Here is a 288,358-nt window from a genome sequence, read left to right on the forward strand (position 1 = left end):
CAGGCTTTAAGGAGCAATTTGTTAATTTCTAAAACAAAACACATATTGCATGTGTGCTGAAGTGTGCTGAAGGGTATGAATCCAGTACAAGATCTATAGTAAGAGAGCACACTCACCTTTGCACTATGATGTGATACTGTCTGTCTCAAAAGGCAATCTTATTAGAGTGCAGACACAGAGGATAACATCAGCAGCAGGCCTATCCTAGTAGGTATTATCTACACAGTGTTTTCCCTTCAGCAATGCATGCAGACTTGGTTGCTACACTGCCTTGTATGAAAATATAATAATTCTAGCCCTGAGTTTGTGGCTCATTGTTGGGTGGACACCAGTGTCCATGTGAGGGAAGGCCAAGTACCAGCACTGAATTGGAATCCAGAAGTCAGATGGTAATGAGGGGGGATATGCTAGCATACAGTAGTGCAAGCACGCCATAGAGATGTCTCAGCTCTTGTTCAAGCCTATGAAACCAGCCATTGCTGACTACTAGCTGCGATGTCCAGTAGTAGAACTTAATGTCAGCTGACCCCAAACCTGCTTCATATGGGGATGGCCTGCACTTCACAAAGGAAACCCTGGGAGATTTGCCAGCTCACAAAAGCTGTAGATCTGAGCCTAGAGATCAGTGACAAACAGCAGCAATGGGTGGGGGTGGTTCTGAAGGGTATACAGGAAGCAGAGAGCATTACCATCTTGAAGAGGGCACCCTGGCCTGCTAATGAGAGGGGCAGTTTTGACCACTCTCTTATTTCTCGAGTCCTGGCCAGCAGGGTGGCAATATTTCAGTCCCAGTATGTCTTCTCAGTGAGGGCCAGCATCATACCCAGGTAGAGGAAGCTATCTTTGTCTATGCAGAGGCGAAGGACAATTGTCCGCTGTCCATTGCTTCCCAAAGGAGCACTAGGGTCGACTTCCCCCAATTATCTTTGAGTCCTGGGGAATGCCTATAGAGCTACAGAATCTCAATCAGCCACAGGATAGTCTTACAGGGCTGCCAGAGACAGAATAGCATGTTGTCAGCATATAGGTAAATGTGATCTTCCGACCCCTCTCTCCACCGTAGGCCCCCCCATTCCGGTGTCTACTCTGATGAGTTCTGCCAGTGGTCCTATCATAAGAGGGAATAACAACAGGGAGAATGGGCAACCCTGCCTGGTCCCTCGCACTATGTGGAACTTTGGTGATAGCGCACTGTTGACCCAGACCTGAGCACTGAGGTCAGTGTACAGGAGTGATATCCATTTCCTCAATTTCGGGCTGAATTTCCCCTTCTTTTGGGCTGCCTCTTATTACGGTCAATGCACTGAGTCAAAGGCTTGCTCTACATCAAAGATCAATAGGGCCGTCTCTTCCTGAATATCATATAGGTGAGCCAACACCACATGTAGCTGACATACATAATGTCTGGTGCCTCTTCTCAGCATAAAGACTTTCTGGTCCAGGTGAACTACCACAGTGGCCAGGTATGTCACCAGAATCTTTGAAATACAACTCACATCTCTCTGGGGGCTTACCCAGTTTCAGGATCACTGTTATGGTTGCTTCCCATAGGTCCTGAGGAATTTCCCTTCACTCATAGACATCCTTATACAGTGCTAAAAGGTGAATAATCAGAAGTGGAGTGCTTATTGTATAGTTCTAATGGGAACTTGTTGGCTCCTGCGATTTTTCCGTACAGCATAGATGATATTGTCTGTTGAAGTTCCACAGCGGTAAATGGCTGGTCTAGGTCTTGTCTATCCTGTACACTGAGTCTGCATATGGGCAAGTCATATGAAGGGGTTGATTATTTCTGAAACTGTTGTGGCTCAGCGAGTGTAGAGAGTGTGAACGTGGGATGCTAGTTAATTCGCTAGGAGATCTCAGTGTTGTGCCTGCTGCAGTTTGCAGCTCTGTTACCAAGCTATAAGGTTGTGAGGTTGCCGTTAGCCAATACAATAGTTTACTGCCTTCGTCTCCCATCTCATATATACACCCCTGTAGGTGATGGCAGCACAGTTTGCCAAGTCCAGCAATGTTTGCCAAAGAGTCATATGGGTCTGCACCAGCTCAGACTTTGTCGCAGGTGATGGGGAGACCGCAGCCGTGAACTCGTGTCTGGTGATGTCAGTCTTGATTTTTAGAATTTCTTCCTCCCTACGTTTATTGTGGGCGCCTATATGGCCGAAGTCCTTGCCTCATGGAACTGTCTTAAAGGCCTCCCAGAGTGAAGTGGGGAAAGTGATAGAGCCCTTATTGATTTCAAATTATTCAGTAATGATGTCTCGTATGTGCTCCATGAAGTCGCAATCTAAGAACCACCAGGTGTTCAACCTTCCCAGGCCTCTTTCTCTCCTTCAGCCTCCGCCCACTGCCAGGTGCACCGGGGAGTGGTCTGAGAGTCCCCTGGGAAGGATCTGTGTCTGGTTGACTGGGCTAACCTCAGAGGAGGGGAGCAGCACATAGTCTAAGCAAGAGGAGGTGTCGTGTGAGGAGGAGTAGAATGTGAATTGTCTCCCAGTATGGTGCTGCCATCTGCAAACATCTGCCATTTTCAACACCTTTGCCAAGTCACTCAGGCATGTGGTGCATGCCACCCTAGGGCAAGACGTTGTATCCCACCTGTTAGATCTGACAGCCTTGGGGTGTCATCCCACAACTTGTTGCCTGCCTCCCTCCACTTTTCTGACACTGTTTTTGCTAGTTTCAGGACTCTGAGCACTTTATCAATGCTAACCAGTGCTAAAGTGCATATGCTCTCTCCCTTAAACATGGTAACATTGGTTCACTCGCAATTTGAATATTCGATTTTCTTATAAGTCCCTAGTAAAGTACACTACATGTGCCTAGGGCCTGTAAATTAAAAGCCACTAGTAGGCCTACAGCACTGATTGTGCCACTCACATAAGTAGCCTCTTAACCATGTCTCAGGCCTGCCATTGCAAGGTCTGTGTGTGTAGTTTCACTGCCACTTCGACTCGGCATTAAAACATACTTGCCAAGCCTTAAATTCCCCTTTTTCTACATAAAAGTCACCCCTAAGGTAGGTCCTAGTAAATCCATAGGACTGGATGCTATGTTAGTAAAATGCAGGACATGTACATATGTGCTTTATATGTCCAGTTAGTGAAAAAATCCTAAAGTCGTTTTCCACTACTGTGAGGCCTGCTCCTTTTATTGGCTAGCATTAGAACTGCCCTCATATACTTTTTGAGTGGTAGATTCTGATATGAAAGACGTAACCAGGTCATATTTAGTGTGGGCAGAATAGTAATATCAAATCCCGCTTATTTATGAAGTTGTATTTTATATTACTATTTTAGAAATGTGATCATTACTCTGCACTTAAAAACCACCTGTGCCTTACAGCCCGTCTCCAATCAATGTCTGGGCTTGGCTGGTTGACAGCTCCTGTGTGCATTTCACCCAGACAACCACAAACACAGGGCACTCAGTCACACATGCACTCATCTGCATATTGAATGGGTCTTCCTGGGCTGGAAGAGTGGAGGGCCTGGCACTTACATTTCAAAGGCTAGTGGCCTGCCCTCACACAATGGACTGCCAAATCCCCTACTGGGACCCTGGCAGACAGGACTGTATTGAAAGGGGAACACGTGCACTTCAAAACCACTCTTTAAAGTCTCCCCCACTTCAAAGGCTTTTTTGGGTATATAAACTGGGTGTCTGACCCCACCAACTCAGACACTTCTGGACCTACACCTTCACCCTGTCAAGAGGAACTGCCTGGCTGCCCAAAGGTCTCATCTAGACTGCTTTGCTGAGAAGGGCTGCTGCCCTGCTGGCCTCCGACTTTGCTGGAATGACTCTGCCTTCCCCCAAAGGGGCTCTCCAAGGGCTTGGATTGAACTAGCATCCTGTTTTCTGAAGTCTCAGGGCAAAAAATACATCATCTCTTCAGGAAACTCCTTGTACATCGAAAACGATTTACCACCTGCCTATCTGTGAATCTTTTGTTGTTGTCGAGGATGCCTTTTATAGGTCTTGCAGTGCAACGTGTGGCATGCAGTCGGGGATTACTCTGGTGCCGAAGTCCTGCAAGGCTGCATTGCAGAGTCCTGCATCATCACCAACGCTGCCGTCAACAAGGGATGTGAGTGCCTACTCCAAGGATGTGCTCTGCCGCTGGGGAATGCAATGGTTCTGAAGAGCTGCGATGTAGGTCTTTGTAACAGGTCCAGTCCACACAGAAGGGACGATGTGTTGGTTCTGCTCGGGTTGCGCTGTGCGCATGTGCAGCAAATCCGATGCATCAGTTCCACTAGATTCACAGAGGCTCACAAGCAGCTCAGGTCCACTTCCAAGGGTGCAGGACTGGGGTGGCACCATTTGGCAGGATAGACTCACAGGTGGCAGAGTCCAGATTTTTGTGCAAGGTTGTTGGAAGCCTGTTGTGTCCCTGAAGCTTCAGATCAGGAGGCCAGCTAACTAGCCCATTGGAGTCACTCTGAGTTCTGGGTTTGAGGATGCAGATCCAGTCCTTTTCACCCAGGCAAGCAGGCAGCAGGTCAGCACATCAGGTCAGCATTCCTTCAGAGCAGCAGTCCAGCAGAGTGGCAGTACTTTCAGTAACACACCAGTCTTTCTTCCTGGCAGAGTATCCACAGATCCAGAAGTGTATTGAAGGGTTGGTATCTGAGGTCCAGTATTTATACATAGTTGTGCCTTTGAAGTGGGGAGAGGCTTCTAGAGTCTTGCCTTTGAAGTGCACAGCTGGCTCCAGACTAACTGCAAGGAATACACAGCACTTTGTGTGGAGACATGACACAGCCTATTCAGGTATAAGTGGTACTGGGCCAAGCTCCTCCTCTCTCCTGCCAGTGATGACCTGTCAAGTCACACCTAAGCTCCCCATTGTGTGTGGCTGTCTAGAAGGAATACACAAAGTCCAAGTGTCACCCACACCATCATGTGACCCAGCAACAGGCTGCAGGCGCCAAATGGCTAAGGCAAGAAAATGTCAATTTTCTAAAAGGGGCATTTTCAAAATTGTAACTTGAAATCTAAATCCACTAAAAGTTAGGATTTAAAATGACAGTTCCAGAGACACCAAAACATGAAGGGAGTACCTATATCCATGTGCAAATTACACTTAAATAAATGTAATAAAGTGACTCCATTGTTATCCTATGGGAGAGGTAATCCGTGCAGTGGGCAAAAATGTATATAAGAATATTTCACTACCAGGACATGTAAAACTTGAAAGTACATGTCCTACTTTTTACATAGCCTTCTGGGCTGTTCCGCTCCTACTCTAGAGGTGACATATGTATTCAAAAGGAAGGCTTGGGCCTTGCAAAATGTTTACATTGTCAGGTCGAATTGGAAGTTGAAAACTGCACACACACAGTCTGCAAAGTAGGCCTGAGACATGTCTATAGTGCTACATAAGTGGGTGACACAATCAGTGCTTCACGTCCACTAGTAGCATTTATTTTACAGGCCCTGGGCACAGGTAGTGCCACTTTACTAAGGACTTAGAAGTGAAATGTATATGGCAGTTGGGTACAAGCCAATCTATCATTTTTTAAGGAGAGAGCATAAGCACTTTAACACTGGTAAAGTGTGCACAGTCTTAAGGCCAGCCAAAACAGAATCTGCGAAAACAGGAGGTCTAAAGGCAAAATGTTAGGGAGAACATCACACCAAGGATGTCAGATCTAACACCACCTGTGAACATACTGTGGCATTTATTGACATAATGGTAAACATTCTGGCATAATGGTGGCACTGTCATATTGAGACCATCACTGGCATAATGACATCCCTGGTATACTGTGGAGAACTTACCATAATGGTGGTCATCACTGGCTTCTGATGGTTATCCATAACATCAGAAAGCCATTCTTGTCATGTCATCTTAATGAGGCAGAATCTGTCAACGTGGAAGTAGTGGATGCTTTGATTTGATGTAAACACAAGTTGATATTTAGAGACAATGCTAATTGTTTTTAATTTATTAAATATGAAAACTGATAATTGAGCACACAGAGATAGTTTCTAATGATAAAACTTTTTGACTTACATTAGGTAGATTCACAGAGGCCAAATATAAAGCAAGAGGTATTTCAAATCACTCTCCACTGAGTGTTACATTAGAAACACGGAAGATGAGGACTAGAGAGGACTGGAGACTGGCTCCGTGGAGACTGACTAAGAGAAAAGAAGCAGAGGGTCAAGACAAACCATAGAGCATTAGTTTAAAGAGAATGCTGAAACAGCAAAGAATGCTAAAATTTTGTGGGGGGCCTACAAAGCCACAATATGGGGAATGATAATATCAGGAGAAGTTGGGGAATAAAAGGAAAAGGAGACAGCAAATCCCTGACCTGGAAAGAGAGATAGTTGATCTTGGAAAACACTACAAACAAATTCCCTCAGATGGCCTAAGGACACACATAACTCTTCAAACTCTCAGGGAAAGAGGTAGGTACAGTTAAAGAAAGATATTGAAAACAACTTTAAATACCCGGAATATCTGAACTACATCTAAAACATTACTTTTTAACCACACTTTAGAGTGCTTATTTACCCAACTGCCTGAGGGTAAATTTTCAGGGGGTCCATATTTTATGCTATTAAAGTGCCACAGATGACCAGATAATTTATGTTTTTCTCTACCAGCAGCACAGATGAGGGGAGGGCAGTCATTAACCGACATGGATTTTTAGATCTGGCTTGACAATGCAACCATCACCTGAAATTGTAACCTGCACCAACATTATGCTACACTTATTTGCTTCTAAACAAATATATCTATCTATCATCATAAACCTTTGTTTAAAGCCAGAGTTATTGGCATTGTCAGTGCTTGCTGTTAGTGCAGCTGCCAACCACTTTGAGATTTATCGAGGGCAACTTGGTATAACTGACCACTGGAATGACATATGCAGGAATTCCTTATTGAATGGGGTTTTAAGATACGGCCCATTTTTGTAAGAGGGCGACTATGAAAACATAACAACATTTCATCGAGTGCTATATTTTGGTGCATATCTCTTCTTCAGGTACTCTTTGGAATAAACTAAAAATGGTTTAGGACATCCAGACACCTTCCAGCATAAGGAAGGTTTTGCAGTTATGAGACTTAGAGGATGCGCCTATTCTGTCTCCTTGCTGGAAGAGTTCGCAAGTCCGTTGTCTAAAGAGGTTGTTCTTGTTGAGGAAATGTGAAATTTGATTTGGTGCACATAATGTTTGACGTCCCTTAGCCTTAGGTCGGAGGTGTTATATTCTTCCCTTTTATTTTTTAAATAGAGAATATCCTCTCGAGTCGCCGCTACTCGGTTAATGTGTGAAGTGTTTTTTGATGTAGCAATAAGTCCTGAATAATTCTATTCAATTCAGAACGGTTAAAATGATTTATTTGTCTATCAACGTGCTATCTGCTATCACTTTTAAATGATGTATTGTATTGATGATGTTTTAATGGTTGTTTAATAGATTAATAGATAAAGGCCGAATATGCATTGAAAAAGGATAGACTTTGAGGAGAGGAAGACTGCAAAAGTAGTTGAGCCAGAACAGATTTTCTGATTGGCTAATGCTGAAAGGGCGGTTTACGGCCGGATATCATTAAAACAGGATTTAAACTGAGGTTAGTAAAAGCACGGTTGTTCTCGGGAAGGAGCACGTTCTCATTTCAATATATAAAAGACCTATTGAAATACAAATACCACCAACGGGTCATGGCTGACTATTAGAAAAATGTGGTGCAGTTGACAGGGATCCCCTGGAGCAAAATCTTTAGTTACCAAGAAGAGGTTAAGCGTTGCAACAATTCCTAACCCCAAATGGGCATCCAGAGTTGGGGCGCCCGTTTTCCTTTGCCAGGGTTAAGATTTCTTCAGTGTGCTGGGTGCACACAGGGACTATGAGTCCTAATATAGCTCATGTACTGTCCCCCAGTTCAGCGGCAAACTTTCATCTCCCATAGGAGCAGTGCATTAGTGAAAACTCCACCTGTAGTAAGTAGCTGATCCATCTTTCATAGGCCAGTAGGCACCCAGCGGTTTTTAAATGGGGTGACAGAGGTCACCTGCAGGCATATTCAGGTATTGAATTAAGCTGCCTGTGGGGGGGATGTGTGAGGGCTCCAGGGGACCCTGTTTCCCCTTTGTAGGCATCACCCTAGAGAGCGCATTGACTTTGCACTACTTCTTTGTGGCTCATTAGTGTGCCTCCTCTTTTTTCATTTTTATTTTATGCACACAGTGTTTCCCTAATTAACTAGAGCTATGGTACCATACAAATGAGGGAACACCCCCACAAAATTGAGCAAGTACTATATGTGTGCCAGTACGATTTATATTACAAGAAGGGCTACATAGGAATCTATAGCCATTTGTTAATAGCAAAGAGACGCTGTTGCTAGAATAAGATTTTACCTTAAAAAACAAAAGACAAGAGACATCTGTCAAAACAGGAATGATTCCTTTATTTAACCATTAATTCATGGCGGAGCAGTTACAGATCTGAGGACTGTCTGTCATTGTATATCGGATTGAAGTAGGTTTTTATACATTTCTTTAAGTTCCATAAATCCATTAAAGAAATTATTTTCTTGGTAAAGAATGCAAATAGTTGTCATGGAGTCCTAAATACAATTTCAGATAGTGAACGCAGGTGAGCCTCGACCTGGCGTAGATACAGTGTGGGTTAGCAAGCATGTGTATGGATCTCTGGCTTGAGGGGCACGTGGTATCTGCATGTGCTGTGTGTGCTGTGTCCTGACTGGCTATATGCCCCTAACTACATGTTACATCTAAGTTTATTGTGTGTTTGGGAATGCAGACCTCCCACTGGCCATTAGTGCTTTTTTGGGGCCAATCTCCAAATACCATTGTGCTGTTGCTGCATATCTGTGTGATCTGATATAAGTTTCTCTGTTTGTGCATTTGGCTGCCAGCTCAGTATTCTGTGACCTGTCAGTCATAACCTCAGGCCTAGGTCTCAGAGCCTGCCTGTTCCACCATGGAAATAGGCCCAAAGGTCCCCTAATGCCTGCCCTGACCCAGGCGTTAAAAAGTGGTACAAAGCAAGCTTTGCACCATTTGTTGAACCCTCCTCCCTCCTGTGCATGATTTTAGCACGCAGGGGGATAAATATGGTGGTATTGCCATAGGGTCATTTTTTGCACAGGAACACCAACTTTGCATCTCACTGACGCAAAGTACTCTTCCAGGTCCAAAAAATGACTTTAACTCCATAAATTTGGCGCCAGACAGGTCTAGCGGCAAATTCTAAATATGGAGTTAGTTTTGCACCAAATTTGCATTTAAAAAATGACGCAAATTTGGGGCAAAACAAATATAAATATGCCCCATAGTTTATAGTATAGGAAAAACTGATCAGTGTTGTTTTCAAAAGTAAATATGATTTTTCTGTAAAGATAGATACAAAGACTGTGAAAAATATGCTGGGAATATTACTGAATATGTTTTTTCCAACAACTAAGAAGTTGAATTTTCTCAGTGATACTGTTAACGTTTTGAACAAAAAAAACAAAGAAATTCACCAGTTATAATTAGCAGCGCTAACTATACCTTGCGCCCCGACATGCACTGCTCATGACCTCACATATGACATCACTTATGACGTGTTCTCTCTCTCTTTCTCTCTCTATATATATATATATATATATATATATATATATATATATATATATTCACTAAAAAACAAAGATTACAGGGACATTATAGATAGGATCAGAATTTACACATACAAAACCATAGAAATTCAGCTGTTAGAGTTATTTCTAGTAAGTATACCTAGTGCTCTAAGGTAACTGTAACTCGCGCCCCTGCCATGCACAGTCTTCAGATCAATACTTTTACTGCAAATGGTGCAATGACATTAACAATTATGTCATAGAAGATACAATTACTGATGCAATATGTGGGATAATTAGTAGCGCATGGTGAGGGCACAGTCCCAAGCCCTGATGGCAGTGGTGCTTATTGGGGTGAAGCAACCTGTACATACTGCAAATCTCTCCTCTCAAGAATTAATGAAAGAAACGCACTCTCGTGATGCAGCTTAATCAAAAAGATTAAGGGGCATATTTATACTCTGTTTGCACCGAATGTGCGTCAAAAGTTTTGACGCACATTCCGCGCAAACCTTGCACCATATTTATACTATGACCCTCGACCCCGCGAACGCCAAAATTCCATCATGTGAGTCATTTTCTGGATGCGGTAAACCGCCTTGCGTTAATGACATGAAAGGTAGGCATTCCTGTCCAAAAAATGACTTAAACACCCGTGCGCCATATTTCATCTACCGCACAAAAATCCCGCACGCCCGGAGGGCAGAGTCGGAAAATGAGACACAGCCCGATTTGCGTAAAAAGTAACACCTGGGTCAGGGCAGGCGTTAAAATGGGGCAAACACACCAGTACTTAAGGAAAACACACAGAAGCAACAGCAGAGCTCCAAAAGGAAGACATGGAGGTGCTATTCATCCAGCATGCACGAAGATGCAGAGCACAGGACCAACACCAGCAGCTTCCACAACACCAGCAGGGACCCCAAAGACAATGCAGAAGGCAGGAGAGGATATTCTGGACCAGGACAGCCCTTCAGGGACTCAGGCAACAAGACATCATCCAAAGGTACAGACTCAACTGGAAAGCCATTCAGCAGCTGCTGCGCACCATTGAGCCACAGTTGGCACCCAGCTTGCAGACACCCCACATCATTCCACCAGAGATCAAGCTGCTAGCTGTCCTCCACATGTTGGCAAGCGGCTCCTTTCAAACCACTGGTGCCATGGTTGCCGGGATCTCACAGCCCTCAATCTCTGCCTTCCTACCCAAGGTATTGGATGCCATCATCTCCCTCATGCCCTGCCACATCAGCTTCCCCAACACAGCAGAAGCAGCAGGAGACCAAACTGGGCTTCTTCCAAATCAATGGCTTCCCACACGTGCTTGGTTCCATTGACTGCACACATTTACGCATTTTGCCACCTGCTGCAACTGAACATCTATACCGCAACAGGAAGCACACACACTCCATCAATGTGCAGGCCATTGAACGATCACCAGGGATTGATCACCAACATCGTGGCAAAGTTTCCTGGGAGTGTACATGATTCATTCATCTTCCGCCACTGCACCATCAATCAACACTTCCAGAATGGACAATATGGCAATGGCCTACTCGTTGGTAAGTACAGAAACCTACTTATATTCACACAGCACAGCAACCCTGTAGGACACACAACACATACACTACTGCATTGACACGTGGCCAGGAAGACAATGAGGTTGTGACATTGCTAGGCATGTTTGATATCCTCACCCAACTGGATACACACCTAGGGCCAAATGACAGATGCAAATAACAACAGATGGCACTCCAGAGACACAAGGGACCAATTTAAAACCACACAGTGACAATGAAATGGCCTTAATTGCCAGTACAACTTGGAAGATTAATCTTACAATATCACATCAATAGCACTCAATCACACACCCTTCCAAACAATATGTACAGTGTAAGGGGTATGCAATGTGTTTTGCTGCAGGCATAAGACCATGACACACATAGCATGATGATGTTGACTCTAATGAATGGGACATGGAATCATTGAGGCTGTACCAATATCTCACATCACTCCTGCTCTACCAATAAGCAAGTGGACTGTGCTAAGAACACATATTGATGTGACAATACTGAAAGTGCACATTCCTACACATACAGTTTGAGACAATTACACATATACACAACAGATGTACAGGCTTATGGACCTTCTGACACTCAAACTGTCAACCTCACAACCAAGTTAGCCAGCTGAACTTGACCAGGTTCAGTAGTGTAGGTACACGTTTGAACATGAGTAAACTTGGTAAGGGCAGATAAATAGGTCTGCAGAGAACTTGTCACACATGGGATATTTGTGTGTTGTCAATTGTAAACACGTCTGTGCTGCAAACGTATGGAGATGTGTGGTAGAATGTCACCTAGCCAAATGAAAGGGCCTCACTGATGTTTAGCAAATTCAATTGCATATGTTAAATTGGATGGCATGTCCAGGCCATATAGATGCAACTGTGTTACCACCACTGTGGAATTGATTCTGTGTATGGAAGTATCATGTCACCCCCAGTTAAGACACATGGACACCTCTTTCACATGACATAATGCATGGGAGTACACAATGTACTGCAAGTCTACAAAAGTACCGCTGACATCGGGTCAATCAGCCAAACACCAGTTCAAATAATGAAACATCCCAATGCAGATGGTACATCCTAGAAGCCTAGGATTCCTCACAATAACACAAACACAGATGAGTCACAGACAACACAAGAGAACAACTGCCATGAAAAGTGATAATCATGGTGCAAGCAACATCAACATTTTCTCACTCAGTCTCTCTTTCAGCTGACCAGGGGTATGGGATACAGCCATGGATCATGACCCCATTTGCAAACCCAAGCACAGCATCAGAGCGTTGCTATAATGATGCACATCGGAGGACACACACCATAGTCGAGAGGACCTTTGGCATCCTGAAGTCAAGATTCAGGTGCCTCGACATCACCGGAGGCAGCCTCCTTTACGCACCTGAAATGGTCTGCAAGATAATTTTGACCTGTGCCATCCTGCACAACATTTGTGTAAGGAGGAACATTCCCCTCTATGAACCAGACCCACAAATGCCTGAAGAGGAGGAAGAGGAGGATGCTGTCCATCAACATGAGGGGGACCATCTAAACACTGCAGCAGGATTGCGTTGGATACAACACATTGTCCAAAACTTCTTTTAACTATAGTCACCATCACCACTGTCTTGCCATATGTCATGAAACACCTATTCTAATCACTATATCATGGTCTGGGTAATCATTTATGCATCACATTATCCCTAAGATTCATAATCAGAGTGTAGCCTCATGGAGCATTGCAGATATACAGATTAGGATCCTGAAAAATCCACATCACATTTGATGGGTATGAATGTACACCCAACTTCACACACACTGTAAATTACATATATCCTGTCCATTTCACTTTTGAAGGGCAATATCAGAGGACCACAGCTATGGCACACATACATGTTGGCAACATGGATCATTGCAGCATATGGCACACAACTAAGACACTATCATTCATAAGGTTAAAAAAATGCCTCATACATGAGGCAGTGAATGTGCTATTGCATTGGTAACAGGAATGTATGACCAGACCCTTGACAGCAGTAAGTGTGACATCAGCTATCTCAGCAAGGTGTATGTGTGACAAGAAGTCCATGTAAGCTGCAAATGGATAGCATGAGTGCCCCAGGTATGACTAGCATTGCTCACAAGACATGCCCTGCACATGCCATCCCAGGTCATAAGTCCTGCCACTGCCATGTTTTGAGTCTCTCCCCACACTTCTCTAGGGGGCCCTGGAAATGGACTATTTGTACCCAGATAATCCTACATCTACACACACCCAGACTCACATTCTGACTCCAGTGTGCTTCCCTATTTGGTATGGCATGCCATAGTCATAGTTCATCTGTCTGCATGGACTTCTGGTCAGATAATGCACTGCTGGGTAGTCTGTAGGACCTGTAATCACCTGTCCATTGCTTCCTATGTGAAAGGCACTGTTGGCCCTTTGAACTTGATTCTCACCTACAGGACCGGTGAGAGACTGAAGCTGCACACACCTGTGAGCACTTCCATATAGACCAGCCATTTACACCTGCACTGCCTTTGCTGCTGCCTGGAACGACATAGAAGCTGCCATTATATGTATATCCCTGTTATGCATTGCTGTATAAATCACTTGTGTAACACAGGCATTGGGTTATTGTGTAACGTTGCAGCACACAGGACAAATACAGTTTTCATTTTCCACAGTGTTGTTCCAACTTTGACCATTCTCAGTCTGCTCAATGTGTATTTGCCTTGTTCATGTTAGTTCCTGACAGAGCCTCCAACCTTTAAGCCTGATTGGTCCCTGTCTTTCTATAACCATAAATGTTCCATGTGTCTACTTTTTTCTCATAGGTGCTTTCCATGCCCTCACTTTCCTCCTGGGGTATTGTGTCAGGTAGGTCTACAATGAATACTCAAATACATTGTATAGCGTAATCAGTTTACTTATCGTACCATGATGTGGGACATGTCTTCAAATAGCCTAATCACGGCCCATCCTTTGTCTGGGTTTCATGTATACATGAGTGACAAACAGTGACAATGTACCATGGCTGTATGCATGGATTGGGTATGGTGCCTCCAGCACAACAAACAACGTTTGATAATGTGCATGAACTGTCAAAACATGTTTGTTCCCTGACGGTCCACACACTGATTCACATCGGCCCCAAACTATTGATGGGGCTTGCATGGTGAATAGCTTTGAGATTAATCAGCATAGAGGCACTGATGTTCTCAGCTGCAATGGGAATTTTAGAGGCCACCCTTTGTATAAATGTTGTGAGGAAACCTGCTGGTTTTAAATTATTGATCCATTAACTTTGTGAGAACACCAAGGTTGCCCTGTTGTCAGTCTCATAAAACTTCTGCAGTGCCATAGCTGGACTATCCCCATGTGTGTTCTCAATTCCTCTTTGGCTTTCATTCAATTCAGCTGTGAAGGATACTTTGTTAATGCAGGGAATGGCTCCACAGACTCATGACTAGACCGGCACATAAATGGACCCCAATAATGACACAGGGTACACATGGCCACACACTTGAACTGGACAGCTTTATGCATATAACCACTGGGAATATGTGAACACATGCTGCTTCGTCTGCTGGTCCTCAACTGCCACAAGAGAAACATAGGTCATTTATATGACTCAAACTGTGGAGTGACATTACATTTGTGGATTGGTTTTGGGACTCTGTGTCACAAACACTGTACAGACATTGCATTTTCAAATGCCTGACTCATGGGTAGTATACAAACAAATGACCAGGAAGTGGTATCCAACATTCCAAACATGTGATGGCTTAGTCTTGTAACAGTGCCATGATCAACCGTCCTCTATCTATCCTGTGCATGGTTTGTCATGGGAGATGCTTTTGTCCCAAAATTCAGGGAAGTTCACACAGCAAATGTTGCTACGTGTATGACAAACATATTTCCTTACTCATTTCCACACTGAATAGCATCTGATGGTTATCCACATTGACAACACATGCATACAAGCACATTTATGAAAACATGTCTTGTGATGTTCACACAGTGGGACAACTAAAATTGAAATAGCCAATTCACAGACATTGACACACAGGCAATGAGTTACTGTATTAAGTTGCGTAGCCTTGCTATCTTCTATTGACGCACAACCTGCTCAAACTGGGTAATACCAATTTGTATTCCAAAAGTTTGTATATCTATTTGGTCAGTGAAGAGTGCAAATCTGGTACAACAACTAGAGGATCATGGTCCGCAGTAGTGTGATCTGTCACATGTGCCCAAACACTGGAATGCACAATGTAGGTGCAAATAACCTATCTCTGTATAGTTACAGCTGTCATGTACTATAAAAATGTGAGAAATGACCCAAACCCAGTAAAAGACATAAATTGTTACACATTCGCGTAAAAAAAGACTCATATGCGTCAAAAAACACCACTTATGCGTAGGAAAATGACACTCACAGCTATGATACATCCATTGACCCGAGCGGTAATTCCCACACTGTACCCCATGAAATTGGTTACCAATGAAAAATATTTTGAAATATGGATGCGGGGTAAATTCTAAGCATGTGCAGAAAAAAAATTATGCACAGACTGTAAGTGTTATAATATTTTGATGCATCATAATAAAAACGCACCGCATTTGAGGCAGGAAGTGATATAATAGGATATCCTGTTTACAGAATTGGTACAGTGGGTGTACTTTCACTTTTACTTTGCAGTCTGTGATTTTTCTTGACTGTGTGGCTGTGTTTGGACTTGTCTCTCTGTGAATATTATGAATTTGTCTCCTGTGTGCTCTTTTGGTGTTTTCTAAGTGTCTGTGGTATCCTGTGTAAGTGTATTTTGTCATTTCTGGTGTCTAATTTTGTCTTTGTATTGTTGGGAATCTGTTGTGGGTATTGTTAGTTTGGGCTGTTTTAGGGTTATTTACATTTCATTTCCCTCTCCTCCTTTCCCTTCATTATCCTCTGTAGCCCTTAATTCCCTTATTATTTCAGTCATGTTGGTTAGGCCACATCTGGGTAGAATGGGTGAGGAGGAGCTGGGGGGATTCATTTGGCTGGTGTGCAACTTCCTCCCATTTATGATCGAAGCAGGTGGCAGGGTGATACAAGGGTATCACACAAAGGCTAGGAGGCTCCGGTGGTCAAAGGTCCTGTACCATCTGCGACGCGTCTACAACTCACAGCACAATACCACCAACTAAAGCACCGCTGGGCTGACCTTGTTGCCAGGGAGCGAGACCTGCTGGACCACCTGGGTATTGTGATTGGTGGCCCTGTTGGTGAGTACAATTCAGAGTAATGTGCACATTTAAATGCTCTGTAGTGACAGTAGCAGATTTGTTGATATGCTGCAGGCAATGTATTTGGACATGTGGAATGCAAGTTAAACATACAGTGGCCCTGAGTTATACAATAATTGCTACACATTACCGTCATTTGTTGACGCAACAGTTGCACTAAGTTGCAAAACACAACTGGAGCCTGTAAATTAGTGTTGCCTCCACGTCAATAGATGATGCAAATGTGGCTCTACCATATGTTTTAGCCATTGTCTGTGAGTGTACCAGGAAAGACATTTTGTTCACCAGATAATTTCAAGAATTAATGTGTTCCCCAATTATTTCTAATACATTTCTGAACTGTATTCTGGCCCATATGTACCAAGTTCTTTCTAACCTCAGCTAACATCTTAGGCTGATAGTTTGACTTGGTTGTGCCGTAATTAAATTAGGAATGGATGCCGAAGTAATGCACACTGGTTCATATCTAAATGTTTGGTGCTACTTTCCATAGCTGTAGCAAATAAAATGAAGCAAATTATACAAAAGTGAGGGATAACAACTACCCATGGCCCTCTGTTCATTGTACCTGTATGTTTTACATTGGCCTTAGGCACAATAGCTGGAACAGAGCTAATGTATTTTCCATCTGTGTTACTCCATAGCCGTGCACTTCTCATAAGTTGTGGGATCATCATGGTATACCTGACGTTGGGGAATGCATGGTCACAATGAATTACATGCATGATGTCGTGCAAGGGACCCCTGACCAAATCCATCATACATATAAAGTTCCCTAATACTTTGCTAGTTTTGTTTGGTACACCCCTGCTGATCTAGTGCAGCATATGTTCAATAACTAACTTCTCATTATGGAGGCTATCACAGACATGGGTGTATGCTAAGATCAGAAGACCAGCATTCCTGTGAAGGCTGCCATTCCAAAGGTACATACAAATTGAAACCTGCATCATCATGATTGACACAGTGGTACATTTGCTAAACCATGTGTTAATAATATGATAGTGTCAGTTTGCTGTATACCCGCTGATCTAACAACTTGGCAAATGTAAGATGATGAATGTGGCTCAATGTGATTTCCAAAACCCATAATGGGTACACAGGGCAATGAGTGACACATTTTAGGTGCAATGACTACACCTGTGCCCATGCAGTCTGTCATAGATGACTACAATATACACTGTCAGCATATATCTCCTTGTTGTATCAAAATATTAAAACTGGTTAATCCATGGCTTGCCTCAAATTGTCACCAATTAACGCACAGGATCCCTGCCATTATGGTGTCATAGGGGACATATGTGGCTCAGGGTACACTGTTAATGTAGCATATGTAACCTACACACAACACAGGCCCCACATGTAAGGGACCATAGAAAGCATGATAAATCATTACCTTAAATCAACCCACAGCTGCGTCACACAGTAAATGATTGTCCATTGATGCACAAGCCACAATACCTAAGTGACTAGTACTGCGGCCCATGATCCTCTACAAATGATGAGAGGAGTACACTCCATAAATTAGTCTGCAATCAATTGATGGAGCATGTTTATCACCACATGATAGTTAGGGCCACTGCATGTGTGCAGGTATGTGTGTATCACTCACTGGAGTGACCGGGTCTGTACATGTTTGGAGTGGTATGGTAGTTGGAGTATCATCATGCCTGAGAGGCTGGACTTTCAGATTTAATGTTACACACAGTAATATTATTTGAAAGTGTTGTACAGTGCACAGACATTGAGCACATTTCTCCCTTCCATGCTTTACAGGTGGACCTGCCCCTACACAATCGAAGAAGTGGCTCGATTTGCGGACCCAGACATATCCAGTAAGTGTTGCTATTTCAGTTCTGTGTTGTGTTTGCAGCTGTTGTGGGATGGACTCCTGTGTGTTGGACACATAGCAAGGTATGATGTGCTGGCAAATGATCTGATATGTTACTTGACTGGAGTTTCACTTTTTTCCATCTTTGAGTTGGACAATCAGTAGCGTATAGTCATATTTTGGGTTTGTAGTGCAGCCCTGTATGCATGGCCATGTGAAGAGGGTGACATTTGTTTTTGAAATTTTTATAAAGAAAAATAAGCAGAGGCCCATATTCATGATTTAGTCAGCAAGCCAGACCCTGAATCTCACAGAATAGGGATGCCAAAGTCTTACCCACAGACTTGAGCCTCCCTGTTCACTAATGAACATGTTCGACTGTATGTTTGACTTCCTAGCAGCATCTACCTCCACATGTTGTGCTACGTGTATGTGGCACTTGAGTACAATGTCATAGGTGTGCATGCAGCTCATGGCCAGATGTGTGTTTGCATCTATCTGCTTGTTGTAAGACAGGTATTAGTGGTATTAAATGATGTTGACAATTGTCAGCATTTACAAACATAAATGTGGATGGGAGTATCCAAGGTTTGGGTGTATCCTAGTTGGACATCCTCCTTGCCTGTGGTGGACTGCCCAAACCCACGTACAGCTGTCCAAAGCTTCCTGGGTTTCCTTCATGTTTGAAAGTATGTGTTGCTTGTCCATCCCCCTCCTGAGGCACAGGCTTATGGTTACGAAATGCGTACCTAGGTGTGATGATCCACGTTTAGTGTACAGACATGTAAATCTATAGATCACTTGTCCAAACCTAGGATACCCACTCATGCTTAGCAACTGCATTCCATCCTGGCAATTCCATTTACAAATCACAGATCTTGTGGCCCTTGATTGTTATCTAGAAGATAGTCATTAGTTGGCTTGTCACATATGGAGGACTTGCAGCATTCTTTACGTGACTAATGGCTGAACAATGATGCATAGGTCATTTAAGTTGCTACACATCTTTTAGAGCATTGCTGTGCTGTTAGATAGGACATGTGTAGGCTGCGGTGACATGTACTTCCTCAGGGAGAATCTGTGATCTGTATGGTGATCTGGCCTGTTTCAGCTATATTGGAAAATGGGTTATTGGTAAGGGCAGGTAGGTACCTACACCTAGCAATAGGCCACTAACCTCCACTTATGTGCAGTTAGGTCTCAGTAAATTAAACCCTGCTCAACCCTTGGTAGCTTGGCAACGAGCGACAAGGCTTAACCTAGGAGACAGAGTGAAAAGCATTCAAATATCAAAAAAACAGTAATTAAATAAAACACAGGAAACAGTTTAAAAATTCAAAACCAATTTATAAAAATAGATTATATTTTTATCTTTAAAATGACACAAAAACGAATAGAATCGGATAAGGGGAACCGGACATGTGACTTTTTGAAGAATTATTGTTTTCTAACACCTAGAAACAAAAAGCGCCAATCGGGTCATCTGGTTGCACCTCGACCGGGGCAAAGTCAAAGTTTAAGGCCGACCGCGATGGAGCCCGGCTCGGCTACAGCCTGCGGGAGGCACCGGGCAGAAGTTTACCTTCGGACTTAGTCGTTTTTCTGAAGATTTTCTTCAGCGGGACAAACCTACCAGTCCAATCCGACCTCCTGGAACCCTTCTCCAGATACGCGTCGCGGGAGCCCTCGGTGGAGATTTTTACCTTCGGACTTAGTCATTTTTTTGAGGTGAAAATCCTTCGACTGGGGCAAACCTAGATCTTGATCCGATGGCCTTGGAGCCCTCCTCGGATATGCGGGCTGGGAGGTCCCGGTCAACTTCCTACTGGAGATTTTCTTCACCGGGATGAACGTGCAAGTCAGGCCGGGTCGCTGTTGATGCAAGCCGGCTAGAGTTGCCGCGTCGGATCGGTCCCTCTATGGAGATTTTTTTCAAAAGTTCTCCAAACTTCTCCAAACTTCTGGATCTTCTCCCAGATGTTCCTTTAAGGTTCTTTTGGGGTCCACAGCTCACCCCAAGGTTCAAGAAGCTCTGAGATGATCCTTGGGGTTGTGGACTACAACTCCCAGAATGCACCTGGCGCAAACATTTTTTGGCCACTGGAAAGTGGTCAGCTGGTTGGTTTCTTCAGGAGTTGGTGCAGGGGACTCTGGTTAGCAATTTTTCACCTGTAGCAAACAGGGAGTCCCTCCTTGAACCAGTGGAAGCCAGGCAAAGTCCTTCTTGTGGTGAATCCCAAGTGTGCAGCTGGTGCAGTCCTTCAGAGTGCAGGGTCCAGGTGCAGGCCAGGGGTCTAGCAGGGCAGTCTTTCTTCTCTCTTGGTTCTTCCTTGTTGGAATCTGATGGGGATCTGAGGTGCGGGTGCAGGTTTGCTAGATTTATCCTTCTCCTGGGTGAAACACAAGGGGGTCCTGGTTCTCCAATCAGGTGCAGTGTCCTTCCCCCTGTGATGACAACTTCCTGGGAAGTGTGGCAAAAATCAATCCCAGGAGGCAACATTCCTCAAAAATCCGTCATGGCTGAAAATGATTTTTGGATGTTACATCTGGCTGAGCCCACCCACCAATGTGGCTAAAAATCCTAAACACACCCCTCTCCTGCCCTCTCCTAATCTAATCAAGGGGGCACCTAGTTGTCTGGGGTTGCAGGATGTGGGGGTGTTGCTGGGTTGCTCCAAATTTCCTTCTAGGCCTTTGCAGACCAGTTTGGCAGCCCTCTCCCTTCCTGTCTCACCATCTGTTGAGGGGAGATCCCCTCCCACAGGCACATCTTTTTGTGTGAAGCCAGGCCACTACACACCTCATGAAGCAGCCTGGCCAGGCTGCCAGAGGCTTGCCAATCAAAGCACAGCAGCAAAAACAATGCAGGGCAGAAGGTGGCAACTTTTCAGGTAAAGTTTAAAACTCTTTACCTGAACAAGTTGATTACATCCAACAACTGGAAGTTGTGTGATTTATTATAACAGTTAATTTGATACCAAACTCTTAGTATCTGTCATTTAAGGGGACTTATAAAATTAAAATAAAGTCTCCCCATTCTAGCCTATGAAGGTCATTCATTACAATGAGGGAAAAACGAATTTGGCTGTTCATACCTCACCAGGACTTATAAAACTATTTCTATAAGGACCCTGCTTATAGTTACATGGCATCCAGCCCTTGGGGCACATAGGGCACACCTTAGGGGTGACTTATATGTAACAATAAGGTAGTTTAGGACTTTGGAACTACTTTTAATTCCAAAGTCGAATTTGCATATAACTTTAATTTAAAAGCAGCTAGCAAGGCAAGCCTGCCTTTAAAATGACACGGGGCACCTCAGCAGTGCACCTATGGGTGCACTACCTATGCTAGGGACCTTTAGGAAGGTTGACTTAGCCAATTATAATTACCTTAATTTGCATATCCACTTTACACAGACCACAGGCCCTGGGACTGGTAAGCAGTACCCAGGGCACAGCCAAGAGTCAGTAACCACCAGTACCTGTCCAAAAAGTGTGGGGGTGACCAGGGCAAAAAGGAGGACTTTCCTACAAGCTACATTAGATGTATTGTCGGATTCTCATCAGTAGCTATATCACACAATGAAGTAGCTAATGTTTGGCTCTATCTTTTTTAACAGCAGCCAATATGGATGCCAGCCAGATTTGTGAGTTTCAGCAACGGACGATGCCTTACCGCCACATTCTGGATGTGGAGTCTGGGTTCCGCCACATGGCACAGTGTTATCGCCATTAACGAGCCTCAGGAGTGTGGAGTGCATTTGCCCAATGGGGCCCTTCGGTGTCCACAACAGCCACCGCCACCAGCACCACCACTACCACCCAGGTGACACCAAGGATATCAGCCACCACTGCAAGACAATCGACTTCCACTGCTCCAGGACCACTGACAGCAGCACCTGCACCTCCCCCTACAAGCATGGCACCACCAACCAGACACACATCAACAACTGGCACTCAGACCACCCCTGCTGCAGTAATTGACTCTGCAGATTTCAGAGTGATGCAACATGACATGCAACGTATGTTGCGGAGACTGGACAGGCTGCAGCAGGAGGTGTCACAAATTAATAAGAGGGTGTGTACCATAAAGAAGACCATGCCGAGTGCAAACTTGTGACAATTATACCCTCTGCCATGATTCCTTCCCCTCCCTCATCTTTCCTGGTTCTTTTAATTAGTTCGTTTAGGGGGCTTAGTGTTAGGTTAGAATAGGCTGTTAGTTTAGTTAGTAGTAGTGGGTTGGGGTATAATATTCATATAAAAAAATATAAAAATACAAACAAATATATATTTGTTTAGTATAAGATAGTATTTGTTTGTCCTTCATGTATCCTGTCTTATAAAGGGTGTGGGGGTTGATGTTTAAATAGTTTTGTTAAATTTGATAAGTAAGTTGTGGGTAATGTGTAGCTAGGATAGGTTAGGTTAGTTAAGGTGTTTCCCCTGGTTTTATTATCCTTTTTTACTGTTAAATAAATATTTAGGTACTCCTTTACAGTATGTGTCATATGCTTGGGGTTCAGGGCCTTGGCATTGGTGAACAGTGACTCTTTAGTATTTGCATTTGTGTCCCATCCTGCAACCAAATCCCAAATGAGCTGTCATATTGGCAGCTACACCAGAGCTACTTTGCTAAGAATCTGCCATCCATGGCACCCACCACTCAAGGTTACTATGGATCCCGATGTGTTGTTAATGTTTGATGTATGTTTTCAATCTCACATACATTGGGACCAGATTTGGCATTGAGGACACTGTGTTACATCTGCCTGCAGCCTGATGTTCAAGTGAAGCCTTATAAGGTAAGTGATGGTCTAATCTCAAGTAGTATAGTATACATGACTTACACCTATCATTTGTTACATTGTAGAGCCAGGTTACTTATTTGTACGTACACTCATATACATCCATTCCTGATGTATGGTGTGTGTGGAAAAAATTGTGACAATTGTCACATACCTAAAGATTGTCTAGTACAATAATTTGAAGGCAATATTTATCGGCTTAGACATCCCTTGAAGAAGACTTATTCGGTTCAACACAGCATTTTACAGTATAGTTTGTGAGTTACTTCATGAAGAGTAGATGATGGTACAATCCAGACCACATTGCATAGTTATCAGCCCACATTCTTTCAGGTCAGTTGTATTGACATTCTATGGGCATTGACATGAGGCAAACATCACTAATCTCCCTCACGATTGATGTATCACATTACACAGAGACAAAGTGGTTGTGTAAGTGCTATTTATTTTAAAGTGCTGTTGTGCTATATTTACATTGTCCATGATTGTGAGTCCATTAGTGTGACACCTTCCATTGTGATCCTACACAAGTGCAAAAGGACATGTCATTGGACATGCTAGGGTGAAGTGTCATACAGTGCAGAGGGACATCATTTGCCAATGAGTTAGTGAGAGACAATCACAGGGCATTGTGACAAGGTAAACAGTGGGGTGGAGAACAGTGCTGGAGAGCAGCTGTTGCAAGACTGGCAGGTTACAAAGCACAGGACCTTGGTTATGAGTGGCCAGATGGCAGGGACTAGTGCTACCGGGTACCCTTACAGGTTAAGTGATCTGTTTCACATCTTCAGCTTCTGATGTGTGTGTTGTCTCCTCTGCCCTTGATGGTGGTGGGTGTGAAGGGGCAACACACACCTCAGTGTTTGAAGACGTGGAGTCAGACATCCTGGTAGCTGCCAACTGTTGGGCTATTAATGGCAGTACTGCAGCAAGGAGGAGCTGCTGGTTCTTAAGAATAGCAGCCACATCACTGTGGTTGGCAAGCCAGGTCGGCCCTGAGGGGGTCAATATTGCATTCGTGCACGCGTTGAAAGGGTGTTGTGTCAACTCTCTTGCAGCTGTGCTGATTTTCTTCACACTTTTTTCAAGTTCTTGCAAGATTGATGTTCGCCCTTGCATGGCTGCTGCCCGTTCTGCAGTTGACATCATGCACGAATGCACCCCCTCTAGGTTGGCTGCCATATTTTCCAGCCCCACCAGCACCGCCTTGGCGAGCTCCCCCTGTACTCCAACTACAACTCTCTCAAAGCTGGTGCCAGAGTCGTCAGAGTCCTCAGCTGGGTTGGAGCTGGCAGGTTGTACTATTGGGGTGGTGGGTGGGTCCTCTGTGATGACTTCTGTATCTGTGCTCCTCCTTGCGACTGAAGGTGGGGTCTGGAGGGTTCCAAGGTCATCTTGGAGAGTCTGCTGGCTGATGTTTGTCAGCTCGTCATCCATGTCATCAGGGAAGTCCAGGACAGGCATATCTCCAGGAGAGCCATCGTCCTCTGCAATGAGATATTGTACAATTGGTGCGTCTGTGTGATGGCATTTGTAATGTGACATGCCTGCCTTTATGTTAGTTGCACATTGTGATATGGGTTCCTGTTCATTGTTCCTGTCTGTAATATTAGCATTCTCCCAGGCCTATGCCCCACCTGCATGTCATATGTAGTGTGGTCAGTTTGGGGACTTGTCAGCATCACATCCTTTAGGTGCTGGTTCTGGCCAAATTGTATATTGCCACCTTCTTGTCCTATTCAACCCTCCGTCTACTTCCATTATCATGGTGAGGCCTTGCACTGGCTGTGGGTGTTCTGATGGCACTTGCACCACACTTAACATTCTTGAACAGCCCCAGTCTCTGATATTTCACATCCAGCTATATGTTGCTGAGACCTATCATAACTATGTATAGCATTGGCATGGCACACTACATATGTCAGCATTGGTAGTGTGTAATGTTGATGTTGGGTAATTTGTGCTACATTGGATTGCACTGATGGTCCTAGCAGTGTTCCATTTCCTCTTCTGACTGTGCGTGTGTATTTCACTAGCTGGTGACATATGTTCTCCCCCTCAATGCTGTTGTCTGAGCAGTATAACATTTGGGATGTTGCATGGTGTCATTGGAGCTATTTCGACCCAGGCACAGGGTGGACCCTGACATATGCAGCATGGGTATGACATTAGTGATGTTGTTGTAGCAACTATGGACATTCACATTTGACAGGATTAGCACATTTGTATTTATTTCAGGGGATTGATAACGTTGTCATCCTGAACCCTCTAATTTGGGTGTGTTTGATCCATGGGCATGTAACTGCCATTAGCTACTTGACCTGCACACACAGCAGAGGTGGTATTGGCAACTGTTGTCAATATTACATTCCACTTGCGGATATGGCCTGAGACTGTTAATTGAGCCCTAGTTCATGTAGGGAGAATGCCAGCTGTCGTGTGACAGCAGGCCAGTTTTACGTTGTACCCTACCCTCCTGGACTGGCTTTCCATTTCCAACATCCTTGGCATGGCAGCATACCCCCATGCAAAGGTTGTTGGTGTGGTGCTATACTGTGCACCAGGTTTCCTCTGAACAGCCCATGCCCCCATGCCGTGCCCCTTTACCCATGCCACTCCCTGAATATCATTGTGTTGTAGGTATGTCCACCCCCCTGCTTACAGTTAACATTTGTGCATTTTGATTCCCCATGCGACTTACCCTGCATCTATGTTGTCTCCTGGTAGTCTCCGCTGTCCTGTTCTTCAATCCCTCTGAAGATCTCCTCAGGAATGACGGCTGTCACCATCTCCTCCATGTGGTCCAGGGCCTCCTGTGGTGCTGGACTCCTACCTCCAGTCTGCAGTGCTGCCTTCCTGTTCCTGGCCATGTTTTCCTTGGTCCGGCGCTTGCAGTCATGCCAGCGTTTCTTGCACTCGAAGACTGTGCTCTGTACTTCTGCCACACAGTTTATCTTGTCAACAATTGGTTGCCATATTGCTTCTCTCTAATTGGCAATTTAGATGTGACAAAAAGTTGGTGCTGGTGTTCAGTCACCTCTTTCACCAGAATTTCCTGCTCCTCTGCATTGAACCAACACTTTCTTTTCTTTTCTTCTTCTTCCTCTCCTGGGTTTTGTGTGGGTCCTCCTGGCTGGTTCCTGGTCTGTTGTCATCTTCCTGGGGTCTGTCCAAGCATCTGGGATCCATTTTGGCTCTTCTTAGCACATTTTGCAGAGTTTGCACCACTTTTTGACGCTATTGCGTCAAAAAAAGGCACGTATCCGGTTTGCGATGTCGTAAACTGCCTCACAGTCATTTTCGCCGCGTTAACGTTGTTTTTCTTTACGACGTGACACATTATTTTGAGTAAAAAAAAATGACTCACACCTGTGGTTTGCGCCGCCGTGCGCCAAAGTATAAATTTGACGCCCAGCGCCACAAAGAAATTGCGTTAGCAGGCGGTAATTTATTTTACGCAAAACTGCGTCTGCGCAGTTTTTGCATCACAAAGTATAAATATGGCCCTAATTTACTTAATCTGGTAATCACCAAGTGCAGAACAGAAAACACTCAGTGCCTGGTGTAGGAAGCCAGTCTGTGTGTGCTTGATACAATGTTCTCCAACTGGTCAAGCTGCTACTCCTTCCCTCAATATTTTCAGTTTTTTTAGACACAATTTCTGTACAAATGACCCAGTATTTGTACTGGTTATTTTACATGCATACAAAGGGGTTTTAGTTCACTTTCTAATTATGCATGCAAAGCTAATTAGCAATGGAAATCTAACTGAGATTGATTGGCAGTACATTTTTGGTGTTAAAACAGTGGTGCAGTAAAAATTGTTGCTAAAGGCGTCAAGGGAGAAACCCAAGGAAACTTCCAGTTTCAGAACATTTCAAAATTCCACATGCTTAATAAACAAATCGGCAGACTCCTAATGAACTCATTAGCATACACTGTGCCTTATGCAAATATAAGTTAGATCTGTCAGTCATTTACAATTGCATGATAAATGTGCAGATTGTATTTGATATTTAGAGTAGCACTACACAATAAGACACGTCTGGAAATATATGGTAACATAAATAAATGCTATTAAAAGAGGGCGTATATGACCACAAATATTTTTCAGTTGAAATGTGCAAAATAACTTCAGCAAATAGGTATTACTAAACATTGCAGGGGTTAGTACTGTATTTGTCCAAAACACTCAAATAGGTTGATTTAAATATCAGACACTAAATTGCACATACACATTAAATGTAAGCCTTTTGAAAGACAATAATCCCACCATTTCCAACCATCTACGCTGCCAGTTTTCTACTGCATTTTGCTTATGAGGTCTTGGCAATTATTTCATGGACCAGACACCTGCCTCATTCAAAAATGACTTTTACCACTGGCAGCCACAATGCAGAAAGCACATGATTATACTGAGCTGCTGCCACCCTTATCACGGAAAGCTACAGGGCGTGTAACACACAGCTTTCACTGGATGCAATCATGATGCCATGATAGAGAGATGAGACAGCTAATTTGCATGCATTTCAATCACGGGCGCATCTGATCTCTTCGGCGGGTTGGAATTGCGCCAGTGATGGTCTTGTGGTTCCAGTTCAGATATCTCGCTGTTTGAATATTGAATTCGATTTGGTCAAATATAAGCCACTGGCATTTTAGAAATATTCGTCATGTATCCAGCTCAAACTTATATCCCTATAAATCATAAAATGTAAATAGGTTAAAGATTAAAGATCTGCCACAAATTATTTCCTTCCACCTCCCAAAGAAATCTGGCTATTTGGAATCTGCCCACTAATAACTTAATTTTATGTATTTGATACACACTCTCACCACTTCCAATGAGGAGTAAGAACTTTAACAGACAGCGTTTTATTGTAGAGAAATAATCACAAAATACAGCAAGATATGACAGTGTTGGCTCATTTACAAGGCCCTAGTGGCACACTTCACCACAGGAGAGTTATTTTTTGGAAGCTCCGGTGGCAGTGTACTCGACCATATTTACAAGGCCACGCAGAGCCACCTTGTGTGGCTTTTCATGGCCTTGTATATATGGCCCCCTTTCATGCATAACTGTGTGAAAGGGGTGTTCCATGGGTGTTACTGTGGGTGTTCCAATGCAACACCCATGGAACCTGACAGAATCTGATGCATTCCCAGATTTACAAGGCAGGGAATTCATCAGATTCCAAGGGGTGGCTCCTAGCGCCATTCTAACGCCACATTAGCATCATTTTCTTTACACTGATGTGGCATTATAAGGCCAAAAGTGCTGTGCAACATTTACAAAGTTGTGCAATGCGTGCATTGCGCTACTTTGTATCCCTTTGTTCTACATTATGCCTGTGCCAGGCATAATGTATACAAAGGTCCCATTCCCCCGCAAGGGGGGGGGGGCAAAAAAAATTGGCGCAAAGAAATCTGAGGACTTTTAACACCTGCTCAGTCTGTTGGTTACAATTGGCCTCTTGGTGCTTTGAAGGATTAGTATCAACATTTGTAATGCTAATCCTGCAAAGCGCCGGACTAGCGTAAAATATTCTGACACTATTCCCCTAACTACCGCCATGTTGTGCCATATTTTAAATGTAGCACACACATGGTGGTGTTAGGGGAGCACCAGGGGCACAAGAAAAGTGGTGCAGCACTGTGTGCAGCACCACTTTTTTCGAATTTGCCCTATAGGGGCATATTTAGGAGCTCTAGTGCCATTCTAACATCACGTTAGTGTAATTATTTTTTAAGCTAATGTGGCGTTAGAAGGTGAAAAATTCTGCACATATTTACGAAGTGGCGTAATGCATGCATTGTGCCACTTTGTTACCCTTTGCACACTTTATGCCTGCACCAGGCATAATGTATGCAAAGGGGGCATCCCCCGTTAGGCGCTCCCAAAAAAATGCCTCAAAGACATCTGACAGATTTCTTTGCATCATTTTATTTCTGGCACTTTTAACGCCTGCTCAGAGCAAGCCTTAAAAGGTGGCTTTCATTAGTTACAATGGGCCTCTGGGTGCTTTGCAGGATTAGCATCAACATTTTCATGCTAATCTTGCAAAGCGTCTGGATAGCATATAAAATTCTGACGCTAGTCCTCTAACTACTGCCATGGTGCACTGTATTTGAAATATGACGCACACATGGTGGCGTTAGGGGGGGTGATAAAGGGCGCTAGGGGGTGCAAGAAAAGTGGCAAAGCACTGTGTGCAGTGCCACTTTTTTCAAATATGCCCCATAGGGCAGTGCTTAATTTGTAGATAAAAAGGTGCTGGTGCCAAAAGCCCTCCTCTTAAACAAGTGGCTGCTACAATTAAAAGTGTGAACACATAATACAGAGGCAGCGTAATCTTGAAGCCATCTCGGGCTTCTTCAATCCATTTAAGGCACTCCCTGCCACGTCAGCTCATTCTTGCGGATTTCTACTTTTTCTCATTGTGACGCTTTTTCGTTTTTCCCTCTGTCTTTCCCATATGTGTCTTTTTCTTGCAGTAAATGCTTGAGGCAGAAAAATAAGTGGCAGCCCTCAAAAACAAGTGCTGGTGCTCCGCATCGGAAACAACAAGCACAAATTAAGCACTGCCATAGGGGCATATTGAAGAGCCTGCAGTGCCATTCTAACGCTACGTTATTGTCATTTCTTTTACAGTAATGTGCCGTTAGAAGGTCAAAAATGCTGCGCCATATTTACAAAGAGGCGCAATGAATGCATTGTGCCACTTTGTAGCCCTTTATGCTAATATATGCAAAAGGGGCATCCCCCCAGTTAAGGGGGCAAAAGAAATGACGCAAAAAAAATTGTCAGATTTCTTTGCATCATTTTTTTCTGGCACTTTTAATGCCTGCAGGTCCCCCCCTGAGGTCAGTGCCCAGTGCGGTCGCGCGGGTCGCACCGCCCAAAAGCCAACCCTGCACACTTGCACCATGGTGCAAGAGTGCTTGTGCTGGCACTAGGCAGCAGTTTGGGCACCAGGGCTGAGGCTTGGTGTGGTCTCCCTTAACTTTTTGCCTCTGTTTCACCGGTTGTTGATGTGTGCTGGACTCTGTTTTTGCTAAAGTGCAAGTGCTCCTATACAAAATGTGTATGTAATTGGTTCATCCTTGATTGGCACATTTGATTTACTAGTAAGTCCCTAGTAAAGTGCACTAGAGGTGCCCAGAGCCTGTAAATCAAATGCTACTAGTGGGCCTGCAGCACTGGTTGCGCCAAACACATAAGTATCCCTGTAATCATGTCTCAGACCTGCCACTGCAGTGTCTCTATGTGCAGTTTTAAACTGTAAATTCGACTTGGCAAGTGTACCCACTTGCCAGGCCTTAACCTTCCCTTTTCTTACATGTAAGACACCCCTAAGGTAGGCCCTAGGTAGCCCCAAGGGCAGGGTGCAGTGTATGATTAAGGTAGGACATATAGTAATGTGTTTTATATGTCCTGACAGTGACATACTGCTAAACACGTTTTTCTCTGTTGCAAGGCCTGTCCCTCTTATAGGTTAACATGGGGGCTACATTTAAATATGATTAAAATGTAGATTCCATTTGGGAGCGGATAGACATGTGGAGTTTGGTGTCTCTGAGCTCACAATATAAAAATACTTCTTTTAATAAAGTTGATTTTAAGATTGTGTGTTTGAAAATGCCACTTTTAGAAAGTGAGCCTTTTCTTGCTTAAACCATTTCTGTGACTCTGCCTGTTTATGGATTCCCTGTCTGGGTCAGTTTGACAGTTGGACTGGTTGCACCTCTCAGTAGACAGTGATACAAAGGGAGCTGGGATGTAGCCTGCATATCCTGATGAGTCATCTGTGCTAGGAGGGAGGGGAAGAGTAGTCACTCACACCTGAAAGGGCTGTGCCTGCCCTCACACAATGCAGTCTCCAACCCCCTGGTGTGTGTCTGGGGCCTGGCCTGGGCAAGGCAGGATTTCACAATCAAGAGAGACTCTCCTTTGAGGTAAGCCTACTTCAAAGGGCAAAATGGGCATAAGAAGGGCACCCAAAACCACAGACTTTAGAACACTTCTGGAAACCAAGAGGAACCTCTGCCTGGAGAAGAGCTGAAGAGCTGAGGAAGAAATGCTGCCCTGCCTGTGACTGTGTGTTGTGGAGGTATCCTGCAGTTGCTGCTTCTGCCTGTGCTAGAGGACAAAGACTGGACTTTGTGTTGCCTTCCTTCTTGTGAAGATCTCCAAGGGCTTTATTTAGAGCTTGCCTCCTTTTGTGTGTAGTCTCAGGGACAGCCAAGACTTGTCTCTGCCAGCACCTGGAGCCTCTGGAGAGACTCCTACTCTGCCAAGTGGTGCCCATCCAGTTCTTGGGACCCTGAGAAGAGAAGCTGGCACCCCAAGAGTGAGAAATCCAGGCACAGATCGCCGTGCGGGGGAAAAGATCAACGCAACTCCGATCTGCTGCTGAAAAATCGACGTGCCGCTGACTTTGCGGCTGAAAATTTACACTCGTCTGCAACACGACCAGAAGATCGGTGTTCGCAGCTGGAAAAACAACGCACAGCATCGCTGACGGAGGCTGGTGAGATCGCAACCCGTGCTGCGTGGTTTTTGGACCATCGTGCGGCTAAATTTCTGACACAAACCCCTCTGGGCGTATAAAAATGACACAAGGCCTGCCTGGACCGGACAGTGCTGACCAGATTGATGCATCGCTCTCCCACGGAGAAAAGAAACTACGCATGACCAACCAAACTAAAGGAGAAATGACACAAAGTCTCACTCGTGAGTGAAATCGATGCATTGCAAGCCCTTTTTGACACTCACTTGTCCGTGCAAGGTTATTTTTGATGCACCCACGGTACATTTTCACACTGACAGCATTAGCGATGTGTTTAAAATTACATGAATACTCTTTTTGCATGTTTAGTGATAACTTGACTTGTGTCTTGTAGATTATTTGTCATTTTGGTCTTGTTTTGTTTAGATACATATTTTCTGTTTTTCTAAACCTGTGTTGTGTCATTTTGTAGTGTTTTCATTTAGTTACTGTGTGTGCTGGTACAACTACTTTACACCTTGCACTCTCAAGTTAAGCCTGCTTCGCGTGCCAAGCTACCAAGGGGGTAAGCTGGGGTTAGCTGAGAGTGATTCTCTTTTACCCTGACTAGAGTGAGGGTCCTTGCTTGGACATGGGGTAACCTGAGTGCCAACCAAAGACCCCCATTTCTAACATTGGTGGCAGCGGTGGGATTTGACTTGTATTTGTACTTGACATACAGTGTACAATACTGTTTTGAGTGCAGACCATTACGTGACCACATACTACTTGTGCTGTGATTTTTGCTTTTCCTCTTTTTCTTGGATTTTTCCCCACATCCATTTTTGTGGTAATCTTTGATTGACTTCTGAACTTCATTGGGAACTTGTTTTCTGCCTTTTGGAACTTTGCACTTTTGCTGACTTTTCATCATGTCTCAATCTGGAGGTGCATCAGTTGGAGCTGCTTTTGACCTACTTACAGGGATGCATTGTATTTATTTAAATACAATGCATCTCTGTACTTTAAAATTGATGCAGCAAGCTGTCTTACAGTGCCACGCTGCATTATTCCTCATAAATGAGTCCCTGTATTTCTCTCTGCCAGTGCTTGCACACTTTAGGCTGTCCTGCACTAATGCACACAAACTTGCACCATAGTGCATGAAGTGCAAGTGCGTGCGGTGAGACAAACATAGGTATTGTACTGGAAAGCAATCCTTCCAGTAGAAAACATTGCTTTGACATAGTTTAGTACTTTTCCCACAATGTATGTATGCTATATATCTCAACACACCTGCAAATTTTGGAACAGCGTGGAGACTTTTAAAATGTGCCCCACTGTTATGCCAGGCTCAAAGAGGTGTACTTTTTGTGGTGCAAACCCCTGCCTATAAGGTTAGATAATGGGGGATTTATGTTAAAAATGCATGGGTAGTTGCATGGGGACATCCTTGTATTACTCACAGGATGCCTCCTTGGTACACTGTAGAGCAAAGTTGTGCATAGTGATAGTGTTATGTTTCTTAAGGAAACTTTCCAGTGCAAATAATAATTAAGTAAATCCCAACACTACACTTTGCACCAGCACAAAGTGTTAGTAATTTTCTGTCAATATGATATATTTGGTCAGTGGCGCTGCATCCAATGCAGCACCACTTTTCTTGTGCCCCTTAGCGCCTCCTACTGTCACCATGTGTGCACCATATTTAATATACGGTGCACCATGGCGCAGGGTAGGGACAATAGCATCAAAATGTTTGATGCTATTGATGTACTGTGTAGGATTAGCGATAAAATTTTGGCACTAATCCTGCACAGTACATAGGGGCCCATTGAAAGCAATGGTGTGCCCCTTTTTAACGCCTGCTCTGTGCAAGCATTAAAAGTAGCTGTAAAAAATTACATTTTTGCAGTCCCCCTAATGGGGGAACACCTCCCCCTTGCATACATTATTCCTGGTGCAGGCATACAGTGAAACAAGGGGTCCCAAAGTGGGGCAATGTATGCATTGTCCCACTTAGTAAATATGGTGCATCAATTTTGGCCTTGTTGGGCCACATAGGCGTAAAACAAATTATGCCAATGACGCAAAGAGGCACTAGGCACTCTTAAATCTGGGCCATAGTGTTGTGGAGAGAGACATCCTGAAGGGCTTGCAGTAGTACTAGTGTAGCACCTCAATTGTACATTTTCTTTCATGCCTTTGTGAATAGCTTTGAAACTTTGAAAAATGAAACTATTCATGGAATAGCTATATACCTTTAGTGCAAATAGAGATGAATGGCTCATCTATTACCTAACAATGAAGAGTACGATGTATGACCAATTCTCGGAAATTTAAGAATATGTAAAAGAGTACTCCTTTGGTACTACGTCCCGTACTTATAGATGCTCATATGGATCGGCACATTTCTTTTATTTTGCAAATAATTAAAGGTTGTGGAAATTTACGTGAAATACCCCAAATCATAAACTTTGTTCATGTGCTGATGCTGAGTTTAGAACATTCATCTCCAGGATGAAGTTACAAACTTATTCAAAAAGGCTAGCCCTTCAAAACGCTAGATGGAAAATACTAATGTTGCCGCCTACTGAAACTCCTACATTTGAAGCAGATTTACGACTTTTAATTTAGCTAGAAACCAAGGTGTATGCAAGGAAATCTATGGCAGTTCTAGATGTTCAAGCGTACTACCAAATGTAAATTTGGGGACTGTAGAATTTCCACCTTCTGAGAAAGAAATTATCCATAGATAAATGTGACGCTGATAATTACGATTTTTTCTTCCAGTCTTTACAGACATCGCTACTAATGATGCACGTATTCCCTTCCCATGCCCAATCAAGAATTGAAATGATGCTGAAACCTGCATCTCCAGGGTCGGGATCTACCGGAAAGAGGTATGTGCATAACCACAAATTTGCATGTTTTATAAACTTAGCAAGATGTATCATACAGGAAAGCTCACAGTCCTTTCTTCCTCTAAATATAAAACAATGCTGCCTCTTTGGCACAACATCAACATTTGTAATGACATTTTCTGTGAAACAAATCCAGCTACCCTGGCTATGATTCACATACTGGCAGTGGTGCTGCCATCAGTATTACATTACTGAAGTCTTAGATGTAGGAAAGTGGATTAATATGTTGTGTGAAGGTTAGTCCTCACCATGTATGACTCTCACTATACCCCAAAAATGGTCCTTGAATTCACATTATTAAAACGTTAACTCAGTCTTGGTAGTGTGGCAAAGAGCAGCCAGGCTTTACTCGATGAACATGCGTTAAGCATTTTAGAGCAACAACATGAATGATAAGTAATTGACACAACAAAGACATCCAACACCAATTTATAGAGCTTATGTTTATCTTATTTTAGACACTAAAATTAACAGAATTTCGTCAGTACAACCAAAGTTAAAGATTTTAGAAACACAATTAAATCAAAGCAAAAATCAGCATTTAAACATAACATTGCAGTCAATGGAGAAAAACCACTGGTGACAATCGGCCACTTCGATACTGAGTTATGTGGAAAACATGTAGGGTTAAGGTGATGTGGGTTCTAGGACCAGACCACAACATTCAGCTCAGTTTTATCTGGCCCATGGAGTCCAGGTGCAGAGTTGTCCTGTATGTATGGGTTGCTGGGCAAGAGCTACGCTGGTTCTGATTTTACGGCTTACTCTGTGCTGCAAGAAACAAGATGTAAAAACACAGCAGAGACTAGGTTGTTGATGTTGGATGTAAGCTGAATGGTGTACTCTGCAAACACAGTGTTGATTGTCAGGGTCAGTTACCGAACTGGCAACCAACAAGGCTTGGGATCAGTAACCTCAAAAAACACTTTGGGAACTTCCTGGGGTCCAGGGGAGTGATTATTTGGTTGATCCCATGGCGGTCCCTTGGGCCTGTGAGCGTTTTTACCTGCAGTTTGCAGGGGACTAGTGTCACTAGTCCTAGGGAGACTGAGGGTATTACTGGCATCCACAGGGGTCCCTGTGGTCAGGAGTGCCAAGGATGAGGGTCGTTCACACAGTTCCAAGTCAGTTGCCACAGGGGCAGAGTATCCCTCTTTTGCTTTGTTGCATTGGGAAAACTCCTGTGGTCGGTGACACAATGCTCCTCTTGGTCCTTTCTTGAAGGTAGTTTTTTAGGCCTGAGTTTCTGGTGTCAGGGGAGTCTTGGATTTAGGGGTGTGGAGGCTAGTGGCCAATGGACAGCTAGCTCCTGCAGCTAATCTATCCCTGAGGTGAGCACATCTGGTGAAGAGGGTCACATTTTACTACGCAGAACTCTCTATTCGGCCACTCCTAACATGGCAGACATTAAAATTTAGTGCACAGACCAGGTTGCTCACTCTAGAGGTATGGTCGGACTCCAGGGTGTGTACACTACCGTTCATTGCTAATTTAATGTCAGTTGATGAACAGGCATGCCTAGGGCAGGGGCAGATGCCTATCAGGGGTGTGGAAGCCTTTGAAGCTCACCGCCCCGAAGTGCTAATTCACTAGCCCGGTTGAGGCTGAATGTGTGACCTCCTTCCTGCGTCAGTGTGAGAAAACAGGGCTGATTGCAGAGGCCCCCTAACTTTTTGCCCCCATTTTCCACTTTTGGCTGGTGATTTCCTGACTCTGATGGTGCCCTGGGTACTGCTAACCAGCCCCAGGGCCTGTGCTCTGTGTAAAATCAATATGCAAATTAGGCGAATTATAATTGGCTAAGTCAACCTACCTATAAGTCCCTAGTATATGGTAGGGCATGTAGGTGTAGGGACCACAGCATAGGTAGTGCACCCATAGGTGCACTGCTGAGGTGCTCAGTGTCATTTTAAAGGCAGACCTGCCTTGCTGGCTGCTTTTAAATTAAAGTTATATGCAAATTCGACTTTGGAATTAAAAGTAGTTACAAAGTTTTAAACTACCTTATTTTTACATATAAGTCACCCCTAAGGTGTGCCCTACGTGCCCCAAGGGCTGGGTGCCGTGTAACTATAAGCAGGGACCTAATAAAAGTAGTTTTATAAGCCCTGGTGAGGTAAAAACAGCCAAATGTGTTTTTCCCTCATTGTAGTGAATGGCCTTCATAGGTTAGAATGGGGAGACTTTATCTTAATTTTAAATGTCCCCTTAAGTGACAAATATAAATAGTTTGGTTTCAAATTAATTGTTATAATAAATCCCACAACTTCCAGTTGTTGGATTTAATATAACTTGTTCAGGTAAAGAGTTTTAAACTTTACCTGAAAAGTTGCCAATTTCAGCCCTGCATTGTTTTTGCTGCTGTGCTCTGATTGGCCAGCCTCTGGCAGCCTGGCCAGGCTGTCTTGATGAGGTGTGAAGTGGCCTGGCTTCACACAAAGAGATGTGCCTGTGGGAGGGAATCTCCCCTCAGCAGATGGTGAGGCAGGAAGGGGGAGGGCTGCCAAACTGGTCTTCAAAGGCAGAGAAGGACATTTGGAGCAACTAGCAACACCCCCACTTCCTGCAAACCCAGACAACTAGGTGCCCCCTTGATAAAATTAGGAGAGGGCAGGAGAGAGGTGTGTTTATGATTTTTAGCTACACCAGTGGGTGGGCTCAGCCAGATGTAACCTCCAAAAATCATTTTCAGCCATGATGGATTTTTGAAGAATGGTGTCTCCTGGGATTGATTTTTGCCACACTTCCCAGGAAATGGTTATCACAGGGGGAAGGACCCTGCACCTGATTGGAGAATCAGGGCCCCCTTGTTTTTCACCCAAGAGCAAGGATAAAACTGTCAGACCGGTACCCACACCTCAGTTCCCTACCAGATCCCTATCAGGAAGAACTACAGAAGAAGAAGGACTGCCCTGCTGCACACTTGGGCTTCACCACAAGAAGGACTTTGCCTGGCTTCAACTGGTTCAAGGAGGGACTCCCTGTTTGCTACAGGTAAAACATTGCTAGCCAGAGTCCCTTGCACCAACTCCTGAAGAAATCAACCAGCTGACCACTGCCCAGTGGCCAAAAAGGAGTTTGCACCAGGTGCATTCTGGGAGTTATAGTCCACACCCCCAAGGATCATCTCAGAGCGTCTGGACCCTTGGGGTGAGCTGTGGACCCCAAAAGAACCTTAAAAGAACATTTGGGAGACGACCTAGAAGTTTGGAGAAGTTCGGAGAACTTTTGAAAAAAGCTCCATAGATGGACCGACCCGCCGAGGCAACTCTAGCCTGCTTGCCTCAACCGCGACCCGGCCTGATTTGCGGATTCGTCCTTGTGAAGAAAATCTCCAAAAAAGAGACTAAGTCCGAACGTACAAAGTTGACCGGGACCTCCCAGCCAGTGTATCCGAGGAGGGCTCCAAGGACGTCGGATCAAGATCCAGGTTTACCCCGGTCGAAGGATTTTCACCTCGAAAAAACGACTAAGTCCGAAGGTAAAAATCTCCACTGAGGATTCCCCTGATGCGTATCCGGAGAAGGGTTCCAGGATGTCGGATTAGACTGGCAGGTTTGTCCCACTGAAGAAAATCTTCAGAAAAACGACTAAGTGCGAAGGTAAACTTTTGACCGAGGCCTCCCGCAGCCTGTAGCCGAGCCAGGCTCCATCGCGGTCGGCCTTAAACTTTGACTTTGCCCCGGTCAAGGTGCAACCAGATGACCCGATTGGCGCTTTTTGTTTCTAGGCGCTAACAAAATAATAATTCTTTAAAAATTCATACCTCCGGTTCCCCTTATCTGGTTTTGCTAGTTTTTGTGTCATTTTAAAGATAAAAATATTATCTATTTTCATAAATTGGTTTTTAAATTTTTAAACTGTTTCCTGTGTTTTATTTAATTATTGTTCTGTGATATTTGAATGCTTTACACTCTGTCTCCTAAGTTAAGCCTTTTCGCACATTGCCAAGCTACCAAGGGTTGAGATGGGTTTAATTTACAGAGACCTAACTGGACCTAAGTGGAGGTTAGTGGCCTATTGCTAAGTGTAGGTACTTACCTGCCCTTACCAATAACCCATTTTCCAACAGTCAGCCTTTGTCTCTGACTACAGGGAGTGTTCACACTACCCGGCGGGGGGTCAGAATCCCTCTTGGAGGCAGCAGCCTTGGGAAAGCACGGGCCTACCAGCCAGAGTGCAAAGAAGAGCAATCATGTGTGTAACCTCTAAGGTGCCACGTGGGTACATGCCTGTTATCCGCTACACCAGATTCATGTCAGGGGAGGGAAGGCACATTGGTTGACACCAAACGTGGCATATTTAAGTGGTACCAAAATGGAGTTAGTCATCCAGGTCTGCCCGGGTGGAATCCCATTTTACCATATGGACCGGCTATCATTTATAGTGTACTTTAATGGTAAAGACACTATAGAGATATATAGGCCCTCAATATGACATTGGCGATAAATCCTGCTTACCGCCACCCTGACGGCCGTCAACATACCGCCGCGGTGGCAGATATCTGTTGACCATATTATGACACACACACACCAATCCGACAGAATACAGCCAAATACACAAATCCGCCAGACCAAAGGTGGCAGTCCCGAAACACATACCGTTAAGCCAACAAAACAATGCCCATCACATTATGACCCACGAATCACCATGGCAGACATTCAACGGTAGTATGCCATTGCCGGTACATACAGCGCCGCACAAAATGAACACCCACATACAAAACAACACAACATTGGCCAATACCAAATACACACACCTGACACCCATACACACACCACACACACACACCCACACCACTATAAAACACACACCCACATTACCTACAACCCTTTGCCAACACCAGTTGCCACCAGGAGACTGAGAAGAGGGGCACAGAGACATCTAGACACACACACCACTTACACCCACACACATCACACAACACACATGGCACCAGAAAGGCACCCATGTTTCACTGAGGAGGAGTTAAGGGGCATGGTGGAGGAAATTGTCAGGATAGAGCCACAGCTGTTTGGAGCACAGGTACAGCAGATATCCATTGCCAGGAACTAGCTGTACAGAGGACTGGCGGTAGACCCCCACCTCCTCCCCCACAACTAACAACATGGGAGGAGCAAGCCTTGGTAATTATGCATCCTGAGGGCCTGGCAGGAGTAGCAGGAGGACTAAACTCTAGTAAGTGAAATCTCTATTTCCATCACCCCCCTACCTGCATGCTATCACATACCCCCACCCTCACTCCCATCACTCCACCACTACCCACACACCCCACCATCACATCTCACCCATCCCAATGCCAAGCCCTGCATGCACTACTAATGCATGGACACCACTCACAGACCTGCATGGACACCTATCACCAAAGCATTCGCACTGGAGAGAATCAGCTGGCCCACCACATACCAACTCACACAAGTTAAAGCTGCCAGGTCAAATATAACCTAAGAGAGCAAACCACCCATGCACAAAATGTCACACACAGAGACAATAACACTGCATTTACATCCCCAGAGGTATCCCAGCCAATGTCACCGGAGAAGAGGTGCCAGCACTAGCCAGTCCCCCCACAGAAGAGGCCCACAGTGATGACAGCGACTCGGCTCGCCTGGATCTGCATGACCAACCTGGCCCATCAGGTACCTCCGAACAGTCGGTTACCCAGGCACAGTCACTCACCACCACAGAGCCTCCCCCATCTGGAAACACCACCACAGCACCCACCCAGAGTACCCATACCTCTGTCCCCAGGACACGTCAATCAGCAGTATAACAATCAGGGACCTGGGGTCGCTGGCAGTGGGCACACCGTTCAGGGGACAGAGGCACAGGACAACAGGGAAGCTGGGTGGACTGCTGTGCGCCAGGGGGAGGACAGGCCCAGGGAACCAACTCTCCAGAAGGCACTCACTGAGATCCTGGGAGCATACCAACATTCCCACGATACGCTGGGCCAGATCCTGGCCAACGTGCAGGAGAACAGGCGGATGCAGTAGGGACAGTACCAGGGGATCAGGGAGGACTTGCAGGCCCTTAACACCACTCTGGTCTCCATTGCTGGGGTGCTGGCAGACATGGCCAACCTTATGAGGGAGGCAGCCTCACAACAGCGGGCCCCTGCCACTAGCCAGACAATTGAACAAACTTCCACCTCCCCTGCCGCTAGTGGACAGGAGGCCCAGCCACAGGACCAACAGGCCACAAGCACCTCTCCCCCTGCAGAAGGTGAACCCCCCCGCAAACATTCCCAACTTTGCAGGAGGGACAGTACCTGAGGATCAGGGAGTACCTCAAACACATCTACACCATCCTGGTCACCATTGCAGGGGTGCTGGCTGACATGGCCAACACCATGAGGGAGGCAGTGGCATACCACCGGGCCCCTGACACTAGCCACACTGAAGAGCAGCCATCTACCTCCGCCGGCACTAGTGGACAGGAGGCCCCACCACAGAAACAACAAGCCACCAGCACCCCACCCCCTGCAGAAGGAGAACCACCCCACAAACGGTCCTTGCGATCCAGGCAGAAGCCAGAGACTATTGTCAAGACCCCCACCAGGAAATAAGACTGTCCTGATTGTCACCCTTGTGTCCCACTCAGCCACCCTGTCCACCTTGAACTGCCATTGCTCCCCTTCCTATGCCCCCTTGGACAATGCACCTGTGCTACCAGTAGACCAGAACTATACCCTGGACCTTCCTACATCATCACCCCAGCCCATTGCACTTCCCCCTTTTCTTCTTAGCACTGCAAAAAACACATTTGAAAGAATAAAAGTATGGAGCATGTCAAATGATTTAAGTATGTATTTGTTTAACAAGGTTCAAACATTGCAATTCAACTGTACAGTAATGTACACATAGGATAGACCTGTAGTTGGCTGCAGTGAACACACTGGGAGTGATAGTGGGCCACCAACATCTGCAAAAAGAGTTACCAAATGGTACAGTGAGTGAGCATAGAAGTGGGAAATCACAGCCTGCCAGTGACAATCTCAAACAATAAAATGACAATGAAATGTGAATTACCACAGTCTTACCTGTGTGCCATTGGAAATATTAGCGAATCACTGCAGTTCTGTTGTCCTCATCCTCATCCTCTGCCTCCTCATCTTCGCTGTCCAGAGGGTCCACTGCTGCCACATGGGCATCTCCAGCCTCCTCCTTCTGCAGAAAAGGCACACGGCTTCTCAAGGCAAGGTTATGAAACATGCAGCATGCGACGATTATCTGGCAGACCTTCTTGGGTGAGTAGCACAGGGATCCACCTGTTAGATAGAGGCACCGAAACCTGGCCTTCAGGAGGTCAAAGGTACATTCAATGATCCTTCTGGTTTACCCATGTGCCTCATTGTAATTTTCATCTGCCCTTGACCTGGGATTCCTCACAGGTGTAAAGAGCCATGATAGGTTGGGGTAACCAGAGTCACCTGCAAATATCAAGGGACAACATTTAGCCACACACTATCCCTTATGGCCCACATCACACCCACACACCAACATCCACTGGGTGGGAACCAGGGCTATTAGCCACAAACAGTGCCTCTGTAGTAGGGCCATTAAATTTGGGATGATGCTATTCCTCAGGATAAATGAATCATGCACAGACCCAGTGGGAGATGTACTTGTCCACAAGGCACACCATCTGCACATTCATTGAATGAAAACTCTTTCGATTTCTGTAGACCTGTTCATTTTGCCAGGGGGGGGGGAACAAATGCAATATGTGTTCCGTCAATCTCCCCAATTATGTTGGGGATTTGTCCCATTGCATAGAAGTCAGCCTTCACTGTGGCCAAATCATCCACTTGGGGGAAAGCAATGTAGCTGCACATGTGTTTAACAGGGCAGACAACACTCTGGTCTGCACTATTGAGAACATTGGAAGTGACATTCCTGCTGCCAAGCCCACTGTCACTTGTTAAGAACCAGTTGCCAGGATTTGGAGCACAGATAGGACTTGCACAAAAGGGGGGATCCCAGTGGGGTGAGGGATAGCAGATATAAGGTCAGGCTCCAGTTGGGCACACAGCTACATGATTGTGGCCCGGTCAAGTCTGTAGGTGAGGAAAATGTGCCTGTCCTCCATTGTTGCCAAGTCTACCAGGGGTCTGTACACGGGGGTGTGTCCCATCTCCTATTCATCCGCAGCGGTTGCAATCTAGGATGCAAAAGAGTGAGGAGTCGGTCATAAACTGTACATTGTAGACACAACAGTACAATGCATGATGTTATTTTGAAATATATATGTGGCATTTGTCCAGATTGTACAATTGTGAACTATGAGGCAGTTGTAATCCAGGGCCTGCCCCCTCTGAAATGGCGTCCGCCTGTCCTCTGTGGGTGGACAGTTGGAAGTGAGGTAATTCTGCTGACGTTGTGTACAGTTGCGGGAGGCGGTCGTGAACCACCGTGCAACCCCTTATTGGACACTGTACCATATGGGGTACAGTGTCCAATGGTGATGTACGCCGGCGGTGACGGTATGACACGCCGCGGACGTCACTGCCATTTTCTATCTATTCACTAACTTGCTACCTGACCTTCAACAGGAGAGGACCCACACTGCATGTGCTGCTGTGACCTGTGTCTGGAACCTACCATGGCTCGTGTGACTGGGGAAAGGGCACCTGCCTTCACCTCGGCGAGTTGGAGCAACTGGTGAATGGGGTCCTACCCCAGTACCGACTGCTGCATGGGCCTCAAGACCAACAGGTGAGTACCCTGTGAGCACGATGCATGGGGCAAGAATGCATGGAGTGGTGTGTGTGAAGGCCCCATGTAGGGGGCGGTGGTGTTGGTGGATGTCCCCTGGGCGACATGCAGCGTGTCTGTGCAAATGGGGAAGGAAGGGATATGGTGGGCCATGAGTGTAACAGGCAGGACAGTCTGAGTAATACCTTTCCCTTTGTGTATTTTCTCTGCAGATCAGCGGCCATCAAAAGAAGGGTATATGGCATGCCATCGCCAAGGACGTGTGGACCCTGGGGGTTTACGGCAGGCAGAGCACCCACTGTTGGAAACTTTGGGAGGACCTGAGATGCTGGGCACAGAAGACGGCAGAGGCCAAGCTGGGGATGGCCTCCCAATGAGGAAGGGGTGCCTGTCGAACCCTGACCACCCTGATGGCCTGCATACTGGCAGTGGCCTATCCTGAGCTGAATGGGTACTTAAGGGCATCACCGCAGCCACCAGGGGGTGAGTACAGTGCCCATCATTTCAACTTAGGCATGGTAGGGAGGTATCTGAGTGGGGGATGTGTGTCTGTGGGTGCCCCTAGGCCAGGCCTGACATCGCAGAGTAGGTCCCATGTTGGGCAGGGTTCAGATGTGATATTCCTCCTACCTAGCTGATAGGCATCCACTACTGGGCAGGGCTGTGTGAGTCCCAGGTATGCTGCAGTTGGTGGTATGTGTCCCTCCCCATGCCCTGGTGACTAGCATTGTTACTGGTAGTGCACTGCATAGTGCGTAGGGCTGTTCACTGTGTATGAGGTTGCTGTGTATTCCAACGGTGGTGTTGGTGCAGCCATTGACCAAATGTTTCCTTTGTCTCTTCCCCCCTTTTTTGTTTTGTCATTCTATCCTTATGTGCATTAGCATCATCTGGCGGAGGAGCAGAGGCACCAGCGATGGAGGGAGTGGCATCCCACAGGACCCAGAAGGCAGAGTCCACCAATGGTGAGGGCACCAGTGGGATGGAGGGTGAGGGGAGCACCACGGCAGAGACTGGAGGGGACAGTTCGGACACAGATACCTCCTCCGATGGAAGCTCCCTGGTTGTGGCGGACACCTCTGTGCCCACCCTAGCTACAGGTATAGCCGCCACCCCGTACCAGCACCGCCCTCCCAGCAGCCCCTCAGCGAGTTTCCTGTGCCCGCTCACCCAGGACGGTGGGCATCTCCTTCACCCCAGGCACCTCAGGCCCTGCCCCAGTGAGCCCTGCTGCCCTGAGTGAGGAGGCTATTGACCTCATGAGATCAATCTCTGTTGGGCAGTCAACCATTGTGAATGCCATCCAAGGGCTGGCAGCCCAAATGCAATAAACCAATGCATTTCTGGAGGGCATTCACACTGGCTTGGCGGCCCAACAGACATCAATCCAGGCTCTGGCCTCCTCTCTGATGGCAGCCATTGTCCCTGTTTCCACCCTCCCCCCCTCCAACTTCCTCTACCCAATCCCATTCCCCTCAACCCCAACTTATCCCAAGCACAGAGGCATACCAGCATGCACACCAGACAACACACAAGAGTGGTTAAGGCAAACACAAGCACCACGGTTCATCCCAGAGGCACTCACACAAACACCATCCAGATGCAGACATACCAACATCCACTGCCTCCATTGCGTCCCCCTCCTCCTCCTCCACCTCCCTCCCAGTTGTGTCTCCACTCATACCTGCATGCACAACATCCTCATCCACTGCCGCCATCACCAGCACACCTTTCTGAACACACACGTCACTGGCAGACACCACCCCAATAGCCATGCACACATCCCCTGTCTCCTCTCCCACTGTGTCTGTGCCCCCCCAAGGTACAAAAATGCAAGCACTCAGACACCCAACAGCCATCCACCTCACAACAGCATCCAGCCCATGCACCTGCACCCAAACACAGCAGACAGACACCTCCGACAACCACTCCTTCTTCCTCCACTCCCAAACCTTCTCCCTGTTCCCGCCCCAATGTCCCTAAGAAGTTTTCCCTCTCCACCATTGACCTTTTCATTACCACTCCCCCCGTCCTTGAAGTCTGGCCAGGATGGGTAAAACCCATGCAATCACCTCAGCCACCCAGTCCACGGGCCCAGTAGTGTACACAGCAACTCGTTGTGGTAAAGGATCCAGGCCACCAGCCAGCCTCCAGGAAAGGGTGCCTGCCCAAGAGGTGCCAGGAAGGGCAAGGAGCCATCCCCAGCTGCTGCCATGAAGGGCAAGGGGCCTGCACCCACTACTGTCCAAAAGAGCAAGGAGCAATCCCCAGCTGCTGCCAGGAAGGGCAAGGAACCATCCCCAGCTGCTGCCAGGAAGGGCAAGGGGCCTGCACCAGCAGACAGGAAGGAGAAGGGGCCTGGTGCAGGGGCTCAGTTGGAGCCCCCACCACCAACCATGGTTGTGCAGCCATCCAAGGATGCAGGGGATGTGCTGGAGCTTCCCCCCACAACCACCACCAGCAACAGCAATAGCACCGTCACCAGCAGTGGGCAGCCATCTGAGGCTGCCGGGAATGGGCTGGAGCTTCCCCCCACAACCACCTCCAGCAGCAGCAGCACCGCCACCAGCAGTGGGCAGCCATCTGAGGTTGCAGGGGATAGGCTGGAGCTTTCCCTCACAACCACCAACAGCAGCAGCACCAGCAGCAGCACCACCACCAGCAGTGGGCAGCCGTCCGAGGCTGCAGGGGTTGGGCTAGAGCTTCCCCCCACAACCACCAGCAGCAACAGCACCACTGCCACCACTGAGCAGCCGTCACGGCCCGCGGACATTCATTAGACCTGCATCCATGGGCTGTTGTGCGGCCTGCCCTCTGCAAATCCTGTGGGTATGACACCCAGCTGAGAGACTGTGACCTTGCACTCCCCAGGATCAGAAGCACAGGGCACGATGCCCCCTCCAGAACCAGCTGGTATGGCACCCACTCACCCCATCCTCCCCAGGATAAGGATCACAGGGCACGATGCCCCCTCCAGAACCAGTGGGTATGGCACCCACTCACTCCATCCTCCCCAGGATCAGGAGCACAGGGCACAATGCCCCCTCCAGAACCAGTGGGGAAACCACCCACTCACCCCATACTCCCCAGGATGAAGATCACAGGGCGTGATGCCCCCTCCAGAAACAGTAGGCAAGTCACCCACTCGAGAGACTGTGGCCTTGCACTCTCCAGGACCAAGCACATGGCATGTTGCCCCCTCCAGAGAATGTGGGCAAGTCACCCACTTGAAAAACTGTGGCCTTGCACTCCCCAGGACCAAGCACAGGGCATGTGGCCCCCTCCAGTGAATGTGGGCAAGCCACCCACTTGAGAGACTGTGGCCTTGCACTCCCCAGGAGAAAGAGCAATGGGCATGTTTCCCCCTCCAGGACCAGTGGTGTTGTTCCATCTGTTGGCTGAGGTGCCCCCCTTCCCAGTCCCTCTTAGGTGCCTGCCTATTTTCGAACTGATGCCCTGCAGTGTTCTCTCCATGTTGTTGAAGGAGACAAGTGGAATTTGTGATGTGGCCCTGTAGTGCACGCACGTTGAGGACTGGGCTGTGTCCCTTGATTATGTACATATGTATATAATTTTAGATTTGATGACCATATTTTTGATGTATTTTTATTATTACACTTGCTTTCATCTATTTGTGTTGTCCTTGCACTATTCCTGAGGGTTATGGGGTATATATGTTTCTTTGTGCATCTGATTGTGTGTATGGTGTTGGGGGTGGGGGTCACTCGCTTTTTCCTCCCCCCTCCCCTGTGTGCTAGGTGGCTGTACTCACCGCGGTCCTCTTTGCCGTCGTTGGTGTTCGTGGTGGAGCAGGACATAGAATAGTATTGGGAAGATCTGCAGCTCGGGCTCCATGGCGGCGTGGTTCGTCCCTGTGTCTCCAAAGGTGAGTCGTTTGCCTTCTGAGGTCTGTTTCTGCCAGGCTTTTGATGTCGTTGGTATCTCCCCGGAAAAAGAGGTGGATTGCAAGGTCTTAATACTGTGGGCGGAACATTGACTTCCGCCTGGCTGTAGGCGGCTACCACTGTGGTGCCCTGGCAGTCGGTGTGGTAAAGTGGCTGTCTATCTGAGCTCTTTCCGCCATGGTCATAATTTGGCGGTAGTTACCACCGGCCTGCTGGCGGTATTACCGCCACATTATTACCACGCGCCAGTGTTGTAATGAGAGCCATAGTCCGACACAACGACACAGCTAACACCACAGACATCTGACTAACCGATTGGAGCCAGCTCATCCCACAAGACACCGGTCTATCATGAACTCGGTCCACTCAGGGACCACAAACAACCCATGACCTCACCACATCTTCAACCTAGGTGAAGCCAGAATCAGTCAAGTGCTCGCCACCACCTTCCCCGAGGGCTGGAAACACAAAGAAGCCCACACCCTACTAAATAAACCATTGGCAGACCATGGTGAACTGAACAACTACAGACAGATTTCCCTGCTACCATTCCTGGTCAAAGATTAGAAAAAGCCATTAAGCTACAACTCTCTTTCCATCTGGACTTGAACCTAATCAACTTCTCTCAATCCGGATTCTGCAGCAACCACAGCACCAAGACAGCTCTCATTGTGGTTAATGATCCGAGCCCTACTCAACTGAGAAGAGAGACTGCACCTCTGATCTTCCTAGAACTCTTGGCAGCCTTTGATACGGTCTCCCACCAGGCACTCATCACAAGCATGCACAACATAGGCATTGAAGGAGCTGCTCTCATAAGGATCACCTCTTTCCTCACCGTAAGAATGCAAAAAAGACCTCCTTCCCCCCATCACCTATGAACCCAAAGAAATTATCTATGGAGTACCCCAAGGATTCTCGCTCAGCCTTACTCATTTTAACCATTATACAGGGAGTGCAGAATTATTAGGCACATGAGTATTTTGACCACATCATCCTCTTTATGCATGTTGTCTTACTCCAAGCTGTATAGGCTCGAAAGCCTACTACCAATTAAGCATATTAGGTGATGTGCATCTCTGTAATGAGAAGGGGTGTGGTCTAATGACATCAACACCCTATGTCAGGTGTGCATAATTATTAGGCAACTTAACAAAAAACAAATATATACCCATTTCAATTATTTATTATTACCAGTGAAACCAATATAACATCTCAACATTCACAAATATACATTTCTGACATTCAAAAACAAATCAGTGACCAATATAGCCACCTTTCTTTGCAAGGACACTCAAAAGCCTGCCATCCATGGATTCTGTCAGTGTTTTGATCTGTTCACCATCAACATTGCGTGCAGCAGCAACCACAGCCTCCCAGACACTGTTCAGAGAGGTGTACTGTTTTCCCTCCTTGTAAATCTCACATTTGATGATGGACCACAGGTTCTCAATGGGGTTCAGATCAGGTGAACAAGGAGGCCATGTCATTAGATTTCCTTCTTTTATACCCTTTCTTGCCAGCCACGCTGTGGAGTACTTGGACGCGTGTGATGGAGCATTGTCCTGCATGAAAATCATGTTTTTCTTGAAGGATGAAGACTTCTTCCTGTACCACTGCTTGAAGAAGGTGCCTTCCAGGAACTGGCAGTAGGACTGGGAGTTGAGCTTGACTCCATCCTCAACCCGAAAAGGCCCCACAAGCTCATCTTTGATGATACCAGCCCAAACCAGTACTCCACCTCCACCTTGCTGGCGTCTGAGTCGGACTGGAGCTCTCTGCCCTTTACCAATCCAGCCACGGGCCCATCCATCTGGCCCATCAAGACTCACTCTCATTTCATCAGTCCATAAAACCTTAGAAAAATCAGTCTTGAGATATTTCTTGGCCCAGTCTTGACGTTTCAGCTTGTGTGTCTTGTTCAGTGGTGGTCGTCTTTCAGCCTTTCTTACCTTGGCCATGTCTCTGAGTATTGCACACCTTGTGCTTTTGGGCACTCCAGTGATGTTGCAGCTCTGAAATATGGCCAAACTGGTGGCAAGTGGCATCGTGGCAGCTGCACGCTTGACTTTTCTCAGTTCATGGGCAGTTATTTTGCGCCTTGGTTTTTCCACACGCTTCTTGCGACCCTGTTGACTATTTTGAATGAAACGCTTGATTGTTCGATGATCACGCTTCAGAAGCTTTGCAATTTTAAGAGTGCTGCATCCCTCTGCAAGATATCTCACTATTTTTGACTTTTCTGAGCCTGTCAAGTCCTTCTTTTGACCCATTTTGCCAAAGGAAAGGAAGTTGCCTAATAATTATGCACACCTGATATAGGGTGTTGATGTCATTAGACCACACCCCTTCTCATTACAGAGATGCACATCACCTAATATGCTTAATTGGTAGTAGGCTTTCGAGCCGATACAGCTTGGAGTAAGACAACATGCATAAAGAGGATGATGTGGTCAAAATACTCATTTGCCTAATAATTCTGCACTCCCTGTATGACACCTCTGGCCAGCATTGTCAAAACCCACAGACTCAAAATCATAAACCAATGCCGACAACACACAACTCATGCTCTCTCTCTCTCTGAAGACAACAACAACTTCCACAACTGCACAACAGACACTGCCAACTGGATGAAAGACAAACTGCCTGAAGCTCAACGGGGACAAGACAGAGGTACTGATCTTTGGAAATAAATGCTCCTCATGAGACACATACTGATGGCCCTCAGAACTCTGACCTACTCCTACCTTCACTGACCATGCTAAGAACCTAGGAATCATTCTGGGCAACAAGCTTACCATGATGACTCAGGTCAACTCTGTCTCCTCCTCCTGCTTCTTCATTCCCTGCATGCTCCGTAAGATATTCAAATACCTACCACAAATCCCAAGACACACCATTACCCAGGCCCTCTTCTCCAGCTGAATGGACTACAGCAATGCTCTTTAATCAGGGATCACAGCTCATCTCCTCCAACTACTACAGACCATGCAGATTGCTGCAGCCTGACTCATCCTAGATCTCCATAGTCAAATCAACATCCCCCCCTACCTCAGGAAACTTGACTATTGCCACTTCAAGCACCTGACCCGTGCATACAAGGCCCTACACAACTGTGGGCCTGCCTACTTAAACCACTGCCTAAACTTCTATCGGCCCACCAGACACCACCACTCTGCTTCCCTTACTTTAACCCTCACCACCTGCATCCAACATAACAGATGCTGAGTTTGCATTATGTCTCGACCTCCCCATCTCTTCTTGAGTTCAGAAAACCCCTGAAGACCTGGGTATTTGGCTAATCAACTAGACCCTGCCAGTGCCTGGATACCCTCACCCCCACCGATTGATCAACATTTAACCACTATCTTTGAACCCACAGGAAAATGGGACAAGCTAAAAACATATCTTCATTACTCATTCAACTTCTGATCCTCAGAATGGTTATTTTTGAGGTCCTGCAGGGCCCTCAGCACGTCTACTTCCAGCTCCTATGTATACTGAGGGGTATATTTCTCAAGGTTTTGTGTGTCCCTTGCGCCACATGAGGGGACACAAGAGCAATGCAAAAGCTAAGTGAGAAATATGCAAGCCATGTAAGGCCACCTTGCATGGCTCTGAATGGCTTGATATATCTATAGTAATGCAAGTCAACAGAAATAGCTGCCTTGTGCTACTCTGCAGCAGGAAGAAATCTATAGGTGAAAATTCGGTGTTCCCACGCATCCACCCATAGATTTTGGTGCATTCCCAGACTTATCATAAGTGGTAGACCTGGAAATGTATCAAAATGCTATGCCTCCTGAGGGGAGACATTGTATGGAAAAATATCTTTATTTCTCCTTGTTTCTTCCTCTTTCTATGAGAGTTGCACTGTTCATCACACATAGAAAGAGGAAAATGCCTTTCAGGATTGTTTTTGTTCATGTAGATGTCCCTTCACAAAAGCAATCCTGCCTGCAACATGGCACAGGGCTGTCTCTATTGCTGCTAGGCAGCAAAAAGTAGGAAAGATGGGAATGCACCCTATAATGTTACATATGGCGCATTTCTGCCCTTTCCCTTTCACACAGCAAAATGCAGCATGGTGGTTTGCTTTATTGCACTGCATGAAAGATTGATAAATATGCCCCTGAGTTTGAAGGCTGTGTTCTTGAAGTATTTGTTATACATCTTGTGCTAATACACTAGACTTTGTCCATTATTTAAAGATTTTTGTGTGGACAGTGGAACCACTGGCAAGGTTCAACTAGTCTTGCCACAATCTGTTAGTCTGCCTTGTTTATTTAGAATTATACGTGGCCCTGATATTGAGGGAGCTTTGTCACTGATCACGGGTCCATGGATGGTGTTTCTCTGTCAATAAACCACAAAGAAATTTCCCATTGCTGCTGCAGTTGAAATAAAAGCAATGCATGAGCCTTTGCTGTTGGTTGTTTAAAGTAATAGGTTAACCAAATACATGTTGTAGAAAAAGATGTGCTTAAGTGAAATGCTGTGCACAAAGGCAAGGGTCTTTTTATGGTTTACTTTTGTAATCATAGTTCATATTTTCAAATCCAAAGAGTTCTGGATTGGTTTAAATAAGTTGCTGCTAATCACATCCATTAGTTTGGGCCCGTGCCTTGACATCAAGCTTCTTCGTCTGTGTATCTCTTATCATTTTACACTGGTATAGAACTACTGGAGAATGTGGTGCCCATCAAGCCAATCTTCATTCTTACATAAATTGCAAGTCTGTTTTCACATAACATAGAAGTTATGTCCTGAAACGAAGGGCCTCACTTACGAGGCCCATGGCAGAGGGCAGCAATGCAAGTGCCTTGCTGCACTGCCCTGTGCCACTGGGAAAGGGCAGAAATGCACTGTGTTAGAAATGGGGTCTTTGGTTGGCAGTCAGGTTACCCCCTGTCCAAGCAAGGACCCTCACTCTAGTCAGGGTAAGACACACACAATCTGTTACGAAGTAAATCCAAGGATCCGGAAGTCGTATGGTAAGTCTTTATTAATACAGCATCCACAACAGTGTCTGCTGCTTCTTGCTTCTTCCTTCACTCCCAACTGTCTTCCCACAGAATCCCCTGAACATCTCCATTCTATTCTCTGACATCATTGATCCAATGATGTCAGAGACCTCCCAAGATCACAACACATCTCCTCCCCATAGAAACATAAAAATAACTTAACTTCGTTATATATATAATAACACTACAACACAGTGATAAAAGGAATACAAAGAAAGAAAAGAAGATCAATGCAATGCAACACATAACAGGGAAAACAAAAATGATGGCCCATTGTCAAAAACGTATCTTTAGCTAAGGCAACTAAAATGAAAATAGAATAACCATAAATGATCAGCACATGAACAATATGCAATTACACACACACACAATGTTACTGACATAGCTTCCTTAATGTGTAAAATCTTCTAAGTATTTGGGAGTTGTTTTATTCCTTACACTCCTTCTAATCTTCTCTCCAGGATCAGGATCAGATCCACCAACATTTTCCTCCCTGTACCTTCCCTCAGTCATTGGTCTGTCATTCACACATTTGGCTAAGCGCGACATGCTCCACACATCACCCCCTTCCAGAACAACAACATTCTTCCTCACTTGCACAATTTTCTTCGGTCCCATAAACTTAAACGCCCCTTTCTTTGACCAGAAAGGTTTCTTAACGTACACCATGTCACCTACATGCCACCATCTTTGATGAGCACCATGTTTTACATCAAATGCTTCCTTATATTTTGCTTGATTCGCAACAACTCTGTGTCGGATAGCATCATTACCATCTGGTGAATCCTTAACCTCCTTATCAGCCAACAACCACAAGGGATTAAGTTTAGAACCCACCATTCTACCTCTCAATATTCTAAAAGGAGACATACCCAAAACAGCATTAGGAGTATTTCTGTGGGCCCATAATTTCTCCCTGAGGAAATTTTTTAAAGGTATACAAATGTCCATGGCAGTCCGTGCACTAGCTACCACCAACTGGTTCATCTTTTCAACCAACCCATTGGCTTGGGGGGAATATAAGGCAGTGCGAAAGTGAGAGATAGCTAGATTGTTGAGAAAATTCTTCATTTCCAATGAAGTAAATTGTACACCATTATCAGTGACTATCACATTTGGAATACCCTCACATGCAAAAACATCAGTTAGGAACTCTATAACAACTTTAGTGGTGATGGCACTCACACAACTTGCAGTGACCCATTTGGACATATAATCAACTAACACAATTGCAAATCTCTCATTATGAGGTAAAGCTTCAAACGGTCCCACAATATCTAAACCAAGTTTGCACCATGGTTCATCAGGATCACGGATCGGAGATAAAGGAGCAGTTCTTACACTTTTGGATTTATCACTCCTTGCACAATACATACAATTTTTTACAACTGCCTCAACATGTCTATCAAGGCCTGGCCACCAATAGCATTCTCTAACACTAGCCTTGGTTAAATTCCTGCCTAAATGTCCCTCATGAGCTAAATTGATCAGCCTCTCATACAACCCACCTGGAGGAACCATCCTATCACATCTGTACAGATCATTTCCAACAATACTCAATTCATCTTTGACATTCCAAAATGCTTTAACATCATCTGGACAGTTGCATAAATCAGGCCAACCCCTCACAACATATTCTGAAACCAGCATGCGAACTGTGTCTCGTTCACATTCTAACTCCCAACTTTCCTTATCAATAGCTGGTTCTTTAATCCACAAAACTGGAATTTGATCATCCGTAGTGTGGTCCGCCAAAGGTAATCTAGAAAGGAAATCTGCCGGAATGTTATCTTTCCCTGGTAGGTGCTCCACATGGAAATTATATTCCATTAGACCTTCAACCCAACGCTTGATGCGTGGAGTTGTGTTTTCAATATTACGGCACGAAAATATCTGCACTAAAGGTCTGTGATCACTTCTGATTACAAACGGCAACCCCCAAAGGTAGTACTTGAAATGGTTAACAGCCCAATTGCATGCCAAAGCTTCACGCTCTATTACTGAATAGCGGACTTCTGCCTCTCTAAGAGAACGAGAGGCAAAGGCCACTACTTTCTCTTTACCATCAACTAATTGTGAAAGAACCGCACCTAAACCCTTCAGGCTAGCATCCGTGGACAACAAAGTTTTCCTCCTAGTATCAAAATGGCCCAGTGTAGGCATTTCACCAATTCTGGATTTAACAATGTTAAAAGCCTCTTCACACTCTGAGGACCACACAAAATCCACACCTTTCTTTAGCATGGCTCTTAAAGGTTGCACTACACTCGCAAAATTTCTAATAAACTTTGAGTAATATTCTGCTAGACCAAGAAATGAGCGCACTTGATCTCTGTCCGAAGGAGTGGGCATTGATATGATAGATTTGGCCAATGACACTTTAGGTTTAATACCATCACCATAAATAATGTGTCCTAAATAAGAAACTGTTCCAACCTTGAACTTGCACTTTTCTTTCTTTAAGGTCAATCCTTTTTCTTTTAATCTCCTCAGAACTGCTCTGAGAGCAATATTATGCTCCTCTTCATTTTCACTATAAATTAACATATCATCTTGAAAGAATAGGACAGAACTCAAACCCTTAAGCACTTCTTTCATTATTCTTTGGAAACACGCAGCTGCTGACGCTAAACCAAATGGCATTCTAATAAATCTAAAAGCTCCCAAAGGCGTAACAAAAGAAGTTAAGTGTCTTGAGTCCTCATGAAGTAAAATTTGATGATAGGCCGCAGATAAATCTAACACACTAAATACCTTGGCTTGTGAGAGCATGGTTAAAGTTTCATTGATATTTGGCAAAGGTTGGCGATCTACCCATATGCACTGGTTTAGACCTCTCAAATCCACACACATTCTAATTTTAGAACCATTGTCCTTGGGAACTAGAACAATGGGAGCCAACCATTCCGAAGCTTCAATCTCTTCTATAACTCCCAAACTCTGTAATCTATTAAGCTCACCCTGCAATGGAGATAACATCAAATGAGGTACTTTCCTTACTTTATGTACTACAGGTTTAGCAGAAGATTTCAAAATGATTTTATGCTTGAAATCTGCCAATAGCCCTAATCTGTCACTGAACACCTCAGGAAATTCATTCACAATTGAAGCATCACCTCCTATATGAGATATGGAAAGAACTTGTTCGGGGGAATTTGGGTTGAGAATAATGCCCAGATCTTTTTGATGTCTCCACCCCAACAAGTTATCTCCTCGTTTGGCCACATAAATTTTCCCTACAGTTTCACGCCCCTTGAATTTAATTGTCATCAATGAATAGCCAAATAAATCAATTCGCTGTCCACCATAGCCTATGGGGTTAATATCAGGAGGGAAAAGTTCAATGTGATCATTACCAAAAATGGGGAAGCGCTGTGTGTTCTTTCGAGGCGGGGCAGGAGCCCTTCAAAACTCGTTCGCGCTCCCGCCGTCGCGGGAAGCGCTGTGTGTTCTTTGGAGGCGGGGCAGGAGCCCTTTAAAACTCGTTCGCGCTCCCGCCGTCGCGGGAAGCGCTGTGTGTTCTTTGGAGGCGGGGCAGGAGCCCTTTAAAACTCGTTCGCGCTCCCGCCGTCGCGGGAAGCGCTGTGTGTTCTTTGGAGGCGGGGCAGGAGCCCTTTAAAACTCGTTCGCGCTCCCGCCGTCGCGGGAAGCGCTGTGTGTTCTTTGGAGGCGGGGCAGGAGCCCTTTAAAACTCGTTCGCGCTCCCGCAGCGCGGGACGCGCGCGGGCGGCGCCCGGGCGAAGCCCGGGCCAAGGGCGGGCCCGTCCTGCGCCCGTCCGCGGCTGACAGAGGCTGGGCTGGGCCACTCCCCTAACATCTATCTCCCAAGAAGGCCATATTGTACTCAGTCCCTTTTGTTATTTCCTACTCTGTCTCCCCAGTCAGCTGTTCCATTTAATCTGACACCTTATCATCTAACCTTGCACCTACACTAACACCAGATGGGCAAAAGGAAAGCAATAGAGGCAGGGGCCGGGGCAGTACTAAAAGCCAAGCGAAAAAGGCATAAGCATGCAGCTAGCAACTGCGTTATGGATAGAATCGACTCTCTCCTGGGCGAATGCAACGGAATACTAACTAGCCCCCAGGGTAACATTTCTATTGCAACTGGGGAGGGGCCCACTTCAACTAGCAGGAAGGAAGGTTCCATGAAAATCGCTGAGATTTTCGTGAAACGTGGGCAACAAGTTACTGACACTACAGGGGTGGGTGAAAATAGGAACGTTATCACCCATGCGGCCCCCTCCCTAGCAGAAGACCTACCACTTGCCACCAACGATTCCATCCAGCTCAGTAACCGCTTCAATCCCCTAACCAACCTCCCTGAATCACGCGACGACATCAACCCAGACACTCTGGCAGATGGGCCAGCAGCAACCAACACGCACTCTCCTCATGTAACCCCACAGCATATCGAATACATACAAGCTCTAAGGAAGGAAGTCACAGAACTCAAGCATATGGTTAACTCATTACTTGCAATAGTAAAACAGCTAACCCACGCAAATAACACGACCACCAGTAACCTTGCCCAAAATCCAATCCTATCAGGCATCACAACAAACTCGCCCAACTCCTCCGCTTCTAGCCACGCTGGCCCTCACCCTACCAAAGAAAAGACCATGAACTCCCACCAGACTCCCCTCTTCCACAATTTAGGCATAGGAAATTCACTAGACATCTATCATAATACCCTCAAACCCATGAGCAACACCGCCTCAAAATACTCTACGCAACCAGCCACTGACCAGTCCCATTTAGGTAATATAGTTCTAATGGTTAACGTTCCCAAGTTAACCACATTGGCGCGCAAGGAAGGGGTAGACTCTATCAAAAACAAGGCAATCCACTGGATTCGCCATGTTAGAGGCTGCCGATCCATAATACGTGAGGACCTAATTACCGTAGTACGACAGCCAGACCCGGGAACTCACTTTGATATCCTAAAACTGACACTCAAGAACAGGACCATGGCGAACAATCTGGTGGCCCTAGACGCAAGAACAAGCCCACCTGCACACTCACGCATCCAGTTTAAACAGCCCAGGTCACCTACGCTCCACGAGGAATGCCCGAGTTACCACCCGGCAGAAAACCTATCCCCTCTTGGTAAACATGATTGACTCACAGCCCCACCTAAAATCTATGCAGGCAAACCTTGCAACCTTCCAACATCTATCACCCCCAGATCCTCCTTTTACCCCACCACTGTCTGTCCATGTCTTCACCCCCCTACCCATGACACCGCGACCATTTCCGGCTCACCGAGCAATCATGACAACGATGCTCCACCCATCTTGCAGGCACATTGCCCACCAAACCTAGAGCTGCTGCCTAGGCCCGCAAGCATCTCCTTGATCAGGACCAGGCCTGTTCCAACAGAGGAACATCACCAACCACCACAAGCCTCACGGGCAAACATTGGTATCAACCCATCTCTGCTCCCTCAGCCACATCTGCCAAACCAACCCCCGACAGCCAACTTCACAAACCCCGGGCATTTAGGCAGGACAACTCAGTCACAATCTGGGGTACGACTTGTCTCATGGAACGTGGCAGGTCTGAAATCTATTCTTCCCCTTCCATCCTTCTCCTCATTTATTGACGAACATGACATATGTCTCCTACAGGAAACATGGTCACTCGACCCACTCTTCCGAACAGGCTACTCAAATTTCCACATCCCCGCTGTGGCCAGCACGAGAGGCAGGCCCTCAGGGGGTCTGACCATCTGGATCAAAACATCGCTTAGCTGCCATATATCACAGCTACCTACCGCCTCTCCCGACCTGTTAGGCCTTCGTCTATCCTTTGGGCCTGACTCTGTGGTGAACATCTTTAATATCTACGCTCGAGGGGTCAGGGGGGGTCAAGTCTCCAAAACCCTCTGCGCCCTCGTAGCCCTCTTACAAAATTATCCCCGCCATCATAAAACCATTGTGGCTGGGGACTTCAACGTCACATTCGAACCCCTTGACTGGGACGATCTCAGGTCCACCCGCGAGGAAGATCAAGCCTGGTCTATCCCCGCCCTGTCAATTCCACCCATCAAAAGGTGGACGTCGGTTGCCATTCAGGTTAAATCATTGACCATGGAGTTTGGACTCAGGGCGCTAAATGGCAGAACTAATTCAGACACCAACGGTAGTCACACATACAACAAAACGAACCACACCAGCAGAATCGATTATTGCCTATTCGATATAAGATTATGGCCTCTAGTCATCGACATGACAATCATCGAAAGGACCGAAAGTGATCACAACCCTCTCTCTGTCCACACATTAGCCCTAGGTAACCTCCCAGCCACGTCTAACCCCGCAGCAGTAGCACCCGAGGGTATTAACCTGGCCAACAACAAAAGACACCTAAAATGGGTCAATATTGTGGCCCGGCCCGCACTCATCAATGCTGCCAACAACACCCTAAAATCCACACTAAGGGACCTAGAGGCGGGTTCTGCAACACCCCACCAGGAAATTAGCTCAATCCACACCTCCTGCTTTAGGGATATCGCAGCCCACTTCTCAGCACCCCCAGCCCACGACGACAAACGACCCAAAGCCAGGCACCGCTGGTTCAACAAAACGTGCCGGTCCCTAAACAAGCGCCTAGTTCAAGCCATTAAATCCAAGGACCCCATCGCCATCCGCGTAGCTAGGAAGTCCTATAAATCTGCAATATGCATAGCCAAGCGTGATCAAGATAGCAAATGGTGGACAGCACTCAGCGACGCTGTGCGCGAGAGAAATTATAGTCTGTTCTGGTCCCTGGCAGCGCGAGGCCCAGAAACCAGTGGTTTGGACATCACAACCAATATTGCCCCAAGAGACTGGATAGCCCACTTTAGTAGTCTGTACTCCCCTGATCATGATAGCCCCACCTCTGTTTGTACGGGCCCCCTCCTACTTCACTCATCAGCACCATCCACTGCAGCACCCCTGTTGTTCTCCCAAAGTGATATAACTTATTCTCTAAGCACTCTAAAACGCGGCAGGGCCCCTGGTTCAGACTGCGTCCCAGCAGACCTATTCTCAACAGACCTAGCATCCTGGTCAAGATATCTCACCATTCTAGCTAACGCAATAGCATCTGGGGCGCCAATTCCCGACTCTTGGAAAGCGGCCATTGTTATTCCAATCTTTAAAAAGGGCGACAGATCTCTTCCCTGTAACTATAGACCCATTAGTCTAATTGACTGTGTCCAAAAAGTCTTCTGCCACTGCCTCCTAGGGAAGATAGAAGAATGGATAATTGACCACGATATCCTTAGCCCCCTCCAAGCCGGTTTCCGAAAGAAGATTTCCACCACTGATCAAGCCCTCAGATTCCTATTATTATATTGGAAAACAGTGTTCATTGGTAAAGGCAGCCTTTATGTAGCTTTCGTGGACCTCAAATCTGCCTTTGACCTAGTACCTCGCAACAAACTGTGGGTCACTCTCTCTCGGATGGGAATCCCGGAACACATCCTTGCCATTTTGATACGACTCCACGAGGACAACTACGCACAAGTCAGGTGGGGCAACAAGGGCCAACTTACCGATAGAATCCACGTCTCTAGGGGTGTGCGGCAAGGTTGCGTACTTGCCCCGACCCTCTTTTCCCTGTACATCAACGAAATTGTCCCCTCCCTTCTCAGACTGCAGGCTGACGCACCTTCACTTGGCACACAAAAAATCCCAGTCTTACTCTTTGCCGATGACACTCTTTTGATATCTAAGACCCCTAGTGGTCTAAGGAAACTCCTTGCGTGCTTCGAGCATTTCTGTTCATCCCAGGGACTCGAAATCAACGCAACGAAAACCAAACTAATGACCCTTAATCCCCACAGATCTTTCAAAGGGAAATTTACTTTAGAGGGCTCCTCACTCGAGAAGGTGGGCATTTTCAGCTACCTGGGCATAACACTCACTGACAACATGTCCTGGAAGCCACACATAGGAAAACAAGCCCTTAAATTAAGACAAACAACTGGGGCTCTACTAAAAAATTTCCACCTCTCACACACAAAACCAATTCGCCCAGCATTACAGTTATACGAATCCCAGGCAGTTTCCTCAGCGCTCTACGGGGCTGAACTTTGGGGTTATACCAAAACCCAAGACCTAACCACCGCTGAAAACAACTTCTTAAGAAATCTTGTGTCCCTTCCGCTAAGCACCCCACTGTTCCCTCTTTTCAAGGACCTCGGCATCAAACGCATTGGTCACAAAGCCCGCCTGCGACCACTGCTGTACTGGCGACGTCTCTGGACCACTCCGGAACTTGACATCTTCACCGAAGCTCTACAGGTCATCCTAAAAGCCGACCACCTGCACAGAATCCCCTGGCTACGATCCATCAAGGATTTACTTCACTCTATCGGGCTCGATGATCTCTGGAACTCACCAGCCACGTCAGTCTTTCCCTCGAAAAGCGAACTAAAGAAACTTTACTGGCAAAGGGCCAACAACGAAGACACTCGGGCTGCACTCCACACTACATTATCTTGTGACTTTGCCAACCTAAAAGAGTCATGCAAGTACGAAACTTTTTGGGACCTAATCACGGTCCCAAGGGAAAGGAAACTGTACTTCCAGCTCCGCATTGGAACACTCCCATTAAGACTTTTCACCAGCAGCTGGTCACACAACGAATCCACCGCATGCCCTGCTTGCAAAGCCCCCGTCGAGAATCTCCCTCACCTCCTTTTTGCATGCCCCGCGTATACTGCCCCCCGTAGGAAATGGCTGGCCCCGGCATGCAGACTACTGGGAGCACGCTGCTCTGCGCTAGCTCTGCGAATCCTTAGATCAGACACCAGGCCAACGCTAGTGATCGCTATCGCCAAATTCCTCGGAGCTAGTTGGCTTATTAGAGGGAAAACTCTCCTGGACAAAGACTCCAAATAAGACTGTCCCAACATCCTGCACAGTGCATTTCATTTCATCTCATTTCATCTAATTTCATTCCATTTTATTCTATCTCATTTTTATTCCATTTTAATTTTTATTTATGTTTTACTCCCTTTTATCACCATATTTACCTGCAATTTTATTTTATTATGTGCATTTACTTGTATTTATTACTGCTCGTGCTTTTTTGGCTCTTGTAGCCGCAATAAAGCTTCTTTGAATTTGACATACTACATTACCAAAAATTGTCTCCCAGTTTTTATCACCTATTAAGGTAAAAGGAGAGCCCGAATCTGCAAAGACAGGAACAATTTTACCATCAATCTCTATATCACATTTTGGCATGACTAACTTGGTATCACTACTTATAGAGAAATTCTGAGTATCAGGACACTTCACATTTAAGATCAACTGTTGACTCGATATTGTTTCATCTATCATATTTATCTTCTGATTTTTGCACACTTTTGCTAAATGTCCTTTCTTCCCACAATTCCTGCAGTTGACATTCCTAGCAAAACATCTTGGATTATTTGCCAAATGTCCAGAACTCCCACATTTGTAACATTTAAGCTTGGACTCTTTGAGCATCTCGCTGCCCCCTCTCAGATAACTTGCCGCTGATTTCTTCTCCTGTAACCCTTCTTGAGTGGAAACTCTAGCTACTGGCGGATTAGCAGAGGGGTCAGTAAAACAGTTCGCAGTGGTGTTTTTCATTTCTTTATCCCAGGAAGCGGCATGCGCCAAACTCTCCACAATAGCAACAGCTTCTTCTAGAGAGGGATTTTTTGCTAATAGCTTTTCTTGCACACTTGGATTATTGGTACATCTCACCAGTTGATCTCTGATAAGAGAATCAGTTAAACCAGAAAATTCACATGTCTGTGCAAGCGTTTTAAGAGAGGCAATATAATTTCCCACTCTTTCATCTCTAGCTTGTGTTCTCATAAAGAATTTATGTCTTTCCATGACTACATTTATTCGAGTATCAAAATGTTTCTTCAACATCATGACTGACATATCATACACATCCCTAGGATCACCATCTGCAGTACCAATCGCAATAGGATCAAGACTGTCATAGATATTCCTCCCTTCAATACCTAAATTATGCAGAAGAATTCCTTGTTTCCTTGCTGGTGAAGTTTTTTCTCCGCCAATGCCAATAAGATAAGATTAAAAAAGATTCATCTATTTTTTCCACGGTAGAATAGGCTCCCCACGTTCAGATAAAAATTGTGGTGGTGGAGACAAACTGAGAGTAGCCATATGAGACATAGGCCCTTATTCTGACCCTGGCGGTCGGCGGAGAGACGGCGGTCGGACCGCGAACAGACCGGCGGTATTAAAAATGGCATTCTGACCGCGGCGGTCCCCGCCGCGACCGACCGCTACTTCTCCACTCCGACCGCCACGGCGGTCATGACCGCGGGGCTGGAGTTTGCGCACTCCGGCCCGGCGGTCGTCCCAAGACCGCCAAGGGTATTATGACCCTGCCTACCGCCGCGGTTTCTTGCGGGCGGGAACCGCCGTGCGAACCATGGCGGTAAGCACTATCGGGGCCAGGGAATTCCTTCCCTGGCACTGATAGGGGTCTCCCCCACCCCCCACTACCCACCCGAGTCCTCCCCCCACACCCTCCACCCCCCTGCCACCCCCCAGAGGTGGTACGAACCCCCTCCCCACCCCCACCCCGACATGCACATACATGTACCCCGACATGCACACACCCCCAACATGCACATATACACACCCCCTACACACACATACACAATGGGGACACATACCCGCACACATACATGCCGACATGCGCACCTGCCGAACAGCACACATTACCCATAGACACAGCAGCACCCCCCGCCCGCATACACGCACTCACACACCCCCTCTACACACTCACACGCACACCCCAATGCACGCCCACATCACACAACACCCCCCCACCCCCTCCCCTCACGGACGATCAACTTACCTTGTGCGTTGGTCCTCCGGGAGGCGACGGGAGCCATAGGGACGTGACCGCCAACAGAAGACCGCCAACAGAAGACCGCCACACAGAAATGTGGGTCGTAATTCTGTGGGCGGTGTTCTGCTGGCGTGGCAGTGGAGGTTGACCAGTCTCCACTTTCCCGCCGACCGCCAGTGTGGCTGCTGGCGGTTTTCCGGCGGAACGCTCCCAGCGGTCAGAATGCGCACAGCGGCACACCGCCGCGGTCGGCGGTCTTCACCGCGGCGGTAACTCAGCGGTCTTGCGAAAAGACCGCCAAGGTCAGAATGAGGGCCATAGTGTAGGAAATATGCTCCAAAAAAAATAAATCGATAAATGAAATGTTAAAAATCCTCAAAATACTTAAATCAAGAACAGTATATTATACATATGTTGTCTAACTCTTCATTTCAATAAAATATAACATTTCTAAGAACAACATATGAGTACATGTGTTCTTTGTGCCAGGAAAAAAAAAATGAGTTAGCAGACTAGACACCATAGAACTGTAACCACACTTGATCCGCCGTTCGTGTCAATCTCGTAATGTATCAAGGTTGAAGACAACTGTTGGGAAGACTCGCGCCGTGTTCTGTTGGTCTTGAAGATGGTCTCCTCAGAACAAAGTCTTATGGAATGCTGCTACAACCACACGCGCACATCCGCACGAGCGTTTTGAAATGCGCACGTTCGCACTGGGCTTGAAAATGCGCACGTGGCTTGAAAATGCGTGCGTGTAAGATATCCCGTTAGTTCTTCTTCTCCCTTTTCTTCTCTCCCTTAAAATAGCGCACAAACTTCAAACACTCGCTTAAACTACTGCTGCCAGAACGGCTCGAGACATTCCTAAAAGAAAAGACGTGCAGCCAAATACCTTCTCTCACCGGGAGCTCAGCCACAGTTCAGCAATTTCAATGAACACAGCGTGACTCGACACGCAGCACTCAGCACTTCAGATTACGGAGTAATATTTGAATATCAGCTCCTACAGGACAACGGTGGAGAACTTCCACGTCATCACAGCGCTCCTTCTCGCTACAGCGCTAATAAAAAGTCCAGCCGTCAGTATATCACATGCCAGGTTCGGTGGATGCTGTAGACTCTCGTCGCCACTGTTACGAAGTAAATCCAAGGATCCGGAAGTCGTATGGTAAGTCTTTATTAATACAGCATCCACAACAGCGCCTGCTGCTTCTTGCTTCTTCCTTCAATCCAAACCGTCTTCCCACAGAATCCCCTGAACATCTCCATTCTATTCTCTGACATCATTGATCCAATGATGTCAGAGACCTCCCAAGATCACAACACAATCCAAATTATCCTGTGCCCACCCTCTGGTAGCTTGGCACTGAGCAGTCAGGCTTAACTTGGAAGGCAATGTGTAAAGTATTTGTGTAATAAATCATGCAATAACACAGTAGAACACCACAAAAATACACCACACAGTGTTTAGAAAAATATATAATATTTATCTGAAAAGATGCAGGTCAAAACGATTAAAATGCAATGAGTAAAAAATGATATACAGTGTCTTTAGTCTATTAAAAGCAACAAATGTCTTTTGCAAGCACAAAGTACTTGCTTTATGTTCAAAACCTCTGCAAAGCACTGCAGAGGAGGAGATGCATGGAAAACAGGGAGATGTGCGTCAATTTCTTGGGCCGCACACGGAGGTATGTCATTTAGTTTTCATGCAGGGAAGGCTCTGCGTCGATTTCCAGCACTCAGGTGGTCATTCCAACCTCGGCGGTAAAAGGCGCTTACCGCCAGACAGAAGACCGCCATAACACCGCCGCGGTCGCGGTAAACCGCCACGGTCATTCTGACCCACACTAGGCAAACCGCTAAAATACCGCCATCCACAAAAGTCCCCCACACCAAAGGTCAGCGATAAACTGGCGATGACCAAACCTCCACCGTCACGCCAACAGAAATACGCCCATGCCATTACGACCCACGAATCCACGCGGCGGTCTTTCAACCGCGGTATTCTATTGGCGGTACACACTGCTGCGGTCGAAATACACATACACCTACAAAACACTACCACATTGGACAATTCGAAATACACACACCTGATACACATACACACACCACTCCCACACACCCAATACATTATAAAACACACACCCACATCACCCACAAACCCTTGCGACCAGAAATATCGAACGAAGACCAGAGAGAGACACCACAATCTACAAACAAGCATCCACAGGCACACAATACCAATACCCACAGAACTTCCACGCACCTCACACAACACACCACTAAATAGCACCCCACCTATCACTACACACTCCACCCCACACATCATCCACACCACCCCATGGCACCTCAAAGACACCCCAGGTTCTCAGATGCTGAACTCAGGGTCATGGTGGAGGAAATCCTACGAGAAGAGCCCCAGCTGTTCGGGACACAGGTGCAGCACACCACCATTGCCAGGAAGATGGAGCTATGGCAAAGAATAGTCGACAGGGTCAACGTTGTGGGACAGCACCCAAGAAATCGGGATGACATCAGGAAGAGGTGGAACGACCTACTGGGGAAGGTGCGTTCCATGGTATCAAGGCACAACATCGCGGTACAGCGGACTGGCGGCGGACCCCCACCTCCTCCCCCAGAATTTACAACATGGGAGGAGCAAGTCTTGAACATCCTGCATCCTGATGGCCTCGCTGGAGTAGGCGGAGGAATGGACTCTGGTAAGTCTCATCTTTACTACTTCATCCCCGCCACCCCACCTGCATGCCAACTCATACCCCCGCCCTCACCCCCTTCACAACTACCCTTTGCAAATGTCTCACCATCACAACCCACCCATCCCAAAACTTAGCCCTGCATGCGGCCCCAAAGCATGGACACCCATCACCAAAGCATGCCCAATGCACGTACCCATCACCCCCCCCCCCCCAAAACACCGTCACAACAGCCCCCACAAAGGAATGCCAGCACTGGGGTACACGGGCACCCACCCATTGCACGCTATTGGCACACACAGAAGCAATAACCATACTTTTATACCCCTGCAGGACCCGAACGCCAGGTCACCGCGCAGGAGGGTCCACAAATGTACCCTCCACCCCCAGAAGAGGCCCACAGTGATGACAGCAGCTCTGTCTCCCTGGATCTTGATGACCAGCCCGGTCCATCGGGGACCTCTGGACAGTCGGTTCCCCTCAGACAGGCACAGGCCACAGCAGACCTTCCCCCTTCTGGGAACACCAGCACAGCACCCACCCAGCGGGCCCATACCTCTGTCCCCAGGACACGTCAATCAGCGGTGTGTCCACCACTACAGGGAACCCAGGCTAACCCACCACCTCAACAACAACAGGGACCTGGGGGCAGTGGTAGTGGGCACACGGTCCAGGGGACGGAGGCCCAAGGAAACAGGGGAACTGGGAGGGCAGCTGTACGACAGGGGGGGGACAGGCCTAGGGAACCCACTCTCCACGAGGCCCTCTCCTCCATCATGGGAGCATACCACCACTCCCAGGAGACGATGGCGACGGTCCTGGCCAGGTTTCAGGAAATCCAGCTTCTTCAGGAACAACAGTATATGGGGTTCAGGGAGGAACTGAGAAACATCAGTACCGCCATGGGTACCATCGTAGTGGCCCTGAATGAGTTAATCTCCACATTGCGGACCACTCAGGCACCTCAAAGGGCCCCTGACACTAGCATGGACCAAGAACTGACTACCACCTCCGCCGGCGCTAGTGGACAGGAGGCCCCAACAGAAGACCAACAGGCCACCAGAACCCCACCCCCTGCAGAAGGAGAACCACCCCGCAAGCGGGTCCTGAGATCCAGGAAGAAGACAGAGTAACATGTCAAGACCCCCGCCAGCAAAGGATACCGCCCTGATTGTCATCCCACTGTCCCACTTTGTCACCCTGTCCAACCTTAAACTGACCCTGCTCCACTTCCCACAGGCATTTGGACAATGCACCTGTGAACCTGATAGTCTGGACTCTGCCATGGACAATCCTCCACCATCACCCCTCACCGATTTGCAACCACCCATCCAAATTAGAGCACTTGAATAAACACACTTATTGCACATAAACAATCTGGAGTCTGTCTGTGATTTTAGCAAATGTATTAGACATGACAGTGCCACAATTGTTATTCACATAGTGATGCCAAAAATCCGCTGTCACACAGCTGTAGTCCATGGGGAAACAAAGTAGATGTCACGCAGTGGGGTCCACAGCTCTGAAAACGGAAGGGAAAGTCACAACACAGTTACTATACACTGGGGGAAAAAGTCAGACAGTAGAGAGGTAGGAGTCTTTAAGTAAATGTAATATGCCGGTGTGTACTCTTACCTGTGTGTCACTGAAAGTATTGCTCTATTACTGTGTTCCTGTTGTCTATGTCGTCCTCTTCGGCTTCCTCTTCTTCACTCTCCACAGGCTCCACAGCTGCTACAACACCACCATCTGGACCATCCTCCGGCAGAAAAGACACCTGGCGGCGCAAAGCCAGGTTGTGAAGCATACAGCAGGCCACGATGATCTGGCACACCTTCTTTGGTGAGTACATTAGGGATTCACCTGTCATATGGAGGCACCTGAACCTGTCCTTCAGGAAGCCGAAGGTGCGTTCTATCACCCTCCTAGTCCGCCCATGGGCCTCATTGTAGCATTCCTCTGCCCTGGTCCTGGGATTCCTCACTGGGGTCAATAGCCAGGAAAGGTTGGGGTAACCAGAGTCCCCTAATAGCCACACACGGTGCCTCTGGAGTTGCCCCATCACATACGGGATGCTGCTATTGCGCAGGATGTAGGCGTCATGCACAGAGCCAGGGTACTTGTCATTAACATGTGAGATGTACTGGTCTGCCAAACAGACCATCTGTACATTCATCGAATGATAACATTTCCTGTTCCTGTACACCTGTTCACTTTCTCTGGGGGGTACCAAAGGCACATGGGTCCCATCAATGGCACCTATGATGTTGGGGATATGTCCAAGGGCATAGAAGTCACCATTCACAGTAGGCAAATCCCCCACCTCAGGGAAAACGATGTAGCTCTGCATGTGTTTGAGCAGGGCAGACAACACTCTGGACAACACCTTGGAAAACATAGGTTGAGACATCCCTGATGATATGGCCACTGTTGTTTGAAATGACCCACTTGCTAAGAAATGGAGTACTGACAGCACCTGCACTAGAGGGGGGATCCCTGTGGGTTGGCGGATGGGTGACATCAGGTCTGCCTCCAGCTGGGCACACAGTTCATGTATAGTGGCTCGGTCAAGCCTGCATGTCAGAATGACATGTCGTTCCTCCATTGTCGACAGGTCCACCAGCGGTCTGTACACGGGAAGATTCCTCCATCTCCTCGCATTGCCAAGCGGACGGTGCCTAGGAAGGACAACAGTGAGCACAGAGTCAATCAACCCACAGGTACGTTCCCACAGCTTGCACACAACACGATTCACTATGCATTGAATGGTGTGTATGAGAGTTGGGGAAAGGCCTAGGTATGTGTGACGCATGAGGAATTAAGCCATGTGGGCCCTTGAAATGGCGGCTGCCTGACCTGTGAAGTGTGACAATGGGATGTGAGGTCAATGCGCTGGCGTGGCACACCGTGGCGGTAGGCGGTCGAAGACCGCGGCGCAAAGCCGCATTGGTTCACATTGAATCCTATGGGTTTCAGGAGCCAATGACGATGTGCGCCGGCGGTCGCGGTATGCACCACCGCGGTACGCACCACCGCGGGCGTGACTGCCATTTTCTATCAGCTTAATCACTCGATACCTGATCTTCCACAGGAGAGGACCTACATTGCAAGTGCTGCTGTGACCTCGGTCTGGAAGAGACAATGGCTGCTGCGACTGGGGAAAGGGCCCCTGCCTTCACTTCTGAAGAATTGGAGAAACTCGTGGATGGGGTCCTCCCCCAGTATGCGCTACTCTACGGTCCTCCAGACCAACAGGTAAGTACACTGGGACCATGCTTTGTGGGCAATGCCTGGTTTGAGTCGGGTGGATGAAAGATGGTGGGGAGGGGAGCGATTGAGTCATGCATCAGACGACAGATGAGAGCATGTGCCACATGGCAAGGGTGGGGATGGGGGGCCACTCACATTGAGCATGCAGAAGGTGATGACAATTTTTCTCTCCCTGTACATGTCACATAGGTCAGCGCCCACCAGAAAATCGCGATTTGGCGTGCCATCGCCAAGGATGTCCGGACCCTGGGGGTCCACAACAGACGGGGCACCCACTGCCGGAAGAGGTGGGAGGACATCCGCCGCGGGAGCAGGAAGACGGCGGAGGCTCTGCTGGGGATGGCCTCCCAACGTAGGAGGGGTGCCAGTCATCAATTGACCCCCCTGATGTCCCAGATCCTGGCGGTGGCCTACCCCGATTTGGATGGGCGCGTGAGGACATCACAGCAGACACAATGGGGTGAGTACAGTCTCATTCTGGTGACTTTGCGCGCAGTGGAGGTGTCTGGGTGGGGGAGGCGGGCTGTGGGTCTCCCTAGGCCAGGGCGAATTCTGTAGGCTAGGCCCCTCCGTAAGGCATGGCCCTGTGCCCCGCCCCCCACCTCTGTAGGGTGCCAAGTTCAGGTATCCATGGCCCTGTGTCATCTATGTGTGCAGTTGTCGTCGATAGGCTTGTAGGCCATGTCCCACGGATTGCGTAGTGGACCCCAAGTGCGCGGCGTAGTGAAGGGGGCTTCTGTGTCTGTCTTGTCCGCCAACGGTAGCGGTAATCCATGCACTCAACATGTATTTATTTCTCCCCCCCCCTTTTTTGTGGCCTTCATGTTCATGTGTGCATCAGCATCATCAGGTGGAGGAGAAGTGGTATCGGAGCACGAGGGAGCTGCATCTCACATGGCCATGGCGGGCCATGCAACTGAGTCGGATTTCACCAGTGAGACGGAGGGCGAGGGGAGCTCCACAGCGGGGACTCGTGCTGATGTCAGTGGCAGCGACTCGTCCTCTGAAGGGAGCTCCCTTGTGGTGGCGGCAACATCCGTGCCCCCTGCAACAACAGGTACAGCAGCCACCCAGCGCACCAGCACCGCCCTCCCAGCAGCCCCTCAGCCTTCGCCCCGTGCCCGCTCACCCAGGAAGGTGGGCATCTCCTTCGCCCCAGGCACCTCAGGCCCTGCCCCAGTCACCCCTGCTGCCCTCAGTGAGGAGGTCATTGACCTCCTGCGGACGCTCATTGTTGGGCAGTCTACCCTTTTGAATGCCATCCAGGGTGTAGAAAGGGAGGTGCACCGGAGTAATGCATACCTGGAGGGCATTCATTCGGGTCAGGCTGCCCATCAGCGATCGTTCAACGCTCTGGCCTCAGCACTGACGGCAGCAATTGTCCCTGTCTCTAGCCTCCCCCCTCCAACTTCCTCCACCCAGACCCAATCCCCAGTACCTCTGCCTATCCCAGACACACCTACAGACCAGCCTGCACACACCTCAACACCCAAGGGAAGCTCATCCAGACATAAGCACCACACATCACACAAGCAGTCACACAAGCAACATCCACATGCAGACATACCAACAGCCACTGCCTCCACTGTGTCCCCCTCCTCCTCGTCCCGCTCCTCCCTCCCTGTGACATCTCCACTCACACTTGCATGCACAACATCTTCAGCCACTACGTCCATCACCAGCACACCCACCAGAACACTCCGCACACGTGCAGTCACCACCCCCACTACCATGTACACGTTCCCTGTGTCCTCTCGCAGTGTGTCTGTCACCCCCTCTTCCAAACCACACAAACGCAAGCAGCCACCCACCCAACAGCCATCCACCTCACGACAGCCTCCAGCCCAAGCACCTGCACCCAAAGACACCAGACTTCACACTCCCACAACCACATCCTCTTCCTCCACTCCCATACCCACTACACCTACCCGTCACTCTCTTTCCAAATTGCTTTTCCTTGCCAACCTTAACCTCTTTCCAACAACTTCCCCACCCCGTCCATCTCATAAGACTGTTATCAGCACCTCAGCCACCACCCAACCAGGACCTATCAGGACTGTTGTCCTAGGACTGTGGAGTCCCCCACCCTCAAGGGCAACAACTCCGGCGAGGAGCCAAGGCACGCCCAGCCCACCCCCGGAAAAGCACCCAAAAGTGAGCAGTGCCCGGCGCGAGAGGCCACAGACACCAAGGACCAAAATCCCTACCCTGGCTCCGTCTGGAAGTGGGTTGCCCCCTGGCACATCGCCAAAGGGGTCAAAGGGCCACAGACGACCAGGGAAGGGTGGGAAGGGCAGCACGCCCGACAAGTCCGGCAGCAGGCCAGCTGCCCAGGAGTGCCCCACCAGCCCCCTCCCAGGTGTGCAGGAGGACACCCAGAGGCCCCGTACGGCAGCCCAGGACGGCCTCGCAAGCCAACGGACAGATGGGCAGGAAGGCCCTGCCAGCCACATGCCAGGTGGCGAGTGACACCCATGCCTGGGCCGGAACCGCTGAACTGGGCCCTTTCAAACAAGCACCGCTGAACTGGGCCCTTTCAATCAAACACCGCTGAACTGGGCACCGCCGTCTCATGCACCGCTGAACAGGGCACCGCCATCTCAAGCACTGCTGAACAGGGCACCGCCGTCTCAAGCACCGCTGAACAGGGCACTGCCGTCTCAAGCACCGCTGAATTGGACCCTTCATCTCAAGCACCGCTCCGCTGGGCCCTTCATCTGAAGCACTGCTGAACAGGGCACCGCCGTCTCAAGCACCGCTGAACAGGGCACCGCTGTCTCAAGCACCGCTGAACAGGGCACCGCCGTCTCAAGCACCACTGAACAGGGCACCGCCGTCTCCAGCACCGCTGAACAGGGCACCGCCGTCTCAAGCACCGCTGAACAGGGCACCGTCGTCTCAAGCACCGCTGAACAGGGCCCTTCATCTCAAGCACCGCTCCACTGGGCCCTTCATCTCAAGCACCGCTGAACAGGGCACCGCCGTCTCAAGCACCGCTGAACAGGGCACCGCCGTCTCAAGCACCGCTGAACAGGGCCCTTCATCTCAAGCAACGCTCCGCTGGGCCCTTCATCTCAAGCACCGCTGAACAGGGCACCGCCGTCTCAAGCACAGCTGAACTGGGCCCTTCATCTCAAGCACCGCTGAATTGGGCCCTTCATCTCAAGCACCGCTCCGCTGGGCCCTTCATCTCAAGCACAGCTCCACTGAGCACCGCCGTCTCAAGCACCGCTGAACAGGGCACCGCCGTCTCAAGCACCGCTGAACTGGGCCCTTCATCTCAAGCACCGCTGAATTGGGCCCTTCATCTCAAGCACCGCTCCGCTGGGCCCTTCATCTCAAGCACCGCTCCGCTGGGCACCGCCGTCTCAAGCACCGCTGAACAGGGCACCGCCGTCTCAAGCACCACTGAACTGGGCCCTTCATCTCAAGCACCGCTGAATTGGGCCCTTCATCTCAAGCACCGCTCCGCTGGGCCCTTCATCTCAAGCACTGCTCCGCTGGGCCCTTCATCTCAAGCACCGCTCCGCTGGGCACCGCCGTCTCAAGCACCGCTGAACAGGGCACCGCCGTCTCAAGCACCGCTGAACTGGGCCCTTCATCTCAAGCACCGCTGAATTGGGCCCTTCATCTCAAGCACCGCTCCGCTGGGCCCTTCATCTCAAGCACCGCTCCGCTGGGCACCGCCGTCTCAAGCACCGCTGAACAGGGCACCGCCGTCTCAAACACCGCTGAACTGGGCACCGCCGTCTCAAACACCGCTGAACTGGGCACCGCCGTCTCAAGCACCGCTGAACTGGGCCCTTCATCTCAAGCACCGCTGGCCCATTGGCGGAAGGGCAGGCCCGCATCTGTGTCGTGCAGGGCTGCACGAAGCACTCTGGGCACTAGTCCCCCTCCAGTACCAGTGGAGACTGTTATCCTCTTGAGAGACTGTGGCTTTGCACTCCCCAGGATTGGACAGTGGGCAAGCCACCCACCGTAGAGACTTGAGAGACTGTGGCTTTGCACTCCCCAGGATATGGCAGTGGGCAACCCACCCACTGTAGAGACTTGTGAGACCTGGCGTTGTGTACTCATGTGGCTGAGGTGCCCCCCCCTTCTCTTCCCCCTGAGGTGCCTGTAGTTTTTCTATCTGATGCCCCTGCAGTGTTCTCTCCGTTTAGGTCAGGTATCTTGTTTGGGCCTTGCCCATGTGATTTGGGCCCAGTGGTCCACGGACAATGACAGCTAGAATTATGGGACTTTTAATATTTATGTATATATTAGTTTTAAATGTGTGATATTTTTATAAGGCAATAATCCAATATATTCGACTGTTTATGATCTATTCCTTTTGTCTTTGCATTCTTTCGGGGGAGTTTGGGGGTTGTAACAGTGATGTATTGCTATGCATTGATGTGTGTATTGTAGTGGGTGGGGGTGGGTGTGTCGCGTATGTGTGTCCCCGTAATATTTTCTCCTCCCCCCTCCCCTGTGTCGTAGGTGCAGTACTCACCGTTGTCTTCTGTGCCGGCGTTCGTGCTCCTGGTAGAGGAGCAGGAATACAATAGCTGGTAGGATGTGTAATTCGGGTTCCATGCTGTCCAGATTCCTCGTGGGGTGTATGGAGGTGAGCGTTTTCGGTTTGAAAGGTCTGTTTCCACCGTGTTTTTATCGGCGGGGCTACCGCCCCGGAAAAGGTGGCGGATTGGTGGGTTGTGATAGGGTGGGCGGTGCATTGTCTCCCGCCTGTCTGTTGGCGGTGACCGCTGCGCTGTTTGTTTGTCCCGCCGTGGCGGTCAGAGTTTTAAAGTGGCGGTCTCTGTTGGCGGTTACCACCAGGGTCAGAATTCCATTTTTTTAACCGCCAGCCTGTTGGCGGGTTAGCCGCCGCTTTAACACCGACCGCCAGGGTTGGAATGAGGGCCTCAGTCTTGGATCCTCTTTGGGTTGCAGGGTTTTCAGATGCCCCCGGGAACGATGCGTGGATTTCCGGGACTGACAGGAGAAATTTATACCGCACAGCAGGCGGTGTGTCGATTCCTCTCTGGAATTCGGGCTGCTTCATTCAGGCTCGGCTGTGCGTCGATCCAGTGGGCTGTGCATAGTATTTACGGTCGCTACGCTGGTGTTGCGTCAATTTTCTCGTGGCAGAGTCGGGCTCTGTCGTTCTGGTTCAGCATGCAATTAATTTTTCACCGCAGTGCAGGCTGTGCGTCATTTCTGGCAGGCTGTGTGTTGATTTTCGCCGCACAAGGAGTCCTTCTTGTAGAGATTAAGGTGGTCATTACGACCCTGGCGGGCGGAGACCGCCAGGGGTAATGTAGCGTCCGTACCTCCAACAGGCTGGCGGTACGGAGGCCCTCATTACGACCACGGCAGTTGTGCCGCGGTCGCACCGCCGGGGCCGCCGGTTTCCCGCCGTTTTAGCCCCGGCAGTGATAATCCGCCAGGGCAGCGCTGCAAGCAGCGCTGCCCTGGGGATTATGACACCCCTCCCACCAGCCTGTTTCTGGTGGTTTGCACCACCAGGAAGAGGCTGGCGGTAAGGGGTGTCCTGGGGCCCCCAACAGGGCCCCGGACAGCTTTTCACTGTCTGCATAGCAGACAGTGAAAAGCGCGACGGGTGCTACTGCACCCGTCACACGGCCGCAACACCGCCGGCTCCATTAGGAGCCGGCTCCTATGTTGCGGCCTCATCCCCGCTGGGCCGGTGGGCGCAAACTTGGTTTGCGCCCATCGGCCCAGCGGGAATGTCGTAATGGGGGCCGCGGTAGCCGCCCGCCAATGTCGTAATGACCCCCTAAGTCTTTTTGGTCCTGAGACTTCAGGGAACAGGAGGCAAGCTCTATCCAAGCCCTTGGAGAGCACTTCTCAGCACAGCCAGAGAGCAGCAAGGCAGCAGGACAACAGCAAGGCAGCAGTCCTTCAAAGAAAGCAGTCAGGTGAGTACTTTGGGCAGCCAGGCATTTCTTCTTGGCAGGTTCTGGTTCAGGTTCTCTTCTCCAGGAAGCTTCTGAGTTGGTAGGGGCAGAGGCCCTGTTTAAATACCCAAATGTGCCTTCGAAGTAGGAGAGACTTCAAAGAGTGGCTTAAAAATGCACAGTTTCAGTTCAATCCTGTCTGCCAGGGTCCCAGTAGGGGGTGTGGCAGTCCTTTGTGTGAGGGCAGGCTACTGTCCTTTGACATGTAAGTGTCAGGCCCTCCACCCTCCCAACCCAGGACGACACATTCAAAATGCAGATGTATTCAAGTAACGCTGAGCATCCTGTGTTTGGGGTTTGTCTGAGTGAATGAACATGGGAGCTGTCAATTGAACCCAGCCAGATGTGGATTGTAAGGCACAGAAGGATTTAAGTGCAGAGAAATGCTCACTTTCTAAAAGTGGCATTTCTAAAATAGAAATATTAAATCCAACTACACCAGTCAGCAAGATTTTGTATTACCATTTTGGCCATACTAAATATGACCTTACGACTCCTTTCAGATCAGCAGCTACCCCTCAAACAGTATATGAGGGCAGCCCTAATGTTAGCCTATGAAGGAGCAGGCCTCACAGATTGCAAAAATGAATTTAGGAGTTTTACACTACTACATGTAAACTACACAGGTACATGCCCTGCCTTATGTCTACACAGCACCATTCCCTATGGAAACCGTAGGGCCTACCTTAGGGGTGACTTATATGTAGAAAAACTGGAGTTTTAGGCTTGGCAAGTACTTTTAAATGCCAAGTCGAATTGGCAGTGAAACTGCAGACACAGGCCTTGCAATGGCAGGCCTGAGATATGGTTGAGGGGCTAATTAAGTGGGTTGCCCAACCAGTGCTGCAGGCCCACTAGTAGCATTTAATCTACAGGTCCTGGACACATATAGTGCACTTTAATAGGGAGTTATAAGTAAATTTAATAATCCAATTGGGTATGATCCAATGTTATAATGTTTAAAGGGAGAGAGCATATGCACTTTAGCACTGGATAGCAGTGGCAAAGGGTGCAGAGTCTAAAAACCAGCAAAAACAGTGTCTAAAAAGTGGAGGGAGGCAGGCAAAAAGTTAGGGGTGACCACCCTAAGGCTGTCAGGTCTAACACACCGTATCTGTACTCTCCCCCTGAGCTGGTGCACAATTGCTGCCTAGCACTAATGCAGGCACCCTTGCACCATGGTGCAACAATGCCTGCGTTGTGGGGATGATGATTGTAGGGGACACCTTCCTGCACAAAAACAATCACTAGAGGTGGTTCCTCTTTCTATATGTGATGCAGAGTGCAGCACACATAGAAAGAGGAAAAAAATATTCTCAGACTTTTAAATCCGGGAATGTGTCAGATTCCTTTGGGTTCCCTGGGTGTTTTGTGGGATCGCTCCAATCAACACCCATGGAACACCCCTTTCACTCCAGGTTATGGACTTCTTGGTAATGGGGCATCGATTTTCACATGACATTCCAGCATCTGGAGCAACCTGGTTTTTGCTGGCACTGAAGACCTGTAAATGGCCACTAGTAATTGGTATCACAAGAGTGTCACATCATCAGCACCACATGACCTGGCAGGAGACAGAGAATGGCTGCAAACTGGGAAGAGAGATCTGTGGAGAGTCAGCCATTTATATGTAGGAAACCCTTGTCATTGGCGGAGGGTGTGGGAACTTCATCATGTTGTGTTGAGTGAGAATGAGACAACTTGTAAGTACGACACCATTACTTACTCATCACTCCTGACATGTGTCACCCCTACTGTTCATTGGTCAACTACACTGCCATTTTAGGGACATTCTTTAGACCATATTTATACTTTTTTAGTGCCGCATATGCATCCTTTTTTGACTCAAAAGTGGCACAAATTTACAAAATATAATTGTATTTTGTAAGTTTGCGCAGCTTTTGCATCAAAAAATTATGCAAATGCAGTGCTAAAAGAATATAAATATGGGCCTTTATTTCTACTTCCATGATGGTTTATTTTAGTCGGTAAATATTACACTAGCCACGATAACATTTTAATTTACAAAGAGGTATAGAATCTAGACAACCACATTCTGTAAATGTCTCAACAAAAACACGGAGAAACCTCACAGCAGCACACACAGTCCTTCGTCTCCCTAAATAAGCTGTCCTACAGTTTCAGTGACTTTGCTGCTACAAAGGTGCCACTTGCTACAACCTACTACAGTGCCCTCTAAAACCCAAATGGTGCGGTGTAGGGCAAGTCATTTTGGATACTTACATTTGAGTTTCTTTTTATTCTTCTGCTATTATTGTTCAAAGGCTCCTCTCGAAAGTGGATAGCCTCCGAAAAAGAGCACTAGATTCAGTTTAATGCCCTGTTCATGACACTTGGAAAAACATGTGTCCTCAAACATCTCTTGGGGAGGACCAAATTATGCATCAGGGTTCACTAAATCATGCAGCAAGAAAACACAAATTATGCAGTGTAATGAGGCTCATTTTATGATAGAGTTTCATCATTGTTTTGCAAATTTTGAATGTTAACACTCTCTAGGCACAGGTTTCACCTGTTTACTAACAGATTAATATACAAACACACAATAAACAACTGAAAGATGACTAGCCAGCCTTTGTTAAGGGCCCTCCACTCCACAGCAACACGTTTCACCACATTTTTATTAATTTGTTGATCTGTCAGAGCTAGAAACTATTTTCTTTGTTAAAATCTGCAGATTATGCAGCAGATGGTGAATTATGTGGCAAATGATGCAGATCCATAATTATGTGCAAAATGCCACAGCTGTAAAATCGCATACCGTATTTATCGGCGTATAACACGCACTTTTTCTCCCTGAAAATAGGGGGCAAATGATGTGTGCGTGTTATACGCCGATAAAATGTAATGGTTTTTTTTTCTGAAATTTCCTCTTAAAATGAGGTGCGTGTTATACGCCGGTGCGTGTTATACGCCGATAAATACGGTAATTCTAGCGGTCCTGGCTATTGTCAGGGGAAGCATGTGTCAAATTCTAATACAAATGCAGCACTGGGTGTTTAGGGAGGTGATCTAGGTGGGTTTTCAGGCCCTCCAGGGCTTTTATTACTGTGGTTAAACTGGATTGACCATCCCACCACTCCACATGCAACAAGGTATTGCAAAGTTATATTTCTCTCTTTTTTTGTTTAGCAGACGCTCATCAATTACTTGGCCTGTTTGCGCTTTGCTGCAACAATTGATTGCGGCTATGGGTGAGAATGATGTTTCTTTGGAGGGCCCCAAGTTGCGGTTTGACTAGCAGGTCCCAGATTCCACATTAATATGCAGGCCTCATATACAGAAGCATATCTCTTCATGAAGACCGGGGTCAAGTGAGTTACCTTACCCATCAACTTTTCTATTTGCTGCCTTCTTTAGGTCTTCCCTATGTCCTCCCACCTGTCGTCTCTGGTGTCAGTTTCTTTGCACTTCTGCCCTCCTCTTCTGCATGGCATCTGACTCTTTGCATCTGCTTAAGGAGTAGAAATATATAAAAATACTTCTTCTTGTTACGCCACTTGTGGGAGGGCATAAGGTTTTGGAGTTGACCCAGGTTTATGTCATTTAGCAAATCTGGGGCAGCGTCAAAATCTATGGGTGTTGCATTCAATGCAATGCCCCCCTTTGACGCAGAGTAAGGCAACACAGTGACTTGCACAGCTTTGCCTTACTCCATATCTATGAAGCCATGAAAAGCCATGAATCGTAAATATGCCCCAGTGTACTCTGCCAAATGGGCCTTTAGGGCCTACCTCAAAGGTCACTTATAAGTATAAAAAAGGAAGATTTCAACCTGTCAAAAGGTGTATTTTGCCAGGTGAAAAAGGCAGTTTGAAGCTAAACTTCAGGCTTCAAGGGCAAGCCTGAGACAAGTTTTAAAGTGCTTCAGGCCACTAGTAGCACCTAAGTTACAGGTCCTGGGTATATAACGGACCATGTGCTAGGGAATTATAAGTAAATTAAATGTGCCAATCAGCTGTATACCAATTTAACCATGTTTTAGGGAGACAGAACAAGCACAAGTAGTTAAAAGTGGTAAATAAAAACAGCCATGATGACAAAAAAAAACAAATTCAGAAAAACAGGAAGGGTGAAGGCAGAAATCTTGAGGGGACACCCTACAGAGATGGCCATGTCCAACAGGAGTCCTTCCTTTATAGCCCTGATGCAACAGGATGGTACCCATTCACCCCTTAAATCCCATTCAAATCCCTGGGTATCAGCAGGATTCAAAGGTCCATGAGTCCTAGAACTCTTCAGTGGGTCTTCTTTTTTAGGTGGAGTATTTACAGGTGGTCCGGGAATGTTCTCAGGATATAGTGTTTAGGGTGCCAGATTTATTCTGTGCCCTAGCCTGTGATTGGAGAAAATGTCCAACTCCATCCTATTTTTTCATAGTCTCTGCCAACGTTTGCTGCATTATATCCTTGCCTTGCTGTAAAATTAACTAGGAACCCTTGTCAAAACCACTCAGCCACCAGGCCGATCGGTCTCCGGCTTTGTGGCTACTCCCCTATTTAAATGAGCGATTCAATCTTTTAGGGTCAGGTCTGGTTCTCTCCTCTGTGTCTGTCATCTGGCTGCCTAAGAGGGCCTGGGGAAGTCCTTCTAACACCTTCAAGTCAAAAGTAGTGCTAAATTGACCTTTTGTTCTGTCAGCTGCTTCTATACCTTCCCAGATAGTTAATCCCTGCTAACTGGCCAGCAGTTAATATCCACTTTCTTTTCTTGGGCTCAGAGATAGGCTATTGTTCTCTGAATCATTCACTCTCCCATTCAAGGATGTGTATTTAGGGCTGGGTGGGTAAAACTGGTTTTCGGAAAGCCTCAGTACATTTTGAAGTATGCCGTAATTTCAGGTTATTCTTGCTTCAGGTAGTCAGAAATTACACTCAATTGCCACGTCATGTAATTACATGCCATTCACAGTAAAACTTCACAGAGAAAGTGCTGTATGTATCGTGTGGGCTCTCATTATCCTAACGAGGCTGCTGGATTCATGTGGCAGCATCACCTGAAAAGTCCGATCCCACACCATGTGACCACTGTCAGACTAATCCATTTCCGGTCAACTAGCAGCGCTTCATCTCTGCCCAATAGCGGGATGATTTGTGGCAAGCAGGCGCATGACCTAATCACTTCTCAGGGAAATCTTGGTGTGTCTGACCTCATCCTTTTCTCTCAGTTGCAATATTCTCACACATGCAAAGACAAATAGAAGCAGAAAATAGTTCAATAAGATGTATTGAAACAACAGCATCTTAGATAACATGTCATGAATTGCAATAATTAGAATAATGAAAATGATGACAAGGAAAGAGAAACACAGGAAAAGTCCCACCATACTGTCACTATGCGTAATGTATGCAGTTCCTACCTAAGCTATGTTAGAGCACAGCATGAAAAGCCCTAATCAGCTCTTCAAGATTCACCCCTGGGAAGACATCATCCCCTATACCAGAGCAAGGAAGCCTGATGTCTATAGAGACACCATCCCCATGTAGGCCAGAGAACCAGTAGTCTCAGCAAGCAGTTGTAGCAAAGTCAATCAGCATGCAGTTGTTGTTATCTTGCTAGAATTTCCCTCTAACATGCATGAGAAAGAGAAGTGTTTTTATAATAAAACAGCTGGTATTCTGAGAAAATTTCCCCATGTAAGAATGTGTGTGTTTCTGTGAATGTTGGAGACACAGTTTACCACTTTGCTGGCAACTCAATCTTGCTGCAGCCTTGAGGAAAGCACAAATTGAAAAGAATGTCTTGCTAAGAAATGCAATGTTTTTCTAGGCGTAAGAACAAGATAAAGAAAATAAAACTGGGCTCAAGGGCACAAGCGGCAGGCCTAGATGCTAAAATAATGTGCCTACAGGCATCACTAATATGGCTATACAACATGTGCAGCAAACATTTTACTTCAAATAAATGGGGACAGCACAAACAACAGAGCACGAGTGGCTGTTGTTCACAGTGCTCTTGTGGACTATGGTGGTCATTCTGACCCTGGCGGTCTTTGACCGCCAGGGCGGAGGACCGCGGGAGCACCGCCGACAGGCCGGCGGTGCTCCAATGGGGATTCCGACCGCGGCGGTAAAGCCGCGGTCGGACCGGCACCACTGGCGGGGTCCCGCCAGTGTACCGCCGCCCCATTGAATCCTCCGCGGCGGCGCAGCTTGCTGCACCGCCGCGGGGATTCCGACCCCCCCTACCGCCATCCAGATCCCGGCGGTCGGACCGCCGGGATCCGGATGGCGGTAGGGGGGGTCGCGGGGCCCCTGGGGGCCCCTGCAGTGCCCATGCCACTGGCATGGGCATTGCAGGGGCCCCCGTAAGAGGGCCCCTACATGTATTTCACTGTCTGCTGCGCAGACAGTGAAATACGCGACGGGTGCAACTGCACCCGTCGCACAGCTTCCACTCCGCCGGCTCGATTCCGAGCCGGCTTCATCGTGGAAGCCTCTTTCCCGCTGGGCTGGTGGGCGGTCTGAAGGCGACCGCCCGCCAGCCCAGCGGGAAAGTCAGAATTACCGCCGCGGTCTTTCGACCGCGGAACGGAAATCTGACGGCGGGACTTTGGCGGGCGGCCTCCGCCGCCCGCCAAGGTCAGAATGAGGGCCTATGTCTTTAGACCAAAATGTATCCATGCAACCAAAGGAAAGTGAAGCCCCAAATGCTAATTTTCCATTCTGAGAAGTCATTTTCTGTGATTGTACTCAAAAGTAAATTATGCAAATTTCGTACAGCACTAGTTTTAGCTCAGTTCAGTGCTCAAGCAGCACAAAGTACATTTTTATACATGTACTCTCCTTTTTAAGTTATTACATATTTGATTTCACTGTTAAATGGGGTTTTGAAAATGAAGTAAGAAATAACTTTGAAGCATTTATCTAGCATTTCCCTAGGCAGGAGTAGATAATAAAGAATGAAATCCCATGTAGTCCTGTTCATGAAACGTCTATGAAGGAGGAAGGCTTACACAGTAAAGTAGCTTTTGATTTTTATTTACTGGTAGAGCATACTAAACCCAATATTTTGTATGCGTGTGTGTGTGTGTGTGTGTGCGCAGACCTAGAACAACCTGGAGCACCAAAAGAAGTAGCCTGTTGACCATACATCCTTCTATCAGCCTTAGTAGAAATAGGTCATAGTGGGCATATATAATACCAACCTGGAATTATATTTTCATCCAAAACAGCCTGGACAGAAATCAGATTAGACCAAAAAGATAGAACGAAAATCTACAGACATAAAAGAAGAATGCCCCCCAACGTATGAAACACAATTGCAAGCCTGGCAGAAGTACCACTGTACATGGGGGAACAATTTTAAATCTGGCAGAAGCACCACTGTATTGTGGCTGGGTTGCTCCTTAAGTACTCTGCAGTGAATGGGAAAATGTTTTTGACATACAGGAACAGCCTATATGTATACATTCATATGTCCAAAATGCATTGCATAGTCTGCAGGCTAGCTGAGGTATGTCACCCTATCTCGTACTGCCTGCCTTGTGCCATGTTCCATTCTGGGATGGGACAATTGTGGAAGAGGGCTCTCAGGCAGTACCACCACTTCCATGCTGCATTACAAGTTGCTGACAATGCCCCTGGTCAAGCTTTGAAGTTATCCTTCTCTTCTTGGGAATAACCACTTTAGTCCACATGTTTTGTCTTTTCAGTCTGAGATTTGTAGTCTGGAATATCCCATTAGAAAATCCCCACAGCAAATCCCAGAATGATAGAAAAAAAAATACCAGGGCCAATTGAGCTACTTACAAATGGAATTTGGAAACTTGAGATCCTTGTGGGTCACACCAGGCGCCTTCTGTGTTCCATTCAGGTGAGTCAAATCCCAAGCAAATAATATAGTCTGTGATAGTTGAAAGCAGGAAGTGGCTGGCAGTGGTATGATAGAACAATCACACTCACTAGCAACACAATCAGATGTGCCTCAGAACGAATTCCAGCAGATACTGTCTGCTCAAGGCTACAATGGGAAATTTCAGAAATAATGTTAATGCCGGACATCGCTCCCTCTTTCCGCCATCTGACTTCACTGCCTACTACCAGATGCAGTATAATAGCCCCCACCAACTGCCACTTTGACTCTCTCAACCAGACCTACCCCTTGTTTTTACTCATTTATAAAACTCTCTGCAGTGCTGACTCCACCCGGGGCCAAAGTGCTAAGTGCTGGTAAGCAGCAATGCAGACTGACCACACCCTAATATTCACATAGGCGCTCTGTTTTTTTCTTTAGGTTGGGTATGCACTGTTTTTACCCAACCCTCCCCATCCTGCTTCATTACCGATCAGCTAGCCCTTTCGCACAAGATGCTCATATGTGCATATATATAAGGATAAAAAAATATATTTCTTCTCGTTATGCCTCTCTTGGGGAGGCGTACGGTTTTGACTCATTTCCAGGTGAACAGAGCCTTGTAAAGCTGGGAATCCCTCAAAACTCATAGGTGTTGCACAGGAAAACCCACAGCAACCCCATGGAATGCCCTCAAGATGCAGTGTAAGGCAATGTAGCGACTTGCACTGTGTTGTCAAACACCATGGCCCTCATTACAACCCTGGTGGACGGTGCAAATAGGGCGGTAAGACCGCAAACAGGCCGGCGGTCATTACTGCCCCATTATGACATTGGCAGTTTGGCATATGCCAAACCGCCAATGCACCGTCCGCCACTGCGATAACAACCGCCATGCTGGAGACAATGGTCTCCAGCCCGGCGGCCGTCACTAGTCCTCCGGCGGTATCAGGACCCCGCATTTTTCAACCGCCATGAAATCCATGGTGGTATGTACCATCTGGCACTGATTGGGGTTTCCTCCTCCTCCCTCTCCCTCCCCTGAGTCCATCCCTAACACCCATGACCCCCCTATGACCCCCCCAAAGGTAGTAGGACACCCTCCCCACCCCTGCCCCATCCCCCGACCCCCATTGAACCCCCAAACATACCCCCTACATGTATGCTCACACCAATCACACACATACACGTGGATATACATGCACACATACATACATGTTACATTTGCCATACACACATTACACCCCCTGCATACATACACGCACTCACACAACTCCTCCTTGATATGGCTCTGCACTCAGGGTCAAAAGAAAATGATGCGCCAGTGGCACAAGGGGCTTGTAAATATGTCCCCTAGTATTTAACTGTCTTAGTCTATCCTATCACAATTGTACTTATCCATTCTCCTGTCATTATAAAGTGTCTTTTCTCCTCAAACTGAATGAATTTGGAACCATGAACAACTTTCTTAATATTAAGTTCAGTAGCACATGTTCAACAACAGCATTCTGAAAAGCTTCCATTTTATAACGATAGTTTGTGGTAATTTGAATATACTCACTTCAAACTGAAACGATTGAACTCCATTGAATGCTAAGCCTTTCTGTATTCATGTTCAGCATTTCATTGTAGCAAATTAAGCATGGCTATATACTATATTATGTTACGCAGCATATATTCAACAACAATGTTCTAAATGACCCCCATTATGAAATATTTTTCATTAGCAGTAACTCTGATATTTGTCTTTGTAACTCAAGTTACTGAACACCAGAGAACAGTAGAGATCATTTCAAATTGCTTTATTGCCCACTACTCTGACTAGCTCTTACTCTATCTCAGGTTTAGAAGCTTCATGTTTTTGGTCTATTTCCACTACCTGCAGTCCTTGGCAGTATGCTGAAGATTCACTGAAATTCAGCATACTGCTACTGTTCATATGCTCCTGAGTTTCTGTCCACGACCTAGTGGGAAACAGGCTACAGCGTTTGTCTCTGGCTCGTTATCTAGCCGACAGCAATTCTGTAGCCAGCAGGGTGCATCAGTACCCTTGCAATGTTCACTATTTGCAAAGCAGACAGTGAACAATGCGACAGTGCTGGGCAGCGGGCCCCTGACCTGCCCATGCCAAGTGAATGGGTGGTGAGGGGGCCCCCCTGTAACCTCTTGCAACTGTTAACCACCAGCCTTTTCATGGCGGTGTTACCGCCATGAAAGGCTGGCTGAGAACGAGGTCGTAATCTGCAAGGCAGTGTTCATGCAGGACTGCCCTGGCAGATTAGGACCTCCTCCACTGCCAGACTGCTGGGATCCATGATCCTGGTGGAGCAGGCATTTTCCTTGGGGTCATACAGCCAGAGTTGTTATGTGGCAGTCGGACCACCACCACAAGTGTGGAGGTCGTAAGACTCCCACAATTGTAATGAGGCCCTTAGTGCCTCTGACAGGAATGAATCAAGGTCAATGGCAGTCCCCTCACAAGGGTGCACATTGACCTTGGTCTGATCTATTCCAGTAGTCCCAGCCATGCCAAGTGGTGCAGTGGTGCAGTGTTTTTGTTAGAAAATGGGTTTCTGGTTGGCAGAGATATGCATCTTTTACAAGCAGGAACCACAATCCCCCTGAGGGTAAGTCAAATACATATTATAAATTATTCTGTGCCCACCCCTCCAGTAGCTTGGCACAGAGCAGACGGCTTAACTTAAGAGACAATGAGTGAAGTATTTGTGCAACACTACAAACAGTAACACATTGAAAACACTATTTAAAGACTCCAATAAGTACAACAGGAGTTATGAATTTTTGAGGGTTACATGAAATTGTAGTGCTTAAAAGCTTAAAGGTGCAACCAGCACTATCTGGTCCTGCTAGACCAGGATAAATTCACACGCTCAGGCCGAATGTGATGGAGGGGGGGACAGATACAGGGAACAGCCTTGGCCAACTGAAAAAGTACCTTCGTTCTTGGATACATTGACGTTGAAGCTGAGATGCAGGGAGCAGAGGAGGCAATGCATCATCATCAATCCTTCGAATGTAGGCGATGCATCGTCCCCGAGCCACTCAAAGTCGGGGATGCATCGGAAGCTGGAGATGATGCACCATGCAGTTGATGATGCAGTGTCTGTGATTTCTGCGGCAGGTGCGATGCCTCACCATTCAGGGAGATGTGCTTGTTCAATTGGTGCAATGGTGTTTGAGAGCAGGTTCCGGTACTTGCAGCACTTTATACCCACTACCACGGGCCCAGGACTAGATTGGCATCCCTTGACAGGGCAAGAATTACAGCAAGAAATTACTTTGCTTGCTGCAAGTCTTTACCTGCAAAGCGGTTCCAATCTAGTCCCGGGTCCTTGGAGGTGGGTATAAAGTGGTGTTGCAGTATAAAGAGAAGTCTTTCATGTCCCTGAGACTTAAAAAAGGGGGCAAGCCAACATGTCCTTGGAGTCACTCAAGTGAGATAGGTCCAGCCCTTCCTCAGCAGGGCAGAGGGTAGCAGGCAGCAGAAAAGCAGTTCTTCCAGAGCATCAGTCCACAGTGGCTGTCCATGCAGCAGCACAGCAGTCCTTCCTCCTAGCAGAGTTCTTCACAGGCCAGTAGTATACTGAGTTGGTCAGGTCAGAGGTCCAGTACTTATTCCCAGTTGAGCATCAGTCCACAGTGGCTGTCCATGCAGCAGCACAGCAGTCCTTCCTCCTAGCAGAGTTCTTCACAGGCCAGTAGTATACTGAGTTGGTCGGGTCAGAGGTCCAGTACTTATTCCCAGTTGTGCCTTTGAAATGAAGGGGACTTCAAAGAAGGTTCTTTGAAGTACACAAAGGTCCTTTCTTCCTAACCTTGCTCCAGACTTACTACAAAAGGGAATGCAGCCCTCTGTGTGGGGACAGGACACAGAAAATGCAGGTGTAGGTGTGAAGCTGTGCCCAGCTCCTCCCTTCCATCTTTCCCAGGATGACCCATCAGCATTTTGATGACCTATGAGTCACATCTAAGCTCCCTGTAAGTGTGGCCCGTTTTAGAGGAATGCACAAAGTCCAGCTGCCACCCATACCAGACGTGTATTGGAGACAGTCTGCATGCACACAGGGCTAAGAACAGGAAAATGCCAACTTTCTAAAAGTGGAATTTTCTGAATTGTAACAATAAATCTGACTTTACTGTTAATGAGGATTCATGATTACAATTATATAGGTACCAAACCAGACCTATCAGGAATTATACCCTATTAAACGTAATAAGGAATCCCCAGTAGTGAAAAATGAATCTGAGAGTGTTTCACTATTAGGACATGTAAAACATAAACAAACATGTCCTGCCCTTTAATTACATAGCACCCTACCATGTGGGCTACCTAGGACCTACCTTAGGGGTGACTTGTATGTAATAAAAGGCGTGTTTAAGGTTTGGCAAGGGTCTTTGAATGCGAAGTTGACATGCCAGTGTAACACTGGCTTCAGGCTGCAATAGTAGGCCCAGGGACATATTTTAAAGTGCTACTTAAGTGTATGGCACATATAGTGCTGCAGGGCCACTAGTAGCATTTAATGTACAGGCCCTGGGCACAGGTAGTGCACTTTACTATAAGTGAATTAAATATGCCAATTAGGTATATAGCAAACAAATCATGTTTTAGGAAGAGATTACATACACTTTAGCACTGGTCAGCAGTGGTAAAGTGCTTAGAGTCCAAGGCCAAAAATAATTCAGCAAAATATGAGGCAACCAAGCAAAACGTTTGGGGGGAGACCACCCTAAGACTGTCAGGTCTATCAGTTTTTATCTGCAAAAGTGGAGTAATGTTAGCTGGTAGGAATCTTGTGGATCCCTGTGGATTCTGGAAGTTTCCATCATGGAAATGTAAGGAAAATGCATGAGTTCAGGTAAAGTTTGAAGTTTGCAGAGCATTTTGGGTAAGAAAACCTCAGGGGATACATACAAGGCACACCATCCTGGACTCCTCTGGTTATCTAGTTTTCAAAACTGTCTGTGGTTTGTAGGTTTGCAGGGGTGGCACCACAACACAGCTCGAAATACCACAGCTACCCCTACTGCATATCACTCAATGTAGTGCTTTAGAGTCTTTTTGTGTTGTGCCTCAAGTCTTATCAGGGAACAAATGGGAGCTCTGGGTGGTAGGAAATATCTGGCCCCCTGCAGATTCCAGAATTTGGAATCACAGAAATGTGAGGGGAAATGTGTCTTCTAGTCAAAGTTTGAGGTTAGCAACAGATGCTGGGTAAAACAAAAACAGGTGAAAGCCGCACAAGTCATCCCACCCTGGTTTCTCCCAGGTGTCTAGTTTTAATAAATGTGCACGATTTCCAGGTTTCCTTCAGTGCTTACTGAGCTAGGATACCCACTTTACAGAAATGGTCAGTTTCCTGTGGACAAATGTGATGTACCCATTTTACATTTTGTGATGTTTTCTGTCTCGAGCACTAGGCCTACCCCTGCAGGTGAAATCCCATTTTTATTTGGAGACTTGAGGGAATGATGGGTGGAAGGACATTTTTAGCTTCCCCCATATTCCAGAACTTACCATCAAAGAAATAGGGGGAAAATGTGTTTTTGTTAAAGTGTCGAGTCTACCAGGGGTCTAGTTTTCCAAAAAAGTTTGCTAAGTTTCCCTAAGTGCGGGTTGAGCTAAGGCCCAAAATCCACAGCTATCCACTTTGAAAAGGGTAATTTTTGAGTGGAACAATGTGATGTATCCAAATTCTTATGGTGGGATTTGGGGGTATGCTGGGTGAAAGAACGTTTGTGTATCTGTGCAAATTCTAGAACTTTCCATCTCTGAAGTATGAGGAAAATCTGTTTTGTCAAAGTTTGAGGATTGCAAGGGATTCTGGGTTAAAGACAAACGAGAGCCATGCAATTCACCCCACACTGCCTTCCCCCAGGTGTCTAGTATTCAAAATTGTGCAGGTTTGCAAGGTTTCCATAAGTGTTGTCTCTGCTAGACCTCAAAATCCACAGCTCCTCACTTTGCAAAAAAAAAGTGTCAATTTTGAGTGGAAAATGTGATATATCCAAGTTGAATTTTGTGCCATTTCCAGTCACGGGCATTAGGCCTACCCATGCAAGTAAAGTACCATTTTGTCAGGAGACTAAGGGGAATGCTGGATTGAAGGGCATATGTAGCTCCCTGCATACTCTAGAGCTTTCCATCACAGGAATATGGAGGAAATTTGTTTTTTTGTCAATGTTTGAGGTTTGCCAGGGACTCTGAGTAAAGAAAACCAGTTGAGAGCCACATAAGTGAACCCACACTGGATTTTTCCAGGTGTCTAGCTTGCAAAAATATGCAAGTTTGCTACGGTTTACCTAGGGGTCAGCTGAGCTAGGTCCCAAAATACACAGCTACCCACTTTGCCAAAAAGGTTTAGTTTGGAGTGGAAAAATGTGATGTATCCACATTGCGTTTAGGCCCTTTCCTTTCATGGGCACTAAGCCTTTTATTGGAAGACATGTGGAAGTCTAGAAGAGTTGAATTTTTGTTATTACCCATTGGATGTCAAAGCATTTCTATCTTCCACATGTAAGCTAGACATTTTTAAAAATACCCTCTTAATTGTTTGCTAGTACAGTTACCCACCACTTAAGAGATGTACAAATAACCAGTGCTCCTAAACTCCACATCTTGTGCCCATTTCAGAAATACATATGTTTCCTTGATACCCATTTTTCACTGCACATATTTCACCGGATGAATTGCTCTATGCTTATTACACAATGAAAAACTATTTCACTGTGCAGCTCAGGTGTTGGCTCTGTGTACCTTGAGTTCTTGAAGAACCCACAAACCCCACAATTAGAAGCATCTTGCAGTCATAATGATATATTGTTTTTGTAAATCAGCCATTGTGACAAAAAGTTACAGATAAATACATTGTCACAAAGGCCCATTTTTAACTACTAATTTTCAATATTTTTCTTATTTCAATAGGTAGTTTCTTTGGTTAAACCTGTTGGGATCTATCATAAGACATCTTGTTGAATTCAGAATTTGACTTACATTTCAGAAATCTAAAGCTTTCATTGGCCGCTCATAGGTTTCACACTAATTTCCATCAGAAACCGGAAGTAGAATGAAAGCACACATAATAGGAAAAATGTATACCTCTTTGAAAAATGCAAAAACTGTGGTAAAAAAATCGTTTTATGCAGCTCTGCATGTTTCTGAAAGCTGGGAGGATGGTGACATTTGCACATCAAACCGTGTCCTTGAACAATACTTAGGGAAAAAACAGACTCTTTTATCCAGAGCACTTTTTCTCATTTTCCCTAAAAACTCAAAATGTAGCTATATTTTGACTATTTTCTCGGTACCCTGCAGGGGAATCTACAAACCCCGGAGTACCTGTAAACTCACCAGAGTGTTAGAAAAAAAATGCAATTTGGCATGCATGTCTTATGCAGAAAATATTATGAAGCTCTACATGTGAACTACCTCAAATAGGTAAAATAGGGCTCAGCAGTTAAGGGGTTAAGCCTTGCTGCTCGAAGCACCGATACCTGGGTTGAGCTAGAGGCTTTACCAACAAGTCTGACTGGACCCAAAAAGGTTTTGCAAGCATGTTACACAGTGAAGTCACCCAACCACACCATAAAACACACCACAACACTCGCAAAGCTCAATTCCATGCCGTCTCTCACACCTTGCAAAACACTTATGCAGGATGTCCTTAAAGTTCATAACAGCTCTAACTTACAAACATGGGACACTTTTTATCTTTATAAATCACTAATGGGGGCCACTTTTATTTTAGTGCCTGGGCTATTTTCTGTCCCACTCCGACCCTGCCTGCAAGAGACAACGGACATTATTCATGATTGTATTCCAAAATAGAAAACATTTTTGAAAGCAGCTTACTTTAAAAAAACACAAATTTTGAAAGACTTCAGTGACAGCGGCGGCTGCCACAAATATCAAGGGGAAGGGAGAGGGTACAATGGGGACAGGAAAAATAAATGTAAAAAAGAAAGAAAAAAAAGACTTACCATTCATTGCCGCTTCTGTCCTCCCCTGCCACCTCGCTCCTCCTCAGTTCTCCAGCAATGCTGGTGCTGCTTTCATGCTCAAGCTTTCATGAAAGCAGTGCCAGGATTGGTCTGAGTGGCAGTGACTGCCACTCAGACACAACTCTGGGGTCTGTGCAGTTTCTCCAGTCCAGCTCTGGACACAGCTGGGCTGGAGGAGCCTAAGTGCGCATGTGTGTTTAGATGACTGCCTTAAGCCGTCCAAACACACATGCTCACATAGGGGCATATTTAAGAAAAATGACACTGCACGCAGTGCAGCACCACTTTTCTTACGCCCTTTAGCGCCCCCCTACCACCACCATGTTTACACCATATTAAAATACTGCGCATCATGGTGCAGGGTAGGGGGCAATAGTGTCATTTTTTTTACACACTTGATGTACTCTGCAGGAGTAGCACCAAAATTCTGGATCTACTCTTTCAGAGTACATAGGGGCCCATTGTATTTAATAGCATGTCCCCTTCTAACTCCTGCTCTGCACAGGCTTAAAAGTGCAGAAAAAGCATGAGTCAAGGAAATCTGTTAGATTTTTTTGCACCATTTGTTTGCCCCCCTTAATGGGGAAACTCCCCCTTTACATACATTATGCCTGGTGCAGACATAATGTAGCTCAAAGGGTTACAAAGTGGCGCAATGCATGCATTGCACCACTTTGTAAAAATGGTACAGTTTTTTGGCCTGCTAACCCCACACTAGAGTAAAAAAATAACACACATGTGGCATTAGAATGGCTCTAGGGGATCTTAAATATATCCCTTAGTGCACTCCTTGCCCATACCCACTCCCAACTCCGAGGCCCAGCCCCGCCCCTCACTTCCCAAGGTGGCTGAGCCAGCAGCGGGAAAAGAAAATGACATTCAAGTATTGTTTTATTTTTCTGCTGCTGGCTCTTAGCCTGAGGGCTTCGTTCCTCCACCATTGCGGAGGAGCTGCCCCTGTTTAATGAGAACATGTATCAGACCACTGTCTACATGAAAAGGACCTGCAACCCTGTTTCACAAAGGGGAATAATAATGGGTTCAAATGGATCTCTTCACCTTTGTGAATCAGTTAACAACCCTAGCTTGGAAGATGGTAACAGATCAATGGTTTGCAACCAGAACTGTGGTCGTAGTTTGGAATAAACACCCATCACACACCATTTTCAAACTGTGCTTAGGCATGAGTAGCAGAATCCATTTTATGAGCTGGAAAACATTTTCAGACTCGCAAAATGTTTTTTGTAGATATGAATAATTGATGAAGTGGTCACAAAACCTGTAATCGTCCGAATTGTAGGGTTTGAGACTGCGATTTCACTTGGTACATCTGGTTTTAAGCATACTATTTGCGAAACTTATGGGACGTTCTCGAGAAAAAAATAGGTTTCTTTGCACAACCATGCTTTCTAATTTCTATGCTTTCAGTTATTTGAACTGTTTGGAATTACACATATTGGCCAGTACTCAGTGCAATGTGGAGATTTATTCTGACAACTTAAACCACTTTACTATTACTGCCAATGGGCTCTGTTTCCTGCCATTTCTCCAGCTAAACCGTTAGGCTGTCAAAAGAATGCTGAAGTAAGAGGAGAAATATGGTTCTCAACAAAAATACTGAATTTCCTTTTTAAATTCAAAAGCAATGTTTGGCAATATTAAGCTCCATGTGACAATGTAATATCTACATAGAAATTGCTTTCTAAGTGTTATCAATAATGGATACTGTCAGTTCTCAGTTTTGAACATATACCACAACTGCATCGAATGAAATTAAAATGCTGGTTTGCATATTAAGAAAAAATTGCGTAATTAAAACTAACGAGTACATGCTGTTGTATTAAACTACATTTAAAACTCTCACTTTCAAACAATCTGCTTGTAATGCGATAAACGAAAATTGCACTCTGAGTTCGGAAGAATTTATGTAAGAGAGAGATACCAGTTCTAATATTGTGCATATTTTTCAGATAGAAAAAAAAGTGTCAGCTAAGTTAATGCTCAAAAGCGAACCTTAGCCATCGACTCAAAACCTCCTTAACTGTTGAAAAAAAACATACATTTTCAGGGTGTTTTGGCAAGGTCTCAATTACTCTGATGCCTAGGAATTCAGCAAGAGGATTTTTTTTCATATGGCGCAATCTCGACCAGAAGGTATTGGTGTGCCTTATATTACACAAGGACAGATTCATTCTTTGTGTAAGGGGAGATTAAAAGATTCTCTGAGAATCAAAGGATGTTGAGGCGACACAGTGACTCAAAGATGGTTCCTCAGTTCCAACGTCAGTAGCTCTGGCATAACGCCAATAGCGGCGGCCACCGCAAATCTCTAGCGGAGGGGCAGGGGATGGACCGGGGAGCAGGGGACTGGGCGGGTGGTTTAAATAAAAAATAAATAATAATAATAATAAATAAAAAATACCTTTTCCCATTCTGCTGCCTCGTTGCTCTTCTGGTCTTCTTCTGGCATTCGCTGGGAGACCAAATGTAGCATGTCGGCAGTGTCAGGATTGGTCTGAGTGGCTCAGAGTGTGATGAGACACAAGTCTGGGGTCTGTGCTGTTTCTCAAGCCCAGCTGTGTAGCACTACCAGGTTGGAAAACCTAAGTGCGCATGTGTGTTTGGCCGGCCTGAGATGGCCAGCCAAACACACATGTGCACTTAGTGAACTCTCCCCTCATCCCCCGTCCACTCTCCCACAGCCTAGACCCACCCCACCCTTAACACACTGCTGGCTGAGCCAGAAGATGAAAGATGAACCAATAATGAAATATTGTTTTATCTTTCATCTCTCGGCTTAGCCAGGGTGGCGACGTTCCTTCTCCATTGTCGAAGGAGCCACCCCTAATGCCACATCCTCTTCCAGTAATATGAGTGTTCTCTAGTAACGGAGTTGTTATACGCAAAGCACCTGCTGACTCTGGCTAGGGTTGCACTCTCCAAATGCCACTAATATATATATATATATATAATATGTGTTGCTAATATCAATCAATTCCAATGCACAGTGTATAAGAAAGTACCTTTAATACTGCCTCTGTTCACATTTTGTACAAAACACAACTCAAGATATAACTCATAAATGCAGGATCATAAAATCTCACCTTCAGAAGACTCATTTGAAGGTGACATTCTCCCTTTAAATATTTGCGAAGTTCCGACAAAATATAAAACATTGTGACAAAAGAGCTTAGGGCCTGATTTAGATGTTGGGAGTAATGGTCCTGATGTTGACTTTTTGTTGGGAAACCCGCCAGCCACCATGATGGTCTGCCTGCCTTATTTAAAGGTCAGCATGAGCATAGGTGAAAGACCGCCGACGGTCCACCATCACAGTCTAGAATCTTCACCTGCATCGACAGTGCCATAGGCAAAAGCGACTGGCAGCTGAACAACAACCTTTTTTACTACCGAGCCAATCACGATGTGCAGTCCCATCGATGCAGCTGTGATAGCATTTATTATAATAACACAAAAACAAGAGTGAGGTGTAATTAAAAAAGATGAAATAAACAAAAAATAGTCTATCATGGTGGATGGAAACATGGTAGGAGAGCCAAAAACAGTTTGAAGTCAATTTTCTAAAAACAACTCTCCTCAGAAAAGGAAAATGTGTCAATTAAATAGTCCACATAGTGATGGTAAACACACAAGGAGGAAATTAGGATCTGCGTCTCTTGGAAATGGTGGTGTTGTTCTTGCCACCCTCTCCTACCTGGTCCGGATGACCATCCCCTCTGAGGAGGAGGGGGAGGCAGAGGTGCAGGGACTGGGGTGGTAGGAGCAGGCTCCTCATGTAGCAGGGCCTCCCTGTCTGTGGCTGGCAGTGGTGTACTTTTCCCAGATGTAAAGGGATCACAGACAGGGACATATGGTACAGGAAAAGCCCTGCATATATGGTGGTAAATGTTAAATATCACCCAAATCAGAGAGCTAATTTTTTCATTTTGGTTCTGTAGTTCCAAGATGTGCTCCCTCTCCACCTCCCTGAATTCCCAGAGCTCAGTGATAACCTAGCCCATTATGTCTTGGGACTGTTGGACTGATCCCACAACCTGGTCAATGGTGGGCAGGCTAGCACAAGCCCCAGTGGCCTCCCTTGAATAGTCCACAGCTTCCCTCCCATGAGCCCTACCCCAACTAGTCTTTGTCCTTGAGGAAGTGTGCCCCAACCCACTGGTCCTGACATAACATGAGGCTGTGTTGTTGGTGTCTCAACAGGAGCTAGGACTCGGGGGCAAAGGATTGGTGTGTAGGTCCTCAGGGCACATGAAGTGGAGGTGTCCTCACACTGAGATGCTGTTGCAGCTGTAGTAGAATGCGTAGGTGTGGGCCGAGTTTGACTCACTGGAGCTCTCTGACCAGACAGACCATATGAACCTGCTGGCTTGTGGTCATCCTGACCTGCAGCATTGGAGTCCTCACTGAAGGCTTGATACTGGGCTGAGTGGAGGTGTCTTGGCTGACAGACAGTGGCGCACTGGTCTGGTTGTTTGCACCTCTGAAGGTTACAGAGGATATGTATTTAATATATAGTTGGTGTATTTCATGTGTCTTTGTCTACAAAAGGGCCTAAGTAAAACTAGAAAGAATGTGATAGACTGATTAGGCCTTTGTGTTATTTTCATTATTTTACACATGCAGCCTGATTTACACAGATAACAACTCTAGTGCTGACCTTGTATAGAGGTCCTGAAATGCAAAAGTGTTATTTCAGATTTGTAGGTTACATGTCTCAGACATTCGACCCAACACAGTGGTGAGTAGATCTGAGTACTATATCATTCTAAGGTCTAGCAGACTGCAATACATTGGAGACAAAGTGGTTCATAAAGGACATAAAACTGTAGCATGTTCTTCAATTCAATGTAGCTATGAGCAGATGTCAACGTGATTAAGATACACAAGATGTGATATTTTAATCCACAGCATGACATGGTGACTGTCAAATGCACTTGTATTTCAAAAGTGTGTACATTTGGAGTAAAGCATTGTGGAACAACATTACATTGCACTATTGTTTTTCAGATCCAAAAAAGAACATCACGGTAGTTGTAGTCATCTGTTGACACCATAGACAATACGTGTTTCAAAAGTAAGTTACACATATCACTTTCAATGGCTAAGTTGGAGATAAACATGTGTTTGCGATTTGTACACACACACACGAATATGATGTAACATGGTGAATATAACACTTAGTAACAGTATACATTCCTGTGAAAATGGATGTAGGTTTGGAACTGTTTTTGGAAGTATAACAACATACATTGATAGACAGTAATGGGAAGAGCCCATATATACACATTGCATTATTTTAGACAGAAAGATACAACCATGCTGCTAGTGATTTGTATTATATAACATGTTTTGTTTAGTCACAAAAGCTTTATCTGTGTTGCTAAGGTTGTTGCAGCATTCTAAATGTCTAACATAAGGGCGAGTCTCTATTAGTAGGTCAAACTTACCAGTCTGTACTCCACCAGGAATTCCAGTCAAGCCTTCACGGTGGAGGATTTGCAAGAACTTTTTCTCCCAGGGAAAGAGTTGTAATGGGGGAGAGGAGAACCACCACCAGTCCTCTGTGTCTCCAGGTGACACTTAGAGGCCAGGGAACGAAATTTCCTCCGCAGGTCATTCTACTTCTTCCTAATCTCCTCCTGTGTGTATAGGTTGATACCTACCGCATTCACTCTGTCAATTATTATGGCCCACATTTGCCTTTTCTGGGAAATGGCAGTATTTTGTACTTGCGTTAAAAGAATTGTGGCTCTACTTATTTCATCCACCATGATAGACAATTCCCCCTCTATGAAACAAGGATTTATTATCCCTGCCATTGTGAAGTGCTGCTAAACAAATCTAGTGCTAAAAAATGAAGGGTGCTTCAAAAAGGTCAATTTAACAAAAACATACAGACAGAGAAAAAAAAACTGTCTCCTGTCTTTCGAATTCTGGTGCCTGTCTAGTCTGCTGCAGTGTGATGGCAAAGGATCATGGTCTGAAATGGAGTGTGTTTTATATTGTGTTTTGCAGGTGTTCATAATTGTCCAATTTACAACAGGTGTGTACTACTAGCATCCAACCAATGGCCACAGCCATAGTACTATACTGAACGGGTACCTCAATGGACTCCTGCCATCATGGGCCCACCCCTGCCACACCGCCAGCCCAACTGAGTTATCTAAATAGGCTTGGTGGGATGCTGCTGTCAAGACGGCGATGAAGTGCTAGTAGACAGTATTGAAGTCTGCTGCATCGGCTGCAGGGTGCAGCTGGCACAACAGACTACACTCTGTTGTGGTGGTCATTGGCTTAGGAGCAATACATCTAAATACAGCAGGTGAGACAGATGATATTTTCCGGTGGCAATATCGACAAGATCTAAATCATGCCCTTAGACACACCATTTTAGTTTTGTAAACAATTGTTGAGCAAAACACCAATAATGCTTAATATTCTTGCCACATGCTCTGAAAGATGTGTATTTGCACCCTAATGACAAACATAGATTTGAAGAGTATTCCTGCTGAAAGCAATGACACAAGATGGCAACCAAGGAAATTAGAGCCCACTGTTAATCAGTGACAGTAATCACCCAGTAAATGATGACATTTGATGATTGTGAAATTCATATATCAGAAGCTGGGGCTGCTTTGGTCACCTTTTAAATTTCAAATCATGATAATGTACTATCAAAAAGCCATCCTTTTTTACATGTCCCCATTACGTTAGTGAAGGTGTTATGTTAAATTCTCCATGCAGAGTCAATTGTAAATATATTTATTTACTGATAAAGTCAGACAGGTAAACGACCAACATAACATGTGTATTTGTAAAGTGCACACTCATCCAGAATGGTATTTTGGTGCTCAATAAGATGTTATTGTTATCGTACTCATTTCATCAACCTCAGAATGATGAAAGGCTGAGTGGACCCTCTAGGATTTACACCTGTGATCATGAGTTTGAACATAGGCCCTTAGAATGGATGCATTAGTCCACTAAGACACCAGCCCCGTATATGCTACACAGTCTTTTGTTTCTCCATGTCCCTACCTTTTTTTCTCTAGACTCTATCATTCAATCAATCAGAGCTTATAAAGGGTAGCTACTGACTCGTTTGGGTCTCATGGCGCTGGGGGGGTGTAGCGTGTACCGGAGGTGGATTAAAAAAGCCATGTCTTCAGTTCCTTCGTGAAGCTGGGGAGGGGAGTGGTTTGTCTGATGTGCATGGGTAGGGTGTTTGAGGTGGTGGCGGCGAGGTAGGAGAAGGAGCGTCCTCCTGTTCTGGTTTTCCTGATGTAGTGTACTTCTGCGAGAAAGAGCTGGGCTGAGCGTAGGGTCCTGTGGGGTACGTGGAAGTTGAGTCGCTGGTTATGGTAGGCAGGTCGGTGTGTGGAGGGCTTTGTGTGTGAGTAGGTGAGGATTTTAAAAAGTGATTCTTTTCTCAATGGGGAGCCAGTGCAGTGTGGGTAGGTGTTGTGAGATTTGGCAGTGTCGGGGTAGGTCGAGGATCAATCTGGCAGCAGCACTCTGGATGTTTTGCAATTTGTGAGAGAGTTTGTTGTTGATTCCGGCGTAGAGTACGTTGCTGTAGTCCAGTCTGCCGGTAATGAGGACATGTGTTACGGTATTTTTATGCTTGAGTGGGATCCATTTGAAGGTCTTGCATAGGAGGCGGAGGGTGAAGAAGCAGGTGGAGGTGGCTGAGTCGATCTGAAGGTTCATGTTGAGGTCGGGGTCCAGAATGATTCCGGGGTTACAGGCTTGGCTGGCGGGGGTGAGTGGGTTTCCGAGGATGGGTGGCCACCAGAAGTCACTCCATTCATTGGATCGAGGGCCCAGGATGAGTAATTCGGGCTCTATTACCTAATACATGCCATATTCTATGTGTTACATCATGCACTCTATATATTATATTCCCTGTTGTATCACTATATTGCATATACATAACACATCCCCATTACTTTAACAAAAAAATAATATACAGATCACCCTTCCCCCCCTTAAAAAATAAAACGTAATCATGGAACCATAAAAAAACAATAAAACCTTTTCATAAAATAGACATGTTACATAGCATCATAACTGAAAGTTCTCTGAATTATAATATTTCAACAACGCAGGTGCTTTTCTTTCCCTTTTAGATTTTTTAAGTAAGGTCAAATTTCATCAGTCACATTACTTTCCTGTGAAAGAAATTCTGTGCCACAATTCTCATGATTAGATCGCCTCTAATCATTTATACCACTGAACTCCAACGCAGTATTTTCTGCATTGCTCTTGCACTAATTATATTCATAAGCTCAAATCAGCAATCACCATATCACCTGTCTCAATATTTTTTAGCATATCATTAATTGCCAGGTTAATTGTTCAAAAGATTATCATTAGTAGGTGAAAGAGCAGAGCACTTTGCAATTCTTTTTAAATTCCATACCCTTCCATCAGCAAGTCGCACCACATTATTTAGCACTTCCACATCCTCCAGGGGTTCATAGAACTGGCTTTTCTCCTTAGAAACCTTACCAGGGAGAATATTTATACTTTTTGGTGCAAAACTGCACTAACGCAGTTTTGCATCAAAACATTTTGCACTGGCTTGCACCATTCTTGAGCGCCAGCCAGGCACCATATTTATGGTATGGTGCAAGCCGGCGCAAAGGGTAGGCTACCGAAAAAAAAAAATACATTAGCCAGGTGGGGGTGGCAGTATGGGAGAAGGGTGTTTTGCAGCAAAAATGCTGTTAGGCAGGTTAGAGTAAAAAACAACAACTCTAACCAGCTTAACATCATTTTCTGATGCAAAACCATCCATACCCCATGACTCCTGTCTTAGAAAAGTAGGAGTCATGCCCACCACCCCAATGGCCAACAGAAGGGACCAGGGTCCCCTGGGCATGGCCATTGCACCCAGTGCCATGTAGGGGGACCCATTTCAGGGCCCCCAATGGCACTTTAAAAAACAAAAAATACTTACCTGTACTTACCTATACTTACCTAGGATGGGGTCCCCCATCCTCCGCCGTCCCTCTGGTGTGGGTGGAGGTGTCCCTAGGACCTATGGAGGGCACCTGGGGGCTTATTCCATGGTATTCCACCATGAAAATAGGCCTACTGGTCCCCTAACGCCTGCCCTGACCCAGGCATTAAATAATGGTGCAAAGCAATCTTTGCATCAATATTTGACCCCTCCCCCGTGCGTGATTTTAGCATGGGGGATAAATATGGCATGTTGGACTTTTTTGCCTATGCAGAGTCATCCCCAACCTTTTTGTCTTCTGCCTCCTATTTCTTCTGACCTGTTGCTGTTGGTTTTTGAACTCTGAGCACTTTACCACTGCTTACCAGTGCTAAAGTGTATATGCTCTCTGTGTAAATTGTATTGTTAATTGGTTTATCCATGATTGGCATATTTGTTTTACTAGTAAGTCCCTAGTAAAGTGCACTAGAGGTGCCCAGGGCCTGTAAATCAAATGCTACTAGTGGGCCTGCAGCACTGGTTGTGCCACCCACATAAGTAGCTCTGTAATCATGTCTCAGACCTGCCATTGCAGTGTCTGTGTGTGCAGTTTTAACTGTAAATTTGACTTACCAGGTGTAAACCTTCCCCTTTCTTACGTGTCACACACCCCTAAGGTAGGCCCTGGGTAGCCCCAAAAGCAGGGTGCAGTGTATGGTTAAGGTTGGACCAATAATAATGTTTTTTTGTATGTCCTGACTGTGAAATGCTGCTAAATTCGTTTTTCACTGTTGCAAGGACAGCACCTCTCATAGGTTAATATGGGGGCTACCTTTAAATCTGATTAAAGTGTAGATTCCCTTTGGGAGTGGATGGACATGTGTAGTTCAGGGTCTCTGAGCTCACAATTTAAAAATACATATTTTAGTAAAGTTGATTTTAAGATTGTGTGTTTGAAAATTCCACTTTTAGAAAGTGAGCATTTTCTTGCTTATACCATTTATGTGACTCTGCCTGTTTGTGGATTCCCTGTCTGGGTCAGTTTGACAGTTGGGCTGGTTGCACCTCACACTAGACAGTGACACAAAGAGAGGGGGGGGGGTTTCTGCATTTCCTGATGAGCCATCTGTGCTAGGAGGGAGGCAAGGAGAGGTCACTTACACCTGAAAGGACGGTGACTGTCCTCACACAATGCAGTCTCCAACCCCCTGGTGAGTGTCTGGGACCTGGCCTGGGCAAGGCAGGATTTCACATTCAAGAGAGACTTTGCTTTGAAGTAGGCCTACTTCAAAGGATAGATTGGTTATACAAAGGACACTCAAAACCACAGACTTTAGAACACTTCTGGAAACCAAGAGGAACCTCTGCCTGGAGAAGAGCTGAATAGCTGAAGAATAAGAGCTGCCCTGCCTGTGACTGTGCTTTGTGGAGCTATCCTGAAGTTTGCTGCTTCTGCCAGAGTAAGAGGGCAGAGACTGGCCTTTGTGTGCCTTCTATCTTGAAAATAAATCTCCAGGGGCTTGATTTAGAGATTGCCTCCTGTTGTTTGAAGTGTCAGGGACAGCAAAGACTTCTCCTGCCAGCACCTGGAGTCTCTGGAGAGACTCCTACTCTGCCCTGTGGTGCCCATCCAGTTCCTGGGACCCTGAAAGGAGAAGCTGACAGCCTAAGAGGAGGAAATCCATGCACAGAGCACCATGCAGGGAAAAAATCGACACAACTCCAATCTGCGGCTGAGGAAACGACGCGCCGCCGACTCCGCGGCTGAGGAAACGACACAACGCCAGCTCCGCGGCTGCAAATTGACCCTCGCCGAAAACGCGACTGAAGAATCAACGCACGGAGCTGGAGAAACGACACGCAGCATCGCTGACAGAGGCTGGGAGATCGCAACCCACTCTGTCAGGTTTTCGGATCATCGTGCAGATGGATTTCCGATGCAAACACCGCTGGGCATGTAAAAACAACGCAAGGCCTGCCTGGACCCGAGAGTGCTGACCGGATCGACGCATCGCTCTCCTGCGGAGAGAAGGAACGACGCGCCCGACCCTAGAAAGGAGAAACGACGCAAGGTCCTGTTTGTGAGTGGAATCGAAGCATCGCAAGGCCTTTTTGACGCACACTCGCTCTTGCGGGGTTATTTTTGACGCACCCAAGGTACATTTTCATGCTAACAGTGTTAGTGTGTGTTTTAAACTACATAAAGACTCTTTTTGCTTTTTAATTGATAACTTGACTTGTGTATTGTGGATTTTTGTTGTTTTGGTATTGTTTTGTTTAGATAAATATTTCCTATTTTTCTAAACCTGTGTTTTGTCATTTTGTAGTGTTTTCATTAAGTTACTGTGTGTGTTGGTACAAATACTTTACACCTAGCACTCTGAAGTTAAGCCTGCTGCTCTGCCAAGCTACCAAGGGAGTCAGCAGAGGTTAGCTGAGGGTGATGCTCTTTTACCCCGACTAGAGTGAGGGTCCTTGCTTGAACAGGGGGTAACCTGACTGTCAACCAAAGACCCCATTTGTAAAATGGCGCTAAGGCCATAGAGTCATTTTTTGCACAGGAACACCTACCTTGCATCTCATTGATGCAAGGTAGGTTTCCAAGTCCAAATAATTACTTTAACTCCATTACTTTGGCACTAGATGGGTCTAGCGTCAAAGTATAAATATGGAATCCGTTATGCACAGAATTTGCATTAAAAAATTATGCAAATTCGGCACAAAACAAGTATTAATATGCCCCCAGATTTCTTCACTCTCACTCATAAGCCCACAGTAATCACACATTTTCTCGTCCTGTGTTTATTATTATTTCAGCTTCAAATGTATCTTTTTTCATTTCTTCAGACCAATGTACAATGCTGGATTCAAACAACCAATAGTGTTCTTCATTGTCCTATTAAAGCACTCAGCCATTCCTTTCCTGTTAGGGTTGTAAAGTGATGTGGTTCTGTGCTTGATGCCAAGTCTGTTGAAGTACCCTTTTGAGACATGAATTGTACCCCATTTTCTCTCGACAAGTTAGAAGGGATACCATCTAACAAAAATATTTGATCCAAGAATTCCAATAATGTATCTGTGTACATCCTTTCCACCACTTTGATAACAGATCACCTAGAAAACATATCCATTACCATCAAAGGATACTTATGCTCTATTCCTATAGGTCCCACAATGTCTATAGCAACATATTTCTCTATTTCCACATCCATACCAGGCCACCAGAATGATGTCTTCATTGTCTGCTTGGTCCTGAAAACTCCAAAATGCCCTTTCTGGCACAAACCCACAATAGATTTGGATAACTTTTTCAGGGAAATACTCTATCACCTCTCCTGATAGTCTCACCTTGCATACATAGGTCAAATGTTACTTTCCAAAAATGTCTATATGAATTCACTGCTACAACCTTGTTTGACCATCTTTTTTAAGATACACTCTGACTGTAATCAATTCATCATCATTCTTGTATTCCAGTTCCCCTATATCCTTTTTGATACAAGGGTTGCCACAATCTTGTACATATGCAATTTGGTCTACATTCCACAATTCATCTTTTCACATATCCTATTTTGTGGCATACTTGAAAGAAAAACAGCAATTGCATTCTCTTTGCCAGGTACATATATAACCTTGTCTTTGTAATTTGCAATCTTATAGAGAAGCTTGCAACTCTTGCTAAAGTGTTAACGGTTCTTTCTATTGTAAGTACTTTTACCAAGGGTTTATGTTTGCATCTCGGTTGAAAACATTTTCCCCACACAAATGCCCTAAAATGATCTGTAAAAAGAACAGATGATGGACGGAATGCTGAACAATGTAAACTTGGGTAGCGTGGTGAGCAAAAAAACTGATGGATTAAACCCGGATCTGTGACTGGGGGTAAATGTTTGATTTGTTCTGCATTCCTTCCATCAACCGTTCTTTTTGCTAAGATGATCTGCAGCCCAAACAAACAAGTTAAAGCTTTTTTTCTCTATTGTTCCTCGGTAGGTGGCAAACTTCTAAATGCATATACAATTACATTTTCTTTTCCATCACTTCCTACTTGAGTCAGAACTGTGCCTAACCCTTTACTGCTTGCATTCATAGGAATCACACTCTGTGCTTCTGGACTGAAACTTTTAAGGGAAACATTCACAATACATTGCGAGAATGTTTGATACACCATCCATTCTTACTACATTTATGAAGTTACACAAATTACAATGGATTTCCTCAAGGTTGGCAAAAAATACAATAAAAAATATATAACCTTCCTCACAGAGTGACTCTTACAATGCAGAATCCTCGCTGTTATAAAATACACAAATCAAAGCTCAGATGACAAAAGAAAGCAACGGAAGGAAATAAAAAGCAACTCTCCCTTCGTAACTTATACTTGGGTATACTGACATGCCCAATCCAAGATAGCCACCAACACGTCATCAACCTGATGAGGCATTGTGACATAATGATACAGTGTGCTCCCTCTGCTAAAATCAAATGCTCTGTGTAGAAAGTGTGCGCTCCTATTCCTCATGCGCCGTAGTGGTTATGCATGTGCACAGCTCATGCAGCACCCTCCTCTCGCGACACACTCCATACGATGATGGGCCAGGAAAGTTTCCAAATATTGAGCTGGACTCATGCCGCTCAGTGATCTGAGCGCTAGGTTGTGCTACTATTACTTTGACTAAACAGAGGCAAGGTTGCGCTCACTTCATTCAAACATAGTTCCTGAAGTCAGTGAGTGCCCACCAGAATCATCCAAGAACTCTGCCTGCTCTCTACTTCTTATGCCCACTTGTCATTAATATTGGTATGATAAATTCTCCATGTAGGGTCAATTGAAAAGATGAAGAGCAAACAGGTACACAACCAATATGCTAAACAGTGTTCCGTTTCTCTGTGTCCCTAACTGTTTTTCTCAGGACTCTATTACCTGATACGTTCTGTATTGTATGTGTTTAATCATGTACTGTATGTTCTATTCTATGTTGCATCACTACATTGCCTATACATAACAGTGTCCATTCACTAAACTGATGGAGTACAGGTTTATTAGAAAAATTGCCGTGAGATAGCACAGAGAGAAAGGCCATCATACTTTGCCTTGCTGCGGCTATGGCACAAATTGGTCACAGAAGAAATGTTTGGGATGGGTGTTGATGCTGGCTCTCCTGACTCATTTATGCAACTCCTTGTAAAGACATGCCTCTCCTTACCTTGATCACTGTGATGTTTACTCATCACCCCAACAATGCAAATGTGACTGAGACTCACCCTGTCAAATCTCTTATTGCTTATGAACCCCTGAGTCCATACATTTTGGGTGTGTGTTTGTTTGTTTTAGCTGCATTACATCTGAGTGGCAGAAGTTAGTATTATTAGCTAAGTGAGGTGACTGAGGGTCTATGTCTTAGTTTGCAAGTGTAAAATCATGGATTGCCTCAGTTACATAGCATGGGCTGGAACTATATCTTACCCATCTAATTCTCACATTGCTCTAACCAACAATTGCTCTTTCAGACTGAAAGCAATCGATAAATATCCATCACTGATGACTGCATTTCTGCCATCTAATATCTCAGAACCAAAGTGGGAGTACCTAACCAGTGTCTATCCATCCCTATTATGCTGAGGAATGTCTCCATAAAGGTCTACCACCATTTCCATGGCGATATTTTATGCAGTTGTACTTCCAAAAAATAGTGAGCTCAGCAAAGAGACAATTGAATTGCAAGCTGCACTGATGTGAAAGTGGCCTTAGCAACTTCAATCATCAAGCAACTGCATATCTTGAGATGCTAAATGAAAGATACATAATCCACCAAGCATTACCAATTCTGTTTCTTTATCAGGAAGAACTTTACAGTTTATTCTTGGAGTGTCAAGGCATTATGAAAACTGGGAAATAGGAACTAGAAGTAAAGAGAAATCAGTCAAGTAGGGCTTCATGAAGAGGAGAGTGGACAGCTCCTGAATCAGTCCTTTGAATGCATGGATGTAATTTATGGATGGAGGTGGTCCCCTGGCTTACCGCTTACAAACCTACCTCAGAGGTGGCAAAATCAGTGCAAAGCACTACTTAATTTCTATCACTTCTTTATTACACTAATGGCCAATAATATTATTCATTATTCATTATTAGTCTGAGTAAAAAAGGTGCACAATGAGTACAATTAGGTTGACCTGAAATTTTAATGGTAGCAAAGGTACGTTTCGAAAGGTATGTTGTGTGCATGTTTGTGGATGAGAATGTGCTATGTGTGAGAGAGTGCATCTATGTGTAAGCATGTGTGTGTGAGTAAGAGTCAGAGATAGCTAGTGAGTGAATGAGAATGTGCAGGTTTGAGGGGAAAATTACTCAAATTTGACACACTATTGCATGGCAACCAAAGTTGCAATTACATTTCATCAAAGGGCAAGGGCCATATCTACAAAGTTATTGTCAGGACCCAACAACTCTGCCTAATTTGTCAACATCCTCAAGGGTGTTGTTTTAATCATGTTCGTGTAGCACCACTTGGTTGCTTGTAACATCATTATACTGTCTATATTTCAGGATTGATATTGCCAATATTTGATATGTACTTGATGTTACCAATGCTTGTTACACTATATAGTTTTTTTCATCAATGCTTGTTTAGCATGTGACTGTGTCAAGTCCTCATGCTTCTAAATGTGTCAGGTTCACTTGTTTATTGGTTGCCAGCCATGAGTCACGCTGGCTATAAATACTCTTGCTGTGCCCATGACTCTGCTTGGCTTTCTTCCTGTCTGGCAAGGAAAGCCCTCTGCACTCTGGAATTCTCTCCAGGCCCCACCCGCTGCCCTCTTGACTTGGCTGAGCAGAGATCTTCTGGAAAAACCACTCTTCTGTCAGCCAAGTGGAGCATGCAGTCTGGAAACTGTATGCATAAACTTTTATTATGGTTGATTTGTTTTTGGCGAAAGCTGAAAACCGAGACTGATTGCACTCTAGCCTTCTTGAGATTTTGAAGGGCCTCTTCTAAGGACACAGACATGATTTATGAGTTGGGCCTTGATGAGTGCTGAATAACAGATTTAGCGTGGGGCCTTGACAACTTTAGTTTTGTAACTGAGAACTGTGACAGAACTTCACTATCCTCCACTTGTACTAATAGTGATAATGCAATTCAGTTCTTGGTTAACTCTATAGGTGAGTTTTCTTGCTTTTGGTATTGCAACTCATTTGATGTTGATTGAAGAACTTCCTAACTTCTTTAGAGACATTCAGATGTAGTCACTTTTGTATATAATAATCTGTGAGAAGAGGGAGAGAGCCAAGCTGCTGATATTACCAGGTGAATGTGCTGTGATAACCAAATTAGACAAATTTAAAGAGAACAGTGCATGCTTTATTGAATGTTGTGAAACAGTCTCTTAATAACACATAGCTTCACCAATATTGTAATTTATCACAGGAAGGCAACTTCTTCCATAACCCGAAGAACCGCACCCGGCTGGACCTAGTGAAAAGGAGTGCAGTGTTTCTTTCTCTCTTTTTCAAAATCCCCTTCGCTTTGGGGCCACCTGCCGGGGCTCCTGCTCCTCAGGAGGTCTGGAGAGCAGCCATCACCCCTGCAGACAGCCTGGTTTTCAGGTGAGTGGCCATGCCCCAACAGTTATGGTTCTGTTTTTCTCTCCCCCAACCCTGATGTAGTTTAAGCTGCCATGCGCCAATGTATACACTCTTGTTGTCAGGATTCTTAAATCGTGCCACTAGATGTCACTAACACGGGCCCTTTGCAAACCTGCCTATATATATACAACATTACATAGGACAACTTACACATCACCACTTACCATACTTGGGGGCATTTTTATGAGACCCAGTGCCACCAGAGCATCACTTTTTATGACACTCAATTGTCGCTATGCCCTGCGTCACTTTTTGTGGCTTAATAGCCACCTTCTAAATACAGCTCCTTCACACGCAGCCCTTTGCGTGGAAGAGATGTGAAATGGGTGTTATTGTGGGTGTGCATTTTGACGGTGCCTCAGATTTACGAGTTTTCCTAAATCTCAGGCAGCGCCAAAATCTAACGTTACCCGGGGGTGGCCTTAGCAAGGCGGAACGAGGAGGAATACTTTTATTCCTAATTTTTTGCTTTTTGTGTGCTGCATTCTGCCATTCATGCCAGACCTGATTGTTTATGTGCGGAAGGTGTCCCTTTCTGCACATAACCAATGATTTAAAAATGAAGCCTTAGCACTTCTGTGGGTGCTGCAGTCTGCAGCACACACAGAAGTGCCAAATCATCATTAGTGATTGTTTATGTGCAGGACACCTTCCCACATATAAACAAGTACACCACTAAATGCAGAAATCTTTGCACAATGGTGCAAGGATGCTTGCATTGTTGCTGGGAGCTAAATTAGCACCAGCTCAGGGGACAACACAGGGATGTGCCATATTGAATTAAAAACGGCGCATCCCTGTGTTGTTAAAATGATCGAGCGTGGCACTGACAAGTTTGGAGCAGCATCACGGTCTGTCATTTACCTATGAATATGGGCCTAATTTACACTTAAACTTGTAGCCCATGTTCTACTTCCTTGATGAGTTACGGTCCTTTTAGTTCCCTTTGTCATCAGACCCTTATTAGATCAGTCCCTAGTGGTGGGTCCCTGTTCACTAGCTTGGGTCCTGGATCTTACATTTATTCTGGCACTTTTATGTTAGTATTCTGGACTTTTCTCTTTCTTGGCTCCAATCAACCCTCAGTTCCAGGCATTACTAATTACTGTCCTGTGTCTCCTGGTCCCCCCCGAACCCTCTGGTCTTCCCCTTTTCAGCCTTCACTTCATAGTTAGGTTCCCTTATTCTTTGCACCTGGTTTACTTTTTTGCTCCAGGCTCTCTCCCTGCATCTGTCCTTCTCCCTTGAGACTTCAAATACTTCAGCCCTGTGAGCACAGTTTGCAGGGGCTTGCAATTGTACAGGTTGTTGAGTCTCCTCATGCTCTGTCACGTCTTTCTTGTTGTGATACCTGGTTGGAATTTTTATTTAGTTTATGGCCCTCATTACAATCTTGGCGGTGGTGATAAAGTGGCGGTAGTACCGCCAACAGGCCGGTGGTAACTACCGGCAAATTATGACCATGGGCGAAAGAGCTCAGGCAGACAGCCACTTTACCACGCCGACCACCAGGGTGGATACAACAGCCCCCATGGCGGTAGCCCCCTACAGCCAGACAGAAGACAATGTTCCACCCACCCTATTATAACAGCCCAATCTGCCACCTTTTCCGGGGCAGTACCAACAACATCAAAAGACTGGCGGAAACAGACCTCAGAAGGGAAATGACTCACCTTTGGAGGCACAAGGAAGAACCACGCCGCCATGGAACCCGAGCTGCAGATATTTCCTATGATCTTCTACGTCCTGCTCCACCACGAACACCAATGACGGCGAAGACAACTTCAGTGAGTAAAGCCACCTAGCACACAAGGGATGGGGGATGAAAAAGAGAGTGATACACACACAACACACCCTCCCAACCCCAACACCATACGCACAATCAGCTGCAGTAATAAAACATATATTCCCTGTACCCCTCAGGAATAATGCAAGGACAGCACAAATTGATGAAAGTGAGTGTAATAATATAAATACATCAAAAATATGTACATTCAATCTAAAAGTATATACATATGCACAAATCAAAGGACACTGCCCAGTCCTCAATGTGCGTGGGCCGCAGGGCCACATGACAAAGTCCAAGGCCCCACTTATCTCCTGCAACAACACGGAGAGAACACTGCAGGGGCATCAGTTCAAAAATAGGCAGGCACCTCAGGGGGACGGGGAACGGGGGGACACCTCAGCTGGCAGATGGAACAACACCACTGGTATTGGAGGGGCCAACATGCCCATTACTCTTTGTCCTGAGGAGTGCAAGGCCACAGTCTCTCAAGTGGGTGGGTTGCCCACTGTCTCTGGAGGGGGCAACATGCCGTGTACTCTGTCCTGGGGAGTGCAAGACCACAATCTCTCAAGTGGGTGACTTGCCCATATGCTCTGGAGGGGGCAACATGCCCCGTGCTTCTGATCCTGTGGAGGATGGGGTGAGTGGATGCCATTCCCACTGGTTTGGGAGGGGGCATTGTGCCCTGTGCTTCTGATCTTGGGGAGGATGGGGTGAGTGTGTGCCATTCCCACTGGTTCTGGAGGGGGCATCATGCCCTGTGCTTCTGATCCTGGGAAATGCAAGGTCAAAGTCACTCAGCTGGGTGTCATACCCACAGGATTTGCAGGGGGCAGGCCGCACAGAAGCCCATGGAGGCAGGTCTACAGAATGTCCGCTGGCGGTGACGGCTGCTCAATGGTGGCAGTGGTGCTACTGCTGGTGGTGATTGTGGGGGGAAGCTCCTGCCCATTTCCTGCAGCCTCAGACGGCTGCCCACTGCTGGTGGTGGTGCTGCTGCTGGTGGTGGTTGTGGAGGGAAGCTCCTGCCCATCCCCTGCAGCCTCGGATGGCTGCACCACCGTGGTTGGTGGTGGGGGCTCCAACTGAGTCCCAGCACCAAGCCCCTTCTCCTTCCTGCCTGCTGGTGTAGGCCCCTTGCCCTTCCTGGATGCAGCTGGGGATGGCCCCTTGCCCTTCCTGTCAGCAGCTGGGGATGACTCCTTGCCCTTCCTGTCAGCAGCTGGGGATGGCTCCTTGCCCTTCCAGGCAGCACTTAGGGCAGGCACCCTTTCCGTGAGGCTGGCTGGTGGCCTGGATCCTTTACCACCACGAGTTGCTGTGGACACAACTGTGCCCGTGGACTGGGTGGCTGAGGTGCTTGACTGGGTTTTAGCCACCCTGGCCAGACGTGAAGGACCGGGGAAGAGGTCAATGGTGAAGAGGAAAAACTTCTTAGGGACATAGGGGTGAGGAGGAGGGAGAAGGTTTGGGAGTGGAAGAAGAGGGAGTGGTTGTGGGAGGTGTCTGTCTGCTGTGCTTGGGTGCAGGTGCATGGGCTGGATGCTGTTGTGAGGTGGATGGCTGTTGGGTGTCTGAGTGCTTGTGTTTTTGTACCTGGGGGGGGCACAGACACAGTGGAAGAGGACACAGGGGATGTGTGCATGACTGTTGAGATTGTGTCTGCCAGTGAGATATGTGTTCTGATAGGTGTGCTGGGGATTGCGGTAGTGGATGAGGATGTTGTGCATGCAGGTGTGAGTGTCGACATAACTGGGAGGGAGGTGGAGGAGGAGGATGAGGGGGACACAGTGGGTGCAGTGGATGTTGGTATGTCTGCATCTGGATGGCGTTTGTGTGAGTGCCTGTGTGATGAAGTGTGGTGCTTGTGTTTGCCTGAACCACTCTCGTGTGTTGTCTTGTGTACATGATGGTCTGCCTGTGTGCTTGGGATAGTTTGGGATTGAGGGTAATGGGATTGGGTAGAGGAAGTTGGTGGGGGAGGGTGGAAACAGGGACAATGGCTGCCATCAGGGAGGAGGCAAGAGCCTGGATTGATCTCTGTTGGGCCGCCAAGCCAGTGTGAATGCCCTCCAGAAATGCATTGGTTTGTTGCATTTGGGCGGCCAGCCCCTGGATGGCATTCACAATGGTTGACTGCCCAACAGAGATGGATCTCAAGAGGTCAATAGCCTCCTTCCTCAGAGCAGCAGGGCTCACTGGGGAAGGGCCTGAGGTGCTGGGGCGAAGGAGATGCCCACCCTCCTGGGTGAGCGGGCACAGGCAACTTGATGAGGGGCTGCTGGGAGGGCGGTGCTGGTACAGGGGGTGGCGGCTGTATGCGGGCCATCAGGGGGGTCAGGGTTCGACGGGCCCCCTTTCCTCATTGGGAGGCCATCCACAGCTGGGCCTCCGCTGTCTTCCGTGCCCAGCGTCTCAGGTCCTCCCACCGTTTCCGACAATGGTAGCTCCGCCTGCCATAGACCACCAGGGTCCACACGTCCTTGGGGATGGCACGCCATATACCCTTCTTTTGATGAGTGCTGACCTGCAGAGACAGGGAAAGGGATTACTCAGACCGTCCTGGCTGTTACACTTATGGCCCACCATACCCCTTCCCATCCCCATTTGCACAGACATGGCCTAGCACACAAGCTGCACGTCACCCAGGGGACATCCACCAACACCCCCCACACGAGACCTTCACACACACCACCCCATGGATTCATGCCCCATGTTCACAGTGTACTCACCTGTTGGTCCGGAGGCCCATACAGCAGTCCGAACTGGGGTAGGACCCCATCCACCAGTCGCTCCAACTCTGCCAAGGTGAAGGCAGGGGCCCTTTCCCCAGTTACACGAGCCATGGTAGGTTCCAGACACAGGTCACAGCAACACATGTATTGAAGGTCCTCTCCTGTTGAAGGTCAGGTAGCAAGTGAGGGAACAGATAAAAAATGGCAGTGACGTCCGCGGCGGTGCATACCGTCACCACTGGCGTACAGCACCATTGGCCAATTTATCCCATAGGGCCAATATCATCCAATGAGGTGTTGCAGGGCTGCTCACGACCGCCTCCTGCAACGGCGTACAATGTCAGTGGAGTTACCTCACTTCCACTGATCCATCCACACAGGATAGGCGGATGCCATTTCAGGGGGTGAGGGGGCAGGCCCTGGATCACAACTGCATCACAGTTCACATTTGTACAATCTGAACAAATGCCACATATACATTTCAAAATAACATCATGCATTGTACTGCTGTGGCTACAATGTACAGTTTTTGACCGGCTCCTCACTCTTTTACCCCCTAGATTTCAACTGCTGCAGATGAATAGGAGATGGAGACATACCACTGTATACAGAACCCTGGTAGACTTGGCAACAATGAAGGACAGGCACATTACCCTCACCTACAGACTTGACAGGGCTACAATCACAGAGCTGTGTGCCCAACTGGAACCTGACCTGATATCTGCAATCCGTCACCCCACTGGGATCCCTCCACTTGTGCAAGTCCTATCAGTGCTCCATTTCCTGGCAACTGATTCTTTCCAAGTGACAGTGGGCCTGGCAGCAGGAATGTCACAGCCAATGTTCTCAATAGTGTTGACAAGAGTGTGGTCTGCCCAGATTAAACACATGTGCAGCTACATTGTTTTCCCCCAAGTGGAGGATTTGGCCACAGTGAAGGCTGACTTCTATGCAATGGGACATATCCCCAACATAATTGGTGGTGATTGATGGTACACATATTGCATTCCCCCCCCCCCGGCAAAATGAACAGGTCTACAGAAATCGAAAGAGTTTTCATTCTATGAATGTCCAGATGGCATGCCTGGCGGACCAGTAAATCTCACAAGACAATGCGAAGTATCCTGGGTCTGTGCATGATGCCTTTATCCTGAGGAATAGCAGCATCCCAAATGTGATGGGCCAAATCCAGAGGCACATGGAGTGGCTAGTAGGTGAGCCCTGGTTCCCACCCAGTGGTTGTTGGTGTATGGGTATGATGTGGGCCATGAGGGATAGTGTGTGGCTAAATGTTGTCCCTCGATATTTGCAGGTGACTCTGGTTACCCCAAACTATCATGGCTACTGACCCCTGTGAGGAATCCCAGGACAAGGGCAGAGGAACGTTACAAAGAGGCACGTGGGTGAACCAGAAGGATAATTGAGAGAACCTTTGGCCTCCTGAAGGACAGGTTCCGGTGCCTCCATCTAACAGTTGGATCCCTGTGCTACTCACCAAAAAAGGTCTGCCAGATAATCGTGGCATGCTGCATGTTGCATAACCTTGCCTTGAGATGACATGTGCCTTTTCTGCAGGAGGAGAAGGAGGCTCGAAATTGCTGTGTGGCCGCAATGGACCCTGTGGACAGTGAAGATGAGGAGGCAGAGGATGAGGACAACAGAACTGCAGTGATTCGTCAATATTTCCAATGACACACAGGAAAGACAGTGGTACTTCAAATTTCATTGTCATTTTATTGTTTGAGATTGTCACTGGCAGGCTGTGATTTCCCACTTCTACGCCCACTCACTGTACCATTTGGTAACTCTTTTTGCAGATGTTGGTGCCCCACTATCACTTCTAGTGTGTTCACTGCAGCCAACTATAGGTCTATCCTATGTGCACATTACTGTACAGTTTAATTGCAATGTTTGAACCTTGTTAAACAAATACATACTTAAATCATTTGACATACTCCATACTTGTATTCTTTCAAATTGTGTTTATTGCAGCGCTAAGAAGAGAAGGAGGGAAGTGCAATAGGCGGGGTGATGATGGAGGAAGTTCCAGGGTATAGTTCTAGTCTATTGGTAGCACAGGTGCATTGTCCAAGGGGGCATAGTTAGGGGAGCAATGGCAGCTCAAGGTGACAGGGTGACTGAGTGGGACACAAGGGTAACATTCAGGAGGGTCTTATTTCCTGGCGGGGTCTTGGCAATAGTCTCTGGCTTTTGCATGGAGGTCTTCCTTCTGCAGGGGATGGGGTGCTGGTGGCCTGTTCATCCTGTGGTAGGGCCTCCCGTTCACTAGCGGCAGCAGAGGTGGAAGGTTGTTCAATTGTCTGGCTAGTTGCAGGGGCCCACTGTTGTGAGGCTGCCTCCCTCATAATGTTGTCCATGTCTGCCAGTACCTCTGCAATGGAGACCAGGGTGGTGTTAATGGCCTGCAAGTCCTCCCTGATCCCCTGGTACTGTCCCTCCTGCAGCCGCCTGTTCACCTGCATGTTGGCCAGGATCTGGCCCAGTGTATCCTGGGAATGTTGGTATGCTCCCAGGATCTCAATGAGTGCCTCCTGCAGAGTCTATTCCCTGGGCCTGTCCTCCCCCTGGTGCACAGAAGTCCTCCCAGCTTTCCAATTGTCGTGTGCCTGTGTCCCCTGAACTGTGTGCCCACTGTCACTGACCCCAGATCCCTGATTGTCTTGGGTGCGAGGTGTGGCCTGGGGTCCATGTAGTGGTGGACACACTACTGATTGACATGTCCTGGGGTCAGAGGTGTGGGTACGCTGGTTGTGTGCTGTGGTGGTGTTTCCAGATGGGGGAGGCTCTGTGGTGGTGTGTGACTGTGGGTGTCGTTCTGTTGACGTAACGGTGTGGGTTTTGATATTGTCAGTTTATCACTGACCTGTGGTGTGGCGGATTTGTGTGTGTGGCTGAAAAGTGACGGATTGGTGTGTGTCATAATATGGTGAATATCTGCCACCGCGGCGGTATGTCGGCAGTAGTCAGCATGGCGGTAAGTAGGATTTACTGATAATGTCATAATGAGGGCCTATATCTCTTGTGTTCCTGCCTCTTAGTATCTGTGTGTCATGGTTCCTAGTCTTGATTGTACTGTTCCTGATCCATCCTGTTCAATTCTAACTCCTTGCCTTATGTTCTGTGTATTTCAGTCCTGAAACTGACCTTTTCTTCTGAGCCATGCTTTTTTGAGCTTAGTTCCTGCATCTGTATTCTAATTTCCTTAAGACTTTTTATTCCAGTCCTGATCCTGTCCTGTGTTAAAGTTCTGCTCCTGAGCTTGACCCAGGTTTTTCCCTGACCCAGTTTCGGTTTTGGTGTTCTTTGTTCTGTTCCCTCTTGTCCTGTCTTGTTGTTGTACTGCAATTTTGGTTGTCATAGCTTCCAAGGGTGCCAGTTAGACTCAAAGGTTTGTGCCTTTGGCACAGTGGACCGCCCAGCTTTCCTTCTCCAAAGGAACTGCTGAGTGTCTCCACGAACTCTGTGAGATTAGTCTGCTCTTTCCTTTTGTATGAGATATTTTCACTTCAGAGAGCGATCACTATTCAAGAAGCATACAAACTATCATAAACAGTAGTTTGTCTTTAGTCCTCTTTGTTGTAGAACGTGTGTTATCTTATAGTTTCTGGCGATTCCCAAAACAGCCAGAGAACCATCAAACTGCAGACTAAAAAGTGCAAAAAACTAAAAAAAGGGCAAGGGGCATCTTCCATCTATGCACCAGGGATTACAAAAACTCACCTTTTAAGAACACTCTATCAGAGTGCATTACCCATCATTAACTCAGCTATCACTTGTTTCTGTCTTTATCCCCGTAGAGAGCTCCTCTGCTTTTTGGCTAGGTACACAGCATAGAAATATCACCTACACACATACGTACTATCTTCCATTTACTTTTACTTTTCCAGCATGTCCCTTGGAAGATTTTTACATACTTTCCTGCGCATATGACCCCTAAAAATGTTCTACATCTTTTTTCAAATCATAATTTCAATTACCATTTCATACCAATACTGAATCTTAAATATTTTCCTGCTGAGTAATTATTTAAGCGCCTATTACATTTGTCATGTTCCGAACTCCAGGGTTCAGTTGACTTGCTTGGAATGAAGTCATCTAAAATATTTTTGTTTCGTCCTCAATTAATTTTCGCTTGAAAGTCGACTGCCACATTGACTGAAGCACGTTCTACAAAGTACATGGCATGCAACTTTGGGCCAAAAACAGATAATAATACACTTGGCACGAGACACCACAGCCCAATCAGGTTCTTGCCTTGCAGCGTAGGTAATTACACCAAAAAGAGAGTTTTGCAAAATTAGAGTTTTACTTTGCTTTGTTGATCAGCAGAGTAGAAACCCTTAACTTTGATTTACAACGTTAATTGGAAATGAGCTCAAGGTGACATTTACTAACAGACGTTACTTTGAGGAAAATGGATTTAACTGTATTACATTTATGACGTGCACTGCACCTTGCTTTACCCTCTAGGCAGAATAATCCTTGAGGTCCATGTCATGTGACATGTTGTAATTCCCTAATAACGTCTAGCTGAAGGTCCTTATATTTCAAGGCACAGCATTGAATTTATTGGTAGCCCCAACACAAACAAGTGAAAATTAGCACGAAAAAATTGGAATGTCTTTAGTTGTACTCAAGACCAAACAAACTGAAGGAAAGTGAAGAAAATGAGTATGCTGAGAGAGAAAATCATGTTACAGTACATTGAGAGGGAAAATATTATGGATGTAACAATGGAACTGCACTAGGGACGGCACCAAATGTAGATTGCAAGTGTATCAAAGCACAAGGAGTAAAACAACATGACTGCAGCATAGGAGAGGACAAGCGATCAACCCATATACAATTGAAAACCAGAGTTCTACATCAGTAAAAGAATTACGATGTGACAGCATCAAATAATCCCGACCCCCTGATATACCTCCATAAAGAAATAATTTGTCCAGAGATTTACATTTCTGATTTGTGCTTTTGGATCATTACAGAAGTGATTTAAAAAAAAATAATAACTTTAAAATGTAAAATAAACTGGTGGATGTGTTGCAGTGATTATGTGGTATTTCAGGAACTATGAGACCTATATACTTCATTTTGTTGTCATGGTTTTGGGGGTCAAGAAGACTTATAGGGACAGAGTAAAACTCCTCATAGCAACCCTTCCACCATTCCTCAAAATGGCGGCTATAATAGATGAAAGAGACATACATAGAAATTAAACAAATAATAAAGTTTTTTTAATCCTTTTATTTATGCACCAAACAATGTTTATGATGTGAATATGAAAAAAATGTATAGAACTTCAGGTTTAGACACATTTTCATAGTTCACTTTATTTATTTGTTTCGGCAATAACTTGTGCTACATTTGCAGAATGTTGATGGTTTGAAGAATGCATATCGACAGGGGCATCTTTTTGTAGCACAGGTTTTGCACGTATATGTACGCATAAGTCCTGTGGGTAGGGGCTTTAGAAATGTTGTAGGTTTTATCACCCCATCAATATCTTTCCAACCAAATTCACACTGATCTTTCCCTACATATGCATGATCCAAAACATCTTCTACACATCTTTTGATCAATTGAATGCTATTGTAATGTGTCCAAGTAAAAGTTCCAAGCTTTCATCTAATTTTGCTGATAGTGTCATTACCCACAAGAACATGGGCCTAATAATAACACTGGGCATCTCTGGGTCAAGTCTCTTGTACAGAATATGAAGCAGGATTAAGCCCCTCATTATGACATTGGTGGTAAATTCCGAATACCACAGCAGTGACGGCCGCCAACATACCGATGCGGAGTTGAACATCCATCTCCTAAATTATGACACACACACCAAACCAACAGAAACCAGCCACAACCACAGATCCGCCAGTCCCAATGAACACAACAAACTGTTGGAACTAGCACCCATACCATTACGCCACCAAAACAACGCCCTCCAAATAATGACCCACGAATCACCACAGCGGACATTCAACAACAGTAAACCATTGGTGGGGCACACCGTCGCGGATGAAATGGCCGCTGAAAAACAAACAAGACAACATTGGCCAGAACAAAAAACCCACACCTGACACAAATACACAACCTCACACACCCACCAACAGCACCATAAAACACCCCCCACATCACCCACAAACCTTTGCAAAGACGAGAAGACCACTACACCGTGCCACGCCAATCCCAGAGATAACTGCACACACACACCGCAACTACCCATACACCCGTCACGCACCAAACACCACACACCCAACAACATTACTCAACACCCTCTGCACAACACACACACCACACAACACCCATGTCCCCACAAAGGGACCCCTGTTTCACTGATAAGGAGTTGTGGGTGATGGTGGAGAAAATAGTCAGGGTAGAGCCACAGCTGTTTGGAGCACAGGTGCAGCAGATCTCCATTGATAGGAAGATGGAGCTATGGCGGAGGATCGTGGACAGGGTGAACGCTGTGGGGCAACATCCTTGCACAATGGACGACATTCAGAAGAGGTGGAACGACCTACGGGGTAAGGTGCATTCAATTGCAGCAAGGCACCAGCTCGCCATCAGGAGGACTGGCAATGGACCCCCATCCTCCTCCCCCACAGCTGACAGCATGGGAGGAGCAATTCTTGGAAATACTGCATCCTGAGGGCCTCAATGGAATACCCAGAGAACTGGACACTGGTTAGTCACCATTACCAACCTATCACCACCCCATACCTGCATGCCATCTCACCCCCTCACCCTGACTCCCTTCACTCCACTCACCACCCCAATTACCACGCCAAAATGTCTATCCCTGCATGCCATACACACTACAAGCACATCCCTCCTAGCTCTGCATGCAAACCTACCACCAATCCATGGACAGCATGTAGAACTACCAATCCCACAATCCATCACTATACACTGCCAAAGGTGGGAGGACAGCACCAATATCATTGGGAAAGGTAGAAATGTGCAATATTTGACAGACAATTACCCCAACAAGTCAATCATATCGCCACAGGTGCCCCAGCCACTGTCAGCAGCGAGGAGGTGCCACAGCATCCCAATTCCCCACCAGAAGATCCCCTCAGTGATGACAGAAACTCTGGAGGTCTTGACCTGGATGAACTCCCTGGCCCATCTGGGACCAATGGTCCGTTGTCTAGCACATCCCACAGCCAGTCCACTGCAGGCTCCCCCTCAGACTCAAACATGCCTGCAGCCAGCCAACACCACCAAACCTCTGTCCCCAGGACACGTCAACCAGTAGTGTGCCCACCTATACAGGGACTTGAGTCAACACCACACAGGCAAGACGAGGAAGGTCCTAGTGTCAGTGGGAGTGGGCACACTGTTCAGGGGACACAGGTACAGGGGGCCAGGGACAGTCGGAGGGAAACTGGGCACTGGGAAAGGCCAGGCCCAGGGAACCGACTCCCCAGGATGTACTCAAAATGTCCTGGGAGCATACCAACAATCCCAGGACAGGATGGGTCAGGTGTTACACCTCATGCAGGAGAACCAGTGGTTGCAGGGGGAACACCACCAGGAGGTCATGCAACAATTGCAGTCCTTGAATACCACCATGGCCTCCATTGCAGTAGTGCTGAGTGAAATGGCAAACATCATGTAGGAGTACACAGCAAACCAGCAGGCCCCTATCACTAGCCAGTGTACTGACCAGCCCTCCACATCTGCTGCAGCTAGTGGACAGGGGGCCCTGCCACAGGACTCACAGGCCACCAGCACCCTCCCCTTGCAGAACGTGAACCACCCGCAAACTTTCTCTCTGACCTAGACAGACAGTTGCCAAGACCACCACCAGGAATGAGCCCCTCAAAAATGTCCCCCTTGTGTTCCACTGAGTCACCTTGTTCATTTTGGATTGCCATTGCTCCTCATCAAATGGCCTCTTGGACACTGGACCTGTGCTACAAACAGACTGGCCCACTACACTGGACTGTTCCCAACCATCACCCCACTCAATTGCACTTCCCATTGTTTTTGTAATGGTCAAATAAACACCCCTGAACACAACTTGAGTAATAGGGGGTTATTCCAACTTTGGAGGAGGTGGTAATCTGTCCCAAATGTGACGGATTTACCACCAGCCGTATTACGAGTTCCATAGGATATAATGGACTCGTAATACGGCTGGTGGTATATCCGTCACTTTACCGTCACTTTTGGGACGGATTACCACTTCCTCCAAAGTTGGAATAACCCCCATAGTGCTTTATCAGATAGAAATGTGCAATGTATTGAACTGTATTGAACTGTATTATCCTGTGCAATCCTTTCATGTGTCAATCCATCCAACAAATGTTTCTCAGCAGTCTGTAGTCATGACATCAGTACATTGTAACCACACCAACATCTGCAATAAGGGAAGGCATAGGTGACAGTCAATTGTGATGCAAAGGTAGTGACTGGCACAACACTACAGCCACACAGCACTTTACTGAAATGGAGACTTGAATAGATCAACAGCCTTACCTTAGTGTCATTGGAAGTACTGCTGAATGATATGTCTCCTGTTGTCCACATCCTCCCCTATTTTCTCCTCACTGTCCTCAGTGTCCACTGCTGCCACAGGTGCATTGTCACCCCCCTACTCCTGCAGATAGGGCACATTGCATCTGAGGGCCAAATTGTGCAGCATGCAGCAGACCACCACAAACTTGCAGACTTTCTCAGGGGAGTAGCATAAGGATTCACCTGTCAAATGGAGGCACCTGAACCTGGCTTTCAGGAGACGGAAAGTGTGATCCACAATCCTCCTGGTGCGCCTCATGAGCATCATTATACCGATTTTCAGGCCCTGTTCTCAGATTCCTAACAGGGGTCAAGAGAAAGGACAGGTTTGGGTAGCTGGAGTCACCTGAAATAATTGAGGGACACACATTAGCCATGCACAATGGCATGGAGTATGACTCCAGTAGGCATACACTGACATACGTGGGGACTTAAGCTCACCTATGAGCCACACTCTGTGCGTCTGTAGTCGTGCAATCACCTGTGGGACGCTGCTACTCCTCAAGACATAGGCATCATGCTCAGATCCAAGATACTTGGCAGTGATGTGGGAGATGTACTGGTCAGCAAGGCACACCATCTGGACATTGATTGAGTGGAAACTCTTACTATTCCCGTACATCTGTTCATTTGCCCTGGAAGGGACTAAGACAATATGGGTCCCGTCAATGGCCCAAATCATATGTGGTATGTGTCTCATTCCATAGAATCCAGCCTTTACAGTTGGACCATTTTCACTGTTAGGAAATGAGATGTAGCTGCACATGTGTTTGAGCATGGCAGCCAAAACCCTTCCAAGCACTATCGAGAACATTGGCTGTGACATTCCTGCAGCAAAGCCCACAGTCACCTGAAAAGAACCAGTTGCCAGGAAATGGAGCACTGACAGTACCTGCACAAGAAGGCTAATTACTGTGGTGCAATGGATAGCAGGTAGCAGATCAGGCTCCAATGTTGCACACAGATCCGCGGTTGTGGCCTTGTCCCGATGATAGGTGAGTATGATGTGCTGGTCCTCCAGTGAAGCCCACAGTGGGGTCTGTACATGGGTGCTTGCCTCATCCTCCTCCAATTCCTCCGCAGTGGTTGGTATCTAAGTGAACCAAAAGTAAAATGGGTGTGACTACAGGACCTGTGGACACACAACATCATAGTACACAGAGCATGTATGTATGTAGGACATTAGAATTGTCTAGGTGTGTACACTCAACACCAATGACGCACATATACATTCCAAACATGAGTAGTAGCAGTAGGAAATGACAACCACTTGTCCTGTATGCAGGGACAGGTGGAAGTGACTTGACTCTGCTGGCGTTAGGCGTAATGGAAGAAGGTGGTCTGCACCACCATGTAATTCCTCATTGGCTAACATGGGGCTATATGGAGTACAGGAACCAATGATGATCATCACCGGCAGCGACGGTGTTCGCCGCCCTGGACGTGAGAGCCATTTTCTTTCTACCACTTCACTTGATTCCTGACATTGTGTGTGGTATTCCCTTTTTTTGTTGCCTGCCATGGGCTTTGAGTGCATGGTTCTAGTCAGTGGATGCCCCAGTATGCTGGTTTGGCCATTCCTGGGTGGTCCTGCTTAGCTATGTAGGGTGGTATCAATTTTTGGTATTGCTAGATAGCTAGCATGCCACATCAGACAGGGCTTAGTTGGTCCCAGTTGGTGTGCAGATGTTATGGTTTGGGTTCCACCTGCTGTAGTACCTCTGGTCCATTCTGCATATTGTAAGTCCCAGGGAGTGACTGTGATGTGTATGCCATCTGTGATGTTGGTGCTGCGATTGACCCTGTGCTCCCTTTCTTTCTTCACCCATCTCTTTTTTTCATCCTGTCAATGTGTACATTAACATCATCTGGTGAAGGAGCAGGGGCACCGGTGAGTGAGGGAGCAGCTGCCTACGGGACCCAGGAGGCCGAGGGGACCAGTGGGATGGAGGGCGAGGGGAGCACCACTGGGAAGACTGGAGCTGATACAACTGACTCAGATTCCCCCTCTGATGGAAGCTCCCTGGTGTTGGCGGACCCCTCTGTGACCACCCTAGCTACAAGATCTTCTGCCAACCCCTGTACCAGCACCGCCCTCCCAGTAGCTTCCCACCTAGTTGCCCGTGCCCAATCACCCAGGAGGGTGGGTGTTTCATTCACCTCAGGCACCTAAGACCCCACACCAGTCAGCCCTGCTGCCCTCAGTGATGAGGCTATTGACCTCTTGAGATCCATCTCTGTAGGGCAGTCAACCATAGTGAATGCCATCCAGGTACTGGCATCCCGATGCAGCAATGCAATGACTACCCGTAGAGCATTCTCAGTGGCTTGGCGGCCCTACAGAGATTGTTTCAGTCTTCGGCCTCCTCTCTGACGGCAGCCAGTGTCCCTGTTCATTCACTCCCCCCTCCAACTACCTCTTCCCAGTCCCTGTCTTCTCTCCCCCAACTCATCCCACGCACACATTCTGACAAGCATGCACCCAAAACAACAGACATGACTCACACTGACAAACACAGGCAGCGCACTTCAGTCCACAAGCTCACATACAACCAGCACACAGATGCACACACAACAGCCACTGCCTACACTTTCTCCCTATCCTCCTCCTCCCTCACAGTCAGATCAGCACTCACATCTGCATGCACTGCATCAGCAGTCCCAGGTCCTACCACCTGTACAGCTTTGCCCACAGTCCCCAAAACAGCAGACCCGCAGACATGCACCCAACACACCCCATGCACAATCACCACCATCACCACCTCATGCAGGACACCCACCTCACTTGCAGTATCTTGTGTTTGGGATGCGTCTGAGTGAATGCACAAGGAGCTGTCAACTAAACCCAGCCAGATGTGGATTGTAAGGCACAGAAAGATTTTAGTGCAGAGAAATGCTCACTTTTTAAAAGTGACATTTCTAAAATAGTAATATTAAATCCAACTTCATCAGTCAGCAGGATTTTATATCACCATTCTGGCCATACTAAATATGACCTTCCTACTCCTTTCAGATCAGCAGCTACCACTCACACAATATATGAGGACAGCCCACATTTTAGCCTATGAAGGGAGTAGGTATCACAGCAGTGTAAAAATGAATTTGGGAGTTTTACCCTATCAGGACATGTAAACTACCTAGGTACATGTCCTGCCTTTTGCCTACACGGCACCCTGCCCTATGGGTTACCTAGGGAACACCTTAGGGGTGTCTTATATGTAGAAAAAGGGGAGTTTTAGGCTTGGCAAGTACTTTTAACTGCCAAGCTGAATTGGCAGTGAAACTGCACACACAGGCCTTGCAATGGCAGGCCTGAGACTAGGTTAAGGGGCTACCTAAGTGGGTGGCACAACCAGTGCTGCTGGTCCACTAGTAGCATTTAATCTACAGGCCCTGGGCACCTTTAATGCACAGTACTAGGGACTTATAAGTAAATTAAATAGTCCAATTGGGTTTGATCCAATGTTACCATGTTTAAAGGGAGAGAGCATATGCACTTTAGCACTGGTTAGCAGTGGTAAAGTGTGCAGAGTCTAAAAACCAACAAAATAGTGTCCAAAAAGTGGAGGGAGGCAGGCACAAAATTAGGGGTGACCACCCTAAGGCTGTCAGGTCTAACAACTTGGTTTTCTGATTTTGATCTGCATGTATTGAACATTGCCTGGCTTTGAATGAAGTGCACCCTGTACCTTGTTCACTTCTCAAATAAGATATGTAAAACCTAACTTGTCATTCCTGTTTCAGAAAGCATTCCAATGCAATGTTTCAATGGCCTCAGATATGATGAGCATAACTTGTAATGAATGAATGTAGTGAGTTCTGCTCAATACTGACTGAACAGTTTTGCTTCCAAAGATTTCAGCCTCAATAAGTGCATCGTTTATGCCATATCAAGTGAGATAACTTCCTGCACAGTGCAACACAACTTTTCTCATGTGGAAAACGCCTATCATTGAGTAAAAATTATCAAATTCTACTGAATTGCTCAGAAAAATGTCAGCTACAATATACAAAAACAACTTCACTGCAGAAAATTGCCAGGATGGCCTTCAAGCTGAGCATGCACATTTTGGACATCTCTTAGAGCTGTGTATACTGTTGCGCAGTTTGTGAACGGAGATAATAGTACTGATAAAAACCCAAGGTTTTTCAGTGGGCCGGTATTCTGGGAGATCAGAGCATGATTTCAGCCCATGCAGGAACTGGCTTTTCTTCATCCTTCGGTCCACAGTGATATGATAATTTCAGTTAAACCAGCTTTTCAGGCCGTAGCATCCGGTAGAAGAAGAGCCATGTCTTCAGCCACTTTGAAACTTTCTGGTAGACTGGGATGTGTTGATGGCTGGTAGTAATTTTACACACATTGGCAAGAACAATGGGTTATAAGTTTACAGCTTCATTTGTTTATGCCTGAACAGTTTGGTACAGTCTTGATAAAAAAGCATCAACACAGTATCATGTGTGCTGGAAGTTCCAGACAAAGAAGAGATGTCTTCAAAATCAAAATTATTAAGAGCAGCAATTGTAAAATAATTTGCTGGTATAGCAATTTGGAAGTGGTGTGCTGTCAGATTAACAAGATTTTGCTGCGTGTTCCTGCTCCATTCAAAGTAATTATAACTTGTTGATACACCATTCCTATTCATTGAAGTGATTAGCTCACTACATTTGCAGTTGTCATAGATTGTGTGGGCAGTCGTCATATGTAGCAGAATTTTTTTCTGTGCAGTGATGTAATTCATTAAACATGATTTAGAAAAAGACAGTATGTATGCACAGCATAAGCTTGTCGGTTCATGGGATTGTCTTCCACTTCTTCGACCATATCTTCAAATCCATCATCAATGTTGTCGGCTTCTGATCCGAACTCAAGGACTTTCGTTTGTAACAGTTTTGCTTTCCTGGTATTAGACAATGATGTAAAAAATGTTAAGACAACATCAGACATTCTTATTGACTCCCATGATCTGCAGAGCTCTGGGGAATCACAAAATTTGTGATTAAGTCCAAAACCAAAATATTTCAGGGCATTCCTCAAAATGATTCCTGCTGATTTTACTGCATTCTGTGATCTTTCTTACTGTTAGACTGACAAACACAAATTCTGTCACTGTTCATTTTCACCAGAAAAATCTTAGTTTCATTATTATGGATCAATACAGTTTCATCAATGTTGACCATTATTTCTCTGATCTCACTGAATGTGAACCCATAGCCAGCACTCAAGATTGGCTTTAAAACTTAATTTTTCAAAGAGTGCAAACTTAACTGAAGTCTGATGGTTTTGTTGCTGCTGTGAGCTTATTGTATATTCATATTTTCGAATGTACGAAAGCATGCAATTCAGGTGGGCATACAAATCCTCTGCAAATCTATTCATCTCACTGTTTAGATCATCTACTCAGCTGAAAGACTCATATTGGAAGAAACTAGCTGCAGATTTGCCCTTTGAGACTCACATATTCTGTACTTTAATCTTCTGTCAATCCCTTTGGCCCTTGTTCTGGCTAAATCACGGATAACTCATTGAAGATCCTCTGCTTTCTGAACAGTTATTGAAGATGGATGGGGTGATTCTCTGGTTTCTGCTATTTTTTGACAATTGTTTTCCATGCTTTTTTCCATTGTATGTGACTTGTAGCACTTGGTGTTACAATGATATAGCATTTGATCCACGTCACCCATCAGTTTCAATCTTTTGTGAACTTCATCTTGCCGTTTTTCTGCAGCATTTCAAACTCTTTTCTGTCCATTGATGTTAGTTTTTCTTTTAGATTGGTTTGGCATATGACACTTTTTTTTTAGGAGTCCTCAGAGTTTGTAGTTAGCAGCATTCTGTCAGGAGATAAACATCCTCTCCTACCACCTGCGTTTCTCATATTTATGAATTTGAATCAATGTAAAACCTGAAACAAAAACAATATTAAAATAAATATCAATATGATAGCTAAAACACATCATTATTGAGCCTCCATTTTGCAAAATGGGGGAAGGGTTGCTCTAAGGAGGTTGTTTCTGTCACTGTAAGATTACTTGACCCCCAAACCTATGTTTTGACACCAAAATGAAGCATATAGCCCTCATGGTTCCTGAAATATTACAGCATCACTGCAACACATCCTCCTTTTTTAACAATGTTGTCCAGAAAAAAATCGGCCCAGATTAGCAGTGTCTACCAAATGTAAATTACTTCTCCAATGATACAAAAACACAAATCAAAAAATCTCAGGCCAGGATTATAAGGAAAAGGATATACTCAATGTCAACACTGAACTATGTAATTAAGAAAATAAAGAAACAAGTAAAGAGAAAATATAATGAGACTACAAATTAGAGTTCATCCCATCAACCAATAAACCAGGGAGTAAAGTCCATTAGAGATTACCAAAATCACCATTTGAAACAGGTAGACTCATATATGATGGGAAGAGAATGAAGGTCAGACAGAATGTTCATTGTAAAAACAAGTTTAGAAAAAGTGCAAAAGTGCGTAACAAGTAGGTACAAGGTGGAAGAAGGCAAACTAGCAAACAGAGTTGTCAAAATAGTTTCAAATGAGGTAAAAATGCTAATCAAATACAAAGAGGTCAAAATATACGATAAAGTATAGCACTGCATGGATGAGTCACAGATACAATCAGAATAGCTAAACAACACAAACAACACTCTATTGACTGTTTGGCATACAGGTGGACTAAATATTTGTCAACTTACTCTTCCCCAGCCCCATAGCATCTAACAAATGGAACCAGAGACACACTCCCAGTAGAAGAAATGGCTGTTGGCTCAAACATAAGAGGTTCACAACAGAAAACTCCCAAATACTACCCCATAGAAAATTGAGGAAAGATTAAAAAAACAACCCCTTATGAAAAATACCAAAACAAATCTTGAAGACCCCTACAACAGCATTAAAACAAGCATGACTGGGAAGGATCAGGTCTGCTCAACAGTTCAGAGAAGAAACTTTTGATCACTCACTCATATGGAGATTAAGGTCCTAGCCATGGGGGGGCAGCTGGGCCCAGTCAGTCTATATTTTGATCTACGCAAACACCCTCCATCCCCAAATCACATGCTGAATTGTATTTTCAGTTTGGTTGACATGCTAACCTATCTCAAATAATCATACCAGAGCAGGCCAATGGCTAGGCCTGGGAGTGGTGCAGTCCCGAATTGGACTTTGGTGTCCACCAATTGGACCCATCAATAGTGCATTTGTGATCAAGTTCAATAATGAATACTGAGTCATTCTAATAAGAATGACAGACACTAGTTATATTTAAAAATGTTGTATAAGGAGTTAATAGGCAACATACATTGAATACTCCATCAATAAGTTTAGCAGCAAAAGTGTATAATTCATAAGTATAAAGAACTCAGTACATTTCTAAAGAATATTTGGCATAGATTTGTCTTCTAATGTTTGGAAGTAGAGGGTTCAGGGGTACAGAGAAACACACATCCTTTTATGGGACATTAGACAAAGACTTTCATACATTTCTACACAAGTACATGGTTCTCAGGTTATGCACCAATGAGGAACAAGCTAAAGGAAACATGATGTTACAGAATACATTGAAGGATTCTACCATGGTAGTATTACGCTAGAATTGGTCATTCTCACAGTTTTTTCAACTATAGTAGTTAGTACATTGTACATAGATAGCCTAGGACTGTTACAGTGCCCATGGTTAAGCACAGTGCTGGGAAAAGTGTTTAAGAATGTGCTTTATTTATTAGAGTATACTTGCACTTATTTATTTAGAATGAGCGCAAATATTATTAGATGTCACTTGGTATACCATGGCAGTGTAAACACAGGTTATGTTAGCGTAAGCCCAGTTTCTAATGCATTTAAAGGGAGGGGAAGGAAAACAGCTCTCACAACGTTCCCTACAATGATTTCTGAATTATTACCTCTTCTCTCTATTACAACGCATCATTCATTACCTTCTGAATTTTCTCCTTTTTATACCCACAGTCTATTCCATTGCTTGCTGGAATTCTCTTGCAAAAGTTTAAGAACATAAGCACACTTGTAATGCCAATTAGTATGACCCTGAGAGGTGTTAAAAGCAACTTTAGTATTTATCAGCCTACACTACCAAGCCACTTCCCTTTCTTAGCAAAACCTCATACAATAGATCGACATATGGAACCTAATAGTTCCCAGGCACATGATTTTTATAGCACAGTTAGTCCAGGCTTTATGTTTGTAATATTAGCTGGCAAGTTGTCTATCTATGCGCGCAATGTAAGAACGACATTCCCGAATGTGAATGACTTTCAGAACTACTCCCTCCTTTATGACGAGTAAATCCATTGCAATACAATCACTTTTTCATAATAATAACTCTCATAGCAAGCAATTCTTTTTTATGACAGTTAGTGCTCCTGCCATGTTTGTAGCAAATCGATCCACCAATGTGGACAGTTTTCTAATCTTCACATCATCTAGTGCCACACTTATAGAAAGTATAAGTGCTCCAAAGATATTGGTGAGCATCTGTTTATGTATCACTCAAGGGAGAAATCCAGCTCATTAGTGATAGATCGTAGGGAAAACGAGCTGTGTAGCAAGTACCTGCTCAGTTATTTGGCAATTTAAAGTAAGCTGGTTTACCACACACAAAATAGATAACTTTAATACTCACCTCTGGTTTAGAAAATGTTTTTCCCTTTACTAATGACTTATGCTCACATATGCGTCATTCAAGTTTCTCAACAGGCTTGTTTCCATCTGGTTGCTGTGTTACACATATAAATCCGTTCTTAGTGCAATCAATACTCAATCTTGGGGTGGTTGCTTTAAGGTCTCCTTACCCTTCCAATAATATGATTTGCACTCATCTTTCTTATCATTTCTTTTCATATATTCTTATCCTTCAGTTCAGTTCATCTACAATATGTTCTCACTTTACTAATTTTACAGGTTATCTCATGCATGCTTTGATTAGTGGCGCTCAGGTAAGTTACAGGGGTAAAGTATTTCACCATATACTCACTGATCCCTTGACCTAAACACTCGCTAAAAACACTAAACATGTTTAGTAGTCCACAAAATACAGATCAGCATCATTTACAACTGGCGCATCTTCTAATGGCTGATCAGAATTGGAATAGAACAATTTAATGTAATCCTGCTTATAAAAGATATTTAAGAAAACTCAACAGGAGAAAGAAAAGGACACAGGTAAATGAGAATAGGCTACCCCCTCATCCGCAGAGGCTGGAAGCTAAAGGCATTCATAGCAATATTCTTTCTTCATAACTTTCATGTATTCTGCTACAATTTGGAAATACACATTATAAATATACACACTCTCATGCTGTGGGACGTGTGGGATAGTTTTCTCATTTGCAGGAGTTCTGACTACAGGTTTAAGGGTGGAGTTTATTGGAGGATGACGAATATCTCCTCCCACCAGATAAACATTTAGGAGCCATCCAAACCTAGAAACAGAAATGGCAGCTTCCAAAGTACAAGCACATTTTTGCAGTGTTACTGCACCCTGTTAGCTTAATCAAGGAAGTCTTGTAATCTCAGATAAGGGTGGTTAGTCCTCTAGTTTCTATCCTATTATCACTACCCTCTCTAGAAAGTGACAGGGATTGATATTTTCTATCAGCTGAAGGCCTAAAGGGTCTACCATCCCATAACTGTTACCCTCACTCTTTGGCTGTACTTTTCAATGTTTGTCAGTGATCAAAACGAGCTGTTGTGTGGCTTGTCTTGGTCTCAGGGAGGTTTGTCAATGTCTGTCAGGCAATCAGATTAAAAAATAATTTTAGCAAGGTACGGCCAATCTGGGCCTATATACTTTCAGTTGATCTTTCTCTTTCTTTTGGGTTCACCTAGAAATAATCACGTCCATGCTTTTATCCACAATATCAGGTTGATCAGCCTGTTGTAGCTCTTCTAACTCACTAGCTTTCCTTATCATCTCTGATCTTTTCTTGAATTGCAATAGTCTCTTTCACTTGGTTGTAGTACTTGGCCAGCCTTTCTCTGTTGGGCCTTGGATTTCTGGTTCTCATTAGGCTGATTAACTCACAGAAGTGGAACTTCCTTATACCACATTACCTTCTAGCTATTGCAATCTTGGCTGTGGCATTTTTGTTTGATCTTTCTATGGGTTTCCCGGTGAATGCATATTCTCAGTCCAGTGGTTGGTATCATAGTGGTTGCTGGAATTACAGCACCTTTGTCTGTCTCTTGTGCCTGCCAGATGGAGACTGTGAGTCCTCAGACTGGTTTTCCTCTCCTTCAGAGACCTTGGAAACTTGAAAAGTAGGGTGATTTGAGGAGTTAGTAGTTGTTGGCTCCACTTCGTCCTCTTCTCACCTTTTCCTCTTGATGTAGGAGGCATGTATCCAGTTCGACCAGTGCCCTTAACCACAGTGTTCGTTACCAGGATGACTGTAGGAAAGTATCCTCTTTCTAGCTTGGTTACCCCCACTTTTGGCATGTTTATCAGTGTGTTTGACTGTGTCTACTGGGATCCTGCTAATCAGGAGCCCAGTAGTTATGCTCTCTCCCTTAAATTTTGTTTTTACGTACTGGTAACCCAGTATTTCACCCAACATTGGCATACTGGTGCCCCCTTAAAAGTCTCTAGTATATGGTACCTAGGTAACCAGCGCATTGGGGTTCCAGGGGATCCCTATGGGCTGCAGCATATATTTTGCCACCAAGAGGGAGCCCATGCAAAGGCTTCTACAGGACTGCTATTGCAGGCTGCGTGAAAAGGTGCATGCACCCTTTTACTGCCACTTACACTGTACCTGGTCACTTATAAGTCATCCCTATTGCAGGCCCTCTAGCCCTGAGGGCAGGGTGCAGACTACCTGTATGAGGGCACCCCTGCACTAGCAGAGGTACCCCCACAACCTCCAGAACCATTTTCCCAGACTTCGTGAGTGCAGGGACGCCATTTTACGCGTGTACTGGGCATAGGTCACCACCTATGTCCAGCTACATAATGGTAACTCCGAACATACGTGCATATAGTATCAAACATGATGGAATCATACCCTAATGCTTTTGCAAGCATTGTTTTTATGATTCTATTCACTACGGGGGGTCCTTAGGGGATCCCCAGTATTGCCATTCCAGCCTTCTGGGGTCTTTCAGGCAGCTCCAGCTGCTGCAACCTCTCAGACAGGTTTTGGTTTCTGCTCTCCTGTTGCTTGAGCAGCACAAGTCCAGGAAGGCAGAACAAAGGATTTCCTTTGGGAGAGGGGTGTTACACCCTCTTCCTTTGGAAATAGGTGTTACAGGCTTGGGAGGGGTAGCCTCCCCAAACCTCTGGAAATGCTTTGAAGGGCACATTTGGTGCCCTCCCTGCATAATTCAGTCTACACCGGTTCAGGGACCCCAAGTCCCTGCCCTGGTGTGAAACTGGACAAAGGAAAGAGGAGTGCCCACTTCCCTGTCCATCTCCACCCAGGGTGGTGCTCAGAGCTCCTCCAGAGGGTCCCTGGCTTTTGCCATCTTGGATTCCAAGTTGGTAGGGAACTCTGGGAGCATCTGAGTGGCCAGTAGGTGACATCAGAGCCCCCCCCCCCGATAGGTGCTTACCTGTTTAGCTGACCAATCCCCCTTTCAGGGCTATCTAGGTTCTCTCTTTTGTGTCCTTCTTCAGATTCAGATTTCAAGACTCCAGCAAGAATCCTCTGCATCCTTTACTTCACCTTCTTACCAAAGAAACTGCATCTGGACACTCCAAGAACTCTATAAACTGTAACAAAGAAGCAAAGATGACTTCTGCAACATTGTATCTTCAGCTCCTGCCAGCAACTTCCAGGTCATGCATCCTCCGAGCACTGCCTGCCTTCAGCCTGCACCAGAAGAACAAAGGAATCTCCCTTGGAGTGATGGAGTCACTCCCCTGCTTCAGAAAGCACCCCTCTGCAGCGACAACTGGTGGTGTGGGTCCCCTCTCCTGATGAAGTACTTGGATCCAGCAACACAGGTGGTGGACTGAAGTGGTCCCAACAGTCCTGATGTCCACTGTCCAACTTTGGTGGAGGCAAGAGCTTGCATCCCCACACAAGACAGTACCCCCATGCACCGCGTGGTTTGCAGTTGTCAAGGCATGTTGGCATCCTTCCACAAAGTTCTTCATGCACCATGCAGCTCCGGCCCCTAGCACTCCTTCCTGTGATGCACAGCTTCCTGTGTGGTTCTCTGGCAGTGTGGGACCCTTTGTTGTAGTACTGTGTGGGCCTTCTTTTGCACCTTATTTGTCCCCATGCTGTGGAACTCTAGTGCATGCTGCCTGGTCTTCTGTGGGCTCTCTGAGTTGCTGAGAGCCCCTTATGACCCCTCCTCCTGGGTAGAGTCCACCAGGTCCCTTCTGGTCCTGGGCAGCGCCATTTTCTGCTAACCGCAAGCTTTGTGTGTGCCAAGGCTTGTTGGCAGAATCCAGCGGCGCAAACCAGACTGCAGTCATCCATCCGGCTTGGGCCATCATCTGCCCCAACCGGGAACCCCCATCCATCTTCTTGGGTGCAGTACTGACTGTTCTTCTTCACCTGTGGTTCTTCTTTGGCACCTTCATCCGGGTTAGAAGGGGCTCCTGTTCTTTCTGGACTGTTCAATGCTTCTTGGACTTGGTCCCCTTCTTCCACAGGTCTATAGGTCCAGGAATCCATCACTGGTGTCTTGCAGTCTCTTCTGTTTCTTGCAGAATCTTCTTTCTCATGTTCCTGTGTGTTGTAGGAAAGTTACTGTGATTTACTCCTGCTTTCCTGGGCTCTGGGGTGGGTTATATTACTTACATTTGGTGTTTTCTAATACTCCCAGTGCCCCTCTGCACACTTCACTTGCCAACGTGGGAAATTGACTTTCACATTCCACTTTCTTAGTACATGGTTTGTATTCTCCCTAGGCCCATTTTTCTAACTGTTTTTACAGCTATTTCTGCATACTAGTGTATATATTTTTTTTTTACTTACCTCCTAGGGGAGTATAGTCTCTATGGTATTTTTGGCATTTTTGTTACCAGAATAAAGTAACACTGAGTATTTTATTTCATGTGTGTGAGTACTTTGTGACTACAGTGATATTGCATGAGCTTTGAATGTCTTCTAGTTAGGCTTTGGCTGCTCATCCATACTACCGCTAGAGAACCTGGCTTCTAGACACTGTCTACATTTTACTAATAAGTGATAACTGGACATGTTATAAGGTGTAGGTACATTAGGTACCCACTACAAACCAGGCCAGCCTCCTACAATCACCCAATAAGGACTTCTCCAGAGCTCCTCCAAACAGGACTTTCAAACATGTTTCCTAACATGACTTAATTCTCAATCACTGTCATGTTCTGGAAATTCTCATACAGCTGGAGTAGCAGCATTGATCTGATGAGAGACAGAATGCACCACAACAGATAAGCCCTTGCAGTGCTCGAGACCTATGCCATCTGTTATAGTCACAAGAGCGGCTGCAGGAGCAGAAGGAATTTGCATGGATCTCCCCATCCGCACCTGTAAGGAGATAATCCACTCCACTTATAGGAGTTACTCCGGATACTCATCAGCACCAAAGGAAAAGTGTCAGGCCACTTGAGTGATGTAGAGGCACAGGCTGCAGCAAATTTGGGTTTGTTTTTCTGTTAATTTTCTCTACAATACTGATGCCTCAGGCCTGAAATCACAGTGAAATTTCTGGTCAATTCCTTGCACGGTGCATAGCAACTGCATCTGCTCACTCTTGAAGTGAGTTTCTAAGTCCGATTCTAAATCGACTGGCATCCCAAATCACAGTATTAACACCGTAGCAGTAATGTATCAACTGTCACATCTCCAGGTGTGATATGCCTTGACCCATCATTAGAACAAGCATACAATGATGAGGCTATACCAAAGTTGATTAAATTGGAGCATCACCACAAAGTCATTCTGGAGATGGGGGGTGGTCAGACATTTCAATGTGGCTCATGGTCACCACAATACTTTTCCCCACATTCTGTTTCTGGCAGATAGCACAACATTGGCATAAGCTTTCTGCTATCGATCCGAAATGTGGATTTACCAATACAACCTGAAGGTAGGTACCATTCCGTCTCTACCCACATGTGCTGGGCCATGCATGTGTCATACAATTGTAGGCAAAGCAGAATCAAGGTGAACTGGCTTACCATCGCTAGACACCCAAATGCCACTAGCATCCTTCACACATCCCATCTTTTCCCATTTGGCCTTCTGTAATTCGAGAGCCATATGTTGCAGTACCCTCAACGTATTGACGGTATTTACAGAGTTCAACAGCATATTAGAACTTGTTTCTCCCTCTGCATTGCATGGTTCATCCATTGGGAAGATGCTGGACTCAACAGTGTAATACTGGACAATCTCATCTGCATAAGGATTATTACTCTGCTGACAGTGGCCGCACTGCCACTCTTGTGTGTACCATACTTCACTACAGTAATGTCCTGTAACACTTGTAAAGCATCCAACTGATTTGAAACATACAGTCTGTTTCTAATAGGGGAACCAGCTGAAGTCATGAAACTGAGGGACATATTTATACTCTGTTTACGCTGGAATTGCGTAATTTTTTTTACACAAATCCAGTGCAAACTTAACTCAATATTTATATTTTGATGCTAGACCCATCTAGTGTCAAAATATTGGAGTTAACGTCATTTTTTTAACTGTGAAAACCTACCTTGCGTCAATGAGATGCAAGGTAGGCGTCCCCGGGCAAAAAGTGACTCTAAGGCCTTTGATTCCATGGAAAAATCGTGCACGGGAGTAGGAGGGCCTTAAATAATGGCACAAACCCTGCTTAGCGCCAATATTTAATGACTGGGTCAGAGCAGGCGTTAGGCGACCTGTGGGCTCATTTCCAGTGTCGGAGACTATGGAAGCAGCCCACAGGTGCCCTTTCCTGCCCCCAGGGACACCCCCTCCCACCCCACCCACACCTGGAGGACACCAAAGGATGGAGGGACCCATCCCAGGTAAGTCCAGGTACGTATTTTTCTTCTTTAAAGTGCCATAAGGGTGCCTAGATTGGAACCCCCTACATGGCACTGTGCCCAGTGGCTATGCCCTATGGACATGGCCATTGGGCAGTGGTGCGTTACTCCTGTCTTTACTAAGACAGGAGTCATGTCCATGGGGGCTTTGCGTCAAAAAATAACGCTAGTCAGATTAGAGTAATTTTTCTGACTGTAACCTGACTATCGCCATTCTTCAACGCACAACCTCCTGTTTCCCCTATGCCTCCCTCAATCGGTTAGCGTCATTTATTTTGACGCTAACCGGGCCTTATTGCCGGCTAGAGTCATTCCTTAAATATGACGGCCAGCTGGTGTCCAGGAATGGTGCTAGTCAACTGTAAACTTTTTGACACAAACCTACGCTAACGCAGGTTTGCGTCAAAAAGTATACATCAGGGCCTGTGTTGCAACCACAGCTACCTGAAGTCGTGCACATTTCATAATACAATCTGGTTGTCATTATAAATGGTGACACATGAGCCTTCTGATGTGCAGCAGGCTCTGGTAAAAGCAATTGGTTTGGTACTTTTGATGACATTACATTACATAGGTCTACCACCCTGCACAGCGTACACACAGCGTAAGTTGCTCTTAAGAAACAATGTCAGTCTCTTAGGCAGGACCCATGCACAAAAGGAGTGTGGTCAGATTTGGGAAGGGGTACATCTAGTATGCCAAGTCTCAGCTTTGTGCACAATTCTGTAACGCAGACACAGTCATGGCAAATTCTCCCTGATTATTTTCCTCTGGAATGAGTAACAGAGAAGCAGGGTTTAGTGTGTTACATCTCTTGATGGAAGCCTTTTCCGCTGCCAAAATGATTTTCTCATAGCAGGTTAAGCGGCTATTTGTCAAATACCGTGTCCAGGTACGGGTCATGAGAAATTCAATTGAGTGAGGGGCCATTACAATTAGGGGATATCCCACACATTTTTATCACCTCAGTGGGCTAAATGCTAATGCTCACCGCTGCAACCGCTTTGAGACAACCAAGCAGTGCTGCTGCATTGGATCAAGAGCAGCTGAAAAGTATTCAATGGGGTGCTTAGTCTCCCCACTGGCTTGTGTTAGTACAGGTAGTGCACACCCATCTCTTTCATGATTAAAGAGTACAAATTCCTTCATATAGGCCCTCATTACAACCCTGGCGGTCGGTGATAAAGTGGCGGTAATACTGCCAACGGGCTGGCGGTAAAAAAATGGAATTACGACCATGGCGGAAACCACCAACACAGACAGCCACTTTAATACTCCGACCGCCATGGCGGTAGAATCAAACACCACAGCGGTAACCGCCAACAGACAGACGGAAGACAATGTAACGCCCACACTATTACAAGGCACCAATCCACCAGCTTTTCCGGGGCGGTACCAATGCCATCAGAAGCACGGCGGAAACAGTCTGTGGAAGGGAAACCACTCACCTCTTGACACCCAACAAGGAACCAGGACGCCATGGAGCCCGAACTACAGGTTTTATCAATGTTGGTGTATCTGTTCATCTTCCAGGAGTACGAAGGACGGCGGAGACAACCACAGTGAGTACTGCACCTAGCACACGGGGGAGGAGGGAAAACAGAGTGACATAAACACGCAACACCCTCACTCACAACAACACACACACGCATATCAAATCACAGATACACCTAGTCACCCCCTGGAAGAATGCAAGGACCAAACTAAATGAGTTTAAATAGTGTAATAATCGAACAATCAGATAGCCCAAGAGAACAGTAAATAAGCAGTATATACAAATATTTACAGCAAGTACACAAGTCCGTACACTGTCCCATTAAATGTCCGTGGACCAGTGGTCCCAAACAGCATGGGCGAAGCCCACACATGACACATGCCTCAAAGCGGAGAGAACACTGCAGGTCGATAAAAAACAATAGGCAGCTCAGGGGGAAGGGGAGGGGGGCACGTCCGCCGGATGATGGGACGACGCCACTGCTCCTCGAGGGGGCTCCATGCCCACTGCTTGGTCCAGGGGAGTGCAAAGCCACAGTCTCTCAAGTGGGTGGTTTGCTCACAGCTTGGTCCTGGGGAGTACAAAGCCACAGTCTCTCAAGTGGGTGACATGTTCCACTGGTTCTGGAGGGGGCTTGGTGCCCAGAGTGCTTCATCCTGCCAAGGACTGTGTTAGTGGATGCTTTTCTCCACTGGTTCTGGAGGGGGCTTTGTGCCCAGGGTGCTTCATCCTGCCAAGGACTGTGTTAGTTGATGCTTTTCTCCACTGGTTCTGGAGGGGGCTTGGTGCCCAGTGATGCTGCACCTGGGGTGTGGCAGTTCCCATTCCCTCACCTGGGTGTCTGAGCCACGAGATTTTCAGGGAACAGGTAGCATGATACTCCATGGACGCAGGGTCACACTCCACCTTGTGGCGACCTAGGCTTTAAACTGCCGGTAGTGCCAGTGCTGGTGGTGGTGCCTCATGTAGTGTGTGCGGGGTCCAGGATGTCTCCTGCAGCCTCGGACGGCTGCCCACTGGGGATGCTGCTGATGTCTGCTGTAGTGGCCCTAGCTGGGCACTTCGCGGGGGAGGTGGCGGTGGCTGCGGTGGTGTCTGCGGCGGAGATGCTGGCAGTGCTGCCCTTGGTGCAGGTGTCTGTAGTAGTGGAGGGAGACACCAGGCATTTTTTTGTTGCAAATGCCTCTCGACACCCTGGATGGCATTCAAAATGGTTGACTGCCCAACAGTGAGGGATCTTAGGAGGTCAACAGCCTCCTCACTGAGGGCAGCTGGGCTGACTGGGGCAGGGCCTAAGGTGTCTGGGTCGAAGGAGATGGCCACCCCCCTGGGTGAGCGGGCACGGGAAACACGCTGAGGGGCTGGTGGGAGGGCGGTGCTGGGAGGGGGGGTGACGGCTGTACCTGTTGCTGCGGTGGGCACAGAGGTGCCCGCCACCGCAAGGGAGCTCCCATCAGAGGAGGAGTCGCTGGTGTCCCCTCCTGTCCCCGTCGTGGAGCTCCCCTTGCTCTCTGTCCCACTGGTGCCTTCAGACTCTGTACATTCACCCTCCTGGGCCATGTGGGATGCAGCTCCCACCATCTCCAGTGCCTCTGCTCCTCCGCCAGATGATGCTAATGCACACAAGGACAGGGTGACAAAACAAAAAGGGGGGAAAGACAGAGACATGGTCAATGCCAGCAACACCACTACCGTTGGCGGACAGAACACACAGGAATCAGCCCTATGCACTAGGCCATGCACTAGCAGTTAGTGGGAAAAACACCTGTCCAGGGGGGACTATGCCTAACCCCATTTGCTTCACACCTGGAACCCACAGGAGGCTGACTAGTTGTACCACTACCATTATTGGGGTTGGAGTGCCACAGAGCCTGCCTAACATGGGACCTACCCTACCCAGTTTGCCCTGGCCTAGGGGAACCCACAGCCCACATCCCCCACCCAGACACCTCGTAAAGTGCGCAGAGTCAGCTTATTGAGACTGTACTCACCCCCTTGTGGCTGCTGGGATGCCCTCAAGCACCCATCCAACTCCGGGTCTGCCACCTCCAGGATCCAGAACATCAGGGGGGTCATGGTGCGACGGGCACCCCTTCCACGTTGGGAGGCCATCCCCAGCTGGGCCTCTGCCGTCTTCATGCTCCAGTGGCACAGGTCCTCCCATCTCTTGCGGTAGTGGGTGCTCCGTCTATGATAGACCCCCAGGGTCCGCACTTCCTTGGCAATGGCATGCCAAATACCCTTCTTCTAGTGGGTGCTGACCTAGAGGAAAGGTAAAGGATGAAAGGAAATTACTCTCCCGTCCGGTTCGTCATACACATTGCCCACCAATTCCCACCCATGCCCTCACACACATACTCTCATCATCCTCACCATCCTCTCAACCAGGCCTCTGCCCCGTATCTTCCATCCACTGCACTCCAAACATTCATGTCCCATGCATCATGCTCACAGTGTATTCACCTGTTTGTCTGGAGGACCGTAGAGTAGCGTGTACTGGACGAGGATCCCATCCACCAGTTTCTTCAACTCCTCCAAAGTGAAGGCAGGGGCTCTTTTCCCAGACACTCGAGCCATTGTCGCTTCCAGGCATAGGTCACAGCAGCACTTGCAGTGTAGGTCCTCTCCTGGTGAAGGTCAGGTATCAAGTGAGTGAACAGATAGAAAATGGCGGTCACGTCCACGGCGGTGCATACCGTCACCACCAGTGTGCATCGTCATTGGCTTCTGGAACCCATAGGGCCCAATGATAAACAATGCTGTATTGCGCGGCGGCCTTTGACCGCCTTCCGCGTCGCTGCACAACACCAGCACAGATACCTAATTTCCCCTTGTCCTTCCTTACAGGTCAGGCAGCCGCCATTTGAGTTTGGCACATGGCATGGCACCTAAATGCGTCACAACAAATTCGGGCCGAAATACGGACAGACAACGCCACACACGGATTTACTCACATTACTGCAAACACACTTGTGCAACCTATGTGGTACAGGACCCTCTGCTCACCATTCTCCTCCATTGGGCACATCCGCTGTGGCAGATGATGAGATGGCGTCATCCTCTGGTGTACAGAACCCTGGTGGACCTGTTGACAATGGAAGACAGACACATCATTATCACCTACAGACTTGATCGTGCCACAATCCAAGAACTGTGTGCCCAATTGGTATCCCACCTCTAGTGCAGGTCCTGTCAGTGCTCCATTTCCTGGCAAGTAGTTCCTTTCAAACAACAGTGGCCATGGCATCAGGGATTTCTCAGCCAATGTTCTCTAACGTGTTGACCAGAGTGTTATCTGCCCTGCTGAAACACATGCGCAGCTACATCGTTTTCCCCCAGGTGGAGGATTTGGCCACAATGAAAGTTTACTTCTATGCCCTGTGACATATCCCCAACTTCATTGGTGCCATTGATGGTACAGGTGGCATTTGTCCCCCCCCGCAGGAATGAACAGGTGTACAGAAATCGAAAAAGCTACCATTCAATGAATGTGCAGATGTTGTGTTTGGCAGACCTGTGTATCTCTCATGTGAATGCCAAGTATCCTGGCTCTGTGCATGACGCTTCCATTTTGAGGAATAGCAGCATCCCTTATGTGATGGGCCAACTCCAGAGGCACCGTGGGTGGCTAATAGGTGATCCCAAGATCACCACACATTATGAATATGTGTCTGGGTATGGGGTAGTCCCTAAGGGTTGGTGTGTGTCTAACAGATATCCATGGACATTTGCAGGTGACTCTGGATACCCCAGCCTCTCATGGCTACTGACCCCAGTGAGGAATGCCAGGACAAGGGCAGAACAACGTTACAATGAGGCACATGGGTGAACTAGGCATATTATTGAGTGGACTTTCGGCCTCCTGAAGGCCAGATTCCGGTGCCTCCATCTAACAGGTGGCTCACTATACCACTCACCGAAGAAGGTGTGACAGATCATCATGGCATGCTATATGTTGCACAACCTGGCTTTGCGACGCCAGGTGCCTTTTCTGCAGGAGGATGGGCCTGATGATGGTCTTGTTGAAGCTGTGGAGCCTGTGGACAGTGAGGAAGAGGAGGCAGAGGAAGAATATGTGGACAACCGAAACAACATCATCATGCAGTACTTCCAGTGAGATACAGGTAAGAGGCTGGCACAGCTCATGTTATATCTGAATACTGTAGGACATTGTATAAGTCAGCCTTTTAACCTCTGTGTATGGACCCTGACAGTTCATTTTGGCTTTCCTTTTCACAGATCTGGGTATCTCATTCTGCCTTCTGCTATGTTTACTGCTGCCCAACAACTGTCATACGTTGGTATGTGCAAATGCACATTTACAGTGATATTTGTCAAAGAAATTGTAATAATACATTTGTGAAAGTACAGACTGACTCCACATTGTTTTGTGATTCAAGGGTGTTTATTTAAGTGCTAATAAGTAGAGGGGGATGTGCAATGGGCTGGGGTGATGGTGGAGTCCAGTCTATTTGTATCACAGGTGCATTGTCCAAGGGGCATAGGAAAGGGAGTAATGGCAGTTCAAGATGGACAGGGTGACATAGTGGGACAGAAGGGTGACAAACAGGAGAGTCCTGTTTCCTTGTTGGTGTCTTGGCAGTGTTCTCTGTCTTGTGCCTGGATCACAGGGACTGTTTGCGGGGTGGTTCTCCTTCTGCCGGGGGTGGGGTGCTGGTGGCCTGTTGGTCCTGTGGCGGGACCTCCTATCCACTAGCGCCGGCGGACGTGGAAGGCTGGTGTCAGGGTCTGGTGGTATGCCAATGTCTCCCTCATGGTGTTGGCCATGGTTGGCCATGTCTACCAGCACCCCTGCAGTGGTGACCAAGGTGGTGTTAATGGACTTCAAGTCATCCCTGATCCCCAGGTACTGTTCTTCCTTCAGCCGCTCGGTCTCCTGAAACTTGGCCAGTACAGTGCCCATGGTCTCCTGGGAATGATGGTATGCTTCCATGATGTTTGAGAGTGCCTCCCGGAGAGTGGGTTCCCTAGGCCTGTCCTCCCCGTTGCACAGCAGTCCTCCCAGATTCCCTGTTATCCTGTGCCTCTGTTCCCTGAACTGTGTGCCCACTGCCACTGACCCCAGGTCACTGATAATCCTCTGTTAGTGGGGTTGCCTGGGGTCCCTGTAGTGGTGGACACACTGCTGATTGACATGTGCTGGGGACAGTGGCATGGGCCTGCCGGGTGGGTGCTGTGGTGGTGTTTCCTGAGGTGGGAGGTCCAGTGGTGGTTTGGGACTGTGGCAGGGGAACCGACTGTCCAGAGGTCCCTGATGGTCTGGGCTGGTCATCTTGATCCAGGCGTGCAGAGATGCTGTTGTAACTGTGGGCCTCTTCTGTGGGGGGACTTGATATGGCTGGCACCTCCTGTCCGGTGATGATGTGTAGGGGTCCTGTTGGGGTATAAATGCATTGTTATTGGATCTGTGTGTGTCATCTTATGCAATGGGTGTGTTTCCCTATACTACTGTGCTTGTAGTATCGCCTTGGCCCTTGTGTGAGTGGTGATTGTGTGCCCTGGCTGAGTCTCTCTACTGGACATGATTTGGTGATGGGTGTCCATGCAGGTCTGTGATGGGTGTCCATGCATTGTTGTCACATGCAGGGCTTGGTATTGGGATGTGTGGGTTGCGATATTGTGGTATATATGAAGTGTTGGGGTGATGGGTGTGAGGGTAGGGGTTGGGGTTTGTGATGGCATGCAGGTAGGGTGGGGGGATATAATAGTAGATATTTGACTTACCAGAGTCCAGTCCTCCTGCTACTCCTGCAAGGCCCTCAGGATGAATGATCGCCAAGACTTGCTCCTCCGTTGTTGTTAGTTGTAGGGGAGGAGGTGGGGGTCCACCGGCAGTCCTCTGTATGGCTACCAGGTGTCTGGATACCACGGAACGTACCTTCCCCCATAGGTTGTTCCACCTCTTCCTGATGTCATCCTGTGTTCTTGGATGCTGTCCCACTGCGTTGACCCTGTTGACAATTCTCCGCCACAGCTCCATCTTCCTAGCATTGGACATCTGCTGCACCTGTGATCCGAATAGCTGTGGTTCTACCCGTATGATTTCCTCCACCATGACCCTGAGCTCCTCCTCAGAAAACCTGGGGTGTCTTTGAGGTGCCATGATGTGGTGTGAGTGATGTGTGAGGTGATGCTTCTTCCAAAAATGTCGTTGTAAGGGGTTGTGGGTAATGTGGGTGTGTGTTTTATATTGGATTGGGTGTGTGGGTGTTGTGTGTATCAGGTGTGTGTATTTTGGATTGTCCAATGTGGTTGGGTTTTGTAAGTGTGTGTGTATTTTGAGCGCGGCAGTGTGTACCACCAATGGTTTACCGCAGTTGAATGACCGCCGCGTTGATTCGTGGGTCGTGATAGTGTGGGCGTATTCCTTTTGGCGTAACGGTGTGGGTTTTGCTATCGCCAGTTTATCACTGACCTTTGGTGAGGCGGACTTGTGTGGGTGTCTGTATTGTGGAGGATTTCTAAGTGTGGGTCAAAATACCCGTAGCGGATTTCCGCCGCGGACATGGTATGTTGACGGCAGTCAGCACGGCAGTCAGCAGACTTTACCACCAGGGTTGTAATGGGGACCATAGTCTTGCATTCCAAGAGAGAGTGTCCTGAAAAGTGCAGCGCCACTTTCCTTCCGCCCCTTAGCACCCCTCTAATGGCACTATGTGTGCGCAGTATTTAACATACGGCACACCATGGCGGTCGTTAGGGAACTAGTGTCAAGGTTTTTGATGCTAGTTTGGCGCTTTGCCGGATTAGAGTAAAAAATGTTGACGCTAATCCTGCAAAGCGCTTAGAGGCCCATTGAAACAATGGGAGCCTCCTTTTAATGCCTGTTCTCATCAGATGTTAAGTTAAAAGTGCTGAAGAACACGATGCAAATAAATCTCTTAGATTTCTTTGAGCTATTTTTTCGGCCCTTCCTAATGGAGGGAACGCCCCCTTTGCATACATTATGCCTGGTGCAGGCATAATGTAGCGCAAAGGGTTACAAAGTGGCACAATGCATACATTGTGCCACTTTGTAAATTTGGCACTGCGATTTTGGCCTCATTGGACCACATTAGAATTGATAAAATTACGCTAATATGGGGCAAGGAGGCGCTAGGGCCTCCTAAATCTGCCCCTAAACTTTTAAGCTCCTGGAAGGTTTCCATGCTTTCATCATTCTTTGGTACCAGGTCTTTGAAATCAGTGTACTTCAACCTTAGTAAAGACTTTGCCAAAAAGGAAAGTTTTGGGATCCATTTTCATCAGTAGCCAACCATGCCCACCAACATTAGTTCCTCCCTTGGAGTGGTTGGGAACTTCTTTTTAAAAACTGTCTCTATGGTACATGATGCACCTTCATCACTCCCTTGTACATGACTTCCTTTTGACAGTATTGTAATTTCTCAGGGGAAACTTATGCTCATTCTCAGTTAAGTAGCTGAAAAGAGTGATCGTACTTTGCTTGCAAGCTTCCTTGGTCATCGATGCAATCAAAAGATCATTGATGTACTTACTGCCTTCGGGTCAAACTACAGGGTTCTGCAGAGACTCTAGCTTTTTTTTAAATATGAAATATGGCAGTCTTTCAGAATACCCTTATGGGGCACAAAACCACATGAGGGTATTCTCTTGGTACCAGAACGCGAAGAGAAACTGGCTTTCTTTATGAAAGGGAATCGAGAAGAGGGCCTGATAGAGGTGTAGCACTTGGCCTCAGGGGGAATTTGGAACAAAATTACAGCAGGGTTTGGCACCACAGGAAAGAATGGAATGACAATTGTGTTATTCTTCCATAAATACTCATCTATCCTGTTAGAAATGGGGTCTTTGGTTGGCAGTCAAGTTACCCCCTGTCCAAGCAAGGACCCTCACTCTAGTCAGGGTAAGTCACACACAATCCAAATTATTCTGTGCCCTCCCTCTGGTAGCTTGGCACTGAGCAGTCAGGCTTAACTTAGAAGGCAATGTGTAAAGTATGTGTGCAATAAATCATACAATAACACAATATATAATATTTATCTGGATATTTGCAGGTCAAAACGATCAAAGATGCAATAAGTAAATGTAGAGACATCACTGAAAAGTGATATAAAGTGTCTTAAGTCTTTTAAAAGCAAACAAAGTCTCTTTTTAGCACAAAGTACCTGGTTCACATGAAAAATCTCCGCAATGGGCTGCAGAGGAGGGAAAGTGTGGAAACAAAGGGGGTGTGCATCGTTTTCTCTGCCCACACACAGTGATGCGTCATTTAGTTTCCACGCAGGGATGGCTGTTCCTCGCTTTTTGGTGCTTGGTCGTGGATCCTCTTTGGGGTTGCGGGGTTTTCAGATGCCCCGGGGTCTGTGCGTGGAATCCTGGGCTTGTGGAGCGGAGTCACAAGTGATGTGTCGTTCCAGTGGGCGTTGAGTGGAAATTTCTTCCACAAGGCAGGTGCTATGTCGATTTCCCCTCTGGAAGTCGGGCCCTGTCATCCCAGGTTGGCTGTGCGTCGATCCGGTGGGCTGTGCCTCAAAGTTCGGTCGCAACGCAGGCGCCGCGTCAATCTTAATCTTCTCCATGTGAAGTCGGGCTGTGTGGTTCTGGTTCGGCATGTGGTGAATTTCTCACCGCGGGGCAGGCTGTGCGTCGTTTTTAGCAAGCTGTGCGTCGAATTTTCACCGCACAAGGAGTCCAGTTGCAAGAGAGAAGTCTTTTTGGTCCTGAGACTTCAGGGAACAGGAGGCAAGCTCTATCCAAGCCCTTGGAGAGCACTTCTTCACCATAGCCAGGGAGCAGCAAGGCAGCAGGGCAACAGCAAGGCAGCAGTCCTTCACAGAAAGCAGTCAGGTGAGTCCTTTGAGCAGCAGGCAGTTCTTCTTGGCAGGATGCAGGTTCTGGTTACAAGTTTCTTCTCCAGGAAGTGTCTGAGTTGGAAGGGGCAGAGGCCCTGTTTATATACCCAAATGTGCATTTGAAGTGGAGGAGACTTCAAAGAGTGGCTTAGAGGTGCACCAGGTCCCCTTTCAGTTCAGTCCTGTCTGCCAGGGTCCCAGTAGGGGGTGTGGCAATCCTTTGTGTGAGAGCAGGCCCTCCACCCTCCCAGTCCAGGAAGACCCATTCAAAATGCAGATGTATGCAAGTTAGGCTGAGTATCCTGTGTTTGAGGTGTGTCTGAGTGAATGCACAAGGAGCTGTCAACTAAACCCAGCCAGACGTGGATTGTAAGGCACAGAAAGATTTAAGTGCAGAGAAATGCTCACTTTCTAAAAGTGACATTTCTAAAATAGTAATATTAAATCCAACTTCACCAGTCAGCAGGATTTTATATCACTATTCGGCCATACTCAATATGACCTTCCTACTCCTTTCAGAGCAGCAGCTACCACTCAAAAAATATATGAGGACAGCCCCAATGTTAGCCTATGAAGGGAGCAGGCCTCACAGCAGTGTAAAAACGAATTTGGGAGTTTACCCTACCAGGACATGTAAACTACCTAGGTACATGTCCTAACTTTTGCCTACACAGCACCCTGCCCTGTGGGTTACCTAGGGCATAGCTTAGGGGTGTCTTATATGTAGAAAAAGGCAAGTACTTTTAAATGCCAAGTCGAATTGGCAGTGAAACTGCACACACAGGCCTTGCAATGGCAGGCCTGAGACAAAGTTAAGGGGCTACTTAAGTGGGTGGCACAACAACCAGTGCTGCAGGTCCACTAGTAGCATTTAATCTACAGGCCCTGGGCACATATAATGCACAGTACTAGGGACTTATAAGTAAATTAAATAGTCCAATTGGGTATGTTCCAATGTTACCATGTTTAAAGGGAGAGAGCATATGCACTTTAGCACTGGTTAGCAGTGGTAAAGTGCGCAGAGTCTAAAAACCAGCAAAAACTGTGTCCAAGAAGTGGAGGGAGGTAGGCAAAAAGTTAGGGGTGACCACCTTAAGGCTGTCTGGTCTAAAATATCCTACTCTTTTTATTTGCTTTTTGTTAGGCCAGGATCAGTGTGATACATGGCTCTTGATAACTTCCCTGTTCTATCATTCTCTCGTTGACAAAGGGCATTCCTGTGAAGGCTTCTGGGCTCAATTAAGAAGGAAAGGACTAGGGGAAACGGCATTGGGTTGAAAACTGATCTTTAGGGGTTTGAGGTGTTTGGATAAAATATTGAGTTTTAAATCCTTGTGCTGCAGAAATAGCAGGAAATAAATCATGGTGCACAATTGTCCTGATGCAGAAATATCATTGCCAAGAACAGAGATTATTTTCATTGAGTAATATCGTTTTTCAAGAATATAGTAGTGAAAAAAACTTTTTTAATTACCTTTATGTGTTTTTAGTTTGTATTTTAATTTTATGTGTTATTGTTTGTATTGTTAATCATATCTTTAAATGTAGTTCTTAATTTTGAGTGATATATAACTTTTATTTGAATTGCTAATAGTAAGTTGTTGGCTTTGTAGAGGTATAGGGTGGGACATTAATCAAGTAATAGCTTATTAACAAATTATTATTCATTTATTGTAATAATTTAATGGATTATTAATTATGTAAATTGAGTATTGTTTATATTTTGGATGTGGATTGATGGGTTAGTGGGGTATAGTGTGGGACGTTAATTCAGCAATAATAATTAATTTAGTACTAATTATTGAATTGATTATTTATTATGTAAAAAGTGTCTATATATGTATATATATATAGTTATACTTTTTAGTTGTATGCTAGGTAAAGTTGCTGGGTTTGAAGGGGTATAGGGTAGGAAGTTAATTCACTAATAATTAGTTATTAGTTAAAAATTAATTGGTCATTAATTACTGTGTTTTTAATTAATATATTGATTAATGCTATGTATTTTATGTAGTACTAATGTTTATAGTTATATTTTAGGTGTAGGTTGCTGGGCCTGTAGGGGTGTAGGGTAGGAAGTTACCTAACTCCCCTCATGGAACACCTCAGTTTCCAAATCCAGACTGACACTGACACCACAATGAGAGGCACCCTAGTATATAGACCCCTGGATCCGTGACTTACCTTCTGCAATGCCATCACCAACCTCATTGCTCCTCTCGCCATCGACTTCCAACACTACCTCCTACTGGCCGACCTCAACTTGCACCTCGATGATACCAATGACACCAACTCCACCACCCTCCTGGAAGACCTCAACAACATCGGTCTCACCCAATTGATCAACAAACCCACCCACAACTCAGGACACACGCTCAATGCAATCGTCACATCCAGCAACTGGATCTCGTTCACCCATGTCTAGGACCCCATATGGTCGGACCGTAACACAATCGACTTTCTCAACTACAATGCTCGTCACCCCCCCCAAATACTGCAGCACCCCCATCACATCTGGGGCAAAATATTCAAAGACATTGGGACACAGACCCCCCAAGCTTCACAGTCTGCATCCATGACTGACTTCAGCCAGGCAGTAAAGAACGTATCCAACTGGATCCTCAACTGCACCGACAAAATACCTCCTCTGAAATTGGCCAAATCCAACAACACCCTCAAGTGAGTCAGCTGGTACACCCCGGAGATATAACAAAACAAATGCAGCTGCCACCAACTTGAGAAAAGTGAAGATCAACCTCAGACCCCTCTGACAGAGTGGCTTTTAAACAAGCCCTTAGCAACTACCAAAATCACCTTGAGGCAACCAAGAAAGCAGCAGTAGCCACCCGCATGAACACTGCAACCAACCACTCCTAGGAACGCTTCAAAATCACCAATGAATTCACCAACCCATCAGTCACAGAAAACACCATCCACCCCCCAGGAACTCTGCAACTCTATATCCATCTACTTTCACAGCAAAATTACCATCATCTACAACAACTTTGACCCCCAACACCACCGACCTGGATCACCTGCCACAAGCAGCAGCCTCAATCTACACACTGACCTCTTGGACCCCAGTTACCACACAGATCACTGCCAACATCATGGCCTCCACTAACTGAGGGACGCCCACTGCCTGCTGCCCCAACTGCCTCTTCAACACCGGAGCCAGCGCAATCAGCCCAGTTCTAACCAACATTCTCAACACCTCCATCCCCACGCCCTCCTTCCTGGATGGAAACATGCAGAGATCAGTCCACTCCTCAAGAAGCCCTCAGCTCCAGTGGCACCCCCCTACTTCAGAGCCCCTCATCGGCTCCCAGTCCAAAAGAAGTGCCAATTCATGCTGACCTTCAAAGTACTACACAGTCAAGGCCCAATGTACCTCAACCACAGACTAATTATTCACACCCCTGCAAGACAGCTTCAGTCCACCTCGCACATGTACCCCGTAGCCATCACTCCCATTGTGGTGGCCGCTCCTTCTCCTATGTCACTGCCAAATCCTGGAACAACCTACCCCTACACCTAGGATGGCCCCCTCCTTGATAGTGTTCAGGAAAACACTCAAGATATGGCTCTTCAACAGAGACACAGCCTCCCCAGCACCCAGACACCCATAAGATTGAATTGTGGAATAATTAATTATTAATTTATTAATACATATTTATTGATTAGTAATGATCTAAATTGCATAATTATTATAGCTTTTAAGTTGTATACAGGGTGTGAGCAGCTGGGTTAGTAGGGGCATAGGATGGGAAGATATTATATTAATAATCAATAATAAAGTAATTAATACTTATTGAACTGATTTGTAATTATGTTAATGTGTGGTAAGGCAATTAGGATTATTTATCATTAATTATTAAATTGTTTAGTAATCATGTACATTCTTTAATTGGTTTATTTTATAATGAAATATTTATTGTTTAGTTAATTCATTTAATCTTATTAAGAGTTTTAAATTTGTTGTAAATTAATAGGGTTACTTAGGTATGTTTTGTGTTTAAAGTAGTACTTTCCCTACTGTTGCATAGACTGGCATGGTAATAGTAAATCTGACCTCTCTGAAGTAACTTTCCCTGCTGTTGCACAGACTGGACTGAGAATAGTAAAGTCTACCCCTCCAATTTCCTACTCTTTCCCTACTGTTGCACAGACTGGAGTGGGAATGGTAAATGTAACCAGTCCGAAGTCCATCGCTTCCCCTACTGTTGCACAGAGTGGGAATATTAAATATATTCCCTCTGAAGTCCACCGCTTTCCCTAGTGTTGCAGAGATTGGAGTAGGAGTAGTAAATTTAACCTCTCCAAAGTCCCATGCTTTCTGTACTGTTGCACGGACTGGAGTGTGAATATTAAATGTATTCCCTCTGAAGTCTAGTGCTTTCCCTACTGTTGCACAGATTGGAGTGGGAATAGTAATTTTAACCTCTCCAAGTCCATCATTTTTCCTACTGTTGCACAGACTGGAGTGGGAATAGTATATGTAACCACTCCGAAGTCCAATCCTTTCTCTACAGTTGCACAGACTGGAATGGGAACAATAAATCTTAGCCCTCTGAAATACAATACTTTCCCTACTGTTGCACAGACTAGAGTGGGAATAGTAAAACGTACCCCTTCGAAGTCAAACGTTTACCCTAATGCTGAAGAGGGTGAAGTGAAAATAGTATATATATATTATTGTTAGACTTTGCCTAATACTGTTTATATAGATAATTATGCATTATTATCTTAATTTCTTTATTTTTTACTTTTACATTAAATTAATTATATATGTATATATATATATATATATATATATATATATATATATATATATATATTAAAATGTATACGTTTTGCATTTGATTTATTATAATGCTTATGATATATAGTTAAATATATATATGTTTTTTATAATAGTAGACTTAAAACAATCATAAAAAAGGTAAAATATGGTAAAATATATGTTTAAACAAAGTGTTACTATATATATATATATATATATATATATATATATATATATATATATTTACACACACTGTGTGTGGTTATATAAGTAAATATTGCATACAGTATTTAATATTAGTTATATTTATCTAACTTCCATTTTGATAATGTTATTTATTAATATAATTAAGATTTACTATTCTAAACTATATTTATTAAATAAACAATATTTTCTAAGGTTTTTAATACTATTAGTGTGAAATTATTTTTTTCAATATTTCCGCACATTAGAAGTATAGGAAAATTATATTTGTGTATTCAGTATTTTTGACTAAATATAATTGGGCACAATATTGTTGGTTCCAGTATCCTGTCAGAGATCCAGGTTTTGACACATTTGTTCAAACTGATTCCTCTCCCTGTAAAATCTCAAACATCCTCTCTGGCCGTCTTTCTCAGATTGACCAGTAGGTCCTCATGTGAATTGACCAGATACAACCTGACAACAGGTTCCGCTAATTGTAATTTAAACTCATTGGCTGCTTGGGCTTCAGTTCCATATTAGTTCTGCATTCAGTAGACAACACAGTGGATTTTACAAAGAAGGTCTCTTCCTAACAAATTTAAATGACTAGAATCACAAACCACAAATTGATTTTGGTTTATGATGTCTCCTATTCTTACTGGAACATGGGCAATAATTTGGTTTGTATACTGCTGATTGCTAATGACTACAACATTGGATTTTATTCCCCAAAAGGGGTAGGTTAGGGACCTCAACTGTTCTGTTGTGGATCCTAATTAGTTTTAATGGAAATCAGGAAGTTAGCTTAGCCTTTGGCTTGCAGGCCTCTACCCCCTTCACCTAGTGACTTTTAACCTACTTACACTGCTCTGTTTTAGCACAGTTATTTAATTATTTCTTCCAAAATGGCTGCCATGCTTATAGTTAGGAGGATCATTTAATTTCAAGTTATCAGTGCCACTCTGTAAAGGGGTCACTATCAGTGTAAAAAAAATCGAGATACGTAGGTATTCACATCATGTACTTTTCCACTTTCATGTGACAGTAACATAATGTACTTGTTCAGAAAATTGCTTATATAATTGTTGCCCCAAGCATGCCTTCTTATCTATTGATTGGAGTCCTACCAAATCTGTATAAATACATCTCACACAGACAAGATAATCAGAGGAATTCCTACCAGATGCCAATTACGCTATCTATGCTATACGTCGCCTTGATGCTGACACACTCTTGGTGTCCCCACGGAGTCTGATCTAGAGACCTCATTCAAATGTAATGAGGGTTGGGGGGTTCTTCTCATGGACATGGTACTGGCAGATTAGGTTTAACACACCTAGCTCTCTTTAGGTTAGAAATTAGGTTCATCATGCTAGAGTATTAGGATTTATTTGGCACCTGCTTTGCCATTTATGATATTGCAAGATTGTGGGGGTCTTTGTATTTATGACTCTCTTTTTTACCATTCTGTTTCTTGAATTGTTCATTATCCTAATCATGTTAGCCCATGCAATTGACAGTAAATTGTGGTCTTGTTAATAAAACCTATTGAAAACTTTACTGCATATCTTTCATTGCCTGTGTATGACTGAGACGTGTTGCTCCTGTGAGAAAAGGGTAATCTCCATTTAACCATGACCTCCCTGAGATGTCGCACTCTTGAATCCATGAATTAAGGCTGCCACAAATCACCTTTTACTGTTTGAGTTTTGGTGAAGTACTGCTTGTGAGCTGGGAGAGTTGGGCAGACAGTTGCAACTTGTTGTAGGATTGGCCTAATCACCTACACACAAAAGTGCTGTCATCCCTAAACTAGCAGTCTTGCCTAGAGCAAGAGTCAAACTATGACAGTTCTAAATGTCACATGAGTGGCTCCTGTGCCTATTAAGAAAAATATGGTATACATGTTAACCTTTCCATCCACATATGGTTCACTCTGGTCCACTTCTAGGACTGCACCAAGTATACACTCCCACCCCCGCACCCCAGGCACCTTCCTTGGTCCTTATCAAAATCTGTTGAGGTCTTGAACATCATAGGGATTGGGCCATTTTGAGAGATCATTGGGTTTGAAAGTATCCTGTTGCTCGACTTTGAATGTGGAATTCCCCCACCCCCTGCATTTTCATTGGATTAAGGGAATTCAGCAGCATGCCACCCTCAGGGATCTGTGGGAGTGACATAGGGGGTCTAAGTATTGGGGAAAGCTCTCCCGGCTCTACAAGACTCACAGCTTGGGTGTCAATCATGTTTCACTCTGGGTTGTAAAAACACACCAGCTCCCAATGCTCCACCTTATTGTAAATCTGGCAAGAAGCAACTTTTTTAGGACACTTACACTGGTTCTCTGCATATTACCTCAACCTCTTCCCATTCCAGGGACATTCCCACCATATGTTAGGGAAACTCTTGCATGGTCATCCCATAACTGGGATCTACTTCAGGGCCTTGAAGTGGAACTTTAAATCCCTTTGCAATACCCCCCACCCACTCTATACTGAGTGGGTTTGTGTTTTCATATGCTTTTCATTAAGCCCCTTTCACCTCGTTTCTAACATGTCACTACCATGTTTTGCCCATTGCAGTATCTCATAATCTTGTTTCCCTGCCAGAAGAGGACACCTTGAATTTTTTGGTTACCTATCTCAGGCCTTAGTCCCTGCACAAAGGACGCAAGGAACACTCCCATGTTATCCTAAAATGGGTCTTCAATCTGCTATACTCCCTGTATACCTGTATCAACCTGCACCTGTAAAACTCTTTATGTTATTGAGAGGTATGGAAAATCTTTGACCAAATCATTACCAGAGCATCTTTGTCAAAGGTCACATTATCACATTGCAGCTACGCGTCTGCCAGCCAATCCAAGTGCAGCTCCTTCCTGGTGCATGCCTGAATACTGCCATATTTTCCTGATCCACTTTTCGCAAATTCCCCATGTTTGACTGCTCCAGCCTACAGAAATCTCTACAATAGCAACAATACTACCTACTTTTACCCAACAGTGAACCCTTAACCTCCGAGAGTCACTATATTCTGCACTTTTGCTCCTGTGCACTAAGGAGCGAGCCGCTACCAAGTACAAATAGTATAAATGTGCAGGAAAAGATGACATCCCTATTTTGGGGTACCTGACAGCACCTCACAGTATACCTAACCTTAGCAGGCACGTATAACAGTTTAATTCTATAACTTGAGGTAAGTCTCTTTAGGTCTCTATCATATGTATAACAACTCATCCACTCATACATTTGTCAACTTAAAAAAAGTTAAATAATATCATCAAGAATGCAGTAAACTATTGCTCTTACAAATCCATAGATTAAAGCTGTGTGGTAATTACTCTCAAAATGTGTCCACCGCATTCCACCACAAAACACCTACTGCAGCTCCCAACATTCACTGCTTCATTTTTCACATGCTCAGGTCGCCCTTCTTTGGCCAACTTGTCTCCTGGATCCAGGATCGGGTTGGGATTGGGTCAATGTAAATCTCGGGGAAAACTATCTGGAACATGAAGGTACAATACTCGGTTCTGGAGCCAATTCGTTTATCAATTACTGATCAGATCCAATCCGAACATCACCTCTCCTACCAAATTTGTCAGCACGCTAACCTATCTTCAATAATCATACCAGAGCACAACAAAGGCTTGAACTGGTAGCAGTGTAGTCCTGTTACAGATTTTGGTGCCCCTGATTGGACCCTTCAATCATGTATTTGTGATCAACATCAATAATTAATACTGAGGTATTTTGTTAAGGATGACAGGCACTGGATAAAGTATTGAAATCATATATTAGGAGTTAACAGGCAAACTACATGAAATAACCCATCAATAAGTTTAGCAGCAGAAGTGTATAATTCATAAGTATAAAGAACTCGGTAAAGTTAAAATGGGGCATTATATTGACTTCAAAAAGTGGGAAGTAGGGTGTTGTGGGGTACAGAGAAACACAGGTCCTTTTAAGGTCATTAGACAAAGACATTTGTACATTTTTTTGAAACTACATGACTCTAAGGGTATGCACCAATGTGGAGCAAGCCAAAGGAAAAATTACATTACAAAACACATTTGAGAATTCTCCCATATTAATATTACACTGGATTTATGTCACTCTCACAGTTTATTCAAGCATACTAGTTGATACGTTGTGCACAGATAACCTACAACAGTTGGAGCATCCTTAGTAAAGTAGGATGCTGGGAAAAGTCTCTTGGAACATTTTTTCTTTTTTAGCGTAAACTTCCACTTCTTTATTTAGAACAAGCAGCAGTAATAGGAGACAACAAAGCATTTAAAGGGAGGAGAAGGAAAAGAGCGCTCACATGTCTTTAACATTTTGGCAATTTCCTAACATTGCTGCACGTTTGTGCAAACCAGTCTTAAAGCTGAGAGGTCATTAAACATTTTCCTTCTGTGTTTTAAACACAGTGCACCTGGTGCTGGCTCACACAGCAAACCAATCAGGTGGGACATTATGGTGAAATTGAATGATAGCAAGGAGCGTAGCTTGTGGATTCATGCAGGAATTTTTACATACACACAGTTGAAAACGTGCACACACTCTCTCACTCTCTGCATTGAAAGTCCTAAAAAATACTGGTTATTCTACAAAATATTTGATTTTCTCCCTTTTTACTCCTACTAATCCGCATTTATCTCCCTTTCCACGGATCCTTAAGCCCCTCCCATGCAGCATGTACGTTGCATAATGTATTTTAACATTATATGGTAATCTGAATGTCAGAAAATATTAAGCTCACCCCTTTCCAGTCTTACTGGCCAAGCTACCCCTCTGGGAATGGCTAGGCCCTTGTGTGTTACTGGTTGTAACCTTACTTCCTCCTTCCTCTAGCACTCTACTGGGTTTCTTTGGTGTTGTATGAGACTCCATTACATGCACCTGGCAGCCTCACTGTTGTGTCTGATGATGTTATACTCCAATCACTAAATATTGGGAAATAAAGGGAGCTGCTCAGACCAATACGCCAGTTTGTGTGAAAAAGTCTGCTTTATTGAAACAGGTGCACATCACATATGTAAAGAAGCCCCCTAGCCTTCTGCCTTACAAAACTTCACCTCAATATACAAGGAAGCTATCTATGTTAATCTACCACCCACATCTAAAATGCTCCCTCAAGCTTAGGCCTGCAAGTTTGTAGCATCCTGTGCTAAACTTCCCCACTTGAGGCATTTAACCTCCCAAACAGTTTTGTTGCCACTGTTAACCTGTAACTGAGTTAACCTGTTAATAAACCTTAAACTTCCTGCCTCCTCCAGGTGTGCGCCTATATACCCATTCCCTTCCCACCTGGATTGCCGCTGTCAACAACAATAAACTTGGCTAACCCAAGCCAACTTCGCTGCCAAACGCCACCCAGAAAAAGGACGGATACTACTCCCACTTTTTCTGCCCGAGTCCGTTAGTCAAGATTGAGAGCACTGCCAACCCCATCATGTAAGTACAGCAAATACAACTCCATGCCTTTAAAGGACAAGTGAACACTGTCCCGCGAAATAATTCCACTGCCTCATATGTCAAACCCTTATGCTCCACTTTACCTATTCCTTTCTGTCTGCAGAAAGTCCATATTTCCTTATCCACCTTCCTCCTTGTTTTCCCGATTGCCATTGGCTTCTAAGCCCCTTGCAAAACACGCAGCGAAGTAAATTCTATCCACATAACATGAGTGCTTACTTACTGCCTCATTATTTCTGACAAATCATCCTTCATTGATCTCAATAATGTTACTCTCTTTATACGAACTAGGTCATTTTCCACTAGATGTAGTACTAGATGCAGTAGTAAGATATCCGAGCACTGGGCCCTGACCATCGATGTATTCAAAACATGCAGCAGACCAGAGCATCTCATACCCTCCGTACCGTGCCAATGAACTTTCAGCTTTAGGTCAAAACCTAAATTATATCTACCTACACCCTTCTTCACCTGTCTCTCTGCCCATTTCACAAACAAATGTTCTGAGATCCAGAGTGATAGCCCAGCTGCCTCTGGGCCTGGAACTGTACCTAAAAACCACAAGATTTTGTTTAAGTACACATCCTATCCCGATTAAGCTACCCCACCACACATATTGGTGAAAGAAGTCTGACCCCCTTCTCCCAAGACCCATAATGGGCTCCTTACTCCATCCTCTCCTTTCTGCTTCTGTGGCCATCCCGATGCGGAATTAATGAGTACCATACTCTTTGGCCTCTTTTCCAATATAATTCAGTGCCTTAAGGAGCACTGCCAGCAACTGAAAAGCTATGACTGGCCGGCCTGTCCTATGAATGAAAATCCTTCCCTCCATCTTTATTACCCTATTGCTCCTCACTGCCCCTCAAAAAACCAGGCAATATCGGGATACAGGGTATCTGCAAAGCAAAACTGACCTGCCTTGCCCCTTCTGATCCATCTTAGATTCGAGCAACCAGACTTGCAAAACCTCATTGCCAGGACGTATTTCCTCCCATGTAACCCCTGTTTTTCCCTCTTAGACCTGACAGCCTTAGGGTGGTCACCCCTAACTTTTTAGCCTGCCTCCCTACACTTTCTGGACACAGTTTTTGCTAACCAGTGCTAAAGTGCATATGCTTTATCCCTTTATCCCTTAAAACATGTTGACATTAATTTACACCCAATTGGCTTATTTAATCTACTTGTAAGACCCCAGTAAAGTGCACAACATGTGCCCAGTGCCTGTAGATTAAATGCTACTAGTGTGCCTTCAGCACTGATTGTGCCACCCACATAAGTAGGCTCTTAACCATGCCTCAGGCCTGTCATTGCAAGGCATGTGATGCTAGTGCAGCAAAGTGCAAGGGGGCCCTTTGATTGAAATGGATACGCCACTTTAACACACCAAAATGACACCAAAAAAGGCACTGTAAAATCTTGTAGATTTCACTGTGCCATTTTTGCAGGCCTCCTAACGTTGGAATGCCCTCCCATGCATACAGTATGCCAGATGTAGGCATAATGTGGTGCAAGGGGTCGCATGTCAAAAATTGCCTCCTTCAGCCACATTACCATAAAAAAATGACGCTAGTGTGGAGCAAGAAGGCGCTAGGTCCTTGTAAATTTGGCCCTTAGTCATGGACCTTAGTGCAAGTACAAAATAGGGTCCCTGGCTGCATGTAAATGGTAAAATGCAGCATAATCAGGCTTCGGTCAGCCCATGAGACTTCTGTGCACAGGTGCCACTGCACCTGCTGCACCAATGGAAACTATTCTTCTTCTGTACCACTTATCAAAGGACTCCAATGTCACCTCCCATGTGAATGTCTGCTGCATTCTGCTTATCTGGCACAAGCAGGGACATGAGAAATACAGACTTATGAAGGCTAGAGGCTAGTTTTGTGGACAAGGAAGACATTAATGACAACCTGCAGTAATGAAGTAAAAATCAGTTAGGCTGCAAAATGGTTTAAAATTATACCTTCAGTGAGATATTTACAAATGTCGCCACAGTGCCAGTACTTCTAAATTTCTAAACAGTTGGAATCTTCTATACTACTCCTACCAGGGATGGGTCCTTCATTAGGGCGTATGAGCGTTCCCCCTGTTGCCCCCCCCGCCAGCAGGAGAAGCTGAAAACCTTTCACCACAAAGGTATAATGAACTAGGTTTATTATCCCTACACAGTGAAAGAGGCGGGCTAGGGACATGATGCGCAGTGAGGGGAGTGTCAGGATTGGCCTGCCTGCAGCGAGACAGAGGAGAGGAGCGGCGCGGCGAGGAGCGAGGTAAGTTTTTATTTTATTATTATTTTTTTAATTAATTTTTAGACTTGCTCCCGCACCCCCTCCCCCGTGTGCCGGTCCCACCCCCCTCCTTATTAGCCAAGCGAGGTGCAACTGACTCCTACAGTGATCAGGCTAGGATAGGAAAGAAGTTTGCTGACTGAGAGCATTCCAGTTTTACAGTTCCATGCATAGGTATCTCATCCAGTCCTAGTTTTTTCTTTGCATTACTGGACTTTCAGTTCTGGTTGTGTAATGGAATCACCAGCACTAGTTCCAAGAAGGCACAAAAAGCGGATTGGGTCAGCTACTTGCACATGAAACTGTGAAATCGGAGAGCTTTGGTGTCTTTTGCTAAAATCTTGAGGAGCATTGTAGAAAGTTTACATCTGTTTCAAGACCACTACGCTAGACCGAGGGGTCGTGTCTGAAAGTTATTGTCAATGTCAATTCACTGTTAATGTCTAAAATGTATTGTTACATGGATGTAACTGCTTTTTTCTACTCAAGATAATGTGTCACTCACAGTGTCACTCAAGGTGTTCAAATGCCATGCATAAACACTTTGTGTGCCACTTTTCTTGCACCCCTTACCGTCCCCTAATACCACCATGTGTGCGTCGTATCTAAGACAAACTTTTTGATGCTAGTTCTGAGTTGTGCAGGGTTAGCGTCAAAACTTTTGACGCTAATCCTGCAAGGGACATTGATGCCCATTATTATAAATAATGGTGTTCCTCCTTTAAATGCCTGTTCTGAGCATGGTGAAACGCCCCCTTTGCATAACTATGCCAAAGGGTTACAAAGTGGCACAATGCATGCATTGCACCACTTTGTAAATACAGCACCACGTTTTTGGCCATCTAATGCCACATTAGCGTAATAAAAATTGGCACTAGGGCTTCTTAAATCAGCCCCTTTGAGAATATGGAAATGTCATATATAAGCTAATAAAAACTTTGACAGATGTGCAAGTTGTGGATTTTTCATCAGGCAATGTGTGCAGTTCATGTCAATGACGGCACGGTTATATGTCCATGACACTATGAGGCCTGCAAGAAGGCCTCAGAGAAGGATGCATGATACGATGAGTCATTCCCAGCTGCCCAGACTTGGTCTACTGTCTCCTCCCATCCTAGCCTTGACTGTGCAGGTGTATCAGCCTCAGGTCTTACTCAGAAAATGCACCAGTATTGCTTGACTTGTTTGACAAAGAATGGTACCTGGCTAATGCAAAAACGCACTCACCACTTATACCTGGCCTGTTAGTTGTTGCTATTCCGAGGGCAAAGTTAGAACCAGGAGAAAGCAGACAACAAAGAAGAAAAGCAGAAACAGTAAGGGGCATATTTATACTCCGTTTGCGCCGAATTAGCGTCGTTTTTTTCGACGCAAATTCGGCGCAAAACTAACGCCATATTTATACTTTGGCGTTAGACGCGTCTAGCGCCAAAGTATGAGGAAAGAGCGTCATTTTTTTGCGTGAACGCCTTCCTTGCGTTAATGAGATGCAAGGTAGGTGTTCCCGTCCAAAAAAATGACTGCGACACAAATGCGTTGTATTTATACTCCTGGGCAAAAATCACGCCCGGGAGTGGGCGGGGCAAAAACCCCCGCATTTGCGCCTCTTTTTAACGACTGGGTCAGGGCAGGCGTTAAGGGACCTGTGGGCTCAAAATGAGCCCACAGCTGCCCTCCCATGCCCCCAGGGACCCCCCTGCCACCCTTGCCCACCCCAGGAGGACACCCAAGGATGGAGGGACCCATCCCAGGGACATTCAGGTAAGTTCAGGTAAGTATACATTTTTATTTTTTTTATATTTTTTTTTGGCATAGGGGGACCTGATTTGTGCCCCCCTACATGCCTCAATGCCCAATGACCATGCCCAGGGGACATAAGTCCCCTGGGCATGGCCATTGGGCAAGGGGGCATGACTCCTGTCATTACTAAGACAGGAGTCATGTAAATGGCGTCTGGGCGTCGTTAAAAATGGCGCAAATCGGGTGGAGGCGATTTTTTAGCGTCAACCTGACTTGCACCATTTTTAAGACGCCCTAACGCCATTTTCCCCAACGCCGGCGCTGCCTGGTGTACGTGGTTTTTTTCCACGCACACCAGGCAGCGCCGGTCTGCTAGCGCCGACTAACGCCATTCAATAAATACGCCGCCCGCATGGCGCTTCAGAATGGCGTTAGCCGGCGCTAAACTTTTTGACGCTAAACTGCGTTAGCGCAGTTTAGCGTCAAAAAGTATAAATACGGGCCTAGGTGCTTTCTCTGGCACAGGCAGCAGGTGGCTGGTTTGAGGTTCTCACATGTGCAACCTGACACAGTAGTCCGTGCTTGGGTTCCGTTCTCTGCCATGCAAAAAAAAAGTGTTTTCAGTCTGATTTATTGCTGCTTTCTTATTCTGTACTATTGTAGGGGTCTTCTTTCGACTTAAACTGTTTCAGGTGTATTCAATGTTGTTTATTGTGGAGTTCACCTCCTTTCTCAAGGGTCTATACTTTCATTTGTCTAAGTCCAGTACTTAATTTGAGCCCATGGTTGCCTTTTGGGGTCCATCAATTATTTCTGATCATCACACATTTCCCGAGAGCAAGAGAGAGGAAAAATGCATAAAGGGAAAAGAAGGAGAACAAAGGAGAAAGAGAAAGATGGGAAAACCGTCAAAATAGGAGAAAACAGGAACCTGTAATAGTGAGATAAATGTGGAACGAGTGTCTGGTACTATATTTAAGCGGCATGAGGTGGAATCTGAACTAAGCAGCCTTGTATTTGGTTCACTGGTGCAGGCTGCAGGCTTCTGAGTAAAACTTTAGGCACCGGGATTTAGGATCACATAAGGACCCTGGCAGTCTTAAGACCACCAGGGCCTCAGTCACTGTTGGACCACCGCCAATGTGGCGGTCCGACAGCCACATTACGACCGTGGCAGTTGCGCCATGGTCGGACTGCCAGCACTGCCAGATATACTCCACTGGAGGGGCTGGGAGTCCTAATCCGCCAGGGCAGCGCCGCAAGCAGGTCTGGCCTGGGGACTGTTACCCCCGTCTCTGCCAGCTTTAACATGGTAGTAGCACTGCTGCTTTGCAGACAGTAAAAAGTGCGGCAAGTGCTGGTGCACCCTACACTCTGCAGCATTGCTGTGTTGTGGCCAGCGGGCGGCAACAACATTAAGCAAAGGTGGATTAATAATAAGGGCAGGAAGGTACCTACACTTAGCAACAGTTCATCACCCACACTTGCTCCAGTCAAGATCTCCATACATTAGCCTCTGGATCAACCCTTGCCAGCTGGCTGTGAGCAGGCAGGCTTAACGTAGGAGACAGGTATGTAACGCAATGATTCCCAACCCTTGGTGCATGGACCCCCAGGGGTCTGTGACACATTCCCAGGGGGTCTGCAGGCCTGGGCTGGCAGGAAGGAACTTCTGCAGATGGGTCTCTTGCTTCCTGTTTTTATATGTATTACTTCGCTTGTGCAGCAGTTTTAAATGCACTGCAAAGTTCATTGTACATCAGAATCTTTCAAGCAAAACCAAAAGCAGCAAGAATACTCTATTGATTAACATAACTGCTTGAGGGAGATGGGAGTTTATCTAGTGGCAGTTTGGTTAATATGCCTGCTGCAAAGAACATATATCATGCAAAGAACAGTATTTTATGTGCCTAGCACAGTGGGTTACTGCTTTTGTCACAAAGGTTCTTTTGTTACAGTGCATTTCATAAGTTACAATCATAATCTAGCACAGTGAGATATGAACTGCCATTAAAAAGCTGCATACAAACTGCATGGCACAAATAGAAAGTAGATTTTTTCCCAATTTTTCATTTTCCTTATGCTGCTAAAAAGGATTGCCTGAGCAGAAATACATTATTGTTATTACAGTCAATGCTAACCACTATGTTACGTTCTGAATCCTGAGTTTGTGCTTCTACAGACAAAGCATTCTTAGAAAATGCCTACCGGTGTGGAGGACATGTGAATGCTATACCCTGTAAAGTGCTCTGAAACCCTACTCTGGTATTAGAGGTGCTATAAAACAAATTAATTACACATGACAGAGAGATGAGAGGCCCTTTTGGTTTTACTTCCTTTCCTCACCACATATTTATGTGAAAAAGCTTTCTCAGGTCTTTTGTACCTAAAAATTAAAAACACAAATCACTTGGGAAATGTAGAATCTGACCTAAGGATGCAAGTTTACTAATTAAAACCAAACATTGAAAAGTTAGTCGCGGAGATGCATCACCAATCAATATTTCGATTTTTGCATATTTTTTCAATATAAAATGATTATGGTGGTCATTATGGCGGTGAGTGATAAAGTGGTAAGTACCACCAAACTATGGCCAAGGCAGTGATACCTCCCGTAGACAGCCAATGTGTCACACCAACTGCCAGGGCATCGACACCCCTTACCACGGCATAACCATCAACAGTCAGGCGGAAGCCAAGGTACCGCCCATCATATTGTTACATAGCAAACCGCCAGGATTTCTGGGACGGTACCAATGCCATCAAAAGCTTGGCGGAAGACAGGTACACAGAGGACTCTGCCGTCGCCATGGAACCGGAACTTCAAGTCTTCCCGATGCAATTTTACGCCATGGCCCTCATGGAACACCAACCCCAACGAAGACAACGACAGTGAGTACAGCCACCTAGCACACAAGGGAGGGAGGGAGGAAAAGGATAGTAACACAAACACGCACAACACACACCATTCACACACACACCATACACAGAACCAGCAGCAGAGTTAAGCCAATGTCACAGGACACACGTAAAAATAAAACAAGGACCACTATGAGAATCATCAAACACTGTAATTTGATGCCAACAACCAACATATTGTCCATTCGAATCCAAATGCAGGCGACAATGTTCAGAATTGGCCAATGGCCAGTCCAAAGTACAAAATGGCCACATGGCCATAGGGCACAACCCAAGGCCCAACTTGACTCCTGACAACTTCCGGAGTCCACTGTTCAGGAACATCATGTTGGAAATGGGCAGGCACCTAAGATTTAAAGGGGGGAGAGGTGGGAGGGCACCTCAGCTGTAGTGGGGCTCCTCGCTCATTTGTCTTGTACAACAGTCCCTGGAGCTGTGCCTGTGCAGGAGGTGGGGGCTCCTTGCCCTCTGCTGGTGGTGAAGGCTGCTGTGTCTCTGTGGGAGGTGAGGGCTGCTGTGACTGTGCTGGAGGTGGGAACTCCTAGTCCTCTGCTGGAGGTGAGGGCTGCTGTGCCTGTGATGAGAGCCAACCACTGCCAACCCCTCCTGGGACCCACTAAGCCCTGTCTGACATGGAATGCTTCCTATCTAGGTTACCAGATTTTTCTATACACCCATTTACCTTGAGCTGGATCACACAGCAATGGCTGGGCTAGCATTAAGGGGCACCCACTAATTGAAATCCACCATGAGGATCCCATGCCACCCAAAATAAATTGTTGTCACGCTCACTGTACCCACCCCATTGTGGCTGCTGTGCTGCCCTCAAGTGCTCATCCAGCTCTGGGTAGGCCACTGCCAGTATGCAGGCCATCAAGGGAGTCCGACGGGCACCCCTCCCTTATTGGGAGGCTATCCCCAGCTGGGCCTCCGCGGTCTTCTGGGCCAGGGTCACAGGTCCTCCCACCTTTTCCTACACTGGGTGCTCCACCTGCTATAGACCCCCAGAGTCTGCATGTCCTTGGCGATGGCACACCACAATTCCTTCTTCTGATGGACGCTGACCTGCAGAAGTAATACAGACAGGAGGACACCATTAATCATACAATCCAGCCTGTCACACATATGGCCCACAAATACCATTTCCATCTCCATTGGCACACACATCACTCAGAGCACTGCATGTACATTACCACCAGACACACCCCTACCCAAATTACACACTGCTAGCACACACATCTCAATGCAACCTTGTCACATGCATCATACCCATAGTGTACTCACCTGTTGGTATGGAGGCCCATACAGCTGTCCAAACAGGGGTAGGACCCCATCCACCAGGTGCTATAACTCCTCCGAAGTGAAGGCAGGGGGCCCTTTCCCCTATCAGGGCCATGGCAGGATTCAGATACAGGTCACTGCAGCACACGCAGTGGAGGTGTCATTGTGTGGAAAGACAGGAATCAAGTGAAGTTTTAGACAGAAAATGGCAGTCACATCCGCGGCGGTGTACACCGTCACTGCAGCCGGTGATCCTCATTAGACAGTGTACTCCATAGAGCCCCATGTAAGCCAATGAGGAATAGCATGGCCATGACGCTTAACGTCTGCGTAGTTACATCACTTCCACCTGTCCATACTTACAGGACAGGCGGCTGCCATTTTATGGTGGTGCACAACATCCAGAAATTGGAAACTGCGTAATTGCCATAAATTGCACATACATTGCCATTCACATTATCCGATTTCATACATGCTCTATGTACACTGAGGTGGTGGTTCCATTGTTCAATTTGTGACACCCTAATCGCTCTTGTGTCCCTTAGATACCTACCACTGTGGAGGAATAGGAGGAGGATACAAGACCCGGTGTACAAACCCCCTTGTAGACTTGACTACACTGGAGGACAGGCATATAATGCTGACCTATAGACAGAACAGGGCCACACTCACAGAGCTGTGTACTCAATTGGAGCCTGATCTGATATCAGCTATCCGTCCTCCCACTGGGATCCCCCCTCTTCTGCTAGTTCTATCAGTGCTTAATTTCCTGGCAACTGTTTCTTTCCAAGTGACAGTGAGCTTGGCAGCAGGAATGTCACAGCCAATGTTCTTAGTAGTGCTGGCAAGGGTTTTGTTTACCTTGGTCAAACAAGTGCAGCTACCTTGCTTTCTCCCAAGTGGAAGATTTGACCACTGTGAAGTCTGGATTCTATACAATGAAACATATACCAAATGTTATTGGCGCGATTGACGGAACACATATTGCATTTGTTCCCCCCGCACAATGAACAGGTATTCAGGGATTGGAAGTGTTTCCACTCACTCAATGTGCAAATGGTGTGCCTGGCTGACCAGTAGATCTTCCATATCACTGCCAAGTATCCTGGGTCAGTACATGACGCCTTCATCCTGAGGAAGAGCAGCATCCAAAATGTGATGGGACAACTACAGAGGCATAGGGTGTGGCTATTAGGTGAGCCAGAGTCCCCATCCAATCTATGTCAGTATATGCCTTCTGGAGTCATCCCCATAACATTGTGTAAGGCTAATGTTTGTCCCTCAATACTTACAGGTGACTCTGGCTACCCAAACCTATTGTGACTCCTGACCCCTGTGAAGAATGCCAAGACAGGGGATGAGAATCAGTATAAAGATGCACATGGGCAAACCAGGTGGATCATAGAATGTACCTTCGGCCTCCTGAAGGCCAGGTTCAGAGGTCTCCATCTGACAGGTGGATCCCTGGGCTACTCTCCTGAGAAGGCTTGCCAGATAGTTGTAGCATGCTTCATGGTGTACAATCTGGCCCTCAGACGACATGTGCCTTATCTGCAGAAGGAGGAGATTGGAAATGCCCCTGTGGCAGCAGTGGACCCTGAGGACAGTGAGGATGAGGAGGCAGAGGATCTGGATGTGAACAACAGAACATCAGTTATATTGCAGTACTTCAGATGACACACAGGTGAGACAGTGGAACTGACCATTCCTCTGATTTTTTTATCCTTTCAGTGTGGTTGTTGCATGATGATAGTCAATTCCTTTGCGTCACAACTGATTGTCACCTATGCCTTCTCATTGTGCAGATGTTGGTGTTTTGACAACTGTGTACTGATGTGATGACTACAGACAGCTACAGGTCATTATTTGTATGCTATCACAGAGTTCAGGTCATTTGCACAAGTTGTAAATGTTACCATAATTGCACATTTTCTTCTCACTATCAGTCAAGTTGTGTTCAAGGGTGTTTATTGTAGTGAGATTTATAGACAGTGCAATGGAATGGGGTTATGGTAGAGATACGTCCAGGGTATTGGCCCAATCTGTTTGTAGCACAGGTCCAGTGTCGAAGGGGCCATAGGAGGGGGAGCAAAGGCAGTTCAAAGTAGACAAGGTGACAGAGTGGACCACAAGGGGGACATTCAGGAGGATCTGATTTCCTGGCGGTGGCCTTGGGCTTGGCAAGTGTCTCTGGCATCTGTCTGGTTCATCTTCTGCAGGGGGAGGGGTGCTGGTATCCTATGGGTCCTATGGCATGGCCTCCTGTCCACTAGCTGCACCAGATTTGATGGGCTGTTCAGTTGACTGGCTAGTGGAAGGGGCCTGCTAGTTTGCTGTATATTCCCTCATTATGTTGGCTATGTCAGCCAGCACCCCTGCTATGAAGACCATGGTGGTGTTGAGGGACTGCAAATCTTTCCTGATCTTCTGATGGTGTACTCAGCTCATTCTACTGCATGTTGTCAAGAATCTGGTCCATCTTGTCTTGGGATTGTTGGTACGCCCCTTGGACATTAGTGAGTGCCTCCAGGGAAGTCGGTTCCCTAAGCTTGTCCTCCTCCTGGTGCACAGCTGTCCTCCCAGTGTCTCTGTCCCCCTCTGCCTGTGTCTCCTCAATGGTGTGCCCACTGCCACTCACCCCAATCAATCAATATATTTATAAAGCGCACTACGTACCCGTTAGGGTTTCAAGGCACTGAGGGGGGGGGGAGGTGCTACTGGTCGAAAAGCCAGGTCTTGAGGAGTCTTCTGAAGGTGAGTAGGTCCTGGGTTAGTCACAGGTTGGTTGGGAGAGTGTTCCATGTTTTGGCGGCGAGGTAGGAGAAGGATCTGCCTCCGGATGTCTTTCGGTTGATGCGGGGGACAGTGGCGAGTGCGAGGTCTGCGGAGTGGAGCTGTCGGGTGGGGGTGTAGAAGTTGAGTCTGTTGTTGAGGTAAGCAGGTCCGGTGTTGTGGAGTGCTTTGTGTGCGTGGGTGAGGAGCTTGAATGTGATCCTCTTTTCAACGGGGAGCCAGTGGAGTTTTCTCAGGTGGGGGGTGATGTGGTTGCGGTGAGGTACATTGAGGATCAGTCGGGCGGATGCGTTTTGGATGCGTTGGAGGCGCCGTAGGTGTTTTGTCGGGATGCCTGTGTATAGTGCGTTGCCGTAGTCTAGCCTGCTGATGACGAGGGCCTGTGTTACTGTTTTTCTTGTGTCTGTTGGGATCCACTTGTAGATCCTGCGGAGCATGCAGAAAGTGATGTAGCAGGAGGAGGAGACTGCGTTGACCTGTTTTGACATGGAGAGGGAGGAGTCGAGGATGAAGCCCAGATTGCGTGCGTGGTCGGTCGGTGTTGGTGGGGGTTCCTAGAGATGTTGGCCACCAGGAGTCGTCCCAGGTGGAGGGGTTGGGTCCGAGGATGAGGACCTCCGTCTTGTCCAAGTTCAATTTCAGGTGGCTGTTTCTCATCAATTCGGCAACTGCCTGCATTCCCTCGTGGAGGTTGGACTTGGCGGTGTGCGGGTCCTTGGTGAGGGAGAGGATGAGCTGGGTGTCGTCGGCGTAGGAGATGATGTTGAGGTTGTATTGGCAAGCTACTTGGACGAGGGGTGCCATGTAGATGTTGAATAATGTTGGGCTGAGGGATGAGCCCTGGGGTACGCTGCAGATGATTTTGGTGGCTTTGGAGCGGAAGGGGGGGAGGCGGACTCTCTGGGTTCTGTCGGAGAGGAAGGATGTAGTCCACTTGAGGGCTTTCTCTTGTATTCCGGCTTCGAGGAGGCGGGTTCTCAGAGTGTGATGGCATACTGTGTCGAAGGTGGCTGATAGGTCCAGGAGGATGAGGGCTGATGTTTCGCCATTGTCCATTTGGCGTCTGATGTCATCTGTGGCGGCAAGGAGCGCGGTCTTGGTGCTGTGATTTTGTCGGAAGCCAGATTGGGAGAGGTCCAGGATGTCGTTGTTTTTCGACATGGCGAGTCAGTTGTGTGTTGACGATTTTCTCGATGACCTTCATAGGGAACGGGAGTAGGGAGATGGGTCGGAAGTTCCTAAGGTCCTGGGGGTCTGCTTTGGGGTTCTTACGGAGGGGGTTGATTTCAGAGTGTTCCAGCTCTCAGGGAATGTTGCTGTTTCGAAGGAGATGTTGATGACCTTCCGTAGTTGGGGAGCGATGGCTGCATCTGCTTTGTTGTACACGTGGGGAGGCCATGGGTCTGACGGTGATCCGGAGTGGATGGAGATCATGATTTTGCGTGTCTCGGTGTCGTTGATGTTGGTCCAGGCGGTTAGGCGATTGCCGCAGTGGTGTTAGCGGGGGTGGTGTCTGGCGTGGTGGGGGCGGCTGTGGTGTTGAAGCTGTCGTGGATGTCGGTAATCTTTTAGTGGAAGAAGGTGGCCAGAGAGCCGCAGAGCTCTTGTGAGGGCGGAATGTCATTGACGTTGGCGCTGGGGTTGGAGAGTTCCTTCAGGATGCTGAAGAGCTCTTTGCTGTTGTGTGCGTTGTTATCTAGGCGGTCTTTGAAGGAGGATCTTTTGGCTAGTCTGATTAGTTGGTGTCTGCGGGTGGCGTCTTTGTGGGCTGTGAGGCTGTCAGGTGTGTGTTTGGTGAGCCATTTATTCTTAAGCTTCCGGCAGATACGCTTGGAGGTCTGGAGCTCTTTGGTGAACCAGGTGGCTTTCTTGGTGGCTTGGTTGTGGTCTTCTTGAGTGGTGCGAGGGAGTTGGCGCAGTCGTTGATCCACTGTCGGAGGTTGTGGGCGGCGGTTGGGGTCGGTGTGTATTTGGAAGTGCAGATGTTCGGCGGTCTTGAGGGTGTCGTCCGTGTGGGTGAGGACCTTGAGGGTGGCCTTGTGGGCAATGGCTATTCCTCCTCCGATTCCATTTGTGCGATCCCTGCGGGTGATTTTGTAGCCCTCTGGGATGGCTATGGCGATGTCTGGTGCGGAGGAGTCGTTCCACCAGGTTTCGGTAAGGAAGGCCACGTCCGGGGCTGAGGTGTCGAGTAGGTCCCAGAGCTCGATGGCATGCTTGCATGTGGAGCGGGTGTTTAGGAGTATGCAGTGGAGGTGGTTGGTTCTGGTTGTTGGAGGTTTGGTGGTTCTGTCGCAGGTGAATCTGCAGTCGTGGCAGGTGAAGGGACCGTGGCTATTTCTTGGTGAGGACTGGAAGCATGCTGTGGAGTGGCCAGGGTTGAGTGCGTTGAGGTCGCTGGCAGTGTAGTGGTGTCTGGAGGTGCGGGGGTTTCGAGGACCAGGGGGGGTGGCGCTGGGCGCGGTCCAGGCACGGACAGGCGCAGACGGGCTTGCCTCTGGTGCGCCTCTGGCTGGGGGGGCAGGGGGTCAACACGGGGCGGCGAGAATAAAAACAAAAGCTGAAACTAGACAAAAACACGGAGTAAAACAGAGAGCTAAACACTGGAGAAAAACACGGAGTAAAACACAGAGTAAAACAGAGAGCTAAACACTGGACAAAAACACAGAGTAAAACAGAGAGCTAAACACTGGACAAAAACACGGAGTAAAACAGAGAGCTAAACACTGGACAAAAACACAGAGTAAAACACGGAGTAAAACAGAGAGCTAAACACTGGACAAAATCACAGAGTAAAACAGAGAGCTAAAAACTAGACAATAACATGGGAAAACACGTAGTAAACAGACAAAACAGACGCGTGAACACACACAGCTATAACAAGACAGCACTTACCACTAGGCACCAGGGATGGCCAGCAGGGAGCAACGAGGGTGGGGGGGGAGGACACGGGGACAGCTGGGTGTCGCTGTTCGTGCGGGGAGCGTTCCAGTGGCCACAGAGGTCAAAGGTCACTCTCCGCGTTGCGCAGCGACCACCATTAAGAAGGGGAGGAGGGAGGGAGGAGCAGCGGGGAGGCGGGAGGCGTGGACCAATGGGGGCTTGATGGGGCAGGGCCGCAGGGACGCAGCGGCGGGAAAAGGACCCTGATTGTCTTGGCTGTGAGGTGTGGACTGGGGTCCTTGTACAGGTGGACACACTGCTGATTGACTGGGGACAGAGGTGTGGGGATGTTGGGTGGGTGATGTTGTGTTGGATACTGAGGGGGGAGGATCTGTGGTGGACTGGGAGTGGGCTGCGGTGGCCAACTGACCAGTGGTCCCTGATCTGCCAGGAAGTTCATCCAGATCCAGATGTCCAGAGTTACTGTCATCACTGGGGGCATCTTCTGTTGGGGGAATGGATAGCTGTGGCACCTCTTCGCCACTGGGACTGGTTGGGGCACCTGCAGGGATGTTAGTGATATATTTTGCATCATGTCTGTGACATATTCTACATCCCTAGCTTTCCCTATATCGTTGTTGTTGCCCTGCCACCTTTGTTTGTGTGTGGTGATGGATTGTGATATTTTTAGTTCTCCATGCTGTGCATGCATAGGTGGTGGGTGTACATCCAGGGCTGAGGGAGGGATGTACATGCAGTGGGTATGGCATGCAGGGCTTGGCATTGGGGTTAGTCATATGTGTAGGTGCACTGTGTGGGATGGAGTGGAGTGATGGGAGTCAGGGTGAGGGGGTGAGATGGAATGCAGGCATGGGGGGCGATAAGTTATAAATGTTAACTCACCAGTTTTCAGCCCTCCAGCTACTCCAGTGAGTCTATCAGGATGCAGTATTGCCAAGACTTGCTCCTCCCATGATGTGAGCTGCAGGGGAAGAGGTCGGGGTCTACTGCCAGTTCTCTGGATGACGAGCTGGTGCCTTGCTGCCATGGAATGCAGCTTCCTCCGTAGGTCTTTCCACCTCTTCCTGATGTCGTCCCTTGTTTTTGGATGCTGTCCCATGGTGTTCACTCGGTGCACAATTCTCCACCATAGCTCCATCTTCCTTGCTATGGATATTTGCTGTACCTGTGCTCCAAACAGCTGTGGCTCTACCCTGATTATTTCCTACACCATGACCCACAACTCCTCATCTGTGACACGGGGGTTCCTTTGTGGAGACACGGGTGGTGAGTGGTATGTGTTGTGCAGTGGGTGTTGAATAATGTGGTGGGGTGTGGGGTGCGGGACGGATGGCTGGGTGTTAGTGGTGTGTGTAGTTATGTCTGTAATTTGCCTGCCTGTCTCTTGGCTCTTTTCATGCTCGTAAAGGGTTGTGGGTAATGCAGGTATGTGTTTTTTATAGTGCTGTGGGTGGGTGGGTGTGGTGTGTGTATTAGTGTCAGGTGGGTGTTTCTGGTTTTGGCCAATGTTGTGTCGTTTTGTATTTGGGTGGCCCTCTGACCACGCCAGTGTGTACCGCCAATGGTTTACAGCCATTGAATGTGTGCTGTGGTGATTCGTGGGTCATAATGTGGAGGGTGTTGTTTTGTTATTGTGACAGTGTGGGTTGTTGTACCAACAGTTTAACGCTTATCTTTGGTCTGGCGGATATGTGTTTGTGGCAGTATTCTGTTGGTTTAGTGTGTGTTTGTGTCATAATATGGTGAACGGATTTATGTTGGAGGCCGTCACCGCGGCAGTAAGTGGGATTTACTGCCAATGAGATAACGAGGGCCTATAGCTTTAGTAATTTGAGTATTTGTTTGGTGTGTACTTGTTTGTGTATTTTTTGATAATTACTTTCTTAATGTTTGAAAAGTAAATTGTACAAATTGGTTGGTGATCCCGGCTTCCAGTAATGATTCAGTGGTGTCCTCAGGAGTCGAAAGGTTGGGAACCACTGACGTAAAGCTTTAAATACACCAATACATTAAATTAGTAGGACACAACATAAAATAAAAATCCCACACACATTAATAAAAATAGGAAATATTGCTATTGTTAAAATGACAGCAAAACAACAAACATCTAACATAGGGAACCAGAGATATTAATTTTTAAAGATTAAGTAAAAAAAATGTGTTTTCTAGTGCATAAAAGCCAATAGCACCCACCAGTGAATCTGGTCCCTCTGAACTAGGACCAAGTCACAATTTGAGGCTGACCGCGATGGTCTCCTGCTCAGATACAGTGAGTGGGAGGCCTTCGTCAAAATTTTACCTTTGGACTTAGTCGTTTTTATGGAGGATTTTCTCCTAGTGTTGTGCGGTCCTCTCCAGCTAGCCGATTATGATGCAGCTTCATTGGATTGCTTTTCTGCAAGGCCCCAATCAAGTCCTGGAACAAAATGGAAAATGCACTTTCTTCAAATCAGGAGGGCCACAATCTTAGCCCCAACCAAGACCACCAGACAGCAGGCCAAGGTAGGAGGAAGAGGAAGACTAATTTCATTGAGGAGGAGAGCCAAATATTAATAGCTGAGGTGATCCATACTGGACAAAATCAACAGTGTAGGTCATACAAAGATGACATTGCTGGAGCTGAAAAAAGTTGGGATGACTATAAATGCAGGATCGAAGGAAAACTGGCCAATAACCTCAGTGCAGCTATGATGACTGGAGAAGAACCTGATATCCCGGAGGACTTGGACCCGTTGGATGAGTAGGTGGCATCATTCAACGCAACACAGTTGGAGGCACCACTTGAAGGAGAGGACACTGTTGCTGTTGAGGACCAGGGACAACTACAGGGTAAGAGAAAACAAGGGACAGTGGGGCATATTAAAGTGTTTTGTAATGCATCACAGCTCGGCAAGTCACTTTGCTGCACTTTGTGCATGTGAAAGAGCAGGAGTTTTTCACTTTAAAATTCATGCATTACTTAACTGAAATAATTGCCCTGCCAAATATGTTTATCACCAGCTCTGCTAACATTAACTCAACTATGCATGTTGTGTTTGTACAGTACAGGTTGTCCAATTAATCAAGGGACATGTGGTACAACATGAAAGAAATGGACAACAAATCCCCCAATACAAAGTAAAAAACTGTGACTGGAGAAGCACATCATGCATGGTTATTGGGAATTGTGCAGATTTGTCAGTGTCAATGGTGACTCCTTTCCACCACCTAGCAAGTGTGCTTGTCTTGGGCCTATGCAGACAAAATCGTATTAGAATGGAATGCCAAGTACATGTTCTTTTCTAGAGTGCTATCTTCTCATCCAAGAGTGTATTCAGGTACTGAGTTTGTTCTGGCTCAACAAGTAGAATCCCCTGAAGAGCCAGGTGTGCAGTTATTTGATCTAAAGCATTTTGCACCCAGCTGCCTTGATGTGCTGCATGTGGTTGTTACATGTGTTGGCTGCCATGTGAGAGACCACCCTACACGATGTCTTGCTCATATAGAGTTTGGGGATGGGAGTTTATGCAAGTGGTGCAAAGCAGAGAACCAGCATTATTTGTTGGGAGCATCGACGGTGTGTGTGCTAGGTGGGGCCTGGTTAGTTTAGCACATTGTAGGTGTACGTTCTGTGGATGGATTTCTTCTTCCCAGGCTGACAGCTTCTCCTTTCAGGGTCCCAGAAACGGGATGGGTACCACAGAGCAGAGTAGGAGTCTCTCCAGAGACTCCAGGTGCCAGCAGAGAGAAGTCTTTGCTGTCCCTGAGACTTCAAACAAAAGGAGGCAAGCTCTAAATCAAGCCCTTGGAGAGCTTCACAAGATGGAAGGCACACAAAGTCCAGTCTTTGCCCTCTTACTCTGGCAGAAGCAACAACTGCAGATTAGCTCCACCAAGCACAGCCACAGGCAGGGCAGCTATTCTTCCTCAGCTCTTCAGCTCTTCTCCAGGCAGAGATTCCTCTTGGTTTCCAGAAGTGTTCTTGAGTCTGTGGTTTTGGGTGCCCTTCTTATACCCAATTTCTCCTTTGAAGTCGGCCTACTTCAAAGCAAAGTCTCTTTTAAATATAAAATCCTGCCTTGCCCAGGCCAGGCCCCAGACACTCACCAGGGAGTTGGAGACTGCATTGTGTGAGGACACTGTCTAGTGTGAGGTGCAACCAGCCTAACTGTCAAACTGACCCAGACCGGAAATCCACAAACAGACAGAGTCACAGAAATGGTATAAGCAAGAAAATGCTAACTTTCTAAAAGTGGCATTTTCAAACACACAATCTTAAAATCAACTTTACTAAAAGATGTATTTTTAAATTGTGAACTCAGAGACCCCAAACTCCACATGTCCATCCGCTCCTAAAGGGAATCTACACATTAATCAGATTTAAAGGTAGCCCCCATGTTAACCTATGAGAGGGACAGGCCTTGCAACAGTGAAAAACGAATTTAGCAATATTTCAGTGTCAGGACATATAAAACACATTACTATGGCCCTCATTCTGACCTTGGCGGTCTTTTCGCAAGACCGCTGAGTTACCGCCGCGGTGAAGACCGCCGACCGCGGCGGTGTGCCGCTGTGCGCATTCTGACCGCTGGGAGCGTTCCGCCGGAAAACCGCCAGCAGCCACACTGGCGGTCGGCGGGAAAGTGGAGACTGGTCAACCTCCACCGCCACGCCAGCAGAACACCGCCCACAGAATTACGACCCACATTTCTGTGTGGCGGTCTTCTGTTGGCGGTCTTCTGTTGGCGGTCACGTCCCTATGGCTCCCGTCGCCTCCCGGAGGACCAACGCACAAGGTAAGTTGATCGTCCGTGAGGGGAGGGGGTGGGGGGGTGTTGTGTGATGTGGGCGTGCATGGGGGTGTGCGTGTGAGTGTGTAGAGGGGGTGTGTGAGTGCGTGTATGCGGGCGGGGGGTGCTGCTGTGTCTATGGGTAATGTGTGCTGTTCGGCAGGTGCGCATGTCGGCATGTATGTGTGCGGGTATGTGTCCCCGTTGTGTATGTGTGTGTAGGGGGTGTGTATATGTGCATGTTGGGGGTGTGTGCATGTCGGGGTACATGTATGTGCATGTCGGGGTGGGGGTGGGGAGGGGGTTCGTACCACCTCTGGGGGGTGGCAGGGGGGTGGAGGGTGTGGGGGGAGGACTCGGGTGGGTAGTGGGGGGTGGGGGAGACCCCTATCAGTGCCAGGGAAGGAATTCCCTGGCCCCGATAGTGCTTACCGCCATGGTTCGCACGGCGGTTCCCGCCCGCAAGAAACCGCGGCGGTAGGCAGGGTCATAATACCCTTGGCGGTCTTGGGACGACCGCCGGGCCGGAGTGCGCAAACTCCAGCCCCGCGGTCATGACCGCCGCGGCGGTCGGAGTGGAGAAGTAGCGGTCGGTCGCGGCGGGGACCGCCGCGGTCAGAATGCCATTTTTAATACCGCCGGTCTGTTCGCGGTCCGACCGCCGTCTCTCCGCCGACCGCCAGGGTCAGAATGAGGGCCTATATGTCCTACCTTAACCATACACAGCACCCAGCCCTCGGGCTAAATAGGGCCTACCTTCGGGGTGCCTTACATGTAAGGAAAGGGAAGGTTTAGGCCTGGCAAGTTGGTACACTTGGCAAGTCGAATTTACAGTTAAATACTGCACACACAGACACTACAGTGGCAGGTCTGAGAGATGATCACAGAGCTACTTATGGGGGGTGGCACTACCAGTGCTGCAGGCCCACTAGTAGCATTTGATTTAAAGGCCCTGGCATCTCTAGTGTACTTTACTAGGGACTTATTAGTAAATCAAACATGCCTATCATGGATAAGCCAATTACATACAAATTGTTTAAAGGAGCATTTGCACTTTAACACTGGTTAGCAGTGGTAAAGTGCCCAGAGTAACAAAAACAGCAAAATCAGAGTCCAGCACACATCAACCTGGGAAACAGAAGCCAAAAGTTAAGGGAGACCACGCCAAGGATAAAATTCTAATGACCCATGACTGGCACATGCCGGTAGGCATGCCGGACAATCGCATACTGTAACAAATGGTGGTGTTTGTGTCATCGTATGATATGGTTGTTACCATTGTGTGTGATTAAGTATGGTTTCTGGGTCTGAATGATTATTACCTGAGGAGTTATGTCAAGAACAACTGATTGTGGCTGAATAAAGAGATTAGTGGGACTCTGCAGACACGTATCTTGGGTCCAGAATCAATGGACTAAGCTTGAGATGTTGCATATTTTCAATTTGGATGTTTGTAATCCCATTCAGAGATGGGGTCAGTGTCTACTGTGCTGTACTCTGTAGATGAATGTGTGTGCTAGGAAACGACTAGATAGGAAAATAAAGTGAAGTATCATGTATACATGTCCATACCCATTCCTGCAGTTTAGGAAGTTTTCCTGCTGTTTAGACTTACATGGGTGTGTGACACAGGGCTGCTTTACTTCCAGCACAATATGATTAAAACAATGCATGCCAGAAGTGTGTGAATGCATGGCGGAATTCTGAATTGTGGTGTATGATGCAGGGAACCTTGCACCATGAGTCAGGGGTGACAGCATTGGTGCTGGCCAGTATAAGTTACTACACCAGTAGTTGAGTTGTGTAACTAGCTGTATGCTACTGACACAATTAATCCCTACATCCCTACAATGTGTATCCATTGTACACATTGCTGCAAAGTCACTGTCCAGGCCCTCAGCACCTTTTGATACTCCTCCTTCTTGGAGTCACCCAAGGTAGGAACTCCGATCCCCTTGCAGGACCCTTTCAGCTGGCTGATAATATATGTCTACAGCTTGGCTAGGTCAAACTCTCCTGCTCCTCCTTGAGTCCCAGCCAGAGACATGTTGTTTTAGGATTGGATTAAAATGTCAAGCAGAAAGAATTGCAGTAAAAAGAGAAAAATCTAATTGAACTTTAACTGTAGGTAGGTAGTGTACACATAGCTATTGTATGTCACTGCACAAACACAAGTCCTATCCTTGCAGCTGATACCTTGGCAGAGGTATTCACCTTTGTCCAAAATAGGGCCCACAATCCTAGTCAGGGGAAGTCACACACAATCCAATGTATCCTGTGCCCACCCTCTGGTAGCTTGGCACTGAGCAGTCAGGCTTAACTTAGAAGGCAATGTGTAAAGTATTTGTTCAATAAATCATACAATAACACAGGGAAAAACACAAAAAAAATACACCACATAGGTTAAAAAAAAATATAAGATATTTATCTGGTTAAATTAAGGTCAAAACGATAAAGATTTATTAAGCACAATCCCAAATTTCACTTTGGAAAAATTTTAAAAAGTCTTAATTCTTAGAAATCAACAGTTGTCTCTTGTTAGCACCAAGTACCTGGTTTGTGTAAAAAATTACACACACGGAGACCGCAGAGGAGGAGAGCCATGGAAAAATAAGGTGTGTGTCAGATTTTCTGGTGCGGCACAGGCGATGCTTTGTTTCTTTCCACACTACAAGGGACTTGCGTCGATTTCCGGCACAAAAGCTTGGTTCCTCACTGCTAAGAGGGTTTCTTTTGATGCCCAGGGACGATGCAGGAAAATCCTGGGTGTGTGGGACGAAATCACAGGCGTTACGTTGATACGGTATGGCGATGCGTTGGAGTTTCTGTCGCACGGCAGGTGCTGCGTCGATTCTTCCCTCGGAAGTCGGGCTGTGTCGTTCCAGTTCAGCTGTGCATCTATCCAGTAGGGCTGTGCGTCGAATTTCCAGCCACAGAGTAGACATTGAGTTGATACTTCACTCCGAAGTCAGGCCGCAGCATTCTAGTTTGGCTGTGCACCTATTTTCTCATCGCAGGATGGACTGTGCGTCGTTTCCAGCAGATTGTCGTTGATTTTCAGCACACAAAGAGTTCCTTGAAGAGATTAAGGCCCTCATTCCAACCCTGGCGGTCTATGACCGCCAGGGTGGAGGGCAACGGAAGCACCGCCAACAGGCTGGTGGTGCTTCCAGGGCCATTCTGACCGCAGTGGTAAAGCCGCGGTCAGAAAAGGGGAACCGGCGGTTTTCCACCGGTTTTCCCCTGGCCCAGGGAATCCTCCATGGCGGCGCTGCTTGCAGCGCCGCCATGGGGATTCCGATCCCCTTCCCGCCAGCCTGTTTCCGGCGGTTTTCATAGCCAGAAACAGGATGGCGGGAACGGCACTGGCATGGGCAGTGCAGGGGCCCCCTAACAGGGCCCCATAAAGATTTTCACTGTCTGCTTTGCAGACAGTGAAAATCGCAACGGGTGCCACTGCACCCGTCGCACCCCTGCAACTCCGCCGGCTCCATTCGGAGCCGGCTTCCTTGTTGCAGGGTCTTTCCCGCTGGGCCAGCGGGCGCCCTTTTGGCGGACGCACGCCGGCCCAGCGGGAAAGCCAGAATGGTATCCGCGGTCTTCTGACCGCAGAACGGCCATTTGGCGGTTCCCGTTTGGCTGGCGGCGCCCGCCGCCAGCCAAACATAGAATGAGGCCCTAAGTCTTTTGGCCCTGAGATTTCAGGAAATAGGAAGCAAGCTCAATCCAAGCCCTTGCAGAGCACTTCTCAGCAAAGTCAGAGGGCAGCAGGGCAACAGCAGGGCAGCAGTCATTCACAGCAAAACAGTCCAGATGAGACCTTTGGGCAGCCAGGCAGTTCCTCTTGACAGGTTGAAGGTTCAGGTCCAGAAGTGTCTTTCCCAAGAAGTGTCTGAGTTGGTAGGGTCAGTGACCCAGTTTCCATACCCAAATGTGCCTTTGAAGTGGGGGTGACTTCAAAGAGTGGTTTTAAAGTGCACATGGGCCCCTTTCAGTACAATCCTATCTGCCAGGGTCCCAGTAGGGGGTTTGGCAGTCCAATGTATGAGGGCAGGCCACTGTCATTTGAAATTTAGGTGTCAGGCCCTCTTCCCTTCCAGCTGAGGAAGACCCAGTCAGTATGCAGATGAGTGCAGGTGTGACTGAGTATCCCATGTTTGTGGTTTTTGTGTGAAATGCACAAGGGAGCTGTCAACCAGCCCAGCCCAGATATGGATTGGAGACAGCCTGTAAGGCACAGAAGGATTTAAATGCAATGCTCACTTTCTAAAGGTAGCATTTCTAAAATAATAATATATTATCCAACCTCACCAATAAGCAGGATTTTGTATCACCATTCTGGCCATACTAAATATGACCTGTTTACCCCTCTCTAATCAGAATACAGCACTCAAACAGTTTATGAGGGTAGCCTTAATGTTAGCCTACGAAAGGAGCAGACCTCACAGCAGTGGAAAACAAATTTAAGGAGTTTCCCACCACCAGGACATATTAAACACACAGATATATGTCCTGCCTTTTACCTACACAATACCCTGCCCTCTGGGATAACAAGGGCCTACCTTAGGAGTGGCGTATATGTAGTAAAAGGGGAGTTTAAGGCTTGGCAAGTACTTTTGAATGCAAAGTGGCAATAGCAGTGAAACTGCACACACTGTGTCAGCGCTCACTACCGCAGCAACTCTTTCTTGAGCTGTGGTCGGGCCGGTGGTCCGTTGTTTTGCCTACCTGTTTCCGCGGTGCGGCCCAGAAGGCACATTTCATGCCCTGGGTCGTGCCGCAGCCCCTGCCACCCTCCCTGAATTCACTATATTTACCTTCTTGTGTTTTTTTTCATTTTCTTTCCTCCTTTTTCTTCTTCTTTTTTCTTCCATCTTCGTTTCTTTTTTTTTTCTTGATGTCCATGTTGCCTTCCTCCTTGGTATTCTTCTTCCAGCTTGCCTTTTTCCATTTCCTTTTCTACTTGGTCTTTTTCCTATTCTTTTCTATATGGTCTTTCCCAATCCAAGATGTTTTTTCCGTGCTTTCTGCATTCCTGTTTTTCCTACAAGATTTATTCTATTTTTCCTTAGTTCATTGTTTCTTTTTCTTCTTTTTCAGGAGTTCCTGTGACAGAGTTATTTTTCCCAATTTTTGGGGTTTCTCCTCTGGGACTCCTTCTGGAGGGTATGGTCTGCCTTGGCATCTTTTCCAGTCAGCAGCACATACTTTCTTTCAGATTATGTGAGACTATAATGTTTATACTCAGTAATGCTGTCTGAGTAATGTGTTCCACCTCATCAGCACCAGTGTCAAACTCAGATATGGATATAGCCAAGCATAGCACATCCAGACAAGCTAAGCCAAGCTCATTCCACTTTGCTGCAGCATTTGTCGAACCATTGTTTGTAATGTTGGTGCCATGTGTTGGATGTCGCATTTTGCATCAATGGACCCTCAGCTGATTCAGTGCCAAATGATGGGACATGTGCCATAGGCAACTAACCAGTAGATGAGCAAACATTACCACAGCAGGGAAAGAGAAATTATTTCTGTGGACCTGCGTACATTCTCCCTACACGCACATTGATATAAATCCTTTTCCATTTAATACTGTGCATGTACACTGAGTGCAAAATGGTTGCAGGTGATTGGTACATCCCCATACACATCACAATGATAATGCTATAATGGATCACGTGCAAACCTTACAGATCTACAATCATATATTTATTACACTTACTTGTAGCGTTGAGATCCCAGAAGGTCTCATCTTTCCTACTGGAGTATGGTGCTGGTCCCCTAAGAAACAGTAATTGGACCATTGCATCATAAAGAGTGCAAATAGACACGGTCTAAATATTGTAAATAGTGCTATGACATCCCATTTAAGTGTGCGTGGAACTTGCAGCGTGTCACTCTGCGGAATTCTGCGGCGTTAGATGAAAACCATGAGATTTTACAGAGTTCCACAAGCAAGAGGAATCAGCAAGAAAAGTAAACCTGTGCAGAGATTCTAGCATGTATACTAACCTAATTAAACTGTAGATCAAAGTGAAGTACAATGATGTTAGCAGACATGATGTATAATCTCATATTGACCCAAGGAAGGAATAATGACACAAACGAAAGGCGTGCTAGGCAGAGATCACACTGCTGAAATAGCTATGGATGAAGAGCACATAATACACACCAGCAGCTGGTAGAGACAGCTGAACGAACAATGCTCAGCAGGGTTTTGTTCTTCTTCTGGCCATGAACAACACAACAAGAATACTGTGCAGAATATTGTGTGATGTAAGGTCACTTGTTATCATGGAGTATTACGGGCTAAGAATATCTACAGCCGTACATACACCACAAAGCACAGTGTGGGCATATATGTGGTGGAGAAATCAATGGTACTGTGTATTGCCTCATAGTCTAATTATCATATGGCGGTTCACACACTACAAAGTTAGAAATATATTCACCCATTCACCGTTCTTTTCCAGCTGTTCACACTTCTCCTCTGCCAGGTAGTGGCTCAGCACCCCTGCCAGTCTGCAGGAGGTCTCAGCACAGCCATTGCTCCTCTTGGTCGGTGATCCAGGCAGCAAATGCTATGAGTGCTAAAACCCAGCCCCAGCTAACGCCACTCTTGTCGTCCAGCTGCTGGGCCAAACGCTGTAAAGCATTGACCAGCTCAGAACTGCCAGCCTCCAGGGAACAGCAGGAGTCTTGGAAGTTCTGGTGTGACTCCAGCACCTCAGCACTGCAGCTACATTTAGGATGGGGGCCTCCGAGCTGGAGGGGCCAAGGCATCGCCATCATCAACTTACACAGATGCATAACAAGCACCTCTGACTTGATGAAAACCATTTTCCTGCAGCTGAATAGAGACATTACGGAAATACTGATCTTTATCAATAGCAGCAACATGGAATGACTACTGGTGGCCGTCAGACCTAGGCCCACACTCTTCAACCATGACAGAAACCTCAGAATCATCATTGACAACAAGCTTGCCTTGAAATCACAGATCAATGATGTTTCCTCCGCCTGCTTCCTCACATTTCCCATGCCATGTAAGATCTTCAAGTGTCTGCCCCTACACACAAGACGCACTGTGACACAGGGCCTCATCATCAGCCAACTGGACTCTTGCAATGCCCTCCATGTGGAATCCCCGAACACCTCTTACAGAGACTTCAGACCATACAGAATGCTGCAGCCAGACTCATCTTTAGCCTTCCCTGACAAACCCACATCACACCCCACCTGAGGCTACTCCACTGGCTCCCCGTACAGAAGAGATGCCAATTCAAGCTGCTGACCCACACACACAAGGCTCTACACAACGAAGGATCCATAATACATTAACCACCTCCTGATCTTCCACCAACCATGGAGAAGACTATGCTCTGCCTTCCTTTCACTTGCCCATACTCCCTGCATCTACCAAACCAAAGAGGAGGACACTCTTTCTCTCACATTGCAGCAAATGCCTGAAACAGCCTCCCCATTCACCTCTGGATCAGCACCTCACTTCCGGAATTCCGGATGGCCCTCAAGACCTGGCTGTTTGAATAAGCCTCCGTGACATGCAAGCACCTAGATACCCTATTCGATGATTAGCTTCACTTTATAAATCCTGATTGATTTATTGATTGATTGATCACACATCAGTTGTCACAGCCATGACTAGGATACACCTGAATGTTCCCCACAGTCATATATACGCGCAAAGATTGCTCCTGATGCCTATGGCCCACTCAATTGTATTTCTTTTTCTGCCCAATCTGTTTAATCATGCAATCTGTCCAGAATCCTTCCATATGATGTGTTATGGATGCAACACACACTTAGGGAAGCACAGACACATGCCAGCTCACCCATACTACAGTATATGTGCCACCCAGCTTGCAGATTTTATGGAATGTCTTAATTCGTATGGTGTAGTTCCAATATTGCACATATGATTGTCTTTGTGCACAAAGCTAGGTAAGGTCCTTCATGCAATGTGATGTCAAAGATGCTTCTGCACTCAGGGCTATATGTGTGACTCAATATGTGTGGTGCTTGCACAACACTGCATGGTAAATGGGCAACGCAAATCTATTTGAATATGTTTTGAGCCACTCAAGGCTAGCTTGTGTAGCCCTGAAAAGCTTCATTAATCTTGAGTGACACAATGCATCGCAAATCACGGCATTGCCATTCTCTGTACCAGAGAGATGCTCCTAGGCTGTTGCATGGGGTACCCATTCACTTCCCATGGTCTTAGATGCATTCCAAGACTTACCAAACCGTGTAAATTGGAAATGCACAAGTAAGTACAACTTTCACAGGAGTGGCATTCCAAGGAGTTAGACCTTTAAATCTCATTGCATCATTTGCAAAGTGTGCTGTATTCTGCAGTACACTTAGATGGTGGAATATGACTCTCAGGATATTTTGGTTAGCAGAAAGATGCACCTTCATGCACAGATACATTCCTGCATGCAATACAAACATCCTTGCTCTGTGATGCAAATGTGCCTTTCTTGGTAGCCAAAACAGCACTAGTGCAGGGGAAAAGGCAGGAATCATTTATATTCATTTAGGTACAGCACGTTACTTGCCTTTTGCTTTCACACAAAGCTGTGCAGTAGGGAGACTATCCATGCTGCACTGTGACCATGCTCATCATTTGCCCCTCTTTTTACAGTCACAGGCCATTAGGAGAGCTATACTGTGGTCCACATGTATCGGCCAAACACAATCATCATTGACAACAAGCTCACCATGACACAGATCATTGCTGTCTCCTCCGCCTGCTTCCTCACTTTTCCCGTGCTACTTAAGATCTTCAAGTGGCTGACCCTACACACGAGATGCACCATGACACATGCCCTCATCATCAGCCAATTAGACTATGGCAACGCTCTCTACATAGGAATCCCCACACACCTCCTACAGAGACTTCAGACCGTACAGAACCTTGCAGCCAAACTCATCTTCAGCCTTCCCTGATTAACCCACATCACACCCAACCAGAGGCAACTCTACTGGCTCACCGTACAGAAGAGATGCCAATTCAAGCTGCTCACCCACAAACACAAGGCTCTACACAACCAAGTGTTGTGTAGACATTTTAGCTATAGTTTTATATACGTTATTTTATCAAACCAGGCCTGCCGCTGTGCACTTTAATCTAGATACATTTGATCTATCTTTGTTATATTATTCGAAAATTAGCCACATTTGTGGTCTTGTTTTATTTCTCTAGCTGTTCTTTGCCTATGTCAGCACTGTGTTCTTAAACAATACATTTCTTTCACTCTGTGCTTTTCTCAAGGCTGCAGTAAGTGGTACGCTTTGTCTCCAGTGTTCACAGAAACATTTACACTATTATGCAGGGATCCTTTCTTGGAACATCAGCTATCTTATTATAAAAACACTACTTTGACCCATGTATGTTAGAGGGAGATTCCAGCCAGATCGTCACGACTGTATACTGGTTGCTGATAGCTTCACTACAGCTGCTTATGTAGACTACAGGCCTCTTACTCAGGTATGAGGGATGATGTCTTCCCAGGGGGAACCTGAAAGGCAGAATTAGAGCTTAACATGCTGTGCTCTAACATAGCTTAGGTAGGAACCATCCTTACAAATCTTAGTGACAGTATGGTAGCTTTATTCTTGTGTTTTACTCTCCTTGTCACAATTGTAATCTTATTGTGCTTCATCGTCCTAGATATTGCAATACATGCTTTACTATCTAATATGCAATTACTTCAATAAAACCTAATTGAACTATAATCTGCCTCTGATTGTCCTTGCATATGTGAGACAAATGTAACTGAGAGAAACGGATGAGATCTGAGTGACCACGATTCCCCTGAAGAGTCATGTACGTCATGCACCTGGTTGCCCAAATCATCCCTGCTCTTGGGTGGAGATGAGGCACTGCTAGTTAACCGGAACAAACCCGGATTAGGCCAACAGGTTTGACATGGTGCAGGATCAGACTCAGTCCCCCGCAGTACAGGTGATTCTTCCACCTAAATCCAGTAGTCTCATTAGGATAATGAGAACCTAAGCAACACAAGGACACGCATACATTAACCACAGCTTAATCTTCCACCAAGTGTTGAGAAGACTATGCCCTGCCTTCCTTTCACTTGCCCATACTCCCTGCATCTACTGAAGTAAAAGAAGAGAACGCTCCTTCTCTCACATGGCAGCAAAAACTGGGAACAGCTTCCCCATGCACCTCCAGACCAGTAGCAGAATTCCGATAGTCCCGCAAGACCTGGCTGTTTGAATAAGCCTTCAGGATATGGAAGCACCTGGATACCCTATTGGATGATTAGCTGTGCTTTATAAATCCTGAATGGATTTATTGGTTGATTGATCACACATCTGTTGTCACAGCCGTTACTAGGATACACACCTGAATTCGCCCCACAGTCATCTGTGCATGTGAAGATTGTTTCTGGGGCCAATCGCCCACTCAATTGTATTTCCTTTTCTGCCCAATCGCTTTAGTCATTCAATCTGTCCAGATTCCTTCCATGAGTGTGAGCACACACAGTCGGTCATCACACACTATTTGGTTCTACTCTCCATTTGGACTGTACTAGAGTGTCTGATGATAAACACACTCTACCAGCACTTACACACTCTCATCATACATTGAAACCCATGTGTTGTGTGTGACTCGCACAGGCACATGCATTTGGCACATGGTTTTGTCATCCACACATATTTTGATCAACATGATGTTGGGCAGGGGTCAGTGTAACACACAGCAGCAGACCATTTGAAAAGATGAGTGTTGGAAAATGGATTATTGGTATGGGCAGGTAAGTACCTACACTTAGCAATAGGCCACTAACCCCCACTTAGATCCAGTTAGGTCTCAATAAATTAAACCCAGCTCAACCCTTGGTAGCTTGGCAACGAGCAACAAGGCTTAAGTTAAGAGACATATGTGTAAAACATTTAAAAATCACAAAACAATAAATAAGTAAAACATAAAACAATAAAAATCCAACACCAATTTATAAAAATGGATCATATTTCTATCTTCAAAATGACACCAAAATGATTAAAATCGGATAAGGGGAACCAGAGATATGAATTTTAGAACTTTGTAGCACTTAGAAACGAATAGCACCAATCTGGTCATCTGGTCGCACCTTGACCGGGGCAAGGTCAAAGTTTGAGGCTGATGGCGATGGAGCCCTGCTCGGCTACAGCTCGCGGAGGCCTCGGTCAAAAGTTTACCTTTGGACTTAGTCGTTTTTCTGGAGATTTTCTTCAGCTGGATCAATTTGCCAGTCTAATCCGACCTCCTGCAAATCTTCCTCGGATACACGTCACAGTAGCCCTCGGTGGATATTTTTACCTTCGGACTTAGTAATTTTTTTTTAATGAAAATCCTTCGACCGGGGCAAACCTGAATCTTGATCTGACATCCCTGGAGCCCTCTTCAGATACACTGCCTGGGAGGTCCCGGTCAACTTCCTACGTTCGGACTTAGTCACTTTTTCTGATATTTTCGTCACCGGGACGAACCTGCAAGTCAGGCCGGGTCGCAGCTGAGCCAAGCCGGCTATAGTTGCCGCAGTGGGTCAGTCCCTTTAAGGAGCTTTTTTCCAAACTTCTCCACACTTCTGGATCTTCTTCCAGATGTTCCTTTGAGGTACACAGCTCACCTCAAGGTTCCAAAAGGTCTGAGATGATCTATGAGGGTGCGGACTACAACTTCCAGAATGCACCTGGACAGTTGTCAGCTGGTCAGTTTCTTTAGGAGTTGGTGCAGGGTACTCTGGTTAGCAAGCTTTCACTTGTAGCAAACGGGGAGTCCCTTCTTGAACCAGTTGAAGCCAGGCAAAGTCCTTCTTGTGGTGAAGTCCAAGTGCGCAGCTGGTGCAGTCCTCCAGAGTGCAGTGTCCAGGTGCAGGCCAGGAGTTTAGCATGGCAGTCCTTCTTCTTCTGTAGTTCTTCCTGTTAGGAATCTGGTAGAGATCTGAGGTGTGGGTGCAGGTCTGCCAGTTTTATCCTTGCTCCTGGGTTGAAAACAGGGGGGTCCTAATTCTCCAATCAGGTGCAAGGTCCTTCCCCCTGCGATGACCACTTCCTGGAAAGTGTGGCAAAAATCAATCACAGGTTGCAACAATCCTCAAAATTCCATCATGGCTGAAAGTGATTTTTGGAAGTAACATCTGGCTGAGCCCACCCACTGGTGTGGCTAAAAATCTTAAACATGCCCTTCTCCTGCCTTCTCCTAATCTAATCAGGGGGGCACCTAGTTGTCTGGGTTTGCAGGATGTGAGGGAGGTGCTGGGTTGCTCCAAATGTCCTTCCCTGCCTTTGAAGATCAGTTTGGCATCCCTCCCCTTCCTGCCTCTCCATCTGCTGAGGGAAGATCTCCTACCCCAGGCACATCTCTTTGTGTTGAGCCAGGTCCCTTCACACCTCATCAATGCAGCCTGGCCAGGCTGCCAGCGGCTGGCCAATCAGAGCAAAGCAGCAAAACGCTGCAGGGCTGAAGTTGGCAACTTTTCAGGTAAAGTTTAAAACTCTTTACCTGTACAAGTTATCTTAAATCAAAAAATTGGAAGTTGTGGGATTTATTATAACAATTAACTTGATATCAAACTTAAGGTGACTTTTAAAATTAAAATAAAGTCTCCCCATTCTAGCCTATGGAGACCATTCACTACAATGAGGGAAAAACAAATGTGGCTGTTTCACCTCACTATGGCTTATAAAACTATTTCTATAAGGCCCATGCTAATAGTTACATGGCACACAGCCCTAGGGGCACATAGGGCACACCTTAGGGGTGACTTATGTGTAGAAAATAAGGTAGTTTAAGACTTTGGAACTAATTTTAATTCCAAAGTTGAATTTGCATGTAACTTTAATTGAAAAGCAGCCGGCAAGGCAGGCCTGCCTTTAAAATGACACTGGGAACCCTAGCAGTGCACCTATGTGGGCACCACCTATGCTGGGGTCCCTAAACCTACATGCCCTACCACATACTATGGATTTATAGGTAGGTTGACTTAGCCATTTATAATTAGCCTAATTTGCATACTCCTTTTATACAGAGCACAGGCCCTGTGACTTGTTAGCAATACCCAGGGCACCATCAGAGTTAGGAAAACACCAGCAAAAAGTGAAAAATGGGGGCCTCTGCAATCAGCCCTGTTTTCCCACAATGAGCGAGGCAGTAGGTCTCACTGCAGTGAACCAGGGTCACATGGTCATGTTCACTACTACTGTTCAATAAATATCACGCTGCCAAACGCACTTGAGCTCTGTTTTATTCTGGTCAAAGGCAGTAGCAGTACAGTTACTCTGACGGTAGGTCTTTGTGTGGCCCCCCCAGGTCCAAGAAGACTAATCCATGTCACAGGCCTATGTAATGGTACACACTCAAATGCCATTTCCCCTTTGGAATGATGGAGGAGTTGTGATCCCCTCAACTATGCACTTGTACACTCCGTGCAGGGGTGAACTACTCTTGCCATGCAAAGGAAAATTCATAGGCAAATTCCACCCCCTACACCATTTTTAATGAGTTAGTATATGTATACATACTTTTTGTGAGACCTTTGACATGGACACTTCACACTCTTGACTTCTTCATTTTCTTACTTCTCTGGGTAATTCCTCACATTGTAGTGGATCCTCTTTAGTTTTAATTGGAATCAGGAGTTTAGCTTAGCCTTCTGGTTTTCCGGTCTGTGCCCCATCACCTAGTGGCTTTTAAACTACTTAGCTTGCTCTGTCTTAGCCTATTTATTTAATTTTCTTTCAAAATGGTTGCTATGTTTATAGTTAGTGAAATGTTTTGCTATTACACTATCAGTGCCACTCTGTGAAGGTGTCACTATCATTGTCAAACTTAAGTGAGATACATAAGTATTCATATCATGTCCCTTTCACGCTTAGATGTGGCAGGAACATAATGTACTTTTGGAGGGAATTGTTTTATAATTGCCACCGCAAGCATTCCTCTTTATCTATTGTTTGGGAACATACCTGCGTCAGGGGTCCTACAAGAGCTGTATAAATAGACCTCATGCAGACAAGGTTATCAGAGGGATTCCTACCACAATGCTGCACATTACCCTAATGCAGATCCAGCCTTTGTGTCACCACAGAGTCTGATCTAGAAACCTCATTCCAAGGTAACAAGGGTTGGGGGCACGTCTCATTGACACAATACTGGCTGATTAGGTTTCTCACACCTAGCTCTCTTTAGGTTAGAGATTAGGTTCTCCATGCCGGGGTTTTAGGGACATTTTACGTTTCATGTTATTGCAAGATGGTGGGGGTCTTTGTGTTCACGACTCTGTTCATTATCCTAATCATTGCGGCTCATGCATTTTACAGAAGATTGCTGTCTTGTTAATAAACCTATCGAAGGTTTACTGCATCTCCTTCATTGCCTGTTAACCATGACTCCCCTGAGACATCACTCTCTTTGGTTTTTTTGTGAAGTACTGCTTGTGATACGGGAGGGTTGGGCCAACAGTTGCAACTTGTTGTAGGATTGGCTTAGTTGTCTACAAACAAAAGTTCTGTCATCCCTAAACCAGCAGTCTCGCCCAGCAGTGAGAGTCCAACTAGGACAACACTGCAAGGTCATCTGTCCAAATTGTTGTGTTACAGGACTTAAGTCTCATCACATTGCTGTGCAATGCCCATTAAATGTGTATTTTCAAAACTGCGAGCTGAAATGGTATATATGGCAATCTGTCCAGGAACTTGACTCGCATGTGTAGTTTTTTGAGGATCCCCAAATACAATTTTAACTTCTACACATCATACGTGGCCTTTGTACATAATAACTGACCCTCATGATCTGTGAGGGTATGTGCTACAACATTTGCTCCCAAAAAGTGCTGCAATTCTGCATGCTAGCACGTTGGTGAGACACTACAATGAGTGGTTTGTCTCAGGTATGGCCATATTGGGTGATTTGTGTTGCAACACTCACTGAGTACCATACAAAACACATTTTGCTGATTCAGAACACAGCAAGACTGATAGCTGTACCGCACTGCTCTGCTCAAGAGCGTGAGGAGAGAAATGTTCTATTTACTACATCACATTGCATTGCTGCATTGATTGATTAAATATTTTGGGTCATGTAGTAATGTTGCTCAACGGGTCTCACAACGTAATTCATAATTGATGTTTACATTGACTGTGACATAATGATAGCACAATGAATGAGTTCAAACCTTTATGCTCATATTGAACATTTAAGACAATTTTAGAAAATGAGTCCATCATGTAAATCAATTATAAGAACAAAACTGGACACAAAGTTATTGCATTGCCGCTGACCGCCACTGTGTGGTGGAAGTCTCCACCATTGTCATCTCCTCGTCCATTTGGTTACTCTCTTCTGGCTCCAAGTCCCACGGGACAGTTGTTCTATTACATACATTGTGTAGGATTGCACACACCATAATTTTCTTGCGCATCACAGTATAACAGTCTTCTCCCAGACATAGCGAGTTATCCAGGTATCTAAGCCTGGTCCTGTCCTTTCTACCACATTCCTAGTCCTGGTCCCTGCCTGGTGGAACTGTTCTTTGGGTTCCGTCTGGGGTTGTATAATTGGGGTCATGACCTTTGGCTGCAGACCATATGCTTTGGTCAGCTGAAAGTCGAGAAAAAACAACTGTTAATAAATATGCACATTGTCATAGAGGCATACTTGTGTGTTATGCATATTGACTAACTAATAGATATTTCTTACAGTATTGAACTTTATGTGTTATATATACAGTTGGCTATGATTTAACGCATCTCCACTAGCTATCTGTGTCAATACAAAGGATGACCATGTCCTGATTCTTTGGGCACTTCTACATGTTCACATTACTGTGCTTGGTATTTCTGAAAGTTGTAGAAAACTTTGTTATGTGCACTCACTACATGTGCAAAGTTGTATTCTGATTTTGTATCATATATTCAGCACTAGGTAGGTTTGGTCACTGCAAACCTGTTTGACACACATACATATGTCCTTTTGAAAAACCTGAATGTTGTTGATTGCCTACATGAGACTGACCCAGCCTTAGAGTTTTTCACTTACTTTGGCTTGAGAATTTGCTGCCTACATGTATTGCATTTGTAACATGTGACATGGATAGTTACATTTTGTTGAGTCTTCAGCTAATGGTTGTTGTCAGACAAGTTATGATTAACTTAGATGTACACTTAACTATGGCGCTGTGGGCCATATTATAAGGGACACACTGATGTAGATACAAGTAACTTTCTACTGCAGACCTGAACACAATACTTTCGTTTTTCACATGTATGTATGTGATTCCACATTGTAGGGGATTATGTACTTATAAACATTGATTCTGTAATCATTGATGTGGCTTGAAAATGTTGAGATTGGGATCCTGGGCACACTGTGATACCTTGCCCTGGTTGCATTTCATTTGATGTTAGCTACTGGTGTATGCCATCTGGGATAGAGTTGTGTTTGAGTTTGTGAGTTTAACATTGGTGGATTCATATGCAGGGAATTTGGCCTAGTTACAAAACAATACTGGTGCTCTATCACATCGGTTACATATGTCAATGTGGCATGATGAATACGGCTGAGATATACAGGTGTTTTGTAATGTATGTTGTACACTGAATTGACTTTTACACAGAAATGGGGGCCTTTATTTTACTTTGCATGACAAAAATGGAATTTACAACTACTACTCCATGAGCTGCTCCAAAAATGCTGGTCCACATACCTGGGTGACTCCCCTGACCTCCTGCTCAGCGTCTGCTCACTCACCTCTGCACAACTCCACCTGCTTCTGCTGCCTCTGCCAGACTCAAACTGAGAGCCTGCCTGACTCAGTTCAAAGCCCACCTCCACCAGCTGGCTCCCGCCTGCACCTCGTCCCTGGTGGCCTAGTGGCCATCTGTGTGTAAGTATCTTAGGCCCATATTTATATGTTTTGATGCAAATCAGCTCTAGGTTTGTCAACATCAGCCTGGGACAACTCCTGGTCGCCATCCACCCTTAGTACCCCGTAACCCAACTAACCAAACATGCAACCTCAGCTTCATCCTGGGCTCACCATGACCCGCCAAGTCATCTCAGTCGCATCCTCCTGCTTTCACACACTCCGACTTCTCCGGAAGATCTACAAATGGATCCCAAAGGACTGCCGCAAAACCGTAACCCATGCCTTGTTACCAGTAGATTCGGCTATGGCAACGCCCTCTACACCTGCACCACCCAGAAGAACCTGAAGAAACTACAGCACATCCAAAACGCCTCCACCAGACTGACCCTGGACATTCCCCGCTGCAAACACATCTCCAGTCACTTAGGAGCCCTCTCTGGCTTCCTATCGAAAAAGAATAACCTTCAAACTCCTCGTCCACAACCTCGGACCCGCCTACCTCAACCACCGCTCAACAAGCACTAGCCACTGTACCCCGCATACCAAAGACCTCGGATGGAAGAAGATCCTTTGCTTACCTTACAGCAAAGAGCTGGAACACCAACCTGGCTCTCCAACTGAAGCTCAGAAGACAAACCCCCTTGGCACCTTGAGTCCCTTATGGGTGAGTAGTTGCGCTCCATAAACCCGGATTTGATTTGATTTGATACATGTATTCTGCCATGTGTGACACACTTACTTGTGAACACAGGATTAGTTCACACACCATTAATTTATTTTAGGTTTAACCTAGACTAGGTACACCATTGAAGAAATACTCATCTCACACTTAGATATCATGTGCACTTTGTACTAATATTAAGTTGTCTCTTGTGCCACATTATTATTGTCTTGATTTGTTAGCCAGTGAAAATAAAGTGGTTCAGTCCATTCAGATGGTGTGGGATCACACAGTAGTATGCACAGATGTTCTGTTGCAACTGCCATTGGAGGCTTAGTGAAAGTATGACAGAATGGGAAATCATTGTCTACACTTTGCAGTAAGTTGCTCCCACTATGTGCACATGGCACTGCAGTCATATATTTGACAAAGTGGCACAGTGCAGCACAGCAAGTGACCTTGCTGTGCTGCACTACATCACTGGGAAAGGGCAGGAATGCACAGTATTTAAGCCATATGGAACATTCCTGTCCTTTCACCCTACAGTGGCACACAATGCTGCTGCCTAGCACAAACACAGACATCCTTGCACCATGGTGCAACTGTGCCTGCGTTGCATGCATGATTGTCAGCACACAGACAATTCTTAGAGGCATACTTCTATGTGTGCCATGGAATGCAGCAGACATAGAAAGCAGAAGTGACTTGGAAGACTTACATAATTTATCATTGTTACACATTACCTGGGAAGGTATATGTATTTTACGCATCTGCAGGTTTTCCATGTTTGGTATACATGACATGCATCATCAACCATGGGAGTTGCATGGATACATCCACACAACACCCATGGAACACCTCCCTTACACACAGTAATGCAACACAGCATTTGGTGCTGTGTTGCATTACTCCAGATTTTGGAAGTCATTTCAAGTCATGTACCCCAATACATGGTGTAAGTATGAGGCACATATGCCCTTAGCTCTATCGACAGACACAAAGATGGCTATTGTGTCATACATTCAAAATTTCTTGTTGGTATGTTGCATACTTTAGATTGAATTACCAACAAGTAGGTCATTCCCATATTGGCCATTATAGAAGCGCTCATTGATGATACTGTGCTAGAAGATGTAGGTGTCATGCACACTTCCAGATGGTCTACGATGGCATGGATGTTGGTACAGTAGGTGTGCTTCTGGTTCCTGAATAGGTAGGATGTTTCGGCAGATGGAACCAATTGTATGTGTGCAATTCATGGCACCTTACACATAGGGAAATCCTGCAATGGCATGGAAGCCTTGCTTGGTCTCCAGCTGTTGATTGTGGGTCTTGGAGAAGAGGAGGTACCGCGATCTGAGCCAGATGATGGCATCCAGGATAGAAGGTAGGAAGGCAGAAAATGTTCAATGGGATATTCCTGCTACTCTTGTGACCTGGAAGGATCCAGATGCAAACATGTGGAGCACAGTCATCAGTTTAACCTGTGGAGGAATGTTAGTGGGCTTGGCAGTTGGTGGCAGGAGACTTGGCCCAATCTTGTGGAGCAATTCAATGATAGACTCCATCCAGAGTCTGTAGAATTGGATGACCTCGTCTGCCCTGAGTTCGAAGAGGGAGATGAGATGCCAGAATACACTCTCCCTCCTCCTTCGCTGCTTATGGGGTGGAGGTGATGGTGGTAGCCTCCTTGCTAATCCGAGCTGCAGGATCACAAAATTCATGGGATAGTTGAGCTTGCCAAAGTATTTTAGAAGTGTTTTAGGACGTTCAGGTTTTTATACACAGTCACTGTGTCATTCCCTATGCCTGGGTTACTGATTTTTTTAGTGCATTTCTGGCTTTGTGCACCACATTCAAACGGAGCATTACACATTGCCTAACCAATATTTATGACTGTGTTAGATTTGAGTGAGATTTTGTGTGGGAATACCTATCTTACATATTTTAATTTGTGTGTGGTACATCTGGTTTAGGCACAGCTTTTGCCTGTGCAAGTCTTCAAAAATGATGCAGTTGGGCAAATGCATAATCTTATAAATATGGAGTACTGCTTGCACCGTTGTTGCATCAAAAGTTTTGATTTAACGCCGGCATAAGCCTCTCATAAATCTGTCCTTTATAGTAACAAATTTATAAATGATATAGAGTACTTGGTGAGGAGGGATACCATTCTCCTGACAGTCATAGATATGTAATGGCTTTCCAGGTGGTCCTTCTTACTTTCTGCAACTCGAATTACACCAATTTTGACATTTTCTAAGGTGCTTGCTAAGCCTCAAAGTGATAGTGACAGACAGTGCTCTTTGAACGGACCATGGTGTGCCAGCTATTTTTCCTTTGTTTGGTTCTCAAAATACAAGTGTCTACTCATGTTTCACCTTTTTTTATTCTTTTAAAGTGTTTCCTCAGTGGGGGTGCAGGATCCCTTGCATCCTCCTGGGTGCACCGCATGCATATGCACCAGCTCCTCTTTCCACCCTGTGCACTGGCTTCCTGCTTCTTGTCCCACCTTCCTCATCTTAAAGGCAGCTGAATATGGTCTGCTGTGTGCTCCCAATTTACTTGCAGACATGGACAAATGGGCTTCCAACAATGTTCCTGGGGCTCTGTAGGACTCACAGGAGTGGAGGACAATAGCATTCAGTAGTAAAGTAACCCTGCCACACTGGACCTACCGGGTGGTGAAAAGGAAAAAGGAAGGTAGAATACCATGTTTTAAGGTTAATTTGCCTCCTTGAGGAAAATACCAGAGATAGGGGAGATTGCTAGGTGTTCAATTTACTTTAGTCATCTAGGATGCTCTCAGGTCCCAGTGGAATAATCAATGTCACCACTAGATGCAGTGTAGATTCTACCATTAGGTGGTCATGGTGACCCTCAGGGTACTTTTCACATGAGAAAGAGTATGAAATGCTGCCCCAAGTAGGGTCCAGCCCTAATGAACAATCTGGAAGGATTTGTTTGCATTTTGCTGCTGGTGGTGTACTGCAGCCACAGAGTGTTTGTTTTGAACCTTTTGGACTCTAAAATATTTTTTTAGGAGATTGGTTTTAACTGATCTCCCTCTGATGAGGGAAAGTTAAAGATCTGTTTTCTTCCCACTTGACTTTCTAGCGGGGTGAAACATGACCTTGGTATCCCTTCAATTTGCCACCTTGAAAATTCCCTGAACACTGTCTAAGGGATTGGGCAACCTGTGGGCTGCTCCCAGGAACTGACAGTCAGAGAGGGAAGGATAGTGTAGTGTTGGAATGGAAAATGGACCACTCTGAAGAGGCGCTCAAAATGTTTTTCCTTCCTCCTCATGTTTTTCCTACCTCATTTTTGTTGGCATTAGGACTCTGGGCACTTTACCATGGCTAACCAGTGCTAAAGTGCAGATTCTCTTTCCCTTCAACATGGTAACATTGGCTCATACCCAATTGGCATTTTTGATTACTTGTAAGTCCCTAGTTAAGTGTATAACCTGCCCCCAGGGCCCCAAAATTAAATGCTACTAGTGGGTCTGCAGCACTGGTTGTGCCACCCATAAGTAGCCCCTTAACCATGTGTCAGGCCTGCAATTGCAAGGCCTGTGTGAACATTTTACTGGCAATTCGCTTTGGCATTTAAAAGTACTTGCAAAGCCTAAAATAATTTTTTTTCCATATATGTTACCCCTAAGGTAGGCCCTAGGTAACCCACTGGGCAGGGTGCTGTGTAGACAAAAGGCAGGACATGTACCTGTGTAGTTTAAATATCCTGGTAGTGTAAAACTTTGCTGTGAGGCCTGCTCGTTTCATAGGCTAACATTAGGGCTACCCTCAGATACTGTTTGATTGGTAGCTTCTGATCTGAAAGGAGTAACAAGGTCATATTTAGTACGGCCAGAATGGTAATACAAAACCCTGCTGACTGGTGAAGTTGGATTTAATATTTCTATTTTAGAAATGCCACTTTTAGAAAGTGAGCATTTTGCTGCACTTAAATCCTTCTGTGCCTTACAATCCACGTGTGGCTAGGTTTAGTTCACCGCTCCCTTGTGCATTCACTCAGACAAATCCCAAACACAGGATGCTCGGTCAAACTTGCATATATCTGCATATTGAATGGGTCTTCCTGGGCTGGGAGGGTGGAGGGCCTGACACTTACATGTCAAAGTACAGTAGCTTGCCCTCACACAGAGGACTGCCACACCCCCTACTGGGACCCTGGCAGACAGGATGGAACTAAAAAGGGACATTGTGCACTTGTAAGCCACTCTTTGAAGTTTCCCCCACTTTAAAGGCATATTTGGGTATTTAAACAGGGCCTCTGCCCCTACCATCTCAGAAGAACCCTGAACCAGAACCAGCAACCTGACAAGAAGAACTGCCTGGCTGCCCAAAGGACTCACCTGACTGCTTTCTGAGAAGGACTGCTGCCTTGCTGTTGCCCTGCTGCATTGCTGATCTCTGGCTGTGCTGAGAAGTGCTCTCCAAGGGCTTGGATAGAGCTTGCCTTCTGTTCTCTGATGTCTCAGGACCAAAAAGACTTAATTTGTGCAAGAAGAACTCCCTGTGTATCGAAAATCTATGCACAGCCTGCAAGAAACGATGCACAGCCTGCACTGCGGTGAGAACATCACTGCACGCTGAACCGGATTGACGCAGCCCGACTTCACAAGGAGAAGATCGATGCGGCGGCAGCATAGCAACCGGCCCACTGGATCGATATTAAGCGGAGCCGGAACGACGCAGCCCAACTTCATGAGAGGAATCAACGCAGAGTCTGCCGTGAGGTAGAAAGTTTCACGCAATACCCACCCGATCGACGCAGCCCCTGTGATTTCGTCCTGCAAGTGCTGGATTTCAACGCATCATCCTGGGGGTGTCCGAAAACTCCACAACCCGAAGAGGATCCAAGTCGGCGCACCAGAAATCAACGTAAAGCCTTCCCTGTGTGAAAAATAAACAACACATCACTGTGTGCGGGCCGAGAAATCAACACACACCTTCCTGTTTTCCACGCATCTCCTCCTCTGCAGTTGCTGGTAGAGATTTTGAACGCAAACCAGGTACTTTTTTTTAAGAGACTAAAGGCACTTTATATCATTTTTACAATGATTTTTCAAAATATACTTATTGCATCTTAATCGTTTTGACCTTCATTTTACCAGATAAACAATATTTATTTTTCTAAACACTGTGTGGTGTATTTTTGTGGAGTTCTACTGTGTTATTGCATGATTTATTGAACACATACTTTACACATTGCCTTCTAAGTTACGCTTGACTGCTCAGTGCCAAGCTACCAGAGGGTGGGCACAGGATAATTTGGATTGTGTGTGGTCTTCCCTGACTAGAGTGAGGGTCCTTGCTTTGACTGCCAACCAAAGACCCCATTTCTAACACATTGGATGATATAATGACACACAGACCTGCATGGCAGACAAGAAACCTGCTCTACATCTGTGTGTGCATGGTATGTGTACCATCTACATCAGGGGTGGTCACATGCAACACACATGTGACATCAGCCGTGTCATGCCTCATACTTCAACGTTTAGGGGGACCTCAGTTACCAGGCCCTTGCACCACTTTGTGACACCAGATCAACATTTGTAGGGTGCTCTGCTGCCACAGTGTGACAGACCATATTTACAAGTCACATTATGTGGCTTATCATGACCTTGTAAATATGGACAGCAACACTGTGTGAAAGGGCTGTTCCATGGGTATTGCTTGGAGTATACTCACACAACACATGGAAGACAAACCTAACTGATGTAATCACAAGCTTACAAGTCTGGAAATATATCACAATTAAATGCCATCTCTGGGATGGTGTAACAGTGACACAATAGGGAGAAATGTTTACATCACCCTCTGTATCTACCTCTTCCTCTGTGTGCCACATTCTGCATCACACATAGAAAGAGGAAAACACACACCTCCTGTGATGGTTTATCTGCAGGAAGGTGTCCCTTCCTGCACAAAAACAATCATCCACACAATGAAGGCATGCTGCACTATGGTGCAAGCGTGCCCCCCGTGGTGCCAGGCATCAATTTGTGCATCAATGCATGTGGAGAGATAAGAAAGATGCTATATCTTGTGGATCTGGTGCATTCCCAGCCTTTTCTGGTGATGCATGGCAGCACAGCAAGGAACTTACTGTGCCACCCTCTGCCATGGGCCTAAAAAATGAGGACCTAGGTGCTACATGAAAAACCAATGCCCATGGCCAGTTGACATGTAGCTGTATAAATGTCTAATGCAAAGTTAAATAACTCACATTTCACATGCGTGAAGTGTAGTGCCACACGTAGACATTACTCGCCGTGGTAATGAGGCAGCAGTCTTGGCTGGAAGGTGCACCTGTGCACACAAATTCCATCCTGAAAGCCAATTGTGTGTAAGTCCAGTTCTATGGCCACCAACTTGGCATGATGACCCAAGTAATGTATACCAGCTCCCCTTGTTAGAGACATAGGCCCTCATTCTGACCTTGGCGGGCGGCGGAGGCCGCCCGCCAAAGTCCCGCCGTCAGGTTACCGTTCCGCGGTCGAAAGACCGCGGCGGTAATTCTGACTTTCCCGCTGGGCTGGCGGGCGGTCGCCTTCAGACCGCCCGCCAGCCCAGCGGGAAAGAGGCTTCCACGATGAAGCCGGCTCGGAATCGAGCCGGCGGAGTGGAAGCTGTGCGACGGGTGCAGTTGCACCCGTCGCGTATTTCACTGTCTGCGCAGCAGACAGTGAAATACATGTAGGGGCCCTCTTACGGGGGCCCCTGCAATGCCCATGCCAGTAGCATGGGCACTGCAGGGGCCCCCAGGGGCTCCGCGACCCCCCCTACCGCCATCCGGATCCCGGCGGTCGGACCGCCGGGATCTGGATGGCGGTAGGGGGGGTCAGAATCACCGCGGCGGTGCAGCAAGCTGCGCCGCCGTGGAGGATTCAATGGGGCGGCGGTACACTGGCGGGAGCCCGCCAGTGGTGCTGGTCTGACCGCGGCTTTACCGCCGCGGTCGGAATCCCCATTGGAGCACCGCCGGCCTGTCGGCGGTGCTCCCGCGGTCCTCCGCCCTGGCGGTCTTTGACCGCCAGGGTCAGAATGACCACCATAGTACAGTGCATGAAGTAGTGTAGCTGTCTGATAGCTAACCACACACAAATCTGCAGGATACGTCACATGTGCACAAATTGGGTACAAATCTGTCTCACATGTACACAACGTAACAACTCTGAGACATGCAAACATGAATTGAGAAATGGCAGTTGGCAAATTATGTCACTCAGTTGGGATGTGTGAGGGAATACTGTGTGAATGGCATGTCAACTGTCATGGACAATGTAGAACAATCATAGACATAGGCAAATGTAATGTAGGGCAATGCCAACATCTGGGGAGGAGCCTGGACCTATAAAAGTGCCTGTGTCAGCTACCTCTTACATGTCACCAGCAACCTAGGGTGGCATAAAAAAACTAATTCACAGCCACATTCTGTTCTACCACACATGTAGTGGCAACACAAAACTTTGAGTGGGCCAGAGCGATGGGAATCAGATACCATCCAACCCTGCTGCACAAATATGCCTGCCAGGAAGTTGATTAGTATGATATAGCTGCCCATGCACTGCATTGGACCTCACTTACAGCCAGTGAACAGGCCCCTAGAAATGGCACTACACTGCCATGATATACATACCATGGGTTCATAATTGGGAAAAGTGCATGGCAATACAAATGTACTTAGTGCAGCACCACTTTCCTTGCTCCTCTTAGCACCCCCTACTGCCACCATGTGTGCACCGTATTTGAAATATGTTGCACCATGGCACAGGGTAGGGGGTAATAGAGTAACTTTTTTAAGCTATTGATGTACTCTGCAGGAGTAGCACCAAAACTTTGGCGCTACTCCTGCAGAATACATAGGGGCCCATTTTAAATAATAGAAGCCCTCTTTCTACACCTGCTCTGAGCAGGCGCTAAAAGTGGTGAAAAAAATGGAGCAAGGAAATCTCTTTAGATTTCCTTGTGTCATTTTTTTCAGCCCCGTAACAGGGGAATGCCCCCCTTGCATACATTATGCCTTGCACAGGCATAATGTGGCACAAGGGTTTGCAAAGTGGCACAATGTATGCATTGCATCTCTTTGTAAATATGGTGCAGGGAAAAAGCCACTTTAACATTAAAAAATAATGAGGCTATGGCGGTGCTGAGGTAGCGCTAGGGGCTCTTAAATCCGCCCCTTAGTGGGCCAGAGCAATGGGAATCAGATACCATCCATCCCTGCTGCACAAATATGCCTGTCAGGAAGTTGATTAGTATGATGTAGATGCCCATGCACTGCACCCCTCCCCGCCTTGAGGCTCTAACGGGTGAGTAGCCGCGCTCTATAAACTCCGATTGATTGATTAGTTCCTCTAACATTTCAGCTGACCAAGGTTATGGCATCCAACCATGACACCTTTTTCCAATCCACAGACGCGGAGAGAGCATTTACCCAGGCACATGTTCAGACTGGGAATATTGTGGAGAGGACATTTGGCTTGCCAAAAGTCTGCTTTTGCTGCTTGGATGTATCAGGTGGGTGACATCTGACGTCTGCACCCATGGTCTGCAAGGGGATTGTGGCAAGTGTCATTTTGCACAATATTTGTATAAAGACCAATGTCCCCTGGGATGAGGAGCAGGAGCCTTCCCGGGAAGAGGAGGAGAATGAAATGCAACATCATCCGGATGTACAGAACACTGATGGTGGTTGTGGGAAAACAGGGCTGATTGCAGAGGCCCCCTAACTTTTTGCCCCCATTTTCCACTTTATGCTGGTGTTTTCCTGACTCTGATGGTGCCCTGGGTACTGCTAACCAGTCCCAGGGCCTGTGCTCTGTGTAAAATGGATATGCAAATTAGGCTAATTATAATTGGCTAAGTTAACCTACCTATAAGTCCCTAGTATATGGTAGGGCATGTAGGTTTAGGGACCACAGCATAGGTGGTGCACACCTAGGTGCATTGCTGAGGTGCCCAGTGTCATTTTAAAAGCAAGCCTGCCTTGCTGGCTGCTTTTAAATTAAAGTTATATGCAAATTCGACTTTGGAATTAAAGGTACTTCCAAAGTCTTAAACTACCTTATTTTTACATATAAGTCACCCCTAAGGTGTGCCCTATGTGCCCCTAGGGCTGGGTGCCATGTAACTATAAGCAGGGACTTTATAAAAATAGATTTATAAGCCCTGGTGAGGTAAAAACAGCCAAATTCGTTTTTCCCTCATTGAAGTAAATGGCCTTAATAGGCTAGAATGGGCAGACTTTATTTTAAATTTTAAAGTCTCCTTAAATGTTGCATACCAAGAATTTGGTATCAAATTAATTGTTGTAATAAATCCTACAACTTCCAGTTGTTGGATTTAATATAACTAGTTCAGGTAAAAAGTTTAGACTTTACCTAAAAAGTTGCCAGTTTCAGCTCTGCATTGTTTTTGCTGCTGTGCTCTGATTGGCCAGCCTGCAGCAGCTTCTGCCAGGCTGCCTTGATGAGTTGTGAAGTGGCCAGGCTTCACACAAAGGAATGTGCTTAGGGGAGAGAATCTCCCCTCAGCAGATGGTGAGGCAGGAAGGGGGAGGGCTGCCAAACTGGTCTTCAAAGGCAGAGAAGGACATTTGCAGCACCCAGCAACACCCCCACATCCTGCAACCCCAGACAATTAGGTGCCCCGTTGATTAGATTAGGAGAGGGCAGGAGAGGGGTGTGTTTATGATTTTTAGCCACACCAGTGGGTGGGCTCAGCCAGATGTAACCTCCAAAAATCAGATTCATCCATGTTGGATTTTTAGAGACTGTTGCCTTCTGGGATGGATTTTTGCCACACTTCCCAGGAAGTGGTCATCACAGGGGGACGACCCTGTCCCTGATTGGAGAACCAGGGCCCCCCTGCTTTTCACCCAGGAGCAAGGATAAAACTGGCAGACCTGCACCCACGCCTCAGATCCCCTCCAGAATTCAACAAGAAAGGAACTAAAGAAGAAGAAGGACTGCCCTGCTGGACCCCTGGCCTGCACCTGGAACCTGCACTCAGAAGGACTGCACCAGCTGCACACTTGGGCTTCACCACAAGAAGGACTTTGCCTGGCTTCAACTGGTTCAAGGAGGGACTCCCTGTTTGCTACAGGTGAAAAATTGCTAACCAGAGTCCCCTGCACCAACTCCTGAAGAAAGCGACCAGCTGACCACTGTCCAGTGGCCAAAAAGGAGTTTGCGCCAGGTGCATTCTGGGAGTTGAAGTCCGCACCCCCCAAGGACCATCACAGAACTTCTGGACCCTTGGGGTGAGCTGTGGACCCCAAAAGAACATCTGGGTGAAGCCCCAGAAGTTTGGAGAAGATTTGACAAATTTTGTAAAAAAGCTCCAGAGAGGGACTGACCCGCCGCGGAAATTCTAGCCGGCTTGCCTCAACCGCGACCCGGCCTGACTTCGTGGTTCGTCCCGGTAAAGAAAAACATCCAAAAAAGAGACGAAGAGGGTCATTCTGACCCTGGCGGCCGGTGGCCGCCAGGGCCACCGACCAGCGGAGCACCGCCGACAGGCTGGCGGTGCTCCAATGAGCATTCTGACCGCGGCGGTTCAGCCGCGGTCAGAAGCGGAAAGTCAGCGGTCTCCCGCTGACTTTCCGCTGCTCATATGAATCCTCCATGGCTGCGGAGCGCGCTCCGCAGCCATGAGGATTCTGACCCCCCCTACCGCCATCCTGTTCATGGCGGGAAAGCCGCCATGAACAGGATGGCGGTAGGGGGGGTCGCGGGGCCCCTGGGGGCCCCTGCCGTGCCCATGCCAATGGCATGGGCACAGCAGGGGCCCCCGTAAGAGGGCCCCAAAATGTATTTCACTGTCTGCCTTGCAGACAGTGAAATATGCAACGGGTGCAGTAGCACCCGTCGCACCTTCCCACTCCGCCGGCTCGATTACGAGCCGGCATCATTGTGGGAAGGTCGTTTTCCCCTGGGCTGGCGGGCGGTTTTACTGGAACCGCCCGCCAGCCCAGGGGAAAACTCGTAATACCCGCCGCGGTCTTTTGACCACGGCGCGGTAATTTGGAGGGCGGGAACCTGGTGGGCGGCCTCCGCCGCCCGCCAGGGTCATAATGAGGCCCTAAGTCCGAACGTAAAAAGTTGACCGGGACCTCCCAGCCATCGTATCCGAGAAGGGCTCCATGGACGTCGGATCAAGATCCAGGTTTACCCCGGTCGAAGGATTTTCATCTCGAAAAAACGACTAAGTCCGAAGGTAAAAGTCTCCACCGAGGAAACCCACATCGCGTATCCGGACAAGGGCTCCAGGAGGTCGGATTCAACTGGCAGGTTCGTCCCGGTGAAGAAAAACTTCAAAATAAAGACTAAGTCAGAAGGTAACTTTTCAACCGAGGCCTCCCGCGACCTGTAGCCGAGCAGGGCTCCAAAGCGGTCGGCCTGAAAGTTTGACTTTGCCCCGGTCGAGATGCAACCAGATGACCCGATTGGCGCTTTTTGTTTCTAAGCGCTAGAAAAGTAATAGTTCTTTAAAAATTCATATCTCCGGTTCCCCTGAACCGATTTTAATCGTTTTTGTGTCAATTTAAAGATAAAAATATAAACTATTTTTATAAATTGGTTTTGGATTTTTAAACTGTTTCCTGTGTTTTATTTAATTACTGTTTTGTGATATTTGAATGCTTTACACTTTGTCTCCTAAGTTAAGCCTTGACGCTCGTTGCCAAGCTACCAAGGGTTGAGCTGGGATTAATTTACTGAGACCTAACTGTACCTAGGTGGAGGTTAGTGGCTTTTTGCTAGGTGTAGGTACCTACCTGCCCTACCAATAACCCATTTTCCAACAGTGGTACATGGCAACATGCTCACATTGTTCAGCATTTTTTAAACTGAATACATGCGGACTAGGGCATGCCTGCCAGACATGTTAATAAATAATCTCATAGAACATATGTCTTGGAGTGTTTTGTACAATCTCATTCCCCAAAACATCTACATCCCGGAAACCATGAGTAGGCCCCAGGAGCTGTCAGTTTAGTGCGGACACTGCTGTCATCCTCTAAGTATCAGACACAATGCAGAGCACTCAGAAAAGTATGGTGTATAATGTTTGCATTGGTTTAATGAAAACAATCCTATTCGCCATTGAACTGTTTTTCCAAATGGAAAACAGATAGATAGGTATCACTACATGATGCATCAGGACAGCATTGCATGCCAAGGTCTGTAAATAGAAGTCAGGAACTTCAACAGTTGTTCAGTGTGAGATATGTGTCAAATAAATGGGTGAAGGATCCATCCCACTGGTGACAACTCACAACATCATCTTCTGCACTGACATGTATGACAAATATTAAGTGCATCACAAAGGACAGTACATAGGTATGTGTAGCACAGTGTCCAAAAATCAGTGATCATCTTGCATGTATGCCAATCAATGTCATGGCATCTGTCATACTGTTGGCAATATGTCTGAGTACATTATGACACAGAATGACTTGTACATGTATGATGGAAAGACCATTACCCAAAACCACCCCTTCTCTCTTTGCAGCTGACAAAATAAAGAGTAATTAGCTGTGGGTGACTACTCCTCACAAACACAATCATGGCCTAAACATGACCATCTACTTTGTGGAGAGGTCTCCCAGAGTACCCCAGTATCACTCTTGGAGTCAGGATAGGTTTTGGGACCATTTACCCTACTCCCCAACAATAGGCAACAAACCAATACTACTGTGCTGCATATTGGCAACAACATGTGCAGGCCATAATCTCTCATGGCCCAATGACAATGAGGAACAGAAACAGCTGTATGATGAGTATGTGGAAGATGGGGATCAAGCACAAAATGTAACATCAACAGCTGCAACCTTGCTGAGTTACCAAAACTAGTCATGTGTATGGAACATGCATGAGTGACTCACACATTGTCAGAAGAGCGTGATAACAAGAAAGAGTGTGCCTATGTAAGATTACACATAGCATCACAACCAGTGTGTGGCCAAATTATCTGCCCAGTCACAGTGTGTGAAAGTCATCCAGTTTCCATATGCTATACATTTTCAGTCATTGGAAATGGTGTTGACTGACCTTGGCTGTACCCTGGGTCTGCTACACAGGCCTAGGGCCATTACTGTGAATAGTAGGCATAAGCTATATTGGCACAAGCAAAATATCCTATGACAGACTCCTGAAAGTCCCTAGTAGATAATAGGGCAAGGTTGAATTGCACTATATATAAGTCCATAGTAGATAATAGTGCAAGGTAGAATTGCACTACCTATAAGCCCCTAGTAGATAATAGGGCAGGGAAGTATTGACTGTCGACTGTATGTCAAATTTGGTAGCAGGTGCAGATACCATATTCTGTGGCAAACTGGCTGTGTGTCCCCTAATGGGAGGCCCCTAGATGTGGGAACATGGGTGAATTGCCCAATTTACATATCCATGCACATGTGTACTAAGGGGACAATTTGCAAGCCCCTTGCTCCACCGGGGTGTCAGTCTTTTTCAATGCTCCTGTGGCACTTTGTCCCGCTCCATATTTACAAGGCGACATCAAGCCTCTTTTCGTAACTTGACACAGCTTTGTAAGTATGGGCCGCGCCAAAGCAATTTTATGTGGTAAAGGGTGTGCAATGGGTGTTGCTGTGGGTGTACCCACACAACAACCATTGCTTTTTGAAACTTCCCCAATTTACATGGAAAGGTAATCTTGAGGAAGCACAAAAAACTGATGCCTCCCCAGGGGTTGCATTTAAGTGCCACAACAAGGAGAAATACTTTTCTCTCCTGCTTTTTATACTCTTTCGATGGGCCTCATTTATGGAGGAATGGCTACTGATTGCTACAACAGAGGCCCCAGAAATATGTTGGTATGACCAAAGAACAATTCCCACAATGCCAGGACATGTGAACATGTGTACTGGAATCAGAAATGGACATGTCAGGGCACTGTGTACCAGAGTTCAGCTTTTCATATACACAGGTAGGCTGTTGTTACTCACAGTGCAATCTATGACGGAAGTGTTGGGCTAGCCCACACATGGTGTATGAGTGAAAACACAGTGTTCACAGTAAGGACATGTGCCAGGGTTACAGGGTCCTAACAATCTATGCAGGCTAACAATATGTGGTTCACATGACATAATCCTGCTGTGTGTGCCAGAGGTACATCACAGTAAATCATGTACTCAGGACCATGTGAATAGGGCCCTAGGATTTGCTGAACAGTGGTCGACATACCACACTTGGATTTGCAGTCCTGTGATGTGATGCTTCATACTATATGTGTGTATGACAACATTGCTATCCCGTCATCTTCAGAAATCTGGAAATGTGTGTAAGACTGGAGGGATGTCCGTACAACAGTGTAATATGAAATGCCAATACCAAATGAAGCTTCAGATACTGCTGGCCCTGACAGTCTATAGGATGTAATGCAAACTGCTACATATAGTGATCAGCCTTAGCCATTGCTATTGCAAAGTCCCTTTGCAGATGAGTTATAGAGCATCCAATCACTCACCAATTAAATGGCTGTGCTGTGCAGTGCTGTCGAGCGAGGTGACATGAATTGTGCACACATGTGCACAGGCAATGTCCTGCATAGTGAGACACATTCAGGTATTCGGGGAGAATGCTAGGAATCATGTCACACCTCACCATGTATGTACATGTGTGGGTATGGGAGTAGTGTAATGTACCTATGTGTGATGTGAGTGTGCTATCCACACTCCATTCTCACATATGGTATCTGGCACATGGATTTTCTATTTAGCAATGTCCCTAGAAATGTGTCTTTGCCATATATCAAGGCACATGCTGTTGTGAGACATGCCATCTAACTTACAGTCCTTGCTCAGATGACTTTGCTGAATGCCAATGGATCCAAGGACAATGGAGTATGCAGAAGATACATTGATGAGCAATGGAACATGATGAGAGTGCCATACTGAGCTGGCAAGTGGCCATGGTTGCTGTTGGGTGGATCATCTGAAGAGCCCACAACGCTGTCTAGTGTCCCTGCAACTGGAGATGGTGTCTGAATGGCACCAAGGATTTCATGGAGGGTATCCGGATGTATGGTTTACAGCTGGTCATCCACATCATTGGAGAAGTCCAGGACAGGCAGCTGGACAGGAGGCATGGTGTCATCCTCTGCAATGAAAAGGAGGTACGTTAATTGTGCTCTCTGCTAAATGCTGAGTTGTTTGGTCATGTTTACAATCAAGATTTCCAAAGGAGCACTTTAAAGGCCCATTTTCAGAGGCCCTAGCAGCACACTGCCCAACTGGGGTGTCATTGATGTTGATACTCCAGTGGCACAGAGTGCTGGCCCATATTTTAATAAACCACACCAGAGCTACTTGTGCTGCTTGTCAAGGCCCTGAAAATGTATACCCCCTTCACTCATTACACTGCGTACATGGTGAGTTTCTTGGGTGTTGCTGAGGGTGTTCCCCCACAACACCCATTAAATCCATAGGAATATGACACATTCCCAGATTAAAATATGTGGAGATGTGTCATATTACTTTCCAACCTCAGGGATGGCATTTCAGTGGTGCAACAAAGAGATTAGACATTTTAGTCAACATTTCGTCATATTTTAACATATGCAGCATTAGGTAGCACACATAGTAAATGGTGATACTACTAGTTCAGGAACATATCCCATTCAGCATATATGCAACAATGGTGCAATGGTGTCTGTGTTGGTGCTAGGAAGCAGGTTGTACAACACCATGGAAGTAAGTACAGGTATGTGTTGCATTTTGGTAACCACCATGTATACTTGCATTTTGTAAATGATGCAACGTAGCATAGCGAGTTTGTTTAATGCATAGCATTGCATAATTCCCTCAAACATGAGGCCCAGAGATAGACGGTGATGTGTCACAGACATGTTGGCCATTGGTACCCTCGCACAGTATTCCTAGATTTGCATTGCTAATGGATTGTTCTCACAGACACTGTGTGCCAGCTCTGAGAGGATGGGCTTCTGTACTACTGTGTAATTTGGCTCACCAACATTCCCCCCATAAAATCCTGATGTGTATTGTTGATTTGCAGAGTGTCCCATATCATATGACGCAAGCCCACACCATTGTAAGTGTTCAGAACTCCTCAGATTATCCACTTTTGAGTCCAGGTACAAAGGTTAAGTGGCACACAGTGATCCTACCCAAATCAGACATTCATTCTCACATGGCTACAACAGATCAATGATGCATGCCCATTTCCAGTGGGACTACATGTTGTTTTGTTACAGACAGTCATTTGTTTGGGCCTCACTTCACATTGTAGTGGTGTAGTGATTGTTGCCAAGACTTTACATCTGGAAACCACATCAGAGGGCCTGCCCTCTCCAGCCTGAGACCCTCTATGTGTGCCATGAATTGTGGTGGTTAGTTGATTCTTGGTATCCCTTTATCAAATTCCTGTTTGACCTCCTCCAAATTGAACACCATGATGCATAGTTGCATCATTCCCCTTCCTGGAATGTGCCACAGGATCCCCAGTCCACATGACATGTAGGTTATGGTCCCCTAATGACTTTTCTGTGCCATCCTTTCCCATTGGTGCCACAAGTGTTGCACAGTCAGACCCAGTGGTGCAGATGTATTTGTGTATGTACCATGCAGTAGACATGTCCGTTTTCACCTCACAAGTGTAAGACTCCACATTCAGACACATGGATCATTGGCATAGAGTCAGCACCTACCATGCAGAACAGTAGCAGTGTCCTAACATGCCAACACATAATCATTGGTTTGTACACACACGGTCAAGTGTTTGAACATTTTTAACATCACTCACACTCAAATTCCTATTTTGTGATGAGTTCCTGTAGTCCCTACCATGGAAGTTGCCACCTGTGTGCGCTCCCCTGCCTACAATGTTAGCTTGTAGACATGTCTCTTGCCATGTCCCTAAGTGTGTATGCCTTCCATCACCCACACCTAACCCCTCTCAGATGAGTTATCTTTTATCACAACCATTCCATTCAGAGTATTTCCATCCTAAATAAGTGTGCATGGGCCCAAGCGAAACCAAGTAGCTACATGCTGAAAGGATGCCTGCCTTGGAGCTAGGGAGCAGTTTGAGAAGCATCACTAGGGAACTTTCAAGGATGACTTAAATTTCAGGGCATACCACGTATCCATGCACTGTGTACATGACACAGCGCTGCACAGCAAGCTGGCTGACAGCATTGCACTGCGTCCTTTCCTCGTACATGATGCACAAAGGGCCTCATTCATGTGGCAGGTGGCACAGGCTGGCACAGCAAGTACCTTGCTGCACCAGCCTGCACCACGGGTAAGGACAAAAAATCACCTTATCTACAAGCTAAGGCACATTTCTTTCCTCTCCCCCTGTGCTGACGCACAAATTGCTGCCTAGTGCCAATACAGGCACCCTTGCACCATGGCACAAGGATGCGTGCCTTGTGGAAATGAATGTTTTTGTGCAGTAAGGGATACTTTCTTGCACTAGATATAATCACAAGAGGTGTTTCTTTTTTTCTATGTGTGCTGCATCCTGGAGCACAAATAGGAAATGGTACAAGAAGACTAACATGAAGATATTTCTCTCTGTTGCATCACTGCTATGTCACCACCAGGGCTGGCATAGGTTTGTGAATCTTTGACTGCATGAAATTCCTCAAGTTCCCCGTCTGTTGCTTGTGAACACCCCAAGCAACAGACGAGGAACTTGAGGAATTTCATGCAGTCAAAGATTCACAAACCTATGCCAGCCCTGGTGGTGACATAACAGTGATGCAACAGAGAGAAATATCTTCATGTTAGTCTTCTTGTACCATTTTCTATGTGTGCTGCATCCTGGAGCACACTAAGAGACTGCTTACTTTCTATGGATGCAGTAGACTAGTACATATGTGTGATTCCAGATTGACTGCAGTGCAATGACAATCAGGTAAGTCTAGAGGGTTTCACCAGTGAGGAGTTTTACTTTCTGACGTAGTCACATTTTTGGAAGTCTAACTCCTTCAGCAGGGAAACATTCTCTGATAACCAAATGGTCTGTTTTTGAGGTCTCACTGATGCTGAGTATTTTAGAGCTAAAAGCTTCAAGTGGGGCAAATTAAAAAATATAGGGTTGATTTAGATCATGGCTGTAATGGTCCTGCCGCCAATTTTCATTCTGAAAACTCGCTCACCTCCATGGTGGTCTGTCCGCTCTATTTAGATGTTAGCCGGACCATAGGCAAAAGACCACCACCAAGAATCTCCACCTGTGTCTATGGCGCCATAAGCGAAAGCGGCTAGCGGTGGGACTCCAGCCCCTGTTACCCCTGAGCCAATCATGATGTGCATTCCCGCCAATGTAACAGTGGCGGCTAAACCTCCAAACCTGAGTAGGGAAAATTGATTTGAAAAGGCATGAAACTCACCTTTTTTCCACTTTTCCCATTTGCTGCCCCCATGAATCTGATTGTACCAATAATACCTTTGCTGCTGCTACTGGACCAAGACAAAAATCAACCTTATCACCAAACAGGAAGTAAGTCACTGTTTTACCTATCATCCTTAGAATTGTCATTGTAAAGTAACACTGGACTCAAGCTTTTTTAATAAAGGTTTGCAAATAGCAGTAGAATGACGTGCAACATATATGTTTGTAATGTTGTACAGATAAAAATGTTTGAAAATACACCTTGAGGTATCAGTAGTACTTACCAATATGGCACTAACTGTGATACCAAAGTTACAGCAATCCCAAATAAAAATGTGTCCATACAGGTATGTGCAATAATGTCCCCCAATCTAACATATCCCATACATAAACAGTATACTAAAAACAAACTACTCAAATCCATCATACTGTAGCAATTGCACTACAAAAGAGCACAATCAATCCTACCTCCTAATTGCAAACGTGAGAGAGATCTGAGGACCACATGTTCCCTTGGTGTGCGCATTTTTTGACACACAATAGATGACATTTAACCCCGAAGTGTCAGGTTCCCTGTGTAATACACATGTGCATATTATTAACAAATCCTGTCAAAATAAGCACACCTGCATTTTCCAGTCACAGTATCAGAAAAACATATTACGTTGGTCTAAGTGTCCAGCAACATGATGAATATTTGCACCAAAACCAATATGCCCATTACAAATGTACAACACTAATGCATGCATTGAAAAACATTACTAAAAAAAGACAACCTGTAAGTGGATAGTACACGAAACAGCAGAAATAACATAATTAGCAAATAAGTAGTAACAATCCAAAAAATAAGGCCAGGACAAATGTATCCTCAAAATTAAAATATTTTTATAAACAAGATAACTCCTAACATTTGACACAGATTTTTTCAAACTGTAGTCCATGGGTACATAGTATAGGTTGCATGCCCATAACCTGCCTCCTAATTGTACTGCCAGAATAAACCTCCTCTGGAAGGGACTTCTATTGGGCAGGGAGCAGGCAACTCACTGGGTGGTCCTTGGGTTTGGGAGGGGTGGGTTTGGATTTGGGGGGTGGGTTTGGATTTGGGAGGTAAGAGTTTGGATTTAGGAGGTGTGGGTTTGACTTTCGAAGGGGTTGGTTGGTATGTGCAAGGGGTGAGTTGGGGTGTGGGAGGGAAACAAAGACACCTGGGTGGGGTGGACCTAGGTTTGGGAGAGCAGGTCTGGGATGATGAATAGGTCAGAGCCAGGGCAACCATTAAGTCCTCTTTGGGAAACAGGTAGGGTGTTTGGGAGGGCGTTGGTCTTGGGAGGTAGAGGGAGTGGCTGTGGCTCTTGTGAATTGTCTGTTGAAGGTGTGGGTGCTTTGTGTTTTTTACTGGCTGCCTGTTGTGTGGGTGAGGGTGGGCATTTGTGTTCAGTATGTGTGTGTGTGGATGGGTCTGTTGTGTAGATGATGTGTGTGGATGTGGTGTCTCTGGGTGTGCTGGTGCATGTGTGTGTGTCATGGTGGGTGTGCTGACTGTGAGTGTAGTAGTAGTGGGTGCGGGTATTTCTTTTGTGGTGGTTGGGCTGACTGTCGGTGTTGTGGTGGTATATGTGGGTGTTTGTGTTGTGGGGGTTGTGGTATCTGTGGGTGTGCTAGTGGTGAGTTTGGATGACTGTGTTGTGGTGGGTGCGGTGTCTGTGGGTATGGTTGTGGTTGTAGTGATGGTGGGGTGGGTGGTGTATGCATGTGTGTGTGTGTGTGTGTGTGTGTGGATGTGCTGTTTCTGCTCGTAAAGGTGTGAGTGTACTCTGGATAGGGCTAGGTAGAGAGATTTTGGATGGGGTGGGGGATGAGTTGAGGCACAATGTTGGGGTGGATGGGACTCTGCGGTCAATCAGGAAGCAAGAGCCTGGAATGACTGCTGCCAGACATGGTACTGTGAATGCCATCCAAATAAGCCACTGTCTGGGTGTTCTGACCACTCAGCCCCTGGAGGGGATTCAGTAGTGCAGTGTAAGCTACAGCAATAGCCTGTAAAAGATCTATAGCCTCCTCATTCATCACAGCCACGGACACTCGGACAGGGGGGAGGTGCCTGCAGCAAAGGTGATGGCACTCCTTTTAGGGAGATGGCTACAGCCAACTGGGGGGAAAGCAACAGGGAGAGTGGAGATTGGAATGTGGTGAGGGACAACGATGTAGGTATAACAGTCACTCCAGGGCCACTAGGGACGAGTCTTCCTTGAGACCTCTGAAGATGTTGAGTCACTGGTGGCCTCCGTGCCTGTCCCCTCACCCACTGTGCAACTGAGTTCCTCAGTGTCTGTGGTGTCCACACCCGAGCCACAGTGACCAGCTTCTTCCCTGCTGATGTGACCGTAGTCACCTTCGCCTTGTCCAGATGATGCTGAAAAGACTGATACAACAGTTTGACTGTATCTGTGTGAACATGAACTTTGATCACACAACATTTGCCCTAAGTTTAGAAATTCTTCATGCTAGCTCCTATATCATTTATGCCTTTGTCTTGTATCCACTTACAGTTCTCTCAATTACAAAGGGCTTCAACAGCATGAGTAAACCCATAGGCATGGAGACATTTCAAACCCACTGCAGGACAGAGCTAAAATATATTCCAGTTTTCAAAAGAGTCATGTGTTGGGCTGGATATTGACTTCTCAGGATTGGAATACCACAACATCTATGTGATGTAACCTTTCACCTGCAAATGTCCCTTTAAGCATGACATTTCTTCCCAACATTGATTTCCAATCTTGACAGAATGAAGGACACCAAAATGTTGTTTGGGTATGTGTAACTCTCTCAACAATATGGACACATTCCTGTCTATTGCAATCAATACAGTTTGGCATACAAATTCACGTTGTTTGATAGATTGGCTTACATGCATATTTGTGAAAGACCGTGGCTTCATGCCAATCTGCTGCTGTCCACATGAACTGACTAGAATTTAGCTGTGAAAACAGGTTTCAAACATGTTTTAGAGAAGGGAGTATGCCATTGTGCACATTTCCAGTCCTTTTGGAGCGGATGCTCATTATCATGTTGTCATAGCACCAACTTACCAATATCAAGTCTGATAGATCAACTGCATCATAAGTGCGCAGTTTGTGATGTCATCAGTAATTGGGCGTATATTTCCTACTCACATTTATGAAGGAGACTCATTTTTGACCCAATCCATAAATGGGACATGTTTGGCCCAACTGTCCCTCATGACATAGAAAAAATGCTGGTACCCATTTGATGACATGCAGCCATGTGTCTGCTCAAAACAGTACTTGGCTTGTGTTGAGGAATTTAGTCACAACCTTTAGCACAACACAATACACCAAACACAGCATCAGGCACCGTCTGATGAGCTTACACCTCAAGAAACCCTCATGTGAGTTGGATGTGTGTCAGCCGTCATGTTGATGTCATACAACATTGCTGGATATGAAAAAGGTTAAACTACAAAAATGGCGACGAACAATTACTTACCCCCTTGTTGCTCTGTTGGGCCCTCAACTGCCCATCAAGCTCCAGGTAGGCAACCTCAAGAATGTGTGCCATCAGTGGGGGGCAGGGTGCTGCACACCCACTTGGATTGTTGGGAGGACTGACCGAGCTTTCCTTCTGCTGACTTATGGATCCAGCATCAGAGGTCCTCCCACCTCTTCTGGCAATGCAGGCTGTGCTGCTTATAAACCCCCAGGGTCCTCCCCTTCTTAGCATTGTCCTTACAGATATCTCACTTTTAATGGGCGTTGACCTGTCTGGATGTCAGAAAATAATAAGAAAATACGTTTTAAGTGTTTTGTTTTTTGTCTGTAGTGCTGTGGCATAAATTTGTTACATCATTCACCAAACATTTAGATGTTCCTAGGAAATACTGAACTCATAGTTTGCATCACATACAGTAACTAAGGGCAGTATGGAAGGGCAGCTATGTGTCAGCAAGAGTATGGATTTGGGGGGTGTATGAACAAGTGTGTGTAGGAATGTGACATACTTGTATGGATGATTGTGATCCTGTGTAATTTGAACTTGCAGAACAGAAAATAACTTTCCTAATATATGGCACCATGACACATTTAAACCACACAGTAAATACCATTCCACAATATGGGCTGTAATTCCACTTGATAGGGAAGCATCAGACAATGCCATTACTTTAGACAATCTTTTTAGCACTTAACATTTCTCTCATTTTGACATGGGCTGGATGTTTTTACTCATACTACTGGTACACTGTAGTACAGTACACTGTCTACTTGTAGGAAGGGGCCTGCAGTTTGATTGATAATATCTAGAATTTTGAGTTTCATGGACAAATATTTCTACTTCTCTTTAAAGGTAACTTTTCATTGTTGTGTACAGACTTGTATAACACTGTCAAACAACATTTTGTCCCCAGTTAAATCATTCAGTTCACTACACTCAAAGCACAACACTTCACCCATGCACAAAAAGTGACAAATTAGCCTGTGGCCAAAAAAGGAACCCGTTACTTAGTTAAACATTTCCCAATCAGCCATGTACCTGTTCCTCAGCCATATACCTGGCTGTACAAAGACAGGACCTCCCTGCCAAGGAGCTCCAGCTCCTCTGTGCTGAAGGCAGAAGCTCTGCCAACAACAATAACATGAATAGTGAAACTCATGGAGGTACTACATTTTGTGGCCACTGACTCTTTTCAATATTCTGTGACAGTATATGGAGGCTTGTCCCAACTAACTTACAGTGGTGTACTGCAAGAGGTCCTTTTTTCAGTGCTGAGACATATCAAGAGCTGCATCTAGTTCCCAAGACAACAGGCCACAGTGTAGGAAGAATTCTATGCGGTTGGAGCAATAGATAGCCCACATAGTGCCTTGGTGCCACTACAAACAAGGAAACAGGTCTACCACAGTCAGAAGAACCTTGCATTCCATCAATGTGAAAATTGTCTTATTATAAGCAGATAGGGACAGAAGTGTGATATCATGTAGATTTATTAATAGAAATACGAGGGTAAATCACTTGAGACTGCTCCAGTCTAAACCCTTCTCCAACTGATATTTCAGCACCTCATAACGTTCTAAAGAATGCTTGAGGTGAAGCATGCCACAACAGAATCTTTCACATAGAAGAAACTAGTGGAAATATTGCAGCATGTACAATACATTTTTAAGGTTACCGTTTTCACAAAGATACCACATTGAGTCTTATTTTTGCAAACAAAAAATATGCAGTGCTAACTAATACAATAAAAGAAATGTTTAAAGTTAAACAACTTTAAATCTAATATACCTACACAGCCAGCTTTGATAAGTTTAAATAGCGTCAACTACAACAAAAACCTCCATGGTATCCTGTGGGATCTACTGCTCTTATGGACAGGGGTTTCTTGAAAAGAACTACTTGTGCAGCTGGCTATGGCTTTTATCAAAAATCTTTTGGTTGCGTACAAGTAAGTGATTTAATGGATACTTGTTTTTGAACACCCACATCCTGTTGCTCACAAGATTGTTTTTCTTTTGAGTTGTGTGGGAGTTTGGACAACGTGGCTCTATTACACAAGTTGCTTACATTGACACATAGCACATTCCCACACACTGCCAAATTTCACTGGATCTGAATACTTTGGGTTACCTTTTTTTCTTCAAAAGATTGGTGTTTTGGTATGTACCCAATCATCTTCTGAGATAGAAGTGTCTTTAACACTTCTTTTTATGTCACAGTACATCTTGTGTTTGCACTGCGCCTCTTTTACATTGGACTGAACAACAACATTATAACTTTGTTTGGATGTCTGATTTTTTAGAAGTTTGGACATTTACACTGCTCTAGATTGTGTTGCTGGTTTTTTCCCTTTAAGGTCTTCAAATGGAGACACACATGTGGTAGAATGAGGGGTGGTTCTGTAGAACAAGATAGCCTGGAAAGCAGCAATTATCACACATTTGCCCATCTTGTTGTGGTTAATAAAATGAGCATTTCAAATGTTTAATTGAACATTCTTTTAAGAACTGCACAAATTCCCCTGAAACAAATTGCACCCCATTATTAGAAATGATTACTTTAGGGAATCCCTTGTTCATGAATATATGTCCTTTAAAATGTAACAACAGATTTAGAATTTGGTTCACCGACAAACTTAACAGAAGGTCATTTCAAGTAGTAATTTATAAGGGCATATGCATAACATGAATTGTATGCAAGAGAGTGAAAAGTCCCAACCAAATCAATGCCTAACTTCCTCCATGGACCAGACAAACATGTTATAGGCAATAACGGTGCTATAGATGTTTTAAGAGACATATCACATGTAGTACAAATCAGACAATTTTTTGACAACCTGATCAAATTTGATATGCATTTGTGGCCACCAATAAAATTCACATATTCTTCATTTAGTTAGAGTGGCACCCAAGTGCCCCCATGTGCTTTTTTTACAATTATAGATTTCAGTTTTACAGGAGGAATCAATAAATCATCTCTCATGAGTACATTGTCTTCTATGGTCAGTTCTTTTGAGATCTTAAACAAAGGTTGAATAATGCAAGCAAGTGTCTTCTCATAAGACCAACCTTCTATTACATTCTCCATGACTGTATACAATACTCTATCCTCCTCTGAAGTGCTCTTCCACTCTTTTTCAAAAAATGCTGTCACATGTTCCAGTTGTGCATTCAACATACCACATAAAAGCTGTTTTGGATTTTAATAAACTGGAAATAGGCCAGAAACTGGTTGCTAAGTCTGATAGAAAACGTGAGTAAAACTCACAGAGTCCTAGAAAAAGATTTGACACTGGCTTTGTCCTCAGGTGGAAGTGTATTAAGAACACTCGGTTTTGGGTGAACTGCTTCAGCTGAGATTACATGACCAAATTATTCAACAAAGGGCTTTAAAAATTCAAATTTTTCTCTTTTTAGAACATGGCAATTTTTTTCAAATATCATGAGCACCTTTTTGAGAATTGTGTCATGTTCCATGCAATCAGTAGCATGAATTAATGCATCATCTTGGAAAACAGAGACATTTTTAATTTCTTTAACTGATGTGGTCATGATTCTCTGAAATACTGAAGCCACAGACACAATTTCAAAAGGTATTTAGCAATATTGATATGTCCCACATGAAGATACAGATGATGTTACTTATCGGGACTCGGTGCTAGTTGTGTGTGGTGATAAACTGCTGTCAAGTCTAACTTTGTGAAAACGTTGGCTACATTTACAGTGGATAACATTTCACTGATCTTTGGGAGTGGGTAAAAGTCTACCCAAATCTCTCTATTAAGAGACAGAAGGTGGACAAACACTCTCATCTCTACATTTTTCTTCTTAGCCATCACCAAAGGAGAAAGCAAAAATGAAGATTCAATGGGATCGATAATACCTTTGATACACAGGTTTTCCAGTTCTTTCTCCAAACCATCTCTAATACTGAAAGGCACACCTCTGAATATATGTTTAACTGTTGTTGTGTTCTTCTTTGTTTTCATTTTCTGTTTGAAGAAACCCTGTATTTTTCCTAGTTCACCAGAGAATACTTTTGGAAATGCATTTAACTGTTCTTCAATCTCATTGGTGTCCCTAATCACTGTTACTTGTTCACTAATATGTGGTCGTAAAACCAACCAGAATCATTATTGATGGAACCACCCCAATATGTTTAATCCTTTCACTGCCACATATATCCTTCCATAAATTCATCTCCCCTCAAACACCAAGATTTCTTCAAAATAACCTTGGAGATCATTCTTCCTCCCTTCATAGAAGACCGGTGTCATGTCAGGTGGAGACAATGTACGTTCACACCAATTCTGCTGATATACTTTCTGCATGATCATTGTGATCTTAGCACCGGAATCAACTGAAAGATGTATTTGTTTGTCACCAACTTGTATGAATACACAAGGATCAGCACATTTTTCTGGATCCCCACTTTTTACCAAACCTTCATCTACAACTTACACCATGTCTTGAACCTCATCTATTAAATCCTCAACATTGTCATCCTCAATAACAGATGTGACATTAGTGCTTGTTCACTTGTGACCCACTTTGCCACAACTCCTACACTGAACATTTATTGCAGGGCATGTTTTTACCCCATTTCGATGTAAGGATTTCCACATCTAAACTACATGTTTGTTTCTTAGTGTAGGTAGAATTCCGTGTAGACATTTTGTTAATTTTTCCTTTGACCTCTTTGGCTCTGACCACATTGACTTTGTCCTCCGGTTATCTTTCCAGTTCTTTAGCTGATTTAATTAATGTTTCTATGCTCTTAGCCATCCTGATGCTATCTGTTAATGATGCATTGTGTAGCAGTAGCAATTTCTGTCTGTTAGTTTTGTCAGCGCAGTGACATATACATTCATCACGGATTAACTCTTCCCTAAATGTTTTAAATTGACATTCCACAGCTAGCATTCTCAAAATTGATATGTAAGTATCTACGACCTCACTGGCCTTCTGTTCCCTTTTAAAAAACTTGTGTCTTGCAACTACCAAGGTTCGTGGAGCATCAAATCTGTTGACCATTTTTAATAGCATTTTCACATTCATCAAGTTCTTCTCCATCAACAACCAATATCTGGAAGATGTTTAGATGTGGCTCTGCCTTCAAACTGTATAGAATGCAAGAGTAGATATTTTTTCAGGTCAAGTCTAAATTTTGCTGCTCCATTTGCTACCAAATAGGCCTTGAAGGATCATACCATTGTCTCCATGATGTGGCGTGGTCGCCTGGGCTTTCTAAAAAAGGTGGCAGAGGGCTGACAGACTGCATGCTTGAGTAGTACCTTCCACTATTAAAATAAATATATGTATCATTTAGTGGAAAGTTCACAGTTGTAACCTTTGAGATGCTGTAGGAGCCTGGTTTGTAGTGGGTACCTATAGTACTCAAGTTATCAGTGAAATGTAGGCAGTGTATAGAAACCAGGCTCTCTATGGGTAGCTGTAGCTGAACAGTCAAGGCTTATCTAGGAGACATATAAAGCTCATGCAATGCCATTATAGTCACACAGTACTCACACACATGAAAGAAAATACTCAGTGTTACAAAAATAAAGGTACTTTATTTTGGTGACACAAATGCCAAAAATACCACAGAGACTATACTCCATTAGGAGGTAAGTAATACACAAATTATGTACACTAGTACAGTGGTTCCCAACCTCGACTGCTTAGAAAATTAAATAATATCAACAGATTAGGTCCCCAGCTATCAGCAATGAGTCAGTGGGGGGGGTCCCCGGATTCCAATAATGATTCACTGGGGGTCCCTGGGTTCCAGTAATGATAAAGTGGGGGCCCACAGAAGTGAAACAGTTTGGAACCACTGCACTACTATGCAGAAATTGGCATGAAAACAGTTTGAAAAAAGTGCAATTAGTGAAAATCACAAGAGTTAGAAAAGGGCCTAGGGGGAACACAAATGATATACTAAGAAAGTGGAATGCGAATGCTAGTTTCCCACCTAGGCAAGTGTAGTGTGTAGAGGGGCTCTGGGAGTATTATAAAACACGAAAGGTAAGAAATAGACCCCACCACAGAGCCCAGGAAAGCAGGAGTTAAACACAGTAACTTTCCTAGAACACACAGAAACACAAGAAGGAAGATTATGAAAGAACCAGAAGAGACTGCAAGGCACAACAGTGGATTCCTGGACCTGAAGACCTGTGGAAGAAGGGGACCAAGTCCAAGAAGCACAGAAGAGTCCAGGTTGCACAGGAGCCCCTGCTATTCCGGATGAAGATGCAAAAGAGGATCCACCAGTGAAGAAGAACATTCAGTGCTGCACCCAAGAAGACAGAGTCAATTTCCTTGTTGGTGCAGATAATGTCCCACGCTGGATGAAAGATTACAGTCTGGTTTGCATCTCTGGAGTCTGCCAACAAACCTTGGCACACGCAAAGCTCGCGGTTAGCGGAACATGCACTGCCCGGGACCAGGAGGGACCTAGTGGACTCTACCCAGGAGTGGTAGTAAGAGGGGGCTCTCAGCAACTCAGAGAGCACACAGAAGACCAAGCAGCATTCATAGGAGTCCCAGAGCACAGGGATTAAGGAGATGCAAAAGGAGCCCTATACAGCACTACAACAAAGGATCCCATGCTGCCCGAGAAATACTCAGGAAAATGTGCTTTGCAGGATGGAGTGCTGGAGGCCGGAGCTACATGATGAACCAAGAACTTCATGGAAGGATGCCAACAAGCCTTGGCAACAGCAAAACATGCGGTGCATGGGGGTACTGTCTTGGTGGGGAGGCAAGCTGAAGTAGGACGTCAGGATCCTTGGGACCACTTCAGTCCACCACCTGTGATTCAGGATCCACATTGCTAGTCAGGAGAGGGGATCCATGCAACTGGTCGTCGATGCAGTGAGGTGCCTGCTGAAGCCGGGGAGTGACTCATTCACTCCAAGGTAGATTACTTTGTTCTTCTGGTGCAGGCTGAAGACAGGCTGTCCTCTGAGGATGCACGACTGGGAAACAGTTGCTGACAGGGGCTGAAGATACAATGTTCCAGAAGTAGTCTTTGATTCTTTTTAATGCAGTTTGTAGAGTTCCTGGAGGGGTCCAGGTGCGGTTTCTTTGGTGATAAGGTGAAGTGGAGGATACAGAGGATTCCTGCTGTAGTCTTGTAATCTGAATCTGAAGAAACACCCAAGAGAGGGACCCTAAGTAGCTATCAGGGGAAGGTTCTGATGACACCTGCTGGCACTGGCCACTCAGATGTTCCCAGAGAATCCAAGATGCAAAACCTAGGGACCCTCTGGAGGAGCTCTGAGCACCGCCCCTGGGGTGGTGAGGGACAAGGGTGGTCATTCCCCTTTCCTTTGTCCAGTTTCACACCAGAGCAAGGACTGGGGGTCCCTGAACTGGTGTAGACCAGATTATGGAAGGAGGGCACCAAATGTGCCCTTTAAAGCATTTCCAGTGGCTTGGGGAGGCATCCCCTCCCAAGCCTGTAACACCTATTTCTAAAGGGAGAGGGTGTAACACCCCTCTCACAAAGGAAATCCTTTGTTCTGCCTTCCTGGGCTTGAGCTGCTCAAGCAACAGGAGGGCAGAAACCTGTCTGAGAGGTGGCAGCAGAAGGGGCTGCCTGGAAAATCTCAGAAGGCTAAAATGGTAATACTGGGGGTCCTCTAAGGAGCCCCCAGAATGTATGGAATCAAACAACTAATGCTTGCAAAAGCCTTGGGATAGGATCCCATCATGTTTGATACCAAACATGCCTATGTTCAAAGTTACCATTATGTACCTATGTCCAGTAAACGCGTAAAATGGCATCCCCGCACTCACGAAGTCCAGGAAAATGGCCCTGGAGGTCATGGAGGCACCTCAGTTAGTACATGGGTGCCTTCACAGACAGATGCTCTGCACCCTGCCCTCTGGGCTGGAGGGCCTGCTATAGGGGTGAATTATAAGTGACCTAGTGCAGGGTAAATGGCAGTGGAAGGGTGCATGCACCTTTAGATGCATGCAGGCTGCAATGGCAGTCCTGCAGAAGCCTTTGTATGGGCTAAAGATATGCTGCAGCCCATAGGGATCCCCTGGAACACAAATGCCCTAGGTACCTAAGTACCACATACTAGGGACTTATAAGGTGGCACCAGTATGCCAATTTTGGGTGAAATACCGAGTCACCAGTATGCAACAACAAATTTTAGAGGAGAGGCCATAATCACTGGGGTCCTGGTTAGCAGGATCCCAGTGAACACAGTCAAGCACACTGACAACAGGCAGAAAATGGGGGTAACCATGGCAAAAAGAGGGTACTTTCCTACAGATGCTTTCAAATGGCTCAGTAAATTACTATGGCCCTCATTCTGACCCTGGCGGTCGGTGATAATGCGGCGGCCAAGCCGCCAACAGGCCGGCGGTCCAAAATATGCTATTCTGACCCTGGCGGGAACTGCCAACACAGCCCGCCGCATTAACACTCCGACCGCCACGGCGGGACAGACAAACAGCGCGGCGGTCCCCGCCAACAGCCAGGCGGCAGACAATGTACCGCCCACCCTATTACGACCCACCAATCCGCCACCTTTTCCGGGGCGGGAGCACCGCCGATAAAAACACGGCGGAAACAGACTACGAACGGGAAAACGCTCACCTCTACGCACTCCACGCGAGATTCCGGCAGTATGGAACCCGAGTTGCAGGTCATCCCCGCACTCCTATACCTGCTCCTGTACCAGGAGCACGCCCGGCGGCGCGGAAGACATCGGTGAGTACTGCACCTACGACACAGGGGAGGGAAAAGATTACCGGCACACACCCACCCACCCATACCCACTACAACACACACATCAATGCATTCCCACAGATCACTGTCACAACCCACAAACCCCCCCCTCCGAAATGATGCAAAGACCAAAAGAAGAGATCATAAACGGGCAGATATATTGAAATATGGACACCAGTAATCCCAATAAATAAATAAACTATGTACAAAATATATACAGCTACTAAATGTAGTCCAACCACTGTCCGTGGACCACAGGGGTCCTGTGCAAAGGGGCAAGGCCCAGTCCCACGACAAGAACTCCACGGAGAGAACACTGCAGGGGCATCAGAAAGAAAATAGGACAGGCACCTCAGGGGAAGGGAAGGGGGGGCACCTCAGCCACTTGAGTACACGACGCCAGATCCACGAGGGGACTCCATGACCACTGGCCCATCCTGGGGAGAGCAAAGCCACAGTCCAAACAGTCCATACAGTGGGTGGCCTGCCCACTGGGCCATCCTGGGGAGTGCAAAGCCACAGTCCATACAGTCCATACAGTGGGTGGCCTGCCCACTGGGCCATCCTGGGGAGTGCAAAGCCACAGTCCATACAGTCCATACAGTGGGTGGCCTGCCCACTGGGCCATCCTGGGGAGTGCAAAGCCACAGTCCATACAGTCCATACAGTGGGTGGCCTGCCCACTGGGCCATCCTGGGGAGTGCAAAGCCACAGTCCATACAGTCCATACAGTGGGTGGCCTGCCCACTGGGCCATCCTGGGGAGTGCAAAGCCACAGTCCATACAGTTCATACAGTGGGTGGCCTGCCCACTGGCCCATCCTGGGGAGTGCAAAGCCACAGTCCATACAGTCCATACAGTCCATACAGTGGGTGGCCTGCCCACTGGGCCATCCTGGGGAGTGCAAAGCCACAGTCCATACAGTCCATAACAGACCCCACTGCCACTGGAGGAGGCATGTTGGCCAGAGGACATCCTGCAGCCCTGCCCGAGACAGATCCTGCCCTGCCACGTCTGCCAAAGGGCCAGCGCTTCTTGCCTTGAAGGGCCCAGTTCTGCGCTTCTTGCCTTGAAGGGCCCAGTTCAGCGGGTCTTGCCTTGAAGGGCCCAGTTCAGCGGTGCTTGAGACGGCGGGGCCCAGCGGAGCGGTGCTTGAGACGGCGGGGCCCAGTTCAGCGGTTCTTGAGACGGCGGGGCCCAGCGGAGCGGTGCTTGAGACGGCGGGGCCCAGTTCAGCGGTGCTGGAGACGGCGGGGCCCAGTTCAGCGGTTCTTGAGACGGCGGGGCCCAGTTCAGCGGGGCTTGAGACGGCGGGGCCCAGCGGAGCGGTGCTTGAGACGGCGGGGCCCAGTTCAGCGGTTCTTGAGACGGCGGGGCCCAGTTCAGCGGTGCTTGAGACGGCGGGGCCCAGTTCAGCGGTGCTGGAGACGGCGGCCGGTCTATGGCCAACTGCTCATTGCCTGGTGGTGCCCTCCTGGGCAGCGGGGATGGTGCTCCTTCAATGCCCACCTGGGCTGTGGGTGGTGGGGCCCTCCTGGCCAGCTGGGCTGGGTCCTCCCTGGGCAGCGGCTATGGGGGTGGTGGGCTCCTCCTGGGCAGCAGGCCTGCAGCCTGACCTCTCCGACTTGCTGCCCTTGCCCTCCTTAGTCGGGAGTCTGTGGCCCTTTCCTCCCTTTGGAGCTGTGGCTGGTGACTGTGTCTGGGTGGTGTCCGGGGGGGATGTAGAAGCCGGGCTCCTGCGGCGCCCCTTCCGTCTTCTGCTCCTCTTCCCAGGGGGTGGGCTGGCTGTCCCCTTGCTGCTGGGCGAAGATCCAGACATGCGGGCTGGTGGGCTCCAATACCCCTGCACCCTTGTCAAGGGGGCTGCAGGGCTGGTGGTGGCTGAGGTGCTCTTCTTACCCCGACGAGAAGGAGGGGGGGGCTCAGGGTCAGGAAAGAAGTTAGCAGTGGCGAGGAAGAGTTTCTTGGGACAATGGAGAGTGGTAGGTACAGTGGGAATGGGAGTGGAGGGAGAGGATGTGGTTGTAGGTGAGTCACGTTTGCTGTCTTTGGGTGCAGGTGCAGGAGGGATAGGCTGTCGTGAGGTGGATGGCTGTTGGGTGGGTGGGTGGCTGCGTTTGTGTGGTGTGGAAGAGGGGGTGACAGACACAGTGGGAGAGGACACAGGGGACGTGTAAATGGCAGTGGGGGTGGTGACTGCACGTGTGCGGACTGGAGTGGAGGGTGTGCTGGTGATGGAAACACTGGCTGATGGTGAGGTGAATGGAGGTGTGAGTGTAGACGTCACAGGGAGGGAGGAGGGAGACGAGGAGGTGGGGGTCACAGAGGTGGTAGTGACTGTTGGCATGTCTGCATCGGAATGTTGCGTGTGTGAATGTCTGCGTGATCTGTGGTGCTTATGTTTGGATGAGCTTCTCTTGGGTGTTGAGGTGTGTGCAGGCTGGTCTGATGGTGTGGGTGGGACAGGCAGAGGAACAGGAGACTGGGAGGAGGGAGTTAGTAGAGGGAGGCAGGAGACAGGGACAATGGCTGCCGTCAGTGCTGAGGCCAGAGCCTGGAACGATCGCTGATGGGCAGCATGACCCGAATGAATGCCCTCCAGGTACGCATTGCTGCGATGAACCTCCCTCTCCACCCCCTGGATGGCATTCAAAAGGGTAGTCTGCCCAACAATGAGCGTTCGGAGGAGGTCAATGACCTCCTCACTGAGGGCAGCGGGGGTAACAGGGGCAGGGCCTGAGGTGCCTGGGGCGAAGGAGATGCCCGGCTTCCTGGCAGAGCGGGCACGGGGCGAACGCTGAGGGGCTGCTGGGAGGGCGGAGATGGTGCGCTGGGTGGCGGCTGTACCTGTAATGGCGGGGGGCACGGATGGTGCCACCCCCGCAAGGGAGCTCCCTTCCGAGGACGTGTCCGTGTCGCTGCAGGGTCCAGTCGTCCCCGTTGTGGAGCTCCCCTCGCCCTCCGTCTCACTGGTCCAGTCTGACTCTGTGGCATGGCCCTCCTGGGCCATGTGAGATGCAGCTCCCTCCTGCCCCGATGCCACTTCTCCTCCGCCTGATGATGCTGATGCACACAAGCACAGAAAGACAAACAAAAAGGGGGGGGGGAGAGAGAAATAAAGGGATATTGAGTACATGGATCTCCGGTACAGTTAGCGAACATGACAGACACAGATGCCCCCTGCACTAAGTTGCGCACTTGGGGTCCGCTACGCATTCCGTGGAACATGCCCTACACGCCTAGAGTTGACAACTGCACCCATGGATGACACGGCCCAGGGATGGCTGTACTGACAAACTACTGAGGGTGGTGGCTGGGGACACAGGGGCTTACGGGGGTGCCCAGCCTACAGATATCGCCCTGGCCTAGGGGGACCCACAGCCCTCCTCCCCCACCCAGACACCTCCACTGCGCGACAACAGAGTAGATAATGCTTGTACTCACCCCCTTGTGTCTGCTGTGCTGCCCTCACGCGCCCATCCAAATCAGGGTAGGCCACCGCCAGGATCCGGAACATCAGGGGGGTCAGTTGACGGCAGGCACCCCGCCTACTTTGGGAGGCCATCCCCAGCAGAGACTCGGCGGTCTTCTTGGTCCCGCGGCGGATGTCCTCCCACCTCTTGCGGCAGTGGGTGCCCCGTCGATGGTGGACCCCCAGGGTCCGGACTTCCTTGGCGATGGCACGCCAAATCCCGATCTTCTCATGGGCGCGGACCTATGTGACACGTACAGGGAGGGAGAAATACCACGTTCAAGTTTGTCTGCATTTTCGTTGCCAGTGGCCCAACGCCCCCCATCCCCGCCAGGCCCCCCGCCATGCCCCCGCCAGCCCCAACATGCCCCCCCATCCCCGCCAGGCCCCCCGCCATGCCCCCCACCAGGCCCAACATGCCCCCCATCCCCGCCAGGCCCCCCGCCAGCCCCAACATGCCCCCCCATCCCCGCCAGGCCCCCGCCATGCCCCCCACCAGGCCCAACATGCCCCCCAACCCCGCCATGCCCCCCGCCAGCCCCAACATGCCCCCCCATCCCTGCCAGGCCCCCCGCCATGCCCCCCACCAGGCCCAACATGCCCCCCATCCCCGCCAGGCCCCCCGCCAGCCCCAACATGCCCCCCCATCCCCGCCAGGCCCCCCGCCATGCCCCCCACCAGGCCCAACATGCCCCCCATCCCCGCCAGGCCCCCCGCCAGCCCCAACATGCCCCCCCATCCCCGCCAGGCCCCCCGCCATGCCCCCCACCAGGCCCAACATGCCCCCCATCCCCGCCAGGCCCCCCGCCAGCCCCAACATGCCCCCCCATCCCCGCCAGGCCCCCCGCCATGCCCCCCACCAGGCCCAACATGCCCCCCATCCCCGCCAGGCCCCCCGCCAGCCCCAACATGCCCCCCCATCCCCGCCAGGCCCCCCGCCATGCCCCCCACCAGCCCCAACATGCCCCCCCATCCCCGCCAGGCCCCCCGCCAGGCCCCCAAGCCAGCCAGTGGCCCCAAATCCAGATTGAAGTAAACTCACTTGTTGGTCTGGAGGACCGTAGAGTAGCGCATACTGGGGGAGGACCCCATCCACAAGTTTCTCCAACTCCTCTCCAGTGAAGGCAGGGGCCCTTTCCCCAGGCGCAGCAGCCATTGTCCCTTCCAGACCGAGGTCACAGCAACACTTGCAGTATAGGTCCTCTCCTGTGAAAGTTCAAGTCGCAAGTGGATAAGTAGATAGAAAATGGCGGTCACGTCCGCGGCGGTGCGTACCGCGGCGGTGCGTACCGCCACCGCCGGCGCCCTTCGCCATTGGCTCCTGAAACCCATAGGCTTCAATGTTAACCAATGCGGCTTCGCGCCGCGGTCTTCGCCCGCCGTCCGCCGCGGTGTGCCACGCCAGCGCATTGACCTCACATCCCATTGTCACACTTCACAGGTCAGGCAGCCGCCATTTCGAGGGTCCACATGGCTCAATTTCAACTGCGTCACACAGGCCTAGGCCTTGCATAGCCACTCAGACACGCCATTCACTGCATAGAGAATCGTTTACTGTGCTAGCTGTGAGTACCTACCTGTGGGTTGCTTGACTGTGTGCTCCATGTTGTCCTTCCTAAGCACCGTCCGCTGGGTTTGGCGAGGAGACGGATGAATCCTCCCGTGTACCGACCGCTGGTGGACCTGTCGACAATGGAAGAACGCCACATTATCCTGACCTACCGTCTTAACCGTGCCACTATACATGAACTGTGTGCCCAGCTGGAGCCCGACCTGATGTCCCCCATCCGCCAACCCACAGGGATTCCCCCTCTGGTGCAGGTCCTGTCAGTACTCCATTTCTTGGCAAGTGGGTCATTTCAGACAACAGTGGGAATTGCTTCTAGGATGTCTCAGCCCATGTTTTCGAAGGTGTTATCCAGAGTGTTGTCTGCCCTGATGAAATACGTGAGCAGCTACATCATTTTCCCTGAGGCGGGCGAATTGGCTACAGTGAAGGGTGATTTCTACACCCTCGGACATATTCCCAACGTCATTGGTGCCATTGATGGGACCCATGTGGCTTTGGTTCCCCCAAGAGACAGGGAGCAGGTGTACAGGAACAGAAAAAGTTACCATTCAATGAACATCCAGGTGGTGTGTTTGGCTGACCAGTACATCTCGCATGTAAATGCCAAATTCCCAGGGTCAGTGCATGACGCCTACATCCTGAGGAATAGCAGCATCCCTTACGTGATGGAACAGCTAGAGAGACACAGTGTATGGCTATTGGGGGACTCTGGGTACCCCAACCTGTCGTGGCTACTGACCCCAGTAAGGAATCCCCGGACAAGGGCAGAGGAACGGTACAATGAGGCCCATGGGCGTACTAGGAGGGTGATCGAACGCACCTTTGGCCTCCTAAAGGCCAGGTTTCGGTGCCTGCATATGACAGGTGGATCCCTAATGTACTCACCTAAGAAGGTGTGTCACATCATCGTGGCCTGCTGCATGCTTCACAACCTGGCTTTGCGCCGCCAGGTGCCTTTCCTGCAGGAGGATGGTCGAGACGGTGGTGTTGTGGCAGCGGTGGAACCTGAGGAGAGTGACGAGGAGGAAGACGACGGGGCTGAAACAGACAACAGGGACAGAATCATTGAACAGTACTTCCAATAGGACACAGGTAACAATTCAAAGATAATTTAGTAAATGTGAACTACTCTCCTGCATCTCTGCTGCCTGTCTATTTGCCCCAGTGTATGATGACTGAGTTGTGGCTTTCCCTCCCTATTTCAGATCTGGGGTCCCCACTACGAGTCCTGTGCTTCGTTTCCCCATGGACTACAGCTTTGTGGCAGCTGTTTGTTGACTTCACTATGTACAAGGACATATTTGCACTGTCATGTCAATTACAATATTTTGAAATCACAGCCAGACTCCAGATAGTTTTGTGCAAAATAGGTGTTTATTTAAGTGCTCAAAATGGGATGGGTGGTTTCAAGTGGGTGGGGGCTATGGTGAAGGAATGTCCATGGCAGAGTCCAGAGTAACAGTCACACAGGTGCATTGTCCAGAGGCCTGTGGAGAGATGGAGCATGGGCAGTTCAAGGATGGACAGGGTGACAATGTGGGACAGTGGGATGACATCAGGTGGTATCCTTTGCTGGCGGCTGTCTTCTTGCGAGATCTCAGGGCCCTCTTGCGGGGTGGTTCTTCTCCTGCAGGAGGTGGGGGTCTGGTGGGCTGCTGCTGTGCGGGGGCCTCCTGTCCACTAGCGCCGGCGGAGGTGGTTGGCTGTTCTTGGTCCAGGCTAGTGGCAGGGGCCCTTGGGTGTTGTTGAGTGTCCGTCCTGGTGTTGACGAGGTCCTGCAGCAGCCCTACCATGGTAACCAGGGTGGAGGTGAGGGCTCTGATGTCCTCCCTGTACCCCCGATAGTGTTCCTCCTGCAGTACCTGGATCTCCTGGAACCGGGCCAGTACCGTCGCCATCGTCTCCTGGGAGCGGTTGTATGCTCCCATGATGGTGGTGAGGGCCTCGTGGAGAGTGGGTTCCCTGGGCCCGTCCCCCCCCTGTCGCACAGCTGCCCTCCGAGTTGCCCTGTTTCCCTGGGCCTCTGCCCCCTGGCCGGTGTGCCCACTACCACTGCCCCCAGGTCCCTGTTGTTGTTGGGGTGGTGGGTTATCCTGGGTGCCCTGTAGTGGTAGACACACCGCAGATTGACGCGCCCTGGAGACAGAGGCATGGGCCCGCTGGGTGGGAGCTGTGCTGGTGTTCCCAGAGGGGTTTGGGTCTGTAGTGGCCTGGGCCTGTGTGAGGGGAACCGACTGTCCAGAGGTCCCCGATGGTCCGGGCTGGTCATCGGTGTCCAGGTCGACAGAGCTGCTGTCATCGCTGACGGCCTCTTGGGTGGGGGGTGTGGAGAATTCTGGGCCCTCCGCGGCGGTGTGTTGACGGTCGGGTCCTGCAGGGGTATAGAGGTATGGTTATAGTTTCAATGTGTGGCATCTGGGTGTATCTGTGGGTTCCCGTGTCCCCAAGTGCTGGCATTCGTGTGTGGGGTCTTTGGTGAGGGTGGCTTGTGGGGGGGATGTGTATATGCATTGGGCATGCTTTGGTGATGGGTGTCCATGCTTAGTGGACGCATGCAGGCCTAGGTTTTGGGATGTGTGGGTTGTGATGGTGAGACATTGGCAGGGAATAGGTGTGCTGGGGGTGGGGGTGAGGATGGTGGTGGGGGTGAGGATGGTGGTGGTGGTGAGGGTGGGGGTGAGGATGGTGGTTGGGGTGAGGGTGGGGTTCGAGGATGGGGGTGAGGGTTAGGGTATGATTTGGCATGCAGGGGGGGGGGAAGCAGTAGTGAAGCTTCAACTTACCAGTATCCATTCCTCCGCCGACTCCTGCGAGGCCGTCAGGATGCAGGATGTTCAAGACTTCCTCCTCCCATGTTGTAAATTGTGGAGGTTGAGATGGGGGTCCTCCGCCAGTCTTCTGCACGGCGATGTTGTGCCTGGATACCATGGAACGCACCTTCCCCCGTAGGTCGTTCCATCGCTTCCTGATGTCTTCCCGATTTCTGGGGTGCTGTCCCACAGCGTTGACCCTGTCGACAATCCTCTGCCATAGCTCCGTCCTCCGGGCAATGCTGGTGTATTGGACCTGTGTGCCGAAGAGCTGGGGCTCTACCCGAACGATTTCCTCCACCATGACCCTGAGTTCTTCGTCTGTGAAGCGGGGGTGTCTTTGGGGTGCCATGGGGTGGTGTGTATGATGTGTGGGGTGGAGTATGTGTAGTTAAGTGTGTTGAGTGTGGTGGTGTGTGTTGTTTTGTGTGTGCATAGTGTGTGGGTGATGGTGTTGAGTGGCTGTGGCTGCTAGTTTGTGGATGGTGGTGTCTCGCTCTGGCCTTCTTTCAGAATTTTCTGTCGTAGGGGTTTGTGGGTGATGTGGGTGTGTGTTTTATATTGTATTGTGTGTGTGGGAGTGGTGTGTGTATGTGTATCAGGTGTGTGGTATTCAAATCGGCCAATGTGGCTGAGTTTTGTTCGTTTGTGTGTATTCTGACCGCGGCGGTGTGTCCCGCCAATGGAATACCGCGTTTGAAAGACCGCCGCGTGGATTCGTGGGTCGTAATGGCATGGGCGTATTTCTGTTGGCGTGACGGTGGAGGTTTTGTCACCTCCACTTTTCCGCCGACCGCTGGTCTGGCGGTCTGTTGTGGCTGTCGGATTTTCGGAAGTTTGCCTTCTGCGGGTCAGAATGACCGTGGCGGGTTTCCGCGGCCGCGGCGGGATTATGGAGGATTTCTGACCGGCGGTAGGCGCCTTTTACCGCCGAGGTCAGAATGACCACCTATGTCTACTTATTATGCCTTAAGTACCTTGTACGTTAAAATAGGTTTTATGTATAGGTATGCTGTGCAGCACTGTTTTCCAAATGGGAAAAAAATGACCATAAATATGGCTAGTGGATTCAAACAGTTGTTGTTCTTAAAACTGTATTAAAGATTATGAAAAACTAAGTGAAAACTCACAATGGCTGCAGTTTAACTAATTTATTTTGTTAATTAGATAACAATATCCATATGCACTAAATTAAATGTCCTTTCACTTAAGATGGCCGCCAACCTTCTAGACGTGCTTCATTAAGAACATAACTTCCCAACTTGTCAAAATGGCAGCCAATGATCTCATTAATATCTATAGGCAGTTGCACTTATTTTTTCTAAAATCAGTGTTGCTCACTGTTCCAAGATGGCTAATGGTTTTCCGTATGTTTCTTTAGACAATTGCCTTCCAGATGCACTCTCCTGAATTCAGCAACAATCACGCTCAAGAGCAATCAAAACCAGCCTGCATTCAACACTGCACCTACCCGCAGGCTGAAAACGCAGAAACGGATGAACAACTGCGCTTTAACCAGTGAGTCCGCTCCACCTATATACTCTGAGTGCAGCAGGAGAAACTTGGTGGGTTCAACTTGACTGAGGTGATGTGGTACTGCACGTAGCCAAGTATAATAAGCAAACAGTGACAAAGTTTACACCAAAAGTCTAAATTTAGATCTAAGGTCTAACTTTACTCATAGTAAAGTTAGACTTTTAGTCTAAGTTTAGACTTTTGGTCTAAACGTAGACCAAAGGTCTAACTTTATCACAAGTGAAGTTAGACTATAGGTCTAGACTTAGACTTTTGGTCTAAACTTAGACTTTTGATTTAAGTTCACCTTTGTGAATCAGACCCAAGGTGATTTAACTTAATAGAAAAACAGGTCATCGTATAGACAGTGCAAAGTACATTGCGTGTTGAGACTACTTTTATTCAGCATGCCACAACATATGGTAGGAAATCTTGGATTCAACAAACTATGATTAATGAGAGCATTTATATCAATCCAATTTAGCTATGGGAAGGTGCCTACATGCTTGAGGAACACAGCAACTGACATTTTCATACATGACATGATATGCTGCCTGTCAAATGCATACGGTTTTGAGATGTGTGCACATGTGGAAGTAAAGAAGGCAAAGCAACAGTACATTGTACTATTGTTATGCACATATATAAACAGGGCATCACAGTACTTGTAGTAATCTATTGACACCATTGTTAATAGCTCTTGAAGAGTGAGTTACACATATCTATTTCATTTTCTATAGTACAACACACATTTAACATATTTACAAACATATGGGTATGATGTGAATCGGTGAAGTTTCCACTTACAAGCAGTACACTTTCATGTGCAAATCAATGGCGTTTTGGACCTGTTTTTGGGAGGACAACTACATACATTGATTAAAAGCAGGGGAGTTAGCAAATGCAACGGATGACTCATGGGGAACAACCATATCTAACTAAACATATTGCACATTGTTAAAAAGGGAGTTACAACCATGATGCCAGTAATTGGGATGAAACAAAATATTTTGTGGAGTCAAGTGTACATATATCTATTTTGCTAAGGGTTTTGAAACATTCTAAACAGATAATGTGAGGGCAGAACTTAGTTTGTGATTGTTGAGACATTTCTTCCTATAACACAGCAGTCTCCACTCCTCCAGAGATTACTGTCAAGCCTTCAGGATGTAGGATCTGCAAGACCTTCTTCTAGGGAAAAAGTTGTAATGGGGAGCTGGTAAAAACACTGCCAGTCATCTGGGCCTCCAGGAGGCCAAGGAAGGCACTCTCGCCCTCAGGTCATTGCACCTCTTCCCAATCTCCTCCCGTGTGCACATGTTATTTGCTACAACATTCACTTGGTCAACTATTCAGGACCACATGTTCCTTTTCTGAAATATGTTTGTATTTTGTAATTGTGCTCCAAACAAGTGTGGCTCTACTCTAATTATTTCATCCACCTTGACAAACAATGCTTCCTCTGTGAAATTTGGATTTCCCTTCCCTGCCATTGTGATTATTTGTGAAAAATAACAAGTGCCTAAAACATGAAGTCTAATCAAAGAAAGTAATCTTACCAATTAAACTAGTGTAAAAGAAACACTGGGTTTCCTGTGTGGCAATTTCTGCTGGCTATATGGTATGCTACAGTGTAATGGCAAAGGATGGCCTGAAATGGAGTGTGTTTTATAGTGTGTTTTGCAGATGCTATCAGTTGTCCAATATGGCATTCAACCAATAGTCACAGTACCATACTGAACAGGTTCCGCTGATACACCAGCAGCACAACTGTTTTACCTAAATGGGCTCTGCGGGATCCCGCCTTCAAGATTGTTATGTGGGGTAATCATTAGCATTGGAGTCCACCACATCCATTGCAGGATGCATCTGGCGTAAAGAGCATACGTCATTGTGGCGGTCTTTGACTCAACTGCAATGTATCTAAATGGTGCGGGAGGAATACCACCAACTTGACAGTCTTTTTGGGTCCACTGCCTCAGCTGATTGGAGATTAGACCACCAAGATCTAAATCAGGCCCACAGTTGCAAAAGCACTCTTCTTTCTAACATCACTTTTCTCCTTTTCCCACTCTTTTTTTTGCTCCCAGACTTAGTTCACTCTTTTGGGGGCATGAAATCCTTCACCAGGACAAGGCAGGGCACTGTAGCCAATGACGGCCTCCATGATGCCAGATACATGTTTTCAATGACTTCACAGATAAACAACTTCTCACAAAAAAAGCAGTGAGTGGGACAATCTGTTAAATTCTGGCATTAAATGTTCTTAAAGGTTGTGTATTTTTTGGGGAGGCTTAGGTTCTTATTAAGCTTTGCAGGGTGAAAAAATGAATCCCAACATTTTGGAAAATGCTGTAAAATCTCTTCTTGGTCACTCCTATCTCAAACAGACAGCAATGTCTCTTGGATTCAGATCATAGTTCAACAGTGGGAGACATACTCAATTACAAGTGCAACTTCTTCACCACTCAAGGGGCAGGAAGAAGACATTCCAAACGTTTTGAACACTCGTGAGCATTGCTATTTTGAGGCATTCCCAAAACATATGTTATAATAAAGTGGATTATGATTTGGGGTGTTGAACTGCCGAGCTGAAGGAAAAATAACAATTTAGTCAGGGTGAACATTTTTAGTCAATGGATTAACCTATGCTCAACTTCCTGATGGCTATGGCACAGATCATACAGGTTTAACTTAAGGCAATCTGTAATGTATTTATGCAGTACCAAACTAGTAATAAAGTCAAAACACCAAGCAATAAAAATCCCAAAATGAATTAGAAAAATAGAGTAACATTTAATAAACAGAATGACACCGAAGCAACAAAAATCCAATAATGAGAACCGGAGATGCAGATTTTCAAAGGTTTAAATAAAGATGGCACCCAAAACCTCTAATGTTAGTATATAAAAGACCGGGACCTAGGCATAATTTGAGGCCAATTGCAATGATGTCTTGGTCAGATTCACCAAGTGGATTAATTTCTGGAAGTCAAAAAGTTTCCAAGTCCCCCTTCAGAGAAGACCTTATCACGTTTTTGAGGAGAAAAAGGCTCCCCGTGTGGGCTGCCAATAAGATCTGAAGGATACGTTTTCGAAGGGTTTCCAAACTTTCTTCTGGTGCCCAAACAGTAAGAAGGATACACCTTTAAGGCCAAATAGACCCCTGAGGAGGATATTTAGAGAATATCAGGGTGTCAGCAGAAGCCAACAGAAGAGTCAAGTCAACATCCAGAAGCATCTGGCCTGCTAGGCACTTCAGTGAAAAGGCCTCTTGCAGCTTCTTGTGTCTCTGTAGCCACACAGTAGGTCATCCATCCGACCCTTGAAGTCTCAGTCCTATAGGGCTCCTCTCTGGTCACAAACATGAGGTCTAGTCCTCTTCTGATCTTCCATAGGTCCAGTAAGCGTTCTGAAGTGGGTTCCTGGCAATTACACATGTATATCAGGGGAGGAATTGATCCCTGGGTATTCTATATCAAGTGGATAAATGTTCCTGGGGCAACCCTACCCAGCCTTTCGGTAGTTCCATTTGGTCTAACTGCAAACAATCCCTCTATGGCCCTCATTCTGAAAATTCTAAATGAGGTAACCCTTCTCTTGTGCAGATGCTGTGTGGCCACACAGAGGTATGGCCAAGGTAACAAGCAGTCCCCTCCTCTCTAGACACTTAAAACCAGTTCTGGGGATAGCTTTCCTCTCACTGGGTTTGGTCCCAGCCTGACTATAGGGACAAACCCTGGCTTTTTCCAGATGTCACCTACAATTTGCTTGTCACATAGAAAGCCCCTTTGAAGTTAACCAAGTTCCTGGGTCCACCCTAACTGGTCTCCCACAATGGGAAGAAAACATATCCGTACACAGAGACCACTGACTGCCTGGGAAGACGTTTTTACACCTTTTTCACACTTCATTCAGGCCAAGTACAGGTAGGCAGTTGCAGAGTAAATGTACCTCTCTAAATGTTACATTTTTCACATGTTTTTAATAAACATTAAAATGTATGATCCATAAATGTACTTTTCCTATGTGCTAGTCATATCCTGACCAGTGGCAATAACATTGAGGGCAGTCACTGGGAGAACATGCCAATTCTAATGTTTAATGTCTTCACATGTCCCACTCTGAAACAATACTCATCCTGCCTTGTAGGCAATACGATTATCCTGGGGGTGACATTTGAAGCTGTGTTAGTGGATGGAACAATAAGTGCTGAAGTCCACAGGTGACATTCAGAGGCATATTTAGACTTTGTTTGCGCTGAATTTGCTATATGTTTTCTGACACAAATTCAGTGCAAACTTAACTCCATATTTATATTTTAACACTAGACATGTCTAGTTTCAAAATATTGGAGTGGAAGTCATTTTTTGGATGCATGAAACCACCTTGTGTCAATGAGATGCAAGGTAGGCGTTCACGTCCAAAAAATGATTCCAAGCCCCTAGCGCCTTATTTATCCTCCCATGCAAAAATGGAGCCTGCTTAGTTCCATTATTTAACACCTGGGTCAGGGCAGGTAGTAGGGGACCTGTGGAACGAATTCCATGGTCAAACACCATGAGAAAAGCCCACAGGTGCCCACCCCAACCCCCAGAAACACCCCCACCCACACAAGAGGGACACCAGAGGATGGGGTGGACCCCATTCCAGGTAAGTAGGGTAAGTAGAGGTAAGCACATTCAAAAATATTTTAGAGTGCCATTGGAGGCCCTGAAATGGACCCCCCTACATGGCACTGGGTGCAATGACCATGTCCCCTGTGCTTGACATTGGGGTGGTGGGCATGACTCCTGTCTTTTATCAGACAGGATTCATGTGGTATGAATCGTTTTGCATCAGGAAATTATGCCAGGTTGGTTAAAGGCATTTATTTTGCCTCTAACCAGCCTAGCGTATTTATTTTGGTGCAAAACCTCTGTTGAAGCAGATATGCTAATTAAGAAAATTATTAATGATTTATATGTTGTCATTAATGTGAAAATGCATAGAGAAATTAATTGTAGAAAATAATGTACATGTTTGAAAATGTGCCCTCGGGGTGTGATCACCATATGCACTAAAATGACTAAAGTTATATAAAATCATGAAAAATATGAGAAAAAAATGTAGTAATATATCATAATGAAATGCATAACCTTTCTTTTGTATTATTAAGTTAGCAGAAACAGAGGCCTGGTTTCACTGGGCCTTGCTTGCTCAGAACACGGAGAATTCGAACGCCTTGCAAAGGACTGGTAACCGGGGACAGAGACCTTGAGCCGCACAGAGTTTAAGTTGCTTAGCTAGAACATTCTGCAATGTACCAACGGACAGGAGATGATGGAGACAATTTGATACAATTATGTGTAGTGTAGGCTAAATGTACTTTCACAAGTCTTGAACAATAGATGCACTGACTGGAGAGACATATTCAACAATTTTGATACCTGAAGAACTGGATGATGTCCTCATCGCAAGAAGAACCAATCAGCTTTCTGCGAATTGAATTATACGCAAATTAAAAGACTTGGTGAATAAAAACTATAGGGTAGAGTCATATCTGCCGACCGAATGTCAAATTAGCAATTAGGGGGATGGACTGGAAGACCCTACTAAAAAAATGTCATGTCAAGGGGCTAAGACTTCAGAATTTAGGCGAATCTGGCAAGAGATTGATGACGTCAGGAGACGCTGTCAGAGGTCCTGATATTGAACTCATACTCTATGAGCCTGATCTGTAGCTGACTATTTGATGACCTGAAGACAAAGATTGATTTGTTACTGATGCATCCTGAATAGGTAGCTATGAAAATGTGACTGACGATTTTGTGTCTTTTCTTCTAGGTACCAACTGCGCTGTTATAGAGATTCACACTTTTTTCAAATTAATGTTTTCTCTAAATTGTTTTTGCATGAAGACCCACATGCTAATGCTAATCTTGGTTAGGTAGGATGTTAGGGGTGACGCTGACAGTGACAAATGACTGACAAATCTAATTGCTGAATTACATTATTAATGCTGATATTCATAGCTTATGGTGTCGCTTTGTCGCATATGTTTTCTTTCAGAGATTAAGGGGGTCATTACAACCCTGGCGGATGGTGTAAAAGGTGGGGTAATACCGCAAACAGGTCGGCGGAAAAAAAAAGGGAATTATGACCCTGGCGGTAGCCGCCAGCAAAGACAGCCACTTTAACTCTTCGCCCGCCACAGCGGTACAGACAAACCGGTCACCGCCAACAGACAGGCGGGAGACAAAGTACCGCCCACACTATTACAACACACCAATCCGCCACCTTTTCCGGGGCGGATTCACCGTGGATAAAAACACAGCGGAAACAGCCTTTGCTATGGGAAAACGCTCACCTCAACACACTCCACGAGGAACGACGACTCCATGGAGCCGGAACTCCAAATACTACCTGCCCTTGTCTTTCTGCTCCTGTACGAACAACAGCAAGGTAGGCGCAGAACATACCGGTGAGTACTGCATCTACGACACGGGGGAGGCAAAAGTTAGGGGGACACCCACCAAACACCCCCACCCCCACCCTCGCATATCACAACATACACACCAATGCAGTCAAAAATATCACATTAACAACCCACAATCCCCCCGGAAGAATGCAAAGACAAAGCGAGATCCTTTCAAATATTGTAATGTGCCAATATACATGTCATGTAAAAATATACTGAATCATATCTCAAAATCTGTCATATATATATATACAATACAAGAAGTAGTGCAGATATGTACACAACAATGTCCGTGCACCAACAGTCCAAAAATGCATGGGCGAGGCCCACAATAGATACCTGACCAAAATCCGAGAGAACACTGCCGGGGCATCAGATTGAAAAACTACAGGCACCTCAGGGGGAAGGGAAGGAGGGGCACCTCAGCCACATGACTGCAAAGCCAGATCCATGATGGGGCTCCATGCCCATTGAGGTATCCTGGGGAGTGTAAAGCCACAGTCTCTCAAGTCTCTACAGTGGGTGGCTTGCCCACTGAACAATCCTGGGGAGTGCAAAGCCACAGTCTCTCAAGTCTCTACAGTGAGTGGGTTGACCACTGTTCAATCCTGGGGAGTGCAAAGCCACAGTCTCTCAAGTATTTACAGTGGGTGGGTTGCCCACTGGACCATCCTGGGGAGTGCAAAGCCACATTGACGCAAGTAGATGCAGTTCTCAACTGGTACTGGGTGGGACTGGTGGCCAGATTGGATGAGTCTCCCCGTGAAAGTTCCTGTCCTGTCACTGTCCCAGCTGCACATGGGAGAAGGATGCCTGATGTGGCGGCATATTCATACCCACACAGTGTTTGCCCTGATCAGCGGTCTTCACCATAGCGGTCTTGGCCTTGTTCAGCGGTGCTTTGCCATGGCTGGCTATGGACTGTTCAGCGGTCTTCACCATGGCGGTCTTGGCCTTGTTCAGCGGTGCTTTGCCATGGCTGGCTATGGACTGTTCAGCGGTCTTCACCATGGCGGTCTTGCCCTTGTTCAGCGGTGCTTTGCCATGGCTGGCTATGGACTGTTCAGCGGTAGCCTGAGATGGCGGTTCAGATACTGACATTGGTGTGTGGCATGACGAACTCCACACTGGACATTGCGGTGTGGCATGACAAACTCCACACTGGACATTGGGGTGTGGCATGACGAACTCCACACTGGACATTGGGGTGTGGCATGACGTTCCATCATTGCCCAGCGGGGCTGTGGGATCCTGGTCCCCCCTTGGGACTTGACTCCGGCGGTGGTCTCCTGACCAGTGACGATACTCGGGCCCTCCTGGGCACTGACTCTGGCGGTGGTCTCCTGACCAGTAACGATACTTGGGCCCTCCTGGGCACTGACTCTGGCGGTGGTCTCCTGACCAGTAACGATACTCGGGCCCTCCTGGGCAATGAGTCTGGCGGTGGGTCCTGACCAGTAACGATACTCGGGCCCTCCTGAGCACTGACTCTGGCGGTGGTCTCCTGACCAGTAACGATACCCGGGCCCTCCTGGGCACTGACTCTGGTGGTGGTCTCCTGACCAGTAACGATACTCCGGCCCTCCTCCTGGGCACTGACTCTGGCGGTGGTCTCCTGACCAGTAACAATACTCGGGCCCTCCTGGGCACTGACTCTGACGGTGGTCTCCTGACCAGTAACGATACTCGGGCCCTCCTGGGCACTGACTCTGGCGATGGTCTCCTGACCAATAACGATACTCGGGCCCTCCTGGGCACTGACTCTGGCGGTGGCCTCCTGACCAGTAACGATACTTGGGCCCTCCTGGGCAATGACTCTGGCGGTGGTCTCCTGACCAGTAACAACGGTGCTGGCGGTTGTGTTTGGACCGCCGGAAATGATGGCGCACTTCTCCGCCGTGACACTCACAACAGGCTGGGCAGACTTCCTCGGAACCTTCCCCACCTTCTTTCGAGTGACAGCTGACTCACCAATCGCCTTGGATCCCATTTCACTTGTTGTCCCACCAGAAGTCTTGACACAGTCCCGTCGTCCACTCTACAATTTCGGTGCCTTTACAGGTGGTGGGCTGACAGTGCCTTGGCTCTGGGTCCTACTGCCTGCCCTGGTGGACGGTGCACTCCAAAAACCTGGAACACGCACCACTGGTACTGGAGGCTTTTTGGCTGAGGCGCTACGACGGGACTGATGAACTGGAGAGGGGGGGGGCAAACAGGTCAGTTTGACAGAGGGACAGTTTCTGACGGACACTGGGATGGGTAGTTGGAGGGGGTCTGGGAGTGGAGGTAGAGGAGGTGGTTGTAGGAGGTGTCACTTTAGGTGTTTTGGGTGCAGGTGCAGGTACTGGAGGCTGTTGTGAGGTGGATGGATGTTGGGTGAGTGATTGCCGGCGTTTGTGTACTTTGGGAGGGGGCATCACAGACACACTGGGAGAGGACACAGGGGGTGTGTAAATGGCAGTGGAGGTGGTGAGTGCAGGTGAGCGGCTTGTGGTGCTGGGTGTCCTGGTGCGAGTCCTAGTGCCTGTAGATGTGGTGCATGCAGGTGTGTGTGTAGACAAGACTGGGAGGGAGGAGGGAGAAGAGGAGGAGGGGGACACAGTGGAGACAGTGGATGTTGCTGTGCCTGTATTGGTGTGATGCTTGTGTGAGTGCCTGTGGTGTGTGTGGTGCCTATGTTTGCTTGAGCTACTTGTGTGTGTTGACTTGTGTGCCTGCTGGTCTGTAGGTGTGCTTGGGATGGGCTGGGGTACAGGGGATTGGGTCTGGGTGGAGGAGGTTGGAGGGGGGAGGCTGGACACAGGGACAATGGCTGCCATCAGTGCTGAAGCCAGAGATTGCAGGGTTCGCTGAAGGACAGCCTGACCAGAATGAATGCCTTCCAGGAATGCATTACCGTGTATCAACTCTCGTTCTACACCCTGGATGGCATTCACAATGGTAGACTGCCCAACAGTGAGTGACCTGAGGAGGTCAATGGCCTCCTGACTGAGGGCAGCAGGGGTGACTGGAGCAGGGCCTGAGGTGCCTGGGGCGAAGGTGATGCCCACCCTCCTGGGTGAGCGGGCACGGGGCACACGCTGAGGGGCTGCTGGGAGGGCGGTACTGGTAGGGGAGGTGGCGGCTGTACCTGTAGAAGTGGGGCGCACAGATGGTGCCGCCACCACAGGGGAGCTCCCATCGGTGGACGAGTCCGTGTCACTGGATGGTGATCTGGTGGCGGGCGTGAAGCTCCTCTCGCCCTCCGTCCCACTGGTGAATTCAGAGTCTGTGGTGTGGCCCTCCATGGCCATGTGGGATGCAGGTCCCTCGTGCTCCGGTGCCACTGTACCTCCGCCTGTTGATGCTGATGTACAAAAGGACAGGGTGAGCAGGAAAAGGGGGGAGACAGAAGAAAGAGAGTTTTAGTGCATGGCATACCGCTACCGTTGGCGGACAAGACAGACGCAGCAGCCCCATGCATTACGCCGTGCTCCTGACCTCTGCACATCCTATTTCTGGGAAATGGCCTACATGGCAATGGTAGTAATCTGCCCACATGGAAGGCAAAGGGGCAACTACACATCAACTTTCCTCTGTTTTGAGCTGGGGTAGAGATGCCACATTGCCTACATAATGGAGGGGCCTTGCCTACCTAACTCGCCCTGGCCTAGGGACACCCACAACCCACCACCCCCACCCAGACACCTCCACTGCACGCAAAGTCCATATAATGAGGTAGTACTCACCCCCTTGTGTCTACTGTGATGTCCTTAAGCGCCCATCCAACTCTGGGTAGGCCACCGCCAGGATCCGGAACATCAGGGGGGTCATGGTGCGACGGGTACCCCTCCCACGTTGGGAGGCCATCCCCAGCTGAGCCTCCGCCGTCTTCTTGCTGCAGCGGCGAATGTCCTCCCATCTCTTACGGCAGTGGGTGCCCCGTCTCTGGTGGGCCCCCAGGGTCCGGACTTCCTTGGCGATCGCACGCCAAATGTCCCTCTTCTGGTGGGCGCTGACCTACATGACATGCACAAGGAAAGAGGACAGTCATTACCTACTGCACCGTCGTTGTGATTGGCCCTCTCCCAACTCTATCCCTGAGGCCCATTCATCCCCATGCATTACTGTTCTATGTACTCTGCCCCCTTCCCTCATCCACCCAGCCCTCTCCACCCAAGCCTAGCCCATCCAACGTGCTCCCAGTGTACTAACCTGTTGGTCTGGAGGACTGTAGAGTAGCGTGTACTGGGGGAGGACCCCACCCACAAGTTTCTCCAACTCCTGTGCAGTGAAGGCAGGGGCCCTTTCCCCATACGCAGCAGACATTGTCGCTTCCAGACCGAGGTCACAGCAGCACTAGCAGTGTAGGTCCTCTCCTGTCGAAGGTCAGGTATCTAGTGATTGAAGAGATAGAAAATGGTGGTGACGTCCGTGGCGGTGACGTCCGCGGCGGTGCGCATCATCACCGGCTGCGCACCTGTTCATTGGCTCCTGGGACCCATAGGGTCCAATGTTAACCAATGCAGTATTGCGCCGCGCTCTACGACCGCCTACCGCAACGGTGTCCAACGCCAGCGCAGTTACCCCACAATCCCATTGTCCCAGTTTAGAGGTCAGGCAGCCACCATTTCAGTGGCCTACATGGCTTCAATTACTACTGGTTAAACACATACTGAGGCCTACACTCAAAACCTTTCCCGGATGGGTTAATTGTCTGTTGTAGTCTTGTGTGTGACTGTGGGTACATACCTGGAGGAATGCTGACAGTTTCTTCACTGTTGTCCTTCTTAGGCACCATCAGTTGGGACATATTGGAAGATGGCGGAATCCTCCGGTGTACCGACCGCTGGTGGACCTGTTGACAATGGAAGAGAGACATGTCATCGTGACCTACAGGTTTGACCGTGCCACAATCCAGGAACTATGTACCCAGTTGGAGCCAGACCTGATGTCACCAATCCGCCATCCGACTGGAATCCCCCCTGACATGCAGGTGCTGTCAATGCTGCATTTGCTTGCAAGTGGGTCTTTTCAGACAACAGTGGCCATGGCATCAGGGATGTCCCAGCCTATGTTTTCCAACGTCTTGTCCAGAGTGTTGTCTGCCCTGCTGAAACACGTAAGGAGATACATCATTTTCCCTGAGGTGGAGGATTTGCCTACAGTGAAAGGTGATTTCTATGCCCTTGGACATATCCCCAACGTCATAGGTGCCATTGATGGGACCCATGTAGCTCTGGTCCCCCCCGCAGGAATGAACAGGTGTACAGGAACAGGAAGAGTTATCATTCTATGAATGTACAGATGGTCTGTTTGGCAGACCAGTACATCTCGCAGGTAAATGCTATGTTCCCTGGCTCTGTGCATGACGCCTACATCCTGTGGAATAGCAGCATCCCTGATATGATGGGTCAACTCCAGAGGCACCGTGTATGGCTATTGGGGGACTCTGGTTACCCCAACCTGTCCTGGCTATTGACCCCAGTGAGGAATCCCAGGACCAGGGCAGAGGAACGGTACAATGATGCCCATGGTCGGACTAGGAGGGCAATCAAACGCACCTTCGGCCTTCTTAAGGCCAGGTTCAGGTGCCTCCATATGACTGGTGGATCCCTATTCTACTCACCGAAGAAGGTGTGCGACATCATCATCGCCTACTCCATGCTCCATAACTTGGCATTGCGACGCCAGGTGCCTTTTCTGCAGGAGGATGATCCATATGAAGGTGTTGTTGCAGCGGGGGAGCCTGTGGAGCCTGTGGACAGTGATGAGGATGAAGCTGATGAAGATGAAAACGACAACAGGGAGTCAGTCATACAGCAATATATTCAGTGAGACACAGGTTAGTACATTTTTATGTTTCACATATTATTAACTTTCACACGTCTACCTCTATCCTGTACCTAAATTTCACTCCCTATTTGTTAACTGAGCTGTCCCCTTCCATTTCAGTTTCACTATTGTGGTAACCTACATGTCAACAGCTTGCACCCTTGAAAGACTTTTGATGTGTGACATTGGTATGTTGGCCTTCCAATGGGTAACCTTTTTTAACACTGTAATTGACAATACAAAGTTCACAATCATTGACTGACTCCAGTTTTATTAGTGTTTCAAGGGTGTTTATTTAAGTGCATAACAATGAAGGGGGGTTGTGAAATGGGGATGGGTGATGGTGGAGGAATGTCCATGGCAGAGTCCAGTCTATTAGTCTCACAGGTACATTGCACATCTGGCCATTGGAAGTGGAGCTGGCGCAGTTCCGATTTGGACAGGGTAACAAAGTGGGACAGTGGGAGGACGATCAGGGTGGTCTTATTTCCTGGCGGGGGTCTTGCCATCTTGCTCTGTCCTGTTCCTGGATCTCAGGGCCCGCTTGCGTGGTGGTGGTCCGTCTGCAGGGGATGGGGTGCTGGTGTGTTGGTCCTGTGGCGGTGCCTCATGTCCACTAGCACCGGCGGAGGTGGTGGGCATTTCATCGTCGTGGCTAGTGTCAGGGGCCCCTGGGAGTGCCACGGTGTCCCTCAAGGTCTTTTGAATGTCCATCAGCACCCCTACAATGGTGCCCAGGGCGGAGCCTATGGTCCTGAGCTCCACCCTGAACCCTAAATACTGTTCCTCCTGTAGACGCAGGGTCTCCTGCAACTTGGCCAGTACTGTTGCCATCGTCTCCTGAGAGTGGTGGTATGCTCCCATTATGGAGGAGAGGGCCTCGTTGAGAGTAGGTTCCCTTGGCCTGTCCTCCCTCTGTCACACAGCAGCCCTCCCAGTTCCACTGTGTTCCTGTGCCTCCGTCCCCTGGACCGTGTGCCCACTACCACTGCCCCCAGGTCCCTGTTGTTGTTGGGGTGGTGGGTTAGCCTGGGTGCCCTGTAGTGGTGGACACACCGCTGATTGACCTGTCCTGGGTAGGGAGGTTTGGGCCCGCTGGGTGGGTGCTGTGCTGGTGTTCCCAGAGGGTGGCAGTTCGGTGTTGGGCTTTGGCTGGGCAAGAGGAACCGACTGTCCTGATGCCCACGATGGTCCAGGCTGGTCATCAAGATCCAGTGGGGCAGAGCTGCTGTCGTCACTGTGGGCCTCTTCTGGTGTTGTCTGGACCCTCTGGTGTGGTGACGTTCCTTCAGGTTCCTGCGGGGGTATGAGTACATGATTATTGCATGGGTGTGTTTCATGATGTGCAATGTTTGGGTGTGCATGTACCCCAGTGCAGGCATTCCTGTGTGGGGGCTTGTGTGGTCATAGTTGTGGGGTGTTGTGGGTCTGTGCAGTGGACATGCTTTAGTGATGGGTATCCATGCTTAGTTAGGTCATGCAGTTTTTGGGGTTGGGATGGGTGGTTGGTGTCATGGGTAGATAGGTGAGGATTTGGAGTGATAGGGGAGGGTGTGAGGGCGGGGTGTGTGATAGCATGCAGGTAGGGTGGGGGATATGATAGTTGAAATTTGACTTACCAGTGTCCGTTCCTCCAACGACTCCTGCGAGGCCCTCAGGATGCAAGATGGATAAGACTTGCTCCTCCCATGTTGTTAGTTGTGGGGGAGGAGGTGGGGGTCCGCCGCCAGTCCGCTGTACCGCGATGTTGTGCCTGGATACCGTGGAACGCACCTTCCCCCGTAGGTCGTTCCACCTCTTCCTGATGTCCTCCCTATTTCTTGGGTGCTGTCCCACAGCGTTGACCCTGTCGACTATTCTTTGCCGTAGCTCCATCTTCCTGGCTATTTATGTGTGCTGTACCTGTGAGCCAAATAGCTGTGGCTCTACCCGGACGATTTCCTCGACCATGACCCTGAGCTCCTCCTCGGAGAAGCGGGGGTGTCTTTGGCGTGCCATGGGGTGGTGTGTGTGATGTGTGGGGTGGTGTATGTGTTGATGAGTGTGGTGAGTGTAGTGGTATGTGGTGTTTTGTGCGTGGGTGTTGTGTGGGTGATGGTGTAGTGTGCCTCTGTGTGATGGGGTTCTCTATTCTGTACTGTCTCTCTCTGGCCTTCTCTCAGAAATTGTGGTTGTAAGGGTTTGTGTGTGATGTGGGTGTGTGTTTTATATTGTATTGGGTGTGTGGGAGTGGTGTTTGTAGGTGTATGAGGTGTGTGTATTTGGAATTGTCCAATGTGGCGGTGTTTTTATATATGTGTGTATTTTGAGCGCGACGGTGTGTACCGCCAATGGAATACCGCGGTTGAAAGACCGCCGCGTGGATTCGTGGGTCGTAATAGCATGGGCGTGTTTCTGTTGGCGTGGAGGTGGAGGATTTGTTTCCGCATGTTTATCGCTGACCTTTGGTGTGGCGGTGTTGTGTGGGTGTCTGAATTTCGTCGGATTCCGAGATGCGTGTCATAATAGCTGTGGCGGTCTACCGCGGCCGCGGCGGTGTATTGGCGGTCTTCTGCACGGCGGTAAGCGCCTTATACCGCCAAGGTCGTAATGACCACCAATGTCTTTTAACTGATGAATTAATAAAGAGTTGATTTGAATAAAGTTGAACTAACAGATGACTTAGAATTGTAAGCAATTGGGAATAAAACTTGTTAACCCTTTTCCTGAGTAGTGGTTACATCTGATTAGTATGCTTTATATTGTGAATTCATAAAGTGTTTATCTTAATTATTGATGTTGGTTATTGATTCAATAGTCGCTGCATGACTAGGATACTCCATGTGATTCACAAGGTTTATCGACCTGTACGCGTCCCCTTGTAAGTTTACTTACTAAGGACCAGGCGCTCTAGCATCCCCTACCCCCATACTACCACCCCCACCCGGCTAACGTCACTTTCCCAGACGCTAGCCCACCATTTGTGTTGGATTCTGGGATTCCATAAATCTGGCGCTTGGCTGGCACTCTGGAATGGCGCAAGCAGGCCCTATACTTTTGAGGCAAAACTGCGTGTGTGCAATTTTGCATCAAAAAGTATAAATATGGTCCTTAATTTCAATGCCATTGGTGTATTTCCACAGCATATACTGTTGCTTTATAGGAAAGTTATTTGTGCCAACCAAATTTAAGCCAATTTTGACATATTTAAAGGGAGAGCACAGGCACTTCACTTCTGTTTAGCAGAGATTAAGTGATCAGAGTTTTAAGTCCAGCAAAAAAGATAGGGCAAAATATGGGGGGAAATCATACAAAAGATTGTCATTTCCTAAATGCTTTGACCCCTTTTCAGCCTGAAAATAGTTGAAGATTGACTTCGGCCAAGGGCTGGCATAATTCCCCTTCTAGGATGGGAAGGGAAACAGATAATCCCCATATTTGCTGGAGTACAGGATGAGCTCCTCCATGAGAAAATAATATTTTCCCAGTGAGAGAAAAAATAAATGTTTGCCTAAGGGGTTTCAACACCTTGATCGGCTGTCACTGCTGTACAGTAAGTCAGTGAAAAGAGTCACCTGACATTCCCACTTGCATGTCTGGACCCTGGAGATGGTGTTGTGTTCCAGGTGTACTTTTGGAAATGTTAATGAAATACAAAACATAGTAAATCTGAACCGTATAAACATAAATCTCTAGGTGTAGATTTACTACTTTCTTTTAAGCAAGACTACAGATTTCCTTCCTGCACCATGTTAAGGGTTTCATTCATAAAACCATTTAGGACTATGGTAAGTAACAGTAGAGGGGTACTCATTTACATACTCTTGCATTTACTGTTGCATATACACTAATCGTATATGATTATTTGGGTTGTTGGTTGAATGGAGTGTCTGCCCGGGTCAAGCAATAGCCACAAAACTTTCTGTTAGGGTGTTGATCAAAAAGCCACTAAATTAACCTTCGCTTAACCCTAGGTAGCTTGGCGCAAAACGCAGTCAGGCTTAACTTAGAGGCAATGTGTAGAGCATTCATGCAGAATACAAACATTAATAAAATAAAAACTTAACACACCAATTTAGAGAACTAGAGCATATTTTAACAAATAATTTGACACCAAAACAACAACCATGATTATGAATTTTTAAAGTTTTGTAGTAAAAGCTAGTGCCTAAAAGATAAAGGAGCCAACCACAAATATCTAGTCACATGAGACCAGGTCAGAGTTAAAAACAGATGGCCAACCACAATGGAGCATGGTTTGGATACACAAAGTGAATTAGGCCTTGTCATTGTTTACATTCGGACTTTGAAGACATTTTGAGGATAAGTGTTCTGAGAAGGTAAAGTTCAGCATGGCAAGGCTACAGGTGGTATCCGAGAAGGGAGCATTGGCGAACTTTGAGTCGAAGCCTTGCTGAAGACTTCTATGTTTGGATTTTTAAGAGGTTGAAAATCTCCAGTGAGACAGTTCCACAAGGCCAGATACCTCTTTGGCGGCACAATACATGCTGCAGACCAACTGGTAGCATTTAATTTACGGGCCCTGGGCATACGGTAAACCATTCTACAGAGGACTTATAAGTAAATTAAATGTGCCAATTGGGTATAAGCCAATTTAACTTTAATTTAGGTGAGTGAGCACAAGCCATTTAGCACTGGGTAGCAGCTGTAAAGCATACATAGTCCCATGTCCAATAAAAATAAGTTCAGCAAAATGAAGGGGGAGAGGCAAAACATTTTGGGGAAGACCACCCTAAGGCTGACAGGTCTAACAAATATAATTTGCATGTTAATATTATATCGCTGTTTTAGATGTTTTAAGAGCTATTCACAATGGCATGTAAGGGTAGTTAAAAGCATACAAAAGGAGTAATTTGCTACTTACTCCAAAATACCTTTGTAAATAGGACCCTAAAAAAAGAATTGTCCTGACATTGTTCTTGTTGCTAGATGTATGACCTCTGTTCCTCATGTTGAGAAAGCTTTTCTGAGTGTATCAGGCACTCCTATTTTACAATATTGAAAATTCCTTATTAGTGTACCAAAACGAGTTGATTTTATAACATGTATTGCATTCACAGTATCTCGTAAGAAACCCGGACCCAAATCCTCAAATAGACACCACTCACAAAAACAGTGACAAAGATCTACGTTATACAGAACATGCCCAATTGTTAGGTTCTGTCATACTTTGAAGCACTTCATGCATTTTTTTCCTTTCATATACAACTGCCTTCTATGAAAAAAAAAAACATTTAAGATAACTAACAGTAAAGCACATCCTCACAATAATTAAATATTTATATCTGTTTCTCATTCCAAATGAGCAGCCAGACAAGTTGTAGTTACTAAACTGGCATTTATATTGTATCTGTTGATTCATTTTACAATGAATCAGGCACTCTTGTCGAAGCTCTAACAGTAATGGTATGTAACTTAAATCTGCAGAGGACGATGTTATGCATCATTTGCACAGAGATGTTTAAAAGTTGAACAATAATGTGCAATATTAAAAAGCCTTTAGCAGCAACCTTTTGCATTCTAACGAGTGCAAAATATTGGTTTTCCAATCATTTAGCAATTACATGGAGAAGACATATTTATTACAAATTATTGATTTTATAATTACAGCCGCTGCTGCTCACATTACTAGACAATGAAAATCTTTTAATATACAATGCTCTTTGCATTCACTTGGCAAGCAAGTCGTGCAGTGCAATTTAGTGAGTGGCCCAGAGTAGATTTTATTGACATATTTTTGCCAGCAAGCTAAGTGGTTTTATTTCTGCACCCTATTGCTAATGGTGGTTGAACCAAGATTAATGCCTGATTTCAGGGTCATTCGTGCCAGCCAATGGTGGTTTGCCAACAGAGACATAGATCGTGTTTAGTTGCTAAATTTGTCTACCGCTCATCATCAGCATAAATTCGAGGCTTAACTTGTTCTGCCCGGAAACGAAAATCTCCAAATGCTGATTTTTGACCGTTAAGGCAAGTTTGGTATTATCTGACATGCCTTGTAAACCAACTACTGAAAGGGTAATATCAATCAAGGTTTGTAGTTCTGACTGAATATTTCTTGCTTCACTAAGAAGATTAAAATCACAATTGAGAGAACAACATAAGAAAACCACCCTCTCAAAGCACCAGTGGAGGCAAAATATATAGGTATCAACGTTTCGTTTCAGTAACTATACCATTGCAATTAACTCCCAAACGGCGCCTATCAAATGGCGTTATCTCATTATTACAAATCGGGCCATGAACAATAATGAGGACAGCCATGCAACCATGTATGTGCATTACATGATTCTGGCACTGCCATCAGTGGCGGCTGCTGCATATGCCAAGGGGGTGCAGATGGGTGACGGGAAGTGATGGGGGAAGAATAAAAAAATAAAAAAATAAAAAAATTCCACTCCCCAGCAATCCCACCTTTGCTTACATGCTAAACATAGCATGGAAGCAGCGTCAGGATTGGTCTGAGTAGCAGTCACTGCAGCTCAGACACAAGCCTGGAGTCTGTGTTGTTTCTCCAGCCCGGCTGTGTATTCAGCTAGGTTGGAGGAACCTAAGTGCGCATGTGTGTTGTTAGCACGTCGGAGTCACAATAAGTAAACTTACAAGGAGACGTGTCTATGTCGACAAACTTTTCGACCGCGTTTGGAGACTTCCCAGTACGAAATATTTTTTCTCACATCTACAACCAACAATATCAATAAATAATTAATAATGACAATCACTAACTCTTGAACAGTCAAGAAGAATCAAAATTGAACACACCATGACCTTTCAGTCATGAATAACCACACCAGTTTAATTGAGTGTTAGGATATTTATTTCCCTATTTAGTTACAATCTTATATCATGTCTATGAATCTCAATAGCAATAAACTCATCAGAAAACACTACCGATTAACAATCAGAGCACAACTTAATCAATGCGTAGACTATATTCATTCAATATTTAGGCACTACATTAATCTGAATCAACTTAGCAACATCTCATTAGTACATGAATCAACAAAGCAAGATCTCAATCATTTGTCTATTTGTACAAGGTATTAGTGAACACCTTAACTAACCTCAAATTAGCATTAGCATGTTGGGCTTTATGCAAAACATTTAGTGAACACGAATTTAGAAAACATCTAAACTAAGACCTCTATCAAAATAGCAGTTGGTACCTAGAAAGAAAAGGCAAACAGACAATCACAATTTGCATCGGATAGTTACCAATCCAACAGATCAGCAAGAAGCGTCAGTCTTCGTCCTCAGGACATCAGTCGATTCACCATGGGCAGAGATAGGACGGGGCAAACTCTTTAGCATTAAGGTAAAACAAAGTCTCTTTCAAGACGTATAAGATAGCATAGCTAGGGAATGATCACTACCCTCTGGTAGAGGAGAAGTTAGCATCAGGCAAGAATGGGGTAGAGGATGGTTTTAAAGTACTCATAATAAACTCAGGAGATTAGACAAAAGTGTCCGGAAAAGTGGCTCGAGTGGAACGAGGAAATGGCAGACTGGAAGTGGTTTCTTCCTGGGTCTTGTGGTTAAGTCAAAACTGTTTAACTATTCCCTAATTCCTCATCAGATAAAGTTTGGTGCATCATTATCTCTGTCCAATAATTTGGTAAGCACCTTGCTGGAATTTTCCACAGTTCCCATATCACAGATTGGTCCATGTTATTGACGTCTTCAACGGTTGGAATGTCATGTAGAAAATGTTACACTTTGTGCTCCAGTCAGTGTCTTCATTGTCTTCTCCTAGGAGAGTTAACCTTGCACCTGTTACGAATTACACTGTTGCATCTAGCAAGAACATTGCCTTTAGCAAGCCGGTTCTCATGAGAAAGAATTTAGGATGGCTACACACATATAGCTCCTGGAAAAGTACAACTTCGTGTCCTTCAGGAAAAAACAGGATTCTACATGTTAGAAAATGCAATTCAATACAAGGCCAGGCAGCTAGGCCCAAGCCCTTGCTAAGTTAAAGCCCTTTTGTTTAATGAAGCAAATTCTTAACACATAAACCTAATTATGATATACTAATACAAATTCAAACATTATTTCATAATAATTCAGAATTAACAAGCCTTTTCATTAGTCTTCGTATACATTGGTAACCACTCCCGTGGGCACATTTCAAACATGTGCATTATTTTCTATGTTAACAAATTTTCTCTCCAGTTTCATCACACAATATACTGCAAGTTTTCGTATTAATATTGCTTTTAAAGGACACACTCCAACACTGTTTGGCCAGCCTCAGACAGCCGACCAAACTCACATGCACACAAAGAGGCACATTTATACTCTGTTTGAGCCAGATTTGTGTATTTTTTTTTACGCAAATCCGGCGCAAACTTAACTCCATATTTACGTTTTGACGGTAGACCTGTCTAGCATCAAAATATTGGAGTTAACATCATTTTTTACTGTGAAAATCTACCTTGTGTCAATGAGATGCAAGATACGCTTTCCCGGGCAAAAAATGGCTCTAAAACCTTAGTGCCCTATTTATCCTCCCATGCAAAAATCACACACAGGAGGAGGAGGGCCTTAAATAATGGCGCTATGCTTACTTAGCGCCATTATTAAAGGCCTGGGTGAGGACAGGCATTAGAGGACCTGTGGGCTCTTTTCCATGGTTGGAGACCATGGAAGAAGACCACAGGTGCCCTTCTCTGCCCTCAGGGATACCCCACCCACCCCTACCCACACCTGGAGGACGCCTAAGGATGGAGGGACCCATTCAGGTAAGTTTTTTATTTATTTTTAAAGTGCCAAAAGGGGGCCTAACTTGGGCCCTCCTACATGACTCTGTGTCTAATGGCCATGCCCAGGTGACATAAGTCCCCTGGGCTTGGCCATTGGGCAGGGGGGGATGACTCCTGTCTTTTAACCTGACTAGCCCCATTCTTCAAAGCACAACCTCCTGTTATCCCTACCCGGGTAGTGTCATTTATTTTGATGCTAACCGGGTCTTACCACCGGCTAGTGTCATTCCTTAAATATGACGCTCGGCTGGCGTCCAGGAATGGCACTAGCTGGGGGTAAGCTTTTTGATGCAAACCTGCACTAATGCAGGTTTGCGTCAAAAAGTATAAATCAGGGCCTTAGTGCACTCACCCCTCCTTCCCCTCCCCCTCCTACCTCCCTCTGGCCCAGCAGCGCCCCTCCCTTCACGTGGTGGCTAAGACAGCAGATAATAAATTATGAAAAATAAAACAATAGCCCGCTATTGTTTTATTTTTCATCTGCTGGCTCACCTGGGGGGGTGGGGTATAGGACGCCCTTCTGCCACTGGCTGCCATACTTCACATCACAAATATCTACACTTAAAGCAGTCTACCTATTAATTTGTATGTAAAGAGACTTTGTAGTGCTTTCCATCACCCCTACTATGATTGTTCAGTGATTGACTCCTCCACATGATGTGACTAATCATCAATGCACTCGACTTGAACCTACCATCTCTTTATTAGCAGTTATGGGTGGTTTGGAATCATTAACTCTGTTTGTCATGGTAGTTACTTGATCAATGGCACTTCTACACACCTTTTTCTATCCCACAAAGTCACTGATTTCCCACCCTGTGGATTCCCTCAGTGTGTTGATGGATGTTGATTACTGTAAGTCAATACACGGCATGCTAGGTGCCAGTGATCCCCCAAGTGTGCCCTTTGGCCATGATCCCCCATTATGGCCCTCACTCACATCCTTATCCTTGGACAATTCTGGCATGTTCTCTGGAAACACCTTCTCCTATAAGCCATGGTGCTCTTGCTTGCTTAGTGAGGCCAGAACTCATGAGACCAGGATCAATGACCATCATGAGCACAGCTTGTCTATTACTGCCGGGCACATGCCAGAGACTCTTCATCACACCTGCTTGCCTTCAAGGCCTTTCCTTAGCTCTCCTCCATCACTTCATCTATATACCTTTAACAAACCAGATGCTACCATATGTCTCATCTGCAATAGATAACTAGTAAGATCACTTTCCACCTTCCCTAAAAAACACTCACTTGCCTTTTTCAGAATCACTTTTTCATCTACTCTAAATAACATTCTAAGTTGGAGCTATTAAAAAAAGGCTTCAAATAACCCTCATAATTAAAAACTAAGGTTGGATGTAACATAGCAGTTATTGAACAGTACCTATGTTTATGAGTGCATAACAATTGCCTGGTTGTGGAACTGGACATTCATCTTTGTGCTTTCATTAGATGTACTTGGGGGCATATTTAAGAGCCCCTAGCACCATTCCAACACCACATTAGCATCATTTATTTACGTTAACGTGGTGTTATAGGGCAGAAAACGCTCTGACATACTTACACCATATTACAAAGTGGTGCAATGCATGACCATTGGGTAGGGGGGCATGACTCCTGTCTTTACTAAGACAGGAGTCTTGTCCATGGGGGTTGTGCGTCAAAAAATGACGCTACTCAGGTTAGCGTCATTTTTCGGACTCTAACCTGACTAGCACCATTCTTCGAAGCACAACCTCCTGTTTCACCTACGCCTCCCCTACCCGGTTAGCGTCATTTATTTTGATGCTAACCGGGTCTTACCGCTGGCTAGTGTCATTCCTTAAATATGACGCTCGGCTGGTGTCCAAGAATGACGCTAGGTGGGGGCAAACTTTTTTATGCAAACCTGCACTAACTCAGGTTTGAGTCAAAAAGTGTAAATCAGGGCCTTAGTGCACTCTCCCCTCCTCCCCCTGCCCCTCCTACCTCCCTCTGGCCCAGCAGCGCCCCTCCCTTCACGTGGTGGCTAAGCCAGCAGATAAAAAATGATGAAAAATAAAACAATAGCCCGCTATTGTTTTATTTTTCATCTGCTTGCTCACCTGGGGGGGTGGGACACACTTCTGCCATTGGCTGCCATAATTCACATCACAAATATCTATCCTTAAAGCAGTCCACCTATTAATTTGTATGTAAAGAGACTTTGTAGTGCTTTCCATCACCCCTACTATGATTGTTAAGTGATTGACTCCTCCAAATGATGTGACTAATCATCATTGCACTCGACTTGAACCTACCATCTCTTTATTAGCAGTTATGGGTCTTTTGGAATCATTAACTCTGTTTGTCATGGTAGTTACTTGATCAATGGCACTTCTACACACCTTTTTCTATCCCACACAGTCACTGATTTCCCACCCTCTGGATTCCCCCAGTGTGTTGATGGATGTTGATTACTATAAGTCAATACACGGCATGATAGGTGCCAGCGATCCCCCAAGTGTGCCCTTTGGCCATGATCCCCCATTATGGCCCTCACTCACATCCTTATCCTTGGACAATTCTGGCATGTTCTCTGGAAACACCTTCTCTGTTAGAGGGCAGAAAACGCTCTGACATACTTACACCATATTACAAAGTGGTGCAATGCATGCATTGCGCCACTTTGTAATGCTTTGCGCTACATTATGCCTGCACCTGGCATAATGTATGCAAAGGAGCGCTTCCCTGTTTTCCACACTTTTAACGCCTGCTCAGAGCAGGCGTTAAAAGGATGCTTCCGTTGTTTACAATGGGCCTCTGGAGGCTTTGCAGGATTAGCGTCAGAATTGTTAAACTAATCCTGCAAAGCACCAGACTAGCCTCAAATATGTAGATGCTAGTCCCAACTACCGTCATGGTGAGCCGTATTGTAAATATGGCACACACATGATGGTCTTAGCGGGCTCAAAGGGGCGCAAGAAAAGTGGTACTGCACTGTGTGCAGTGCAACTTTTTTTTAAATATGCCTCTTGGTGTTTGTAGATCCCGTGATTTTTTATTTTTGAACCTCCTTGTTTTGGGATGCCTACTGTGAGTGACTTTTACTAATTAACTCTCACTATACGAAGTTATAACACAGACTTGTAAATAGGTCGGCAGTACACCATTTTAGGCTTTGAACCTCAATAGATTAACTAATTTGCTGATAGTTCCCTGACACCCTGCTTGTTATAACCAGTTGCATATTATTGAGTAATGAGACTGTAACCTGACCAAGGCATGGTGCCTGCCATTACGGGCATTGCCTGGCGAATGTACTTTGAGTGAAAGTTACACAATCTCTGTGCACCATGTAAAAGTCACATTTATGAGTGTAAAGCTTACCGCCCTGGTTTCCACACACAGAGCTCGATGTGGGGTACAAAAATGCTACATCTTAACTAAAAAAAGAGTTAACCAAGCCAATAGATCTTCTTTTTACACAGCTGCAGGACAAGTCGTCACTGATTTGCATGAGTCACGTGCAAAAGCTTGTATCATCTTTCACTAAGCGTCAGGATAGCACGGCACTCCTTGAATCAGATGCCTGCACGTTCTTGAAATCTTTCTTGTAACTGCAGTTCCTCAAGTAACTGACAGATGTCTATCTCTAGTCAGAAGCCACCGGTTTTCAAAAAGGCTGCAATATATTAAGGGATTGCTAGATGTCTCTCGAGTAAGATGCAAATGTTTGAACAGTCTTTAACAAACTGCAGTGCCACAAAGCATTTCTGGATGTCTTTCTTGAGCCAGATGCAACTGCCTTAAGAATCCTTCAAAAGCAATGGCGGTGTGACTTCTGGATATAAATTTGAATATGCCAAAACTGTTTTGGTATGATGAGTCAGTCATGAAGCTTTCAATTATTATCTTGATTTATATGGAAGATTGTGAAGTCACCTTAATATACTAATACTGTATATCGGTAACTGGTAAATAAAAGTCGGTTCTAACTTCGGATCCTAGTGGACTATATCATAAGGGAATATACCCATATGTGCCAGCTAAACGCATTTACTCAAATTGATATCAATCAGGCAATGGTTTGGGTAGGCTGGCCTATTGTCTTATGCTGTATGGAGTCATGCAAGGAAGCAAAATGTGAATAATATTTGATCATAAATAAGGTGACCAAAAGTACCTATATAAAGGTGTCATTATTTTTTATTGGAAAATATCTGGGTGTAAAGAAAACTAAATGCCAAAAAGTCAAGGAAGCTGCTGTAGAAATAAAAAATACAAAAAAGGTGTGACCACTTATTACAGACGATTCTTGATTGATAATTACAAGACCACCTGTGGAGGTTCATCAAGGTGTCTAGGGCAAAGAAGAAAAAACATATTCAGGCACCATCATGAGTAGGAAAAAAATGTAATTTAATTTTAATTATTCCTCCCATCATATCTTGCTATCAGTTACTCTAATTCGTTGATAGTCCAGTTCCTGCCTCACTAGAACAACCTGAGTTGATATATTACAAGTATTGAGGCACCCTCATTAGATTTATTAGAGTGAGTATTTAACCAATGGATCTGAGCATGGAATCACATGATGATGGAGCATATGCCCTGTTCACTTACTATGGCCCGGGTTTGGTAAGGACACAGTAGGGGCATATTGCTCATGCATCTATGCCCACACATACCATATAGTGCATCCTGCCTTAGGGCTGGAAGCCCTGCCAAAGGGGTGACTTACCTGTAGTCCATGCAGTGTACAGTGGACAGGGCACACACATTGTGTGCCATGTTGAGTTTATCTTTTAGAATTATATCAGAACACTCAGCTTGCAAAGGCAGTTTTGGGTGCTTCTGGATGCAAGGCCCTAGAGGGTGGCACAATCTTGGCTGCTGCCTTATACCTTATACTTTCTGATACCTGAAAGTGCTGAAAGTGTTGCCAATTGTGCCAATGCATCACAACATGTTTAGGGAAGGAGATCTAGCCCAGGGAACCTGGTTAGCAGGGGCTCTGGGCACAAACAACCTGAAGCTACATCACATACCAGGCAAAAAGGTGAGGCTAACCATGACACAGTTTTTGACTTCCAAGCACTATTTTTGGTTTAGCCATTAAAAAATAATATCTCAACTTCACTGCTTTGATTTTTGTCACTTTGGTCTTGTTTTGCTCATAAAATATAATCTATTTTTTTAACCCTATGAGGAGTGCTTTATGAGGTGTTTTCATTGTTTTACTGTGTGTGCGTTTTGCACAAATACTTTAGATAAGCCTGACTGCTCTATGTCAAGCTACAAGTTGAGCACAGGTCATCTCGAAGTGTGTATCTAGCTTACCCTTACTAGAAGTGATAGTTCCTGCTTGTACAGGGTGCATACTCTGACGACTAGAAACCCCAATTCTAACAATGTCCAAAATTATTTATTTTACTGTAAATATGGAATGAAGAACAGTGAGACCCTACTGTTCCACGCATGTGAAAGCTACAGAACCAAATAAATACAAGTGTTAGTGCAGGCATTAAAAAGAGGCATACCATTGTTTACAATGGGCCTCAATGGGCTTTGCAGGGTTAGTGTCGACATTTTTTACGCTATTCTTGCAAAGCTCCAAACTAGCTTAAAAAATGTTGACACTAGTTCCCTAACTACTGCCATGTTGCGCTGTATCTTAGATACAGTACACACATGGTGGTATTAGGGGGCACAAGAAAAGTGGTGCTGTACTAGGTGCAGTGCTACTTTTCTTAAATCTGACCCCAAGAGTCGGTGATCCTGCCTTGACTCTCTGAGGCCTCTTTCTAGCGGGTCGAGTACAATTGGTTGCTCTTGACAATTTTATCTCTGAGTCCCTGTGGAATTCCATGGGGCTCATCGCTAAGCCTTACATAATTTATTGTGTATGTTACTCCTATGACAAAACTTAGGGGGTCATTCTGACCCCGGCGGGCGGCGGGAGCCGCCCGCCTGGAGGGAACCGCCAGAATACCGCTGCGCGGTCAAAAGACCGCCGCGGTTATTCTGGGTTTCCCACTGGGCTGGTGGGCGACCGCCAAAAGGCCGCCCGCCAGCCCAGTGGGAAACAGCCCTCCATGAGGATGCCGGCTCCGAATGGAGCCGGCGGAGTGGAGGATGTGTGACGTTTGCAGTAGCACCCGTCGCGAATTTCAGTGTCTGCTGAGCAGACACTGAAATTCAAAGTGGGGCCCTCTTACGGGGGCCCCACGACACCCCTCACCGCCATCCTGTTCCTGGCGGGCGGAACCGCCAGGAACAGGATGGCAGTGAGGGGGTCGGAATCCCATGGGCAGCGGAAATTCGGCGGTACACCGCCGACTTTCCGTTTCTGGCCGCGCTGTACCGCCGCGGTCAGAATGCCCGGCGGAGCACCGCCAGCCTGTTGGCGGTGCTACCGCCGAACCCGGCCCCAGCGGTCAAGATGACCCCCTCAGTTTCTTATGTTAATGACATCCAGATATCCATTTCCACTGACCCATGCAAATTAGCCAAATGATTTTGTAATTGAATGCAAGAGGTGCGTAAATGGATGAAAGAAAAACGGTGCCTCGTTCTGGTCCCCATGTGGTGGCCTCAGTATATTGGTAAACATCCCTGTCTGGTTAAGAAAGTTAAACATCTTGGAGTTTATTTTTATGACAAGCTTACCTTTGCAGATTATATCAATCACGTAATTTAAACTTGTTTCTATATTATTAAAACTTTGAAGAAAATGTGATCTTTTATCCATTTCGAGCTACAGAAAACTGTAATTGAGGCCCTCGTACTATTTAGAATGAACTACTGCAATGCTCTGTTTCTTGGTTTACAGCAGTGATTGCTGAATAAACTCCAGATCTTACAAAATGCTGCCCAGCTTTTGTTAAATATTCCTATATTACATTCTGTCACTCAGGAAATTGTCGATTTACATTGGCTGCGTGTATAAATAAAACAGGTTACCTTCAAGGCCCTTTGCGTAGCTCATCGAGCAGTGCATGATGGCTGTGTGTATAAAAAAACAGGTTACCTTCAAGGCCCTCTGCATAGCTCATCAAGCAGTGCATGACTCAGGACCAGAAAACCTTAAGGCAAGGCTTTGCTGGTATGTTCCCAAAAGAAGATAAAGTTCTGCATTTCCAAGAAGTAAGTGTTCCAGAGTTCGAAAAGAGTCTTTGGGGTAGGAAAAGCTTTGTACAGTTCACTGGAAGAATTGGGAACAAGTTACCCATGCATTTAAAAATCCCAGTTCAACCTGATTCATTTTAGGATAGGGCCTAAAACCATGTATGTAATTTAGGGGTTATAAGGGGTCACAGTTTCAACCCCCTAGCTTGCCCCTTGCAACCCCTGGCACTGCCTCTATGACCCCTGGCCTATCCGGTGCGAAAATCAGTGCCAGGAACACTGGGACAGCTCGTGCTAATGGAGGTTGCTTGGGGCGCCACTTCCTTGTTTTCAATCAGTTTTTTAATCACACTAATAGTGAATAATATGTTATTCACTATTACTGTAATAAAAAATTGAGTATAATTAGCTGGAAAATTACCCTTCTTGGTAGCTGAGGTATGTACAAAACCATTTTAATGTTTGTTGTGTGCATGCTTGCGGATGAGACTGTGCTTATGTAAAAGAGTTTGTGAGTTTGTGAATGAGTGAATGTCTGTGTAAGCATGTGTGTGTGAGTGAAAGTAAAGATGAAATGGAGTGTGATGTCACTTTCGCTACCCCTGGAATTTTGGTGAGTTGACATCCATGCCTAAAACCTGGCTTTCCTCTACCTCTTCCTTAGGCCTTATTTCGGTTCATAGTGCTGGCTAGCGCAAAGACTCCCACGGGCATTCGTATGCCTTATAAAAACTAAACTTAAACATAGGTATTGTGATGTCCGTGGTGAGGATTTCTTAGTGAAAACAGTAGAAGATTTTCTTGATATCTAGACTTGTTACATTTTGACAATCACCAAAACAGAGATTAGTGTCAGCAGCTGAAATGTGAAGTCAAGTGTTTTGAAAAAGAGGCAATACTGTGATAAACTCTGTCCTTTGGGATAACAACTTATAAACATCCTAAGTGCCATTCAGGAATATTGAAAGCATGGAATTGCTTATAGATGTTGGTTTAGAAATCTAATTAATTTGGAAAAAAAACTCCATGTTTCTCAGAAAGGATTTTGTCTGACACAATCAAAAGCTTCAGTCATTTGTGGATGCAGTGGTTACTAAAATTACTTTGCTGTTTTGCGTTACTCTGTATTTACTAAACCTCACAAAGCCACACAAATTGGCTATGTTTGGCATAGTAAATGCCAAAAAAGATTTTTTATCAGGACTGTGCCACAAAAGTGACAAATATGCTGCTTATGTTTGTAAATCCACCAACCTGTTAGTGGCAATGGTGGGAGTGCCTGCAATATGTCCGCTAGTTCCTGTCAGGACAGGGGGTGCACTCAACAAGAGCTATCAACCAGGTGTTGCATAGAGTGAACTCATACAACTCATGTCACGTTCTTTGATCAAAACGAATCAGTCATTTGTCAAGACTCTACTTTACTGCTTCTAAGGATGCCTGTCATCTGTTTTGAAATGCACCCCTAACAGTATTGTCTCCCACAGCAAAATTGATCAAGGGCACCATCTCCTTTGATCAATACTAATCGATCATTTATTGAGTGTCTGCCTGTGTCTAAGAGGGCCTGTTGTTTGTTTTGTGATGCACCTCGAACAATATCTTCTTCCACTAAATTAATCCAGCAGCTCCCTTTTGCCCTTTATTTATCTCCTTTGACACATTCCTCTTGATAACACAGCCACAGTAGCAATGGAATTTCATCACTCCACCAGCAAAGTAAAAGAAGCTTAGCTTTTATTTATGTTTCATGAGATTATCTAGGACAAAGTTAGACAATGATTAAGTGCCTCACTATGACTTTGGCGGTCTGCCCTCTAGACCTGTGGGGAGGAGACCACAGTGAAGCTGGATGTCTCCCTCCCAGCCCTATTACAATGTTTCCACCGGGCTGACTGGTGGAAACCTCCATATTAGGAGGTTTTTGCTAGTCAGCCCAGTGGAAACAGTAGTGTGGCATTGGCCTCGGCTCCTCAGGGTGCAGAGGCCAATGCTGTTGCACAGAGGGTGCCCCCAGCACCCTAGGATTGCAAGCTTTCAGCTATAGCATGTTTTTGCCATTGTCGTACCCAGCTCCAGTGCCTTCTCAACTGTCTTGCTCTTGTGCAGGGGTTTTTAAGTGGGGTAGAAAGTTCAGGGCCCAGACACCTCTTGCCAACCCCAGGATGCCACGTCATCATCCCATTCCATCCTCATCCTCCTGCACAGCATTCTGGGACAAACCAATATGGACATTACAACTTGACTTTTTATAGATTCCCTGAAAGCCTCAACTCCGCCCCTAGCTGACACAGCTTTCTGATCCCTTTCCACCAAAACTTCAAAGGCGAGCCCCTCCAGTGTTAGCTCCAGAGTAACCTTTTCTCCATTGGGCCTGGGCTGTCCCAGAATTGCAATGTGACAAGCTAATTATCAGATAGGCGTACTCTTCACATGCCTTCCTTTCACGGGAAATACATCAAACACCTTTGAAGGCTCTATTGTGTGGGGAGGACCTTGATCCATCTACTGGGGAGCAGAGCAGTTACCTTGGCCCTGTAGCTTTGTCAAATGCCCAGAATCTGATTCTGAGCCAAGCCAGGGAAATATGACAAATCTTAAACCATAAATTGAGTATGAGAGATGTTCGTGGCTGTACATCCACACTCTGGACTGTATGCTTTTCATAAACAGATTTTATACGTTTTAATGGCAGTGTAGCAAAAGTACTGCAAACACAAGTCTTGCATCTCGCGCCATCTTCTGCACCCACCACCCTCAGCAGCCAGTCTCATTAACAGGTGATAGTTCTCCACATGGAAGACAATCCATAATTGAACTACATGTTTATTCACATGCCTAAGTGTTATGCTAAGTTATGGAGATGTGTAGGGAGCAGCTTATCACCTGTGAAGGTATCCAGGCACTAGACCAAGAGTGTAAGTCTGGAAGTGCTCCTAGTTGAACATCTAGGTCTCAAGCTTCTTGTGAAAGTTGAGGAGTAGAGGTCTGGATATGTAAAGGGAGTTTTTGCCAGCATTCGGCCACAATGAAGAAGAAAGTGCAACCTCCTGTCATGCTTCTGTGGATGCTGGATATTTGTGCAAGATAAGTGGAGTGTAGGTGTCTGAGGGTTGGTAGAGTTGGAGTCAGTCTTCAGGGTAGGCTGCTCCAGAGAGTTTTGTAGGCATGGGTGAGAAGCTTGAATTTGCAGTGTTTGTGGATGGGTAGCCAAAACAGTTCTGTGAGGAATGATGCTTGCCCTTCTGGGGATGTCTAGAATGAATCTGACAATGGTGTTCTAGATGGTTTGGATTCTTTTAGTGAGGCAATACAAACATATAGTGCATTACCAATCTGTTGGTGATGAGGGCTAGTATGAGTAGGGAGCCAATTGCAGATTTTGAAGAGCATTCTGAGCAGCAGAATGATATCACAAACATTGACTTGTTTGCTCATCGAGAGCTTATCATCAAGGATGATGCTGATATTTCTGGCATGGTCTGAGGGGTGGGCATAGGACCCAATTCTGTTGACAACCAGTAGGAGTCCCAAGGGGAGTTCTTATTTCTGAAGATCAGGACCTCTATGTTATCTGTGTTGAGTTTGAGGCAGTTCTCTCTCATCCAGTTTGCTACCTCAGACGTGCAGGCAGTAAATTTGTTCCTGGTGGTATTGTTCTTGTCGGCAAGGAAGAGGATGAGCTGAGTGTCATTGGCATAGGAGACGATGTTGTGAGTTCTTATGATGTGGGTGCCCAGGTGACCAGAGAATCCCTCTGGATCAGGGCACTGAAGCAAATCGGAACCCCTTGAATGCAAATTCAGCAACAATGGTAGTGGTCTCATAAACTGGTGGGGGCGCAATGGGACATTCTGACCCAGGTAGTGTTCAAGTACATCAGCCAACACTGCAAGTTAGCTTAAGTACAGAGCAAACCCAACAGCCATCAGAGCCTGCAAGGTTATCCCTCAACATGAGTAGCAGGGAGCCGGACGGTAGCTCAGTGCCAAGCACAACTCTTAGCAACTCTCTCTGAACGGATGGCACCCTTATTGAGTAGAGCCTCTAGCAGCTTTCTAGGTGTTCAACAGACCTCGCTGCTCGCTAGACATACAATAAGCAAAATAAGAGGACAGGTCCCTCTGGAATTAATTTTTAGTCCACACTACATTCCAACAGGTCTCATAGACACCCTTAATAGAGGTAACTTATTATTGCTCTTTAGTCATGTCCAGCTCTCAGGCACATATCTTCGGAAGACATGAATTGGGTCAGGCTTGAGCTACCCTTCCTAAACCCAATTGGGGAAGTTACAAAAACAATTTGGAAAAGGGCAGTTTAGATAGCTGTAGTATGGGCTGAAAGTGTGTCTTTTGCTGAATGGGGCACTGACCCATACATTTTCCCGTCAAATATCCATTAATTTTATTAAATACCTGCCCAGGAAAAAGTCAAAAAGTGTCCTTAGGTATTCAATTGGGGGCAAGAATGCCTGGATCTCCAGCCCAGAGGCCTTGCATCCGGTCTCGCACCTAGTTTCACATTCCCAGCGCAGGAAACAGGAACCTCATGAAGTGGAAGTACTGAGGCATAGGTCCTAGCACAGAAGGGGGCTCTGCCTATCACTCCTTGTGATTAACTAAATCGCTGTCAATTTTGTTGTGGAAAATGGCAGCCTTCAAGAGCATTACCAGGTCCAAGGAAGCATGGTCCTACTTGGACTCAAGTGTTATTATCTGCGTTCAGGAAGCCTGGGAATTAATTCTATCCAGTTTACCAGGCTATTATGAGATTTTCCTGTGAGCAACTTGACCACGTATTTTTGTGTGACCCTCTGGAGGCCTATCCATCTTTATTAAGCACTCAGTTAATTTGGTGGCTACTGATATTTCAATTAATAGCAGCGTAGTCCAAGCAGTTTCCATCAGAGGCTTAAACATCAATCAGGAAAATGTAGACTTGATTTTGAACAATTTTTATGTAAACACTACAAAAAAACTAAAGCCAGCGATAATTCAGGGACTTCTGGATTACTTGGAAGCTGTCATCATTGATCACCCCAGTTATGAAATAGCCATGCTGGGAGACCTCAATGTTAGGGGGTTAGGTGGCCTATCAGAAAACACCCAACCAGATAGAGGGCCCAGTTAATACAGGATTTCTTGGCATCCTTTAAATTAACATTGTCTCCACAGGTGTTTATGACAAAACAGAATGTCTGTGCATTCCCCCCACTTTTAAAGGAGGCTCAACCATTGACTATGTGTTTCTATAAGAAAGGTGGACCACGTGGCTCTCTCACTTTGAAATAACTGAAAGGGTGGAGAGTGATCACAAACTGTTAAAATGCATCATAGACCTCCACGTCCAATGTCCAGAAAAGATTACCTTGGTGGGGGAATCTACTGAAACAGAGAAGGTCCATTTAGTAATCAAAGGGAAACATGAATATTCATCTCATATAGCTTCCTGGGTAAATACCCAGCTCCTGGAAACACACTTGAATTTTAAATGATTGGAGAAGAATGTGGATAACCTCATATCTCTTCTACAAGAAAAACTGCCTAGCGCTCACCCAGTGACATCTGGGATTGGCCAGAATTCCAGCACCAGACAAAGATATTGTTAGGGCAAGACGTGTGTGCATTCACAAAAACCCACAAATGGCACAGCAGCTCAGGTAACAAAAACAGAAGAAACCTTAGGAAAGAAGTACGGGAGAGCAAGGTGGCAAGAGATCACAAAGAATGGGGAATTTTATTTCAATTACTAAAGGATTCTGATCACGTAACTAACAGGGGATAAAAGCAGGGCTGCGTCCTGGCCCCTTTGCTGTTTGATTTGTATACAGTGGCTCTTGAGAAAAGCTTGGAGGCTATTAGACTGGTCCCACAAAAGATTTGTCCCATAAAGCATCAAATTACTCAATATGTCGACGACATTGTGATAATGACTGTACAAGAACTGGTTTACAGTGGGCACTAAACGCTTTTAACACATTTAACTTATCCAATCAGCTTGAAGTAAATCAAGAAAAAACAAAAGTCCTCATATTTGGAAGGTACAAAAACAAAATGATCACAACCTGGCAACTCAGAAGTCGGACTATTGGAACAGCCAGGAAGTATGACTACCTTGGCATGTGGTGTAGTGAAAATAATCTGGCAGGGATACCAAAAAACACAATTAGGAAAAAAACTGTTGCAATGACATATGGGCTTGTCCAACTAAATAACCAACTAAGAAGCACATCAGCAGCCCCAATACTGAGGGTAACAATGGTGACTCTTCTTCCTGCCCTGCAATGTGGCAATCTGGCATACCCTGGATCCTCTAGACGCAACTGTGGGGTAAGCACACTGTAGGGCAAATAACAATTTTTTACAACAACCAAAATACGTCTGACCCTCCAAGTTAAGATTAGAGCTGGGCCTTGTGTCTCAGAACCTAGATTGCCAAGCATCCATTCTGAAATACTACATTAGGCTCAGGAAGGCAAATATGCAGTCACTAAAACACCATGTAAGATGTATTTTTGAAACTCTGGGTAACGCCTGTTATACACATGTAAATAATGCGCTGAAGACCTTCGAAATGGGAGACTCTATTCAGTTGGCAGAAACTGTTCCATTCAAACCTTGGAAAACAACAATTATTAAAAAATCTAAAGAAATCTCATGGGAACAAGACTTATCGACTGTCAAATGTCCATCAGCAGTGCCAGTTTTAAATGATTCCTATCTGGTCTGGGCTCCACAGCCATATCTTTTAGAGACGATATACACAGAAACCCGATGGCAGATCTACATGCGCTTATTAGTTCTGCCAAAGAAGGATTTTAATCCTTCTTGGCCCTCACATGAAGGTAAAAGAGCCTGCAGGCTCTGTTCCTACCAACATGAGACCTGGTTACATCTACTTTGTTGCAGCCCCTCCTTAGTCTCTCAGAGGAGACAGCTAATGAAACCAGTAGCCTTGGCCTTGGGTTCGCGCACGTCTAGAGCATCTAACATCTGCTTCTCACACTCGGCAGCCTGGGCCTTGGCTAGATGTGCAAAATATGTTAAGGAACTAAAGTCCAGAATTATACCTTTTGATGCAAAACTGTGCTAATGCAGTTGTGCATCAAAAAGTATAGCGCCGGCATGCGCCATTCTACAGCGCCAGGAGGGTGCCATGTTTAAGGAATGGCACAAACCAGTGCTAAGCTTGGGCTAGCACCACAAAAACAGATGCTAGCTGGGTAGGGGTGGCGGTATGGGAAAAGGAGGTTGTGCGACAGAAAATGACAGTAACCAGCCTACCATCATTTCCTGACGCACAGCCACCAAAAAATGACTCCTGTCTTAACAAAGACAGGAGACATGCCCACCACCCCAATGGCCAGCGCAGGCAACCAGTGTCCCCTGGGCATGGCCATTACACCCAGTGCCAGCAGAGGGCCTCATGTAAGAGCCCCCAATAGCACTTTAATAAAATATTAAAAAATACTTACCTTACTCAACTGGGAAGGGGTCCCCAAACCTATGGTGCCCCTCTGCTGTGGGTGGGGGTGTTCTGGGGCTTGGGGTGGGCACCTGTGGGCCCATTCATTGGTGTTTTGCCATGGAAATGGGTCCACAGGTACCTTTACGCCTGGTCTGACCCAGGCTTTCAAAATCTTAGCATCATTATTGTGGTCAGCCTCCCGCCCATGCGTCATTTTTGCACAGGGGGATAAATAAAGTGCTCATTTTTGGATAGGAACGCTTACCTAGCATCTCATTGACGCAAGGTGGGTTCACACATCCAGAAAGTGGTGCTAAATCCAATCCAATGGGTCTAGCCTCAAAATATAAATATTGGAGTTAAGTTTGCAATGTTTTAGCGTAAAAAACAATGACGCTAAAACAGTGCAAACAAAGTATAAATATGCCCCTAATGCGGCTACTCTTCCAGTCAGTGAGGGTGGCCATCATGGATTATGGAGAGTCATCACCTGACAAATTAGAAGGTGAGACAGTATATCCCAAATAATGGCTCGGAAGCAAAGTAGACGTAGGAGCAGAGACACTGACAGTACTGCAACCGTATGCTTTTGGCACCAGCACTTTAGTTTTGTACAGAGGGTCTCTAGTGGATAACCTAGAAGGCTGGGCACAGTAGAAAAGCTAACAACTGTCTGAGAAAAGTTTAGAGCTAGGGATAGCTCTGCAGCAGCATATTTTATTTGCACAAACACTTTAGTCCCATTGCATAGAGGGTCGACAGTAGATATCCCTGAAGGCGGAACAGTTCAACTCATAGTTGTACGAAGGACGAGGATAGTGCAGGCATTTGCACAAGCGGTTCAGTACGTGTGCACACAAAAAACATCACTGCCTTGCCTGTCTGGTAATATATCCTGGCTTTTTATAGCACTGGGTACGATAGGAAATCCGAAGTATCACTGACATAATGGTATCTGATGTGTTTGTATTTTAACCTATCGCTACTTAAGACAGTGTATTTCAATTCATTGCTATTCAAGATAATGATTTATTGATGATTATAATGTGATGATTTTAATTAACTTAACAATAAAGATGACAATACGATACTACTGATGAGAACCTCTTGTCAAGCTTATCATGGTAAAGTCTCAGAACAGGTTGTATAAGTGGGGAAGCTCAGGTTGTCCGTCAGCTTCGAGAAATCATCTATGAACGTGAAACAAGACAGTAGTAACACTTACTTTGCTCCTAAGTGAGAATTTTAAAAAGAGCCCTCAGCCTGATGTAACAGCATTGTGATGGGGTACAGTTATATACCACCACATGGAGGTCTTTAGTATAATCTTACCCTTTAAATGAGAAACCATGCAGGAACAAGCTTGTGAAAACAGGAAGGTGTGGAATCAGACAGCCAAGTTTCAGTAAAAACAAGTCTATTAAATTATCTGTGACGTAGAAGGACTGGACATGCCCTACTGTATACATTTAATGAGACCAAAAGTAGCTAAGGAGGCAGGTACCCGTGGTGCACTAAAAGATGCTTCAGATACTCTATGGTGCTTCTGTGCACTGGACTAATGTCATTGTCTTGTTGTCCTTCTCATGCTTGGTCATTGCTGCGAGTCCTGTTGATGAGCTCCTTAGGTAGGCTTCTTTTTTTTTTTTACTGGGTATAGCTTTTCAGGAGGCAGTGGTGTCATTGGTGATAACCTGTGCTGAGTGTGCCTCTCCCAACTGCCCCCAAGTGTCAGGAAGAACCATCACAGGTTGAAAGTGAGATCATCTAGGACCCGCTCCACCACTGTTGTTTCAGCCAAAGTAACAATGTAGCTTGTGACCAGTGGTTGGCCTTTGTAGCTAGGACTGGATTTCCACTTGGTGGCATAGAATCAAGTGATGCCACTTGCTGAGGATCCATTAGGCAACTTCCTCCAAAGTCCTGGAAGTTGGCTCTAAAATCCCAACATGTTCTTTCATGCACTATACAATACTATTTTGTAGCACTGGTAGATTAATGAGGCTTTCAGTTACCTCAGTGAATCATAGTCTCCAATTTCTGTTCAGCCAGTGTATGCTACCAATTCCAATGCCAATGCAGACTGAGCACCATCTACTACTACTACTACTACAAAGAATTAAAAATACATTGATTCAACACTAAGGGCCATATGTGTGGCTTGACTGGTGTTCCACGCAACGTGGTGCAAGAGCAACACAAACCTTAAGTGACATTTATGAAGCCACGCAAGGCCACCTTGCGTGGCTTCAAAAATCTTGAGAAATGTAAGACAGCGCAAATCACTGTGTTAGATTACTCTGCACCAGGGAGATGTTTCCATGGGTGTTGTGTGGGTGTTCCCTTGCAACATCCATGGATTATGACACATTTCCAGATTGACAAGAATTTGTAAACCTGGGAACACACCAAAAACCTACGCCTCCCAGGAAAGGGCAAAACAAGGTAAAATATGTTTATTTCTCCTCGTTTTCTTCCTTTTTACATTCTGTTGCACATATAGAAAGATGAAAACGCCTCTCAGGCTTCCCTACCTGCACAAAAACAATCCTGCATGCAATGCAGATTACCCTTGCACTATGGTGCAAGAGTCTCTGCGTTGGTGCTAGGCAGCCAAAGAGCACCAGTGCATGGGGAAAGGATAGGAATATGCCATGTTTGATAAATACTGTGCATTCCTGTCCTTTCCCTGTCCTTTCCCTGTGACGCAGGGCAGTGCAGCAAGGCAACTTGCTGCGCTGCCCTGCGCCACAAACTCCATAAATCTGGGCCTAAATCAGTGATCCAACACTTCATCGGAATTATATTTTTTACATTTGCTTGCTTAATGAAAATGCGTGCAGTCCTAAATGGTACAGCTGCAATAGTTTTATTTAGAGATGGAATTCCAATCGACAAATAAGGAATTTTCATTCTCTATATCACAGTTTCGGCTACTGAAAATATTAATGGATAGTGGCTTTCCTCTCTGGTGTTGAGGTATTGTTTGTCATATGAATATTGGCAAATGAGTGCATGAGTTGGATAGCTGGAAAAATGCCTCTACTTTCAAAAGAGTCTACCCTAGATTGCAAAATCTATGCATCTTGGAGATGGAGTCACAGAGTGCAAGTACATGTACCACTCTTCTAATAACAAGGTTAATCCGAGAGAAGATATGTTCAACTGTGTCTGCTTTCATCATCTGTGGACATTAGTTGACCAAACTAGGCATGAGGTCATGGACCCTCGGGCTTCACAAACAGGGTTCCGGTTCCTAGTGTACGAGTTCGACATCACAGAAAGTCACAAAGCCAAATGACTTCCTGGGTAATTAGATACATTTGCATTCTGTGTAGATAAATTATGAGCAGGATTGATGGAATAATCTGTCTCAATCGGGATCAGGTCAGAATTTGCATTGAAATGGGATGTGACAATCTAGCCGGAATTGTTATACTATAAAGCTGGCACTGAACTGATCGACCTTTCCGAATTAACTAACTTTTAAATCTGAGTTTTTTTTATATAAAAATAACTTGTTATAGATTTGTTATGGCTTCATAATTTGCAGCAGAATCTCTTTCTAGCAGGAATGAAGGCATGCAAGTATTACCCAATTTACATAACTACTCTGAATTAAACAAAACTGTATTAGAAATCACTTAGCTAAATATTCCAGGAAGCCTCATTTGCCTCATAAAGATGATGAGAATTTGCATACTTCTCATTGCTTTTTCAAAGCCTGACTGTGCCCAGCATGCTACAGTACCAGGCTGAGAAGATGAGGAACTTATTTTCAAATTAGGCATTTTTAGTGCTTTTGGAATTAAAAGACTGATAGCACCAGCATGCATAAAACACAGAATAAGTAGGACCTACCTAACTTTTATTAAAACTTTTTTATTCCTTTCAGGCGCTCACCTGTGGCACCTGTGGTATTCTTTGTTAATGCAGGACTCTGTGATGGCATATCGATATGTGCTATACGTCCCACAATAAAAAAATAGAAACTTTTTAATGTGCGATTAATTTCTTTCCTTGTATACCAAACCATAATTAGCAAGGATGAATGGATTCATTATCAGTTCTAGCTCTTTGCAGGTCTATTACAACAAACAGAGAAAGCGGTGTTTGCATTATGCTTTTAATTAGTCACCCATAGGCGGTCGCGGATAAACCAGTTATGTATATTGCAACCGTGGTGCAAAAAACGCAGAATGAATAAGTAATTCCTTTATTGCACTACTTTTTTACAGAGAGCCGCATGGCCAATTTTGTAATGCGTTAGTAGATTTGAGGCAGCATCTCGTAAAGCGAGCTCTGGGAGCTTGGATGCAGTTTCTGCCAAAGTTTTTCTCTGGCTGATGTCTTAAATAGTTGTAAATCAGAAGCAGCACTACTTCACTTTCTTAGGCAGTGTCAAATGGATGCTCCTCACAGGAACTTTCAAGGCAAGTGCTGCTTTTGGCTGGGAATTTAGGATCATCTGTTGGCATGTCTAAAGTAAACAGCTTATAAAGCAATGAAATACACAGAGCCACGTAACAGCACATTTGAAACATAAAATGGTATAATGCAAATAAAGTGGAAACAAAACAAAACAACTGCATTACAATACTATAAAATTACCTGACAATACTACAGCACAAAAACATAGTAGCAGAAAAAAATATCAGAATATGTCACTACAACAACAAAATTCCACAACGCCAATATGCACTTTTTTTTCAGATAGTACCACCACCAGAATCCTGTTTTCATAATTGAGTGGTAAAAGTGTGTTTGGAACTATCAGTGTCCTAGATTAACACCATGGACATGAAATACCGACATTCAAAATGTCTCCAAAAGTTAAGCAGTCTGGCTCAAAGTGCTGATTTTTCATACTTTCCTAGGAGCGCTATACAGCGCTGGACACTTCTCCGCAGTGCGGGCTGCATGTGGGCCGTGCCCGGTCGAAGCCTAGGCCAACCCTATAACGCCTATGTGAGGACATCTGAGGTACTGTTTGTGGTCCATGTACGTCATGCTTTTTCCTGTGGTGATGTAACGACACAGGCCACGACTGAACTGTCAAGGACAACCTAGTTTTGTTTTTGCATATGTGTAAAAGGAAGGCTGCAGACGGAGGGCAGGTCTGGTTAAAAAGAAAAATAGTAAAGCTCTGAAAAATACAGGGGATAATTGTGTGTTGGAAGGAATAGTTAATCTTCTAGTGGAATGTCAGGAAGCATTGTCTATAACTTTAGAAACCTCTCCCCCTTCCTTACAGAGTATGCGTTCTTCTACAAATCCTGTGGGTAAGCACCAGAAAATTCCTAACGTTTAAAAAGTGCAGGATGCAAGGTTTAGAGTCAGAAGGGGATGCAGGGGTGGATTTAGTTTCTGCTTGCATAACATCGACTCGGGCTGACGTGATGCAGTCTGCTGGTGATGATGTCCTGCCACGTAGTAATCGTTCTGGCTCTTTAAGTGATGTGCCAGGCATGCAAGGCGATTCTACAATAGAGGCTCCCACGGTTGGTACTACTGCTACAAATGTTACTCTAAATCTTGAACAGTCACAGTTTATTTCCTATACACAAGACCTAAAAGTAGGGGTGGGTGAGCCTAAATCGATATTAGTCACCTTAACTTCTAATTGTAAAGCAGTTGTTCCCCCTGAAGGGAAGAACACATCAAGCAGTGTGAATATTTCAGACTTATGCCTTCATGGCTCATCTGCTGCACCGTATAATCCGTCTCTGCTAACTTCAGATAAACCTTTTCTTGATGAGGTGTCCTGTTACCACTGATCCTGTTTGTTGCCCTGCCCAATTGTCGGCTGAACACAGATGGGGGTCCTGGCAGGGTCTTAGCAAAAGTAGCTACTATTCTGCAAGGAAGCCAGTGGAGGGTCTCACAGCAATGGATTGCTCCCGGCCTCCTAGGCGGCCACATAGTGGTATAGTTAATCGTGTAAAGCACTCAGCTGCTAGTGGGCCGAATTCAGTTAATACTGTCATGATGGTTAATGTTCCCAAGTCAAATACATTGGCACACAATGAAGGAGAAGAATCTATTAAAAATAAGGTGATTCAATGGATACATGCCAGAGGTTGTCCCTCTTTCATTTGTGACAATATAATTGGGGCTTTTAGCAGAACAGACCCTTTATCACGTTATGACAAGATCTAATTGACCCTCAGGGACAAGGACATGGTGGATAATGTGGTGACCTTAGATGCTAAACATGTGTGCCGATTTACTCTAGCATTCAGTTTAAGTATCCTAGGCCCTTTTACCACCATCAGACGCAGCTTGCATCACATCCAGGGAGTTGTCCTTAATGTTTAAATGATAATGACTGACTTAAAGTGATAGCTGATTCCTCTCCAAATGGCCTTCTTCCCTTGCCGATGCTTTCCATATATGTGCACTTGATCCTTTGGTGGTTTCTAGTTGTTGTTTTGCACCCACCATTGATGTCGCCTCTCATGGCATAGCCAGTTCTGTTTCTCCCAGTGTTACACCTACTGCCGACTCTGCCTTTTATGGTACACCCATTTCTGATAGTCTATTTTGGAAAGAAACTCAGAAGGTGGAAGTTAACCAGGTTACACCTATATCTGCGTTGCTAACAGCATCCCAATATACTGGATTGCGACTTGTTTCTTGGAATGTGGGAGGGCTCTGGTCCAAGATCTCTCCTCCCTTTTTCACTGAATTTTTTGACAATTATGATATTTGTTTTTTCAAGGAGACACAGGCCTTGGCCCCTATTTACAGAATAGGATATCTTAATTTTAGTATCCCTGCCCTCCCTATTCAGGGGGGCAACCCTAATGTGGTCTAATCACTTGGGTTAAATCAACTTTAAATTGTTGCATCCAACAAGTAACCATTGACTCTCCTCATATACTGGGCATTCTGCTACAATTTGGCCCAAACCTAAGATTAATTATTGTTAATGTTTACATAAGAGGGGCTAGAGGGGGCATGGCATCTTGTACTCTTTTTACACTTGAGACTTTTCATGTTTTGATGAGTTCTGTTACACTTATGGGTTGGGAATCAACACTTCAAAAACTAAATTGATGTCATTCAATCCCCACAAATCATTCAAAGGGAACATAGTCCTGGGAGGAATTCCACTTGAGAGGGTGAAATCTGTCACTTACCTAGGTATAAAGATTTGAGAGAGTATGTGCTGGAAGCCTTTTATTGCTGAGACGGTTATTAAACAAAAGCAGATCATGGGTGACCTGATTAGGGAGTTATCTGCCTTGATCACTAAACTAACTTGACCAGCCCTTCAGATTTTTGAGGCTAAGGCCTCGGGATTCTCACTTTTTTGGTGCAGAACTATGGGGGTATTCTAATGTACAGGAATTATCCAAAGTAGAAAATAACTATGTGAGGAAGCTAGTATCCCTTCCACAGACTACCTCACTGATCCCTCTTTTCAAATGACTTGGGTATCAAAGGGATAGGGTCCAAAGATAGATTGCAACCTGTATTGTATTGGAGGCACCTCTGGACCAGTCTAGAGCTAGTCCACTAAGTCGGAGCCCTCCCGGCTGTGTTAAAAGATGATCATTTCACCAGAGTCCCTTGGCTTAGGAGCATTAAAGATAAGTTGTATTCACTTGGGCTGCGTGAGCTCTGGGATTGTCCAGAGGCTGCCTTATTTCCTTCTGGGGTTGACTTGAAAAAGAGCTACTGAACGGTGATAGAGACTGATGAATTGTGAGGTGCTGCTTGTTTTCAGTTGTCTGAGATTTTATTGATTTTAAAGGAGAGAGTAGATATGAGGCTTTTTGAAATCTGATTCTAGTACCTAAGAACAGGAAGCTCTACTTTCAGTTCGGTATAAGGGCATTGCCATTAAGATCATTTACTTGTAAGTGGTCGACTGGGGGAGTGACTCTATGTCCAGCTTGTAACATCCATAATGAAAACTTACCCCATGTTTCATTTGTTTGTCCAGTTTATGCATTGCCTAGCAGGAAATGGCTTGCCCCTGCCTGTAGACTAATAGGTGTCCATAGCTATTTATCTGCTCTTTGTATTCTCAGGATGGACATTTGACCGGTTTTAGTCATTTCTGTCAACAAGTTTCTTGGCACTATGTGGCTTCTTAGAACAGAAGTTTACTTTTGTCAGAAAAGGCCTGACATTGTAAGGCGTTTAATGTTACCTTCTGGATCTCTTATTTATATAATCATCTCGTTGATATGATGCATAACATGGCTGTAGATTGTATTCACATTTTAACTTTTTTTGTTCTCTGGAATTCGATTGTTCGTTAATGCTTATATTCATATCCCTATGCAACAACCCATGGTTTTTCTCACTAACCCCAGACTGTTAATATGTATAGACAGGATGCTGTATCAGAAATTATAAGCAGGTGCAATGAAGAGAAAGGTTTTGTTCTCCAAACATTTCTTATGTTGCATGTGTGCTGTGCTATACAGCACAGTTAAAAAGTGGAAAAATGTGATGAGTGTCTGAGTTAGCATAGTATTATGGAAGCTTTCCAGCAAAGAAACAGCAAATAAACCTATGCTAGATACACACAGACATCTTTGCTATATGGTGCAATGGTTTGTGGATGGCAAGGCAGCTGGAAATTATGCCAGTGGTTTGGAAGATAACAACAGCACCATATCTTTGTAGCTATGACACTGTGCTGCCTTCTCTCTTTAATGTAACACAGAGCAGCAACTTTAGTGGCTGTACTGCATGCATGAAAACATACTACATTTTCCCCATGTCTTAATTTAGAGTCTCCTAGTTACAACTTTATGTGATATAACACTGGTCTTACAGTCACAGTCCTATGGCCTTGTGACTGTAAAAGGTTTTCAGAACACCTGTTGTAATATACCAATAAATGCTTAAAATATCGCCAAAATGTTTTGCGATCAGGCCTCAAATGTTCAGACTTGCTCTAGAAGGGTTCCAGCTTTGTAAATTGACCTGGCAACACGTTGATTAATGGTATTTGTGAAATCACATGGCTGTTGGACAATGCTGATAAAACAAGTAGAGGCAGAAAAGACGGCCCTTTCAACAGAGGACCAGGCTCCATACCAAGTGCTAATAAAAGTTGTCTCAAATTTGCTGCTTAAAGCAGCCATCAAGTCTGAAGATATTTGAGTAGCAACTGTAGCACTTGTTACACACAATTTACCAAATGTTACTACTGAGGGTTCAAATATACTGCCTAGTATAAATATCTGATTGAATGTCTGATATAAATATCATGCCCTAAGTGCGTTTAAAAAAGTATAGCTTCACCGGATTCATATTTTCTATTATTTATCCCAATGGGATAACATGTTTGCTACTGATATTATTGTTAGGATCATATTCATGTCAGACCATATTCTGACAACTGACAATTTAATGTTGTACAATTTATGAAACTCAGATATGTGGGAAGGTTTTTTGTCCTTTTTTGGATTGGAGCACCATACTTTAGGCCTCCACCCCTTTATCTGCAATATGTATCTATTCAAACTGTGTTTAACAGTATTTATCCATGGGATAAGATCATTCACATTAAATTGAATAATGTACACCACTTTTAAATGCAATCACTGTGTTTGTTTTTGATAAAGGTATTTGTTAGGAAGACTTTGACATAGTGTGTAACTGTGACTGAGTTGTATTAAATGCTTTGTCAGTCTCTTGTTTTTTTCTCCTCTGCATTGTCTTTTCATCATGTTCGTTAAGTTGGAGTAGGTTTACTGTTTATTGTAGTAGACTGATAGGTAACCAAATGCAATTAGGAGATGGCATCAGACATGTAGACTAAGATGGTAGGAGAGATGCTCCTGTACCAGGCAGACTAGTCTGATGTTGCACCCAAGGGCTTGTAACTGTTTACCCCCCAGCTAAGAGCTGGGAAACTAGAGAGTTCCCAGAGAACAATGATTCCTGATTGGCCTGTTTATAGGGAACTGATATGGAGAATCCGCAAGAAGCTTCATTCATGCTTTAACTATGTGTTTTTAGAATAGTTTAGCAGAGTCTCTACTGACTTCGTAGAGAGAGGACTTTGTCGCAACTCTGTTGATTTCCCTGTCCGAGTGTTGGGCTTCATGCGTGAGCACTCATGCATTTTCCCTTTGAACCTTTAACTTTGTTCATCTGATGCTGACACCTTACTCATATAATTTCCTCTTGCCACTTTCAACACTTTATTTAGAATGGGAAATGTCTCTTTCATTTTGGTTGATATTTTGCTTGCTCTATGTAATTCTATGTTGCTCCTTTTTCCTTATATCATACAAATTCAGACTGCATGATCATTTAAATATGTATGCTCTTACAATATATTGACTCAATTGTGTTGATTATTTTGAATTGTAACCTTCACCTATTTGCAAATAAAACCCTTATGGTTTGGACACTGACCTCTCTGTCATTTCTGTAGAACCACATTGGTTTCACTGTACTCGAAATGTTTTGCTGAAGTTAATTCCTTTCTTACATTTCAAGTCAATAATCAAAGATCCATACATCGAGTGGAGTGTCCTATTAGATATCATCACTGTTAGACCTGACAGCCTTAGGGTGGTCACCCTTAAATTTTTGCCTGCCTCCCTTCATTTTTGAGATACTGTTTTTGCTGGTTGTTAGACTCTGCGCACATTACCACTGCTAACCAGTGCTAACGTGCATATTCTCTCTCCCTTTAAACATGGTAACATTGGATCATACCCAATTGGACTATTTAATTTACTTATAAGTCCCTAGTAATGTGCACTATATGTGTCCAGGGCCTGTAGGTTAAAAACTACTAGTGGGCCTGCAGCACTGATTGTGCCACCCACTTAAGTAGCCCCTTAACCTTGTCTCAGGGCTGCCATTGCAAGGCCTGTGTGTGCAGTTACACTGCTAATTCGACTTGGCATTTAAAAGTACTTGCCAAGCCTAAAACTCCCCTTTTTCTACATATAAGTCACCCCTAAGTTGTGCCCTGGGTAACCCCTAGGGCAGGGTGCTTTGTAGGCAAAAGGCAGGACATGTACCTGTGTAGTTTACATGTCCTGGTAGTGTAAAACTCCTAAATATGTTTTTACACTGCTGTGAGGGCTGCTCCCTTCATAGGCTAACATTGGGGCTGCCCTCATACATTGTTTGAGTGGTAGCTGCTGTTCTGAAAGGAATAGGAAGGTCATATTTAGTATGGCCAGAATGCTGATACAAAATCCTGCTGACTGGTGCAGTTGGATTTACTATTACTATTTTAGAAATGCCACTTTCAAAGAGTGAGCATTTCTCTGCACTTAAATCCTTCTGTGCCTTACAATCCACGTCTGGCTGGGTTTAGTAGAAAGCTCCCTTGTGCATTCACTCAGACACACCCCAAACACAGGATATTCAGCCTCACTTGCATACATCTGCATTTTGAATGGGCCTTCCTGGGCTGGGAGGGTAGAGGGCCTGACACTTACATGTCAAAGGACAGTAGCCTGCCCTCAAACAAAGGAGTGCCACACCCCCTACCCTGACCCTGGCAGACAGGATTGAACTGAAAGGGGACCTTGTGCACTTCTAAGCCACTCTTTGAAGTCTCCCTCACTTCAAAGGCACATTTGGGTATTTAAACAGGGTCTCTGCCCCTACCAACTCAGACACTTCCTGGAGAAGAGAACCTAAACCAGAACCTGGATCCTGCCAAGAAGAACTGCCTGGCTGCCCAAAGGACTCACCTGACTGCTTTCTGTGAAGGGCTGCTGCCATGCTGTTGCTCTGCTGCCTTGCTGCTCTCTGGGTGTGGTGGAAAGTGCTCTCCAAGGGCTTGGATAGAGCTTTGTGCTTGGAAGAGACATTTATTGCTTTTAAAAGACTAAAGACACTTTATACGACTTTTACAGTGATATGTCAACATATACTTATTGCATCTTAATCGTTTTGACCTGCATTTTATCAGATAAATATTATATATTTTTCTAAACACTGTGTGGTGTATTTTTGTGGTGCTATACTGTACTATTGTATGATTTATTGCACAAATACTTCACACATTGCCTTCTAAGTTACGCCTGACTGGTTAGTGCCAAGCAACCTGAGGGTGGGCACAGGATAATTTGGATTGTGTGTCCTTGCTTGGACAGGGGGTAACCTGACTGGCAACCAAAGACCCCATTTCTAACAATCACCCTTCCCTGACCTAAAAATGAACAACACCCATCCCATGGGCACACCTACATAGGGAAAGGATGACATTTACCACTAAATAAGCATGTCCCAAGAGCAAACCACGAAATGGCAATGTCAGTAATGCAATCACATATCAGATGTAAAATAATAAATTCAACTCCATTTGCCACAAAGCAAATAATAAACTGCCTACTGGCAATGCCATACCTTACGAGCAACATCCAGCACCATGTCCCAGGTCAGGCAATGGGTAAATGTGAGGCAGATGTGAATGCCTGTTGTTTCTGTCCACAGGTACCACTGCTAGTGTCAGGCGGCAGCAGGTGCCATGAACACCCAGTCCTCTACCAGAAGAAGGCCACAGTGATGACAGCAGCTCTAGATGGTTGGATCAGGAAGATCTCCCTGGCCCATCTGGCACCTCTGGTCAGTCACACTACAGAAGCCTCACCCAGGCCACTCCAGACCCCCTACTACTGAGGCAAATACAACACCAGTCGCCCAAAGCCCCCAGATCCGTTTCCCCAGGACACGTCAATCAACAGTGGGCCCACCTGTACAGGGACTGGAGTCTACACCTACCAGACAAGACGATGAAGGACCTGGTGCAACTGAGAGTGGGCACACAGTTCCAGGGACACATGCACGGGGGGCGAGGGCCAGTGGGAGGTCAACTGTGGGCCAAGGAGTCGGGCAACCCAGAGAACCAAGTGCCCAGGAGGCACTATCACAAGTCCTGGGAGCCTAGCAAAAATCCCAGAACAGGATGGGCCTGGAACTCACTACTTTGCAGGAGAACCATAGGCTGCAGTGGAAAAACCACCAGAGGCTATGCAGCAGTGGCAGGCCCACAATGCCACCATGGCCTCCATTGCAGAGGGGCTTACGGATAGAACCACCAGTCTGTGTGTATACTCCACCCATCAGCAGGCCCCTTCCACTGGCCAGTCATGGCCAGCCCTCTATATCTGCTGCAGCCAGTGGACTGGAGGCCCTGCCAGAGGACTCACCTGCCAATAGCACCCATCCCTCTGTAGCTGAGGAACCCACTGCAAACATTCCCTGTGAGCCAGACATCCAACAGAGACTGTACCCAAGACCAGAACCACAGCCAGGAAGTGACCTTTTACTACCATTTCTCCCTTGTGTGCCACTGACACACCTTGTTGACTTTGGACTGCCATTGCTCCATTTGTCTATGGTACCATGGATACTGGAGCTGTGCTACCAACTGCTTGGGCCACTACACTGAAAACTTTACCCACTATCAGCACACTCTTTTGCACTATCCCTTCCTGTTTGTAATGACAATAAACACACTTAAACACAGCTGATATATTTCTGCTTTCATTCAATCACTATGCAATGTCTATACTACAATGTGACAGTGTAAATGTTACAGGACATCAGTTTCCAGCCAAAGCATTGTCGGCTTCTTGTAATGTTTCTCATTGAAAATGCATTTTACCATTCACCATCCACCAATCTTAGTGATAGCAGTCAGCAGCTATTCTATGGGTACACAGTAGTGACCATTACAAGATCTGTAAAAAGGGTAAAACATCCATGACTTACACATTGAAAATATGTGATTGTCAAACAACATGATCCAGTGCCAAATACCATACTAGATTCACAGGCCTCATTTCCTACAAATACAGCACTGTTATGAACTATCAACATTAGTACACACATGACACAACCTCAGTGATGGGCTAAGAATACACACCAAGAAAGAGCCATGCCATGTTTTCTGTATGGCACACTATCCTGCATGGCATCCAATGCTGGGGAAACTGTCAGAGAGACTCAATCACAGAGGTGATCAGTACAGCCATTACACTGCCAAAAGTACTTCCCGACTACAGAGGAACTCTGATTTGAAAATGTGGGTTGGCCAAACCAATCTGAGCAAACATACAGTCAAAACATAGCAAAGGCAGAGTAACAGTAAACTGATATCTCCCTCCTTTACCACTAACCACACTGAGAAGACTGAAGCACAGCAACCCACATACAACTGAAATGAATTTGAGAGCTGCCACAGTGCACCTCAGCAGGTGACTGCACGGTACTCAACCACAAACCTAGCTGACTGTCACTGGAAGTACTGCTGAATCAGCTGAGTCCTGGGGGCATATTTATACTCAGTTTGCACCGAATTAGCGTTGAGAGAGCGTAGCTTATATAATCTATATTAACATGAAATGTTTATGAACTAGTATGTGATAATGCCATATAGAAGCTGTATTAATATATTTTGCTTAAACGTGCACTTGAAATGTGACCACGTGGAGTGGACGCCAATGTATACGGGGACTAATAGAAATGACTAATGTTGATAAAATATGATATTAAAGTATGGTTTTGTACTAATTACTAATGATTATGATTATTAAAGTTTGCTAAATAAATCTTGTAGGCTTTAAGTTAGCATGAGCCGAAGCCTAGCTGCCTGGCTCTCATATTAAATGTGTTTTTCTAACGTGCAGTGTGCTGACTCGCAAAAGGACATAACCTCTTGTTTTTCTTCAACTAGAAGCTGAATGTAACCATACTGGATCCGTTCTCATGAAATTCATATTGCTTGTAGAAATGTTTAGTTAAATCGCAACAGTGTAGATTAATGTAATGTACAAGGTCGTTTAAACCGGTGAAGACAATGGGGCTACTGACCAAAAGATGTGCAAAGAATTACATAAGAATGAAATCATACCGGACGTGCTACCTCTGAAGACGTCAATCAAATGGACCAATAAAATAACTGTAAATTAATATGGGGTGAAAGATTAATGACATAGGCGGTCATTCTGACCCTGGCGGTAAAAACCGCCAGGGCCGTGGTCCGCGGGAGCACAGGCAACAAGCTGGCGGTGCTCCTTTGGGCATTCTGACCGCGGCGGTACAGCCGCGGCCAGAAACGGAAAGTCGGCGGTGTACCGCTGGCATTCCGCTGCCCAGGGGAATCCTCCATGGCGGCGCAGCTTGCTGCGCCGCCATGGGGATTCCGACCCCCATACCGCCATCCTGTTCCTCGCGGTTTCGGCCGCCAGGAACAGGATGGCGGTATGGGGTGTCGTGGGGCCCCTGGGGGCCCCTGCAGTGCCCATGCCAATGGCATGGGCACTGCAGGGGCCCCCGTAAGGGGGCCCCACTTAGAATTTCAGTGTCTGCTTAGCAGACACTGAAATTCGCGACGGGTGCTACTGCACCCGTCGAACCCCTTCCACTCCGCCTGCTCCATTCGGAGCCGGCTTCCCCGTGGAAGGGTGTTTCCCGCTGGGCTGGCGGGTGGCCTTTTGGCGGTCGCCCGCCAGCCCAGTGGGAAACCCAGAATGACCGCTGCGGTCTTTTGACCGCGGTACGGTCTTCTGGCGGTTCCCGCTTGGCGGACGGCTTCCGCCGCCCGCCAAGCTTGGAATGACCCCCATAATCTGTTTTCTAATAGGGTAGAGATTGTGGGGTATAACATTCAACCAATTGAGTTTTAGGGGAATGTACAACGAAAAAGGGATAAAAACCCATGACACGGGGAGCCATTTAGGTGGGTTAGGGAGATGCTATTGATTTTATCCAGAAACTTTGTCACTCTGTTTGGTGGCTTATTGGTTTACTTACAACCATCCTTTTCTTAGATTGCCCATTTACACTTTACCTCCTAATGAGGGAAGTGCTCCTTTTTGCCCCAGAGCTGAGTTTTGACTGATGGCGAATCGACTGATGTACTGAAGACGAAGACTGAACCTGAGTGCTGACTAAACCTTGGAGGGTAACTATGACAATGAAAATGTGATTTGTCTGTTTACTTTTCCTTTCTAGGTACCAACTGCTTACTTTTGACAGAGACCATAGCTAGATGTTTTCCAAATTGGTGTTCTAAATTAATAGGGAATAAAACTCATAACAGTCTATTAAACTGGTGTGGTTATTCATGACTGCAAGGTCATGGTGGTGTCTTGGATTGATTAATGTATTTGACTAAAGTGAAATGCATTGTGGTAACAAATATTAATGACATTATTGATGTACTGATTGACATATTGATTAGCTATCTCGTCCTAAGGTGTCTCTCAACTGGGTCAAAAGATTCATTGGCCTAAAACGAGTCCTAATGTGTAATAAATTATCATAGAGGGACGCATTATCGGTTCTGGTAGCAGAGCAACGGTTTGGCCCTTTGGGGCCCTAGGACGGAGAATTACTGTTTAAATTGTTTTTCTGAGATAATGCAAATTGGAGATATGATGTGTTTCTAAATTCCGCATGACTTTCCCGGGATCTCGGAGCCTGCCCAAGTGAGTTGGGAATGTTCTCAACGTTTTAGCATGTGTGGTGTAGAATTCGCGCTTGCTCAGCTTATGCATTTTGCAGGAGATTGTGAAGCTTGTGTATGATTAAGTCAGGTAATGTTGTTTTAGGAGGAGTGGGGGTACTCCACACTATGAGAGTACGGAAGTCGGCGTACTTCATATGAGTGTGGTGCTTTGTGCAAAAAAAAAAAATTATCCACATGGTTGGTTGGTAGTGTACGAAACCGTCACGGTCTAAGACTCCGGAGTATATTGACAAGTGTAGGAGACACTTGGGTTTATGTTGTAATTTGTGCGGTTTAATAGGTCAATCGGGCATGGTTGACAAGTCGAGTTTGAGTCAAATTGTATGTGTGAAACCTTCGATTGAGACTTGGCAAGTTCTAAAGTGCACTAGGACGAACTATTGACAAGTCGAGAGTAGGATTTGCGGGTTGAATTCTGCTTGAGTATGCGGGAACCAAGAAGGAGAGAGTAGCGGCCAAGGCTTCAAGTGAAATCTCTGTAAAGTTCTGAAGCGATTGTTTACCCTTCCTGTAGTAAAGCGGCAAATTTGAGTTGTTGTTGTTAAAGGTGCTCGCAATAGTTTTGCATTAGTTTGGTGTGAATCTAGTGAGGGGTGGACAAGCCGCAAGACTTTGTCAGCTACAGTATGTGTGAGTGTGACGTCAGTGGTGCTGCGCTGAGATAGGTCAGTTGCCGAGAGGGGTCGCGCACGGATTAGCAGCCGTCCATGAGAGGCAATAGGTTGAGAAAGGTGGGTGAAGAGTGTCCTGGGAATTAAAGTAACTTCCTGATTAAATACAAAACAAAAGTAAAAGACGCATACATTATGGCGAGTGAAGGTTAGCCTACACCGCCTGAGGGTACTCCAGCTTATATAGTAATGGAAGAGAAGGGAGTTGCACCTTGGCTATGGATGAAACAGTGGCGCAAATTGACAGAGAAGGAGGGATGTTTAGCGTTTCCGGAGCACGGAACGTTCAATACGAGAATTTTGGAAAATTTGAGGTGGCTGTTAAGTGTACAGAAGCCACCTCCGAGGCCAGCTCAGTACGAGGCATTAGCAGTCTGGGATTTAATGGCTATTAAACAGAGACAGCAGACATTTGAGAGGAGAATGAGAAGGGCAGAAAAGACCTAAGCTGAGGTTAGATGGGACAATGAGAGCAAAATGTGGAGAAGGGGAATAGCTGACGGACTTAAATTGTTTCCGGCAATAACACAGGGAGATGAGACACAGGGAAAGAAAGCCACCTGTAAAACAGACAAGGACTCTAATAAGCCTAAAGAGACTTGGATAGAGGAAGACGACTCAGATGGCGAAGAGTTTCCTAATCAGTTATTACATGATCGCCCGCCACCTTATGCAGTGGACGACAAGCTCCGAGCACTAGTACTGGTCCTGGGAACCAGACGCAGGAGAAGGGAGTTACAGATACAGCACAGACTAGTGATACAGGCTTGATACAGAATGGTGTCAGTGTACCCACTGCGCCAGACATGCAGATACAGTTGCAACCTCCACCGCAGATACAGAGAATCTATCCAGACGTCCCAGTACTAGAGACTAATATGAATCTGATAGTGCTGACTGATTTGGTATATACAAAATCGAGGTTAGTACAGATTGAGCCAACTCCGCAATTGCTCCCCCAGCTGCAGCAACAACTGATTCTGGGATATAATCCAGCAATAGGACCTCCATTAGTACCTGTACCAGCCACAATGAGCCAAGCTACAGGAGTTACTGCTTCGAGGGGTTTTGGACCAGGTCAGACACCAGCTGCCATATCATTACCGATTACTGTTGGTCCACCGGTGCCATTGTATGCGCAGGGTAAGCCTGGTATGTGTGATCAGGGAGTAATGACCCAAGATGCAATAAGAGGAGGGTCTATAGGAACTCCCCAGTTAATGGCCCCGGGAGAGCAATCAGTTGAAAGACCCAGGTCCTTGTTAGACCTTAGTCTGGTTGAAACACCTTTGGAGGCAATGAGACAGGCAGGGCTAGGGGTGCGAACTCCACAGACAATAAGTACGAATTCTTCACAGTCGCCAATGATGCATTCAGGGAATATTTCACTGCAAGGTTTTACGGTGCGACAGTTGAAAGAGTGGTTAGAAAAGACTCATGCGTCGCAAACTACCGCACTATCCGCAGAGAAATCTGAAAGAGATGAGTACCTACACTTTGTAAGACTGGGTGTGGAAGCTGCTGAACTAGTGGAAGGGACAATAGGGGTAAACCGATTAGAATCATACACAGAAGCAGAATTGAGATACCTGTGCCCCAAAATCACTAAGGAAGTGGGCAAGGTGCATCAGAGGTTGGCGAACCTGACAAACAAATACAATATTGACATTGAGAATACTAAACATTTGAAAAGAAGCTACAGACTAGACTTCGATTTTAAAGATTTTGATCACATGAGATCGGCCGGAATAAAAGCGCATCTTAAAGAAATATTGCAGAGTGCGCAGATCTGGGGAGCCTTAGAAAAGTGGGAAGGCAGATGGGCAAAGAAAAGAGATAAGGAGAAAGGTGACAGTCCAGGATCAAGTCTGACTAAAGCTTCACCGGACACTGGGACAGTAAAAATATTACCAATGAAAGAAACAGCTGGAGGGGTTCTAGTCCATGTACCTTGGACTAGGGGAGACATTCTGTCTTTCACAAATGATTATCCCAGGTTGAGGGAGAAACCATTAGAGTGGTATCAGCAGACAAACAGGTTTGTGAAGCTTGCGAAGTGTCTCTGGGAGGACTTGAATACCCTGTTTGAGACTATTGTTCCACCTGACTTATGGCTTGAGTGCAAGAGAGGTGTGGACTGGCCGACACAGGAGCCGGCATGGGATAAGGTGACTGGAGCACGATCTGAGGAGGTACTGAAGTACTATCATAAGGTGATTGAGTTTTTGAAGCAGAAAGTTTTGCCGAAAGTGACTGATTGGCAGAACATCGACCGGACCTCACAGGAGGTTAGAGTCCATCCATGATTGTTATTATGATTATTATGAGAGGTTGTTGAAAGCGTTCAAGCATTACAGTGGTACTGAGACTATTGAACCAAAGGACATGAACCATCTTGTGTTCCGATTTGTTGAAGGGCTGAGACCAGAGGTTAGCCAGATGATTAAGAATCATTTGATCTGTTGGCAAGCAAAGCCGATTGATGAGGTGTGGCAGTATGCGAAATATTGTAGTGACGAGATTGAGCTGAAGCAGAGAAAGTTGAAGGAGAAAGTGATGGTGATGCAGATAAAGGCAGCGCAGGCAGGTATGCAAGGGAATGGAATCCAGCAGATGGTACAACAGCAACCGCAAGGGAATGGCGTGTTTCAGGCACAACCGAGAGGCCGAGGTCGAAGTTTTGTGAATCGCGGTCCAGATTTAAATACTGTTGTGGTTCAAAATGATGCGTAAGGGATGAAAAAGATGTCACCATGTCACGCGTGCGGGGGCGAAGGGCATTGGAAGCGGGAATGCCCGAATGCGGTGCATGATGGTGTTGTTCAACAAAGCACGGATGTCAGTACATTTCAAAATGGGAGAGGACCAAAATTGAGAGGTCAAAATCAGAACTTCCAGAATAACATGGTTCAGATGCAGGGGTTACAGCCCATGCAGCAGAAGCAAATGCCGCTTGTTCAACCAGTACAACAGCAGTTTCCATGGTACCTAGACAGCAAATTACCATTAGCTCCAATGGGACAGCAACAG

The sequence above is a fragment of the Pleurodeles waltl genome, chromosome 1_1 (assembly GCF_031143425.1).
Source record: "Pleurodeles waltl isolate 20211129_DDA chromosome 1_1, aPleWal1.hap1.20221129, whole genome shotgun sequence".
Taxonomy (NCBI): Eukaryota; Metazoa; Chordata; class Amphibia; order Caudata; family Salamandridae; genus Pleurodeles; species Pleurodeles waltl.